The sequence below is a fragment of the Anopheles maculipalpis genome, chromosome 3RL (assembly GCF_943734695.1).
Source record: "Anopheles maculipalpis chromosome 3RL, idAnoMacuDA_375_x, whole genome shotgun sequence".
Lineage (NCBI taxonomy): Eukaryota > Metazoa > Arthropoda > Insecta > Diptera > Culicidae > Anopheles > Anopheles maculipalpis.
In genome coordinates this window covers 7931975-8220332 of record NC_064872.1, presented here as the reverse complement: position 1 = coordinate 8220332, position 288358 = coordinate 7931975, and the positions used below count along the sequence as shown (strand labels likewise).

The following is a 288358-nucleotide window of genomic DNA, read 5'->3' as shown; positions in this document are numbered from 1 at the left end:
CGTCACAAGATTACACGCCGAATTAATATCCTAAATGAATAATTGTCAAGCGTCCCGGGCTGGTGTGTGCGAGGATCCGAGTGCGGGAAAGTTGCGTTTTCTTAGGTGTGTGCGTGTGTGTATGAGTGTGGATAAACAATTAGATCCACTGGAGCAAGACGAGAGGGGAGAGGAAAACAGAAGGGCATCTAGACAAGTGGAAAGTGCTCATCCATTGCCGGTGGGTATCGCCGTCTTCAGCCCGGGAACCATCCGCCTTCTGGGTGACTTGTGCTTTTCGGGGTATCTTTTGTTTTCGCCCGGGGTTTTCGCTGTTTTGATGGCGTTGATGTCTTTCGTTTCAACGATGTGACGGTGCGAACTAGTTTACATCACACACTCGGCCGCTCTGGCGCACGGATTGCACGGGATGCTAGCGAAGGCTGAAAAAGGTTGATCTACTCAGCCTGATTAGTTTGGAACTCATGCGGGGAGCATACCCGAGTGAACTATCAACTCACCCTGACTGGTTCGAGAAAATCAAGCTGCTCATTGTTTTCACAGGCCCCGGTTGGAATGGTTTTCTTCCTTTTCTGACCGCTACCCGAAACCGATCAATGAGAACAACACACACACACACGATCTATTAATCTTCACACTGCGGCAGACGCAGCAGAGCAAGCGCGTCGATCAAAGATCGTCCAAGAGGAACAATCGAACAACCGAAACAAAAAGGAAAAGTGAGAGTAACAGACAGACGGGTGATGGATTTTCGTGTTCGACATCGAGTTCGAGCGGTCTGGGCTGCTGCAATATTTCGAACCAACAGGTACCACACGACAACACGACCTCCACGATACATCTGTGAGTGTGTATGTGTGTCCATGGGTCTGTATCAGCATAAATCCCGTTTCTGCTCATCATTACCCTTCGAAGCAAAACAAAGCCGACAGCAGAAAGAAAAGAAGAAGACGAAAAAAACATTCCCCAAAACCATCCCCTGAACGTACGCGCTCGGAGGTCGTGCTGTGTTTTGTAATGAATTTCATGCGCGTAATTATATAAAGATTATTAACTTGTTAGCGTTTCTTTAGCTTTCCTTTTTGGTGGGGTTTCTCCGGCTCTTCTCCGACGCTCGTTTCGCGATGTAGCATCAATTGTAATCAGTGCAGATTAGATCTGGGAAAACGAGCGAGCTCACACGTGCGTCCAGTGCAGTATGTTTGAACTCCTTCGGTTTTTCGTTTTTTTTTTAAAGGTTTCGAGGCAATTGCTCGATGGCTAATGGTGAACGCTTATTGGATAACAGGTGAATGATTTCGTTTTGCAGCGATTTATTGTTTTGTGCCTCGTTTGGTGTTGCGCATCGAGTGAGTTATTATTTTCTTTCCTTGCCCGTCTTGCAGACTTTTCCGAACACTTCCCCATCCCAGCGCAAGCTCGTTATCGAGTTGGCAAAAATATCAAAATTTTCTCACGAACCTTCATTTTCGGCCGATTGGGTTAGATGAGACCGGTGTACATAGGGGATGGCAGTCTGATAAGCGGAACTAATTAGCAGATCAATTGAAAGTAGTACCGGGACGGGCTGTGAGGTCCTGTCTGAGGCGGTTTGTAATGATTCGTTTGAAGATGAATTGATTTTGGGGGATTAATAAGTCTTCCACTATCTTTCTCTCTCGTTTTACGTGCTCTGATTGGTTGAAGGCTGCATGCGAGATGAGGTAAAGATGGGCTAGTAGATCGCCATGATGATTGATGGAACACGATACAGATAATGACGTACGAAACATGGTCGTGCTCAATTAACTCATCTTTTATTTTCTATTTTTAGAAATTAGTAAATAGTATGCAAGAGAAGAGACAGCTTCAACAATTGAATAGTAGTAAAAATTGTAGATTTCTAGATATTTTTCCATAAAAATATATGTATATATTTTATTTGAGGATTCAATCTTTTAATTTTTTTGATGCCGTAAAATTATTGAAAAAATCAAAAATATTAATAAAATATCAAAAGGATTTTTTCCAGCACTGCTTTCTTAACTCACTCATATAAAACCAGCTTTAATAAATGCCAATTGAAACGATTTCTCAAGAAGAGAAATTTCATTTCGATTTTAAATTTTAATTTCAAAATTGTTCAAATCAATCATTAAATTTAATTTAAAAAAACTATTTCGCATACTTTCTTATTTCTTCCAACCAACACAACATCTACCAAACTAAAGGTTCTCAACATAAGCTGCAGTAAAGAACTCTTAAGCGAAAAGCAAGCACAATGTGCACAGAATTCACGCTCCTACAAAAGACTTAAACATAAGCGACGAACCTGTCAGCAGCACAGTAATTCTAGGCGCACACTGGATGACAAAACGAATCATTAACTTCTGAATGCTAACACTTTAGCTACACACACATACACACACACACCAACAAACACCGTGATTCAACACCCTTTTCCTCCTCTCCTCCTCCTTCCTTGTACGGTAGTTTGCAATTTAATAGCACTCAATACATAACCGCGTATCGCTAATAAAACACCCCATTCGGCAGCACATCAAACCGACTGACGACGGTGAACGAATCTTCATTCGCCTGTTTACTGGCTACACACTGAATCCTTACCCACCTGTTCCCATCCCTGCTGCTAGTTGTTGGTGTGGTTGTCCCCAGTTGGGTTACCATTTTCCCATCTCTAATGAGATTCTCCCGCATCTTTCTCTCTCGTGGTGTAGTGAATTACTGTCTCCGTGGCATCGTTCATTCTTCCGCTGTATTGGCGTTTTCCTTTTACGCGCGCGTGTGATTTGTTCCCCCAACAGGCATGCAACAGTCATTACTTTGCCCAACTGCCCCAAGCGCTCTCCCCAAGCGCATCGCCAGTGGTTTGCTTTTCCGTGTTTGATTTGATGACACAGAAAGTCTGCCTGCCGTGACCGTGTGAGAATGGAGTGTACCTACCTGGTGCTACAAGATTAACTAACTACTAATCACAAAACACACACACACACATACACCGAGTAGCCTTACCGTAACGTTGCACGGGTTTGTATTACCTGGAGTGTCCTTTACCCAATCGACTGTGTCACGAGTCGTGTGAAACATTGCACTTGAACTTCATCATTCCCTTTGCGCAAGCCACTTGCCGATGCCTGCGGATGCTGGTGCTGCATGCGCACCGATCACAGTACGATGACTCGGCCGGTTAATGCTCATCTCTCCCGGTCCCACAACACATGTACCTATCAAGCGAAATGTTCTCTTCAATACATTTTATTACAATGCATCCGTTCGGTACTCAGTTGTATCGGGTCGAGGCAAAAGTGGAGACCAGGGGGGGGGGGGGCTAACAAACAGAACAAACTCAACACCACACCGCGCACAATCATCATTCAATTGCATTTATCAATCGACCCGAATGGATGGACGCAGTCGCATGTCGATTGCCTGCTTTTTGCCGTTTTTTTTTCCGGCGGGAAACGAAGGAAAAAGGAAAATATTTATTTCTATAATTCGCAATAATTTAACGCTTTTGTAGTAGCAGCAGCAGCAGCAGCAACAGCAACGGGGTTTTGTCTGCTTCTACCGATTGTTGTCTCCTGTTCCTGCCTACCGGAAAGGTACACACATTTAAAGGCGCATCATCGGGCTATCAACGTCCCGCGCAAGCTTCAAAGTGAACCATTGTGACATGCGCGATTGTCATTGGCAGAGCCGGTGGTTAAATGTAATCGCTACAATCACTATTGTGTGTTCATTTTCTCGACAGATTTGCCACTATCGGTTCACAAAGGGTAGTGCAAAAAAGAACAATGATTCATGATCATGTTAACACTCATAATCGAAATCCAAACATTGTTGATAGGTTGTAATGTGGCGTGTGCGAAGGATGATTCAATGGGTGACCATTCGATGAGGCTTTAATGAGCAACATTCCAGAGGGACCGCATTCCATCAAATAGGGTCTGTTTGTAACTAAACGCCATAATTCACGAGGTTGCTATGATGAATTCCATAGACAGACAATGTTTTGATGAATAAATCATTATTTCGAAATATACAGTTGTTTATTGCAGATAATTTGAGAAAATTTATGTTTATAAACTAGTGAATCAATTTTATTTTCTTTCAAAATATGCGCAAAAATATTTAAATTAAAATTCAACGAAAAACTCATGGTGCAAGGCACTAAAATTCACATGCAAATTATATAAATCAATGCATTTATTGCATCAATTTTAATAGCAATTTATTACTGCAGCTTTTAGTTAAATTGTGTAAAGGCTTTGACAACAGATGATTCACATCATAGAAATGATTGAGCGATTCAAGCAACACTTTATTTGGAAAGTAGATAATAAAGTCATGTGTGGTAGGGATTTTTATTATTAATTATTAATTTTTTTTATTATTTATTTTCATTTGTTGACTTTCCTTGGATTGTAAATAAATTTTCCATACTTTCATAAGACTATAAGTAACTTCAATCCATTGTAATAAATGTGCCTTTCGGTTAAGCATTAAGGCCTCAAAATAAACGAAAAAGCGAACTTTATTTGACACAAGCCCTTAAGCTCCATACCCGAAAGCAACAACTTGTTCCACTTCTCCAACGGTTGATTAGCCACGATCGATGTAAATACATTTCCCCTGGTTCCTGCTGCCTGCTTTTCATCCATTTCCCTCCCTTCCGCACGTTTAAAACCACACACCATCATCTTTCCATCCCACCCATCCAGCAGACGGTCGGAGCTAGTGACTTTGAATTGAGTTTCAAATTAAATTATTTGCACTTTGTTTCGTGTGTTTACGGCAGATGGTGTCGTTTTTTTGTTGCTCTTTTGTGCCAACCTGCACACAGCAAGTGCATATCCTGCATTAAGCTAAGCGGTTCGGTTCGGTTTAGTGAGCGCATTCAGAAAGGAAAAAAAAACACAAAACAACCGTTTCGAATCCGTGCCGAATCCAAATGCTCGCGCGAATCCGCTAACGATGGATGGAGAAGCCATAAAGCATGGCAAAAAGGAAGGATGACAACAATAAGTGGGAAAGGGAGGGGGGGAGAAGTGGTGGACGAAAAAAAACATCGAATGGAAGAATATTTAAAGATCAAGAGAAGAAGCGCGAAAGGGATAAGGTTAAAGTGCTGTGAAATGTGCTTTTTTCTGCTCCTTTACCGCCCGAGCATTATCTTCTTAAATCAGTCAGTCGTTTTAGCTTTTTGCGCCCAGCAATCGTGGAAGTGAGCAAATGTTTCGAGCTGACCAGAGACGCAAAGTAGGGAGGGTGGGGTGGCTCAAACTCCTCCCAAACCACCATCCCTTTAATGCTGCTATCGATGCGAAGATTCAGCAAAGTGCGGCAAGTGTAACAGCAAGGCAAAGGTAACCGATTCTAGCTGCAGCTTTGTGTTGCACTCTAGTTTTTTCGCCTTCGCCTTCGAGTTTATGCCATCGCGGTTGCGCCAAACAGCACGAAAGGGCTAGAGAGCCATTCACTTGCTACACGAACATTTGTCGGCCCGTCGGGTTTTACTTTGTCCACCTTCACCGTCTCCATTCGCTTGTATTTTAACCCCTTTTTTTAGGTTGATGCGCCCGACCCGATCAGCTGATTGTTGTGGGAAAATGTTTGCACTAATTGAGCGAAATTACCGCCCTTGGATTAATGTGGCCCGGGTCGTTCGGTGTTCGATGCGGTGTAATTTCTTTTGGGTGGAAGTGATGCACTTGCAATGACCCACATTCATTGTGCCCTTCGGTGCATGAACCGAAGCGCAGTTGGACGGATGGGCTGGCTGTGTTAGGTGAACCGTGAAGGATATATTGGAAATTAAATTGAGAGCTTAAGCGAACTGCGATGAACTTGACACGTAAGTGTTTTTAAAACTGGAATGAAGCTGTACTTAAACGAATTATTGCAAACTTTTTTATGGGATTAGCATCTGCTTAACACATTATTTGACGAATATTTGTAGGAAATTATTCATTTATAATACCATGTTACACTTACCAAGAGTAAGGAATTTTACATTAAAGAATTTATCACCATGATAATGTGAACAAGAACTATTTAATCTAGACTTCTTTTACCTATTAAAATAGTGAAAATGTTTTCTCTTTGCTTGGCTTAACGATCTCTAAGGTTATGCCGGCTAACGAAATGGCTTACTAGACTGCCGATACCACATTGTTGGTTAGTCAGGCCTCACTACGGGGGGACGGTCCGGATGGGATTTGAATCCCGGTCCTGCCGTTTGAAAACCGCCACCGCTGTCGCCTATACCATTGGGCCGCCCACGTAAAAATATTCTATAATTTCGAATACCTCTAGTATTATTAAATTGACTTAAAATTAAATTCATTTGGTTAAAACATTTTTTCTTAAATTCTCGTTTCTACATTTCGGGTTTCTTCTGTTTATTCTAATGTGTGTTTAATGAATACAGCGATCATTTTAATGTGATTTATGAACAGACTTCATTTTTTTCCACTAAGCAATTTGATCATTTAGAATTCATTTGAAATTTAATTATGCTTAGTCCAATTTCATCAATTTTGCTATAAATCACAGATATTCTGTATAAGCTTGCTGCACCAGTGGTAGCAAATCCACCCTCTGCTTAAAGCGCACGGAACAACGGATCGTCTGCCTTGGCAGAACTTTCACACCAACGGTACAGATACTTTCCCACCATTATTTGTCGAGCGTGTCCGGGGGAATGATTTCAATAAAGTTTACAGTTCAAACCCGCCCTCGAAGCGATCGGATCGATCGGTTTCCGTTATATTTGCCCGCGCTATTTGTAATCCTACAGCGTAGCAATCCTGACACACTCACAAGGAAAGCCTTCGCAGCAAGTTCGTGAGCCTCTGAAAGCGCTGAATAATCAATTAGGATCCCTGTGCCCGCGATAGGTGGAGAGCGAGGAGACCAAGGCCAGACATGGAAGGAAACCCAGAATGAAGCTGCAACACCGCCAAGAGATCCCGCGAGTAAGATGTTAGCTTTAATTACCAAACTAATCACTTCGTGATGGGCTTACCGTATCGGTCGATGGCGCCCTTCGCTCGGACGTTCGCGCGGAACCGTTTTAAAGTTTTAAGCCCGAACTCCTGTGGGCCAGCCTAGTCTGGGCTGCAACCTGCCGTCCAGTGTTCAATTACTGCGCGTGATCGAACTGAACGGTCCGTGTAGGCTTTTAGCCGGCATAAAGGCTGCTGCGGGATTAAAGAGTTCCTAATGTTTTGCCCGCGATAACAATAACTGGCTCGCAGTTCCCATTTGTTTCCAAAGAACTGCCAACAGCAACGCACGACTTTCGACGGGGAAGCAAGCTGCTCCAGAACGCAACCAATATTCATCCGGGATCCGTGTACGGTGGAGGGGATAACAAAGCAGTGCAGAAGAATAAACCGCCCGATCCATCCATCAGTCACTTTGGTCGGGTGCTCTACAAATTCGCCCTTTGGGTTCAATGCTTGTTTGCATTCAATCGCCTCCAACATTATACCCTGGCTAAGCATATACTTTACAATATTTATCTTCTCTCCCGATTCGCCCCATTTACTGCCCTATTCCTAGAATTCGCTTTCAGCTTCAATTTCAAGCAGATCGGGTTCTATCCGTGTTGCACGCTGAAAGTAATGGAAGCATGGGAGCCCTGTTAAAATTCAATTCTTAACCTTCATTTCTTGGGGTAGTCTCATCGAACAAGCGCAAAAATATGAATAACCATAAAATGTGGCGTTTTCATATTAAGCCTGCCGTTGGTCTAGGTCTATTTCTTGAAATTTCGTGAATGTAGAACATTATTCTTCCGAGACTCTGGTGATTAGGCAGACGGTGGTGTAGTTCACCTGAGCACCGTAAACAAATTTCACCGTTCGTTCTTTTTCTTCGCTCCTTTCTTCTTCGTATCCCTTCACTGCACATTAGCATACAGCTCTGTCCATCCCTCCACCACATTTGCTCTCCCTGACTAGTATTGGCTATTATTATGAGCATTTTTCTTGCTCAATAAACAACCAAAGAGGCTTTCGCTCGAGGCTCCTTGGCGTGTCCGTGGAACGCTAACGGTAGAGATCCAAATTGGTGAGAACTTCCACTTGCACGATCTTCGCGCTCGAGCAGTGAACACCTTGCCGTCTTCGATTCGTTGGTTCTTGCAACAACTAATGGCGTGTTTCTAGAGTGAACTATACATCGTTTGCATCCTGCAATAGAGTTGGTTTGTGGGAAGGTTTTGTAGTAGTGCACAGCTGTAAAGAATCAGTTGAATAGTGTATATGACTTGTGGAACGGGCATGATTTGATGATACTTTATTGGAAGCGAGTCTCAATTTTCCTTCTTTCCGTTTTTCAATTCATTTGCTATAGCTACCATTAGAGGCACTCAATGCATTTTATAAATAACTCCTAAAACACCTAAGCAACCGGAGCTTTCTTGTACTCATAGACTCCAACAGTCCACAGATACCAAAACCACAGCTTCAGCTTGGTGTGCGTATAAAGGTAATGAAAGAGAGGTCCCTGAGGTATCCGGGGTGCGGATAAAACCTAACCAGCTCTGCCCGAGGACTAGGCAAACTGCACACCACTGAACAAGGTCGAGGGCTACACAACACCCCTTTTTAGCGGTAAGGTGTCTGGCGGACCAATATCAGGGACTGCATGGTCTATCCGGAGCACCAAACCACACCTTCCATGCGTGCCGATTTCGATCGCTCAGGAGCATACCTAGGAGGAAGATCGATTTAAACCTGTCCACCCGGGGTCCAGGTGGGCTTTGCGGTACACGCGCCCATTTATCTTCAGTTTCCGGAATCCTCTAAAGTGCCGAAGTTAGCACTGGGGACCCTTTGTACGCAGCTGCTGGAATAGAGAAAGCTGTGCGCTGTGCGGTGGGATGGATTTTCTTTTCGAGAAAGTGTTCCATACACCACCGGTAATACGGTAATGGAGTGGATGGGAAAGGAGTTTGGTGAAGGTGAAGTTTAATTGAGTCCAGACATGTGAGAAGTGCTTACTGCGGGTGGTGGTGTCTTTTCTCATTTGTGTGTTTGTGGTACCTGTTTGCGCTACATGCTGCCCTGCCCTGAAGGAGGTTTGAGTGGTTTCTGATCAGCAGGGCTGGGTTTTGGGGTTGTTTTTTCATCTCAGGTGACACAAATGAGATTGCTACTTTGTACTTGTGGAAGGGGTAAATAATCGGAAAATCTACTAGGAATTTGTAAGAATTCCCGTCAAAAACTACGCCTAGGTAAATACACAATTGGAATATATTAGCTCACCCTTTAACTAGCTTTAAGATACTCCAGAACTCTTAACAAAAAACGATACCTCACAACAAAAGTCACCGCAATTTGTCTTACACAGTAACACTTTCTCCAAATCTATCCTGCCATTTAGTGAGCTTCGGGGCACCTAGGGCATCCTAGTTTCATAATTGAAATTGATCGCACCCAACACATCTTCGGCACGCATTGCCATCAGGCAACTCGGTTTCACACATTTAAAGTCACAATTTAATTACACACCTTCAAAGCCCCAAGGTGTGGAGAAGATATTAACGCCTTCAAATCTTCCCAAATTCCCAGGCTCGGCAAAGCTGCGCGAAAGCTCCGTGAAATAAATCCCCTTATTGCGGAAAATCCATGTTCTGCTCGCCCGCACCTATGCGCAAGATCTTGCGCTTGAACTGCGGCGAAAACGAAGTGGAAAAAAAACACGTCCACATTCAGGGCGACCACCGCCGGTCGGCGATCACTTTCGGTGAAAACAAATCACTCGTGTCAAATGGAACTGCGCCGTTAGAGAAATTAACTCCCCGGACAGGCGTAACCATGTTAAAAGATAAATATTTTCGTAATATCGATCCCGGTGTGGGAATGGGGTGTATATATGGTAGGCCAACGGTCGACTAAAAGGGTGCCGAATCTGTGGCTTCATGGCTTCGAAAACGTCCCAAACCCAAAGCTAGCCCTCCAATTGGGCCGTGATTGACGAGATTCGATGTGGTTCATTTTTCTCCGCAACACTTGGTGTTTTTTTTCTTCCTTCCATGGTGGAACCAACCCGTGGAAACATGTGAAGCGTTCAATCTACGACATGTCGAAAAATGTGTGTGTGTGAGTGCACCACACCGGTGGTGGTGACCTTCTGCTGATGATGATACAAAAGGCAGCCTGATCCCTGGGCCTGTACTCCGCAGCTGGATGATCTCATTTGGCCCGTTATTTCCAATTCAATCAAGACCGCACCGACGATCTGTACACACACGCCGCGCGCGAGCGCTACAGAAAGATCAATCAGTACTGTAGTTAGGTAATGGGGGACTTCAAACGTACTTCAAACTCTCGCTTTCACCATCTGCGCTGATACGGAGCGCACAATATCGAGCACATTCAAGCATCTCATCCCCATCGGATACTTGGCTCATTAGAAGCGGCCCTGGAACGTGCTGAGCCAAACACAAATCAGGTGTATAACAAATGTTAGGTGCGTCCTTTTATTAAGCACTCCAGTTGTAAGGTTGAGGTACAAAGACGACTTTCCGTTAGGGGTCATCATACGCCAGGGAGCTTCAAGAAGGAATCTTCAGTTCTAGAAGATAAATTGGGCGATTCACGTCAAACTGGTAGAAGTCTCATGCAAGAACTTCTACTTCAGCCGACCATCGATGCTGGAGGTCGATCAACAGGCACTTGTGTGAATAACGTTTTCGGATCTACAACGAAGTTTTACTCGTGAAAACACTCCTGATTTGATTGATTTCTAAACCACCAACGATGCCTAGAATCTAGATCTAGCGATAGAAAACATCCTGAAGGAATTCTCAAAACATCGCTGCTCCAACAGATGTTTTGTTGGTGGTGTGGAATTTGGAAAATTAAATAATTGAACCTATCTCCTCACACTAGTGGAGGTTTCAACCACTCCAAAAACCATGGCACGAGCCAACACTTCACACGACGCGTCCACCTGGCATATGCCATTCCACCTCGCGCACACAGTTCTCGAGTGTTCAAATTCTTGTCTGCTGTTTACCTTTCCAGATTGAAGTGCTCGTGGCATTCTTCTCCCTCTTTCATCTACTTTCAATTCAACTATCCAATCAGTTGAACGAGTTTTTCGGGTCAACTTCAGCCGTTGACTCTCGTGAACTGGACTGGGGACTGGTCTGTAGAAGCGGTTGATCGAACTCCATACTCCATCGATCGTAATCTAATCTCGTTTTAGCACTAGGGAGACGATGTTTTGGCGGAACAACGGGGTGACTCGGGTTCGACAAATGAACATAATTATCTGATCATCAACCGATAAGACACACCTGGAAAAAAACGGAACCGTACCGGAGCCAGCGCAGTTTACCAAACTGGGTTTTGGAGGATCGTCACCATCGATCAGGCGTTGGCATAACGGCGATCGATCGAACACCGCTCGCCAAAACTGGAGCTAGCTTTAAACGGTGTCATTGGGTAATTTGTTGATCTGTTTTTTTTTTTTATGTACCATAGCTTCAAGTTTCCCCCATTGCTTTTGCTGCCCCCTGAACCCAGCTTTTGTTGCAACCGAGCCGTCCTTTCTAAGGAGACGCGAAACGCATCGATCGTAGAGCGCGCTAGACGCGTCACTCGTTCGTGGCGCTCTAATGATGGGTCATTAATTTTGCTTAAAATGCTTTTTCTTCCTTCGTCTTCTCTTTCGATTGCGTATGCACCATTTTTTCGTGGCTCGTGAATGGGTTGCGCTTCATATATTAACAACAACCTCCACTGCAACCTGACGCGCGTGCCACACTATCAAAATCGCTTTTCAATCGGACCTGATTACGGACCACGCACGCTGTCCACGTTAGCACAGACATTGGGGTAAATTATGATAAATATTTTCCTATTAGCGACCTTCAGCTGACGCACGCTTAAATGGCTCAATTAACCCGTCCCGATGGGCTGCTACCCGTTGCCGTTTGTCGACAGGGCTTTCGGATGGGGACATTGGTGGCCAATCATAACGAAAATTTCCAAGCTTTTGATGTTGATGGCGATAAGTGTGGCGGTGATTAGTATGCTACCGAAAGGCTTGTAATGTGATGGTGAATCATGCGCATTCCTTTGCTGTTGTAATAGTACTGATTTGTTTAAATGTTTCAACTTTAACGAATAACATAGCAACAAAGAATGATAAGTGGCTTTACACATTTTTAACGTGCCTAAAGTCTACGAATATTGAGAAGAATCCGATTATAAATATCTACCTGAAATTAAGCTCAATTAACAAGTTCGGTTCGGTAGCCAAAGTGTTAAATTTAATAAACTATATTGCTAAAGGAAATGTCTTGTTACCTACCATTTTCAAAACAATCTCAAACCATGGCAAAAAGCAAACTCCAATCGAATGCATTCCAAAAAAAAACAAGCCACCCTTCTCTAACGATCTCTACCCATTGCCAATTTCGGCCAATAACTTGATGGACATTCACCGTGAGCATTTCACATCAATTCATTCAATTTGTGCATCGCAAAACACCATTCTCCTTTTCCATTCTACTTTACAAACAATGCATAATGATTTTTTGTTCGTCTTCTAAAATTTCGATCAACAAAATCTGTGCCTTGAACCGAGCAATGGAAGAAGCAAAAAACGCTCTGGTTTTTTTCGTTACGAACATGATCTTATTAAAGCCTAATTGAATGGTGTGTAAATAATTGTATCACCTACACGATTAATGTATCGCTTTCGAGCTCTCGTTTGCGCTTAATTATGTTCGGATCCTCACACACAACCACCACAAAAAAAGATAAGAAAAACTCCTAAATAATATTATTAGAGTATATCGGTCAAGCAAGTACATTTTTTCTTCCTTACTGCTTCGTTCCAGCCCCAAAAGCTTGAAGTTCATCGCTTCGGGAATTTCTCGTGCCTGGTTTTGGAATTTCGACCAGCTCGTTTGCTCGTCCGTCTATGACCTACTTGCCGGTTTCGTTTAATATTCTTTTCAAATGCGCACAGGTTCATACGCGCCGTGTTCCGCCCATCCGGAATTCAATCGGGTCAGTCCAGCTCGTCCAGGACACGCGCGAATCAATCCCGTACGCCTGTCAGAGGGAAGCTTTAGAAAATTATCTTCACAATTGCCACAATGACGCATTTTTCCAGCACCAGAAGCAGAAGCAACCCGAAACTGTCCGCACCCAATGGGAGCTGCGATAGAGAAGCTGCGCAGGCATTGTGATCCTGACCCGTAGGTACGTAGCTTGGGCGACGTGTTACGAACTACCGGACTTTGGGATAGGCGGTGAGCACGAGCGCGCGGTTTTTCGGTTTTCCTCCTGTCAATTATTACACGTTATTAAAACCATCATTATTTATGTGTTCCCTTTCACTCCAGGGCCCTTCTTGTGATTCACCTAGGACGGTGGGTTAAGCAGCGGCAATAGAATTGGCTTTCCGATGATGATGGTTTGGTGTGGATTGGACAGTGGGTCTAGCTCTGGACATTGGGTGAACATACGTCTAGCTGAAGCCCACTGTATAAAGTTTGTACTTAGTGACTTTGCGACAAGTTTACTTAAGAGTCCAGATATCTATCTGAATAATTAAAATAGCTACAGAGTAGATTTAATTATGAAGTCGTCACAAAAATTATATAATTACTAGTTTTCTTAGCCCCAAGTTCAAATTGTTTTATTTTTATATTGGTTAAACTTCCTTTTAATAAGACTTAAGTCAAGACTGACTTGACTCATCTTGAGTATACCGAAGTAGGTAAAAAGTTCGGCAACAGATACTATATTGCTATCAGTCAACTATGTCCACCTCTGATCCTATCATGCGATAGCCACCGGGCAGTTTGTGAGGCGTCTTTGATTGGAATTGCGAGCCTGGTACGAAGTGATATGTTGAGTTTCACCACGAAAGTGTGCACATTGTGATGTGCGTGTGTGTGTGTGTGTGTGCTTGAAAGATTTATGTTCGTATCCACTGGCGGCGATCTGTCGGCAGCCCTCTTTCACTCGATCCAATATCTTCCGATACCGATGAATCCGGCGGAATATTGTTGTGACACCTGAAGAAGACGACAGCGGTGTAGAGTGATCGTTTCTCTACAAGACAAGCAAGCACCCACTTCAAAACACCATGCGGTGCACCAGGGGGTTAGGATGTCATCGATCACCGACTTCCGAGGACAGGATCATTTGTAGGATTAAACGGCCTTTTTTTGTTGTTGTTTTTTTTTTTGCTGTGCATAGAGGGTGAACGATGGCTGACCACCGGAAGGGAGCATTCACTAGGTGGCGTTGAAAATTTTGCTCGACAGCTCGTAACGCACGCCCACGACAGAACCTACTGCTGCTGTCGATACGCAGCCTCTTACCAAAGCCGATTAAAAGTCCGTCGCTGTTGCAGCGTACGTTCGACCCTTTAGAGAAAACCCTCAACAACTAGTTCCAGATCTAGGTGAAGACAGACAAGACACTGCCTGACGGAAGTGCATGCACATTTATTGATCTCCAGGGCGTCGCCATCGTGGCGCCTTCTAATCCACCCGCCTTCCACCGCCGCTACCACCACGATGATGGACGCGATCGGACGTTTCGGCTAACATGGCTAGCCCCCCCAAAAACACGGAAATACAATGGCACAGCCATCGTGCGTAGGCGGTTGCATACGGTTGCTATTTTATTTGTCTTCTTTTTTGTGCCGTTGCGCTCTGATGCCATTCACGCCCAGTGTGTATAAATTAGACCGAGCATTGAATGATCGTACGAAAAATTTGCAACGATTGTGACCCTTGGGTGTTGCTGGTGGCTGCAACGGGGCGCAATCAACGAAACGGATTTGCTTTTTTTTTGCATGGTCTTATCTGGTGTCAAGCATCGAAACACTTAAGGCTGTGCAGCCGTAGCCTTTAGGTGGCAATTTGTCGTGTAGTGTGCAACCTCCTTTCGGTAAGCGACTTTTAAACGCAGGTAAAATGTTTGATAAATGGCTGCGTTGTCTGTTTTTAGTTTGGTTTTTTGCTTATGGTTTTCTCATTATTTGGCATATTTTATGTTGCCCTAATATTTAGTTTTTATGTCGTTGTCACTGTTAATTACGAAGCAGCTCTTTTAGATATTTCCGCTGGGTAAAGTTCAAAATGCATTTAAAGAATGGTTAATTGTAGAAAATAGTTCGAAACGCCATTTAATTCAAGCCATTCATTTCCTATATTTGAGTCCTAACATTGAAATATCAGTCGTTGGCACATTCGAATAACTTTTTGTGCAAGATTTGACAAACCTAGCAGATATGTCACATAAATTTGTTTTCAAATTACCTTCACAATAACAAACTGTGAGTGTTTTCGCACGATAAAGATCCTCGCTTTGAACAGGCGTTCTTCTTCTTCTTCTTGACCTGCTCAGAATTGAGCACGTCGTGTAGACATGGCCAGATTGCCAATCAGTTTCCAGGAAACTCGTTCTAGGGCTGCAGTCCTCCATCCACGGATGCATCCGATCTCCGACACGTTAGACTCCACTTGATCCAGCCAATGAGCTCGCTGTGCTCCTCTACGCCTCGTGCCGAACGGGTCGCTGACGAGCATCTTCTTCCGGCCTTCCGGCTTTGACTATCGTCAGGATATCAGCACCGTCAAACACCTCAGCTAGCTCGTGGTTCATTCTCCTTCGCCACACGCCCTGCTCGCACACACCGCCAAAGATAGTCCTTTGCACCCGCCGTTCGAAAATAGCGAGTGCATTGGCGTCCTCCGTCAACATAGTCCAAAACTCGTACCCGTAGAGGACTACCGGACGTATCAAGGTGCGGTAAATGGTGCATTTCGTGTGTTGTTGGAGTCTTCTGGAGCTCAGGAGTTTATGGAGTTCGTAGTAGGCACGATTCCCCTGAACAGTGCGCCTTCGGATTTCGTTGCTTACGTTGTTGTCCGAAGTTCGTACCAAGGTAGCAGAACTCCTCCACCACCTTGAGATCGTCGCCGTCAATTGATACTCTGCTCCCGAGTAGGGCTCTCTCTTGCACAGGACTCTTTGGACAGGACTCTTTGGACAGGACTCACAGGACCTTTGAATGGTTGAACACCTCACAACAAAACAATCGAACTCACTCGGGAAATGCGTTCTTTCACGGTTCGAAGGAGGAAATGTCCCCTAACCAGAATAAAAGATATTGGAAAAAATTAAATTCTCTGTGAGAAATGGCCATAATTTCTAAAAATTATATCTTTTATCAGTCAAAATGTACCAAAACATTCATCTTTTTTTTTATTTTGTAGTCTTTAAAACCCTGGTTTCTAAAAGATAAAGAGAAAAGTTCAAATGTTGATCGATTGCTACACAACAAGCACCAAAAATAAAGGTGCGCCTGTAGGAAGTGCTAGCAAGCTACATTGCATCAACGCACCGAAACAATAATTCAATTTTCCAACACTCCCAATGTTTCGATCCAAAGGCTTTGCCATCTCGATGGCTGCCTCTCAAGGAATGCTTTTTCTATCAAGGTTTGCTTTTTTTCCGACAAGCCAAACATAAACGTACCCTTCAATGTTTCCTAATGCGTTATGCAAATTCGAACAATACTTTGTAAAAATAAATAACCACCCAAGACCCCGCTCAATCCGTTACGAAGTGTGGCAAACTGGCGTTGTAGAGCCAGCGACCCCCAAACGCCCAAGTGCTCCAAATTTTTTAATGCAACCCACGATAGCGGCACTTGAACAGCGGGAGAAATTTACTCCACCCAGTTCGAGTCCTTTCACTGGTGCTGCCCTCGTAATAGCCGGCCAAACACTGATACGCCGGAAATGAGACCAAAATTTTATGCTTCTCCATGATTCATGACAAGCGCTCGTCTAAATAAGCCACTTGAGCCGGTCTGCCGGTCCGAATCCCGCTAGCACCGGTGAATGGCACGGCAATCGCAACACACCTTGTCGAACGTCGTTGGCATCTTCAGTGCAATCCGACCGTTTAAGGCGCATTACTTTATCAAACGCTCGAGTGCTATTTATCGGATTAGTCCCGTGGACGGGCGGACCAACACTCTGCTGGCCGCTTGTCATCGTCAATCTCACCTGTGTATGGGGACGGCAATCGTGTGTCGCGCCACCAATGCTTGCGCTAGGCTTAAGATAGCATGTGGCACGTGCTCACTGGTGGGTGTGCTGGAAGACCTGGTTTGAAGAGGTATGATCACTGTGAAAAACACTTGCTCCATGACCCGCTGAACTTTACGTGAAGCCTCCACATTTCAGACGCACCCCACTGGATCAATGTGACGCGCTCAAGCAAGCTGCCATAAGAACGAAGAAGCGAACAAGACGAGAAAACCCTCATCGGAATGGGTGAGAATTCCGGGATCGCAATAATAAGCGTGAAACGTTTCGTTTCGTAAACACATCAGCCGCTGCTGACCGATCGACCGACCATTCTGCACCTACGCAAAACCTCAGCTTCGGGTTGGATGGATGCGCGAAACAACGCCACATTCAAAACGGCGTTAAAACTTCATCCACAAAAGAAGATGAGCGTGTCCACCGCGGTATACGTCGTTCAAGGTGGCAAGAAAATTCTTCCATTCGTATTTAAATCCTCCGTTACCGCCGGCGGGGGCTTTATCGAAAATACCTAATAAACTGTTTGGGGCCGGTGTTGGTGCTGAGTGATCCGGCGAGGTTACCGCTGCTTTCAGTTTGCACCCCGTCGAAAAGAAGTCACCCTCGAGTCGAGTAATACATGAGTCGTAACATTAGAGAGGGTTTAAAATGGGAAACCTGACACCTTTTTTTCTTCTTTCTGGAGACTTACAGCCGGTGCACGATATTGGTTCAATAAGACTTCGGAATATCTTCGGCAACGGACAACAGCCTGGAATGTTGTCGATCGGAAACAATCAGCGAACGAGTGTCGGCGATCCCTCCACCCACCGGATCTATGGACATCTATGACTAATCAATTGAAATTGTACGAACAGTGGGCCGGCCACTACCAGCTAGACAGGTCACAGGTCACTGCTGATGATGGAACGCTTCCCGTGTTGAATTCCTGAGACAGCCAAGACAGCCAAGCCATCCAAGTCGGTGCGTCGGCGGAGACCTTACCGATATTCCGAGGTTTATATTTCTTCGCTTTCCTTTCATCTTCCTCTGCATTGATGATGGACTCAACGATGGACAACCATCGCCAGGTCTTTGTGACCAGTGTGTGTGTGTTTGTGTGTGCCACCGTGACCAGCAGGAATCTGTTCGGTGGCTTTCACCACCAATGTGGCCCACGGCTCAATTCATCGATCAATGTAACTTCTATCTCCTCGCTCCAGTGCGTTTTGCGGATTCCATCTATGTACCCTTTTTCCCCGTGACCCCGGGAGTATGCCTTTAATCTACCGATCAACACCCGACGACCCGCCGGGTACTTTGTGATTAACAGTATTATTATTGCGCGTTTGTCCCGGTTGCCTCCCGCGATACGGGGCCCACGACACAATGGTTTCGCTGGTAACTTGACCAAAAACCCCTGGCGTGACGTCTCGTTCGTACCGTTTGCACCGGTGCACCACCATTCCAACAGGTAGATATACACGCCCTCCCGAGACACGGGCCACGTTTGCTAGAGGGGGAGGGGGGGAAGAAGAAAGCTCAGAAAACTTTCGTTCTAGGCTGGACGGAAAGCCCGTCAGGAGCTCCTTTCTTTTGAGTCCAGCTGTGGAGGTGGAGATCGCTGGTGAAAACGTGTACGAGATGATCATCAAGCCATCAAACATTCGGCCAAAAAACCAACATTTCGGACAGGGCTCGTTACTGACGGTTATGGGATGGGACCTAGCAATTGCTGGGTTAACACTTGATGTGTCTTTGTACACTCGTCTGAGAGAGCTTTTTTCCTCTTTTCTTTCTGGGCGAGGTTCGGAGTAACAAGATGCCTCGACTAGGATTTGTGGAGCGGACACGGACACGAACCTTTCTTCAGTACACCATTACTTCCAGAGTCTTTCTCTTCGCTTCTCGTACTGCCCAGCAAAGATTGCAATAATTTTCCAATCCGAATCATGTACACCTTAATTATGTAGCTTTTTGATATAATTTAAATGAAATGATAATACCAGCTAGGCCATTCCCGACACCCAGTACACCTTGCATCTTGTTGAAGCTAACGGTACACGGATCACGGTGCGAAGAAAAGGAAGAGCTCACGAGCGGTGGGCGACTGCGTGGTAGCACGCACACCGATCACCGATCATTAACTGACCCTGTCCGACGACCAGATATCGGTCTAATAGTTTAAATTGAACGGTTTCAAAGACTTCACTGCCCGCTTTCCGAAGATCTGCAACCCGCCTCTCCCCCCGAATCCGCGATGATCGGTACCAGTGAACATAATTGTTGGCGACCTGGCTCTCGGTGGTATGATGTTTACTGTAAGGTTGTGGTTTACCACCTTCACAAGTGGCCCACAAATATCGCTCAGGCGTGTGGCTAAGAGAGCTACGGATTCCTAACATCTTATTTGATTTGTTATAACGCGAAATGAGTATCATTTTGCGCCGCCTCAGTGACAGCTGATGCGTCAATTTGGAAGCCTCCGCAAATGGGGTCAGCTTTCGAAAGTTCCGTTCCAAGGCTGCAGTCTTGGAGCACTTGGAAGATGAAGATGTACCAGTACGCGAAGAAGGCGCTTAACTGTGGCGAGAGTTCAAGGATTCGAGAACCTTTTGCGCTATTATTCTTCCTGGCGTTCGAGATATCGAAGCCATCGCTATCCTCCAGGACGACGCGAATTGGATTCGAACGAGCGAGACCCACCCTAATGCACGTCCGCTTCTAATAAAGATCAACTGGCAGCTAAACGCTAATACCCCTAACTGCATAAATGGTTGGAGCAACTTTACAGTTCTCCGCCATCTCGCTCCTCCACATGCATACGCTGGCTCTCTCGCTCAACAGTAGATCATTGCGCCCATAAAACCACCGACTTCTGTATTTATGACCCACCCGATGGATGGAAAACCTGCTCATGGCACCGTCTCTGTGCCAATCAGTCTCATCCTGTCTCCGAAATATCATTTGAATATGTATGGCGTATGGAGTGTAAAATTCGCTATAAATTTTATCACTTCTTCTAGATCGCCCTCGAGATCATGGGTTTCAAAGCTGAGTATTTCGTGCAAATTTATGCTAATTCCTTTTATCTCCTCAGTAGGCCAAAAAAAAATTGGAAATAAAGATCACATACAGCTCCACCCGAAAGCGATTTTAGATCAGTGATGAGATTTTTTCGTTTTCTTTTTTCTTCTTGCTCAGAGCGATGATCGATACAGATCATCTTTGGTGGACCACACCACACATCGATACATACATACAGAAGATCTTTTGAAGAGGAGTCATTCAGCCGAAAGATTAATGGCAAACGACCCCAAAACGGGTTCGGATCACATACGAAACGATCGAATGACGGATGATCGTATGGATCGAATTACGGTGTCGGTGTTCCAGACGATCCGTGACCGCACCGTATATGTTTCCTCTCCCGTAAAATTTTGAAGTTAACTTAAAGCGAACCGGTTCCCAGCAGCAGAACCTTGTGTAGGTGAAAACATCGCACTTCATTATCACGACAAAGCGAACTAATTTACGTGCACTAATCGTATTGATTAACGTTTATGGTGAGAGTTTTTAATTAGATCATAAATGCCCGTTGGACGATCCCAGGTGTTTTCAGGTGTTCAGACCATTCAAAGCTCCGGGAGGATCGTCACCCGATTGGAAGAGCTCGCCCTTGAACGACGAATCGGTAGCGCCCCCGGAGGCAACAGGATGAGGTTTATGCTTTTATATGCCCTTGCGAGAGCGCTTTTAATGACGCACCTACCCCCGAAAGCTGGTGCGTCCTAATCCGTGGTGGAATTTTTACGGTACCATTTACGATTTGACACATTTCGGGTGCCCTAGAGCGTACGTCTTCGTGTGGTTTAGCCGCATTGATTGTGGTCAGGATTGTGGCTGTGGTTCCTCCAAGTGTTGAAGATTTGCCGAAATGTGTAGCCACTCGGTGGCACGATCCAAACCAAGCGCACCCTATCCTCTTCGCTTTAGATAGGTCGGAGTTAGTCCTACTAATAATAATCATAAATTGATGATTACATGGTAGCACCACGTTCTCGCTGTGCACTGCTACGAACACTGCGCCTTCAAACTAACGGCGATACCTACGCGAGCGAGAGGTCAGGTCCCCGCGGTTTGTGTTTGTTTCTTCATCCTCCCGCAACAACCGGTCGCAGGGCAGCCGGACACAGACGAAACGGTAAATCTGCGAAAGGTGAACCACCCAAAACACGCGAACGCCACGGCCGCTCAAACAAATCGCTGACCCGTTTGATCGCCTGTTCGGTTCAAAACCCGAAACCTCTACGAGGGTTTGGTGAATTGCTGGTTGATAATGCTGACCAACACAAATCAAACACCTTCCTCTCTTGCTGCTTCGAGGACACGGATACGTAACATCACCTCCATCGCCTCCCAGTCTTTTCCGTGGGGGAGTAAGTTCGCCGGTAGTGTGCGGGTGGTTTTGCTACCAAGCGGCAGTAGCTCCAGTTTTGGGAAAGGAATTTTTTAATTTGATTTTTGTTTTCGGTACAACATTCAGGCAGGGCAGGTAATACAAGATCGATCTGGCGGGCGATCGTGCCGTACCCGATCCATAATCAGCTACATAATCGCATACTCATGCCGCCAGGGCTACGTATAACGGGGTCGAACTTCGGTGGCCTTAATTTTTGCATACTTTCTGGCTAGTGTCTTATGATCAATTGATATTGGTATTGGCAAATGGGTGTATCCTGCATCGCGGTAGAATGAGCGTCAATTTTCGATACATTTCAGGGCAGATTTTATCAGAATGAACCGAGCTATTACCAAAAAATGAGTATTTGGAGCTTTAAAGAGCTTCACAATGAACTGGGGAACAATACGGCCATAATGAACTGGGTTTTTTTACGTTTGGTTTTCTAAGGCTAGGTGAGAACTGCTTCCTACTAAATTAACGAAGCATCAAATAATGTCATTTTTGTGGTGGATTGTAGTTGTATTAAAGAAATTTGCTGAAAAATCAGGAAGGTCCAGTAGTTCTGATATTTTTGTATTTTCAACCTGTCAAAGAGCAACCCGGCAGAAGAGGCGACAGCTGCGTTGATCTTATGAATATCAATTCATGTTCAATAAGCGCCAAAACATCGGATGGAAAACACGTAAATAAAAGCTACGAACGTGTTGCTTGGGGCTTTAAATTTCTTTTCTTACTTGGGTGGGCAAGTGATAATTTCTCTCTTATTACTCCCTCTTGCAGACAAAACATCCTTCCTATAGAAACAAAACACCCCACAAAAAGCCTCTAAATTATGATCGGCCACTAAGGTAAAGACTAAATAATGATGATTATCCTTCCGTGTGGGCTTATCAAGTGTGCACGATTTTATGCCCGTGCTCGGTCACTCGCTGAATCATTTTAATATTTTCTCGCTCGATCGACAAGAGAGAAGAACGAAAAAAAAAAAAACAACCAGAAACCAGCCTTAAGCTGCAACGCACATAAATCTTCCGTCCGGTGACACTTCACGTTTTTTGGCAGCCTCAAAACAGCTCAAATGGCGACAGGTTGCGTGCATATTGCGCTTACACCGTTCCGATTGATGGAAGCTGAGCGAAAGAAATTATGATAAATTGTTCCGTTTATCGTGCGTGCGTTCTTTTGCGGTAAATGGAACTTACAAATGATGGCCTAGAAGGAGTGTCCGCGGTAGAATGAAAATTAAATCACTTGGGAATGAGTATGACATCACAATTGAGCGGAAATGGCTTTATAAAAGAAGAAAGAAGGGTATAGGGAAGATACCATGCGAAGAGGTTCGATTGTCCATCAAGAGATAAAGCAAGCCTTGTATAATAATTTAAAAGAAGAAAGAATCCCGTGGCATGAAAGCTGGTGAAGCATGTATTTCGTTCATTTTGCGGTTTTCTTGTCTTTCTGTGACGGGTGAAAGAATTTAGGCATTTTTAAAATGAAAATAAAACTCTTTCCGGACCGCACCCGGCGATTGTCGTGTTTCGCTGAACCCGGCGGTGGGGCTGGAACTTGGCATTGCGTGAGGTCACCGAGCGCGAACGGTTCCGTGAATCTCGACGCGCTTCATAAACGACCCGGGATCGAAATAAACGGGGTAAAACGGAGGGAACGGAAATTTCGGAAAACATTCACATTGCTTTTCCATCAAACAATCAGCCGGAATGCGAATTCGAAGGGAAGAGAACTGGGGAGCGAGACGGAGAGAGTCAGCAACGTTTATTTCTTGATCGTTTGAAAATTATCTCATTATTTGAGTTATGAACGATAATTTGTACCGATGTAATTGCACCCACAAAACGATGCCTCGCCGTGGAGGGCGATTGTGTGAGCGAAGGGTTGTACAATTCCGTGTCCGTTTTGTAGCTTTGGAGTGGTGCGTTTCTTCCCTTTCCTTTTCGTCCGATCATTTCACCGCGGTTCTGCGTCATTGCTGCGAACAGGTTGATTTCCGCCTCAGATCCCACCTTCCGTGAGTACATCGCAGCGTGGGGTCAATTGTGTTAGGTAATGAGAGTTTTGGATCGTTACAAGCTTACAAAAATGGAAAGAGCCAAAGATGGGCGATGGGCAATGATGGGCGGTAGGTTATGGAAGGTTGAACAGGTGAAGATCACGCCGAATCTAAACACACTAAATCTGTGCAAAAATTGAAATCTTGTACATTACATCATACAAAAATATTATTTCAAATAAAAAGAACACAAACTAACTGTAGCGGAGAAAAAGCTAGACGACAAGTAATTTCACCTTTGGAGTAAAACGTTCTCTCAAGAACTACTGCTTCCAAATCTCGAAATCACTAGAGCAGTTTTTTTTCCAACCAGCAGCTGATCCTCTTATCTGGGCAGTTCCTTCACTGCCTATTAATTAAATCTGTTTCTGAAGAAGAAAAAGCATCCCCAAACCTTGGCTCCTCATTTGCCAGTTTTGCCAGAAGCCTTTAAATCATTTCTATAACGAACCTAACACGACAATCAGTGTTACATAATGCGGCCGATTAAATTTATTGATCCAAGCAACCGTTGTAGAGGCCGCCTATCTTACTCTGAACCTCACGAGATCACCAACCTCCCTGGTAGGATCAAGTCTGCTGTGAAGCTGCAAAATCAACAGCGAAAGGTTATCTCACCTCCCGCAGGATAGTCCAATTTTCCCCTTGGTCCCATGCCTCGGCGTGGCTTCTCGACGCACGAAACCCTCCAGGCGGTCCGCACCTTTCGCGCTTGTTCGAGTCCACCGTGCAGTACGAAGAGAAGTGGACCCATGTTTAGCTGGATGCCAATTGGATTGGACATTCAATCGATCTGTTTTCGGGGTGGATTAGTGAGATTGATAGGTAGGTACTAAGATACGGTGTGCTGTGAGCTCTTTCTTTTTTTTCTTTTTGGTGAAATATTGGAACCAAGTCCACAGCAAAATTTTGGAGCGTTTTCCAAGTAGATTTCCCTTGCGAACATCGAACGCACTTGTGTGGAGCGATCTAATCGAAAGTAGATCAAGTGATCACAAATCTATTCCGACGTCGATTTCGGGGGTCGAACGCTAGCCCACAGGCGCTGACCGGGCGCACACTAATTAAATTGTTTCGTCTACACCACAGGGGAGGAGGATCAAAATTCGTCCACCACAGGTTAACCAAGTACCCCTCTCACGTGCTCGAATCGAAACTGAGTGGCCTGAATTTTCGAATCGCAACAAACACACCCGTGGTCGATGGTTGCTGGAGAACACTTACTGTGCAAACTGATTGCTTGGGTTAATCATATTTCTGGTCGAATTAGTCGACGTAGTCGGTAGTTGCCCTTTCCCAGCCAGACCAATACAACAGACCTGTCGTCGAAGATCACTCGACGGAATGGAATTGGCCCCAATCCTGCCGTCCGTATGCAACATGCCGTCCGGAGGTCAGACGGTTTTCCTGGTGAACCTGGCGCTTGATTTATATTTACGCTCCGGATGCTTGGCTCAATGATGGGGTCGGTCGGTCGTAGATTTGTGCACTGATTTCGGTGCTCCAGCATGTGCGGTAATAACTTGTTCCTGCTAATGAAGGAGCCAAACGCTGCTGTGGCGTTTGGCGAGCCGCAATCGAATCGAACACCCCCGAATCATCTAGCAACAGGTACCCACACACTCGCGACAGTGCGACGGGGTGATGGCTCCCCACAATGTCCCGCGAGCGACTTCTAGCTGCGGGTGGTGATCAGTCAGACGTCGTCATGCCCAACCCGGTAGGGCAGAGCAATTTAGATTTTCACCTGACCAAATTTATTGCCTCATCGTTGTGTTCGGCCATCGGCAAAATGCTCTCCCTAGGTAAGCACCTAGTTCACTTTAATGAGCTATCCAACAGCTGAACCATTGGAAGCACTGTTTCTTATGAAACAGTGAAATGTGTCTGGGTGTGGTGGGTGTGCGTGAATGTGTGTGCCAAGTTTTTGGCAGCAATCTTTTCGGATCTAACCCACCGGCAAAAAAAAAAAAACTGCTGGAAGTGTTCATTATTGGGGCTGGGTAATGGTGAGCAAAGTGGTTTGGTCGGTACACAAACAAAACGCACACCGGGGATAACAAGTGCCCCGGTGTTGAGCCGTGCCCTTTTTCGTCTGAACGATCGTGTTTAATTTGCACACACAAGAAGTTTAAGAGCGAGGAAGAGTGAGAAAGAGAAGGAAGAGAGAGAGAGAGAGAGCGGGGTGGAGGTAATTACATTCTCCTCGGTTCATTATCAATGGCAATCGGTTTGAAGAGGGTTGATTGATACTTCTCCTTATGATCACGTTAGGAAGCCACGACTGGAAACATTCAACCCTTTAGAGCTATCACTCTGACTGAAAATAATAAATATCCAACCCTGACTAAGAGATGAAGCCTCCAAATCATCTAAGATCTCTTTTTAATAAAAAGAGAAAAATAAAAGACTTCAATGCCCGGCTTTATAGCTAAGAGACGAACCCTTTTGCATTACACAACGGTTACAATTTACCGAGCGCAGCTTCACTATCAGATGTTTTGATACATATCAGCGCAATGAAAATAATTTCTCCCATTTCCGCTTAATCCTCTCCACCGTCTGGCAAATTTCATCCCGTCGTGGAATAACGTTCACACTCAAAACCCGCCGACAGAAGTCACGATTTGCTTGTTCGTTTTCCTTCCTTCCTCTACACGATTATTGATCCTAGGTTCTGGCCTACAACTCACAATCCGTTTGGTCAGTTTGTTTTGAGGAACAGTGAAAAGCGTCATGTTGGTGATTTATTTTCCCATCTCCCCGTCTTCGAGACGAATCTTTGGCACATAATTTCTGTAAAGTCTTCCACGCCAAAGGCACTACAAAAGTGCAATAAACCACTTCAACATCAAATTGCATCGTGGGATGATGCACCACCATCAGTGAATGGATGTCATATGCTGGTACGCGTGGATCCACTGACCACCAGCGTTGACGATTGTTGATGCACTTAATCTGTGCCAGAAGGTGCACGATAATGTTGGTGCGGTTGTATTCGATTTATTACGTGACACTGCTGCTTGTTCGCCGCGTACAATTTGATCACATTGTGTCGCTTGTCTTTCCTCGGCAAAACCCTCGATCTAGGTGTTACTTTGACAAAACCGGGCGAACTTTATTTCCCACGGATCCGATCGACGGGCGTAAGCGAGGTTAAAGGTTAAAGTAAGGTGTTAACAGTTTGCCGTGTACTTTCCTAAAAGATGGCTGTATCTTGTATTCTACCTGTTAAATGACAAACGATGTTACCCATTCATATCGAGCAGACGCGCTCAAGGACACGCACAGCCAAACAAATCACTCACTCGCCTGACAGTACTAGCACAACACTACTAACAAGCGCAACGAATTGTAACATCTCTCCGGTTAGATATCATTCGTCCACCCTCGAGGCAACAAATCGACCAAGCCAGACAGACAACTCGACAAAAGCTTCTCCATTTCGACACCAGTGACAGGCGACAATTGTGTGCCGCGGTGATAGGATTAATTTTGGGAACTTGTTGCTTGACAACCCTCATGGTGGAATGGTTCGCTTATATCGCGTGCAAACAATCGCATCGTCTCACAAGACACACACACACGTCACGGGTTCGAAAGATCGTTTGCCTCCAAATATTGATACATCGACAGAACCGACCGATCACCCGATGGTCGTCGTCAATTGGAAGCATTGTTGGGAGCACGTGCGCGTGAAATCGGCCCCAATCCTAGTGGTTGAAAGCGATAGTAAAGTGTTACCTTTTGTGCGACACACTAGGTTGAATGTTTGGACGGGTGGATTAGTGAGGGTTTTTTTTTCAAGAGGGATAAATATTTACCGAGCGGTAATCAAATAATGACCCATTCAATAGGCAATAAGACTTGAAAATCCGCATCATATTAGACAGATTGAAGGTGGAGGTGGGAAAAAGTATCAAAGAGAAAATGATGAAATATTGAAAATCCTTGAGAAAGGAGTAGTAGTTGTTAGAGCTGTTTCAATCAAGAAATTAACTAATAATAACTGTTGAATAATGTTTGTGTTGCTGTCTATTTTGTAAAAAAAGGATCAGTTTTTGTTCATTAATAAGAGTTCATTTTATAGTAACTAAGTGATACCAAACATAAATGAAACGAGAATCGTATGTTTCATATATTTCATATTATTCGCTTAGTAATCATCATTTCCTTCTGCACCTTAAGATACATCTTAAGCATCTACCTTTCAAACACACCTGTGTGATGCCTTCGCTATCCCAACGCAACCACGATAAAATCCTCCTGCTGCTGCAGCTACAACGCACCTTAACACGGCAAAACGCCAACGGGACGTCCAACAATCACTTGCCACACGACTAAAAGCTCCACCGGACGCATTCACGCCTTCGAACACGCATGATCCCGTCATGATCGTGCCCGTCGAAAGTCAAGAAACAGAGAGATAGAAAGAGAGCGAGCAAGAGAGACAGCCAACACGGTTTGGCACCCTATTTGCATAACGCTTCAATTATGCTGCTGCTTTACATAAATTAAGCTCTTCGGTTTTTGTTTCAGCCGACCGCATCATGCCGCCAAAGCGTTTCGGGAGAAGGAAGGACGCTCGGTACAAGCACCAGTTTGAGGTGCCTCTGCCTGATCTTCTAACGATCACTTTCGTCCATTCGGTGGATTCCCGGCTAGTGGCCTCAAGTATTCAATAGTAATTACATTAAATTTCTAGTCGCTCGCTCAGGTGAACTTTGCCGTGGCATTTGATCCGTTTGACCAGCCGTGCCAACCGTTTCGGGGTGTCGAGGTGTACGTGCACCGATCGCCCATCATGCTGCACCCAAACATACGGTACCGCTTTTCGGATGGCTTACGCAAGCACAAGGTAAGCTAAACAACTTGGTCCGGATGACTATTCGACCGAACCGATCGTGAGTGATCTCTTCAGGCGTCCGGAATATCCTGCAATCGAAATTAACTCCAAAACACAACTTTGTATCGCACCAAACGGTTCGATGTTGGAATTGTAGGGTAGAGACACACACCAATCTTCACCCACCAAACATACCACAGGACAGGGCAAGATACACACATTTCTAAGTTCTATGTTGCATGAAATGGGAATACGATCGACAACTCCCTCAAGAAGGTCAGCATACATCCCCGACACCAATGGCCAATACAGTACATCATTAGAAGCCTAAGGTCCCGTTCCAAATTCCAACGCCGTTTAGTATATCTCGGCCACCGGCACACAATCCGCAGCTCCTTGTGTCTTTGATTTCGATCATTACGTATCTATTAGCGCTCACTAGATCATCATCATGCGTGCACGTCACTACGTTTCCTTCTGGTACGTACTTCGCACCAGAATCGTATCCGAGCGCTCCAAACACCGTCCACCAGACGGCCCCACTCGATGTAAACGGATCTGTTCGCTCTTGCAATGTGTCCACACCGAGTCGAAACTCGTCTACGATTCTGCTCCGCTTTGATCGTCCAATCGCGATAAGTTTGATTGATTTAGAGTGGCCATAATTAGTCGCCCATTCAGTCGGCTCAACCTTTCCTGAACCGTACGGACCGCGGTGGTTTTTTAAAAAGGTGCACTTTCTTCAACGAACCAACGAACCGACCCACCCGCAACTCGATAGACGTGAATTATTGTTTCGAAAACTGGAGATCCAAGGCACGGATAGTGTGCCGACGGAATGGGACCACTTGCACGATGCTGGCAAACGATTGTGATCTAATATTAGCACCCGGGGTATTAGCCATTTGTCGCCACCGGGTCGCCGCTTTCTAGCAGGTGCGAGATACGACCGTGCGTCCACTAATGAGTTTGCCGGCTATGTAGGGCATGATCAATTGGGATTTGTTTGATGATGAGGTGGGCGGTTTGGCTGCGTTGGGTGGGTCAGGTATTCGGCCGGAGCGAAGGTGGAGAAAGTGGGAATAAACTTCGCTAATCTATGCTTTATTGTTGGCTTAAGGTATCGATTTCCTTTCACAGTGTTAATGTTTATTGATGGATTCGGTAAAGGTCGACGATGGTCGTGTGGTGTGTGATCTGTGTGAATTGTGTTAAATGGATGTATATTGTGGAATGGCTTGATGAACTGATCTAAGCAAACAAATATATTTTAATTTCAAATCGTTAAGCAAATTTCAGTAAGCTGTTTAGAAGAAGTTTTTAGAATTTTTAGAATTGGAGTTATTTTAAGTATCTTTTCGTACTGGCTAATAGAAACTGCTTATTATTGTATATTAGATAAAATAGCCATAGTAGTAAAGGAATAAATATTTGCTCAAATTTCCTTTTATGGCCAATTTAATACTATTTCTCAAACCATTTTTCAGCTTGCACATATATTGTAGCCTAATACTAAGACTTCTTATTAAAGTAATCAATTTAATCACCATCAAAACAAGCTTCGCAAATAAAAGAAATAATCTCACCTAGTTGACCCAAAACAAAGTAAATATTTGCTAACAGAACATGAACCATCGCTCGCAAAAATAAAACCACCACAAACAAACCATTTCTCATAGGTTTCATCCCCGATCTGTACTTGCTCTCGTCCGCTCTCCAACTGCTGTGGGTGGCATCTCGCGTCGAAAGTGTCATCGGCTAACAGCGTGCTCGAAGAACCAAAAAAAACTGCATTTTCACCTCTACCCTTCTAGACACGGAAGAAACCCACAGCAAGCCCACCTTCACTCGAGAAAGTACGGCACGAGCACATTTCATCCACACGAAATTATACTCACCGAAAAAAAAGTGGTCCTCACCAAACAACTGGCTGAAGCGCTTGATTGATTGCAATTTATTCGTACCTCACGAAGTGAGAACTGCCGCATACAAAGACACCTTGTATTAGTCCGGAGGGTAGCAGAGCGATATCGGGAAACGGAAGATACTCGAGAAGGACAGGAGGAATCAACCCATAGGACACACAAACACTCCGGCGAAGACATCACGCGACGAAAAAGGGGGTTCTTCATTTGCATGAATATTGTCCCGGAGGATGGTTTATTTGCGAAATGAAGCTGCGAAACCAACCCACCGTTTATACCGGTGTTGCTTGGGTGGGTGAGACCGTTCGTTGCAACTGACGATTCGGTATTGTTGTGCGCTTTTATCGAACAATCATCATCAGTCAACCGGTCGGCTATGTGGCCGGCGGGGAAGTGGAATAACAATAAATACAAAAGAAAACAAAACCAGACCCACAAACACACCCGCCGCTAAGCGGAAGCTTTGCTGCAAACCATTGAACCCATCCATTGCAGCAGAAAAACGATATGCTACCGGCGGATTCGGTTAGGAAAAATGCCGAAATAGAAAGCTTTCGTCAGCAATCCCTCAAACAAAGTGTTGGTGGAGATCCTCGAATGGGTGTCGTACGGTTAAGAAGCAAAACAATGCAACCAATGAAATCAAGGGGAGACCTCCCGGTAGGACAGTAGTCTGGTGCATGGCGCATCAGAGTTTGAGAATGAAAAGTATTTAGAATCTTTGTTTGGGATTAAAAATTTGACAAATATTTTCGGAGCCAAACCAGAAAACGCACAAAAAACACACAACCAATAAAAAGTTGAGTACAAAATATACAATCAAACTTAAAACGTATATTAAGAAAACGAAAAATACAATTCATATAAAAGATCAAATGTCGAAAAACAAAACGAAAAGAAAGTAAATAAAGTACAAAATAAGATATACACTGGCGGTAAAAAACAAGTATAAACGGAACTGTATGGCAACGGCTATAAGACAAAGAAGCAACAAATTTCAAGAAGAATTTTTTTTTATTAAAATAACAAAACAAGACAAAAAATAAATATAAAATAAATATAAAATAGGCAGTGAAACAAAGGAAAAACTAAGAGAAGGAAGTAGAAAATAATTAAACAAAAATGTGTAAAAAGATAAAAGTAAAACCAAATAAAAATGCAAATAAAAAAACAGATATAAAATAGATAAATAACACAAAATAGACAAACCATAAGTGATCCTTTTAAACGAAATAATTCAATAGGTTTCCCCTGTTACAGGTAACTATTCCATAAATATTTTTCTCTACTGAATTTTGCTCAACCAAAATCCACTTATCAACCTCACCTCCTTCGCCCATCTATACTTCTTCTCTCCCATCGATCGCAGGCGCGAGCAACAAAAAAAAACGGCAGCAAGCTGTTTCGCTCACCCACCCCAAAAATCAGCATCCATCCATCCCACCCACCGATGCGCGTGGTTTGCGGGAAAGTGTTCCCCAGTCGGTAATCTTCACACCGTTGGACACCACACTTTGCCACTCTGATGGTGCTGATCCGTTTTCGTGACTGTAGGCTCCCCGATACTATACGTTAGTTACCTTTCTTCCGGTGCCTTGGTGCTGGTGCTCGTGGCAGCAAACCGAGCATATGAAGGCTTGCGCTTTTTCCCCCATTTTCAACAAAACCAACACAAAACAACCCACAAATAATGGCAGATGAGGAATGGAAGAAGAAAACAGTCAAGCTGGAATATAAATGAGGGGGTAATTTTTCGGGCCATGCATCCGGGAGCCGCCATGCTTGCACGTAAACGGTAGCAGCATCCATAGCCAGTACGTGGGCGGTATCGAACTGTCACCGGCAAACCGGGATCATCTGGCTTGGAGTGTGTTGCGGTGTTTCAGGTGGGCTTTTCGGAATTGACTTTGTCTTCGGTCGCTTATAAACAGTTCAATTGAAAAAGGAGCTGCTTTGGCTCCGCTCTCTGTCGACATGCCACTACTACCTTCATTCATTTTAATGATGATTTTATTCTGCACCAGTATAGAAATCCTTCTTATCGCAATGGTGCGATCATTTGTTTCGTTTAATGTACACATTTTGCTAAGAAGCCCTAAACGGTAGTGCTCCTGTTTCTGCTTCATCAAAATGGCGACCCCATAAAGCCTAAACCTGAACCGAAAATCACCTTTCAAAAGAAAGGAAATGTAAACCCTCTATTGACACACGTGGTTGGTACTTTCTTCACCCTAGAAGGCATTGTACAGCAGGCTCCAGGACACCTAGCACGTCCGTGAAAATGCTCATGCAATCATGCTGCAAACAGACCCCCAAACAGACGACGCGATTATCGCGAGCACGCTGGTGAACTCTAAAGTTTAATTATTTCCACTCACGAACGCCACTCCAAATAAGCTCATTATTTTTATTTGTTTGCTGATTATTGTTATTATAATTTTATTACAATTACCACCCCTTGCCCTGCCCCCATTCTCAGCGCAACGAATTAGGAAAGCTTTCGCTTAGCACTTTTGTCCCCAAAAATCGACCTGGATGGTAAATCGATTTTCCGATAGCAGCACTTGATTTGTACACGTTGTCATTTAATTCCTTTCTTCCCTTTCCAAAACGTGTCCCTCGTTTGAATGTGTTTGAATGTCTGTGGGATTCATTTCTTCTATATAATTGACATCGCGATACGAAATTTCCAATTCTCTCCCAATCGGAATAAAATCAAGCTAAATCTTCAACGGCAGCTTCCACCGTCATCTTAACGCACAAACAAATCACAATTGCTTACCCAAACCGATAGCGTACTTGAGTTCTCAAATGCTCAAGCAATGCAAACCGACCGAAAAATCCGTCTGTGAAACCGTCTCGCAAAACCGTCAATTATTTGGGAGGAACGGTTGAATCGGGCCGAGACTTTTATGGGCACGATCATGCACCGGGCAACGCGTGAAAGTTTCAACTTGGGCTGCCTCACCGCATCGAACCAGTACCGATCAAAACAAAGTGCAACCGTCGGTGGCGGTGGGCGCCCTATTGCTTTTAACCTTTGAGCCCGTGTGCGCTGTCGTGGCGTGATGCTGCTTTATTGTGATGTTATGTAAAAAAAAAAACACACGCGGCTGAAAATTGCATTTTAAACGATACAGGATCACCGGAACCTGATCTTGAGCTCACAATAGAGAGGTGAATAATGGTTTAATATTTTGAAGAGAAAATTTTTAAGTGGTTTGATATATTTTTAAATGCGAATTTTATTTCCACAACCAAAACCAGACTTCTTCATTTGAATATTTAATTAGATGAAGCTATAACTTTGTCGGATTATTTGCTACATCACATTCTTGAACACTTGTTCATCTCGATAGTCAATCGTGTGTAGCAACGACAGTAGACGAAAAGCATCGATTAGGCCCGTGTGCAATGAGGTTCGTCGCTTTGCATCACAACAGCCGGGCATTGATGTCTTTTGTTATCTTTACTGCCTTTGCGCTACTAATGTGCCGCCATACCGAGCGGACAGGTTTCCGTGGCCGGTGTTTATTGGATTTGTGATGTATGCGTAGTTAAATCCTCACCCGGTGAACACACATACAGGCGTTAAACCGGAGCGTCCCAATTTTAACGACCAATAAATCATAATTCAATTAATATTTTTATGGATTATTAAGCTACGACCGAGAAAGGTGAGCAGACCGTACGGGAAAAGAAAATTAACAACTAGTCCAGCACCCAATTCTCGAGAAGGGGCTCTGCTCAGCCTTAGCACGATGATTGCTGTCAACCGTTTCGCGACCAGCCCATCGCTGGGTGGGCCCTGATGATTGAGTGTGTCCACGCGTTCCTTACGGAAAGCGGGGGAAACCAAATTCTAGTCCCCAAAACGAGCTCGTTAAATCCGATCATGCTAATCGTTGAATTTATAAAACCGTTCGCGTGGTTCCGACGCTTGTAGGCATGAAGACTTTTTTTTCTATCTTTTCAAGGTGGCAGAACTCACCGACAAGTCATTAATTTGGACCATCACCCTCGGGCAACGCTCAATCCCTCAATTTGGACACCATCTTCGATCGGCTAGACGGGAACAACGGTAACAAGAAAACATAATTTAAAAAAAAGAAGAAAATGAAACAATTCGTTGCATACCACATCGTGCCGTGCGAAGCGTAGTCAGACCACGAGATGGGATAATCATAAAAGTAAAACCATTCGGAATCGATCGCGACAAGCTAGGTCGTATGGTATTTTTTTTTTCGGTGTCTCTTCTCCGCGTTTTCTAAGCCCCCCCAAATAACACAAAAAAAACCCGGTGGAATGCAATGCAGCGAAAGAGAAGCAATCTCGGAAGATGAGAAGCAATGTCGGGCGGCCCGAAAAAAAATATGACAGACAGTCGACGACATCGAAGAATCCGAACGATGCACTTTATCCGTACCGATCTCACTTTCCATAAATTTCCTACTCAAATGCTTCGCTCGTAGTATCGCTTCATGTGCGTGTCTGTGTGTGTTTGCGTCTCTGGAAGATAAAGAAAACAAAAGCAGCAGCAAAAGAAACATCATCTACAACAGCCAACAACAATCAACCAATCTATATGGTATAAAGCTATGATGATTTAGAAAACATGACACAAAGGGCAAACCGGGACTGGAGGTTGTCCGTAGATGGACACAAAACGGTGCTGGGTTGGTGTGTTTTTGGGGTGGCTGTCAAATGGAACACGACACCCATTGCATGCGCCCAGATAAGAGGGAACAGCTCATTTTGGGGTAGAGATTATAATTACTTCTATCATCCGTGTTCTGTCGCCTGTGACGTTGGGAAGTTATGTTATCGGATCCGTGTTATTTTACGTGTTTGCCATTTTCTATCTATAGCATGATTTGCTAAAAACCATCACAATCTGCCATAAATTTATATGGATACTATGCACAATGGATATTTATTTGAAAAAAAAAGGGAAAAACATCAAAATTTAAATAAAAACAGTAAGATTTCTTTTTGTTATGCAGAGCTCTGAATTGAAAAGCATATTTCTTGTAGATTTCATGATATTTTTAAGTATTTTACATTCCTAAACTTAGTATCAGCATCATCATCTTCTTTTCTACTTCTTCATCTTCTTGACTTAACGACCTCGAAGGTTACGCCTACCATCGAATGAGTTTTTAAGCTTTGACTTAGATAAGAGACGTAGAGGGCTATTGAATAATATTCCATTTTTAATAAAAAGGTTTTGGCAACTGTCAGGTCCAAAAAATAATTACAAAATGTCCAAAACATGGTGTTCAAGTACATTAGTACATAATAAAATTATGTAACGTACTGGTCCAACGGATGAGCAGACAAAAATTTTTAACCTACACACGGTGTAAGAAGTAATTTGCTCTTCGTTATGATAAGTTAAAAATACAGACGAAAATTATTATTAAATTAGTATTTTTACAAAAGTTTGTAAGGCAATAACGGCACCAGTCTGCACACGGGGGAACCGGATCTCAAATCCCATCCGGACCGTCCTCCCACAGTGAGGACTGACTATCCAACTACGTAGTAGCAATGAGTCTAGTAAGTCATTCGATGGCTAGCGTGACCTAGTAGATCGTAAAGCCAAGAAAGACGAGAAAGCAGAGAAGCTTTATTCCAACCATTTTTTACTCCCGTAGCCCACTTTGCTGCGTCACAATTATTAAAACAGCAAACAACTAAAACAAAGGCACCAAAAGATCACAACTTGCCCCAGGCGACATCATCCAAGGTGAGTGGGTGGGTGAGCCACACTACTAATCGATGCCCCGATACAACCTCACGCCCAAACCTAATCGGTGTGTGGTTTTGTTTTGCTATGCGCCTAAGATAACACACCTGCTAACGATAGTAAAGCGATAGGATGTGGTTCTTTACGCTGTATGCGAAAAAAAAGCTAATCTCCTTCTCCTTGCTCTCCTTGCCCGGGTGATCCTTAAGCAAATAGAGCAAAAGCTAAGCACACAAAGCGTAAAAGTGAAACAAGCGAAGCGAGGTGAAAAAAAGCCCCCCGAAACTCACTCATTTCTTTTCACCCCAGTTCAAAGCCACACATTCGCGACTGGAAGAGACATAAATCGTGAGCATCGTAAATTAAAATAAATTATCAGAATCGCAGCACGGGAGCTGTTTTCGAAGGGTTTTGTGTTGTCGTTTTTTTTTCTCCTTCGAGTTTACCAGTCCCTATCTCTCAATCTCTCACTCTTTCTCTCTGTATGGATTTATTGAAATAATATGTAAAACAAGTTGAATTTTCGATAGATAGATAGCGCACGCCATTCCCGGGCCATTACTTTCGAATCGGTCTCGGCCAGGCCTGGCTGGCTAAACCGTAGCAAACAACACTGATCACGAAGCTGCGAAGAGATACAAAGGTGAAGAAAATAGACAACTTCGTACGAAGGAAAATAAAAAAAAGCTCCTCCAGTCGAACGCATAGAAGCGAGAGACTTAATTAATTTAAATTTGACCATGAAGCACGGCCGTCAAGATGACGTCCACTGGCCGGGACGCGCATACAGCGCCTGCTTTTTGTTTTGGTTTTCGTTCCTTCACTCACTGAAACCCTTCCCAAAGCGTGGCAAACACAGAGGCACAAGTGTCAAAAGCCCAAATCTATTATCACTGATATCCGATACGGCTGACCACCCCACCCCAAAGGACTGGCGAAGCCCCAGACGGGCCCGAAAAAAAATCACTCGAAGTAAATGTATGCAGCAACGATCACCCGGCAGCTGCCAGTGATAAAAACTACATGATAATAACCTGCTACCAGGAACGAAGTGGACGATGGACAGGCTTCTGAATTTTCTGAAACCTCCGGATCCGTCCATTCTTATCGTGATCCTGTGGTGCGGATTGATTTGCTTTGCGGATAGCACCAAAAACTCCCCGCCCGCCCAGTGTCAGGTTTTTCACCCGGCGTGACACGAGCGCCCCGATTAGCCTGTCCGGCTATTCATTTGGTGTTTAATGATTCGAAAATTGGTGAAAATTATTGTTTTCTGTGGAATTTGATGGCTTATTAATATTCATTCACACGGTTTTAGCCACCGAACCGGAGGAATGGAGCCCTTTTACATTGTGAGCAGTTCGATCTCTTATCGCGCGTCGAACGATGTTGTTCAATCACACCGGGTAGTAGACGATCGTCACCTGATGCCTCCCCGAAGCATGGGGAATATGCAAAAGAAACAAAACAAGTAAACAAACACCGGAGTGAAGTTTTGAATTTCTTTTCTCGTTCCTATCGGAGAGGTAGTTCGAATTTATGGTTTAACTAATTTCCAAATCAAACACACGCATACGCAGACAAAATTCCACGTTGAACAAGTAATTTACTTTTACCCGAATTGTTCGGTGATTAAGGGCACCTGTGACTGGTGCCTGATTGGTGAGTGATTGAACAACTTTTTATCGATTATTGTGTTGTTTTTGAAGTAAATCTACAGCTCATGCCATAATTGTAATTTCGTTAACCACTTTTAAAATATTAAACAGTCATCTATTACTTACTACTTTCATTTTTGTCGTTTGTTCCACGTCATAATTTTCATAAAATTTGTTTTAAAATTCATGACTGCCACCAAACACAAAAAGCTTTTTACTTTCGCTACCAACTTTGTAACTAAATTTAAATGAAATCTATAAACTATTACACATTGTATGACATAAAAGTGTAGATATGCTATGTTTTTTCAAATTTTTGTTCGTAATTAATGTTTTGTCTGGCCGATTGTTTCAAAGCACCAAATTTGTACTTCAATCTTTAATTTCTTTTACTCAAAATTATTCCTCTCTCCGTCACCTCATTTGCAGATTTTTCACACTAATGAAGAACCTGCTACCGGGCATGGCTGATTGCGGGAACAGAGGAACTGCATTAAAACAGAGAAGAAACCACCGTACCGTAGCCTAAGTAACAGCTTCACTTGCCCTTCCGTCCGCCTGATTATCAGGTCCTTCAGCATAGTACTTTCCTTACTGCTTGCCCTTGTCAACACGTTCGTGTGCACTATTAGAAATCGTTCCACCGGTACACGATACACAGCGGTAAAAGCAAAATTAAGCTCGTAATCAGACAGCTTCCAGAAGATCATGTAACATCGTTGCCCTCTCTTACACCTCACCTCTCTGTCCATTCCCTCTTCCTTCTGGCATCGAAACGAAACGGAATCAAGTTCATTAAGATCGGCGCGGCCAGTGCATGCCAGCTCAGGTGCATTTTGGATTGTGCACTGCACTGTCTCGGCCATGTCTCGAGCACCCTTCGCTTCCTGTACGGGATTCGGGGAACGAGTATGCGAATATCTCGTTGCCAAATCAACTCACGAACCTGTGTGATCGGAATAAGGAAAGGACTGAGATTGGAAGAAGCCTTAAAATAAGAGCACTTGCTTTTGCTTTTCAACCACAAGCTAGCACGAGGAGCTGGAGAAGCCGTGATCGGGTAATGTCTTATTTATTTAATTAAAACGAGCGAACGCGATCCCAATGGTGGGTTCGTCGTCTGGTTCAACCAGTACTATCAAATGAGTCTCTGGAACTCTCCCGCAACTCCCATGACCGAAATCAATTTATTTCAATCAAAAACATGTCGCGTTCGGTGTCGTTTTTTCGATAAAACTCGCACAACCGAACAAGGCCACCGTATGTCCACCCTTTGCAGGTTGTAGTGGCCTTCCATGGTTCGGTTAAGCCTTTTTTCGTGGAGGTGGTGCAAAATATCGGTTGGCTGCTTTCGTTCAGAACACTACGTACAGTCCCACCATTATTAATTCATCCACTTCGTCATTTTAATTAGGCGAACAACTTGTCCAGCTGATAAGGCGAATGCATCACTCCCTCACTAATCCGGATGTGAAGAGCTACAAACCGTTGCACTACACAGAATGACGGATCGTTACCGGTTCGTCTTGTTTCAGGTTGTTTGCATTCGGCCGAGCAAGTGTACCTCGCAGACAAGCTGCCCTATGAATGATTTGCACCGTTTTCTTCGGTCACCGTTTCGAGCCATTTCAAACTCCAACGCGTGTGTGGTCCTTCGTGGTGTCTTGCCGGTAAAGAATACTCCTGTTGTCGAAGTAGAAGCATCAGGTTTTTGCCATTCTTCCAGCTGCAGGATTGCGTCGTTCCTCACTACAGACTTGAAACGACCGAGACGATCCCGGGCTGAGATGATGAGGACTTTTGGATTTCGTGTTTTTTTGATTTCCATTTCTTATCGCGATTGAAAAGTCTACCAAAATTTACATATTGGTTTGATGTGTGAGTGACATGGGGCAGTGAGGGTGCGGTGCTGATGGCTGCTACCGTACGGAGTGGGTCTGTGGGTTTTGGATGGTTTCCAAACAGCAAAACCGCGATCACGAACAATCCCACATTCTTCAATCTTAAATTGATATCAGGAGTTGCATGTCTTGTATCACAAATAAATGATTCATAACGACTTCAATATCTGTCCTTTACTGATAATACGTATTTTATCATTTCACTGAACTTATAACGCGTCATGAAAATTACTCAATAGCCACATTCCTTACACCAACATTATTAAACCTCACGACCCCATGGATCGTTGACAAGTAAAACCTTTTAAACGCTACTGATAAGTTCTTGCTGAGCTATGCCAAAAACAAAAAACCTTTTATATTGGTATCTTATGGATGGATCTTCCCCTTTTCGTTGCTACTTGGTAATGTTACCGAAACTCTCGAAAAGCATAAAACCCATTACTTCGTCTGTTTCTTTCGCCAATACGGAAGGATATAAAACCATGCCACCACAATTCGTCACGAATCACGTCTCTTCCTGCAAATCCAACCCAACCCCAAGTTCGACCGATGGCTTCCGATTTTCGCTTACCATCATTATCAAGAGAAATTCGATTTTCTCTTCTCACCCTGTTCGGCTGAGCTAGTGGGGCGTACGGCAAGATTTTTAATCGGTTTTAGCACCTTCTGCATGTTTCATAAAGTCTTCACACACTTGTGATCTCGTAAAACCCTTCGTTTCTTGCGACCGCTTGCGCTTGCTGTTGCTTCAACAAAAAATGGAGCCATTCAGCGGCGGGTGAAGAAAATTTCACGCCTTTGAAAATTAATTTCTTAATTTAATTTATCTTTCAACTTCACCCCACCGGGCACAAAATCTACATCTTCCTCTTCATTTCGACGGGTCGCCTAATGCTTTAAATGGCTACTTTTGCACCCGCGCTAGATTTTTTTTCTTCTGTACATAATGCAAAAAACACCCAACAGTCAAAAGATTTCAATCAATTTAGCACGCTGGCTGACCGAACCGCGCCGCACAAAGTCCGCTACAAGCCACTGCTGAGCCGAAGAATATTGCCACCGAATTAACCGCCGTGGTAAGGTTTTTAGGTGGCCACCGTAGTAAAAATAAGCCGCTTAAGTCGCACGTCAAGTGTCTTGCGGGTGAGCCACAAATGCAAACAGTGCAGTGGCCAGAGGAAACGGATGGGAATCGGGATAGGGGTGCTGAAGTGCTATCGCTAACAGCTTCCGAAATCGTTCGGTTTGGCACTTGACCGTTTGACGCGTTTGCTACGCGAGACCTCGAACGGCGGTTTATGATACGAACGACCTCGACGAGCAAAAAGCGACGAACTCCCTCCGGCTAGAATGAAATAGATATAACACGGCTTTTTTTTGCTGCTCCACTCTTTCTCCCGTTTTTCTTGCGAATTAGGTGAAAAAATGGACAAGTTGTACAAGGAAATGGCATCAAAAATTCATCGAATGAAATTGGAAAATAAAACCGTTTCAACATCCTTCGCGCGTGACCGCTTGCTGTTACCTTTTCGTTGTATCAACAACACCAAAATATGCACGATATGCGTCCAATAAAGAAGGGGATTTGAATGTTTTGACTGGCTTCATCCAGCTACACTTATCCGGTCTGTGTCCCTTCTCATACACAAACGCCGAATCGATCTATTTTGGACCACTCCGTTGCTTCATCCTCTCGGCATGGCTGGCTAAATGATTTCATCTTGGGAAGAGATTTTCTTACACCCAGTCAGCATGACATACAAAACGGTAACAAATTATGCAAGTCAAACCGAAGCAAAATAGCACATTTTACGACATGGTGCCACACCGGTGCCAGACACGGTGGCAGTACAACAGGTGCCGGAAATGTGGGACGATTTTTTTTTTTCCTCTGTTAATCATTTATTCGCTCGCACTCCCAAAAGAAGAATTAAAAAAAGAGCTTTAAAGACTGGGCGTGGAGCATGGCAAAGAATGTGAGATTGAAATAAAAATAAACCCCAACAAACTAGACACGGCGCACACGGATTTAGACCACCGTACGTCGATTTGCCATTTAAGTCACATTCGAAACTGAAGCCTTTTTTGGGTGCTTTTCGTGCCTACCCATTGGTTATGGGTTGTTCGAAGCATACACACTTAAAAACCTAACGTTGTTGCAGGTGATACTGTGTGATACGCTTTTCGTCACTTGATGTCGATACATGGCAGTACAGTAAGGTACGGTGCTATTGTAGGAAATAAATTCAATTTACACTGTATCGTGATAACCTTGCTCTTTAGCAGTACTGAAAGGAATTGGCTCACACGCTTTAAGGAAATGAAATGTGCTCTTTACAGTACGTTTTGTGTGGTATTTGTGTTTCTTTATAATATAGAGAACAGTACGTTGCGTATAATTTATTGTTTTACTTATATCGCTGCATGAGATCATTTGTTAACACCTAAAGAACTTATTTACAGAAGAAAAATATTTAAATTTCTAACAACTGAAAGTTGAAGGCAATTTATCTAAACCTAACAAATGACTCATTTCCTTGACTTTCTATTTGCTGTTAAAAGTTCATGTTAGATTCATTTCTATTTTAGTTTATTTGTTTAACAGAGTTTCTCAGTTAAACATCTCTGATGTTTTGTGATCCGTTACGCCGAATCGCCCATTAAACTAAGGATTAAATCTCGTCGCGGAAATCAGAAATTTCAGGCCGAGAATTTTCGATGTTATTCTCTCAATGATGGAAAAGAAGTGGCCTAGTATATTAAAAGTGTTTAAATTACTATAGTTTTTAAATCCGTAGTCATAGCGTTAGGAAAAAGGAAAAACCGAGCCTCGTTGGAGTAATGAAAAATCTGTGGAACTAAAAAATGGCATCAAATTAAGACTCGCTAAATTAAAAAATAAAAGTATTGGAAATTTTGTCCTCCCGGGAGTCATACGAAATTCGACTGCCATATGATTTTTTTGACATTTTTATTATGATAACTTTATAAAATATCTTTGAAGAAATTCAAACCAAAAAGCTTCTGTGTTTAATCCACATGAAAAGTCTCTAAAATACTAGCTATTAAAATTTTAATTGAAAAAATCACCTTTCCAATGCACTCGACAATATAACCAACCGTACACTTCTTATGGCACTACTACAAGCAATAAAAAAACAACATTCCCATCACATCTAACAACTTAATCATCGGTTAAAATTATTCATAAATACACTTCAAATCTCACCTGCCAGCAAATAGCACGAAAAAAAAAACACCGTCAAACATCCTTGAAAGAAAGAGAGAACCAAACAGTTTGGAATTTGGAATATGAATGGAAAATCACACTAAGTTTGGCATTTCGATGAAACCATCCTGCCAACGCGGGTACCATTTTTGCGATTCATCTGTTTCGATTTGTACGATTTAATGCCACCAACAAGCGGAGGTCCGCGGAAGGAGCGGAAGGAGAGCCGTTCAGCTCATCATCCTCCGCGGCCAGTTTGTACTGTCATACAGTGACATTTTATGATTATGGATTTGAGGCGTCATCTTCCTCCCCCGGGTAATCTGATGCATATTCCCGGCACAAACAAAATTTCGTTTTCTGCTTGTCTGATGGACCGGATAGCCTAAAATTGAACAAAAACATCCACCACGGCTCGCAGGAGTGTTGCTGGGGACGAACGGCAGCTGGAGCTCCAAAAAGGTGAACGGTAGCCATTCAAAAAGCCGTCCAAACACAGCACACACATGACAAAAATCGTACAAATCAACCATAGTTACGGTTATTGGAGCTGCTGCTAGTCCTACGTGGGCGATGACTCTACACGGTGCTCCAAGAAAGGAGCGGCACACACAGGTTGACACAATCGCTTTTGGGCACGACCATCGCCGTTCGATCGAGTCCGGCGTCGCGCGTACAGGTGACTGAGCGCTGTCACACTGTTCCACACTGTGCGAGAGATCGAGACGGCAGCAGCACACACAACAACCGGCCTTTAACGGGAATGGGAGGTGTCTAACAATCATCATAATTTGTCCCATACCGCGCTTTCATCTACAGCTTCCGCTGCTACTGTGTTCACTCGAGAGGTCTCTTCGACTGTTGCGTCTACGGGTCCGGCGGGTGATCCTCGGTCGATTGCCGATCAAATTGAGATTATCGCACGCGTTCCATCAGCCCTCAAACGAGAGTGCGTTGTTTGCGGTTTGACCTCAAACATTTAGACAGAACTTCAAAAAAACTATCCAAATAAGTCTCCCAGTGCAAGGTTAGGTCCTCACCTTTCAACCGGGCAAACTGTTGCTGTTGTGCTACAAACACAATAACCTCCACACCAGTGTTAGCCGGACTGACTTCTTCCCTTCTTCGTACTTCGCGAGTTCGCTCTAGAGTTCTTCTTCACCTTCTCCACCAGCTACAAATTTCCACCGTCATCTGAAAAACGGAGAATCTTCAATTCGGACATAAATCATCCTGAGCCGTTAAGGCTTTCTCCAGTTCAAAATTTGCATGTAAATCAATATCTCTACCCGTCTTTCGCTCAGTTCGTGATGATTGAGCTGGAAGCTCTGAGCTTTGAGAAACTGCGCATCTTTTTCCCCAAACGGTGAGAAAGTTGGCGCTTTTGGATGCACCTTCTCGAGCAACACCTTTTCTGCTGTGGAATATTGGAACCCCGGTTTTATTTAGTTCCTGCAACTTCACCTCCAGTTGATGCACCCGAACAGCGTTACCGTTATTTAAGGTTCTGATCGATATAACCTCTTGCTTACCGCGGCTGGTACAACCCTCAGCCCATCCAAGCATTGTGGGAACGCACGTGGGTGTTCGACGAAACGATCCAGTAGCTCAGTAGCTTGTCAGTGATTTGTTTGAACGATTCGCGTCCACCAGCCATCGAGCGTTATTGGCTATTGCTTTACCCTCGCCCTCCCACCGACTTAAACGAGCCACACGAGTTTGGTGTATTCAATTTGCAAATTTTCACCTCAAATGTGCATCACAGCTTTGCCCACACCACCGGCAGTAGTATATGGCGCATGATATGCGTTTATTTTAAATTGCTTTTCAGCGCGCAACGTAATGAATTGGTACGTCGATTATGGATCCATTTTGATTATGACAGGCTGTTAAGATGGCCGCTTCAGGGTAGGTACGGTAGCGTACAAATTCACTTAATCTATCAGACGGATAGTTGAACGGCGTTCGTTGGATGTGGTGTGGGAAATGTATGCTAATTGAATAGTGGAACTGCTTCTAATCATTGGCTCATGATTTAATAACTCACCGTTATGGGGTGGGAGAGGCTAATAGGAAAATTGATCTATTTTTATGTCCATCCTGGGACAGCAGCATTATTTTTCCTTTTTAATGTATGCTGTCTTCTTGCGAAATGTTATGTCACGGTTGTTATTAAATGTTTTAATATAGTCTATAAGAGTATTGGTAGCTTAATACAAGAATTTTGGTTTATTTTAGCAATTAAAAATATCTTTGAAATGTTGCTATTTCACGAAAAGACTTCAAGGCACTTATAGCATTATAACTAATTAAATACAATCAAATTATATCGGTTTATTAAACTCTGAGAAACTTCTATCACTTCTTTCCATCTATATCGTTCAATTATACAGTCTCCATTTCGAGGAATTGGCCAATCAACGTTGTTTTGATTTTTACTCTCCTATAGCACACAATTTCCAACACCATTCCGACATTCGTTCGCCTTCCTTCCTTAACGATGTGCTACTTCTGCAACATGTTCCACCATTTAATTGAGAATAGATAAGCACAACACGGAGAATCTTCCACTCAAGCGGGTACGGTTGCTATATGCACGATGTAATAGACCACACAGCTACCATCCGCCCACCATCATGCAGATAGGTCAACGTCATCGTGGTGACACCTTTGGTCATCCTAGGGCTCCTTCCTGTTCGGAGCTCGCACACGTCGTTCCATCGATTCCAAGAAACTCCATGTGAACTATCCTAAACGATTCGGCTGAAACCACACTGCTCAGCTGGTGCATTTGGTGGTCCACCTTTTGCCGAGGAAGAAAAGCACATTGATTGAGTTGACCTTGAACTATTTCGATGTTTTTCTTCCCTCCCGCAACCATTAGGCGACGGCACCGGACATGTCTCCAGAATCGTTCCAGAAAACCCAACCCCGCCCAGTAGCTGCATATGTGGTTGCACCACTGGTACCTCCAACGCATACACACACCGAGCTCAATGTGTGACCTCTCGTTGGCAGCAAACTTTGACTGCCACCCATCTAGCAGAAGGCGCATTGATCTCGCTCCCAGGTTCCGACCCGTCGCGACCAAGATTATACCGATCGATAAACCGACCGAGTACTACTCCGGTGGCTCGGTAAAGGTGTTCGTTTGTCAGAAGGCGGTTTCGGGGCTCGTCTATTTTTGCCTAGAATCGTTGCGACACCCAGCACCCACGGGGGAAAAAAGGGGTCTACCCCACAATTTACACCGATGGCCTGCAAAAGAGGTTGAAAGCCTAACCGTTTGCACCCCGAACTCTGTGCAGAACGACGCGGGCGGCCTGCAACTGACTGGCTCACACACCCGCTCCCTACGAGTGGAGGTGAAAAATGTTTACCGATCAATCGGCCGATCGGACGATCGATCAGTCCGATAACCGGATCGAGAGTCGCCAGTGTGTGCCGTGTCAAGTTCCCGATCGTGCCAACCAACTGATTCGAACTCGATTGCAATCTTTGACAATACTTTGATTTAATGGATTGCTAAACAGTACGGGTGTCTCTGGGTGGGTGGGAATCTCTGGAGGTGGACGACATCCAGCGTGAGATGAATGAAACGATTTACGTGTGATCTTGACGATTTGTTTGGTTGTACATCGATGATCTCTGCGTTGGACGATGATTGGGATGAAAAGTGGTAGACCCACTATTAGAGTATTACTGGGCTGTTCAGACCTCTGCAGATTGCATATTTGCCCAAAATGGTGTGTAGGTCAACAAGTGATCCTTTAAATTTCAACACGCTACTTCCCATGCTCAACACACAAGCTCAAGTTCAAGTGGAGAAATTCTTGCTGCTACTGTACCGATGTCAAAAGCAATCAACTCAGCTGCAAATCAAGTCTGTGGGAATAACCACTCACCACTCATCGCCAAATAGCCCTAATCGGACATCAAAACTAATGTACACCTTGATCCATCTCTAACGTGTCCATTGTCGACGTGACTAAGCCGTATCGGCCCATCATATTCGCGAATCCTGCTCCAACTGCTAATTTCCATTTCCCTGTGATCGTTGGCGATCACTTTCATCGCTACGGCCACTCATCATTGACAAAACAGCACACTCTAGTTCTGCTTTTCTCACCCAAGTGCCCACTAGAACGAACGTTTGCTGAAGAGATGTACCCAACCTACCTACCGGACTTCAGCCATACAACAGTTCAACAGTCACGCGCATACAGTCCCGGCTACCGGCCTAAGTGTTGATCGCAATCATCGTTAAACCACGCGTATGTTTACCCGTGCCGATGTCCTACTAGGGTCGTTCACATTCGCGACTGTCATCGTCATCGTCATAAGCCACCGCCCTGAAAAACGTCCCTGCACGGTCTGCGGTCTGTCCATCAACCGAGCAAACTGTCCAACCTGCCCTTATACACCCGGTACGGTACGGAATGCTAACCTGCCATTGCTCGGTTTCGCCTCATTTCCATCCCGAGCCCGATCCTGGACGACCGTTGCCAATTATTTTAAATTATTGCAAGCATTCAAAAACGAAAGCATCCCGGTTTGTCCCCGGTAGAGATTGCGGCGAAAGATCCGTCCCGTACGATTGGGGGTTGGGGCCTCGTGATCGGCTCATTCGTGTATGCGGGAACCGGGAACTCACGTGTACCGGAGCGAACAAGAGATGATCAGTTTTATTGTCATTATTATGGCGTATTATGTGGATGATGACATGAGGACTACTACACATGGATACGGTAAAACTGTCCACGGTTGATGCCCCATCAGGCGAGCCACAAGACGTCAAGCAAAACCAACGAGCGGAACCAGAGTGGATTTGCGTACGACGCTAGTCGTCAGGATGCCGCGCCTCACAAAAATTTTCGGGATGCTTTTCTGGAACCATACGTTACCGGGGTAGTTTATTATCGTACCGATGCTTTACCATCGATGAAATGGCCATCGTTGGCCCAGTGTGGGTGGGATTGCGTGGTTGATAAAAGCTTCATTGTTTACATTTTCTCGATCACTTTTCGCATCCTCGGCTTGGGAAAGCGTTTGGTAGGAGATGGCAACGATACAACCCAGTAGCAAACCCCAGTTCGCTGCCTTGTGACCAGTGACGAGCGTCTGAAATCTCTTTGCTCACGCTGGTTTTTGAACACAACAAAGTTTATGCAAATTTTGTCATTCGGTACCCAAATAAGTCCACCTTCCACGAGACCACGGATAGGCAAGGAAAGGCAAGAATTATTGTTCCTTGTCCCGGTGGACTTTGCGGACCAGCTCCAAATGGAAAACGAGGGCGGAACGATGAAAGACACTTGTCAGCTGATCGAACGAACAAAAGCAACGTACAGCAACAACTGTACACCATTTTCATGTGTGTTTGTTGCTGTGTTGTGGATCATGTTCTGCTCAAGATTGGCCGTGAGATATTCCAACGGGGGTTTCCGTCATTGAGGAACTTTGATGAAGATAATAAGGATTCTTGCTGACCTGAGGACAGTCCCAGTCAAGTGTGGATTGTGCAAACGGAGAACAATGTTTAGCTTATATGGGTGGGGAAAGCGTAAACAGAATCTCAAGAATTGGAGTCTTTATAAAGGGAAGGGAAAGAGAATTGCCAGTTATCAACAAAACAAAACCAAAACAAAAGCTTAAAGGGGCTGTCAACTGGTATAGAGCGGCGCCGATACACGGCAGGACTTGCGGTTGAGATCCCGTCCGGACCGTCCCCTCGTACTAAGGACTGGCTAATCAAGGACCAGGTACTAATAATTCACGTAAGACATTCCATTGGGCAGCGTGACCTAGTAGGTCGTTGAAATCGTCAATAAGTGCCAAACTGCTTAAGTTGCCTTTACAATTGGAATAAATCCTTAGACTAAATAAAATAATCTCATAAAGAAATTTAAGAAAAACCTTGTTATCAGTTAACGCTTAAGTTTAAAACACATCCACAGCAATACCAGAGCAAAACGCATTCAAAATAGTCCATTGTGCATAGTTTAAATTAAGCATAGTTTTGGATGCACTTCTCTATTATAGTCCCAGAAGATCACATGAACTTCATAAAACAATCGAGACATACTTGATCTTGTGCACCCTGTGGGAATAAAACTCTGGTCGAGATCTAGCTCCATCTCTAGCCATCTATTCACCAAGCAGCGACTCCTCTACTTTGTCGCAGCGCGATCTCTATCGTGTATTCTTGAGGAAAGCCCAGCAAAAGACAAAAGTCATTCATCTACCTAGGTGTCGTACATCATCATCATCATCATCATCATGCAGCAAAAATCGCACCAGATAGAGAGAGAGTCTTTCGCGTGGGTTTGCTCTGTGCTTTTGAAAAGGGTGCTGCAACAACAAAATGGGCTGTACACAATTTCACTTAACTCATCAAAGCAACAGAAAGCAGCAACTCTTCCAATGGGTGTGCATGTCATATATTCATATTCTTGCCCGGAAGAGACCCAACCTTCTTTCCGGTGATGCACATTAGCCGTTTTTGGTAAGATCTTCGGTCCGGAGCTTGTGTGCGGTGCAGCGCAATTTCAAATGACGCCTGTTTTATGATTTCCTTCAATTGTCTTTCGATCGAGAGCCTATCCTTCGCCGGTGGTGGCGCATCGCTCGTATGCCTCGAAAGCTAATTACGACCAATCCCTGTATCTTTCACTACAGAACAGCGATTTCTTTTTCTTTGTTACCATATTTCTCGCTTGCTTGCACCGTTGCTTCCGGTTCTAGACGAACGGCGGCGGTATAATTATTGACGTCTTCCAAAGGCACCCTTCTGAGACTGATAAATGTATGGCTTATTTCCCGTTTTTTTTTTTAATTTCGCATCAATAACGCACAATAATAAAACAATCCCCTCTAGGTGCACCAAGCAGGTTCCTTGGTGCGATACACACGCGTGCATGAATCATGACCTGTCAGACTCATCCCAACGCCCGGCTTTTTTAATGCATTAAACAGCCCTCCCATCTATACTCGCATTTGAATATTGCGTACGCCAAGCCCAGATTTCGTGCCCCACGTTGCGTCCTCTCGATGTCTATTCACTTTTCCACATCAACAGTTTTTAAGTCACCCGCGAGCGAACAGGTTCACTGAGAAGCGTCGTCTTTACCCCGCATGACTGCATCAGCATGAAGTGCTCACGGGGAAGGATCGATCAGATCTTAATCGGAACTCCAATATATGTGTGGTTTGCTACAAACAACAGGTCAGGGCAGGCGGCCCTCCCGATACTGTAGCGGGACCTGGAGCGTGACGATGCCTGGCTGTTGTTACTTTTGCCATTTTATGATGAGATCTGTCTCCAAGACGGTCTCCCGAAAAAAAGAAAACAATTCCACATCCTACTGCTCTGTCGCGAGAACAATGGGATCTTATTTTTATGCATCAACGAACAGGTTGATGATCAACGCGTGAACAACGGTGCAGGAGTTCCGTCCGTTCGCCCTGCCTGGGAAACCGACCGTTGTTTGCGCGTGAAATATGATCCGAAGCAAAGGTAGCACACTTACCTGACGGATATATTCATACACACGCATACTAGGAGTGGTGTTCTTCGTTGAGGTTAAGGTAGCTCAACAAGAAAAGGAGAAGCACTCAAACAAAAATTTAACGCCGGTCATCTTTTCTAGCCGAATAAGTTATGTTTCGGAAGGGAGTTTTGATGTTGTTTCGTAATTAGGAGCGGGCAAGAATCGTGAGCATGAGGTTAGTCAACCCATTAGAGGCGTTTGTTTGACTCTGGTTTTGTGTGCAGACTGTGAAGATAAGAGTTAATAATGATTAAAAGGGTTTAATTGTTTAAAGGTTTTGTTTTAAAAGCTAAAATAATAACAATTTCACACATTTGTCGCTCAATGATAAGTACATATGTTGGTTTATTCATTATAACTTCATGAAAAATTTAAAAATAATTTTAAAGTTTTCACACGTTTATTTTAAATTTCGAAGTTCCAAAAAATACTCAAGCTCCCGAATAATGTTTTTGTTCTCTTGATGTATCAATACAATCAATAAATAACATCACTAATAAAACTTCATTAGCATAAGCCCAATTCCTTTCTCCGTGTTCTCGGTACAGATCATCAAAATTACCTTTAATCCGCAACAACCTAAAAAACCAACCAAAACCCCTGCCTACACACCCCCACATCTTCGCAGAACTCAGACCCGGTTTTTTGCTACATTCCAAGAACAAAAAACCCAAAATTGGGACCATCATTTCCAATCAACAATGTAGTGCCTTTCCACCCAAAAGGGCCTCTCCAAATTACTGGCGGCGCGTAGGTCATCTTTGACCCTACCAAGCAAATCAAACACCACCACCATAGCACCGATCGAAAGATGATTATGACTTAATTAATTGTGGCTTTACGCCTGCCCAGGGCAAACCGAAAACCGGAACCACGCGATTTTGCACCCCCGAAGCGTTTCAATTTTACATTTAGCTATCAAAAAATCTGCCAGTACGGAAAAGGGGCAAGCGACTTGAGCCGGTGGAAGCCAGCAGAAGGGAAAACTATCAAAAACAAGCCAGTCATAATTAAAACACATTCAAATTAGATTCAAATTAAGATATCCAATACCAGCTACGGTCGCGAGCGTTGCCGCTTCCCGAATTCCGCTTTTCGGGCTGTAGTAAACAAAAACACACGGGCAACAACAGGCGAATCTACACGCTCGTTACTACCGTTGCGAGACGATCGGAACGCACAGTTTTATGGCCAACACACATACCAGCTAGGAGCCGGCGATGTTAAGCGGCTGCACACCGCATGGTGGTTTGGACGATCGGGTCGGGAAGCGCACGGAGCGAGGACGCAATATCGATTACACTAAAGATTCATTAATCAAGTCTTATTGCTCCGTTCGTCCCATCCGTCTTACGTGAAGGTGGAGTTCGCAACCATCCGCTGCTCTCGGGCCACACCAAGCCTCGGATTATCTCGCAACGGGCTAATGATGAACCCTTCCGTCCCGGGAGTTTTGGTATCCTTGCCCCGCTTTACTTGCTATATCTTCATCCTCTGCAGAAGAGGAGGGAAAAAAACACGATCGCAAAAATAATCAAAAACAACATCGTGGCGTCAAGTGGAATTTGGTGAGCGAGAGGAATAGCACGCTGGAAGGTCCATGGTTGGAGTCTGTTGGCCACCGAACGCCACAACCTGTGCGAGTGGCGAAGGTGCAGAATAAAACCAGCTAAAAATTAACGCTTTTCATCAGATAAACTTCATAAACTGGAAACAAACACAGTCGAACACACCGTTTCGCCATTATGACGTCGGTTTTGATCGGCTGAAGAGGGCGGTTTTTGGGGGCGGCGGCACACAGGTTTTAACGTCTTTGCTTTGTGCTTCATAGCAGGTAGATACTGAAAAAATGGTTCAATATTAGTAGATTAAAAATAATATATTTTCACTTATTATTGATGAGTAAAACCAACACAGCATCATAGTCACGCCACCAATACTATAACGCCATGACGTGTGGATATTTTGTTTAAAACGGTTTAACAATATTCTTGTCAAAATAAGTAAGGAACCCATGAAAGACAAAACCTTAGTAATAGTTGAAAATATTTTCGTTTATAAATTAAATATTTTCAATCAATCAACACAAAACGGACAGAAAATTACACACTTTCTTGGTCCACTTTTCCCCCGGTCCTCCAAACCTTTCCCTTCTACAGGCTGTTTCCCATATAAGTCAAACACTTGTTCCCGATTAATGTCCATACTACCAGTCCAAGACCTGCAGACGGCGCGCTAATCGTGATCGTCGGGGTCCACGAAACCACTCCCAGATCCTCCAAAAGGGTACCGGTTGGCGTTGGCGTTTTGGAGGCCGGAGCATACAATCGAGGTTCGTAGAACGATTAAACTTGTTAATAATTATCACTCGTTTAACGATCGCCCACGGTGATATTAATTTCATAATGAATTTTTAATGAGACGCACAACTTCGTTTTACCTGGTGCCTAGATCCCGGATTCCTGCTTCCAGCACACACACACAATCACGAGCCCAGTGGCGTAAGGCGTGAGCGTGTATGCAAAGAGGCATGGAAAAAATGGAAGCCCCCGGGATAACTAGATCGACCGATTCGGGCACCGAACGCTCAGCAAGTGCACGGTCACTCGGATTTCACGGGTTCACTAATCCTTCGGGTGTCGGTGCTCAAGGTGTAGAAATGTGAGAAGCGACACCCTAGCGACGCGCTTTTAGGGTATCGAATCCCAAACCATTTCCCGCCACCACCCAACGATGGAAGCGATATAAACCCTGTTAATAGCTGTCAATTTGTAAAGTCACACAAAATCGCGTCTACTGACCGGGCTGGGACGACACAAGATCTTTGGACGCGTGTGCTACAAGCTGTTGGTGCCTCTTCACCTGCCTGCCCAAAGCTCGATTTGTTGCTGTAGCTTTCCTTATTTGCTTTGCCGTGTTGTTTTTGTTGTTCCTCCATACTCCAAACTTGAAATCACTTCCTCCCACGGTGGATAACCTGGGATGCGTAATTATGAAAACGTTCCTTTTACACCCACTGATTCTGGGTTATGTCCGGAATTGGAACGGGAGATTCATTAGCTTGCAATCGGTCATTTGGAATTGTTTTTGGCAATCAAGACCGCTGCGATGTTTCGCCAGATTGGAGCTAGTGTCGATGACCTAGAAAACACCAAGAAAGGTCGAAGAGCACCTGTTATTTGAAAGGATTTTTTTTCTTTTTTGTAATTCGTTCCGTAACTTGATACGTCCTAAAGGAAATGCGCCTATCCAATTGCAATCATATCAGAGGATAGTTTTTGAAGAAGCCTCTTGATTGTTGCTAAATGGAAGAAAGGGTAAAGAAACCACAACTTACACAGTTTGTCATGCTCCAGTGAGGCCACTCCCTAATAAAGAGCATGTGTTTAAGTCTCACCACTCTTTGAGCAATCATCGAAGCGTGACGCTCACACAGAAGTTGAAAGTGCACCAACCACAGAAGAAAAATCACAAATGAGCCAAAAATGTTGTTCCAAAATTCTTCACAAAGATTTTCTAACTATTTTCATTTTGAAATTAAATAAAAAAGATATAATATTACTAAATTGTTCACCAACATATTGGAATTGCTATTAAGTAATTGTTGTCTAGTAATACCTTCTTCGGAGGACCCCAATAGGGGTGTAAATTACCCTCTTTTCCCTTTCATCCCTTATTTCAAGGATTTATTTCATCATGAATTTTCCGTGAAACATTTCATGGTCCGAAAAAATACCTTTTCATGAAACGTTTCACTCAACTTCTCCGCTCTGCACAGTAGGGCATCTCATGGAAATAACATTTACACTAAAATGTTTTTCTAATTTGTAAGAATTTTTGTAAGGTTGGTGAAACAACCTGCTTCTGGCATTGGCGAAGTTAAGGGTGACCCCGAGCTGAAGAGATTCCGAACTGAGTAAGGTGTAGTGGAAGGTTTTATGCTACGCGAGAACAGCCCAACACTTAACATTTCTAAGGTCTTGTAACATTTTTAGCCCTCCAACTTTCACTTCGTTCAGGGCCTTCGAGCGGCATATTTAACTGGCTTCTTCCCTTCCGTACACAAGTAGAAGTTGTGAAACAGCATAAAATCCTTCTTTAGTCATCAAAGTACTACTTATCACTCACACATCACTCACAAAGTTCACTTATAATTGGTTTCGCGATTTTGTTGGGTATAATAATTAAATGTTTTTAAAGTAATCGTTAGTTTGGAGTCTGGCAATATATACAGTCATGTGTGTGATTATCGAAGTCAATCGCAATTGAATTGAAGAGTGATTTTTTGTTTGAACCGTGGATACTCTGAAGGACATACAACGAAGAACCTTTTGAGATTAACCACCAATCTTCGGAGTAAGACCATTATATCATTGATGTTTGAAATTTTTATGCTGAAGAGAACTCCATTCGCGTAATTTATAATAAATTGAAGACCTCTCTTTAAGATTGAGAAATAAAAACACACATTTTAAGCATTTTACTAGCACCTAGCAAAAATTGAGTTTCAATTTAAAATCAAACTCTCAGAACGCATCTGTAAGCACGTGGTTGAATGCACATCTGTTACAAACGTTACCATGTCAAAAACGTTTGCTATGCATGCAATCACAAGAATTCCTAGTTTATTTTTCATGCCAAATGCAATTTTATTTTAAATTTTTCCATACGCGAAACTAATCTTTCCAAGACAGAAAAAAGTCCTTGCCTTTCACCAACGCTTTTCGTCAACTTTTCATTTGCTTATCCACGAATCGTACACAACCACCCAACAAATGCTTCAATTAACCGAACATTTTGTTATTCTGATGCTGATTTTTCCCTGCAAAGCTTGAAAGCACGCCACACAACAACAAAAAACAAACGTTCTTTGCACGGAATGGTTTCAAAACATGCCACCACCACAAAACGTTCGGCGCGATAATAATGTGGTGCAGTGTTTGAAAAGTTAAGTCGTGGAATGCAACAGCCAAAGCGTCCACCAATGAGGTCCATTTACAGTCGAACGAAATCATACTGTTCCACGTAACGAAACACAAGAATAAAATGGGGGGCGGAAAAAAACCTATCAAACTTCTTAATGCTGATCAACTCTACTACCGTTGGCTCTATTATTCCCTTCTTCACGATAAGAAGCATGGCTCCTTTTGAAGCTGCCGATTTGCAAACGCGCGCTCACTTGAATTTCGTTCGAGCGATAAAGAAAGATTTCCCGCCATTGTTGTTGCTGCTGTTGGTAGTGGTGGTAATGGAGCACAGTTTACATCACACTGAAGGATAAATCTACATATAAAACAAAAACATAAACTCCAAAAAATGCAAAACCACCATAAACGGATGGTTGCACAAGCATAAACAAAGTGCAAGCAAAAGAAAACCGCAACTGCACTCCGATAAGACCTAGCTAGCTTGGCAAAAAAAAATGGTTCTGCAAAATTGTTGATGTAAAACAACAAAAAAACACGTCTTGTTTCACTCTTTTGATTCATTTCTTTTGTTTCGTGATGATTTACATTTTTACGGGGGTTTTTTTTTTTAACCTCGCAATACTCTACCAACGTCAGACTGTGGAATTTCGAAGGATTCCTGGAAAAACCTTAAACGAGGAATTTTCTATTCCTTCTCCACATCCGTTTGCACCTATTGCTAAACCACAACCCACGGCTTCGCTGCTCGAAATAGCTTCATTAATCCTTTCGTCCATTAGCTCTCGCTTTATTTTCACGATATTGCTATTTTTGCTCACCTCTCGTTTCCAATTCCCTAGCCATTCCCCGTTCCTCGCTTTTTATAATCGTGGAAATTCGTTGCTTTTTCGCAAGGACTTTACCATCAACCCGTCGTTGTAAGCTTGCTCGTGAACGATCAAAGTTCCACCGCCTGGAGGGTGTACAGTGTCGAAGCAATTGATGGATTGCAGGACTGCCAGATATTGTTCTCTGTTTGGGTTTTGGAACAGCACAAAAAAGACTTGACAGAATTCTACAACATTTCTCCCACTCACTGTCAACTATTTTGCCGAAATTCAACTCACACTAAAGCTCCAGTTTGCCGAGGGTGGGTAGCGCGAAAAGGGGATTGATAGTTTTTGGGTGAGTTAATAATTCACCAGTACACCGTTTCACTTGATCGCGTGTTCATATGAAGTTCCCGAACACTCAATAGACTCCTTTCGCGCCCACCATTGTCCTCACAGGGCGAGGATAATAATAAACCACAACCGCAACCCTTCATGTGGATAAACACGTACGCCTCTGTCCGTCGAGTGTCCGGTGAATTGTTCCTGTGCCCTATATCCTCTAACCACCACAAGCAATCCTTCCCGTCCAACTCATCGCAGACAGAGAGCAGGCAACACTGCGAAGAACAAACTTGCCTAGCCGCGGTACCGACTGAAACCAGAAACCCAATTGGCCAATTATTTGCGGTCGTAGGCTTAATGATACACGGGGCGCGTTTGCGTATCGTCCGGCCGACCCGATGTTTTGCGGTAGCTTTGGACGATGGTTTTTCCGGGGAGAGTTTGCATTAGCCAAGAAGAGGCAGAGGTTAATTACAGACATAATCTGTACCGTTTGTTGTCCGCTGTTGTACTTTCGGTTGTCTCTGACCTCACACCGTGGTGACCGTTATTTGCGTTTATTAAGGATTCGGTTTCGGGGCTGCCCCGATTAATGGATTTGTGTGCGTTGGCGAGTGGACTTTAATGTGCTTTAATTAAAAGCGGTTAATCGGGAAGTTTGAGTATAATTAAAAAACAAACGTTTCATTCAATTAGCAACATCTTGCAGCCATTTAAAAGATGGATCAATTGAATAAAAGGGTTTGTGAGAAAATTCCACTAGTTCATTTGCATTTCATTATCTTCTGAAGTTAAGATAAGCATCCACTATTCAACAACAACGTCAGCGAAATTGATTTTTGAAGTTAAAATTAACATTCCAATAAGGTCCTTAAATTCTGCGTAATCAATCGAAACAAATAATTCGAGTCGCATTATAAAATATACCTTAAATTACAAATTCTTCAGCTTCACTAGGTCAAGAAAGACGCCCTCCAAATGCATCATAACAAGCAAATCATGCAAAATACCATCGAACCACGTGCCACCTACTTCAAGCTTCATCATCAAACAAACGGCCCACCCGAATAAGAAATCGACAACCAGAGGAACGATAGCAAATAGCCAATTATTAAAATTGGTCCTCAAACACATGCTCCCCCCGAATGCTCCACATCCCTATCAACAAGTTACAATGCCCCCAGGGCAGCTCTAACTTGGACGTACACAGACCCATCGTTCCATCCCATTTAGCCTGACTAATAACGATGTCAGATTTGATCTTCGTACTGCAACTGGATATATCATCAACTGCGCACCCAGTACGACCTTTCCCCGAGGTTTTGCAGCAAATGATGAGACCACCTTATCCCGAAGGATATCCGGTGCATATCCGATAAATTTCTCCACCGAGCCCATCATCTTCTTCGACGGGGGGGGGGGGGGATGGGCTTTATGCCATAAAATACGAAGGCCAGACCAGTGGTTGCATCAGCAAAATACTCCTTTTGCCGCCTTCTGGGAGCTGCAGCATCAACGTCAAACGAACGAGAACCCAAAGCCTTGGGAAGGAAAGCATATGGGTGCGCGTCAACTTCTTCGTAGCGAATCATCCAAACATTCCTGCACTGTCTGTTCGTTGCTGCTTTCAATCCTTGGCACACGCTGGTCGATTTCTTCGATCGCAAGAATATATACCTTTCAATGCACTCTTGCACATCTACGCCAACCAACTCCTGGGATTTCTAGCTTCTTTTTTTGTGTGTGATGATTTTATGTCAAGCGTCCCGTGGCATGGCATGTTGTCAGCGACGTTGTACCGGAGTTTGTAAGCTTCCGAAAGGACCCACACCCAGGATAAGAAGCTGGCGGAATAACGCGATTTTTTCCTTCTCTCTTTTTTTGTTATTATATTTGATGGTTTTATATCTTCACGGTATTCGTTCACCGTTGTGCCCTTCTTGGAACTGCCAACTGCATGCATACCGTAAAGCACTAGCCACTCGTCTGAATGCCCACCCACAGACATGTAGTTGTTAGTGGATGTGATACGCGGATCCAGAAGGAAAAATAGAGAGAAAATAGGTAGAAAGGTAGAACAAGACAACGTACACGATGCTAATAATAACGCGGAACCTACTCACCAGGATATTGGATTTAATGGAGAAAACTATACACGGGAAGGAACGGTCTGATAGCTATACAGCGCTGCCAGGATTACGTGGCAGTATACTCACGCATCACCTACTTTGTTTGCTTCGTAGATGGCTACATGAGTAAGTAGCCTCGATGAAAAATATCTGTATCATGTTGTTCAATATACCTTTTTTCTTCTTCTTACTGATCAAGCAATTGCTCCAGGATTTAAGCTGTCCAAGGATAATGTTTTTCTTTCCCAGGAGGATTTAAAGATTACTAGATAAAAACGTTCCACCAACTTGAAGTTCATCAAAGAGTTAAAGTATACCACCGAAGGCTTGAAAGGTTCCGAAAACCATCCTCCAAACATTCAAAGGCTTTGAAAAATGTGTCTTTACAAATGACAAACGAAGGACCAAAAGAAAATGAAGAACTGCAACTACACACCAGAAAACGGAATTTTCCACCCTGCTATGCTCTGGTTTCTCTGGTTTCGAACACTAACTGTGGGTGTAATATCCGGTTTCATACCACGCTATACCTCCTGGCTATTGTTGAAGTTTTCTCAGAAAATCCTACCTCAGGGAAAGAGACCAATCTCCCAAGACGAACGGCGTTATGCAAAAAAAAAAGAAAGATCTCCGGGAACAAAATATCAACCATCGCTTTTCATACATTTTATTGAAAATACCGGCACCGGCTCTCGTTCTACCCTTTCTGGCGATTGAAATCGTCCCCAACGGCGACACCCACCACCGATAAAGGAATCCTTCATTCTAGGAGCTCTGGCCCGACAAGAGAGAAAGAGAGAGAGAGAGGGGGAGGGATTCCAACCGGCGAGATTCGGAAAAGCGAGTTCGGAGGAAGTCGTAACCATGGAACCATTGAACAGTATGTTGGAGTTCCTTTCGGTAACGGAGAAGAGTGGGAGGCGGATTTTTGAAGACCTACCCACGGACACGGACACAAAAGGATTGCATCGTTCCGAGCCGTGGGTGGAAACGGATTCCAGAATCAAGCAAAGCGCGCCAGAAACCAACTCCCAGGGCCCAGGTTTTGGCGGAAGCGGAAATGATGGTCTGGCGCTTGGTTTTCGGAGGGGCAGGCAAAACCGAATGGACCGAACAAAAGGAATTTAATACGAAGGACCGCCACTCACCGAAACGACCGAAACGAAATGCTGCGAACCATCAGAAATCCTCCATCCAGCTAGGACATGACAGATACAATAATATGGAATAATCGCAAGAACGCACCAAACCGATATAGCAGCAGTCGTCTATGCATGTCTTCTAGCGTGCTTGGTAAGTTCTTCCCGGTGAAAAAGAGCTGTGGCAAGGTAAGGCAAGCGCATCCTTACTTGACGTCCTCTCGGGACGACTCCAAGTAGCGCGTATCCAGTGACAATGGGGACGCAACTGCTGGCAATAGTCACTAGAAAAGGAGGAACCCCCAGCTGGAATGTGTACTTCGCAGTAATAAAAGCAATAATACACTACTAGAATGCCACTTCTGAGGTTCGTCGGAAGAAAGATGACCCATCTGTGCTGCCCAGAACTAGCAGATCTGCCAACTCCGTATTACATTTTTGAAGATGCGCAAAGGTCCGTTTTTGAATTTCATATCAATTTCACATTCTAATTCATTTGTTAGGATTCATCGCTTGGAGCTTTCCAACAGTGCAACAGAGTAACATCGTTAGGGTTTCTCCATTTTTTTATTTATTGTGTGTGTGTGTGTTTGTGTGCGGTAATTGAATTGTCACTCTAAACGAGTCTGATTTATAATTAATTTTACTAAGCTCAGAAACAGCTCCCTCTGCCAGCGAACGCGTCAAACAATTCTGAGAAAAGTGGGAGTCCTTTGCCAAGGTTTAAACCCATTCTGTTTGATGTGTTACCATGCCGTCCTTTCTACCTGTTTCTCTCTCTCGTCGACATTTCCCCATTGAGCGCTCCAATACAATGCATCCCTAACAATGAAACATCCTGCTTCTCCATCTCACGTCATCGCCTTTGACACTCCCACCGTACTCTGCAATCGGTGTTAATTTCCCATGGAGAAATTGAAAAATGTCACCGAGATTTAACGAAGGCAGGGTGAAAAAGCGAGGTCCGGGTGGAAGCCACTGGTAACAATGCCAGTATTGAAATGTAGATTGAAGCCGGCCGGGTGTGCGAGTCGGCTGGCACAATGCAGCTGGTTTTCCACCTTGACATCACTATCCCACGTGTCACCTTGCGCACTAGTTAATGTAGTCCTTCTTCTCGTAATTGACAAGCGGATGCTCATTATCTGCGGAACATTCATCAAGCACATCCTGTGTGATGCTGTGTGTGCTGGGAAAAAAACAGGACCATACACGTATCTGTGCACACTATCACGGAACGCGTTACAAGCTTACGGATCAAACGAAAAAAGCTCCCCCCCCCCCCCTACATCCAAACCCTTTAGTGCTAGCGGGGGATGGGTGGTTGAACTGAAATTACTCGGAAAAGCCGACCAGGTACAAAAGATAACTAAATTAACAGCCCGTTTAATCATCCGAGCACACGGAGCTTAACCGTGTCGCTGACCTACTTCCGGCGTACGGTGACGAAAGACCACACCGTAAAACCGAACCAAACGCTAGAGATACAGTTGCGCTGGGGGTAAGTTGGGACAACATCATATTTGTGAAGACTGTATGAAAGTAACTGTGAAGAAATTCGATATAAAATGCTTGTTCGACTATTTCAAGTCATCTTACAGGACTTAAAGCCAACTGATAAGCAGAACTACGCCTTAGCATAAAAAAAATAATTATTTGACTTCGTCCTTGAAAAATTCGTACCATAACAATTGAATGTTAGTTTAAAATACTGTACAGTATAAAAATTAAAATATTTTGTTCTTGTAAAATAAACAATAAATTTTATTTACTCATTATTTTGAATTCATCACAAACGACTGACTATTTTCTAATATTTTGTTGAAACAACTTTAAAAGAATTATTTAGTGTCCAGTATCGTATTTCCAAAAAGAAACCAAAATTAGTGGAACAATTTTGCTAAAATATCTAAACCCCCTTTTTAAAGAATAACGCTAGATACTCACCAAAAAAAAGTATTTAATTAAAGTCATTTAGATTATTGAAAACATTATAATGAAGAACTTTTAAGCCGTCCCACATTAAATGTGAGCAACTGTACCGTAAGCGACGAACCGTAATATAGCATCGGGATGTGCGAAAAACCACCCCTTTTTTCCTGTGTATTCTGTAATGTGGTATATTTTATGGTGCGCTTTTCCTTTACGCCCGCCCTACTTTGTTGCGTCCCTCCATCTTGTTTTGTTAAGCAAAGCGACTATAATTACGTCGTCACTAAGAATTATCTGGTGCTGAGCGCTTTCCGAGCGAAATAAGCACAAGCGTGATTGAGTACCAATGAAAAGCAGCGGATATTGAAAGATATCATGCTGTGAGTATTTTTACTAAAGTCCATTTCCAAATTAAATGAGAATGATAACACTTTGGACCGAGGACTGCAGAAGTAGAGGAATCCCATTCATGGTGAAGTAAACAATCCCGCACTAGCAGTTTTTAAAATGGGGCTCATAAAGAAAAACCGTAGATAATTTTCTCCCTAGAAAATAAAACCCCTTGAAGAATTTCGTCATTATTATCGGCTCATCTTTCGGTGGGAAAAATCACTCACCAAATTTGTTCGAAAAGAAGCAAATATTTCATATTATCTGTATCTTAAACCTGCCCTTATCGCGAACTAGCTGACAGACAAATAAAATGAATATTTTGCATGTTTATCCAGTTGTCTAACTGCCATATTAAATTCATTTAATTTTAACGGCTCATGCAACCGGATACACTGTGACTGCTAAGGTTACCATGATTGGATTTTATCCCGAAATAAAATAACAGCAAACAACCTTCGTTTAGTTCCACAAATTCTTCCCCGTGGTGTTGCCCTAGCAGCACACTCGACCTCCTGCTTACAGGTACTTTCGTCCTTACGATCTGATAACCGTTCCCGCTTTCCACCGAAAAGATGAAAGCCATTTTTCAATTACTGATTAAAACTAAACCCAAAACCTAATCTCTTCCCTTTCGAACAACGGGCCTGACTGTACGCTTCAACTCTGCTCTGCCACACGAAAAACAGTCGATAGCATTTCATTCGCTGCCAATCGAATCCGATCCTTGGCTCGATGCTTCCGCCTTCCTGTGCTGCATGGAAGTACTCGGGAAAAACTCATTCAATTAACTTCAAGTGTGTACTTTTTGCTTTCTGCGCTTTCCTGGTTCTGTCTCGACGAACGGAGAAGAAGGAATGGTTCTTGTGTCTTCGCTGTGTGTGTGTGTATTTGATTAGTTTGACTGTAAAGACTGTACCGAACGTCGAATGCAACGGAGCGTATCGAAGTTTGTTGGAAAGCAATCGCACAACCGCTCGTTGATTACAGGTGTTTCGATATCGAAAAACAACGCTTAACGATTAGCTGATTTTAATGTCTTCAGACTGGAACCTTAGAAAAATTTCTAACACAAATACATGAACTGAACTGAACAAGAAAGCTCCTGAAAACAATATGAGTTCTGGAACGTAACAGAAAACTGGTATTCACATTTTGCTCAACTCTATTTCTCTTTTTGAAATCCAAAATTCGTCCTCAATGATCGACTCCTAAACAGTTAACCTTATGATTCATCTCCTTCAGATATCAAACTGAAAATTCGCTGTTCAAGCCTACTATAATGTGTGCATCAGTGCTATAAAAACCATCATCAAATCACATACAAACCTCTTGTGAAGTAAGGAAATGTAGTGGAAAAACGTAAAGCACCCATCAAACACTTTAATGCCATGGCTGCAAGCCTTTGCTAAACCTTTCTTTCTTCGCAACGCTTTTTAATGAACACTCTTAACGCTCAGCTCACAACCACCGTCAATGGCCATTTGCTTATGTGCGGAGAAAGCAAGCAGCTGCCATGAAACCCACTATTGATGGAGATAAAAGGGAGTAGAATTCATTCACTGCCATCTCGTCGGTGCCATATGGAATGTGTCTTTGTGTGTACACACGTAAACGGCTGCCATTCAAGACCCAACTACGATTTGCCATTACGCGATTCATCACGACGATGCACTCACTACATGGGGACGTTCTCCAACGTTTCTCGCTTTACCATCTTATTGGTTCGCAGTTTCATCTCACGCGGCAGCACTGGGCAAACACTTTCACCAAAGACGAAGAGTGTAAAGGTGCAAGGGCGGAATGTGCCAGATTTGTCACTTGCCTTCAGTTCTGGCCCATTTTTCCGAATTCAGAGTCGTGTGGTTTATTGCACAAAAAAGATGGAGTAACATGCCCACCAGCAACTTCAACACTTTACACTGCCAAATAATGCTTCTTTTTGGCATTTGGGCTTCCCTTTTTTCTTGCAACTGCTGATGGTGATGATGTTGTCAACACTTTTACATCCGTAGCAGCAGCAGGAGTAGGAACAGTTTCGGGCTTTCCTCGAGGCTCTCGAACCTTGTTTGAAAGATGTACACAGAGGAAAAAAGACGAATCGCAGAATCACATCTGTACAACCGGAATAAGAGCCCAGTGGATACAAAAAAAAAACGCCAGCGAACCCTTGTTCGTAACTTTTGCAAACGCAGAGGCAGAGTGACAGATTGGGTGCAGCACTAGACTACGGAGGAAACAATCGGCTACGAGTAGGAAAATGCTTTCGAAAGGTTTTCCCCTGGAATGGGAAGGGCAAAATCTCTCCCAGCTACTTCCAACCTGCTGCACATCGTGTGAAGCTTTTCCCGGTTTCCGGTCACTGGGATACACTGGGCGGGCTGGCGAACTGTTTCCTGGCGAAACGAAACGAAATGGCACACTCCATGAGATGATTTTCCGGTAGGACAAGTTTTGTTTGCTGCACCGTTACACTTTTCTTAAGTTGCTTACGGTGTGACGGAGCTGGTTCCATGTATTTTCTGTGTGTGTTCGCTCACAAACTATCTACAATCGTGGCTGCTTTTGGGAAGTTTTGCTACCAGTTTTCAGTTTTTGTGGAGGATAAATATGGGAGAAAATAAAAGTATAACTATGTCCATTTTACACTGCTCGTCTGGTAAAGTTCACGTTAGTCTGCGTTGGCCGAAGAAGCTATCTTGCACTGATGTACTTCCCCTTTTGGAACTATTTTTCAATTATGTCTTAATGCTATACTGTGTTCGACAATCGGCACAGGCCAACCAATGTCATGAACTGGAGCGAAGATTTAGGGAAAAGTTTCACGTGAATAAATCACTTGTTACAGATTCTCTATAATTAAATTTCATAATTGATTCATCTCATAATAGAACAATTCGTAATAGCTCAGAGTATAAATATACAAGCATCAATGGTGAATATCAGCCTTCCCTTTAGCCACCAACATTGCTCTGGAAGGTGTCCTTGGCTTGACGGATGACATCGTTTTCGTCATCGAACCCTGCCTAAGAATCCGAGCATTAGAAGACGGCGACGATTTTGAAGTTGTAGAGATACTACCTTGGCACGATCATGACTTTGGTTACCCATCTAAGCAACGAAATTCCCAGGAGCATCACAGAATTGTGCCTGTTATGGACTCCTCTAAAGAGCAGTAATGCAGATGAATGGATTGTGGTAGAATATTCTGACAGAAAATGGAAATTACTCATACTGTTGGTTGGAACGCGTGTTGAGAATGCCGGACTAATACTCCATTAGGGCTCACCACCACCTCACATTTGGTATGACTTGATCTTTTCGATGCGCCTTCTGTATCTCAGCAGTTAATATAAGAATCCTATTTCCCTAAATCTAAAATCTCAATAAATGCAACCTCCAAATCGAGCGTCGATACAATGTATTAAAATGTACTTATCTGCGAACGAAAGCTCCTCTTTATCGTCCTGCATAGTAATGTACTGCAAGCCCTTTATTCTTGTCTTCTAAAGTCATCCTCATCGTTCCATCATCATCTTGAAACACCGGAATTACCTCTCGGCCATACTAACACAAGTTCTAGCACCGTGACACACTTAGTAGCACCTAAAAACATTCCACACTAGCACAACTACTACTAAACTCCTTCGCAGTTTTCATCCGTATCCTTACGCTAACGCTTCACCTTCCGTCGATAAGGTTACGGTGACATCTGGCACCACTTCCTGGAAGGTTGAATACTACCACCACCACCACCACCTTACACACCGGTCCGCAGCAAGTAAGTGCAAATGTTATTTTACAATTATTTCTCAAGTGGCCACACGCTGCGAAAAGGCACCCGTGATGGTTTCGCGTGTAACGGGTGTACTAACATGCAGTGTCTGCCGGCAGTGTTCTCGAGATAATGGGATAATAAAAACCGGGACCTACAGAACACCGGGTTCTGGGTTGAATAACAGAAAAGGCAAAAAAAAACAAATAAAGGAAAACAAAAACGGCTTCACTGCGTTTTTCTTTCTCGTTCTCCTCTGCGTACGAATTCTTGAACTTCTCGTCCATGAGTTGAGATACACTCGAACGAAATAATGTCATCAGAAGTTCCGTTCGTCGAAAGCTCGCCACGGTTCGGGTACGGGTACTTAACTCTCGCCGGTCTGACGTTGAGTAGGATCCTTGCTTTTTTTATAATACCCTTCCTGGCTCGACGGCACAAGTTGCCAGCATACTAAGCACCACACTACAACCACCAGAGAGATTGCTTGTTCACCTCATACCATCGTTTTTCGTACGCCCGCTCGTCGATGACAATTTAACATTATTTACCAACTGCTTTGGACAATTTAGCCACAACTCGTTCCCAGCGGTCGAAACGAACTGCAGACCTTGCGTGCTGCGTTGTTTCGGGACGTCCGAAACAAAAAGCTTGTTTGGATCAACGTCACGTTTCCATCATTATTATCATCGACGAGAGCAGTCGGCAAAAGCTGCCGGGGACATTAACAAAAAAAAACCCTCCTGTGCATGATAAAGAAGTCTCAGAAGTTGGTCACAGACGGGTTCGGTTAGGGCGTTCTATATTTGCTGGCTTGCCATCAAGCATCCTCGACGACATCCGGACAACCGAGATGAGATCCGTTTTTAATCAAGCACTTAGCAGAGACATTATTAGCGCCGAATTCCGGAGCTACCCCCGGGGAGGGCACGGTAAGTGTTAATCTGACATTTCACAAAACGAAGAAAGCTTTAACGCAATGTGGACAACGGACAGACAAGAATCATTCTTGGTTTCGGAGTGATTTGGAGTCTCCACTTTTCCGTGGACCAAGATCCATGGCCAGACGTCTAGAAGCAGAAGAGACGATGAAATAGTCTCCCAGGCATTCAGATGAGTTCCGGTACTTGTAGAATGTAATCAAAAACTCGTTAACTTCAAGCGCGTCCAGCGTGACAATAAAGAGCGCGGCGATGAAGAATAGGACACTGTTTCACCGCTACGTTTGGCCAGCTCTCGCTACGCTGGAAGATGATGCTGATGTAAATGTTGTTTTGTAACGAAGCCTGTTCTCCTTTCGTTCATGGCCACCGCAAAGGGAAGTGATGTAAAGATATCACGGAAATGAAACTGGACGCAGATTGTATGGATGATAATGTGATAAAGTGTACGCTAAGAACGCAAATTGAATGTGACCCCAACGGTTCACAAACCTTCTGTGACAAAGCCATTTAAATCATTTAGACGAGCAACATAATCGGGGAACTTAGAAATCTAGTTGTAACGATATTGACTTGAAGTCGGTTCGGATTGTATTTTCAGTACGCAGCTCTCAGAACGAATCTTTTACTACGCTTAACTTTGTAAGTCATTTATTTCCGTCATTACGCCAGTGTACGAACACATACATATAGTTTATCCACTTAGTGTATATCGAAGGGTACGCGTACGCTGTATAATTCTAGGGCACATGTTCCAGTACTCAACGTCCATCCCGAATGGGACGTTCAATTCTTAAATCAATGCTCAATCTAAACAAGGATTCTTACTGCTCCTGTTGCTTACACGCCTCCGCTCGACTCTCCGACTATCTGCCTGAGCTTGTCAAAAATGGCAGCACACCCTAGTGCTGGTCTTCCTTCGCGAGGACAAGGGTGGTAACATTCGGTTCTCTATATCACAATATCAAAAACAGGGCTACTACTGCCAGAAGAAGGATCACTCTTTACCGTGCCTGCGTATCAAGTACCGTACTGGTCTTGACGCTTCAGTACATTTTGATTGTTATTCTGTTGCCGGCGTTTTGGGGCACCTTCCTCCCCGATTCTACCGCCAGCTACAGCGTGTACACATGTTTGGGAACTTCCGCACCGAAAACTTTCCTGCTCACACCACCTCAATCTCACAGGCACTATTTACACGCAGCTATTTGACACGCTATTTACAAACTCATCAGGAAGCTGACTTCTACAGCCGCATCTAACTGCCTCCCGGTTGGTGTCACCACCACGTAACCACGCGCGTGGTTATCCTCTACCATCCTATCCTCATCCCTTCCCCGGGAAGGCAAAAACGAACTAAATTTTATCAAAATGTTCCACAGAAACACCTACCAACGGTGCCGTACGGCGAGCTTTACTACGAACAGATGTCTAGGTCGGAGAACAGCTTGGCGAACTCGTTCAGCGCACTGAAGGTATCGTAGTCGTCCGTGTGTTTGCACTTCATCGGGATGTTTTGCGGTCGTGGCAGTGACAGCGGAACCGGAAGCATCTCCGGCATCACCGAATGGTGCGTTATCAGTGCGCGCAGTGAGGAAAATTCCTTCGTGAAGCCCTGAAATTGGAGATGGAAAGTTGTTGGTGACGGGATATTGAGTTCTATGACGCTACATAGAAAACATGCTGGGTGTTACAGTGTATGCTTAGGCGTTTAAGGATTGCCGTGTGCTGTATGATATGCGTGGTATTTGGATATAATCTAGCCGAGACTGGGATTCAACCTGCTTCCGGAAAACTCTTGGAGAAGTTTTACAGCAAAAAGATTGAAAAATAAAGATAAAAGAAATCACTCCATACACCAAATATTATTAAATTATTGAAGCAATAAAATAAACTGCAAATCGATATTACAATGAACATAAATCGTTGTTGACAAATTATTTAAATTCATAACCAAATCGCCAGAAGCATAATTCGCTTACAATATTTAGCAACATCATTAGCTATGACCATTTTGCTCACTCCCACATACATTATTCATCCAACAGTGTCTCATTGCATTAAAGAGTGCCAACTGATTTCGCAATGTCTAACAAAAAAGCCTCCATATTAATTTGCACTCCATAAGCCAGCGTGGGAATAAAGTTTTCGCAAATGCAATCCCGTTTAGCATGACTCGGGAAAACAGCGTCCCGCTTTCCCAAAGCCAGACTGTACACAGGCGTTAAATGCATGATTTATGGAACGGGGCCGAAGGCACACATATTCATTGAAAATTTATGGCGATTTATGCACCAATCCTCCAGCCACAATACAATGCAGCAACAACTAAAAAATCGTTCGCACAAAAAAAACCTAAAATGGATGATAAACATGTTTTTCAGATCAATGCCCTTTAGATGCGGTTTCATACCGCTAGGACATGTCCCGAATGGTCGTGTCGCGCCACGTTCAATAGCACTATGATTAGCATGTAAATAAGCTGAAAATGTCACCCATCCATCCGTATGCTGGCAGCTACATTATTGGCTACAAATTGAATATAATGTTTCTATCCTTTCGAAGGATGGTATCGCTTAGCACGGTGAAGTGATCACGCTACATTACTGCAAGTGTTTATTTTTCCATAAAATACTCACACACACACGCTTGGCCATAATCAGCTAATTTCGACTTTGGAAAAGTGTTTTCTTCCGGTTCGTTTAACCTTGCTGCCATGATTAGTGTAGCTGGCGGTGCTTCACAGAAATTGCATTAACTTGAGTGACTAACTTCGCATCAGCAATATTAAAACCGAAATTACTCACATGGCGCGCTGTAATGGGTGTCCTTTTTGAGTGTTGGTGCATATTTAAAAGCGCGGTGCTGACCAATTAAGGGCCACTTTCAAACTTTTCGCAATCATTTAGAGACGCTAGACCTCTACCAGTGGCTTGTAATTTAAATTCCAATTTATCCTCTCTCTCTCTCTCTCTCTCTCTCTCTCTCTCTCTCTCTCTCTCTCTCTCTCTCTCTCTCTCTCTCTCTCTCTCCATTTGTGCATGCGAGTACCAACGCGACATTTTCCAACCCCAACCAAAATTAAGCTTCCGGACCGGAAAATCCTGCCCCAAAAACGGAAACAGGTGCCCACGATCATAATGATACAAAATTGCCACATACGTACACCGGACTCGAACGAATGAACATCCCTACCTCCCCCCACACCCAAGTCCCACCAGCAATAAATTACCTTAATTTTATATCCACGCTCGGTTTTCATAATTAAATAGTGCACCACCTTCGGACCTGGCCCTGGTGGAACGCGCAACGATAGCGCGAAACATCCGTGCTTCGTGGTGCTTCTCCGCACCAGGAACGCACCCGGACTCTGCTGGGTCAGTACCTCGAGCGATAGTTCGCGCGGTAACCCGGCCTGGAACCAGGACGCCCGTTTAAGCTCCTCACTGTCCTCGCCAAGACTAACGCTGTTCAGACTGTCGGCGTGTTTCGGTGGCGTTAGCGTGGGGAACCGTTTCGGGCTCGAGCTGGCACTGTTTGTCTGTCGGATCAGGTTCCGCTTAAACTCGTACTCTATACCATCGGCGACGGTTGTTGTTGGTGCGGCGGGCGTGGACGCGTTCGTCGTACCGCCGGCCAGTAAACGTGTCGAACCGGCGAACGATTGCTTGCACGAGTCGCCAAACTTGCTCGACACGATCTGGTCGAGCGTGTAGATGTCCTCGGACAGGATGTCGTTAAGCTTCTTCTGCGGCGAGGTGGGCGATGATTTATGGCACATGAGCGGCAAACTTTCCTCGGTGCTGCGCAGAAACCCGAGAGCGAACCGTTTGATCTGCGGAAGAAAGAGATGTAACAAGGTTAGTGGTGTTAGAACGTTGAACATGGTTGCGTTTCCCAAATGCTGCGACGGGAGCGCGATATCGCGATTTTGGGATGGTTTATCACGCATTCGTACGGTGCGATTTCATCTCATCCCCTTTACGCACTTTGGCGTAGTGCGTCCTATATCGCCTCAGGATACGGTATGGTTGAATGTTTGCTTTCTGTCTATCAGTACCGGCTCGGTCACATGTGTGTTTTGAGTCTGGTTTGAGAAACAATATCAATTACAATCATTTGTCTCCCGGTGAAACACGCTTTCCCGTGGCTTGATGCCATCTATGACCGTCCAACCCACCGACGATTAGAGACGTTGATCGGGAGCGGGATTAACGATAGGTCCTGCTTATGAGGATTGTGAACTGGGATTTGAAATTGTGAAACATGTCCATTCCGTAAGAGAGACACAGTACTTTGTTCAGCAATCGTGGCCCAAGCACGTACCGTGGGGACATAATTGAAAAATATGGAGGGTGTTTTAAAATTAATCATGCTACTATTTTGGATTATTCATGGAGCAGGTGTTGCCCCTGACCTTAAAGGACATAATACCTAACATAATTATCAAAATAAATTTGGGGTACTAACAGCATTTCATGAGGGAAACATTTACTTGAAGCATCCTTGCAGTGGAACAATTTGTCTTGCATATTGCATACATTTAGGGTTTTTAGTTTTAAGAGTAAATCAAGTGATTAATTAAACCGCATTTCGAAGAATTCAACTAATTAAGCGCCTTTAGTGAACGAAAATCAGACAATTACAGGTCCAGTAATTTGTAATTTGTTTTTTCAGTAGTTCTCTAATCAAACGATCAAATAATCCGAATTCAGCATCGTAACACGAATCGGTGACGCCAATATCCTCTCTTATGTCGAAACTAAAAAAAAGGAATTCATAGTGTGAACATGGCAATATTGATGTCTTCAAAATCTGACGACACAATCCTTAAGCAATAAATAATATTGAAATCATGATCTACAATTGTAACGACATCAAAAAGTCACATGCTACATCCCATTGCGTGAACCTTCCGTCATATGCCATGCTTATGCGAATTCGGAACTCTCTTCTTCGAACTAAATCCCAGTCCCGAATCTGACAGGACCAATCCGGCCAGGAATGAATTTATCTTTCGCTCAGTTAGTACCACAAGAAACGCACGATCTTATGCTACGATAATCCTAACACACACAGACAGACCCACAGACAGTGCCATTTCATCTCCAACCAAAGTCCATCTGTTTCCGCACGGCGCAAGAGTGAGAGTATATCCACCCAATAAAATCACTTACCAGTGCCGGTTTCTCCATGAACTTGATGCAATTATTCATCTCGCCCGTCGGCGACCCGCTGCTATCCTCGTCGGACGAAGTGAGCAGCAGCGGATCCGCGGTGTAATTTACATTTTCATCGCATTTGTTATACGCCGAGCTCAGCCGATGGTGGGACGGTGGAGTTTGCCTTGCTGGCAGTATGTCCGAACCATCCAGCAGGTCGTAGCTGCACTTGCGAGTATGCTTACGATCCATCCGCTCCGCGTTGGCTGTGGTGGTTGTGTCGTTAAAATATTCCACTTCCTGCATGTCCGGACAAGAAGTACGTTCGTTGGGCGCCGATCGTGTGTCCCTCCGTAAGGGCACTATTGTTTCCCAGCTTTGTCGAGGATGGCTTTTTTTGTTGTGTTTCAGTCCAGAGTTTTCGCTTTCAATTTCACAATTCCGGTCAGGCTCGGGTTCAGGAGTTTCACTTGTTTTGTCGCTCAAATAAAAGCGGATCCGTACCGAAAGGCACACTGGGGTGCAATATCCAATCCTAACCGACCGCGAAGCAAGTGCCTCTGAGCTTACCCCACACACACACACATACACTCAGTTTTACCGAACCACCTATTGACTAGTTTCCGTAGTTCCAAATCCGCCTGTCGTGATTTTATTTCTTCTCTTACCGCACCGCTTTATTCCTGTGCACCAGGAGATCCATTTTTACTATACCTTTCTATAGCAATACATTTTATTCAGAGCTCGTCTCCAACAATTTCTCCCACAGCTGGGTCACCTCTACCATGGGCCTTTTGTTCAAGAATTGCCAGGCCCGGGTCGGCAGGGTTTGCGATCTTGTTTAAATTTATTTTTCACTCTCCACGTGCAAACGTGAACTGCACAGGGAAAGTGGATCAACTGTTTTGCTGTGATTATTTGTGTTTGCGTTTCTTTGTGTCTTTCAGAGCATTCGCCCGGCACTCGAGCATGTACTACTCATCGGCTGACCGGTGCTCGGAAAATCTGTTTCACGTGAAAACCTCACCACCGCATTGTGATCCTATTTTTATCCTTTCTTTTTTTTGCGTTTTTCACTATCCGCTTCTCGCTGAATCCTCTGCAGGACACACTCGTTTTTATCTCCTATTAATTTATTGCTCTCTATCATGCGAACCGACAGCGGACGGAAAAAAAGAAAAAAAAACTCCCGAGAGCTCGTAACCGCAACAACTACACAACCTGTGCGCCGTATTCTTTCGGCCGGTCGGATAATTTATTCGTTCCTCGGTTGTTCTTGGTGGCTTTTTTTAAAAGATTTATATATTTTTTGCACCCTCTCACACTTCGATCGCACCTCTAAGCACATATATTCCGGGGAGGGTTTTTCCTGCTTTTTTACCCACAAAAACTTTATACCGCAGGGTCACAAATATTGCAGACTCGACTCTACAAATCTGGTATAAACCAATGCACTCGATTCACTCGATGCAAAAATTCTATACTTGTTTGTTTTATCTTCTGTTTTGTGTTTTGCACTTCACTTTTTGTTATCAAACGCTCGCTTTTGATTTTTTCTTTAACTACGCTTGCACATGACTTATGCGATACTATTAGCTGGGATTACAATTTATTCCGATATCAGTCGCAGATACAGGAATTTTCACTCACACACGCACACATCTCGTTCATCAGTTTGGAGTGATTTCGGCAGGGCTGGTAAGTGTAGTCTGAAAAGGCATAAAAGAGATATGAAAAATCGTTAGCGCAGTTTTATGGAAGATCATCCATTTCTATCAATTACGGGTGAGAAGAAATATAAATCAACGGTTCATTATTTCGCTGGAGGACAATAAGTACAAGTTTTATTTATGATGAATGAAGGTTTTCCAAGTGCTGAAAAGTTGCATTATTAATAAGCTGTTTTCGGGAAGGTACCCTCAAAACCTTTAATGATCATTTCTACTATTCATTCGCTAGCCCAACACGATGGAGATATGAAAACGAATATTACTGAATGCATAACTTTAGGCGTCTTTTTAAGCAACAAAAATATGATCAGTTCATCAACTTTAGAACGCATTGAATATGATTAAATGTACGATTTAAGCGTTCACATAGCATTTTAATATTATATTTGAAGTGTTTTATGACGTATTACAGATTTCGAAGAGCTATTACGAACTCATATTATATTATTACCATTGAATGTCGCAACCTCTTTCCCTTCTCCAAATCGTAGAACCAATAAAATGTAACCTTTATTTGAAAACGAAAAACTCCGGCACACTTAAATCGGTTCGGCAATTAACACTGATTAGAAAACTCCACCGTTCGTTGCGAACTATTGCGTGGTTTTCTGAAACTGAGAAGGAAGCTAATCTCGGGCACAAAAAAAGAAAAACCATTTAACAGTTCCTCTCTCTCTCTCTCTCTCTCTCTCTCTCTCTAAAATCGTTCCCTTTTTCTTTCCTTATATCGCTCGAAGGAAGAGAAAAAACAGGTTGTATTTTTCTCTCACTCCCCGCTACACCATGTTGTAATAATTAAAAAGGAGCAAATGAGCAAACAGTTTTCATAAATTGATCCTATTTACGGTACCGTTTGTATGCACACTGCACAACTGCACACCGGGTTTGGCCTTTTCCTTTTTTGTGCCTTATACTGCACACAGATAGGTATGGAGTAGGGCATACCGGCCACCATGATAATAAGCACCAGAAAAATGGTACTCGAGGAAAGAAAAATCCAACGCTAATTTGTTCTCACACTGCTGCTACCTTTCAGATGCATTTAACGTGGGATAAAGGGAGAAAAAATATGATCCCATGCTTCTTGCATCTTTTTCCACCCTGGGCACAAGGTTCGTCGCTTAATAACCTAACCAAAGGATTCCGAGTGTCAGTTAGCGTTAGTTTTTTGTGGGTTGGCACTATGGCACTAAACGTGCAATCCCCTGTATTCCATTTTACCTTCTTCAAGCATTTTAGCACACACAAACCACCAATCGAGCAACCTGCTCTAGCCTTTAACCTAGCTTTCGACAGACTTAAGCTACAAAATAGGAGGATGAGTGTGACTCCTATCTCGAACGTTGCATGTGCAGCACCAATTTGTGTTCCATGTCTAGATGCACTTCGAAGACTGGCACGAAAAATACCGGATAAGAAACACCTCGACGTTACCTCTACCGTATCCATAACGGCGCGAGTTTGCTATAATGGAATGGATTAAATCTCATTTCTCGCTCCTATTCCACCGGGAGTGGATCAGTCCGCCACGGGTGAATTTTGCTGCTTTCATTGGTTTCGTTTGCCTTTCTTTAATTTACCCAGACCAGCTTAAGTATCTCATCAGACTCGTCTGCTTCACTCACAAAGTCGACATCCAGGACGCTGTTTCTTACAAGAAGCAAAAAGCAAAAAACCAAACCAACGAACACGAACTACCTTTTCTTTGCTTCGACCCCATCCTACACTGTCTCGTATCGCGGCTCTCGGCACAACAAGGACTTCTTCTAAAGCACACCAATCACAACTGAAAATTCCAAACCACACTTCCGCTGGCCCACTGCCAGCCTTTTCTCTTTCACGATTCATTTGTAAGGATTCTCCAATGCCGTGTGCAACTATTTCCTGCAGTTTGATTCCGTTTCGTTTTCCTTTCTTTTTTACTTCTCTCGAACCAGAATCTTCCTTCAAGCTTCTTGCGACGTCCTACAACAACGAAAAAAAAAACGAACCAGGATGCAAAGAAAATGATCGTAAAGATGAAAAACAACTTCTACAAAGTCTCTGTCGAACGAGTGACGGTGTTTGTAAGAAGCGCACACGATGTGGCTAAAGAAGAGGAAATAAAATAAAAAGCACGGAAAAATCCACCAGCTCCTCGTTTGGAGGAGTGGTTTTTCTTTGAAACACACTTCGTTGAAGGGAAAAGAAGAATCCGAATCGGAGAAAAAGTGCAAGCGGCCCTACCGGTTCCGGTAGTGGCACTAGCTCCCACACTCCATAACGCTCCGTATGCGAAAGAGATTCTTCAATAGCAGAGATTAAACTCTCCACTGTTTGCTGTCGCTGGTAGGATGTGAAATTAATCAAGCGAAATTGACGGAAAACAGCAAGAGGTAAAATGAAAAACTAAAACTTCACTTGCTTGCTTGCATTCGCATTCTTTACCGGAAAAAGTACCATGAATTACTGAGCGAGAGAGAAAAATTCCACCCGATTATGTCAATCTTTCGTTTCCATCATGCTAGGGAAAATAAAAAAAAAATTAAACATAGCAAAAATAGGAACATTCCTGTACCGGTGACGGTACTTGGGGAAACTCCTTCAAACACTCGAAAAAAAAAACTCGGATGCGAATGCCCCGGTGTCAGAGTTAATTACAAGATTTGCAGGACTTCAAACATACCATCCCTATATCATGCCAGAATCAGGGCGGGATAATATGATGGAGAGAGGAAAGATCGGTGAAGATCGCGTTGCTACCTCGTGCGGCATTCTATTTCTTGCGTCTAGCAGTAAAAACATTCATCCGCCTGTTTTCTTGGGTGAAAATGCTTTGAAGCATCCTTCTGTACGTGCACTGTGGTCAACGTGGAATGGAAGGAGGAAGCAGAAACAGCAGGGCGAGTTTTCAAGCAGATCAATTTAATTATGAAATGAAAAGGCGAAGGAAAAAGCTCGATGGAGGCTCCCAGTACTTTGTGACCGGAGATGATGAGCATGATCTCCTTGAGCATGCCATCCATTGAGAAAAGGTGCCGCTTTTCCAAGCGTGAAAAGCTACCACTTCTTGAATGGATTCTTGAAGATTGAGGATTTTTCTAGGCTAGAGATGAGGAAACATTGGGTGTTGGCGTGTTGGGTGAGTAAGTCACACTATGAGAAATCGTTCTGAAAAGTGCAGCTTATACCCGTTAGATGGACCAGACCTTGCTGTTTGGTGGAGAGAAGATGCTTTTCGGTAATCAACGGGTCAAAATTTGCATCCGATTGATAAGGATACTTTTGACCTTTTCTCTTCAAAAGGTCTCATCAAATGTTGATTATTCTTTAAGACTTAACGGTCACCTAATGCAATGATTAATTAATGTTGTTAATTAATGTTACTTTTCCAAACTTTTAATATAAAACTCTATAATTTAATAAAATTTCATTTCCATTGAAATAATCTTGAAAGCGTAGGTGCCTTAGTTATTAATCCTGTTTTCTTTGTATTTATCAAATTTTGAATCCGATAGCTCCTAAAGTTATGAAAATTTTTAGTTTAAAAAATTCCTTTAAACAATTATGTGAGTCTTTTTGTTTGATTAATTTTATGGAAAAAATAAAGTTCTAAAGCACTATTCAGCAACATTTTATTTACTATGCCTGCCTGCACGAGGAAATTTAACAAGCAAAGCGCTTCAGGTCATGCAATTAATTTGACAAATTTCAAAGAACAAAAACCACATTTTCTTTTCCATAACTAGAATTAAAGTGATCGTCCTATTTTAAAGTTTCATTCAAAAATGTTTTGAAATTTACGTACATAAGGATATGAGCTTTTGAATACAAATAAATTTAATTTCGAAATGAATTATTCTTTTTTGATCTTAGAACAAATTTCCTTCACATCTAGCCACCGCCTTTGGATATCTCGTTCACCGCTAGGACTGCGAGTTAAATCATTTATACCGCTTTAAAACCCATATCAACCCCATCGAAATAGCCCTAGCCTAATCTAGGGGTTTTCCAAGGCCATAACTTTTGCACACGTCTAGTAAAATCCATTTTCCCGAATCCCCTCTTGGCCTGGCTTTAAATGCTACCATCACCAAAGCTGATGAGTACGATTTCCCGTGCAATTTGTTTTCATTACCTACCCATTTTCGTTCGCTGTATCGTGCACTCGTTTCCCAGTGACAGTTACAGTACAGTTAAAGCAGCCACACAACCGAATGGCCCAATCGTAAACATTACCCAGACACAATAAATCGAATACCGGTTATCACACATTTAGCAAAAACGATAACATTAATGGCTGGGCAATGGCCTTACGGCCACAAGACCAGTGAGTTTTTCCCCCCTAGTTTTTTCATTCCATGCTAGGTGAAACGATTTATCCTTCCCATCCTCACTCGCTAAATGGTTTGGAAAAGCCGGAAAAGCTGTGAAGTTAAAGTGAAACAGAAAAGGAGCAGATAAAACAGCCGGAAGTGAACAAACCACACCACATACACGTGTCTCGGATCGGATAAAGGAGGAGCAGGACAATTGCGCGATAAGATCTTCGTGTCTTTCTTTCTCTGTGTGTGTGTGTGTATGTGTGGGTGTGGTTGAGAGTCATCGGATGGAGTAGAGCTGAGCCTTGGCTGAGATCATCATTTCATGGTCGCTTGTTGGAAGCGCTTGGAAGTGCATGAAGCTGAGCCGCTTTTTCTGCTGTAAAAAAGAACAACCACAATCACTTCCAGACGCTAAACTGGCATGAAGTTGTTTTTTTTCTTCGCCATTTTGTTCCCATTTTTTGCTGGATAGAGTGTCTCGTGTTCTTCAGTGAGATGACCAGCTGTATGGGCACGATTTTCCACCAGTTGTAAGAAACCAACAAGAAAATTCCAAGCAAGAAAGGAAAACGCCAGCGCTCACTACTTTCTTTTGGAATTTCTTGAAAGGAAAGCCGACTGACCAGTGACCGTTGAAAGAACAAGAACGGGCAAAAGGTAGTAAAACAAAGCTAAACCATAGCTCACACACGTCGTCGACCTCCCAGTCAACAGTCACCCCTCTTGGGAGATCAGGACAATGAAGACATGCGAGAACCCCTTGTGTAAAGTCAACCCCTAAGCACGATAACGAGTAGACAAAACCTCTAAAAGAAATCTTGCCTCTCCTTACTCTTTCTCTTTCTCTTTCCCTCTCTTCCTACTTTGTCGTTGGCAGTTAAAAGTCATGCCAGTACTGGCCATTTTTCGGACCACGATGAAAGAATTTACGATGACGACGATGAACCCGGGGAACGGGAACCCATGACCGAAGCACATGCTCACATAGGATGTCGGATAAAAATAGCCCAACTTGTATGGTGGTGGGGGGGGGGAAGGATCGGGGATTCGTTACCCATTTTTCTTGCACCGTACACTACAACGTTGGAATTTCCCTGCTGCGCACAAAAACCGGAGGAAAAAAAACTTCCGTTAGCACTTCATCTCCCCGTCTAGAAGCCTCCGCACAGGGCCATTTGTTATCAGGACAGGGCGGACAAAATTGAAAATATATGGCCCATTAGGACAAGTGTTCCTCGTGTGTGAGTGTCCCGCAGTCTATTCCACTCCTGCAGCGAGTGTGCCGTTTTTGGATGTATCCTTGCTGGATCAAATTCTTAACACAGTCCGAGGATTTAGCACACATAACCGTAGAACCGATGGAGTACTCACCCAAAACCACAACCAACCTTCTGCCTAGTGATGACGTCGTTTTTCTGTGCTTGTTCCACCATTCCAGGAAGACCGTTATGGTGAAGGAATTTTCACACTAGCTTCTTCTTTCATCTAAAACGTCCTCGGGATTGGTTCACCAAAAAGAAGTCATCCCGAAATCTGTTTCTCCCACCAACAGAGATAATTGAGTCATTTAATTACTCTGAACACAGAACCAACCACCCCTGCTGCTGATTCGACCTGTCTCCGAGCATTTTTGGTTGTGAATATTGACTAACACACGACGGACCAAGTCAGGCAACAGCAAATACTTCACTCTGTCCGATAAAAGTGCGGACCTCGTCGTCCGTTGTACGGTCAACGAAAACCTGCCAGAACCAGACCTAAACGACCCATTACAGCTGGGTTGATTTTGCGAAAAACCCACTCTCACCACTATCAATTTGCTAAATGGATGGCGCTCGTGCTTGTGTGCTCTCACACCCTCACCCACACAAACATCCCGTTGAGCATCAAAGCAAGAAAATGAAGCAGAAGTTAGAGCAGATTTTCCTCCTGATTGAGCAGTTCTCCATTCGACAAAACGATTGAAAGTTCCCTTGCTCGCGAGATTCGTGTCTGCCAACAACGGTACCGAAAAGTGGCCAACTAAATATACTAAACATCATGCACGATTAGAAGCAGAGTGTGTTGTAAAAAAAATCCTCACAAAAGTAAAATTTCCCATCCAACGGTTCACGTGGTTTGTAACGCGTGTTTGTTGCATTTGGTGCTTATAGTAAACAAAAATATCAAAGTTCCTTTTCTTTCACACACCGGTGAATAAAAATAACCCTAAAATGGCTTCCCGGAAATGACGGAACTCGAGAAAACAATCAACATTTCGGTTCCGCTTCCGCTTTACGTAACCGATAAGTGACATTTCACTCGGATGGAAAGAGTACAAATGGTTTCAAATGAATTTTGTATTCGATTTGAAGCGCTGAGTGATAAAATAAACCACTTCGAACCCTCCGAACCTTTGGAATTCGATTTAGCATAGCTTATTGCAAGCTGTAAGCTTGTTCAATGTAACAGAAAATATGATTATGAATGGGTACAGTTGCTAACAGCTAAATTGGAACGCAAAACATACAGTGTAAAGTGGACAACAGCACTTAAACTAAACATTTGATTAAAAACAATCCGAAACCTTCTTCAAAAGTTGACTTGGGCTTGAATATTTACAAGTGACATGGCCTATGGCCAAATATTTCCAAAAAATTTAACACGATTTTACATGTTCCACTTGTGATTGTAACCACTGTATTTGTATGCTTTTAGCCTCTTTTTTACATTTCGAAATAAATTCGAGTACCTTCCAGCGCCACAGCAAAAGTTGCGCTAGCGTACGGCGAGGTTTTTCATATTAAATTTGATTTTAAAATGCACCGATCAGATCAAACGTGACGTAGCTGCTGTTCGCCAATGTACAAAATCACTACCGACAAAAGAAGGACGAGTACACTTCACGCTACAATTATGCTTTGATCGTGTTGAATGCGGGTAAGAGTTGCAGTTTTTAAAACACTTTACAATGACCATAGAAAAATATCTCTTTTTCACGCAACATGACATTTAAATAGTTGTTTACCAACTTACTTTTAAAAATGCTAACAATGTGTAACAATGAACAATACGGAAGAGCTGATAAACATAAATATGTTAAAGAAAAAAAATGCTAATGTTTTCACAATACAATACAATATCTGTATTGCATTGTAAAACAATATACGTCGTTAAATTATTCATATTTTTTATAAAAAAATATAAATATTTTCAATGCTTACTGTTGGCAAAGACCAATAAAAACATAGTTGAAAGTAAAAATATTAAGCAATACAAAGTATTATATTACTCAACAAATGGCCAAGAATCTGTGGTAAAGCCCTTCATACCACCCAACAATTTCCCACCCAGCTCAGCATAAATGATTGATAATGCATCGGTCAAACTTACCAGTTCAACCAATCAATATTAGAGCACTCTCTCCGTTACGTTGGATGTATTTTTGTTAGACAGAAAACTTCCCAGGGCTATTACGAGTCATCTTCCACGACATCCGGGATATCCGGCCACTCGAGCAGTCCTTTGCAATATCCTGCTCAAAGTTATTTTGTTATGCTTGTTCCATGCTGCAAGCTGGCAACGATTAGCCTGGTAAGCGAACGAAGCATTTGCTAGTCAGAGCATTTCATCAACCTCAACATGACAGGAAGCCATCACCGGGAGCGACAATTTGGTGTACGGCTAAAAGCAAAACAAAGTACCCTTTCTGGCTAGTCAGCATACTTTATGAAGACAATGAAACTGCAAACAAAGTCGGGATATTGTTGCAGTTGTAAATATCCTTATATCTCCGTTTCGAGGAACAAAAATAGCTTAAGTCGCTGAATATTACGTTTGTGTTGCGAGATACGTTTGGCAGACAGCTTGCTTGTCAACCTCCTCTCGAGTGTCTATCGAAGATTTTTGAACCACTTTCTTCAACTCCAAAAGCTGTATAATGTTTTTAGGAAAGAGTTCCTAGGAGAAATTCCGAAAAAAAACTTCGACTACTCCCATATCTAAGTATCGATTGACTGCTTCGTATGCTGTCACCCTTCTGCTGTCTTTCAGACGACAAAGAACACCAAACAGTGATTGAATCAAGAAAAGGACCAACCGGATTCGAGTACAGTAGAATAAACCAACCAACATAAAGCACCAGAAAAATGGTCCTTTTACTCCGGCACGAAAAGGGAGTACAAGAGCGATGCATTGAAAGAAACTTCTTGTAACGGCTCCTTTAGCTGCTAAGAAGTTGGGTAACTGGTAAAGCGAAAAACAAACCCAAGTCCAAACCACAACCTCCAGCTTCTCATAAACCACAATTCGATAGCTGATAGACGTTTGACATTAATTCATTTATCACCGGGCTAAACCCTTCGATTTCTTAGGCGCTTCTTCGTCACTGTCCTTGCGACTGTTTGTCTGGACTACGACAGCTGGTCCGATCACTGTTGGCAACGTTTAACATTAACCATTCTTGGCATCGTGTTGCATAGATTGATTTCCGATTCTCCGAGACCTGGTTCAAAGTCTGCACCCTGTCCCCATTACGTCCACCCCACTCCGAATCCTTGTAGTGTTGGCATTTGGGTTCCATTTTGTTTGCAATAAAATTGATTAAATTGAAATCAAATGCAGCACAGTCTGGCAAGGGGGAGCTGAGGTTGCACGTTTTATGAATCACCTCCATCCCACCAGCCCCCAAAACCCTAGACGCGAGCAGGCGTTTATGGTTTGGCCAAACAAATCGTCCCAAAAACAAACAGGATGTCGATAACCAAAGAGATTGGGGTTATGCGAAATGGATAGCCCGTGATGAATAATGCTCGGAATTTTTTACAACGCATCAATATCCTTTTTCTTTTTCTTTTTTTCCCCCAATTTTTTCTCGCATCAGCAAGGCCACAAAATTACATTGGAGTCAGTGGTTCTCAATCACAGGTTAGCGAAATAAAAATGTTGTAGTAATTGAAAAATTGCTAGATATTGTGTATAACTCTTCACCTTAGTTTATTAGTCATTGGAATTGGAACTGGGGCGGTCGGATGGTATAGGCGACAGCGTCAATGATTTTATATGGCAGGACCGAGGCTCAAAACACATCTGTACCGTCCCCCCGCAGTGCAGATTGACCAACTACATGGTATCGACAGTCTCGTAGGCCATTCGATGGGAGGTGTGACCTAGGAGTTCGTTAAACCAAGAACAAGAAGGAGACTTCTCTTCGAACCAGTTCTATTCTACTCGATTGCCATCTAAAAGAGACAATGCTTTTATTAAATGAAAGAATCAATAATAAAAATGGTTTGGAATATGATTCGTCGCGCAAATAAAGTAAAAGAAAAAATCCAATTGAGCACCACTGCCTAGAAATATTCTATCTTATACAATAAGGCTTTGAATAGAGAGAGCCTACCCACATTGCTAGTAATACTCGTAGTTTGTGACGAAATTCAACCACTAGTTTTTATTTCGTCTTTAAGATAAGATCCAGCTTTTATATAAAGTGTTAATGCATGGTTCCCACTTATAACAATCACTGCACAATAATTCAATAATAAAAGTTAAATTGAAACAATTTGTCAACTTTCAATTATTCCTCCAACAAAGTGATGTTTAACATGATTGCACTAACCAATTTGCTACTCAGCTTAAGCGAAAAGGTTAGGTGTCGTCGCTAAACAACTTGACAATGCACCAGCTAAAGTCAAGGATATTATAAACTTTCGCCTTGCTCAAATAACGACCATTCTCTCGTACGCTCTCTTCCAGCTCCAACGTCACCATTGCCTGAAAAAGCGTTCCAGCATCCTCTTTCAATTACAGGTATACCTATTTACACCCACTTTTGTGACTTCCTGTTTTGTTGCTACCGGTGGGGGAAAAAAACCACAACAAGGAATTTCCATTGCTTGCTAATCTTTTGCTTTTGGTTGGTTTTTTGCAAAAAGACTAACCTCAAAGTTCAACTGCAGCGCTGGTGAACATGCACCAGCAACAACAGCAGCTCAAGCAATTTCCATTGCAGTGTAATCGAAACGTTCATGTTCGTAACTTATTTGCGGTTTATTTCATAGTTCCCGGGCGGTATTAGGGACGCTTTTTTTTCTGGCGTTGTTTCGTTTCAACATCATCTGCTGGAAAGCAAGCCGACAAGCACCATCCGATCTGGAGCTTCAAACACCTGCTCTTTAACCGCCAAAATTGCTACCAACTAAACCGCAATCCTTTAGCTTCTAGGGAATGGTCCTGAAACCGCACGAGAAGTCATGCTTTTTTCTCCTTTCGAATGGATTTTCTATGTTCCACATTCTCTGCAGTTGCGACATTACAGTTTCCGTTTTTTGTTTTTCGCTTCACTCGTGTATTTTACAATTGTTTATGGGGCACTGTGTAAAACTGTGTGCTACGCTGTGAAGAATGGAAAACTTCACCCATCACCTAAGCCGCATCAGCGGATCCGCAACCGTATCGTGAGTACTTATTTTAATATTTTCCCACCAAACTTTAGAGGAGCGCCCATTTTGGGAACAGCCTTTCTGAGCCTTCTCCGCTTCAGGCAATGCACAAATTTGGGTACGAAAAAAAACACACACACAAAAAGGTAAAGTACAACAGAACAGAATTGCTTTCGGTGCGGTATATGTGCGCAGTAGTTACGTTTCAGTGGAGAACTATGCCGATATTACACAAAACCCTGAGGCTATCTTTCATAAAACTAGACGCGATAGTCCTTAATTTTGGGAATGGAGTGAAAAAGCCATCCCACACACCTTCACACAGACACACAAACCCCCGAAACGCAACTCCAAAGCATGAAATCTGTATCGAAAGCCATCAGAGCCTACTATTTCAGCAGCCAAGAGAGTGTGAATATGGGTATCTCGCTACGAAACGTACGCTCTAGGCCACATTGCTTTTCGTCTTATTTTTACCGCCACTCATCCAAACAACAGCAACATGTCTTATTGTTTTTCCCGCATGCTTTCCATTTAGCCGACGGAATGGTTTTCTGCGGCACTCCACACGGAATGTAAACGAAAGTTTCGCGTGATATGTAAGCACGTGATTTGACACCGAATGTTTTGTAGTGGCCTGTAGACCTACCTAAATGAACTAAAGCTATCGACGCAAGAACCAGAACAACCAATGGGAATGAAATTTATTAGATTTTTTTTAAAGATAAGGAAATACATAAATTAGCAAGGATAAAAAAAGACTTCTTAAGCATTTCTAACTTGTATTCTAATCAGAAAGAAAATATACGGTTTTGTATGTCACTTTTTAGAAGAAAAATGGTTAGGAACACACACAAAATAGGAATTCATAGTCCAAAATATTGTTTTATTCTCCGGATTGCACATATTTAAGCACATTTATTGATTTTTTGTCTTTTATTGCAACAGAAAATTTTCTGCTATTGAAAACTGTGTGAAAGTTTAACCACTGTTTCACTACAAATCACAAATTTTTCTACTCACAAAACAACAAATCCTCTTTCACTATAAAGCACATAAAACTATTTTCAAATACAACTTGTATTGCACTTCTTTTGCCCACAATTTGTCTTATAGTGCTGCACAACGCAGCAGTGAGAACGTTTAAAATGAAAAACGATACTTTTACAACCTCTGCACCGCAACCACAATCCTCCACCAATCTCGTTGCAGATGCGGAAAAGAGCGATGCAAATTCAAACCCCTTTGTTTCCCGTATGCAAGAGGGCCAGAGAAAATGCTTTCTGTTGTTTTTGCCTTCTCTTCACCTTGTGCATATTTTGTAGCACTCTATTCACCGGACCGAGAAACTCAATCCAATCGTAGGACAACGCTTTTCGCATCGCTGCCGGCATCGGGCTTCGTCGCCGGACACCGTTTTATTTCCAAATGTGGCCCCCGAAGCCCGGTCGGGCATGTTTCCGCGGGAAAACGCGATATTCATTACCGAGCTTTCGGCGATGGGAGGTGGAAAGCCAAACATAAGCAAAAGGTGAAAGCACAATGCACAACCATTCGCACACAGAACAGAAACAAATGTGAAACTTTAAACACACAATAGTTCAACACCGGTGTTACCTTCGGTGGAAGCACACGAACTCTACGAGCGAAAAAATCGCACACACACAATACTGTTGCTGAAGTGTCTGTGTACGGTGGATGGTGGTCCTCGGTGTACAGCTCCATCGTGCTGTACGATGGAAAACAGTAGAAAGTAATAATCGCACCGCCAGCCGCGAGTATTCATTTTCATCCGATTTTCCCTGTTGCATTTGAGAAGCTTTTGTCTTGCAAAAATCTCATTTTTCCATCACGGAATTTTAGTACATGCGTTACTTAATCCACCCGCACGCTATTGTTTTTCGTTTTATGCTTTTGCTCTTTTGTTTACCATTGTATTTCTTCAATTGTGGTTATGTTATCGATCTACTCGTTCTGTTTAAAGGCTCAGCATTGTTTCACACAATTCTTTGACCTTTTCGTATGTGTTCACATTTGAATAGGAATTGTGGTTTACCACATCGCTCCTTTGACATTTTATGAGCAATCGAAAAAATATATTGAGCTTCTTTTTCTCCGTATACTGCAGTTTTCGCTGCCACACCACAAACATTGCACCGCTTTTGATGGTGGAATATGGGAAAAGTTTCGCTTTGGGGTAGTAGATGAGGGAAAACTTTTGCCGCACCAATCTACCATCATCGCACCACATGCAACTTGTTGGTTTGAGAAAGAAAATTGGATGTTGCTCGCCTATGTAGAAACCACACACACACACACACTCAGACCCTTACGCTCGCGCACACTCGTCCAGATGGAACGTCAAAGTTGGAGAGTTTTGCAAATCAAATGTATTATTGAGGAGAAAGATATCACTTCCAAAACCTCCAGTCACTTTGAATCACCCGGAAAAACGACAATCGATACCGACACACACACACACACCCACAACGGACGTGCCGTGACGGAATGCTAGTAAAGAATCTTTCTCCGAAGAAAAACTACAAGAAAATGCTGTCGTTAAAAAAAAGAACACCAAAGCACTGTCAAACTTTGTCTTCTGAAGAACCGAAACCGTATCGAAACGCTTTTCGGACGTAAATGAACTTACGGGACAAAATTTTCCCGTCCTGCCGAATCGAATTGGGGAGGAAAATCACAAACATTCAGACAAACTTATTCAAACGAAGTAATTCGGTGGGGCCGGGAGCAAATGAGCCGTACCTGCGAGCTGATAGTTACGTGAATTGAAACTGCAGCACGACTGTTGTGCAGTACGGGTGCAGGGGACACAGCACGGGTACGGTTTTGTGTAACGGATCTATTTGCATTACAATTAGCAATGGGAAAGAAAACGGGGAGGAAATTACATTTTCAAGCAGAACAAGTTATCCCCAAACACTTTGGCCTGACGACTGATTGTGGTAGTACAAACGAGATTTGTTTTAAGGTTGAGTTGAAACACATGATTTTTAAACAATATTAATTATGATTGGTGTAAAATTATCACATTTTTTACGTAAAACTGTGGTTAAGGTTCACGGTGGAAGGGAGTAAACGAATTGCATAAACGAATTGCATACATTTTGGCGCAAACAGATACGTTTTGCAGGATTTAATGATGAACCAATAACAGTTGGCCCCATTTCTGGATTTTGTGCGTATAACAGCTCATTTTGAGGGAAAACCAACATCTATTGTCCCTCCCCCAGATTGAGATTCAGACTCAGACAGGCGCTTTTAATTTAAAAATCACGGTACGCACCCTAAAAATAAGTATTTAAATTCGTATTCAGATTCAATTTTGAAGATGAAAGGTAAAATTTAAGAGTTGAGCTGAAAGCAGGTGCGGCTAATGCTGTCCAAATATTTACAAAACAATCATTATGGATATTTTACGCCTTTATTCTCACGCGGATAAAATTGTAAACTATTGGCAAAAGGAAAACAATGTCACAATTCTCTTGCTTCGTTATTCGTGACCACAAATATCGGCTTACTTCCAGTTCTTCTATTTCCGCTTCTTTAACCGTTATTGAACCCATTCTGAACCTGCAACCTTGCATGATAACTAAAATTTGTAAAAATTTAAACTTTTGTTTTATAAAAATATCCGCACTCAATTACCACGACCGTCGCATTCATGCTGGTCACGTACACGATTGATGCACTTTCGTCTAACATCATTATACTTACCACGCGTTACATCCACATGCTTGTGCTCGTATGCAGAATGGCTTTATTTTCATTCACAGTGGTAAAGCAACGTGCTGGAAATCGAAATCTGAGAATTTGCTGCATTCTAAGCTCGGATAGTAACAGTGAACGTAGCACGTAATTATAAAATGTTCTGCTACTCACACATGTACACCAAAAAATGTTACCCAACGTAAAACTTCACCAAATAGGAGAGATTTCACGTCGTGAAAATTTTTTTCAACAACACCCAACCACACCACGAAAAAGCTTGTCCCGGAAAAAAAGGGAAAAAGTCGACAGCTGCGCATCACGGACGGTACCGCTGTACCATAATCAATGAGAGGATTAAATTTCACCAAACTTTTTTAAGTAATTAGAAAGCCATCCGTTGCATACATTCTTCCTGTTGCCGGGGAGGGTGGTGGTACCCTGCAAAGCCCTTTTACGAACCGGTCGTGACAAGCGCGAAAGTCAAGGATGTCCTTAGCAGTGTTTCAGCGAGGTTGACAGTGACGCACCGTAACCGATACACTGGGTTCCAAATTTTGGCTTTCATTTACCAACCAAGTCAACTCATCACCAGTGTCATCATCATTATCATGATCATCCAGAGCGACCATATTATCACCTCCTGGCGGAAATTTCAACCCCCTCCCCGGGCCCACCTCTGTACGAGGAACGTTCTCATTCCCATCGAAACCCTGGAAACAGTTTGGAAGTTTTCGCTCACCACCCCCGGGCTCAAAAACCGAGGATTATTAAACGCTGTTGTAGGTTGTTTTTGTGAGGTTGCGTATCTTGCTTTCAGCACCCTTCAGCACCCGGTAACTCATAGCCTCCAAAAACACTAAACAGATTTAAGCTATGTTTTCGAAATGCTTATTGTGTGTGTGACGAAGCTGTAACGAAAATTCAACCACCGGAAAATCCACATCTTTGACGCTAAAACACTTACTGAGCGGCTTTTACTTAAAGAAAATCGGCAGTTTTCAGAATAACGTCCGCCTGTGTGGCTGGGCTCTTCTATTGCTGTTTAATCACTCTTAACACTCAATCGAGGCGTAAGTATTCACGAGCCACTGAATGGAAACGTAAATCGGTGAACGCCAGGATCAAGTAGATTGTGTGTAGTATCGCGTTTTATCGCCTCGGTGGTGATGAAGCGTAAAATCCGGGATATAACCTAGCACTTCAAACAGGTACTTCCGTGAGTGGGAATGTGAGACAGGGAGGGAGGCGGGGGACTGTGAATTTCTTTTTTTTTAACGATCACAACAAAGCGGCAAAACTTTCCACGAGACAGTTCCACACGATGGCTTTCCACCAGGCTTTCCTGTTTGAAATATCATAAATTCTGTAAGGACACTTAACTGCATGAACTTAAATTATCCTTGAGAGAAGTTTCATTCATATTGAAGGTAAATTTAGTAATAGAAAAACATTTTTCAAATCTTTTTGATGCAAAAGACAAAGTGTTTGACATGAGTATAGCCTGCTTTCAGGCAACAAGAATGACAAATATTGAGATGCAGCAATTACAATTGAACGTGTCACCTCTTTTAGATTTTTTTCTATAGAAAATTAAATGGACAAAAGCTTCAAATTACAGTAGTTTTATTTATTGAACATTTCCAAAATGAAACAAACCCGTTACAAAGGCTATACAAATTATAGTAAGTCCAAATAAGAGCCGTTCCAAGAATTAGGTCTTCTTCCGTTACACATCTTTTGTAAAAGGGATACGCACAAAAAACTGCGCCTTTTGTCCATAAACAAGGACACCAACGGAGACAATTATCTCTGTCCTACTAACATCTACCATCTAACATCTTCCCTTGTCCGCCTTTCCACCCTAACACACACTCCCTCTTCTACGATCCCACCGCTGAATTGGGAGATTTCAATTTTCGTAATCCTAACATAATTAATATCAATTTCATTACTACTCGCTGAAAAGGTAGCACGGGTAACGACAAAAGCACATAAAGCGAGACAGGAATAGCAAAAAAAAACTGGTCAAAACATCTCCCATCCCAAAACACCCAACCAAATCATTATCTGTCCGGTGCGGCGCATCACTTTGGAATGGAAAAAAGGGTCTCCCATCGGAGTACGAAAATTATACGTACGAAAGAAATTATCCCAGATACCAAGCCAAGGAAACGGATCCATTTGTTTCCCTTTGCCCGGGAAGAGGTTGGGCACCAATTTCCGGCAAGGATTTTTCCATTTTCCGGTTTCGAAAAAGGTGGTCCCACCGAGACTGCATCACCTGACGGAGTGAAACTGGGGACGCGCCTTTTGGGTGGATGTCCATTTTTTTCTCTCTCTTTCGACCCTCCCATTGCTGCTAATTCCCTGCATAATGTGTTTGGACGTTCTTTTTTCGTCCTACGCCTGTATTTTCGGGGAGAATCCTCTTAGGTCCTGCGGTTGAACAAATTTCGTACAAACGAAGGAAGGGCGTGAAGGAATCGGTCGAAAAAAAGCGAAGAAAAGAGCATCCTCATCATCGAGCCGCCATCGGTAGCGAATGTTATTAACGTTCATCATCATCATAATAACAATCAGCACCATTGGGCGCGAGTTTTTTTTTTCTCTCTCTCTCTCTCTCTCTCTCTCTCTCTCTCTCTCTCTTTCTCTCCCCTTTTCACCTGCCCATAACCCATGACAGACTACGTACTGATTACGGTCGATTTTTTGCCCACCAAACCTCACAAGAAAGGCGTGGACAGGGGCTGTGTGCGCGTGAAAAATGAATTATGATTATGCATAAAATAAATTTCCATCCGTTGTGCGACTCCCCGCGCCGGTTTGCATACCTTCAGGCGCCAACGTGAAGCGTCCGGTTACAGTTACAGTGATGTGGCAGAAAAATGGGGCCCGGCTTTGAAATATCATCGAAAAATTATCGTTTACTATTATTACAAACGGAACCCCGGTAATGTGCGGTCTCATTCGGCTAATGATAATTGCCGGTTTAGCACAATTAAATTTGAACAACAACAAAGGAAACTTCCTCACGTTAAACAGTTCCACTTGCTTGATTTCCCGTGCTGCTATCATCGGACGAGATTAAAGTTACCGTAATAAAATCAAAAACTTTGTATCTCGCAACGCACGAAAGTGTGGAACCGAACGCTTCTCCGAAAAGAAAGAATCCAAATTAAAAGGCATCCACAAATCGCATCCAGTCAGCCAGCCAGTTTGCTGAAACGTATTATCATCCTTCAACAATGGACATCCGTTTTTCCTTTTTTTTTTAGCAAGCAAGTAAAAAGCGTAGCAGATTACGTTCATGCGATGTAATTAATTGCCACCATTCTACCACAGCTACCTCGTCGAACACGCACAAACAGCTAGACCATCATCGTCTAGTGAGATCTTTTTTCGCTTCTCTTTTTGTGTCATTGTAATATTTATGAAAATTCCGTACGCCATTTTTCATGCGCGCTAAACGAAAACAAAAAAGCATTCGATGTGCATTTAAACTCTTCTACCCATAAATACACACACACACAGTCTCCAGCTTTTGAGTTCCATTTGATAAGCTTTCATGCCATACACATTGTAAGATAGAGAAATTATTCATTACCATTAGCGTGCGATTTTGTCCAGCGCTCTTGTAGGGACTTGCTGTGGCCCCGAACCCACTATCTTAACGATGGAACAAATGAATCGGAGTAAAACCTGTAAAACCCCTTCTTCAACGCACCGTCGTTCACCCGCTCCACGTTTCAGGGTCAAAATTAAGCGACGATATTTATCGTTCGGACGTGATTTTATGGGTAGTCATGTTTCATGCTCACCATGTAAAAACCGGGAGTTTCCGCTGCTACCACTTTCTCCGATGGTACCGCGACCCGAAAGGGCTTCCAGTGTAATTAGATGCATCCTCAGGTTTCTAGGGAGCAATTATGATGAATTAATGGGCCCTGACATCGGTCTCGGTAATTGTATGCGAAAATGGTGAAAGATGAGACAGAACGCCAGTTTCCCGATAGTAAATAATATTGGTTAGGACACATGGCTTCGCCAAGCGCTTGGACCACTTCAGTCGAGTGGTCCTCACCGAGAGCCCGAGGACCAGTGTCCTTGCGTAAGTAGTAGCAAGGCAACAAAGGCACCATAAATAATAGCCTTTCAATTCGCTACCCCTAGGTTTGTGAGGTTTGCTGTGTGTTTGAGAGGTTTTTTTTGCTACCGTACTTGTCTACACTTTAAAGTAAAATAAATAACGAGCATCTAGTGCAACTCACCCTCATAACCAGCGAGAGACATTAAAATGGCCTTAATTGCAACCCATCTATCGGTAGCGGTTGTCCTGTTTAAGTCGTTCATTAATTATCGCTTCATTACAACGCACACTCATCATTGGTTTCATTCACTTTTGTATTCAAAAACCACTGTCATCTGCCATTTGTCTTCAGAAACATAAGTTGCTTCCTAACCACAGCTCGGCACAACAAGCCATCGAACGTACGTAGTGTACTAAGTATACTTAAGATTAATCAACTTAAATCAAAAACGTTCTGTCATATTCACAGCAACTCCTTCGAAACTATCAACTCACACAATGAGGTGGATCAATGTATCGAAAGGATTAACGCTACAACCTAACCAACACAGTCAAGTACTTCACTCCACATGTCCACACCTAAAAGATTTCTCCGAAGTACGGAAGCGTAGAATCAATATGTCCCTCACGACATCAAACATTCAACCACTGTGCTGTTTGCCTGCTCCTGCTCTACCCAATGGTACTTAAATCATTTCTCAAACAATCCTCGACGATTCTCCTCCAACCAACCTCACCAATTTCTAGGACGACTTGAACCTCACCCACCTTAGCACCAAAACACGGCTAAGAAGCTTTTGTGTGAAGCAATTATTAATTACAGTCTCCTGCACAGTAAAGTGTGATACCGAGCACAAGCTCCAGACGAAGAAAACTCATTGTGTGCGTCGATAATAAATGAGCTGCCAGTCAGTACCGGTAAGGACTTTACGAACCACAACAAGGGGCCGCTTCCCGGGAACAAGACTACTCTTCACTCTTCTTCACTACCAAACTTCCACGACGCAACTCGTTAGTCGTTGATCGAAAGTTAAGAGTCTCTGGTGCCCCGTGTTTCACGCTCACGGACGGACACTTCTGCCCTACCGGAGAAAGCTGTCAGAAAGATACTGAGGATTACAAAAACTGAATACTGCCTTCTGCTCACTTTACAAAAAGGATTAAATGGTCTCGCCAGTGGAACTGGATTGCATGGATTGCTGCCACAACTGCACGAGGACTCTTCTTCAATACATCTCAATTAAATCTCATACGTGATGAAGGCAATTTCTTGGATCCCTTTGTGCTCACTCTTCAGCCTTCGATAAAAGATCCTTTGACACACACACACACATACACTCTCTGACTTCACAACGACTACCCATTGGAGTTGGCTCTAATTTCGTCGCGTCTCTTTGAGTAGGAGTTGGCAAATTGCATGTCTTTCCCATTGTATTCGGCCGGCTCAGCATCGTTCGGCGTTGCCTGATTAAAGAACAAATGGAGGGAACCGAAAATTTAATTCCCATTTCCTTGCCATTCTAATTGAATCAAAAGCCTGCACTGTGGTAGACGGGCCTTTGCTGGGACAAACCCAACTCTATCATGGTTGGTGCACAACCTGCTTCTCATGGATAGCCGCACGGAACCGTGTGCAGATAATGTGTGTCAATGAGTAGAATGTAAATAAAGCGGGATGATAATTATAATTATCTACGCTTACTTGCCGGTAAGTGGATTAAAAGAGGTAAACGCTTTGCACACTTCTGCAAGAGAGGCATACACACACACACGCAAAGCCGTTTCACAGGGCTGTGATTGCGTCGTCGGATAGTCCCATGCTCTGGATGATGATGATGATGATGAGGATGCGCTTCGTAATCAACTACAGCTTGCAGAATGTGCATCATGTGCAACCGAGAGGATCAAGTGCTTATTTGGCTTTCATCATGCCGATCCGTTACCGTCATGCAGGCGCTTATCACCTATGTTTGTCAGAGGCTCCACCGTTAATAACGACCACAAAAGGGATAAACGAAGCGTTCACATGGCCCATCGTCGAATGGAGGAGTTGGGTACAGCCAGGTGGAGTGTGTATTGTTTATCGTAAACAAAAGACCACCATTGTTGAGATGTTTGCCGAACTTATCTTTAACCGGTACGCATTTGATGGCAACTTTACATCGTTTCTCTCCAGCTTTCCAAGAACCAGTGTAGTCTAATAGCATCCCTCTAACCCAGTAATGGTTAATATTTTGCGTTCATTCCTATTCATCATTGTCAAACTCATTTTAGGTAATAGATTTGAAAATAAAGCGGCAAACGAAAGCTTTATTCCGTTTGACAAACATTTCTTCCACACACACGTGTGTACTCATTCGGATGGAGTGTTGATAAACTTCGCTTTCGATGAGACCTGCTGCCGGGTGCTAGCGGGAAGCAATTTCGTAACATTTCAGCAAAAGAACAACTTTACGAGCTTCCTTTTTCTCCAAAGGTTTTCTTTTTTCTTCCAGATACCTCTTACTTTGATCTTCTCATTTTTAAATCGAGCTACCATCAAAGTCACCAAAATACCGCTCCGGCAACCATACACGTGGGGATGCGTTTCTGAGTGGAAAAGTTCAAAATGGCACACCGAAGGCTTTGGCTAAGAAAAATGGCCTAAAAGTGCAATCCAAGGTAGGGCAGAAGTGGGAAAACAGCTCAACAACAGTCGTTCAAAGTTTGATGCGGAAGCCAGAGCAAGTAAGCTGTTCTCGTTATGCCGTTTCTTGATGCGCAAATTTAACTTTTCCATTGCGTGGTAAAATTGGTTTGCCTTACTTTTTCTTTGAATCGAATTTTTTATCGACGGAAATATCACGTTTGCTTGCAATGTTTATAAAAGTAAGTGCTTCAAATTAGGCAATAGGCAATAGGAACAATCCATTGTAACTTGACAAAAAATGAGACAATTATGGTCACCAAAATCAATACGGTAAAATCTTATTCCAACAATAGCTTCAAGATTTTATTTATTATGTTTGGTTTAATTCATTTTACACATCGTTTTTACTGTAAATTTATATAACACGTTGTGAACGGCAAGGCGTCTCCATCATTCGATTGCAAAAAAAAAACGATTTTTGTTAAAGTAATTGATGTTATGAAAAAGAAATATTTGGGCAGAATTTTATTCCAGCGAAAAAACTTTTAATAAGCTTCAAATATTACAACAATATTACAAACTTTTAATAAGCTTCAAATATTACAACAAATAAACAAATATTTTACACGTTTCGAACGGCAAGGCGTCTCCATCAGGCGTTGTTGAACATTTGGATATATTTTTTAAATATACATCTCGAGCAAAAGATTTAATGAAACAAAAATTAAAAATTTCACGTTTAACTTTTGTGACTAGCAATTTAAGCACTAAATACTGTTCAGCAAAAATGCATCATATGAAGAAGTAATAATATGAAACAAATATCATGTGCAATAAAACCTAAATAAACCGAAAGAGTGGAATAACCAACTAGATAAGAAAACATTTTCAATCTTATCAAATTTATCAAAACGTACCTATTTAAACGTGCCTTAACGTTTTATTTAAAAGAAAAATTCAACAAACGTCCGTGAACGGCTGGGCGTCTCCACCGCTTATTGCGGAATCAGTGAGATAATTTTAGCCGTAGCTCATTTCATTCTTAAACATTTTGGCTATGTAAACATTGTAGAACAAAAACAATGAATACATTTTTGAAGAATCCAACAAGATTTTCAAGCATGCCAATTAAAATATCTCGTTCTCCACCCAAGTGCCTTACCGAACCTACTATTCTTTCACGCAAAAAAAACGCCGATACAACGCAAATAAATCATCCAACGATGCGATACGCACCGGAAAGGAAACAAAATATGATTTCATCACCCTGCCTACCTCACCAAAGGCTAACCTACGCCCCGAAACCAAACGATGGCAATATCCGATCGTGCCAAACCGAGCACAGTGTTCAGCTCACCGTCCATGGCATAACAAACGTGCTACCATTGACGAAAGTATGCGATTTGTATTTTCTCCTCCTTTTTTCTGCGTTTTCATTCTAGAATTATTCATTCCTGGCAACCCCATTCTTGTGTGGCACAAGCAGCTCAAACACATCCCTTCCGGCGTAAAGCTAGTTGACAGAGACAAGGGCAGAATCGTGCATAATCTATTACCTTTTTCTCTGCGTATTCTACTCCCAAACGGTTCCTTCCTGTAGAAGGAGGAAAATTCTTAACAAGAAAGCAACAACAAACCTCACCAAAAAAAAGAGAGAAAAATACAATTGTCTCCATCGTCACCAATCCCCATTCCATCGAATTTAGCATGACTTTTTATTTCTAACGCTGGTTGCTGTCGTCCTTGCTATGCCGAGGGATCCCGCCATGGATTCGCGGGCGCGTTCAAGCGCAAGAAATGTGTATTGATGAAAAGCGGGAAAGCGATTTATCGGAAAAGTTGTACACCACTACACCCATTTCTTCTTTGCTCCTTTCCCTCCATTCTGCTTGGTACAATGTCCCGTGCATGGTGGTGGTTTGTGACGATTTATTTTTATTACACTAGAAAGAAATTCCAAATACATGGTGCCGTTGGCACGATAGGGGGCGGTACGTTGGTGTGCCGCGGACTAACGGCAAGACAAAGAACGTCATTTTGTCTTTCACTATGGTTTTAGTTATTTTTCCTTCCTTCCTTGTATGCAAACCACCTCACAATGGAGAGCGTCAAAATGATTCACGGTTGTGGTGTGGTGAAGCAAAATGATATTCATAAAGATTTTTTTTGTTTTAATTCTCTTTTTGTTGGTAAACGTATGCAACACAAGCTAGAAAATAGTGTGAAGTGTTCTGGTAAGCAATCAATCTATTCTGATTCTTTTGTAAATTAATTACATTTCATTTATAAGAGCAGTGTGATTATTATTGTCAAGAAAATGCCTTTAAAATTCAAATCATAATGTTAAATTCGTATTGCACACAAAGTAAAACATTTTCAAGAATTTTAAGTATTATACTACTAGCCAAATCGTCCAAATATCGAAAAACTCCCATAAAACCCTCCTTAATATCCATATCGATGTAAAACACTTCAAATATTGAGCTGCTTTTTCGCTACCCTCAGCTTTCCTGTGTCTCGTTTTCACCAGCATGGTTTTATTTTTCTTCCATCACCATGCCTTTGTCCATTAAATCAAATGTACAACGAATTGCTATGCTGTAGCGCTGACAATTTTGCGACGCACCCGAACGTGCCCGTCTTCCACGTTTCTTCATCCCTTCATGTCTGCTGGGTGAAAGTATGAAAGTTATAAACAGCTATTGATTGCAGTGGCACGATAGCATTACATCGTAGCACGAATCAAACCGCGCGAAAACTTTAAGAAAAAGAACAGAAAATTTCCATTTTTTCGGGCCTCTTACTCTCTCTTCGCCTGAAGCAAACATTGCGAAACCGAGCCTATTTCCATCGCGTGCAGCAATAACGGAAAAATTCAAGTACGTCACGTTACACTGCGCCGAAAGTGTGCTCTTTGCCTTCTTGTTGATTCATTCCTAATCGTGTCTAGCTACTGCTGTAAAGAAACGGCTGCCAGATCGAAATAAAACTTTAACAAATCCTCTATATACATGGCGAGGGCGCATGTAAGTCTGCCGCAGCCTCGGTAGATTTATTTTCCCCGAGCTGTGTCTTTATCTGTGTTTCGTTTCACTCTCGATAGCCTCTCTTTTTATTGACGCAGATAATTTGATAAAGATTGGAAGCGGGAAAAAATTGCCGACCGAAGCACAAGACGATTGGAAGTGGGGTGATTTTTTTTTTTTGACCCTCCAAACGCCTTACGATAGGCAGCATAAATCGCGCGGCCATAAGTAAAAGAAACAAAGGTTTGAGCTAAATCCTAGCCCATCTTCATCCCGTGGCTCTCCACGCAACGGGGCCCGAAACAAATCTATTTGAAACATTGTTTGCATCGATAATTTATGGTGTCACGCTACTGGATAAGTACGTGCGGGTGCCTTTTAAGGACGCACCCTATGGGAACTGCAAATTTGTTTTTAATTCACAACCACACGTGTCAAGTGTCATCGCGAGCTTGCCCTGTTGAGATGATAACGGGATGAAAACAACAACACTAGGGGACAAATGATAACTCCTTTCTATTATTCTTGTCCTTTTCACATCACATGACCCTTTTTTCCGAAATGTTCTCCCTACAATGTTTCCCCAAATGTTTCCTTCTACGTCTAGCTATACTGACTCCCGTCCCATACGGTAGTGGGGTAATTGAATTTTTAAACCCAATCCACTTACTTATCTACTTTTTGGCAAGTGATTACGAGCTCAAACTCCACTTGCACGTCTTTCCGTGGCTGACGGGGAAAATTTATTACAAATATTGTACGACCGATGAATAATCGGCTTTTAGCAGCTGGTAGCAGGGAGTCGTTTGTTCGAACACGAGTTTACAGTGTGTTTCAAAATAAGTTCAGTTTATTGCCTGTTTTACCCAGCTACTAGTAGAATTGTTAAAATCTGTTTTAGTACTAGTACTGACATGCATACGTTATTTCAACCAACCAATTTATTTTTTTATAATAAAGCGTTACTAAGCGTTACAAAATGCAAGCTTAATGTAATTAGTTTTTCAACTTTTTCCCATAAATCGTTGAAAAAATATCTTTTGTGTGCTTAAAAATGAAGCGTTTCTATATGTTAATTTAATCAAAAACTATTTTAAATCACTTTTTAAAAGCTTTTTTACCGCCTCAAAATAATCAATCTTTGCAACACACACTGTACATCACACTGTATCTCTAAAACTGCAACAGATACTCCAATCCACGGCCGAACTTAATCCCTCCACACGACGCAAATGCACGCGTCTGCGATAAATTAGCTACCATGTTAGCGTACACAAATTAATTAATTTATTTGCATACTCTGCTCCACTCTTCTACAGAGATTAAGGACTCTCCGCTCCGTCCAACCTCAGCGTGACGGGTAAGTAAGGCAGCAAAGTTTTTAGCTATCGCCGGTCCACCGCTTGGTGGACCGAAAGCAGCTCTAGCTTGTGGTGGAAAATTCGTGGAAAATGCAACCTCCTTCGTAAGGAGAAAGGTACCGCGGAGTGTGCCTTAGTGTCAGTGTTTCTTCGCGTACCCAGCACCAAGCCTGGCATTTAAAATGGAACAACCCGTAAAACCCAAAGAGACCGAGAAAGGATACTGTGTAATCAGTGTGGTTGTAAAAGTTTTTGCGTGCCTCATCTCACTAACCGGTTTGCCGGCATTATTCACTAAACTGTCTTACCTTGCACCATCGCTGAGCGTTCGTTGCTGTTGCCTGATTTTTAGAGCACTCCAGAATTTTGGGCAATTTTTGTTTTTTGTATGTCCTTTCTCTGGTTCTTCCTAACCACAAACCGCCCCTTTTCCAATAGCGGTTGACTGGCTCGCTGGGTTTGCTACATGTGCACGAGGAACGCTGTAAAATGGGATGAACATGAAACTCATAAGTCAAAGTTTATTTTCCACGCGATTTTATCTTCGGTGCTTTTGCGCTGTTGCATCCCCTGCTGCAAGCGTGTTGTGCGAGTCTTTTGCACTTCTTCACGGCTAGAGCCACACACACTAGTGGCAGGCAGCCAGAAATGTTACGAAATCTGATCGTTCAAGTGGATATCCTCAGTATCCAGACGCTCGCTTAGTATTTTTTCTTCCCTCCTCGAAGTCTATTCCTGGACTTCCTGGATTACCACGACTCCGTTTTTTCATGTGTGTATGTCCCCAAGCACCGAAGTAAGAGAGAAAAAATCAGCGCACCGCGTACATACACTTTGCTTGTGTGAAAATTCTATCCGGAAACTGGCTACACATTTTCCATCGTCCGTTCACAACGTCACCACCGTCTGCTGTCCATCTGTGTGTTACCTTTCACACTTCACTAGCTCACCGAGAAAGTGGATTGGTTGTGACTTTTTTATGATGTCATTTCAGAAATAAACCCGGAACTGTCCGAACAGCGAACCGTGTCGTTTGCGCGTGCGACATTTGATGTTGAAGAGTGTGCCACGAGCGTGAAGCATTCGGAAGAACCAGCCACAAACAAGAAGCACCACCCATGGAACATGGAAGCTAATGGATTAAAGATTATGATCGCGGACCGTTTCGGGATCCCGTAAGGTGACTTTGCACGGTGAGAGGTTTTGCCAGGGGTTTGTGTTAAAATTTGGTGCCCAATCACCCTAGAAACGAGAGACTTAAAATTTAATGGCCGTAGAGGGTTTGTTTTGAAAGCTTTTGCCGCTTTCTGCGTTTTAAATGGACTAACACTTTCAGTGGGACGGCAATCCATGGAGAGCAACATTTTCTAGCAAATGAAAGTTATGAAAGAGACGGTCGCTTCAAGAAAGCTAGGTAGGTTTTTCAGATTACTTTCCAAGCATTACTCCTTTATAGTATTTTTTACCGTAAAAATTCAAAGTCTGTACAAATTTCAAGCAACAGTGTTCTGTAGACCTTATTATTTACAGATACCATAGATGGCGCTGTACCACGAATGAAGCAATTTGAATAAGTTAAACAAAACACAGCTTCATTTGTATGTAATAGAAAAAATCACGAACATTGTATCCATTGACAATGCTAACAAGTTTTACTAATAGAACCAAATTTAATACTCATCAAACTTCGAGTTGATGTTCTTCCCATTAAATTGTTATTCATTTTCATTAAACTCAATTTCCCAATACCACCATGTTCATTGCTCTCGAAAGCTCGTTTGCGTAACAATGCAAGCCCTGCATAAATCTTGTTTTTTTTTTCGTTTTAATTATAACGTGGATATTATTTTTGCTTTCATCTTCCACCAGCCCAACTTCATAGGGTCTCCCATTTATTACAAATAAACGGCCTCTCTTTATCACACTCCTGTACCAACATACTGCTCAGATGAGCCAAAACACACACATACACACACACACTGCCAGTTTGTAGCTTCCATACAAAGTGATTTCCTTTTTCGCCTTTAATCATTCAGTTTTGCGCCCCATTTGCATCCAGAGGGGATGCGAAAATACTTGCTGCTACTGCTGCACAAACAATGCAAATGCATCATTTACCGGCCGGTACCATTTAAGCTGCCGCGCACGAAACAATTCCATCACCGCGTAATCGATGTACGACAGTGAAGCCCGCGGCTTAATTAAACCCCGCTTTCTGTGCAACACAATGCGTTGCGGTGGATGTATTAATAATTCAACAGGAGCCAGATTTGAAGTGGCAGGCCTGTTAACGATGAGAGGGCATTTTAGAGAGTGGGAAACTGTTCGAGTGCTACAGTGCTACAATGTACTGGGGGCTTGCTTTTTCTTGTGTTACATTTTCCAATTTACAAGTTCATATAAATGCATTTATTAAATCACTTTTTTCCGGCACGCTTTGTACTTCCACAATTTCCCTAGTATGCTGCACAAGTGTATGATGAGTTGTTGGGGACATCATCAGCATCTACCAGTGCTTTCTTTCCACGTCCGTATATCAGATGGTCTGTGTTGACTATTTTCCCTCTACTCTGAGCTTCTACTTCCGATGATTGTGTCCTACTCGCCTGCCGGTTCGGGTACGAGTTTATTCATCACTTTATCGTCCTCATTGCTGGCAGCATCATGCCGGCAAGCTGTCGCCAGAGTCAATATTGGACTTTTCATTAACTGGAAAGCATCAATTTGGGTCATAAAAGCCAGATTTCAGTCAGTCTTTCCGTACCTTGCTCCCTTGCACGGTCCATTTCGGTCAGTGCATTCGGTTCACCTGAGGGTAAAATTCATCCAAATTGTCTCCTAAAACGTGGCTTAACGACAGCAAAAATGGTGTCCCTTATCTCATCCTCGGCAAACCATCAAGATCATCATCAACTTGGCTCGTTAGCATCGTCGTCATGATGATCTTCATCGTAATTATTATCGTTACGATCTGAAAGTAATCTGGGAAGTTTACCAGCAAAGCGAACATATTTAGCATTTTGCAAACAACTTCTTCATGCACCGCTTTGCTGCCGAGATGAGCACCGGTTCACTGATCGTCCAGAAATCATACACCATAAAAGCCTTGGACACGAAACTGCAACAGTACACGGTACACTTTGAAGAAGAGTTTTTGTTTCTCATGAAGCGTGCACAAATATTTGCCACATCGGCTTAACCGTAAACCTCCTCGTGACTCGAGCCCAACAAACCCTCCCACTAGGTTCCTGAAACTGGCGGTGAAACTTTTGCGCCCTTTTTCCGGTAACCTATAACTTTGACTTCCGCGTCGGGGGTTTTTGTGTATTTCCGCCTCTCCTTCTTTCAATCTCTCTCTCTCACACACTCTTTCGGCGTAACTCGTAGCAACTCGTAGATCCTACGCTGCAACAAGATGCAATAGTCGCCCATATCTCATAAGGACGCATAACTTTTGCGCCAACGCGCGACCTCCAGCTACGCTCTCACCTGAACCGGAGGCTTCGTGCACCAGCAGACATAAGTCTGCAAACCCCTTTCGACGACGAAAACTTTTCATCTTAAATCATTGCCCCCTCGTTACACAGTGTTACACAGTGCATTGAAAGAGGAGTTGAAGCAGTTATGCAACGCACCTCAACGCACTCTCTCTCTCTCTCTCTCTCGTTCTGAGGCAACAAGAGTGCGCCAGGATTTCTGAGGAACTTTTCCTTTCTTCCATGGTTCCGGTGGCTCAACAACGCCAACATCGTGGTATAAATATTAAAAATCATTACCCCACGTTGACCGGGTGCTGAGTGCTCTCACTTGCTGGGTTGCATTATTATTTACGATTGCCTTGCCAAGCTATGACTTCTTCGCCTGGTGCTTAGTATGCTTCTCACTCTCTTTTTTGTTACTCATCCCCTGTCGTCAAGCCTGGCTGAAGAACGTCATGCTACACTCCGAGTGTCTTCAGTAGCAGGTGATGGCAGTTCTCTTCCTTTCACTGAACCCGGAGGTCAACCGATGTTGGACTTTCCTGGGCACGAGATCCATTTTGCCCTCGGATACGCTCACACTACACACCGTGCTTGTATCGATGGCAACATCCACCAAACGCTGCACCGAATGCACTCGGTGGGCACTCGGATGTAGAGAGCTGTAGACATGGGAAACTTTTTCCATTTATGACTTTACTACTCCCAAACTCCCGCTCCCGCGGTGTTGACGGGACCGAGATAAAGGACACCGGACCCGAATGCTGTTGTTGGAGTACTTCGTGCCTCCCGTATAGTTTCAGGTTCATTGAGCTTGTTGCCGTCGACGTTGGCTTCAACCGCAGGAAAGTAATATCTCTTTACGCACAGTCAAGCAGCAGTAGCAGAAGTCGTACTCAACAACTCATCGTTAACGGGGTGGGTAGTTGGCGTGGCAATAGTGAACTATGGGAACCTGGCGCCGGTTCGGGCGAGAATTGATGATGGAAAGTTCAAAAATTGTATCATGAATCACGTCTGCACCTTTGGGTGTAAGGAATAGTAGCCCCTGACGGAGGACCAATAAGAAGATGCCATAAATTGTTTCAAGAACTTTCACACTGAATTGAAGAATGTATTGAAACAAAAGCATAGGAGACTTGTATATTTTTCCTATTTATCTATAATAATACGCACAGTTTCTAAAGGTCCAATTTCTAATACATCAATTGCTAAACGCCTTATTGAAAGTTTTGCTGATAGCAAAACTTTAGGCGGTTTGGTTGTTTGTATTTCTTCCAAAGAGTTGTTACCATGAATATCAACAATAAAGTCTCATTTTCTTCAGAACAGAAAACATATATTCAACAGAACAACAGAACAATATATTTCTTTTCTGTTATCTGTTCTCAATAAATCCGTATCATCACATCAAATTACGTAATGGACAGAAAGAAGCTGTACTATCTGCATCAAACGAACCACACTCATTAACACGATTAACACGATTGCCTTTGGAGACACTGCATCAACTACGACAGGATGTCCATTATACCTTTTTCTCGTTGTCAACAGTAACCACAACCGGATGGTGAACGGACGTACTTCCATACCCATTGACAACTTATCCCCCCTAAAACATATTAAATTACACGTAGAGAATCAAGCATACATTGTACTCACTTTCCCTTGACTTGCTTAACCATCAGGCACTCGAATAATGTAGCAAGTGATCACCAGAAATCACATCAAAGAAATAAAGCCTCTACCAGACATTATCACTTCAATTTCATTTGGGGACAGCTTGCTCAAAGTAGGAGTGAAAAAAAAATTAATTCAGTACCAAATGGGAGAAGAGTGTTCCGTATCCCATCTAGTCGCAGTATCCAACCAGCGTAGCACAACGTGACGTGGAGTAAGACAAGTGCTTTGGGATGACCGTTCAGATTTTGGAATAGTAATTTGGTTAGGTATTAATTAAATCACTCCCAACTAAAACTTTGTCCACCACAAATGTCATCCGAAACCTTCGGAGGGATAGGAACGAGCGAGTTACAAAACCAAGGGTCAATGGATAAAACCGCTAAGGGATTCCCTACAATCAACATCGCAAACCATCATGAAGGATCACGAAGAGAGAAAGAGATCGAGAGAGAGAGAGCACATGAAATCATGACAATTGAATCATCCACATCACGAGATTACAACCGGTCGGTTAGGTTGGTTTAGATGACCGGCGAAATTTGCCAGCTCGCCATTGAAACTACCCGCCAGTGTGATCCGGCAATTCCATCCCACCCGTTCCAACTTCCACCGATATCGCGTCAAAAGTGGCTCATGATTTATTCCCATTTCCACATGGCGTGAAAAAGGACGCCTCGTGCCCTAACCCTCCAATGTGCCGTCCCCTTCATCAGCAAGTCAAACGAAAACCATCAGTCAAAGCGCTAATGTAAATAGGCTTCCACGTAAAAGCGCAACGCCTAACACATAGATTAGTGGAATTGAACCTCCATAGAGAACTGGAGCTAGAGCTCGACCTCGCGCATTACCCTCTTCAGCATCACAACAGCTACGGACGCCTTCGTCAACGTCTCTGTGGTACACATTACGACACTTCCTCCTTCTTCCACAGCTTCCCTCAGTTGTCTCGCATTCGAAATGTATGATCCGCTGTGCCGTATATATTTACGAAACAATTAGTGCTGTCAGTATCAATTTATCTCGAACATGAAAACTTAATTCCGTTAAGCAGGATCCCCGTTCGTACCTTCCGTTGTGCAACATGGCGCCACCATTCCATTCCGTTTCCTTATACTGAAGATTATGGCCTTGGATATGGGTAAAAAGCGTATACACATACTGAGCTACGTGTACGTGTGTAATACAGGGAATGACTTTGCAAAACTCGAAGGCAAGCATGTGGATTTTCTCACATCCCTACGAAGACCAAAAGAAACGGAAAAAGCCCCGTAGACCGGTTGCCGGCAGGATAAGACTTTCTTCTTGCTGTGCATAAAAGCGAGAGCTAAAGCTGGAAAGTCTACATCGTTGTAGCATTCCTCCAAAATCGCACACGCACACACACACATACGTGCTGCTCCAGTTTTCCGGTCAATGGTCTCCTGTCACTCAACCGTCCATCTTTGTTACGGAAGCAAATCGAAGCGAATATACCGTCTTTGAAACGCTGGAGGCAGGATGAGACCAACACGCGCCCGGGATCCATTATTTAAACCGTCCCGCACGACGTCAAGAAGTCGGCGAAAGGCAAACATCGGAAAATCATCCCAAACACTCATCGCGTTCACCCTGCCGCGTTCAATGCGATCCAATGGGGAATGTTTTTATTTCCCGGAAGTTGATGATTTCCTTTTAACATACGTAGTGTGTTTTGTGGATTTCGATGCCTCAAATTGTATGCCTTTTCGATGCAAAGGAAAACAACTGCCAGCAAGCGAAAGGGTCTGGTTTTCCTCTAATTCTATGCGTGAGCGTGTTTTTATTTGGTATTATTAGGTAGGACGTAACAATACTCAAAGCGTCAGGATTTCGGTACATGCCTTAGCTTTTTCGCATATAGGTGGAAATTAATTTGAAGATACCTACTGCAATAATGAGCCTGCAAATAACTCTTGAAATCTTAAATTACACCAAGACAATTGATACAAAACCCGAGATCCTTTGGACAATGTGGCCAGTTTGATGACAGATTCACTGCTAATTATTTATTAAACAAGATCTCCTGAACGACAAAGCAACTTTGACTCGTCCTTTTCGTAGATGGGAATTACTCGACGGGATTCTTCAGCTGACGAGGTTTCTTGGCAGACGAGTTGACTTGAACGGTAAGGCCTCTTAAACAACGAGACATCTTGTACTACGATATTCCTTTCCTTTTTAGTCTGTGGCTACAAGAGTTTCTTAACTTAGACCACAAAGCCTACGAAGTCTCGTGGAAGGCTAGATAGGATTCTAGGCTTCTTTTGCTAGATGAGGCATGGACAAGAAAACCTCTCACAAAACCTCTTAGTAGACGAGTTTCTTTTGAATATGAGGTCTCCTGGTAGATGAAATTAAACGTTGGTCTCTGGAAACAACGAGGTCTCTCAGTGAGTTGTTTGGATAAAAAGTCCGCTAGCTGGCGCCTATACACTTCGCCAATTGTGACTCAAGTCCCCATTATCGTTATGCCCAATCGTGTTATAGATATTATTAATTTGTGATCCTTCACTTTCATTCTTTTGAACCTTTTATCACTCATAAAAAAGCAATAAATTGGACTTTTAGTCCATAAATTTAAATAATAGTTGATAAATTCTTGATGCTTCTTAAAGCACTCTATCGCGTCCATTGAAAATCATCCCATTTGCAGAAATCTCTAGAGAAATTTATCTATACAGAAGCAAACACCGAACGCATCCATCCATTTTCATGTTTATCATACGAACCAAACCTGCCAGCAACAAGTTTTTTCTACCATCGTAAATAAGCTGAAATTACGACTGGTGCCACTGCTATCCCTACGTCCCTGATATCTCTAACTGCAATTCCAGCATCACTTTGCTGCGTGCCATAATGCAGAAGCTGTTTATGGTTGGCACAAAACGCACGGCATACTGAACTGAACAACGAACTGGTGCCATTTGATAGCCCACCGTACCACATCATCATCGTCATCATCGTCATCATCATCCTCTTCATCAACATTGGCTATATCCTTACCCTAAAGTATAACTACCAGACCTCTCCAGCGAAGACGGAGATATTGGAAACGCATCTCCTCCGAACCTGAAGATGAAGACAGGCTTTTAACAAGCGAAAAAAGAGAATCAGGGAAGAGAAGAAAAAAAAGCACCACACTCGCAACCAGGAAGATAAACTTTGCCATCCAAATCTGCGTACCTCGGTTGGTGGAATGCCATCATCGCGTGTATTTCTAGCGCTTAATGGCACATGAAAAATGAATATCCAATCTTTCACTAGCAGCAGCAATGAGCTTGCCTCGCAGCAGGATGCCATAGTCGTACGCACTGGAAGGAAGTAGAAAATGGGCCGATAGCTCGGTACGGTTGTTTGTGCTCCAGTTCGTTCGAATTACCATTTCCCTCACGGCACGGTTTTGGGATGGATGGGTGCGGCGGCAACAAAAATAGCCGTAAACCGATATCTGCTGGTGAACAGTTTTACACCATCACCGATAGATAAGGCACCGGGAGCAGACTTTAGCCACCGCGTACCGAGATTATATCGATGAGTTAATTCTTTTCCAGCTTGCCTGACTGGCCTGGTGGCAGGATCTTCATTTTGTAAGCCAGTCAATTTAGCTTCACATTCCATGGGAAATATTCCGAGCAGTCGTGAGCAATTATTTCCGAACTTTGATTTATAAAAATAATATTTAGACAAAGTTGAAGCCACGACGACCCCCGGAAGCAGACACCATTAGTGGAACTTAAGCCCACGCACACACACACACACACACAGTCAATTGGTGAAGCGAACATTTTGACGTCCTTTTCAATTAGGATTTAAGCGATGGCAAACAACGGCAACATCATAAAAATGGTATGATTGATTGACATTCATTCCTGGTTGGTGGGTGGTGGGTACTTTCCAAGAAAAGTGCCTCCAGAAATTCGTGTCCTCGAAAAGCGAAGAAAGTCCATCATCACCAAACCACACCGTAATAATCTAACACAATCTGTAACACAGGGCGGGAAAAAGGGGTTGCGCCATGCGAAAAATCCACTTTCCACTTCATTTACTCTTCCCGAAAATTTCCAGCAAGTAAGGTTATGTTCCGGTTCCTGTCACTCCTGGAACTTACCCTTCAAAATCGACCCTCGCAGAATGGAGCTGAGGCGAAAGCGAGATAAAAGAAGTATGTGGGGAGAATCAAACAAAAAAAGAAGCTGGAACTTCTCTCCCGGTTTCCAGTCTCGGCGAAAATTTATCATTTACAGACAACAAAGAATGACAGCGTGTCAGCGTGGCACTGACAAACATTGTGCTGCTGCTGCTGCTGCTGTGTCTGTATGCTGCACTATAGCAGCAATATAGCAGCACCCGGAACCGGAAGGCAAACACGGTGGCGAAAGTGTATCCTGTCGCGCAGCAGTGATAATGGGTGGAAGTAGAATTTTTCCCCAAAAAACATTAAAGAGACGTCTGCCTAACGCCGTCTGGACGAGATCGGAGGAACTTTATTATAGCTGTGGATGGGATGAAAAACAAAAAAATGCTCCTTCCATCCCTCACGCTACTCCATACACTCTTTTAAGTAAGGCTTTTTTTGTCGTCTGTTTGTTTCAATGTCCTTTTTTTCGCTTTTCCACCGGAACAGACACAAGCTCATTCACACGTCAGGATATTATTGGACGAACTTTATCGTTGCTCATTTGGATGGGCATTAAATGGCGGCTTGCTTTATTTTTTTGTAGCATCATTTAGCGTAGTCTTTTTTTTTCACTAACTTGCTTCAATCGACCGTGTTAGTCTGCTCTTGTGTGAAAGGAGAGCAAATAAGAAGATAAACAAAAACTGACGAAACACACAGCGTAAGTGAGCAAATGGTGTGGGATGATGAGCCAGATGGAACGCCCGTATGATGTGGTCGCCTTGTGGAAATGACATATTTTCCGTATCCATGCGCCCTCGTTGCTGTTTACCGAAACGGGGCCTCATTGGATGGGGTGTATTAATGGCAATGTAACGCCTTTTGTGTTGTTATTAGGCAGATAATAACATTTTGGAATGCTGAATTAGTAGAACTGTACCAAGAATTCTTCCAGTCTTACGAAAATTCCTATTTCGGGGAAAAAGAAATTCGTTAAACGTCTTCTTAGGGCAAAGATAAACGATAAGAGCATTATATTAAACTCGCAGGAGATACAGAATTTTGAAAAACCCTCGGAATACGAGGAGAAATAATGCTTCTAATGAGTGGCCACTTTTACAATGTCTGTTGATTAATTTTCATAATAAGAAAAGCACTTCAGTTACAAAATATTCCTCTGAAAGTTTCGATGGATGCAGTTTCTTCGCCAAGATTGATAATCTCTTCTTGCATATCCATATTTTGTTGAAAAATAGTTTTCATGCACGTGTACTACCTACACGAAATAAGCTCGCATTCCAGCACGTTCTCATGTACTTCAAAATAGATGCACAAAACTGCAACATGCAAGGCAAAAAACTTGCCCACAAAATTATTCCTCTACACGATACCACCATCATCATCATCGCCATATCTGCCGCCATCAGGATACTGAACGATGAACGAGAAAGTTACTCCAAAATCTCACGCTAAACAGCCTTCCGCGTATCATTGACGCTTGTGGCAATTTATTAATACTGGAAGCATCTCACTAAAATCCGACCTCACACAAGAGGATAAGTTCAATCCCTAATAATCTTTTTCCTCGTTTTTTCGCCTACACACACGCTTGAATGGTCATGCTCTGCTCATCTTGCCCAATGAGGCCAACTAGTTCGCTCCAAATCAATGCTACTTCTAGGTTTTAGAGAGTGGGCCTGTTTTTTCGACCTGCACCTCACTTCATCCATGCTCCAAATAGCAATGGGTGATTGCCAGCCCATCATTTCCCAGTGACTTCACTGAACCGTACCGTACCCGAAGGTTCGGTTCGCCGTGACGGAGAAATTAACTGAACTGTGTAGCGAAACTTCATCCACCTCTTTAACTGTTCCTCCGTGTGCAGAACCCCTTCAGAACCCCTCTAATGCATAGAAAAGGATATCCGAGAAGTTTCACAGCCTATCCGCCAACTTCGGAACTCGCCGTGTGGATCGCCTTATCGATGACTCCCGACGGTTACGATACGATGGCGATGATATTTGCAATATCCGTTTTTTGTCGATCGTTAGCAAAGGTTTCCACTTGCTTCTATCTCCAGGCACAACTCGTCTGCAATCTGGCTGGTAAAAAAAGGAGCTTGAACTCTCGAACGCAGAGGAAGTGGGGAAGCGTTCCCACAGTACATGGCCCACAAAGAACGATGCTATAATCGATGGTAGCAGTACACATACCACAACCACAGACGCGACGAACACCCGTTCCCATCTGTTTGTACAAGGAATTACGGGGATTGTAGTCTGAGATCTTGCTACACAGCTCTTTTTAGAGGCTTATGGAACACGGTGACTAAAAACACCACCGACAAGCACGCCGATAAAGGACAACTCTAGCTCTCGGTCTTCTTGGTGGTTTTGTAACGGCAAACCAAAACCCGGGAGCGGGAACCCTCACAACTCGAGACAAAATTTAGCGTTCTTCGCCTGACTACACATGGACGAACACGACACACGGTTTGCGTCTGTTACAGGTGCAAAGAGAGCAACGTTCCCAAGCATTCTTGTCCTTCCACAGAGCTCCCAATGTCTTTCAAGCTGACGAAACGGAAACACAGTGGTAGAAGATTATCATTCCGAGATCGAAACGTAATATCTTATCAAAATAAACCCGTAAGCCGTTTTTATGAACTTCGATCCGTCGTCTTTCGACGTCCCCGAAGTGTAGCGTAAGCCGTCGCACGGCAAACCATACAAGGTGCACCGATAGGCCCGAAGGATTGTAGAATTATAATATGCGAATGCTCAGCAGCCACTCATCTCACCTCACTACTTGCTCGTATGCTCGTATGACGGATTAGACTCCCATGTCCCAAGGTAGGGAGATTTTCCCCGGAGATGTTTCAATGAAAGCGAACCACCACTACTGCCTGGCAGACACAACCGCAAATGTCAGATAAACTTTTGGTTTTGTTGTGTACCTTAGCCCTCACGCCGGTTGGATGGAGTTTTGATAAAGGCCCCAAAGGGAGTGCATACAATTTTCCCTTCCCGGGGGGACTATTTTGGCAGTGTGTTTGGAAATGAAAAGGGGACATTTATTAAAATTTTAATTCATCATCTTTATCCACACTGCGTTCGGGTTTTCTCCCCACCTGTCAACTGATTATCAAAAGAGAATTTCCATTCAATTCAAGAAATGCATAATGATAACGTTCCGCCGGCTCCACTCAGCGCACGACCACGATCCAATCATCAAAAACCATTGAGGAGATTCATTTTTGGGTGAGCAGGAGGTCGCTTCCTCCGGAAAGCCTTCATCAGAAATGCATTTTGAGGCACACATTTGGATATTTTCCCACTAGAAAGTACTTCTCCCCGGCAGATGGTTTCGGATCATCTGACGCTCCAAAAGCAGTGTATGAGTTTTTTGGAGACACGGTAGAAGCCCCTGTGTGCTCTTTGTGGTATATTTCGGCGGTGCACATATGTATATGTTCAGTCATTACGAATATTTATTCATATGGGCGATACGGAAGTGAAGATACGGCCCCCAGGAAGCAAGAATGATGGGCAAAGCTCGTAATCTGACACCGAACACACCGAAACGCCAACCATGTGCAATGGGGGAGGGAGGAAGGAACCAAAGATTGCACATTGCACTTCCGAAAAATGAATGCATGAATGAATGAGTGGTTGGCGTTTGGAATGAATGCAGCAAGCAACTCGTTGATACAAAAGCCAAATTTCGGAAGCTAAGACCCCGAATGTGCTTGCTGTGTCTGCTGCTTGTCGCTACACCACCACTAGCTCGAACTACTCGAAACCTCCGGCGCCCACAGATGGCGTTCGTTGGGTTTTGAATAGAAACATGCATTCGGTGTACCTTTTTCGGTAGCGGTTGGAGTAATATGTAAAATAGTTTTACCTTTTCCTCCGGTTACCCTCTCCCAGCCCCTACTTTACTGCAGGAACACAGACACACAGTATTGTGAATGCATTTGCCGCCTCTAGACCGACCATTATTGCAGCAGCACCAGGACACTGCACTGACATTTGGCTATTTCCTTTTCGTGCACCGGAAGAAAAAAATCATAAATCTCCCACACCTACTGCACACTGCACAATGCTGGAAACAAAAAGCGATGGGATGCACCGGATGGGCTAAGCCGAGTCCCGCCGAGTGAGGGGACTACACGTTTAGGACGATTTTGCATGTCTACCAGCATTAGACGACGTCCTGTCCCGTACTGCCAGTCATCCTTAAGTAATAAATGACGTTGATACGTTGCAATCTTAACACCAGTGTGAGCAAGGATCATTCTTGCGGTAGGAGAACTCGGCACCAGGAGTGTCGGAGGGCATGGAGCCATTGCATTTGCATTGCCTAGGGTAGGGTGTAATTTTCTCCATCTTGTTGCTCCCGGAACCGAACACTCGAGTGATATTTCATATGCATAAATCTAATGAGTGAATAGGTAGAAACGGTTTCTAACCCAACTCTTCCGGCATGACATCCGACCGCTAGCGTTGGCGTGCTGTGTACACACCGACATTACCACCTGGTGCCTGTCAGACCGATGTGTAAAACCAGTACTTATTTCTTAAATGTATACTAAATCGTTGCACTACAAGACGAAAACAAGAACCTGTTCGAACGATCAAGCTTAGAGCGATCCTGGCTGTTAACTCAAACCGGCTAAAAGCAGGAACTGTTTCGCTTCTGTCTTCTCACATCGTCAACTACACACACGGCTGTTGTAGAGAACATGGTGCAAGCCATCTGCACAAAAATCGCTTCCGGCACACTCACTAGTAGGTCTCAAGTTTATCGGATAGTTATCAAAAACAAGATGTAACAAGATGTTGCAAGATGTAATCCCACGGACTCCCAATCGGGCTCCCAATAATGCTACCGCTCTACGAAAACCCTTGACTGCGACACGTGTGTATGTAAGGGGCCACCATTGTGAGATTATTTATGGCTCCGAGGGATTATATTGTTACGTTTTTGGAACGTGTAGAAGCAACAGCAACAGCACGGCCCCACCGAAACACTACATAAATGTACTTGGATTACTGGAATGTCTGTGAGTGGCCCTGTAGGCGCTCTGTGGTTTGGACACACTCGAGCATACCACACTGAACAGGAGCAATAATCGGGTGCAGAATTGTTACAGTGCATCTATTGAAGGTGGTGGTTAGTGTCGTTATTATTCGATTGGACATGGACGTTGGAGATTTTATGGCGTTTAGACGACGTGCGATGTCTGTAACAGGAAGTCCTTGTCTGTTTGTTTACATACATGGATTAATTACACTAGATGACTCAACTTTAAATACTTTCGAATCACTACCTGTACAAGCACTACATTATTCGTGGAAAGAAATCCTATCAGATTCCATCTGCGGAAATATTTCGCCTCATGCCTTCTGGCCTCTAATATAAATTTTTCTCCATTGTCTATGGTTTCAAACATGACAAAGTGAACCCCAACTGCATTGTTTGTGTCCTTGTTTTTTTCCTCGAGTCCAATATTTGTTTGCAGCATGAACATCCGCACAGCGTCCTCTTACCCTCGTAGTATCGGGAACAATCTAATATCGTGCCCAATACAATGCACAAGCTTCCGATTCTTTGCAATCGATACCAAACCAAATGTGACAAACGAATGAATAAACTGCGAAAGACCTCCCATTGATACCGAGTGGTGGACAATTTCCCTTCCAAACACCCAATCGTTCCACTGGTCAATAAGCAATAACCAGAGCAACAACTCCGGAAAACCCGCACAGAATCGAAATGAATGGATTAATCCAGCATCGCGACAGGGGTATTGTGAAGTTGCTCTACGGTCAGGACTCCACGGCAGCGGAGACAGGCAGCCAATATAAGCTCGCGAGTGTTGGCGGCATTTACAGCATGATTTACGACCATTCACTTCCACACACTCCAAAAAGTAAGGCAATTAAAATAAGAGATGGCTACAGCAGGTCCCGATCGCTCTAATCCTCGTCACAAAATTTGACCCGGTCCAATTTTTGGTAACAAACGGCTTGTGTGGTTATGAATTTCTGAAAATTCTCGCCCCCCCAACCTGACTGTCCACTTATTGTCCCGCTAAATCTGTAAGAATACGCGTCGGTATCACCAATCTTCGTTAGATTCTCGGAAAGAGAAAATCCCTTCAACAGATACATCGTACATTTGGACATCGAAATTTATGACGGATGATGAAAATGGACAAGAGCACCATTCCAGATCGACTCTTCCGGTGGACAGCTCAGTCGTCAATCCTTTCTGAGCGACACTCTACACGACATGCGACTTAATCATAGTACCGTTTTCTGGAAATAGTATCCCAAAAAACACTGGACCGGACGATCCACCACGCACACAGGGCAAGTGTACCGTCGGCCAACGCTAACACTCCATCATTGCAGGACAGCAACGGCAACAATGTCATACCCGACGTTCGACGATAAGCGACAAAACTTTCGGTCCGGGGAACTGTCCTGTTGGACAGCCGGACAGTACGACTACGGCCTCTCGTACCGTAATCCTAAGTGTGACATGTTCGGCGCAGTTTCCAGCCAAAAGAAAGATGAGTTTGAGTAAACAAAACCCGCACGCCAAACCCCAATACCTCGGAACAGTCAGGAGAACTGGGTAAGCGTTTGCAATGGCAGATTCAACAGCATACAACATACACGAGAGAAAAAAAAGAAACACCTATTCGAGTAAACTGACGAGCTCCAGTGAATCTCCAAAAATCCCTCCCCTGCATTCGGAAATCGGAAGTTTCGTTCGACGTTCGATTTTGATTTATAACCCGTGACGTGCGCGAGACCCCGCACACGTCCGTTTGGAGCAATGTTTGGCGAAGAAAATTAAATTGAACAGTATATATGCATTTTACCAGTTTTGACAGACAAACAGACAGTGTAGAGGATCTTCCGTATCTTCCCAGGGCAGAGCTTATTTGAGCGATGGCCTTGTGGATGTTGTATGTGTTTGGAGTTTAGGTAGACATCCGGTACATTCTGACCGTCGGAAGTAGGGGCAGTGCATCATCTACCTTCACTTTTATGATGGATTTCAGTTTTCAGTGATAAGCTTCAAGATTATAGGAGGATTCTGAGCTTTGCTGAAGTTTCCAGAGCTTGTCCAGCATGTCCAACATCTCGCCCATCGTCTGTGACATCTGATATGGAATTTAAATTGAAGTTATTTTTCAGAACTCAACATCACTAGGACAATTATTCCATCAAGGGACTAATGACACCACTCGTCGTCCCACTCGCATGCCTACCACCCCAAAAGAAAGTAAAAATTCAAAGCCAATTCACGTGTTTCTCCCACGTACCACATCCTGTCAAACATGCCAATTTTCTCGTTTCCAAGTGATCCATCAAGGACACCCTTGGAATATTGTCGTCCGCGCTCGTCCTTAATTTGTGTCATTTCGCTTTGACGTTTCATTCCGTATTACTTCACACACACACACACACACAAACCCGTAAGCAGTCCGTAAGTTCAAGCCGCACACTCAGAAAACGAATCACTTCCCCGTGGGTATTTTGCACCGGTGAAGTAATTGGACATTCTCGCCCACACCGCTTCATAGAACGAGTGCGATCAAGGCACTCGGTATCAATAAGAGCAGAAAGCCACTTTACAGGAACCAACCAACGTTGCATACCCCGGGTGTTTGTCGAGGTTGCACACTGCAGTTATGCCGAATCCTAGCCCTGCTGTGTCCCTGCTGGTGTGGAACATGGTCGATGCGAAATTGATTACGCTCAGGGTAAATATTTCCCAAGTCGCTCTATTCTCGCATGCGGTTCAGTGATGTCCGGCCGGACGCTTGGGTGGTAGGAAGGGTTTGTATTGTGTTGTACACTGACCGACCAGGACTCTGCACTGTGGCTTCCTTATCGGAAGAATCTAACCTAACCGGTTCGCAAACGCATTCGTTGCACCACAAGTTCAATGCAATTATCTTGAAATGCTTACCTTTTGTTCGTTACTAAGACAAGTAGCCTTGCGGGTAGAATTTTTTCACCGGCGATGAATCAATGTTGCCTTTTTATCGAAAGCTTCCTTCGAAGATGAGGTTTGAGTAATCAAAAACTCCAGATTTCCAACACATTCACGTTTACAAACAAATCGCATCAATTGTTGGCTGAAATGTCTAGCAATGCTTCAAAAATTCTAATGTCCACAAACACACTACCAACACTGCACGAATGGTCGACTATCGCGAAAATTGCACCCGAGCTACGAAAGAAATTCCTCCACTAGTAACATCCACTGCTCACGATTGTCACAGGACGACTAAACGATACAAACTGTGAACAGATGAACCATTATCATCAGTCGGACTACCGGAGGATGTTCTCTCCTCAGTTCTACTGAGAGAAACACTACTTGAGGGGAAAATCCATCGCAAGGATCTACAGCTGGAAGCGAGATGGAGCTTGCTAAACTCTTCAAAAGAAGGAGCAGGACACAACTTCCGGTGAAACAGGTGGCTGTTCAAAATGCTCACAGTTGCTCGAGGATTTCTCTCAAACGGATTTTCTCACGCGTACTAATCCCTTCAACTCCCACCGACAACTGAGGAGTACCACCACGGGCCAGGGCTTTGTTGATGTAAAACCATATGTTCCGACGAGTCTTCCGAGAATGGAACTCCCACTGGGAGAGACACACTAGGATGAAGTTGAATTTCCCGATGAACAACCGGCTACCACGCGGCTTTTTCGTGCGTTTGCGCAAAGCGGTGGGCTAACGAATGGGAGAAGGCTAATTTGTTTACTCCTCAGTACGAGTTCTTACACACGAGTGACACCGCACTCGCTCACCACATGGCTGGCACTTTTCATTCACAAGAAAACCCCTTACTCCGAGATTCGCGGGAACTTTAAGCCGTTTTCGTGAGCTCCTAGAATGCATTATTAATCTATGAGCTGCTTGTGAATGTTTCATTGACCCATATGGACCGGTAAAAATAACCATTTACAATCACCGCATTTTTTATTTTTTTGCACCCAAATACTCGGTCACATCGAGGCCCACAGGCCGGAAAAGTCAGCCAATTTCAATTCATCCGATATGCGACGCCGTGTCCACCAGAGTAATTTAGGCACAGGAATTTGTATGTGTGTTTGTTGCTGTTTTTTGCCATCTCGCACACAAACCTGTCACCCACCCCGGAAATGATGTTCCCGATTCAATTTCCTGTACCACCTTCCACCTGCCTTCTCCCAATCCCCCCTCATCCCTTCCGTGGGCGGGAAAACTACGGCTGACAGTTTTCATTTCGGCACACGGTCGCACATTTCAAACGGAAGCTGTCAACCGCGCACAAGATAAAAAGGAAGTCCGTGTTGCTGCGCTATGCTTCCTGAGCACATTCGATGTCCGGATCAAAAACAGTCCCACATTGTACGGTCGGCAGGCCGGATACCGCACCGTTGCGTCCTTTGCGTAACGTCCCGTGCACCATTATGCTAATTGAAATTGGGTGAACGTTTATCGGGGGGTGATTTGAGGGTGGTTTTCGCAGGGGGTATTCCTCGAACCGATGAGCTGCACCCAAATGGGAACGGTTTTAGCCTCATTAGTGGTCCATTAGCACATGATCTCCTCTGCCAACCTGGGATGGGTTCGGCGATTAGGCGATTTCCAGATGCATGCTGTAAATGCGTTTGGATTAATACAAGATAAGCAGGTGAGACGTTTTCAGCGAACGCGTGGAGTTCTACTGTGGGTGGGAATGAAACATTCGTAAAATGACATTCAAACATACAAGTCGAAATTTATAAATAGCACCTAGATTTATGCAATTTGAGCGACGGACCGTTGATGTTTGAAAAGGGCATCATCATTCATTTAAAGTCATCTTTTTTTTTGCCCCAGTAAAGGCTCCTATGATTTTAATGAAACAAAACGAACCAAGGTCCATGCTCTAGCGTACAAAAAAAAAAACATCCACCCTCCACTAATTGTGCTTCATAATTTTTAATTGAAAATCAATGATGCACGAACTGATGAAAACAAACAAAAACAAAATGTCCCTAATCGGGATGAAACTCCCAGCATGATGAGCAAATTGAAAGGCACAAATTAACGAAACTCAACGACTAAGTACAGCGTATCAACGACAACGGATCGTTAGCTCCGTCAACCCCCCCTCGGCTTTCTGGCTGGACGTACGGACGGACACAAATTCTTACCCGTATTAGAGCGTCAAGCGAACGACTCTTACTGCTTCCTGAAGAGCAATATTTGTACTGAATGCCTCCACCAGTTCAGTGTGGGGTGAGTTTTTCCAATTCATTTTCTTCCTACAACCTTTCTTCATTTCCATTTAAAAGAAATTCAAATCATGCTGATGTTCGGAAGTTTTATTTTCATATAGATAACGGAAAAAAACAACAGCATTACACTAAACAATGAACTGCTTTCCAGATGGTCAATGTTGCGCTCGGTTAGTTGTTGTCTATTTTTCTTTCCTGGCTGCTTTTTTTCTCTGCCATTTCTTCTGAAACCAACCCGGTCTAGACCTTTCGATTTTAATCGTGGCTTTTGTATCCGCAATCATGATTACTGCAAAACTTACCATGGCTCACCGAACCACCGAACCCGCTCATGCACTCGAACCGGAAGCAGATTGGAAATATCTTCCGTTACGGTCCCGTGGGGCCGATAATGTGCGCAGAATATGCAATCGAAGAAGGAAATCCGAATAATTAGAGGACGCCCAACGTGAATTAATTTTGCTTTTATCGACACACCGGACGCAGGCTGAAGCAAAGGTAGGAAAAGAAGAAAGGTTGGATCAATTCCTTCGCTAGGGAGCGAGATAAGTTCGTTTCCTAGACGAAGCCGGAAGTGTTTTCCGACAACTAAGTTTAGATGACGATCACAACACGGGGAAAAAAGGGATGGAAAAGGTACGCAGGAATTCTATAAATCTGGGTCAATGGACTGTGAAAGCCTCATCCGTCTCGAATCTGCTTTTGCTTTGAAACCTTAGAAGGATAATGATGGGAAAGATTGTTTCTGTGTGATAATCGCATAACTTCCTGTGATTAAACGTTTATCTTAGAGGGGGTTTTAAACGCAAAAGGACCACTGTGAGAGATAGTGAAGGTAACATTAAACATTGGTTATCATTCTTTGGGTGTTTTTGAAGCTGATTTTGAACAAATTTCTTAGTAAAAGTGTTTTGGCAGTGAGCTGCTCTGGAAGGCTTGATGTTAGCGTCTAAAGGTATGCAATTTGTTTCTGCACCCAGTGCATCCTTTCGATGTCAACATCTCAGGGGAAGACTTGAATTTCTTAGGACGAAAAGTACATCTGGAAGATAATGCACCTTGAAACATAAGATCCCCTGAACGACGAACCACGAGAGTTTCCCTTAGACGGAGAGCCCCGTTGAAGAAGAGGTCTCTTCAATTATAATATCTCTTGATAGACGAGATCCCTATGGACGTTGAAGTTCCTTGGAAGACAAGTACCCTCACGATTGATTCCTTTAGATGGAGCTGAGACCTCTTCAGTTCTTCTTCTTCTTGACTTAACGAGCTTCTAGGACACGTCGATTATCTAATGGTTTAGTAGACTCTCTGATACCACGTAGTTTTGTAGTCAGTACTCACTACGGGGGAACAATAAGGATGAGATTTGAACCTCGGTCTTACCGTGTGAAGACCAGCGCCGTTGTTGTCTCACCAGCCCGCCGCCTCCTGGTCGAGTTTTCTCGGAAATTTACGTCTGTTGAAAGACGAGTTGTTTAAACGAGGATATATTTGAATAAGGAGTTATGCCAGAAAATCATGGTCATCTTAAGAACTACAAATCTATTAAAAATCTTAAAAATCTCTATTAAATAAAACAAAAAAGAACAATTTTTTTAAAATAGCAATACAAAATAAAAACCCAATTCTCAATTTAAAACGAGCGTAAAACTGCACAAGCAGTGAAATGACCAATTAATTTTAATGACCAATTGGGTACGAATGTAAAACACTGCCTACCATTCCTCTGGCGAGAGAAATGCGCATAAAAAAAATACCAAAACAGGTCTCACGTAATCCAAAATAAGGAATACAACCGATTCCTGTCGCTTGTCTCTTGAAAACTAATAGGACAAAACGCCTTTTCGACTTCCCCGAAAAAAAAAAATTGTAATTAAAGTACCGATCCCATCCTAATCGCTTGCTAAAAATGGTGAAGCTGCTGCGTGCTTAAAGTGCAAAGAAAATCGATACCGACCTAATTCTATTAACGACGCGTGGGGATTCCGCTTATCTCGCACGAATGTATCGTGTGAATGGTATTGGTATGATGGCAAGTTCAAACACTGCTCAGGGATCGAGGCAAATAAAAAAAAGGGTTTCCGAACCAGAACAGACCGAAAAACAAAATCAATCGTCATGTTTTACGACGATGCTACTACGGTGCAGGATATCAATTAAAACACATCAACCCAACGGGTAAGCTATTCATCCGGAAAGCGTACTCAATTGATCGTGAACCAGCGCGCCCATAGACGACCCTGTTCTGGACCTGAACTGCAGGAGTGTTGAGAGGCAGAAGCATGGCAACAAAAAATAACTACATGCTACATAAATAAATACACAGCAAGCACACATTCCAACCCAACCCAGCTAGTTAGGGATTGGGCTTTGGTATTCAAAAGGTTTGATTTTCGTCCAGTTCTGTTATGCCTCCCGTGTGTCTTCATTGTGGATGCGGGTTTTTTTTTTTTTTGTTATAACCCAAAATCCATTCTGTGAAACTCTAAAGCTTTTATAACCAATTGCTAGCCAAATCACACCAGTCCAGACCAGGGCGCTGCACAAAAAAAGGAATCCGCGATGATCCTGTAGAGTGGACCCTACGGGAGCCATTTTGCGGGGCTAGAAGTGGATATAGGGATGCGGAATTTATTTTCCAATTAAAACGCACCTTTTTACACATAATGGAGGGGTATGGGCAGGACTGTCGGTGTGTAGAGCTGGCCAGTCATACCAATTTTCCAATTCAGATGAATTCCTGATAGAGAAGCTGATCGGGAAATGCGTAAGCTTCAGCAATTACCTAGAATTGTAGCAATTCATCGCCAAGACTAAAAGAGCTCGTTTGCTGTAAATAAAATTTCCATAGTCTGTTGGGAAAATAATTATATTCAATAAATATTACACAAAGATATTTATCTGTTCTTCTCCAAATTTAATGCCTTGTTCTCTCATTTCTTTTTACAAAAAAATTCTACAACTTCATATCAATACATCGTCCATATTCTTGTATCACAATATTTTTTTCTTCTACATTCCCTATACCTAAAACATGATCAGAAAGCATCTAGCTCTTTGTCAATAAGTAATCCTAAAAGGCCCTGCATTATCCTAATTTCCCTGATCTAATTATCACCTAAAGATTCACCGCCGTCGGTGCCAAATAGTACATGCCCACATCGTTCATTGGTGTTGCGGTCGGTGATGGTACCTGGCTGTAGTACGGTGGATGCGATATCACCGTTTGTCCTACCGTAACAGAACGTCCGTAGCTCTGTACCGGTTGTGCCATGCTCGGGTACTGCATCGGCGGATGTTGATCGATGCTAGCGTACTTCGGTGGATAGTAATCTGGTGCTACGACTGGCGTAATGGTGGCAGGTTGCGGTGCGACCGTTGTCGGATTGTGCCGCACGTGATGATGCACAAAGTTTTTGCTCGGCGAACGTCCCTTCGTTGGTGAAGGCTTTTTACTACGATCGGGAAACTTGCGGGACAGCTTTTGGCAGAACAGGAGCCACAGTGGCGTCGAGGTTGGTGTAGTCGGTGAGGGTGGCGTTGGTTCCCTTGGTGGAATTGTGCCGACTGGATGATAGCCGAGAGTGTAGCCATGTGCTGGATGAAGGTAAGCGTCATGGTACACCGGAACAGGAGCGTATCCAATCGGTGTGACGTAGTGTTGCTGCGGAAGTGGCTGATGATGATGCGGAGGGTTCACATGATGATCGTTGCTGTAGTAGCTGCTCTGTTGGTAGTAGTAAGCAGATTGAGGATGCATTGGTTGCTGCTGCTGTACGTAATCACCAGCTACTTGGAGCTGGTTAACATGTGGATGAAATTGCTGCTGGACGTACGGAGTTCCTGGATTTCCCGCAGAACAACCATTACACTTGCGTCCATGTCGACAGGCGGATTGTTGTTGCTGCTGCTGCTGATGGTGATACAACCGGTAAACATCTTGCTGATGCTGCTGAAGATACTGCTGATACGGTGTTGGCCGTTCCATGGTAGCCTGATTCATCAGCTGATACTCATGCCCATATCCCACAATCGGATAATAAAACTGGCGCATCCAAACTGCTGGCGGTGGTGGGTTTTTCTCCAACATTTTTTGCTTGATCGCTTCCGGTTTGGTGTACGTGTAGGCCGGAAACCAGAACGGTGTACTGTTCCCGGATACCGCCTCCGGAATCTTCGGGATGTACTGAGGTCTCACGGTCGGATTCTCCAGATCACGCTTCCACCGTGAATAGTACGGACCATCGTCAGGTGTGTCGCCCACATACAGACAGCATCGTTCCCGATGATCGTGATCACAGTGAAAGCAGTAGGCCGGACTTGGAGTTGAACAACGTGCCATCGGGATATTATTATTATCGCTCAGCATTCGGCTCTCCATGCGTAGATTTTCTTCCACACGACGAATGTCACTGATGCAAGCGTCTGCCGAAGTCACCATCGCATCTCCACCGTCTACGAACGAATTGTTGAGCCGCGAATCAATCAGGTGGCGATGGCGAGGACGAGACTGGCGCTGATGTGTCGTTAGTGCCACGGATGCTTCCATACTCTGCCAATTGTTGCTGTGAGCCGTATTAAACTCAACGAACCCACTGCCCAGTGGTGCTGTACTCATAGCCATGCCGCTTGAAAACACTTCCGTGTACTGAGGTTGGAAGAGAGTGCCATTGGTCATGGTTTGGCCGACGGAAGTTGGTAGAAGATCACTTTGCTTTGCACCGTTGGACTGTTTGTTACAGGAATTCACTTCAAACTGATGCCGCTGTGAGCTAACTGGCACGAAACTTGGCTTTATATTGCACGTCGCTAAGGCTGCTTCAACACTGCTTCCTAGGCCCATCTAGTCAGCGAAAAGGACACAGAGCGCAGCAACGGGAACGGTTTAGATGTTGCTCGAAGCACGATCACAGGACGAATGTTGCTCTTGACCAGCTAGACATTGCCTATTAAAACAAACTCCGTATGGTCTATCTCGGGCTGATCTATATGCTACCTGTTGCTACCCGTAAACAGTGCAAAAATCTGCACCATGTTAGCATCAAGTATAGGTAGTCCTAGGTAAAAATTCTCCAGGCACCGAGGTAGATTTTGGAATAAAGGAGTTATCTAACTTCTACTGACAAAGGTAATGGAAAATCGATTCTCTTCTTGTAAAGGCGTGTCCATGTTTTGTTCTTTCTGCCAAAAAATTACCATCACTACGGGTAAAACGCGATCATCAGCATCAGGCAATTTTTGAGGTGATCAACAAATCTCCAAATATTTGCTATATTGGCTTTTCTTGTGCCTATTGTGTGCCTTGTTTCCAAAATTTCGTTAACATACAGTGTGCGTGCGTGTCATAAAACGCGTAATGACCGTGCTCACTCCGTTCCGAGCACCCTAACAACAAAAAGAGGCGTTCCATGAGTTATTAGGAAGCATACTCTTCTGCGATCCTAGAAGATCCGGGCTGATGGTACATGCTAATTGTGGGTTATTTCGATACTTTTTGGTATGTGCCATTTATTACTTTCAGTTTCATTCCTCATACGCTTATCATTCCGTTCAGGGATTTTGTTAATAAATGGTAGGCCACTAAACGTCTCGTGCGTTGAACGAAATCAGTTTGAAGAATGAATTATGGTTGTACGTTGTTACGTGAATGCCATCGTAAAACCAGCACCACAAACCACTTTCGATACGGGCCGGGGGAGATCTATTACCGTTGGGAACCATCTGTAAAAAAAAGAAACGAATGAAAAATGGAACATATAATAATGCTTTACAGATCTTTTGTATTTTGCTACAGAATAAGCATCTATAATTAGGATCTGGAAAGATGCATGTTTAGATTATAAGACATTGTTGGTTTGAGGCTCTCCTATGTATCTGAAGATACGCCGAATACGCGGGGATAATGAATTTGCCGAAGAAACTATAGGACTTATGCATGATAAGTAAGTGACAGTATATGATTGAAACTTACACATTTTCTGTTCCTCCCGTTCCGCAATTGCCATGTTCGTTCCAGCCCCAACAAGCCACTTGTCCATCTTTCGTGACTACGGCTCCGTGTTGTGATCCCAAGCTTAAGTCCTTCACCACCATATCGTCCGTTTCTAGTCGAAGCTTTTGCGGGAGAGAAGAAAACTGACCCGGTAGTCCAAGCTGTCCGTAATTGTTTCTTCCCCAAAGGTATACCGCACCATTCACCGTAAGACATCCGGAGTGTGTCCATCCCGACTCGAGCTTAATCACATCTTCCGGTATGGTATAATCTTCTAAGCACTGGCCATGTTTACCATCTCCGAGGCAGTTAATTTTCCGATCACCAATCACCAATACCAGATGATTGTCACCGCTAACCACATCCCGAACCGATGCACGGTCCGAAATGCATCGAATCGTCAAGTTCGTTGCCGGTTCCGCCGGGTAATCGTTTGCAAGGAATTTACATTTTCCCAACACCCATACTTTTCCACTTTCCATCAATACAACCATATACTGTAGTCCGAAAGCGACTTTCAAAACTCGTCCTTCATCTGGCAGCGTGAGCCGTGTTGGTGTGGGAATATTCTTTATTCCTGGGACCGCTATCTGCTGCCAAACGTTAGATCCCCATACAAACAGCTCACCGAATGCATTGATTCCGGCCGATACATCCCATCCGGCGTATAGCTGTTGGAACCCATATTCACCGACCAGTTCAAAATGGAGACAATCATTCAGATGGCCCATTCCAAGCTGACCACGGTTATTCCATCCGCAAGCATACAACTTTCCATCGGTCGTTCCTATCAGTGTATGTCCTCCACCAGCAGACGCAACGAGGATTTCCTCTCCACGGAACGGCACTCCCTCGCCGCCGGTCAATGGTTGTGGCTTGTCGCATTGTTCCGACGCATAGCCTAAACCCAGCTGAGCATGACTATTGGCACCCTGGAGTAGGAAACAGTACACGGCACAATTAAATCACCATTTAAAGTCCTTTCGCTCCCGGTAAAACCTACCCAGGCGAACATATGTGTGTTTGTTGTTTGTTGTTATTCACTGCGTTTCGTTCTGCTGTCACAAGTGTCAAATTCAAATTAGTCAAAATGGGCGTTGCAAGATGTTTAAAAAAAAGTGTAGTGCGAAAATGTACCCTAATTAAATCCTTTTTTAGTAAGAAAACTCCTCCATTTTACCTGTAATTAAACTTAGATCATTAGGTTAACTCCTTTGTTACCCGAATTAATACCTGTGTGATTTTTTTTACAAAATAGTTTTCGTTTACATGTGCGCCACATAAGCCCATTTTGTGTATCCCTGGCAAAAACTATTTGTTTATTTACATTCAGTGGATTCAGGATAGAGAAGTAAACAGACTGCCGAATGGCTGGATTTCTGTTCGCATAGATCTATTTTTACACCAGCTTTGTGCATTTTATTGAAAGATAGTGATATATTCTGTTTTCGTTTTAAAATTTAAAAATGCCCTGTATGTTTGAGGCCTGTAAAACGAACCAGCAAACAATGAAGAAGAATAACCAGGAAAACATTCGTTTCATTTCCTTCCCAACCACGGATTTCGCAAGCGAACAGATGAGAGCGTTGGCCAAAAAGCGGCTCTACTGGTGGTGTCGCATATGTGGAGTAGATTTCACTACAACGCTCATCAATCAGTTGCACATTTGTTCGCGTCACTTCTATAAAGGTAAGGTGCTTGATAATTAAAAGTTCACAGGGGAAATAATAGAGTAATGTTTTTTTTCCAACTACCGACACAGGAAACAGTGCACCACTGTGGGATGTGCATAATCCGGACTGGGTTCCAAGTTTATACATCCCCCAAAGCGCTCGCGATCGAGTGGATGTATCAACGGAAGAGAGCTGCGAAGAATTCATTCGAAACGAACAGCTTACGGAGGAATCCATCGCTAATCCACTGCTCGATCGTAGGCCAGATAGTTCAGCCCTTCGTGCGCTACTTATTGACGAGATCATTGCATATCCGATCGGACGAACTTACTTTCTGTTGGACGATGAGAGCAAACGTTCAGCTCCGTACAACGTGAAGCAACTGTCGAAAGAGCTAAAGCGATATCTGTCGAAATCAACCCCAATCGGAAGAATGGTACTGGAACCACACGCCCAAGACTGTCCTCCAAGAATGTTTTCGTCCAACGGAACGGTTACGGAGTTAGATTTATCGAAACCACCACGATGGGAGACGGAAAAGATTATCATGCGACTACAGAACAGTATGCTAGAGCTGATAAACGTATTGGATGGGGATGACACTGTAACACAAAGTTGAGCCTATTTTTGCCTTTTTGATTTGCAGAATTGAAATCGATTTATTAATTTGCTGTAAAATTTATTTAAAAAAAATTAAAACATAAAAGAGAAATGCGAAAAAGCTTGTGTGTGTGAGTATTATGTGGCGGTTTTTTTTCTGGTTTTGTGCTTGCGAATAAGGAGAACGAGACCACACACACGGGGAAACATTATACTACGCCTATTTGAATGTTACGTTGCGTATAACGTAATGTACGAAGCTTTTCCCTATCGGAACTCGTTCCAACGGCCCCCTTTCCGGGAGATCTACAACATCCTAGATCCTAGCCAGCTTACATCACAATCACTAATCGGAAAATTTTGAGCTTGCTCTCTCGCTTACGGATAAAAAGGATTCCGGTACGACGCACTAATACCAAGATGGTTCCGTTCATGGGCGATCAATTCTACCCGAAAGCGAAAACGTTTCGAGCAACAAGAACATACATACTTTTGTCCCGTTTGCTGCCATGCAGTTTGAAACGCTTCATCGACATCCGCTTCCTCTACCTTGACTTCTGCCTTTATGTCCTGCTGTACCATCGTCGGTGATGACTGTTGCTGTTCATCCTCGTCATCGATAGGCTCCTCCTTAATTATCACATCTCTCTCCTGCTTTACTATCTTTACCATCTCCTCCCGTTGGCACTCACGTTGATTGACTATTCGTGTACCTTCGCTCCTTTCCACCTGTCTCGTCGATTGTTCCCTTACCTGCAATATCTCCTTCTCGCCACTAACCGATCGCCTAGGGATGATTTGATACTCGAGCATTATGCCAGTCCCGGTTGCAAGTCGTCCATCACCCGAACAATCGATCGTACCGCTACTATGCTCAAGGATATCACTCACATCCAACGCCTCATAAAAACTATCGTCCAGTGTCATGGTACTCTCCTCAATGCGGGGCGATCGGATAATGTTAATGCTCGGCTCAATGTTTGCAATGTCGAGAAATTTTTCATGCTCCAGCTGATGCAGCTTCAAACATTCCGCCGAATAGAACTGCTTCGAACAGTGCTCACACTTTCCGACCGGTTCCTTCTTCACCTTATACTTCATCGTGTACGTTTTCTCGCACTTGGTACGATCGAATGTGATGTCGAAAATGTCCTCCCCTTCCTCAACCGTACAGTCAAGCTGCACGATATGCTCCCCATCGCCAACATCCTCCTCCTCCTCACCGAAATCACCCACAAACCAAGCATTCTGCTTGAGATTCATTTCCGCCTCGGGTTCCGGCTCCTGGCGCAGATCGATATCACACTTCCCCTGCTCGGTGTGTGATTTTTCGTGCAACTCGAGAAAATCCGGATTAGCAAAGCAACTGCCACAGTCGAAGCACCTGTACAGGAGACTCTTCCGCAGCCGCAGCTTCACATTGTACGTGCGCACCTTCGTACGATCGATTCCATCCGTTTTTTCGGTGCTTTTCTGTAGCGATGCAATCTTCGCGAGCACTTCCGCTAATTTCTAGCAACAAAGTGTTAATGCAGGAAAAAAAAAAGAAATTTAAACGCTCAGCTCTCCAGCACGCATATAGACGACTTCAGCTTTTTCTTACCTCCTCGCCTGTCTTGAGCGTACGCTTGGAACGGTTCCGATACTGTCGGATCGGATTGACCAGTGGTTCGAAACTTTCCAGCGATTCCAGCTTAAAGTCCGTGCACGGTTCCTTCGCCATCGTTTCCGTGTGGTTCGCCCGGGTTCTTGGGAGATTTGGGCAGCGTGCAGGTTGTTTAACGCAACCGAGCGCTGTGTTGTAATTTCGTGTGCGTCTGCTCTTTCTGATCTTTTTTTCTTTTATTGTGTTACCTCACGTCACGCCAACGAGGAACGGTCAGGACCAGAGGGCGAAGGATTCGCAGCGTAGCGAGAGGAAGCAACACCACATCCAAGCCAAATGTAAACAACACTCGTTGTCACAAAAGTGCAATTTAAATGGCATCGCTGGTGGCTGTTTATGGTAACTGGTTCGATACTGCGATTCATTCCTTCTACTACAAACTTGTACAAGTAGAAGAGTTTAAATAGTTGTTTAGTTATTAAAGTTATTTTGTATTGCAAAAATCTTCCTTTATATCATATCCGCCAATAGAAAAATAAATTGAAATTCATCTTATTTCACTGTCATCCACGCTACTGTGTATCTTGCATTGTCAGCAAAGAGCGCTTTTCAAACAAATGGAAGCAATTCGATTTTAATTTAAAATTTGGGAAAACCTACAAGATACAACAAACATTTAAGTATGGAAAACACAATTTCTTCTTAAATAAATACCTATTCCAAGCGGAAAATCTGGTTCTTAGCAAAAGCAATGAACTGTTTTCATATCCATCGAGACGTCAAACACTCTGGCCTGCGCTCGTTGTGGACGATCCGCTGCCCAGTGACATTTCATCAAAACAGCAAATAATTTCGAACGTGGAAAGTTGGTCGGTCCCTTGTACGTGCTCCTTCTTGATGCGATCAAAACAAATTACCGGCAAAAATGTGCAGAATTTTACCGAGAAAAGTGCACCGCCAGCAGCATTTGTGACCGCTTAATGAACAGCGACCAGTAAGCTAAAACCCGCCAGCAACCAGCACAGCACAGTGTGTGTATCGAGCGAAAGATGAAGCTGGTCCGAAAGAACGTCGACAAAACGGGCGATGGGTTTGTATTACTTCCCTCTGCACATCCAGTACAGTTTGTTTTACTACAACAAAGTTCTTGATTTACCCTATTGCAGGAGTGTTACGCTCGTTCCCGAAGAACCGGAGGATATGTGGCACGCATACAATCTTATCGCGGAAGGTGATCAAGTCCGTAGCAGCACTATCCGGAAGGTAACGAGTTGAACCGTACATTCGTTGTAACCGTAATTATATCCTTTGTCCTTTTCTGTTCCACATCTAGGTACAAAATGAATCCTCCACCGGGTCTTCGAGTAGTAGCCGTGTGCGGACGACACTCACGATAAGCGTCGAAACGATATACTTCGATACGCAGGCTCAAGTGCTGCGCCTGAAAGGCCGCAACATAGAGGAAAATCAGTTCGTAAAGGTTTGTACCAATGCGCGGAAAATTGTACAGCTGCTCATTCAACCTTCTCCATACCATTTTTTCTACAGATGGGGGCCTATCATACGATCGATCTCGAGCTAAACCGTGCGTTTACGCTCATGAAACCCGAATGGGACACGATCGCGCTGGAACGCATCGAAATGGCTTGTGATGTAACGCAGAATGCGGATGTGGCCGCGGTAATTATGCAGGATGGGCTGGCACACGTGTGTCTGATCACCTCCAGCATGACGCTGGTACGGAGCAAAATCGATGTAGCGATACCTCGCAAACGCAAGGGGAACGTACAGCAGCACGAGAAGGGATTGAACAAGTTCTACGATGCCGTCATGCAGGGTATACTGCGGCATGTTAATTTCGAGGTGGTAAAATGTATTTTGATCGCATCGCCTGGTTTTGTGAAGGATCAGTTCTACGAGTATATGTTCCAGCAGGCGGTAAAGACTGACAACAAGGTAATCGATTTGAGGAACAAATAAGGGACATTTGAACATTTTTTAAAACATTTTATTCGTCCATTTTTGCAGGTGCTGATAGAGAATAAAAGTAAATTTATGCTGGTTCATTCGTCCTCCGGATTCAAGCACTCTCTAAAAGGTAAAGCAAACAAACATTGTATTAAACCATCATTGAGCATAATTTGTTTCCCACCCCGCAGAGGTGCTTCAAGATCCAGCCGTGATCGCAAAAATGTCTGACACAAAGGCGGCCGGCGAGGTGAAAGCGCTGGAATGTTTCTACACCACGCTGCAGCTCGAACCCGCGAAGGCTTTCTACGGCAAAAAGCACGTCTGCAAGGCGGCCGACGCACAAGCCATCGAGATGTTGCTGATTTCGGACAATCTTTTCAGGTCAGTAGGCAACAGATTTTTGCTTATTTTTTAAACTATTTGTATTTTTATACACTTTTTTCCTCTATGGAGATGCTTCGGATCTCCTCCGAAAATGGGAACATGTAATACCAGTCTCTAGTCTTAAAACATATTTGTAGGATGGGGTTTTGGATATGATTCATTAAGTTTCATGCGCCCTAAATCTGCAACGGTGGCAGTACGAACTGATCCATACGTTGATCGTATCCGAAGATGTTGCGATCGTAACTTCGCTGATTGGTCAACCGATTGTCCAGCAGCTTGTGTTGATTGGAATATCTGGGAAAGGGGAGAAAGAGAGACGATTAAAGTGATTAATTTATTGATCATAAATATTGTTGCTGAAGAACACACACTACGTACTCGGAGGACGTTTAAATCCCTCACAAAGTTACTTATCAATTTCAAAATGGTTTCAAGGTATCGATTTGTCCTTCCGAAAGGACACAATTGAGTGGGAATATAAAAAGAAGATTTTACCGTGACCTTTTTCGTTCCGTGCCATGCTTCCCGAAGAACGGCGGATACATATAAGGCACACTTCTCAGTCGAGCACCCCAATTGTTATTCAATATCAATTGTCGCATCCGTCGGTCGTATCATGGACAAACGCGCGTATTCACGAGCAGTATAACGTGTCCATAAAAGGTTACATTGTGTGTCGCGCACCGTCTCCCGAAATTAAAGTACCAACAAAAAGCGAAAACGCGAATTTCGTTTCTTTTAATGTATCGTATCCGCAAAAGGGAACCCACCCACCATTAACCAATCGCGCAATTGATTGAACGTCTTATGCGCTTAATTTGATTACCGACCCAACCAGGCGGCGTGTGTAGGAGACGTACGGGGCGAGTATCGATTGTTTTCGGTCACGCTAGGATTGCTGGGTGGAGAGCATTTTTTTAAATTTAATTTTGATTGGGAACACCACACACCCTGCAATTACTAAAGTAGTAACGCGAACGATTCGCTTTGCCCTGAAGCCTGTGGCCACAGTAGGCACAGAAATAAGCATACGGCTGAATTCATGGTAAATAAATTGATCAATTTACCACAGACCACCGAGCTCTTGTGGAGAAGAGATCCCCCATCCCTCAAGTGCTCCATGCTAATTGAGCCCCCTGAAGTACAGTGGATGGGGAAAATCTCAAGTATCCGGCAAAGCTTAAGCACGTTTGCATCGATAAGTCACTCAAGTAGCCACTTATATTAGCTCAATTACCGAGCACTGGGTCGTTCTTATCGGTAAATCCCACCCCAAAATACCCGGGTGCTAATGCAATCGTAATTGACCGAAGCGCGCTTTTGAATATTATGCTTGGTATCAGTGCAAAAAAAGAGTGATAAGGAATGAATCGAAAAAGGAAGACAACATGTCCTCTACTTATCACTTCTGCTGCTGGAGTTGGTCAACATTCCATCATAAAATGTGGGACCCCGTTTTGTGGGGCAAGACTAAATTTGACGGATGACGATAGAAATGCCACATATAATATACAATTGAATTTATACAATTTTCATCGATTCCTACGTCCGAGAATTTTTTTTACTAAATTAGAGACGTTTGCGATGCAGTGAAGCTTCTGTTCTGAGCAATTAATTGGACTTGCGAAGAAACCTTGTTGTCGAAGAGACATCGTCATCCCAGAGGTCTTGGTCGCGCAAGAGACCTCCTCATTCAAGAGACATCGCTGTCCCATAGACCTTGTCGTCCCAGCGACCTCTTCGTCATCGTCCATCGACACACGAAAAATATTAGGGTGGATCAGTAGGACACAGGTCCATCACATTAGTCATTTTCTGCACTAAATATATCAGTAAATATTTCCGCTATTCCTCTCGTTACATCATTACACCCCGATAAGACACTTCTGCAACCAGCTGCTGGGTGGTTACGTTATCGGAATGCATGTTTTTTTGCAGAATTGCTACGCTTTACGGCCTCCTCCCACTTGACAAACCACCCACTTTCTAGTGTTTTGATAATGCGGGACATGCCACTTTCTAGTCCGGCGTGTAATGAATGTCCGCGGTATCATTAACAATCCAATCGCAAGTTTGAGTTTTACTCAGAGCAACAACTTTTTGGAATGCATAGGAAGTCGTGAGCGCATGACTCTCTCAGAGGCGAAAATAATTTCAAACCCAAAACGAAATAGGCGAATTCTTCCCTATCGTTTCAAACAAACCAATGCCCTGGGTGTCGCTTTCAAACCTGTGCCAAAAACGCTTTCAATGAAGCGTCCACCAATCCGCTTCCAAATCATTATGCAAAAAGGCCTGAATGTCTAGTGTGCGATTAAAACACACTGCGCCTCTGCTGACCCAGCAGCACCACCACCACCAACTGTTGTTGGTTGGTTGGTGTGACCCATTTGCATACTTGCCAATAGAGTTTTCTGTTTTTGCTTTTGTTTTCAGTACAATCCGGCCCCCAAAGCAAGGCACACGATTTAAACTAGTTCATCCCCACCCAGGGTTTAGGGTTTATTTTGCTTGAATAAATGTAAATGTTGATCCACGTTGGTTAGAAGTGTGTGAAGTTGAAGTTTGTTCTACTTCTGCATTCCTCCAAACGCTTCCATCATCTGTCCACAACGATCAATCAAATTCACACTGTTTCGTGTGCGTCCCATATGTTCAAAGTCTTATCTAAATGAACAGACCAGGGAGAAGGGAAGACTGTTGGGCGTTACAACGCTCTCGCACCCACACCCACCTGCATTGTTGGTGTAAAACGAGCGAACCCTCGGCGGAGACTTCTGGAGGTCCCAAACCGGATCGTCGCGCGCTAGCGGTTGGTTGATGGCGCTGCATACTGCTACGGGCACTAAGCAACCGTGAAGGAGGTGATGTTAACGATCTGCTTCGATCTATCTGCAGCCCACTGTGTGCCGCCATACCGGTCGAGCAGTACCACCCGCCGGCTGTACCAAACGAGTTCCGACCGGTATCACGAGTTGATCCCGAAATCCGATGTGGGGGTGATTTACTGCAACGGCCTCCAGTACTACTGTTGCTGCTGCTGCTGTACCTTGGTATCGTTGTTATATCATGTTCCGTTTTATTGCTTGCTCTCCTGCTGTTACTGGTGACGATAGATCCGTGACGATCATCGTTATTGCCGGTGGGAAATGTGGCTCCAACTCCACCATTTCGTACCGAAAGATTGTATAAGCATTTGTTCTGCTTACTATTGCTAGCGCCATTATTAGATTTGCTTAGATTGAAACGATCTGCGGCCGTTCGATGCATCGTGGTGAAATGGGACGTTAACAAGGGTAGCCCAGTAGCTCCGATGTAGTAGTCCGGCTTACGTTCCGTTGCTGAGGGCATACTTTCAAGAAACCAAAGAGAGTGAGAAACTCCCAGGGCCAGATAAGCAAAAGAATGGAATTCTTGCGGAACTTCAAATGCTTTTCCCAGCTTCTAGCGCACTGACTCCAAGGTCAACGACTCCACTGCTCTCCGCGGGCGGGCGGGGTGCATCGGTGATCTTTTTCCGTTTCGGTGGTTTATTGTTGCTGTGTCTTGAACGGCTTGAAGCGAATCTAGTGAAGTCTTGAGTGGAGAATGTGCGTTGCGCACTGAGGAAAAGGTGGGCCACTGTAACGAGGAACGGGAATAGAAGAAAAGGTAATTCAGCATTATTAAGCTAAACCAGGCTTTCGGTGAGTTATTGGGGCAAAGTGGTGCGTCGATTAAGTGCAGTCAAGGAACTCAGATCTCGTAGTCGTAAAATTATTGGAATAAGCGCGATTTTGTAGGGTTCCCTCTTGTAGAGAACGAACTTTGTTGACACGCAATCTTCGAAAAGATCGTACCACAAAGATATCGAGAAACCAGAGGGGAAGTTATTGATGCAAAACGGACCCCTTCTAGGCGCGTTGTGACACGCTATCTTTATCCATCTCTAATTACAGCGCTACGATCTTTGCGTTCGTCTAGTTACACAGCACCCATGCAATCGTCTATGTCTAGCAGTTTCGTGCTGATGTTCGTGTCGTATGGATGTTTTTTTATGCAATGTGTAACCTCCTGTTCTATGCAAAGGTAGCAAGATAAGGGCATTACCAAGTCCAGGCCATTGTTAAACTATACTCTTGTTCCGGGAAGTTCGAAAGGTGATAAGTATACGTTTACGTGTCTAAAGTCGAGATCATCGTCATCACCCGCGGGCACTGCATTTCATAGCGGCGTGATCATTAACATTACGGTTGACTCAGAGAGCAGACCTTTTACTTCTGATCTCAACCACGGGGATTTGAATCACGTTCACAAAACGACATAACGACGTGGAATTCCATCACCCAGACCTTGACAGAGAGTGGGAGAATCTACCGCGGTTGTCACTAAAAGGACGCGATAAGAATTTTAATCTATCATCTGTGTACACACATCACCATTCAGGCACCAGCAGGCAGGAACACAAAAACTCTCGCAAAGGTGTCTACCACGGTATGTAGGCAGAGGACAGCACAGGACGTTTTGTGTGGCGAAAACCGGATCGTCGACGAATATGAGTGACTTTTTAATGGATCCATGGAATGTGTGGGGTTTTTGTTTTGTATCGCGAGCATACTGGGGTCCACAACGCATGTCCAAGATTGGGTAGGATTTGCGTACTCCCACTACAATTCTTGGTCGATTCTAGACCACGCGCGCGCACGCCAAACAAACTGTGAGGGTCTGAAGAATTTATTCTACCACACCGGTTGTAGGGGGAGATCACATTTCGTTCCAAGAGATCAGAGAGTCCAACAGAACACCATCTCGCATAGGTGATCTACGTGTAGACAAGGCCATGATGCCATGATTTGTTTCTATGGGAACGATCATTTGTAGCACCGCTAGTAAGTCGCTGCTAGCTAATTGCAGTTCCAGTGATCTGCGGCCTACTTCAACTAGTTACAAGTTGAATGACTACATCAGACACATGGCAAGTCCTCATTCTAGAAGTCATTGGATCTTTGTAGATTTTCAATGTTCTTTGCATCACTTTTTTCTTCTCCAGCGTGAAGCAAAACCTTTAACCGCCTATGTGTGGTCACCATTGCTTAAAAGAGCCCTGATTTCCGCACTTTTTCCCACCAGAGAAAGCGAGCGTGACAGATCGATTTTGTATAGCTAATGGTTGTTGCTGCTGCTGCTGCTGTGGTGCAGTTTACATCAATTAACCCGACACGCTGGGACGACGAAATCTCTCCCCGTGGTGCAATTGAAAACCATGTGCGCGCATCATTAGCCGTTGGAGCGGCAGCAGACACATAAGAAAACATTGGAAAGAAGCGACACACGCGACTTTCTCCTCCCGGAGCGCGCACATTTCGCCACACATATTATTCACTGGGGTTGGTTTGGTCGTCGTCTTTCAAACAAACATACTCAACGCACGTGCCACATAGACGATGGCGTAGAGCAACAAAGCTGACGACGGAAATACAAACTTCACATCACATTTCCTACAGCTGCACTGCACTCTGTGTTCACACGAATTTAAAAATCGGCAAAACGTGACTTTCTACGCGAGACCCGAAATTTTAGACATCTTTTTTCTGTTTACCTTTTTGCTTACGTCTACGAGGGCGACTTTTACTTTTCTTTAGTTGTCACACAGTGTAGCATTTTTGTCTTATTTTCACTTTTTCTCTAGGCGCGTCTTATGATTTCACTCTTCTTCTTGTCGACACTTGAAGTTACTTCACGTTACTACATTCACAGCTACGATTCCATGTATTGCAACCAAACAAAATGAAATACCGGAATCCCCAATTCTGGAAAATAGAAGCATTGCGGATCTCCCGTAGCAATTTGAACCGGTTGCTGCGATCACGCGTCCCTTACTATTATTGATGCGCGGCGTAGAAGTACGCGCGAACGCGAACGGTTTAAGCGCGGGTATGGTAGGGATGGGCAAGCATGGCTTTGGAATGCAAATAGCGATATTTTATGTAGTAAATCTTATGAAAATTTCCATTCACGAATCTTTTTCAGAGCCTTATAAGAGCTGTGACAGAAGTCCTAAAAACTTCAGATCGAGAAGATCTGAGCGCCATCTTTTACCACTTCAATCATTTATTCAATCTCATTTTGGGCCTCCTCCAAGACTTCACTTTCCAGACATACGTCCTCTCAACGGTGACTAAGAGAGTTTCGTCAATTAAAGATAGGTTCTCTAGGGTCGATGTCTCAGTGGTTCGTTTGAGTACATCACATATAGCTACTGTTTGCTGGTGATAACAACATCATTTTGGTTTTCCCAATAGAACAGCATTGGTGAAAGACAATGGCGCCGGTCTTTACATGGCTGGTCCGGGCTTTAAATCCGACCTGGATCGTTCCCCCATAGTGAGGACAGACTATCCATTTACGCGGTATCAACAAGGCTAGTAAGTCATTTGATGGCTGACATGGCCTAGGAGGTCATCAAGTCAAGAAAGAGAAGACTATTAGAGCAGATTATAAAATATAAATCTTTATTATTTGACTGTTTGTGTGAATTTTGTTTACAAAGAGAACTTGCACAACTTTTATATTAAAAATGGAGGCTTTAAAAATATTATAAAAGCAATAATGCAGGAAAAAATCGTTTTTTTAATTAAGTTTGTTAAAGGTTTTAATAAAATAGGTGTTTCAATTCCATTTTGCCCATCTCTAACGCCCAGCAAATAGGATAGGAGAGAAATGTGAGCGAACCGGTTCGCTCACGGAATTTTCTTGCTTACTTTTTCTCTCTCCCTTTACCGCTCTCTATCTCTCGCTGTTAGTCTGCTGAGACCGGTTTCCGACTGTCCGGTGGCGGTAAACCGGTTCAACAATGAATTCCCGTTGATCCACATAGAAACCATTTGGTTCTGATCTTTAATGTTTTGCGATGCTGGTGGGGATCTTATTTATGCTTAGTATAATAGCTAAATTGGTCAACAGCTTAAGAATTATCTTTAAGGCTCTTTTAGACGGGAGAAGGCTTCTGCATAACCAAATTTGAAGGTAGTCGAGATGTTCCGAAGAACTAATGCTCCCTAGACAGTGAGGCCTTGTTGAGAAATTCCTGGCGGCCATTTAATGGAGCCTCTCAGGAAAGAAGACCCTCTAGAATAGCCTTTCGAAGAGACAATAATTCTAATTTGTCCAATTTCTGATCTCTTATCCCAAAAGAAGTTTTCCAACATTGCATTTTTGCACTCCCCTTATCCTACGGTACATGATAATCGCCCAAGCAAACATACCTCCCGATCAATTACTATTCCATTTTTAACGGTCCCATCCAGCGTAAAACCGGTCTGCAGACTATCGTTGCTACTAGCAAACGGTATATATGTTGCAACAAGAGCATTACTGTCGATCCACTGGACCTAAGGGTGTAAGTGGCGTAACAGATATTTCTTCTTTTGGCACACAGATTCGCTTCAAAAGATTGGGCAACCCCCATCAGGGCACGGGCGACCCGGGGCGACCCGGGCGGGCTAATAATTGCTTCAATCAACAAAGCTGCCGCGAACGCGACAAAATGGTGTCCAAATTATTTCTTGCCATATTTTGCAGGTGCTGTTCCACTTGCCTGTTGTTGTCACCTAGAAGAGGTGTGATGCTGAGTTGGTAGAGGAACCTGTGCAGATTATAATGACCCTGATGTATTCCATTTGGTTCTTCGAGCAACGCACAATGTCCAAAGAGAATGCCAGAATGCATCCGGAGGAATGCATGCTCTTCTTTATAACACGCACACTTTCACTTTTAAATCGTTTGCTGTAAACAAAATAGATGTTTCGCCCTCGGTAAGATTTACGCGAACCGTACTGTTCCACCCTCTGACTGAAGCATACGATCGAACGTTGTTTATCCGCTGCTAGAGAAGATCCCGGTCTGCTACACATGGTGCAGGTAGTCCTCTAGTTTCATCAGCCAGCGTTTAACGTTTGGAGGGACGGTTTTTGTTGGGCATGTGCTGTCAGGAAAATTGGAAAATGGGGTTGAAAACCTAAAACTGATGGGTCTTATAAATAGATCCTCGGGTGTCTTTACTCTAGCTCGGCCACAAAACACACCGCTCATAAATCGTCAGCGTTGCGATGGTCACGTTTTCCGTGTTTACTAGATTGCCGTGAATGAGAGAGAGCCGCGAGAACGGGGTGTTTCGTCTAAAATCTGGTTATTAGATCAAGAAAAGATTCTATTTGTAGCGAAAGGCCACATCTGTGTCAAGAATACACCTGTTATTTTGAAATAAATTGGGGAAAAAATTGGAAGTATTGGAGGTAGTTCCACACAAACATGTTGGAAGATTCACAAACATTCAGATATTTGAGGAAGCTACCCTTTTGTGTAAAGTGATTCATCGGCGGAAAGGTTATTTCGTTGTAGCAAAAAAAAAAGTGGCGTCGCGTTCCCTATTTTTAGCGCATTTTGCTTTTCCGTGATTTGTAAACGTCTAAATGGCGTCTAAGACATGGTGGCGGCTTCTGTGCCAAAGTTCACACACGATTTCGTCACAATGCCAATGCAATGTTGTAAACAGAGCTCTAATGGCTTTCTTTGCCTCCTTCCGAATTTGTCTTCCTTCTCCACACAGATGCCAGGACGTTGCCACACGCAAAGAATATGTGCAGCTGGTGGAATCGGTCCGTGACTCGGGTGGTGAGGTTAAGATATTCTCCAGCATGCACGTCTCCGGTGAACGTAAGTCTTCGTACTCTATATGCCATCCAGATTTTCCTGAACAAAAATCTAACTTTATTGTCTGTCCGGTTTTAGAACTCGCTCAGCTCACCGGAGTGGCAGCCATCCTACGCTTCCCAATGCCAGAACTCGAGGACAGCGATGATGAGGGTAGCGATGGGTCGGATTCGGATTGAACGATGTGCTCCTCGTGTTTGTGGCGTATTCGCGTGTAGAGAGACTTAAGGAGGACTTGGCGAGATCATATTATTGGCATCAATAAGCTTAGAGCGGTTTGTGTTTATTTTTTAATGTTTGTTTATGCGCCTGTAATGTTTTGTATTATTTTATCAACACATTACAACAACAAAAATCAATCAATCAAAACGGCCGAGAAAGCTTCAAAGGGACGCAAGCAATACTAGCTAGGTACAGTGTCCATTTAGACAAGCTAATATACTTTGTTTTACAATATTCAACTTTTTTTTCGTGTGTGACAATATACTCATTGTGTTTTTTCTTTCCATTTACTCCTTTTTTTGTCAACATTATGAAAAAACGAAAAAAAAAACTCAACTCAACAACTCTCCATACTCTCCACGGTTATATGATATTAGGCGCGCACACATGTAAAGCTCAGAAAAAAAGGTAGGAAAATGTTAGGTAAATAAAATTATACCAGACCTCAGGATAATATAGCTACGGGCGCGGAGACGGTCTATTGTAAATAAAGTAACACACCCTTAACCGAACTACATCGAAACACTTCTAAAGTCATCAAGAATAAATACGCTCTGTTACATGTCCTTGGTCGACAGGGGAGAATCCGAACTTCTCTAATATCCACAGTTCAAATAATGTACAGAATCACAAAACTCTCTCCTAAGAGAATGATTTTATAACGATCCCTTGATGTTGTAAAGTAATTGTGGTGAATGCGGAACGAATACATTCATCCAAACTATACAAACTACATAGTAGCAAAAACAATGCTTCTGGGATTCTGAAGAAATTTGAGAAATTTTATCTGCTTTCTATATCATCCAAGAAAAAGAGGGAACTCTGAGAAGTTATCGGTCGGTTGAGGAACAAAAACAATGCGTCCCAATTGCCAGCCAGAGAGAGTAAACCAGAGAAAGACTTCCTACCGAAACGTCTGAAAGAAGTTTGCTCGCAAGTCGTCATTTCTACGTTTATCTTCCAAACCAAATCCAAACTCAATATTCCCCAGATGGATTGTCTTGTTATGCGAATGACACAGTACGGGTGTCTAATCTAATCCATATTGTATTTTTAAAGTTTCCCCGTAGACCGCAGCGGAGATATTGCAGGTCCACAAATTTTTATGTGAAACAATGGAACCCCCAGAAAGACTAGAAGTGAATGAAAATTCAAAATAATGAATAACATTTTCATAACATAACTTTATTTTCGGTTTTTTTTTGTTCTTTTTCATTACAAATTTTAGTAACAACAGTGTTGTGCTGAGTATAATAATTATTAACGATCTATTGATTAACAATTTTCGCTTTCGCTCCAAGTGCGTTTAACGCAGCATTTCCTATCTTTTCGGTCCGAATTCTCCATTTTCATGCCAAAAGTTTAGTCTGAGCCCAGGACAGAATTAAAGTCTGATCTTGTAATTGATGAAACCTCAAGTAGAGCTTCTCTGGTGACACTGAATTCAATTGTATCTGTAAGACGATCCTGTATAAGGCACTTGATGAGCATTTGAGGCTAATTGATGCAGATTCTTGAGTCCTGGCAGTTGTTCTTAGTTGCCTTGTGGGACAGCTACTGGATGGAAGATTTTTGGAAGGCACTTTTTTTTCGTATCATTCAGTTCTTGACAACTCTTGTTGCAATGCACCCTCTCTTTCTTTCTCTTCTGTGCCGATTTATACAATTAATATAAGTTATGTGTTACTGCAACCTATTTTTTCAAGGGGTGCACTTTTTTTAGCACGATTTTGCCCCTAATGATGATTCCTAATCACGTAAGTTTGTAAGTTCGACTAGTACAGTACATAAGTGTATGGGAGTATGTGTAGACAAAAGATAAATGAAATAATGCGATAAACAACAAGTTTATTGTATTGTAAGTTAATTGTTCTATGAAATCATGGGATGGGTGCGCTATTGAAAATTAAATTCGTTCGAGTCTGTTTAGCGCGTTTCAACAACAAAAAAGAAGAGTAAAAAAATGAAGAAAACTAGTGAATAAAAATTACTTAGCGCAACATTTGAACAACAGAAAAACAAAACCAAATCAACTGAATAATGTTTAAAGTGCAATTCTCCCCTTTGCTCTCTCGTACGCACTGGTTTTCGATGCTTCTTAATAATGTGTTAACCTTTAAGCAATTATATGTTTCGTTTCATCGTTACCGTCCTTTTTATATGCATCAGCTTCGCTGTCCTCTTTCTGGTTGAAGCATTACACACTTCAAGCAGGAAGCGAAACGATCAGGAACTCCGGTAACGGTCGTTTTTTTGCACACATATTCGAAGCAAGCCCATCGTGTATCACACACGATCTATCATCATCATCATCATCATCATCAGTCTTCAACAATCGGTGCTGCAGACAATGCTTCACAATTCTCCAAAAATTCTAGATCGCTGTGCGCCCGGAAAAATGCCTGTTTCGGTTTTGCTCGCCGTTGCGCTTCTCCTCCTCCTGCATTGCTTCCGCTAGCATTGCTGGGCGACACCGCAACGAGGCTGTTGATCGTATCGTCACCACTGGCTGCCGCGCCATCATCCCTTAGCAGATCTTCCACGTTAACACCGGCCGGTGTGAATAGTCGTATAATGAGCGGATCACAATCATTACGGACTATTTCGAACGTAAAAACAGCCTTCCCGGAGTCGGCCAATTCTGTTAGACGACTACGCAGCAGACTCCAGCGTACAGCGCCAAGCGCAACTTCGTCCGTTGGCAGATAATGCTCGAGGCAGCATTTCTTAGCCAGCCGGGACATCTCCTCAATGCTGGGAGGCATTTTCCGTAGATCGGTTGCAGCCGCCCGATATCCATAGTCCACCAGCAGCACAAGATGGTACGTGGCCTGTCCACCGTGCACCTCCGACAGGACAAGTGCCCGGCAAAACTTCCCATTGTGCACGAGCTGTGCCAAGCAGAACAATCCATTCCGAATGTCAGCCTTCGCGATGGGTTCGCAGTGCTTCGCTTTAGCGGCCAGCAGTTCCTCCATGTTGCGCAGCGCATCGAAGCTATTGTTAAACTGGATGAAAAATTCGGCCGCCGAGTTCACGTGGCTAATGTGCACCTTATCGTCCTCCAGCTGGTAGCTATCGTCGAGCCGATTATCATCACCAAGGAAAAAGCTCGAACTCATCACATCCGTCGACGATACGGGGCCTTTCTCGCACAATGCTACCAATTGCTCGACAATGTTCCGACCGTCCAGGAACAGTTCAACCGTTGCGTAAGATGGTCCAGGGCTGTGCAACTGTACCGTAAAAACCGTCTCACCCATTGCCGTCAGCTCGACAAACTTCGCCTGAGCCTCAGCCGACCAACTCTTCACATTTTCCGGCAACCGCAATGCACATTTCGTGCAAAGCCGCGTCAGCTCGGCAATGCTCGGTTCTAGTTGCTTCAGCTTCTGGACCGTCGCACCATTGCCATAGTCCAAAAACGACACCTCATATTCGCCCTCATTCGATATTCCGACTACCTGCACCCGATACCACAGTCCATCGTCCGCAAACTCCGCCAAACAGATCATGCCCACCTTCGGCTCCTCCACATCCGGAAACTTGCTCACATCCGCCAAATAGTTTGCCATCATATCGAGCGGATTTACATCACGCTCCAGCTGCAGATAGAACTCATCGATCGATTCCGTGTGGCTCGTAAAGCAACGCTGACCGGACGGTACGTACAGCAACCGGGTGGCCAACTTTTTCTCCACCAACATCTCCGCAATGTCCTTCTCGCTGCTACGCACACTGATGTAGTGTACACCTTGCGCTTCGGCCAGAAACTGTACCTCGACCTCATCCAGTGCGCGCAGTATCGTTGTTGCTAACTCCTTCCAGGCGGTCATTTTCTTGCGTCCTTGCTGCTTGGTACTGCTGCCACTACCTCCGTCGGTGCTAACCAACCGCTCCGGTGCCATCGGTTCGATCAGCATGGCGCACTGTTTGGCGTATATTTTCCACCGCATCAGATCGTCGTTAGTGTCGCGCAGTGTGCTCTTCTTGTTGCTGGTAACAATATCCGTGTGGCCGAAGTCCACGAACTGGATGATCAGATCGTCGTGACTATCGATGATGAGCGCCCGGTACCAGAGATCGTCGGCAGAATATTGGGCGATACAGTACCGGTCGGCGGAAAAGTCACGCAACGGCGGCAGGGAAGAGGCAATGATCTGAAGCGTTTCCTGCAGTTGGTTCAGATCTTTCTGATCACTTTCGAGCTGTTACGAGACGGAAAGAAGTGAATAGGGGAGAGGAAAAAAAATTAGATTCATTTGGGAGTCATCGGGTCAAATAAGAGAAGGGTCCGCATGTCTGACACGATTTGCATACAAATTTGCATCATTTTGGCAACAATGTTTACTTTGATTAAACAATTTGTGCAGATTTGTTGCCGCTTTCTATCATCAAATCGCATTCTTCAGTTTGCGCTGGTAAAACTTCATCTGAACAAATATAACCAGGTTCCAACATTGAGTCTCGAATCGCGATTAATTTTACATATTTCCAGAGAACACTTAACCCCTAGTAATATCCACCACTCACCTGAATAAACAGTTGGCTCGGATTGTCCACGTGACAGATCTTTGCCTTTATCTTCTGATGCTTCGCCTCGTGATCTTCGATCGACGGACGTACTGGTCCGCCCGGAGTTGGCGTCGAAGATTGCCGCTGGTTCAGGATAGTTTCATAATCCAAATCCGCCACCAGTTGACGATCCTTCAGCACACTCACGATGCTATAATCGTTCGAGGTAATGTCCACGATCCAGATCCCATTGCGAAACTCGACCACTTTTAGCGACAGTTCGTACGAACCGGTTAGCTCACTAATTTCCGTCTTAATACGCTCCTCGTCCACATCCGCAATGGCCGCCATCGGCAAGTGTACACGATGCGCAAACGCACTGTACTCAAGAAATTGGGGTTCGAGGACCCTCAGTTCGCTGTGCTTGACCTGCTCGCGATAACCATAATCCACCAGCAGCACTTCAATCTTTTCAATGTCCTGCAGCGAAACAATCTTTGCCCTGTACCAACTGCCATCGTCTTGCGATTTGGCCGCACACATTTCATTCATAGCGAGATTTGCCACCGGCACCAGCTCCTGCTGCTTTTCGTAGAACTCGAACAGATCGTCTGCTAGCTTAGTGATTTCTGCGCTCCAGCGAGCATTCTGCACGTACAGACAGTTCGTACTTTCTACGTGTGTAACGTACACGTTGAAGGTACTCAACAATACGGGCATTTCGGTGATCGTTGGCTCCGGTTGGCCTGTTAGCGTCGGTAGCAATAGGGAGAGTATCAACCTGCAGAAATTATAGCAAATTATTGGAAAGAGTACATTTTTTCATTTTTCAAAGACACTCACTTTTCATCATTCGATACATCAACCACTTGTGCCAGGCAGTGCCTATGGAGCCACTGCTCCCGAATCTTCGTCACCGTGTCCGCCGTAGCAACGGATGCATCAGAACCATCCTGCCGGCAGGTGAAGATCGCCTGATGTCCGAGCAATTTCACGCGGAATTCGTTCAAACTTTTTAACTCCACTAGCTGCAGCTTTAACGTTTGTCCCTTAAGGCGTGTGAGATCGATGTCTTTAAAATACATAACAAGAATCATTCATTAGAAAGATTTATATTGCTCACTCACTCTTACTCAGTAGCCACAGCAACACTGCAACAAATCCACTCCTTACCCACATAAACCTGTGCGATGAGAGCATCTGCCAGCAGCTGCTCCTTCAGATCGCGTCCGAGCGAATCCACCTTGCAGTGGTATTTGTGGCCTTCGGTACGCTCCAAAAAGACGGCCTCAAACTGTCGCTCGTTGCTAAGATACGAATCGATGCGACCCTGCAGTTCCTTCACCTCACAACGCATCCGAACGTCCGGCAGACCACAGGCGATCGCCATCGGTGCGTGCCGGGTAAAGCGACGCTCCACCATCCACAGATCGTTGGCCGCGAGCGCTAGCTTGTTACCGCTGTCCACCAGCTCGACCTTATACTTCTGCACAGAATCGTTGTACTTTAGCACCCGACCGCGGTAGAACGTGTTGTGTTTGGGATGGCGCACAACAACGATCGATCCGGTGGACGGTGGTTTTGCGGTCCTGCCGTCGGACTGTTGCTGTTGGAGCTGTTGCTGGTGTAGCTGCTGGTTGCCTTTGTTGCGATAGTACTTCTGCAGCTGCTTCATCATGTCGTGGTATTTGTCCTCTTCCGATCGCAACCGAACGTAGAACTGTTCCGGCGAGTACCACCAGGAGAGCACGGCTGGCTGTTTGGTGTTGAGCGTTACTACCTGCTCCGGGAAGGAACTACGGTACGGCATAAATTCATCCGAAGATTGTACGTAGCTGGGGAGGGAAGAGTGAAATCAAAAGGAAAATTACTACGTCAGTTACGGTTATGATTATGTTCAGGCCACCCCTAGATTCAACACTAGGCTGAAGCAAGCTGATGTGGATAGGGTCTTCGCAAACGCGCTTGTGGAAAACCATCACCGACGCGATGTCCCTCAATGACTTTGAGTACCGATTAAAACCTGTCGGAGATCGGATACAGAGCCATGTGTGAATGGCTGCAGCCATAGACCGAGTCTCCTGAAAAACGGATTGGCATCCTGGCCATTTCTGCTCAACCCTGAACAGGCCAAGAGGAAGGCGAAGAGTGTATCGGTGCAGGTGCACCTTGGACAAAGTTCTTACCTTTCCGTACTAGACGTAGGAGTGTTGCTGACTGGATGATCCCGTCCAATCTCCATCTTGTTTCGTTCGTTTCGTTTTGCTTCGTTACCGTCCAACCCGCTATTGCCTGGAGGGCTGTACGGTTCCGTACATCGATCATCATGTTCGTAGTAGTACGGCATTTGGGCTCTGGAATGAGTTTGGATGAATGAGTTTTTTTTTTAAATAAAAAAAATTAACGGAATGAAAGTATCGGAAAGGATCGGAACGGAGCGATAAAAAACAGGAACCGGAACTATTTTGTTGGGTTCGAATCCGAACGTTCAACACTACAACATACTACAGACGGGAGAATATTTCACTTACCGATCCTTGTTGAACCTTGGAATGTCATTACGGCCTCCTGCCGTTGGGCCACCAGCACCACTTCGCTTAGCGTCTTGCTTACTGTTGCTGGCAGACGAGTCCCGGCTACTGTTGTTGCTATCACGACCATATCCACCAGCACCACCGGAACGATTATTCCGCGCAGGAGGTGTTTGACCCCCATTACCACCCGTCTGTAGATCGTATCCGGTACTTTGATTACCCGGCAACGGTGGACCACAGCTCCATTCATCGTTCGTCAGATCGATACAGTCTCCATGGCCGGATGAGACGCCACTGGACGAAAGCTGGTCAGCAGCACCATTCGCTGATATATTTCCACCCGAAAGACGTTGTTTGTTGGTTTGCTTCGGCTGACTATTGCTTTGCGGCAGCTTTATGGGTGCATTTAGCTTCATTAGCTTCTTCGCAACGTTCAGTACGGGCGATTGCGATTCATCCAGCAAATTTACGATCGTTTTACCATCGCGTACATCACAAACGATCAGCTTGAACGGATTACGATCTCCATCCGCACCTTCTGCAAGCATTTCAAGCTGGGACGTAGAGAGTTCACCGCTGGTAGACGCTTCGAATCCTTCCAAACAACATTCGAACGCTTCCGGACGCTGCAGGACAAAGGCCGGCGCTAGACGTTTGAGCTGCGTCCTTTGTGCCGTTATGATATTACCGTAATCGATCAGTCGCACCTTAATTTTAGGTTCCGTTTCAACGACTTCCGCCCGATAGAAATCGTTCGGATCGAGCGAAACCGCGTACACATCGCCTACGTTCACCACACCCGGCACAACACTCGCGCTACCCTGACAGTGCACGATCAGCTCGTCCATCATTTCATCAAACACGGCTACATTGTCCACTCGGCTGACGAAAAACTTGGCACACGATTCGATATACCGTATCACCACCCGATAGCTGGCTCCACGCTGTAGGATGCCCGGTGGTGGATACTTATAAATCTGTTCCCGGCACTGTTTTTGTAGCCGTGCGAATAAATTCTCCCCATTTTCATACAGTTCACAGTACGATACAAACGCAGCTCCTTCCGGCGGTGTCACCTTCAGCATCAGCGCCTTTCCAGCCACCATCCTGGAGAAGATGCCGGCCACATCCGCATTCACATCCTCCAGCCGGCGTACGTTCGACAATGCGAACCGGGTGGAAAAGATTTCATAGCGCAAAAATTCAGCCGGAATTTCATACAAACTGGTCGGATGTACACCCGTTTCCGTATGGCCATAATCGACGTACGAAACGGTACAGTTTCCATCCGGTCCGAGGGCCGTTATCAGTGCCCGATAGACGGTATGATTCGGTGTGTACCGGGCCAGGCAAGCCATTCCAAGCTGCAAGTTTCGATTGATCGATCGTAACGGTACGCGGGTCAATGCACCCATCATTTGTTTCAGTGTCGGTTCCGCTGAGCGCAACTGCACCATGAACTGTTTCGGTCCATTCTGCACGTACGATACGGTCACTTCGTACAGCGAACCGACCGTAAGTGTGCTGGCGTTAAATGTTAAACTCCCGGGCGAAAAGGTACCACCATTCGATCGACCCATACCATCCGGACCACCGGTCGGTGTACGTAGCACATCATGTTTGCGTGATTGACTGCTGGATCGTTGGTGCTGAGACTGTACCGGCAGCTGATTCCTGTGCTGATGATTCCCGTTCGGCAAAGGGCCTGCTTGACCGGCACGCGACTGATGCGACACGTCCACCAGATGAGGCGGATAGCCAAAGTCGCCGAGCGCATTCCGACCGGGGTTCGGTACGGTACGTAACGAACGTGCCGGTTGCAGATTTTTTGCCGCCTGGTAACGATTAATATTCATCCTCTGTGCACCGTGCAATGTCCGTCGGTCTACTATGCAATGGTGATTCTCTGCAAATGGAAATAGGAAAAAGAAAAATACAGTCAGAAATGGACGAACGTGACACGCGCCGCCGTAACAGCACCTCAAAACGGAACTTACAAAAAAAAACGGCCAACTGCAAAAAATTCAAAACCAAACGGGGTTGAGGAGGTGTTGTTATTTGCGCAGTTTCCGTTTACTGACGATGCATTTTCCACGGGCCTTCTTCTGCTTTGGAAGGAGAGATCTTGTCCCTCTTCCACACGGAAGATTTTTCCTTCGCTTGATTGGCTGGCTAACATGAAATCGAGAAAAGCAAACATAGCTGCCGCGTAACTAGAGTGCAACAAATACCGCACACTCAAACAAACAGGCCGAATGATGCGAACGAATGAAGAGAAACCTGCGTAAACGTTTTGGGATCTTGTTTTCTTCACTTTGCTTTCCTTCCTTGATCAAACGCATCCAAACTCTCTTCTGTTGCTCGTTTTGAACTGCTTTTTTCTCTACTAATATGTCTTGCACTCTAGTTTACTACGGGGAGCAGAAGCAGGTGGGGAAGGAATGCGCCACGTGCGGTAACAAAAGAAGAAATTAACCGAAGAAAGATGTAGGCGTGTGTACCTGTTACCGCTGTTTCGTACGTCGATTTTTCTTCGAATGATCAGCTGGATGCAACAAGACGATCAGCGGCGATTACGGAGAGGGAATGGCTACTTTTTTTACTTTTTTTGTAGTTATCACACTGGATTCCGCTAACCCGAGAGAAGTAGAAGCTTACGATCACCAAACACAAAACGTGGCGCGTTATTGTTCACATTCCAACGGGGCGTACGGAGCCATTGTACTTTTTTCGGGCCCGCTTCGGGGTACACCGTTGGAAGATGATTTTTCACCCCTCTTCTACAAGTACGCCGTACAAGTTCACCGTACGGATTTGTTGACTTTTTGTTTAACTAATTACTGCGGTGCTTTTTTTCTAGGTGTATTTACTTACCGTGGGATGAGCAGAAAACCGTTTCCGTAACTTGATCGTTTTAATTCCGGCGGCTGCAACTCTCTCGCTTGTACCTCTTTTTCCGTAGCAGCTGTCGAAAATGCGCCTACCCCGATGGAATGCAACAAATGAATGGTGTAGGAAAATGAAGTAAGCAAATCACTGCCAACCACCTCCACGAGAGGAGAAACAACGGACAGAGATGGCACGAAGGTGGTTGGAACTGTTTGCAAAAACAGGACCCTCAAAAATAAGAACCATTTGGTGGGCTATCGGAACGATTCAAACAATATTGTCAGTCATAAGACCAGAAAATACATGAAAATGACTTAATTTCCTTCTTAAATACTCGCACAGGTGGTTAAAAGAACGATAAAATGCAAAAAAACGTTCAACACATTTCTATCCAAAGTCAAGAACTCAACCTACAGGTGTACGCCCTCTCAGCTGTCAACCAAAGCGGCAAACGGCTAGAAAATTTGACGGCAGCGGCATCGGACAAAAAACCAAACAACCGTAAACATAACCTCCCGCTCGTTTTTGTACCGAGGAGAAAAGAAGCGACCAGTCGGCCTTGGTAGAGAAATTAATAATTTTACAACACCCTTATTTGCACACCGAGTGAAAATAACTGTCCATAAAATTTTGTTTGCCAACGATGGCGTCGTTTAATTTAACTTCAATTACCAGTGCCCTCTCCGATCTCGATCAGCACGGTGTGAAATGGGTTGGAAAAGCATCGAAGTGGGGAACGGAAGCAGAAGGTAAAAAGTGCAACACCTGCCGGTTGGCGGTAAAACGCAATTGCACCGGAGGATCGATTTTATTCACACTCCCAAAATGCAGCCTTACTCTTCTGCTGTTCGTGATATTCATGGTTTTTTTGTGTGTTCTTCTTGCAGCCAAAGAGCTAATAGACGCCATAAATGCTTGCAAGGATATGCGTTTTCTGAACCTGGAAGGAAACACGTTGGGTGTGGAGGCAGCGAAAGGGATTGGCCGAGCGCTGGAAAAGCATCCCGAACTGAAGCAAGCCCTTTGGAAGGATTTGTTCACCGGGCGCATGAAGGAAGAGATCCCGATTGCACTGAAAGCGCTCGGACAGGGAATGATCACGGCCGGTGCCCAGCTTACCGTGCTCGATTGTTCCGACAATGCGCTCGGTCCGAATGGAATGGTTGGGCTGGTGGATCTGCTCAAGAGTCCAACATGCTATACACTTGAGGTACGTAATGGGCGGCTGGGGACAGTCGACACTGAGTAACAGTGTTAATTGTACATTCGCTCTATCTTTCTCCTTCTCTTCAATGTAGCAACTGAAGCTAAACAATTGTGGTCTGGGCATCCAAGGTGGAACGATGCTCGCGGAAGCATTATTGGAAGGGCACAGCGCAAGCAAGCGTGTAGGTAAACCACTCGCCCTGAAAGTGTTCATCGCTGGCAGGAATCGATTAGAAAATGCGGGCGCCAAAGCCTTGTCGGAAACGTTCGCCACGATCGGTACGCTCGAGCAGATTGAAATGCCACAGAACGGAATCTATCACGTGGGCATAACAGCGCTCTCGCAAGCCTTCAAACAGAACACCAAGCTGCGCATTCTTAACCTGAACGACAACACGATCGGACCGAAGGGTGCGGCGGCCCTATCGATCGCACTACAGGAGCTGCTCGAGCTGAGAGAACTTAATTTTGGTGATTGTTTGTTAAAAACCAAAGGAGCGACTTTGATCGGTGAAGCCCTCCACGAAGCACATAAAGAGCTGGAGGTAATGGACTTTGGATATAATGAAATCGGTCCGGATGGTGGCTTTGCGTTGGTAAATGCTACCGCAAACAAGAACAAGCTCCGATCTCTCGTATTAAACAGTAATCAATTCGGTGAAGAATGCTGCATTCAGCTGACGGAACTGATGCACGATTACGAGCGGGACGGTGTGTTGGAGCTGGACGAGGATATGGGCGATGGGGACGAAGAGGAAGAGGAGGACGATGATGATGATGAGGAAGGTGAGGAGGAGGAAGATGAGGAGGATGTGGGAGAGGACGGCAGCGATGAGGAGGAGGACGACGAAACTGTTGACCATGAGGACGAGGAAGAGGATACGGACGAGCGAGAGGAGGATGATGCGGAAGAAGCACTTCTAGCCCGGCTGAAGGAACGCAGCATGAAGACAAATGGAACCGGTAACGATACCGTACCCCTCGACACATCCACCGTATCAATCGATCTGGACGCCACACTCCCGAATACGGTCGATTCCTTCATCCGGCAACACTATCCTTCGGAAACGATGTTCCAATCGCTACCGGACAAGGACAAGGTGGCCGCTTTTCGCGACTATTTGAATGCATTATCGAAGGACGATTATCTGGTGCATACGGCGTTCACCATCGTCAAGTGTTCGGAGCTCTGCGAAAGCCAACCGGCGGCGCTCGATGTAGCGCTGGCCCTGTACAAGGATGCGTTCGAGTTTGCGAAGGCGAACAAACGGTTGAAGAGCTTGCGCGATTTTATTCTCATTCAGCTCGGTTTGCTCAAGCCGGAAGATCGTAGCTTCCGGTTGAACTATAACGTGCAGCTCTGCCAGCGTGCGTTACGTGCTGCAATAGAGCAAAATCTTATCCCGAAAGAGGAAACCGAAATTTTCGAAACGTTTCTCAATCGTGTAGGATAGATAGGGCGCTAATCGGTTCCTGTTCGTGTACATGATATTTTCCCTTTTTTAAACATTTTATTATTTAAAATTTGAATTCCAAGAAGAAGTATGGTAGAACGGGGGTTATAATCGCGCCTCAGATCAATGCAAAGAATAAATGACGTTTCTTTACTGGTAATAGGGCGTTTTAGTTGAAATTAATTGTAGCATTCCGAAACGTTCCAGCAAGCGTGTGACACAAATCTTGGTTCATGGTCTTCCTCCTTTGGTGCATCAGTTTCGATCGTTTGCATCGCTACTGCTGTGTATCGGCGGCGAAATTCAATCGTGGTGCGGTAGATGATCGTGCTGGATCCATCCACTGTGTCATACGAAGGATATGACGTGGAAACGATAGATACGGGAACCATCCGTGGAATGTAGTACACCATCGATGAGATGACATCCTCCGGACAGTACAACCGTCCAAATGAAAGAAATTGCTCCATCGATACCGGTATCGCTTGTTCGCTTCGTCTGTCCGGGAGCAGAAGAAAGTATGGTTAATGACCCTTCTTCAGCGAAATGTGTCTTAGAGTTCGTTGAGGACTTACAGCAATACTGGAAGCTCTTCGAACGGATGGACAGCCAGCTGTGGCGACTGTTCATCCACATCCATATCACCTTCTTCGCCGGCCTCCGGCGGTCCGATAGGTTTATAAATGCAGGCCAACAGCTTTCGACGCTTTCGGGACGGATTGATGATCGATTCGGGCAGCTCATTGTTGTTCGGATCGGCCAAAGAGTTCGAGATGCTTGATGTAAAGGACGAAGAGCGTCTACGGCGTATCCGGTGGTTGCTCAGCGGTGTCGAACGGTGCAAATAATTCATGCGCAGCATAAAGGGATGGAGCGATGCCATTGTAACGAAATTAACTTTTTACTGAACAGTCGTGCACTTTACTAAATACGCTTAGTAGTGCTGTCAAAAAAGTAAACCGGCTGCTAAAGATGGCGGACAATCCAACAAGCGGCTGTCAATGTCGTCATTATTACAGCTTAATTCGTATATATTTGTTAATGGACATGCTCATGGTTTTTAATTCTAAGTAATTTACTTATTTTGCCAGCCGTTGGGTGGATTTTTCAGTCAATAAAAATTTCTGCCCAGCCAATGATTTCCGAGTATTCGCAGTACAAAGGTCCCTAATAAGCGTACAATCTCCTGCCGCGAATACGCTTATGCAGACTTGCGCCAATAAACAGTCCAAAGAGTGAATGAATCCTGAAGAACTACCAAGTAGGTTTTATTTGAGGAGATTCGCCAGTAATTCAGAAAGGACCAGCCCTAGTACGGCTGATGTATACCATGACCCAGGTTCATGATTTGGCAACAATTGGCATAGAACGGAAGAGGAGCTCTCGAGCGATCATCCCACAGAGATCTCCTAACAATTCTGCGTTGAATTTTCTCAGCTCATCAGGAAGGATCGTTAAGCCAAGAAGAGTAGTGACTTAGTATATATATATATATATATATATATATATATATATATATATATATATATATATATATATATATATATATATATATATATATATATATATATATATATATATATATATATATATATATATATATATATATATATATATATATATACTCAAACGATGTAGCTTTTATTACTCTTTTTTAAGTCAAACTCTTAAGAAGTACTATTAACACACATTTACATTTACGCTTGATCAACCGATGGATGAGGTTTCCTCCGTTGATCGTTCGGACGGTGCACGACGGCGTTGGAAAATTTTCATCAACACATTATTACCACCGATCGGTGTGATGCGTCGTATGGTGCGTTCCTGTTGCCGTACACCGATCTGTGGACTAATTTTACTACCACTGCTACTTGGTTGTCCAGAGTGGCTGACAGTTTGACTCGTCGCAACTCCATTGGAACTCGTAGCAGCAGATCCGGTTGTAGCTCCTTCATCGGACCCATTGGACGAAGAAGCTGCAAGTTCCAGCAAGTTAAGTCGCAAAAAATTGGTCTGTTCACTACGAATATTATGCAGCCGCTCCAGCTGCTGATCGATCTCCATTCGTTCCGATTGTAGTGTCATAAACATGGCGTCAATATGCATCTTACGTTTGTACAGCTGCATCGTTTGCGTTTCGATCGATTGCATATGCTCTGTGATTGCACATAAAGATTGTAAGTTGATCGTATTGTTGCTGGTCGGTACGGGAGTTGAAGTCTCGTTGGAAATGTCATACGCCGTCTGTTCCAGCGGGATGTTTAATGCGTTCCTATCCGGTGATGTTGTCTGGATGAAGGCACCGACACATCTTTCATCCGAATCACCTCCCAAGACGTATTCCTCGGTCGGTTCATCGGCGGCCGGTTGTGGTGAATCGATCCTTTCAATTCCTTCCTTGCTATCCGCCGGCGCCTCTGTCATGAGATTCCAGTCAGGTAGATTGCTTTCGGCTCCAGCTGCAGCTGGAATCGTAGCATTTTGTACATGTTGGTCTCTAGGCTCTGATGTTGAGGACTCAATAGGAGACAATTCTTGTGGTAGTTCTTGCTCAACACTGGCGGTGTCGCCGATCGTTGCTGAGCTACTCGTTTCCATTGCACCTGACATCGTGCAAACGTTGGCAATTATAATGTGCGATTTTGGAGAAGTTTGTGGATTTCCGTTCTTTGTCTCTTTATCATCTACTTTTTCGTACAGCTTATCTTGACAAGTATTTCTTAAGCGATCTTCGGATCTTGTATCTTCTGGTGCTATCCCTATCGGTGCTGGAGGAGTCTTCCCCTGACTCGGTTGGAACACATTCACAACACAGTACGAATGTTCCGTGCGATCCGGCTTATTTTTTTTCTTCCACCTTTTACCCTTCTTTGCTGTAGCCGGGTATGGCGTGTTGGTCTTAACGAATTTTTTAATAGGATTCTCTTCCTGCCCAGTGTTTGCCATATTGTTATCGTTGATGGTCAAATTTGCATCAACCGTAGCGGAAGAGAAATTCTTCTTCCTGGACAATTTTCTCTTCCTTGAAGATTTTCCTTTTCTAGCAGGAAATTGCCCATCGGATAACCTATCAGGCATAGTGTCTGGTACGTGTGTTGCCTTTGATTGATCGGTTCCAAAGTTGGATGTGGCGGTTTGTTCTTTGGCAACGGTTCCAAACGGGTGTATTTGTTTTCCATCCTTTTTGTTGGTAATGTAGTCCAACAGTGCTTCTTTAGTTATAGTACTTTGTCCTATTACTTTCACCGTGCTAATATCTACCGCTCTGTAATTTTGTTTCGGACCAGGGACATTTTTCCTACCGTTAACTGTACATGATGGCGCTGGATGGTGGGAATTGTCATTTGTTGAAGCATCAGGTGTGGGCGAATCATTCAGCAGCATTCGTTCGGAAACAGTGGTGGCTGGATCTAATTCTTGATCAGTTAGTTGACTATCAGCACTTTGCGTACTATGAATCCCATCTAACCGTCTATTTAATTCTTCCACCGTACTGACTCTCAAAAATGAAGCATTCCTAGGAGCGGCGTTTGCCTCTAACGATGTTTGTTTTGTATCTTCGACTGCATCCCGTTTCCCATTCGTATCGGTATCCTTACTCGCAGTACCTGTGACAGGGGAACTGGGAACACTAGGAACTGGGGATAGCGTTACATTATCCGTACAAGGAATTGTTCCTTTGCGTAAAATAAAAGTATTGGGTTGAACAGGAAATGCTACCGTACTCTTTTTGACTTGACTCGCTGCATTGGCAGGTTTGCGAATAATAATTTTCTTCTTGCGTCCTATTGAGGTCGCTGGTTTAGGATCATTGCCATTCTTCATGGATGTCGTGGTTGATGGAAAACTGGAAACATCACCTATACTGCGATTAGCATTGTACGTATCCTCAGAGCTGGCCATTACCGCTTGCCCAACATTCGTAATCGATTCGACTGGTTCTTCATTATTCGATTGGGAGACTCTAAACCTGTCCGACACCTGTTCCTGGATTGGTTTGTTTGGCTCCGGATGCTGTTCTATATCAAAAAAACTTAAATCCAACGCCTGTTCAATCTGCTCCAACAAAGCCGATGGTATTTTTTCGGCATCAATCGCTTCATCCGACTCAACGGTACCGTCACCAGTTACACACGAAGTTCCCAGCTCATTCAGTCCAAAACTTTTCAGTTGCTTCCGTACCTCCGCCCGTAATTTGTTCTGAGCGTGCCGGTTCAGTGCCGTCTCGTACTTACCGGCCGGATTATCTATCATATGCTTCAGATCGTACTTGTTCATGGTGGACAATTGGTTAATTAGCTTTTTTGTCACCTGTTCGGCACTTTTCTGTAACAGTTTTGAATCGGCCACACTAACCGATGCTACGCTACTGGCGGTTTTACTATCGTTCCCTTCCTTTACTGGGTCCTGCTGGATGGTTGTGTCCGTCACTTCGCTAGCTGCTGGTACCGTGTGTGTAGAGCCAGTTTCAGCCGTTTCGCAGGGTTCGTTCAGTGCTGTAGTTTTGTTGGAAGAAGCGGCCGCAAGCATACGCTTCGCTTCGTCAGCAATCAAACGATCGATAAACGACATCGGTCTATCGGGCTGCGTTGGATCATTCTGTAGCAAAAAACGGAAAAGAAATTTTAATCTTTATTTTAATGTATTTTGTTGTATTATAAAGCAGATCGTTTTGACCTGCTCGTCGTAATTGCATTAAATTTTCGTGCATTGCATGAATTTTTTTTAAATGGAAAAAGGAGACTATTTGCTGATAAAACATTATTAGCTTTCTTATCCGGCAAAATGCAAACAGCCATAAAAACATGTTACATTAGTAAGGGTGTATTTTTGGTCATTGAAAAGGAAGGTTAAGCGCAACGCTGTTTGCAACTTACCTGACTGTAGACTGTATTAATGTGGTTGAAGATTAAGCTAAAATTGGTTGCCGATTGTGCGGATGCTTGAGGGTCGTACGCTCCACCAGCTGTTTCCAGCGGCCGTTGCTCTATCAGCCATGATGGACGTTTTGCTGTAGGTCTACAAAAAGGAAAATAATATTTTGCAGCTTTTTTCTTTGATAATCAAACACCCTAAAGAATGGAAAAAAGAAACTAACGGAGGTGATTTCCCGCTGTTCCATCGCGTTTTGCTGGTAAAACTCTTTTCTCCTCGGTCCGCCGGTGGGACGACGTCGGTTCTTTCGGCTTCATGTTGGTTGGTATTGTCATCCGTACTTTCCGCCTTCCGTTCGTATCGGTACCGGTATGGATCGTAAGGATAGCGCTTAGCGTGCGAACTATCTTTCCAGCTCCGGTTATCGTAATATCGTCGATCTTTATGATAATGGTATTGTTTGGAATCGTTTCGATTTCGATATCTATCGGGTGAATCTCTGCTGCTATAGGATGCGTTCCGGTGGGGCTTCCAGGGATCAGCTTTATCGTATCTATTATCTTGCGAGCTCATATTGCAACACGAACGGTTCACTTCACCGGAATGTAAATACTGTTCATTGGCGCTGAAAGAGGGAAGAAACCGTTTTTTGAGTAGCACAATGCTTTTAATGCACCAGCAAAAGTAAGTTAAATAGTTTTACCTTTTTAAACCAGTTTGTTCTGATGTGTTAGCTGCGTGGATCAAGAACCTTCGAACACCCGCCAAGGTTCTGTTCCAATATTGTATCCTGCTAGCTCCTTATTTGTGGGTCAGTTTTCATGGGCATCAATAGCACAAACACAACTTGTTCAACGTTTCATTTATTTAATTGCTTTCTATTAAAAGTATTACCAGAATAACTCTTTACCAATTTACGTTCTGCGCGGTGTGAAGTTATTATGATGTTTGGCGAATGTCAAATGGAGCAATGTTTACAGTCGTAGTTAGCTTTGTTGGGGTGCATGTTGATTCTGCAGCAGGGCGCTTTGTAGCGACATCGCGGTTGAACCGGACATAAAACCAAAACTTATGGACTTATTCTATGGCAAGTGTTTAAGTAATAAAATAATAGAAACATTATATCAAATTCACCATATAAACAGGGGGTCCTGTCGTTTGACAACTGCTTGTTGTTTACCCATCATGCCAGGTGACAGCCAGGCCCAACCAAAGCTCTCTCTCCCGCATCAAGTTGGTGAAGAATAATTTTTGCCGGTGTTGTTTCGTGAAAAAAGCTATTTTTTTGCCTACTAAATCATACGTATGATTTAGTAATTGCCACAATTGTGTTTAACGTGTTGTACTGGTGCAAAAGCTTTTGGAATGCGGATGACAGGCACTATGAAACCAAGCCCGAAAAAATCCTCCTCCTCGAAGGTGAAGCAACGCACCAAATCCTCCAGCAGCAATAGCAACAACAACAACAACAACAACAGTAGCATCCTTGGTACGAATCAGCAACATTTGTCCGGTACATTAGCTGGATCGGCACCCTCCTCCAACTCATCCAACAATCAAACGCAACAGCAACTATCACATCCACCGCAGAAGCAAGCAATACCACAGAGCGATTCGTCCGGGAACGATGCATCGAACATGGGTTCTTCCAAGGAAAAGGTACCTGTCTGCACCGTTGGTAATGTGCTCCGCTAAGCAGCTCTCCTATTAAACACGTTTCATTCACTTGTTTATCCAGTCTTCCTACAAATCGTACGCTGGGCTTAGTTCACGATCCGTGCGTACCGCTTGGGAGCAACACGACAAGCAGGAAACGGAGGTAGCGCCCGATGTGTACACCAAGCTGGCGGAGGATGCCACCTACAAACTGTGGGAGTTTGCAAACGTAAGCAACATGGAAAACCGTCACCCGTGAAAGCATCGCTCATTACACTCATAACTGCCTTATCTTTTAGAGCATAAAAACGTATAGCCGCCATTCCAGCGGACGGGTTACGTTCGATCTGGTCAACGAAGTGCTGAAAGATTCGGACGTACCGCCTATTGTGGGTGCAAACAGTCAACCGTGGGATAAAATAGAATACGATGGAGCATACTTCTTCAATTCGGTCAGTACCATATCCAAATATAATCAATTGCCGCAATTTCACATGGAGTTGCTTGTGGACCAAACAGGTCATTTCAACATGGAGAGCCGTGAAGTAATTCGTTTTCAAGAATTTTTGTCGGTTTGGACAACTCTGATGAGATAGCTAGCGGGTTTTGAATGCCTTAAAGACCGCCTACAGGTTCGCAGAACTGACGGAACTGTTTGTTTCGTTACGGATGAAACGAAGCCAAAGTAAGCCAATAATGACAGATCAAGACTTCTCAAAGTTCTCTGAAGGGATAGAAAGATCCTGGACAAAATGGGTATTGTGGTACAATATCTTCAATGGAAACCGTCCTGAGGTCTTCCCTGGAATTGACCCTGAAGACCTAAATCGGAGGAAATTTTCCAATTATTTGGCGGCTATGACGAAAGCCTGACATACAGCGCTAAACTCTGCTAGACCTCTTAGACTCTCAACTCTGTTAGACTAGACTAGACTAGACGCTAAACTCTGTTAGAGACTCGCCAAAAAAAAAGTCAGTCTATATTTTCAATTCAACGTAAGACTTCGGTCAGTTGGTATGAAACTTAATTAACAAAACGAAATTGTCGCTTTTAGGATGAAGTGCTGGACTTGCGGGAAGAGTACATCAAACACATCTCATTGGAGCAACACAATGTGCCCGTTCTTACTACCACCTGGATGGCCGAATCAGACATTGCGGAAGATTTGATAGCGATGCATAACAACATATGCGACTGTAAGTACTGTATGGATTAGTGTTGTGCGTACTGTGTAAAAGTGAATGAGTGATTTAAATCTGTCTAATGAATGATTTAAATAAACTCCTCACAAAGCGGTTTTACAACTCTTGGGATTCGAATCCCAAAGTGTGTTTAAACTAGACGAACGTTACATTATTTACAGCCATTTTTATTGGCGATGAAGCATGTTTCAACGCCGCAATTGACATACTGCAGTACAACCAGCACACGCCTTCTTTGATGAAACTGTTGCTAACGAAGGCTATCGAAATGCTCGGTTTCGAATATACGGAGGAAACGTTGCGCCGTGCGTTAGAGTACTTGGAAGCTCTCGCTCAGAACTGTCACGTTGCCCATTCGGATCTAACGCTGGAGTTGAGCCTACTTAGTCAACTGTTTGTAAATTTGCTGCTCGGGCCGGCTGGATTTGTTCATGCCAAACTACTGCAACCCAACGATCTAGTCCAACGTTCGGTTCCAACGCTTGCTGGAACCGTTCCACAGCAACAGTCAGACTCGGATCAGCAGCAGCAGCAGCAACAACAACAGCAACAGGTGTTGGATAATATTTCCCCCCTGTTCAACAGTTCGATGGCACTGTTGGAAAACAATTTACCACCAGCGGAAGATTCCAACAACTCCAACTCGAACGCTACCGAAGAATTGCTGCGTAGCATCGAAAACATTAAGGACGGTGCAGATGGGATCGACCTCAACATTAAGGACGAATATGAAGCTCTCTTCTCGATGGTGCAAGGGTTGGGCAAGCAGGAAGGTGTGGACGATGGCACCATGGTAGGGACGGAATCGCTTGCCGAAACCGTGGTCGATGGGTTTCAGGTGAAAACCGAATTCGATCCGGAAGCGTACGATGCAAATGCTTCAAACTTTATCGTCCAACAAGCGGCCGGCACGGTTGCTGGCGGTCACACGGAACATCCTACCGCAGCACTACACGATCCAGGCATGTTGACGAGCGAAATGCTCAATTCGCTTGCGGCCAGTGCTGTAGCTGCGGCTGCCGTGACGGGCACGGCAGTGAACAGTGATGGCCATATGACCATGTTTGATCTGAAACCGGATGCAAGCAAGAGCAAGCTGCTGGAATCCAGCACAACGGCCACCCTGCTCGATGCAGATCCGGAAGAAAATGTAAGCTTACCGATGTCGGAAAGTAGCGATGGTGGTGGTGAAGTGAACAATCCAAACTCGACCACGCTCGAAAGTGAAAACATCACGACGCTGATCTGCGAGGATTATCTGGTCGATAGCGTTTGCCGGGTGATTGGATTGTGCGCTAGCAAATGGGGCTTTGTCGAGCAGGAATGTACTTTTCTGCTGGTGGAACGTTTGCAGCGCTACTTTCAGGAACGGAAAACGGTCGCGCTCGATTACAACTGGTTGGCACGCATTTTTCGTGGCCTGTGGGCGATAGGGGAGTTTGCGCTGAGGGAGCTGGTGCCGTACTTCTACCACATCGACAGCCAATCGGTTCCAGAGTATTTGGTTCCACATTTTAGTGTAAGCATTGTGTTGGGTGGTAAAGCGTATAAATTGAACGAATTATTAATGTGTAGCTTTTTTCGTATTTTTGCAGGCTGCTGGAATTTTCTTAAACGGACGATCCGATATCTTTTTCTACGAATATTTGTACGACGTTTGTGGCGACAGTTTAGCGCCTTTTACATTCTCTTACGATCGTAAGTAGATTTATTATTTTGTATCATTTTTAGGTGGTATTGTATTCTAATCTTTTACTAATCTTACAGAATACATCGAAAAGCTCTACTTGAAGTATCACAAACAAAGGGTAAAAACTATAGCTGCAAAAAATTGCTACAAAGTGGTCGCTAAAGTTGTTCCTACACGACTACCGCCATCCTACACACCGCGACCGTCTACCACCTCAAAACTCACACTTCAGGTCGCATTTGAGGATTACAGCGAAAAACGGTTGCCCAGTGTCGGTGCGACAAATCAACCGCCAAAACCACGCATTGGCTTTAGATTTCCTGGCTGCCGGTCGATACCATTAAAAACGTGTTCGGTAAGAACTGCAACGGCAAACAGTATGTTCCCAATCATGGAAGTGGCCAACGTTGGATTGAAACAAAACACTGCACTTTTCAAATCGTTTAATTCTAAAACGGTCGTTGCAAGAAGACGATTGCTAATGCCAGTTACAAACGAACCACCTAAACGACGTGTATTTGGCTTTGGATCGTGTATGTTATAAAATGTTAAGCGCAAAACCGTTGTAAAAGTATAAGTAAACAGTTTTGGCTTCAGTCAATTGGGCTAAGGAATCGTATTTATTACCGTTTGGTGCATTCGAACTGGTTCCCCCGTGCATTTTGTCGACCACGCGATCGTGCGTCGTTGTGCTTCGGGGACGAGTACAGCTGTCAATCAGCACAATCAAAACAAATGCAACCGAGCTGTCAAACACGGTTCGGCATGTCAGCCACGTTTATTCCACAGCACTGCAGTTCGGCGTTGCGGTACTTTCTTTACAATCGGTTGAAAATTTCATCATCCGCTCCGTAGCGCGGTAATTGTAGAAGAAAAGTGTTGTTCGATATACCTTTCACATCCGTACAGCGTAAAAATGGTGCTCGATTTGGACCTGTTCCGTAGCGACAAGGGTAATGATCCGGAGAAGATCAAAGAGAACCAAACGAAGCGCTTCAAGGATGTGGCACTGGTCGAGACGGTTATCGAGCAGGATAAGGAATGGCGCCGGTGCCGCTTCAACACGGACAATTACAACAAACTGAAGAATCTCTGCAGTAAAGAAATTGGCGAAAAGATGAAAAAGAAGGAACCGCAGGGAGATGAGAGCGAGCCGGTTCCGAAGGAGTTGGAAGATCAGCTGCGTGAGATGCAGTTGAACTCGCTGAAGGATCTGACCGTTAATCAGATCAAGAAGGTGCGTACGTTGATCGATCAGGCGGTGTTGGAGAATGAGCAGCAAATGAAGGAGTTGGAGGCGAAAAGGAATGCTGCCCTGCGGGAGGTTGGTAACCATCTGCACGATAGCGTACCGGTAAGCAACGACGAGGACGAGAACCGTGTTGAGCGGACGTTCGGTAATTGTGAAACGCGTCTAAAGTACTCGCACGTCGATCTGATCGTGATGATCGACGGTATGAACGGGGACAAGGGTGCGGTTGTGTCCGGTGGGCGCGGATACTTTCTTACCGGTCCGGCCGTTTTCCTCGAGCAAGCACTGATTCAGCACGCGCTGCACAGTCTGTACGCGAAAGGATACACACCACTGTACACGCCGTTCTTTATGCGTAAGGAAGTAATGCAGGAGGTGGCCCAGCTGTCTCAGTTTGATGAGGAACTGTACAAGGTGGTTGGCAAGGGTAGCGAACGGGGCGAAGATGGTGGTGTGGCAGATGAGAAGTATCTGATCGCTACCTCGGAGCAACCGATTGCTGCGTACCATCGAGACGAATGGATTCCGGAAGCTTCGTTGCCGATTAAGTACGCTGGACTGTCGACGTGCTTCCGGCAGGAGGTTGGGTCGCACGGTCGCGACACGAGAGGCATCTTTCGGGTGCATCAGTTCGAGAAGGTGGAACAGTTTGTGTTGACCTCACCGCACGACAACAAATCGTGGGAAATGATGGACGAAATGATTGGCAATGCGGAGGCATTCTGCCAGTCGCTGGGTATACCGTACCGGGTGGTGAACATCGTGTCGGGTGCGTTGAATCATGCCGCAGCTAAAAAGCTCGATCTCGAGGCATGGTTCGCTGGATCGGGCGCATTCAGGGAGCTGGTGTCGTGTAGCAACTGTTTGGACTATCAGGCACGCCGGCTGCTGGTACGTTACGGACAGACGAAGAAGATGAATGCGGCCGTCGATTATGTGCACATGCTGAACGCGACCATGTGTGCGACGACGCGCGTCATTTGCGCTATCCTCGAAACGCATCAAACGGAAACGGGTGTAAAGGTAGGTTTTTTTATAAAACGCTTTTTTTTGGCGCACATCATACTAACCCTAACCGAGTATGCCCGGGATAAGGCAAAGAATAAGGAGGAAATACCTTATCAGTATGATTATAAAAAAATTTCAACACAAGCGATGTTGATAATACGGCACTGGACCGTCATTATTAATTATAAATAAATAAAATAAATCATACTAACCCCCCCTTTTTTACATTTCTTTTAAAAAGGTACCGGAAGTGCTGCAGAAATACATGCCCGAAAAGTATCGTGAAGAAATCCCGTTCGTTAAACCGGCTCCGATTGACGTGGAACAGGCGGCTGCCGAAGCGAAAAAGGGTGGAAAGAAGGGCGGTGAGAAGAAGTCCGGAACGGCAGCATAATCACCCCGGGCCGGTATGCGATACACTACTACTAATCTAGCAACAATTAAGAAAGCACATAGGATGAATCCGTCGCCGTCGTTGTCTAATTTATTTCAAAATTACTCAGTTCCACCTCCCCGTGTCTATGAAAACGCGCTGGATGCATTTAAGGAAGTGCATTTGCTTGCACCACCGCCAAGCTGCTCTATTGGTTAATAAAGTGTTGTTTCCTCTAATTCGCATTATTCACAGCTGCTGCTGAAGAGGAATCATTAAGCAAACACACCCGTCCATTGATTTCGCATTAGAAAACGCAGTTAAATTAATTGAGAATTTTATTGTGCACGATTCTTCTTATCCTACCTTATATCATTTGTAACATTTCATGTTCATTAATCACACCCTATTTTAGACAATTGTTTTCCGATTTTTTTCGTCTGTGGAGATAGGGTCTTCTACTGTTAAGTTTCCTACTGTTATTGTTAAGTTTAAACCGACAACAAGAGCTAGAAAAAACCGCGTAACCTTTGCCTCACCCGCTGAAGTTTCTACTAAGGTTGTTTGAGAATGTATAATAATATAGCCCCTAGTGAGAGATGCCAATGCTCACTTTCGTATTGCAACACCATCACATGTTGGAGAGCCGAGGGGTAAGTTAGTATTAATTATATTACTAAATATTCAAAAAGTGTTCGCGTGTGCAGGACTTAAACAATATCGGTTCATAGTTCATTATCAAATGTGAGACCAACTGCGACCTAACAACTACAAACTGCCTGGGCTACGGAAAGGGAACAACATGGCATGCTTCGTGAAAGGTAGGAATTTTCATACTAAAACAACAACTTAAAGAAAACTAATACAAACGCCTTTTTATCACACACTCACACATGTATGAGTGTGTAGGCTAGTAGGATAAAGTAAGTTTTGCACTGGCACACTTACTCTAAATCAGCTGACCATTCCAAACTACTGACCAAGGCAAAAAGCTTTCCAATTCCACAGACAATTCCGTCGTTTTACGTGATCACCGCGACGCCACTCGTCGAAGGAAAGGCCGAAGGAAATGAAAGTAATCTGCAAAGAGAAAATGTACAGCGTAAGTGATGAATTAAAAAAAGAACTTACAGTGATGTCCAAAAATTTTATTTATTTACAATTGAATATGACGGCCCAGTGCCATATTGTCAAGGTCCAAAAATTTACACAACATATTTTTGGAACAACACCGGAACCGAGCGGGTCTTGTGGGTTGCCATGATCCGCCATGTTTATGACCATGAAACACTAGCCCAACAGGAACTAGTTTTTCTGTTCATGTTGAACAGATGAAAACATTCGCAACAAAAATTTAGTCCGCATGAAATGTAAACAGACAACGAATATCATACGATTATTGAGTATTTTTTAATCGGTGAGTCATCAGACGACAGATAGAGGAAATCCCCCGTTCTACCAAATCTGTAATTTATCGTCCCAAACTCATTCCATAACAAATAACCAAGCGTTTGTTGTTTAATCAAACAACGTCAAACACTTTTTTTTGTACTGATTATCAACACCCCCCCCCCCCCCCCACCCCCCAACAATTCGTGGACATTAGATGACTGACGCGTTGGGGGGAATGTAAATAGCAGAAATTATAATCAACTAATTTAGTGTTAGAGTTTAATAATAATTGGGGTAAGAATTGGGCCAGATAACACACAAAATAATTTAAAATGTCTCTTTAGAGTCTTGATAGGAACCCTGTAAATTATCTTTAGAAGGTAAAGGAATGATTCCCCAACCAAAAATTGTTTTTAATGTCCATTTTGTTTTTTTTTTTTCAACACTAGACCTACAAGACTAAATGCAACATAAATGTATACAAAGTCAGACTTAGGCTTTTGGGACACACTGTACATGCATTATTTAGCATACAAACCTGTTTCAGCATGGCGATGGTTACGAATGCAGCCATCATCAGAGCATACAACGATCCCGTGAAACACAATGCAATACTGAAAATTTGGAAAATACACCCTTTGTTTCAATAATCCTTTAAAGAATCCGCAATCTCTTCGGTCTGGTCACTTACTCATACTGGAAAAAGATGTCATTACAATCGTCGGGCATCATCACAATCACACCGTAAAGCGTAAAGATTGGTGTCGGTCGGCAAACGGCCGTCATAGCCAGGTTGGAAAACACCAACAGTGCCAGCAGCGTAAAAAAGCATCCCGCCAGATACAGTCGATGGTTCGATTTGCCAATGCAACAGTTTAACCAAACATTATGATGATCCTGCCGCACTACACACACCGAACAAACTTTACAATGGTAGGTGCGCGGTGGGACGTACTTCCGGCACAGCTGACACGCCAACCTAACCCCCTCTATATCGGTAAGCCCTTCGTCCGAATCGTCTCGATCGGAAAACATTACGACCTGTGTATCTTTGGGCAGTTTGCAAATATCATTCGGTCCATCCATATCCAGCATACCGGCGGCCGTGTCGGCCTGTGCCGCCCGTTGCTTTGCTTTAAATAGACACAGGAAAGCAAGGGTCATCAGTAGGACGAAGCTGATGTTTTCTTGGGGAAGGATTTCCAGCAGCGGTACGGTTAGCTCGAACAGTGCGACCAGATACACGCAGCTACCGAAGAACCATATGATGAAGAATTTTGTCCTAAAAAGAGAGAAAGTAGATAAATTAAAATTCAATTGTTTTTTGTTTGTTTTGGGTGCGAATTTGGCACACAGCTTATTTACTTTGGATGATACTGGCCACAAAAGCGCTTCATGTACAGCAATACCAGCGGTAGCAGAATAAATATGGGCACACAGAAATAATAGCTATATGCCGTCGCCATCAGCGTTGCTACCAGTATCACCAGGGTAACGACACTGTCGAACGTTACTTGCTTTGCGCCACCGCGCCACGGTATACGTAGCCGGTCCTGGAACGTCAGCAGCATGTTTCGGGCTGTTTTGTCGGTCAGTTTGCTGTAAGATTTAGGGAAAAAGGGCGAAAGCTACCATTTTAGTGAAATAGAATTTTGGTTCAAAAACAATCACACACAGAGAGAGATAAGGAAAAAGCGTTCAAATTGAAGATGGGGAAGTATAATTCGGCTACACACGTACAGCAGATAGAGAGAAAGGGGCTTGGAAGATGATAGTGTAATTTGCATCACAATATTTACCCTTTTTTTCTACAGTTTTAGTGGAATATGTGAACCGTGTCTGCCAGAGTTTGTACCGCCTTTGCTCACCTAGTCGGCCTAGATATCGGGAGCTAATGCTTTGCTTAGTGTGCAGCCGGCTATCGGGGACTGGGACTGCAGCCGATAATGCACCAATCGAAGAGTTGCATGAACCTTCCTCACACTCATTCACACACACAGGCACACAAGCGCCGGAAAAGTTGTTGTACTGCACTATCTCTCTCGTCTTTCGCTCGAAAATCAATTCTTTTTTTGTGTCGACTCTCAGTACTAACTCGATCGATCCGTTTTTGGAGGTGATTTTAAGATTGATTTTTTTTACACGCGAGTACGTGTCTTGAAAACCTCCGTTATTGCTGCTTTTCACTATTTCACGCGGAACATCGTGCAACTACGAGGAAAAAGGGTTAAAAATACGAATGTGCAATTTCAATCCGCCCAGAGCAAAGGGAATGACGGGGAAATGGTGTCGTGCGACGACTATTGCACTATATTATGCGCACCATAGCTCGGTTGGAGTACAGGCAGGAAGCACACTTACCTGGCCGCCGTGTTGGAATCGGCTACGGATGCACTTTTGGTGCAGCAACAACAACTGCAGCACACTAGCAGAAGATGGTTACGCTCATTATTACGATCGAAAAACTCGCAACAGCACAGTGGATCGATATCGGTGCGGGGATCGTAATCGTAAAAATCGGCCTCACTGTAGTATGATCTCATGCTCCCTCAGGGTAAGAAGGAAAATGTTTGACTTTTTAGTATGCATTATTTTTCCACTACTCGGACGCTCTCCCGCTCACTCTATCGCTCTCTGCTCGTGCTTTCTCATTTGTGCTAAAAAAACACAAACAAAAGCTTGCCGGTCGTTGGGGAAGATGTTTATAGCGCAAGGTACAGCGATCTGTACGACGGCACAGTAGGAATTCGATGCGAAATTTGACCTGCAGTATAGATTCAGGTATGATTATAATTATTATTACGATACCGACATCGTTCAGCTGCATTTATCGATTTTAATATTACTAATTGGAGGTGTACAAGAATTGGTTAGACATTCAATTTTGATCGACTTTGGTGTTGATTTGAGACTCCAGAAAGATTGATGGATTGGTTCTAAATGTATCAACTCATATCTGCAGATAATCTCTATGTAAATGTTTATTTTCAGGCAACCCTTTTGTTATTCAGCCCATTACTGTTCATTTAACAGTTTTGTATTTTTTTTAACACAAAAATAAATGTCACTTCACTGACCGTCAGTCTGTAAAAACCACTGTGAGACTATCAATTGGCACCGATTGATGCAACCCTGCAACTTAAACTGTCAAGAGTGGAAAATCGGGAAACGGGACGCTTATTTCGCGCAAGAAGGTGAGAAAATAAAACACACAACCTGCTGTGCAAAGGTCGCGTACTGCTTTTTCGGGTTTCGGTGCAGAAGCCCCCGGGGGCCAGGGACATCCTCACACACGCCAGCAACACAACATGTCGGTACCACCGTTAACCGGTGGCCAGCCATTTGCTCCTTCGCTAGTGTCACACTTTAACATTCCCCCGCCGGGTTTTGGTGCACCCAGTGGGGGTGGTGCAGGCGGTCCAGTTGCCCCGGTTGCTGCCGCGGTAGCCCTAGCGGCTGCTGCTGCCGCTGCGGCCAATGGATCGATCGTTGATCCGGCTGCCGGTGTCACCCCGGGAGCCGGCGGCCCGCTGACCGAATGGTCGGAACACAAAACACCCGAAGGCCGCACGTACTACTACAACAGTATCACCAAGCAGAGCTTGTGGGAGAAACCGGACGAGCTGAAAACACCGGCCGAAAAGCAGCTAAGCCAGTGCCCCTGGAAGGAGTACCGTTCGGATACGGGCAAGCTGTACTACCACAACACGCTCACAAAGGAATCGCAATGGGTGGCGCCACCCGAGTATCTGGAGCTGAAGGAAAAGGTGGCCGCCGAACAGGCAGCTGCCGAGGCGGCCAAAGCTGCCGCACTGAAAACATCCGCCATGGCAAGCAGCATGCTGATGCAGTCCGTTGTCCTGCCCGTCGTGTCACCGGCCCTTGCCGGTACACCGGCGCCCACCACATCCAGCACGGTACCGGCAGCCGCTGTAAGTGATGTGCCGCTCGGACAAGGTACGCTCGCCGGTGTAACACCTGGTTCGGCGGAAAATTCTTCCTCCGCCCTGGATCAAGCGATGGCAGCCACACTGGCTGCCATAGAAGTCCCGGACGATCCGATCGATAAACGAGACGATGAATCGCAGCCGGGCCACACCGACGATGAACCGGCCATGGAGTTTAAAGACAAAAAGGAAGCGATCGAAGCGTTCAAAGAATTTCTCAAGGAGAAAAACATTCCCTCGAGCTCGTCCTGGGAGCAGTGCGTGAAGATCATCCAGAAGGATCCGAAGTTTAACGTGTTTAAGAAGCTTAGCGAAAAGAAGCAAGCGTTCAACGCGTACAAAACCCAGAAGCTAAAGGACGAGCGCGAGGAGCAACGGCTAAAGGCGAAAAAATCGAAGGAAGAGCTGGAAAAGTTCCTCATGTCGTCAGACAAGATGAACAGTTCGCTCAAATTTTATCGCTGCGACGAATTGTTTGCCAATCTGGACGTGTGGAAGTCCGTGCCGGAACAGGACCGGCGGGACATCTACGAAGATTGCATTTTTAATCTGGCAAAGCGGGAAAAGGAAGAAGCGAGGGTGATGAAGAAGCGTAATATGCGCGTCCTTGGTGAACTGCTCGAAGCGATGACCTCCGTCAGCTACCAAACGACCTGGTCCGAGGCGCAGGTAATGCTGCTAGACAATGCTTCCTTCAAGAACGACGTAAATCTGCTCGGTATGGACAAGGAGGATGCACTGATCGTGTTCGAGGAGCACATCCGCGGCCTGGAACGTGAAGAGGACGAAGAGAAGGAACGGGAAAAGAAACGTCTTAAGCGTCAGCAGCGCAAAAATCGTGATCAATTCCTTGCCCTGCTCGATACACTGCACGAAGAGGGCAAACTCACATCGATGTCTCTCTGGGTCGAGCTGTATCCGCTCATATCGGCCGATCTGCGCTTTTCCGCGATGCTCGGACAGCCCGGCTCGACACCGCTCGATTTATTTAAATTTTACGTAGAAAATCTGAAAGCCCGTTTCCACGACGAGAAGAAGATCATTAAAGAGATCCTGAAGGAGAAAGAATTTATCGTCGTACGGACGACCACCTTCGAGGACTTTGCCACGGTGGTGTGCGAAGACAAACGATCGGCCACGCTTGATGCAGGGAACGTAAAGCTTACCTACAACTCACTGCTCGAGAAAGCGGTAGCGGCGGAAAAGGAACGACTGAAGGAGGAAACGCGTCGCATCCGGAAGATGGAGAACGAGCTGAAGGGTGTGTGGATCGAGGCGGGACTAACGATGGTGGATAGTTGGGAGACGGCCCAGAAGCTCGTGATCGATCGCGAGGTGTACGAGCTGTACGAGAAGGAGGATAAGGTCGAACGGTTGTGGGAGGACTTTGTGAAGGAAACGGAGGACTCATGCAGCCATCACCATTCGCGGTCGAAAAAGTCGAAAAAGAGCCGAAAGCACAAGAAGAAATCTCGATCTTCATCGAAATCGGTAAGTTTTGATGAAAGGAATGTATTCTGATGTGAGTTCTCAATATTCCGCTTCCTTTTGATTGATTGATTTGATTGAAGTACCTAAATATCCGTTCCTGAGTGTGGAATTTAACGATTTTTCATGCAATGATGCTGTGTCCTAAATAACCCAGATGACATTTGATATCCTTAAGAGTTGAGTTTGAAGCAAACGTAACCTGAAGATCCTAGTTACCGTTAGGCAAAATGCCCAGTAGTTTTTGAGCAGTTGGAAGAAGCGCTCAGAAAGGTAAATTCTTGAAATGCTTTTCTGACGGAGAACAAGTTGTTGAAAGTACCAATTCGTACAGTCTTTAGATGACTATAGCGCGGCGGGTCTTTTTCCAATACTTATGGGCCCAAGACCAAGGATCAACGGATCCTCGAAAAAACTGTTCCTTCTGCAATAGAAAACAAATTCAAAAATCTATAATTGCTTTCTTTTCCAGCTATCAGAAGCATCAGAGGTGGAGTACGAAAAGCCATCGTCCAAGAAGAAGCGACGATCACGCTCCCGAACACCCCTGACGGCAAGTGATCTATCGGAAAGTGAGCACGAACTGCACGAAGAACCGTTACACCATCATAACGATCATCACGGCACCGAACGGTTGGACCGGAAGCGGAAAAAGAAGAAAAAGCATCACCGCAAACCATCCCGCTCACCCTCGTACGAAGAAGTGATAGTGATGGAGAAAAATGGCGGTGGTGGTGGTGCGTCGCGGTCCCGATCACCCTCACCGGAGATTGAGAAGAAAAAGGTACGTTTCGAATCAACCATGAGCATGAGCTGTTTCAATAATTCTTCATTTCTCTTTGAAAAAAATGCAGAAAAAGAAGGACAAAAAGAAAAAGGACAAACGCCGTACGTCTCGATCGATTAGCCGGGCTAGTAGCGGCGGTGGCCGTATCCGCAGTCCACTGGACGATGGTCGTCGAAGTAGTCGATCGCCCAAAATGGCGGACGATGCGGCATTGAGCGAATCGGAGCTAGAATCGCAACGAGCAGCACTGTTGGCGCAACTTAACGAACAGATGGATGAGTAGCGGGTGAAAGCAGCGCCAGCAGCAGTGTCTTTCTTGGGTCACTTGTCTCTTGATACACGAAGCAGTTAAGTGGTCAGGAAAAGGGTGTATATTTTACGCGAAAAAGTCTATAAAAAAAACATCAGGTCCTACACAAACACGTGGTCGTTTTTGCTTTTTTTTTGGCGGAAGAAAAATCGTCTAGAAAAAACCTATGGGAAGTTAGTTCTTAAGGTTTAAAGATAAATGCTATAAATGGTATAAATCAGACTTAGTAAGTTGCACGGAGAGTCCTTTAGAGATCCTCCTCGATCGGTTTGTAGTCGGGCAGCAGTTCCCAAATCTTCATGCGCCAACGCTGACGGCGCATTTCCGTTTCCTTCTCGATGCGCAGGATAATGTGCAGTCGTTGCCACCGTTCGAAGACTTTCCATTTGAGTTGCCTGGGGGAAGAGAACGAAGATTACAAAGGTAAGAAGCTAGTTGTATTTAAGATGTAAATAATCTTACGCTACAGATACTTAAATATCCAAAGAGTTAATGAAAGATTCGAATGATGACATTATGATGACTGAACAGCAGTGGCGTATTTAGTTTTAAGTTTGGGACAGGACTTCGCATGGAGGGCGCCATGGTTTTGTCCATATTTGGGTAATTTCTAATTCCTTGGACTACCAGACGCATTTGTAGAAGAGATCTCATGCTAAGTCACTTCTTTTCTAAAAAGTCCTTAGTACGAAACTGCTGATCAGTCTGATTCAATTTCCAACAAATGTTATCATTCCTATCGCCAGTGAGGACCACTTCTATCACAAAATATCTTAATTACCATTCGTAGTGTGAAGCAGCATGGGACATTTTGCCCTGCAGTATCATCAGCGATTGCTTAGTCTTTCCGATCCAGATGGATATGACTTTCTCAGTCATCCGCACCTCGTACCAATCGAGGGCGACCTGCAGCTTACAACGCTGCTCGTGCATGTACTGAAATAGACAAACAACGGGGAAGTATTAGACCTCAAAAACTCTACAAAAGCTTAGTCTAAACTTACAATTTTCCAGTGCCGTACAGCCAATCGGTAAAGCTTGCACTCGTGCAACTCGTCCGCCATCGCTTTCTTACACTCCCAGAGTGCATTCGTGTGTCCCCACCATTTGCGGAAGTATTTCCGTTTGTAGTACCGTCTCCGGTAGGCAATTGAACGCCGCTCGTTCTCGTGCCGTATGCCCAACAACAGCTTAAATGCATGCATTCCAAACCGTTTCAATTTTAGTAACCGGAACTCCTTCGCTATCTGATTGTTGGCTATCCACGCCTGACGTTCCTGTTCGCGTATGATCTTTTGCAACTTTTCAAGTTTGCGCTTTTCACGCATCTCCCTATAGCGACGCTTCCGGGCATCTTCATCTTCCTGGCGCTTCGCTTCTTCCGCTGCCTGCTTAGCATCCTCCCGCTCTTTCTCCAGCTTCATCCGACGTTCCTTCGCTTCCTGGTGCCGTTGGCTACGCTCTAGTGCGCGCTGCTGCATCTTGGCAAGGAACTTCGGGATCATCAGCCCTTGTGCTTGTAGCTTACGCATTTCATCCTCTTCCGATGTGTCCGTCTTGATGTTGCCCACAATCTGGATACACTTAGCCTTCGCACGGAGACGGACGTGACCGGTGCGGGCAGCCTTTAACAGTTCACTTTGAATTTCCGCCTTGGATATCTTGGACGCTTCGGAGAACTTGGATAGCTTCAGCTCCGTAATGATACGTTCCTGTCGTTCAAGCTTTAGCTTCTGCAGCTCGATAATGTCCTGCTGCACTTTAAGCCGATGCTCGTATTCCTTCTTCACCGATGCAGGTTGTCCGGCTTCTGTGGCTGGTTTACCGGCACGCAACGATCCCTTCTTTCTACTGTGCCGAATGTTACTGATGAAATCATTGATACGCTTAAGCTTCTGCTCCCGTGTGCTGGTAACACCAGCTCCTTTAGAAATTTTCTCCAAAATCGTGTACTGCAACCATTTGAAGAAGTACTGCTTCAAGAGTGCACGATCGTGATTCTGCAGGTAGCCCTCCTTTAGGGCGTTGCTGATCACTTTGCGTGATTCTTCCGTCAGCTCTACCCGATCATCCTTGCTGTCCGGATCGGGCTTATAGTTCGTAACGCACAGCTCACTATAATCCTTCAGATCACATTTGCGCACCATGATCGGATCCATCTTGGATAGCTTCTCCGCAGATGGAGCAATCTCGAGGAGTTCCGATTCTTCGTCATCATAATTGTAGACAAGCTTCTGGCGAGAAAAGCCCGAACTGGTGTCCTCCTCCTTTGAACCACTTTGGGACGTATCGAGACGGGATATGGTAAGACATTCGCTACTGTCCGTTGGCAGTGAGTCACGCTTACCATCGCGCTCCTCATTTACTCTCGAGTGGTCCGCCGTGCTGTCGGTCGATTGGAACTCTGTCTCGTCGAACTCATCCACGTCGGAGTCGAGCGATTCGAGAAATAGATCGTTATCATCAAAATCGTACTCCGAACCAAGGGAAAAGGACGACTCATCATCCGCCGGAAAAGTGATGACTTCAGTGTTTCCGAAACGCACAATCTTACTATCTTCATCCTGTTCGGTAGGGTCCTCTTCCGCTTCGTGATGGTTTCCGTTCAGATGATGTTCTACAACATGCCCAACCGCTGCTGTATTTATATGAGGAATAATATCCTCTTTTCTAATCTCTTGTTCCTCACGATCAACAATTTCCTCGATCGTAGCAGTCTCTTTCAGTAGCTCCAACGGCTCATCCTTGATCCCCTCAAACAACTGCTCGGTACTTTCGATCGCACTCTGGTAAAAGTGTGTCGTGTATCGTTCGCACTCTTCCAAACTTTCATAAATCATCCCATTATCAATCTTGGGAATGTTGATGTAAAGTATACTACGCTTCTGGGAGCTAACTTGCGTCTTCTTACCCTGGCCAGCTCCACCCATCTGTTCGAGCTGTTTGCGAAACTTGTTTAACTCATTCTCGCACAGCGTCATCTCGATGGAACGGTTGTGATTCTCCAGGTTCTCCTGCTGATACGCTTTAACCGGATCGATGGAAGTTTTCGGGCGGGATTCACCATTGCCAACATTATCCTCCTTGCGGCGTATCATCTCGTGCCGGATGTCCATCACAAGTACCGGATCCAGCATCGGTTTCGTCCCACTGCCAGCACTCTCACCAGACATCAGTAGCCGCAACTGATTCTCGTCTACAAAATCCATATTGATGAACTTCTTCACCGTCTTCGATGTCACGGTCAGATTGTTCAGATGCTTGCGACGGATGCGATCCCAGCGCGATTCCTTTGCCCGGGCCTTCCGCAGCAGCTTGTCCAGTATCACATCCGGATTATTATCCTGATCGTTCTCGTTGGCAGACATGGTAGAAAATATTTTAAAAGCTAAATTGTGTTTACGAATGAAAAAACTTGGATGAAATCAGTCTTCTTTTCTGGTCGATACTGCTACTGTGCCACTTCAATGTTGTCGATAAACAACAGTCTGGCGGTTGCTAGGGACAACGAACTTGAAAGCATTTCTACGGCGCCGACGAACCGTTACGAAGCGTTACGAAGCGATACGCAATCAATGCAGGTGGGCAAACAAACCGTTTTTTTAAGGAAATTATTTAATTTTAATTTATTTCTTGCTGTTAACAGCTCATCAAAAATCATCGCTATTTTCTCCATACACACTGGGACAGTAATTTTTCGCAATCAACTGATATCCCGTCGGTTTGTTCTCGATGCGCATCTTCCTGCTCGTACGATGTAGCATGTGGACGACCATCGCTTTCGAAATTCTACGCTTTGCCTCGTCCAGCTGATCAGAATCAAACATGATGTTTACATTGGTTGCGTCAAAAGGATGGAAGAAACGCTCCGTGTACACCTCCAGCAATCCTCCACAACCGCCCGTAACGACCTCGTCCAGTGTGAGTTTTTCGCAGGATTGCACTATCTGGTAAGTGAGCAGGAAGGATCCATTCCGGACGTTGTTTTGTTTGTCAAAGTATTTGAAGTTGCTAGCATTTAAAGGAGAACGTAAGATCTTCCGGAACAATTAATCTATTTGCATCTCACTTACTTGAGACATCTCTCGGCAAACGTCTGTCCAAAGCCGTGCCGTTCCAGCCCTATCACCGACGATCCGACGAGCCGTGATGTTTCAGCACCGAAAAAGTTTGGATTGTAAAACTCTAGCTTCTTCATCGTAACGACATCCAGATCGAGATAGATTCCACCGTACTTGTACAGCAACACTAGGCGTAATATTTCCGACAAATATTCGGCACCGTTTGGATGTTGATGCAATTTGTCTGATTTGATTACCGCTTCTACTGGTGTACCTTGGGCAAAGTGCTCCAAATCTAACCACCGGAAGTGAACGTTCGGTAGTCGAACGAGCGTTAAAATGTCAGGAAAGCGTATCTGATTCGGGTTGGTAAATTCATTCCACGAGGCAAACAGAACGATCACTTTCTTGCGCGGATTGGCACGTGCTGCTGATTCGATTGCACAGGCCTGCCGTGGTTCAATGGTAACGATCCGTTTGAACGGTGCAGACGATTCGATAAAATATACACTACTATACCGGTGCAGTTCGGTGGAGGTGTCGTACGACTGTAGAAAGCCTGGATCTTCATTGACAATGTCTGCCGGGATGTACGGTTCCTTCGGCTTCCGGTAGCGAATGAGACGAATGCAAAGAAGTAACAGAAAGGCACAAATGGCGTACCGGAGATAGCGATACCAGTTGGGAGATATCATGTTTTTATAGAGCTTAACTTCAAATCTGCACAGTGTAGACTGACTGTTCGCGTTACACTAACCCCGCAACGATACACAACTTGGAACACGTTGAATAGCCTAGTTTGGGGGATTTGTTTAAACAGCTTTTACCAGGTGTGATTTATCTCCAACTTCAACAACACATCTTGTAACAGCTATACGAATAACCATTCAAAAGAAAGATGGATAGGAAACAACAGTACGAGCCAGGAATGCATAATCGAGTCCAAGTGATGTACAACAAGCTGTTTGCTTGTTAAGTTCTGTCCCCTCAAAATATGGCCCAATTATGGTGGGAATGATATGCAAGTTGCTCGATTTTAGTGGTTTGTTTCAGTTGCTTTTACTACCTTGGCAGAGCACGAATCAAGGCTGCTAGTGATAGTGATTAAGAGCGACTTTGAAGTTAGTGATGTGTGTGGCTTACTTTGAGAGATCTATCTAGTGGCGCTATCAAGGGGATCTCGTCCCTTATATAAGGGATGTTCATAGAAACAATATCCAAGAAATTTTTAGCTAAGTGGACCTCGTCAGTTCTGAACAGAGTTCTCATAATAAAAATACGTACATACTTGCTGGATGGTACAAGTACATCAGTAGGAATAAAAATAATCAAGACCACGTGTTACAAACTATCGATCGATAACAATTATTTTATTTCTTCTTCTGTATTCTTCTGGATTAGTTCACTTGTACAGACTGTTGTTTTAATTATTGCATTCATTTTGATCAATATTTCGTTAGGGTCATTAATAAAAAAAAAACCGACCGTGATGATGATGGTGCTTGAGTTTCCGGAAGTGAGGGAGTATTTTAATTACAAAAACCGAGAAATAGCGGTTATACAGGGGGAATGTTAATGCGCTACAGAACTCGTATAACGATCGTGTTTATATTAATGCTCATGCCAAAAAATATTAATCTTATGTTTTATGATGAATTCAACAATAATGTGGGGAGCAATATCTCTACTACTAATACTGAAAAAAGCATCCATTCGACGGCTATTCGCTGGCGTGTTTTTGTGTTTAACGAAAAATATTTCAGGCTTGTTGTGATGAAACAAACAATAAATAAGTAATTATGATGTTAAATAATTTGAGATTGCTTGGAGACAACATCACAGCACCTGATTATCGCTTTCCACAGTTGCTTTTCACATTTACCACATGCGATCGAACAATATGTGTAGCTGCTGCTTGATATGTTTTAACAAAATAATTTAAATGTTCAATGCTCTGAGCTAAACAAAAAATTGGAGATTCGCTTTTGTTCGAGGGACGTTATAAAAGTATTAGGCACCGGCAATTAAATGCAATTTCAGCACAAAATGCACGTTAAATGAGTAGCAGCATAACCAATATCTTTAAGCTTTGGGGGTACAATTTACAACAATAAAGCACGCGACATAATGTGATGTTAGAAAATGGTTCCGCAAGATCGATACACCTTTGGACAGTGGCGCTCAGCTAGTACACCGTACGCGACCCTCGATCCAACCTGCACCGGGTAATTCTTGCTAAACTTGTTCCACACGTGCACCACGATCGATTGGTTGAGTGTCAGGAGCGCCTGTTCGAGGTACTGTTCGTCGAAGAATTGCTTATAGTCTTCATAGCCGATTGCGTAGAATGATTGGATCGGGTACACGGTAAAGTGCCGGCACCGTTCCCGTGTCATATGAACCGTCGACCGGGTGTGGCAGTACTTTTGCAGCACGCGCGTTATTACCCCCGGACCATTGTTGCCCCAATCCCGACCGTTAAAGTTGGCAAGCAAATCTCTGAAAGGAGATGTTTATTGATGAATGCGAGCCGTTCAATGGTCAGTTTGGGATGTAAAATGCCTACCTTACGCACATATCCGCCAGCTCGTGACCATGTCCTTTCGGTTCGAAGTTTATCACACCGGCCGCAACCCACCGCACCGACTCAGCACCAGCATAGTTTGGCTCGAGCTTCTCAAACGACTGCTGCACAATCACATCCAGATCAAGGTACGTACCGCCGTACTTGTACAGTGTCAGGTACCGCATTACATCCGACAGATGCGAATTCATGTACAGCGACCGATATATTTCCCCACTAACCATCCACTCTTCTAGCGGCGTTTCGTTTGCGTACGTCGTCAAGTTCACGTACCTCAGGTGTACGTTTCGGTACTCGAGCAACGTGTCCAGTATCGGTTGTGCCGTCCGATTCCGAAACCCAACCGGTGCAGCAAACAGTACGTAAACGTTCCATCCCGGATTGGCACGGGCCGCCGATTCGATTGCACATGCCTGCCGTGCATTTAGCCTCACGTCTCCGTCCTTCGAGCAGGACGTTTCGTGGAAGAAAATGTTTCGCCCATCGTCGGTGGGTTGTGGTAGCGACTGTTGCACATCGCGGAGCTGTGTATCGTCATCGTAATCGGCACTGTGCACGATCTGGAAGCAGTTCTGGGTCGGTGTGCCCGGTATCCAGCTGTACAGGATGTAGACGGCACTGGCAAAACACAGCAAGCCTAGGACGATACGGCGTCGGTAGCGTTTCGGTTGCAACCAGAAAGACATCGGGCGTGGTTTCGCGGTGGATTTGGCTGCAAAGCTTTGCGACCTAAAACCGGTAATGTGGAGTTACGGTAAATGCAAATTAGTTACATCTCTTTGCTGTAGAGAGTAAATATTGAGATTGGGGTAAATAACATAAACATTGCCCTGCTGATTTCGTTTCGTATCCGTTTATCGCAGCCCCTTCGCTACTTGGTATCGGGTTTATCGGATATCCAACCCAAATGAAGTCATTCATAGCGAATCAATAGAGATAATTTTTGGCCATGACTAGCAAAGAAAATGTATTTGAAACATCTGAGATTTGTTTGTTGAGAGTGCGGTACGATAATAATGAAAAAATAATTCAAAATTTATCGTCTAAATCACATTGTTCAATCGTTAAACTTAAATTTGTAGAAATAAACTATGTACTGTAAACCGTCGCCAGCGACGTCGAATTGCTGAGAAGCTTTTATTTGAGCAAAGATAAAGCTTTTAACGAAAAAGTTTAAAATTTCAATGTGATTTTGGCGCAATTTTGTAAAATAAATTTATCTAATTTTGTTATATAAAATTCTTTCTACTGTTCGTAGTTATTGAGTTTTTATTTCGCAGAACGATCTTCTTGTTTCGTGGTTCTACAACCTAAAGAAATCCTGGTTAATATTCTAGAGCTTTTTTGAATTGATTTAATCGATTGACTGGAAAGTCAGTCCTGCATGTGGGAGCAACGGCCAGCAAGCGATTCGACACGAAATCCTCAAATAAAAATAGACTTTTGTTCAAAAATGATTAATCATTACACAAACGTGATAAGATGTGAATGTTTCATTACATTATTCATTCACTATAATAACTGTTTCGGTAAACTGCTAATAACGATCATCTGTACATCCCCGCGATCTTCAATGGCTGAGATTTCCTGCCGGTGCGTATGTGTGATGCAAAGAATTGCATACAAAGAGTTAGTCACGGAGCACGACGAACGGAAATACGATGACCGAGTCGTGTATGTGCTCCGTACGGCGAGCTCCACTATCAGCTGTGACCATAAAAATGCTAACATCTAAACAAACTGAAAAGCTGCTTTGTTGCCTTACTGCATTTACTACATTGCAACAGCACGGGAAGGTGGGGATTTCTATTCCATTTCCTATTTTCGAAGGGTTTAGGTCAGCAGTTAAAAAATAAAAATCGTTCTACAATTAACACTTCCTGATGCGTTGTCGATATCTTGATCTTCCGAACATGATGGGCTTATTGTCCTTGTTGTTAATATGTTGTGAAGTACAAAAACACAAAACCGTACGAGAAGAAGCCATGTGCCAGGCTTCTTCACCAAGAGTTTGTTCACAGCTTGCATAGGCCTCGTAAATCACGCTCAACAAGCTGCACCGTCTAGGAGCATCTTCGCCGGACACTCCCTTCCCCAATGTTATGTGTGGTACACAACATACCGAGCCATTAAAATGTGTGTACTTACAAGCGTTAAGTTACGACGACGATCAGCCATCAAAAGGACGGGTAACGAATGGATGACAGAATCTATGAGGTCAGTTATAAGCGCCATCTGTTTGTCCAGCCTGACATTATCTGATATCGAAGATTTTGAAAATTAAAACAAACATCTACAGTGCGGTACCGATTTAGTCTCGGGAGGGTATCGAAATTATTGACATCTTCGATTTGAGGAAATCTCTTGTCTAGAATAAATTTTCGTTTTTACTCTTATTTGATGGTAATATAATAAATAATAGTTTAAATACTGACATCAAACGAGCACATTACTATGCTCAGAACTGTGGAGGATCGAATGTAATTTATGGCACGCGAAATCGCGCCAATCGTACGCACCGAGAAACATTGGTTATGCGTCGATCGTCTCTATAGGCTGGGTGCTGTCTGCATAGCCAAAACTATGCGGCAAAAGCAACACAATCACTCTTGCAAGCCTGCTTGAAGCCTTTCTCCTGGTCTCCTTACCGAAAGTTTCTGCCTTTCATGGTACGGAACCGAAAAACTGCATCAAACCAGTACGTGATAAGTGACAACAGGAGTCGTCAGTAGCCGAAAGTAGTAGTCCTTCCCGTTGTTGAAGCACTGGTTGCCGAGTGTTTTTCTGCTGCCGCCGGAGATCGCAAACATCTGATTCAACCGAACCCAGGGCCACCGAAGAGCACCGATGACACACACGGAAAATGCTTCAAATGAGAGCGAGAGAGCGAGAATTTTGCGAGAGTCAACAGCATCCAACGTTCCCGTATTGCACTGGGGCTGTCATGCCGGGAAAGTGGGTCCGCTCCGGAAACATACCGATGTACACAGCGCCACCCACTGGGAGGGGTGGCTGTAACTCGTCTGTAACCGTTCCACCCATCCTTCGGGACAGGCCGGTGCGCCGTCGTCGAACGGAATGGAGTAAAAGTACAGAAATCTTTGGTTAATTTAGTCAGTTGGTTCGTGCTAGTGCTAGCGTTCACATCGAAACATCGGAACAGGTTGTTCGGTTCGTTGTGTCTCGTGTGCTCGTGTGTGGTTTGGCGAACGATTGATCAGTTAGAATTCGAACGCCGTCTTGAACGTTTGTGGTGTTGAAGTGGTGGCAGAAGAAGCTTAAAAATTGTACTAAAAATTTAGCAAAAAGCAAAAGATTTTTTAAATTGCTCTTTAAAGCTCCTTTTTGTTGGATTTTGTGGATTTTTTTATGAAAATAAACTATTAAAATTCTAATCTTTTATAAACATTGAATAAAGTTCTTCTTTTTCATTCCATTGCTGCAAAGCGTACTACAAACCCATACCAAAAAGCGAATAATTTTGCATTCTTTAATGAGTTTCACTATTCCATCGGGCTGCAACGGGGTTTTTTTTTTCTCCATGCACTAAAGTACGTTGCAGCTCGATTTTTTCTCCCCCTAAGCATCGTACAAAAAATTGGCCGTTAGAAAATGAAACCACGAACATGCGGTCAGTTTCGGCGCTGGACCAGGAGGGCAAAAGCAAATAGCGAAAAATAGTAAAATGTGTAGGAAAAATAGAGGGAAAACGGCTTAAAGCACGTGCGATACATCTGACGGTGCTTTGGCAGTAGTTTTTCGGATTTGTTTATTTAAAAATATATTTTTTTACAAAAAGTAAAATCGACAAAGAATGTATGTGTTTAGTAAATTTTAAAATTTAAAAAAAACCACGAGTAAATACTAAATACTTGCAGCAAAGAGTACAAAAAAGTAAATTAAATTGTTTAAGCTTTTGACAGATCAATCAAGTAACGAACTAACGAAAAGTCGAAGTTTAAAAGTGTTCTTGTGCGGAGTGTTTGTGTGTTGTTTGGTGGATTTGTTCTTGCACTCAGCGTGCTGCTCCAAAAATTATAAAAGTGATTCGTGTTGTGTGCGGATGTTCTTTGCGAAAGTAATTAATATTTCGAAAACCAACAACGAAAACCCCTTCCGGAAATAGTGCATAAATACTGGGCAAACGCTGAGAACCAATCGCGTGTGTGTCAGTTGCAATCGTCGCAGCGAGAAAGAAGCCCTTCCGAGTGGTTGGGTTGGGTGCATTGAGTGAAGAAGCTGTGGTCTGTAACAGGCCCTTGCAAGTGAAACCACGGAGCTGAGTACTCTACCGGCGGCAGCATTTCGTTTCCAACCATCTTTCAGCAAAACAGTGCAACACTTACTGGCTCGAAACAGACGCACAGGTTGGTAAGCGATTGTATTTGGTGTGTTTTCTTTTCAAATTTTCGTTATTGGTTTTATACTATAGCTCCAAAGTAATTCGCTGTCTCTTTGCGGATGTGTGTGCTGCGATTGATCGGTCTTGACCCCACACACCCGACAAGCGCTTTTGGATATTGTTGGAACGGGGCAATAAAATTATGATCAAAGCAATACGGATCGGTCAAGACTTTGTTTTTGGTTATTTATTACCCTTCGGAAAGCTTGCACGAGGCGCGACATTAATTAATCGATACGCGTGTGTTGTTTACTCAATTCGTAAAGGAAGAGATCATCGTCAGCTTCTTTGTGCTGCTTGAAATGTAAAATCGTTCTTTTATTCATGGTGTGTCATAAGGTGTGTAATTATGGTCAATTTGATTAAGTTATTCATCCATACTTTGGGCATGTTTACTTTTTGTTTTGCAGAGTTTTTCAGCGGTTCATGACGCACTTGTCGATGCTTTCCGATTGGTTAATCCTTACAGATGTGTGTTTGGAATTTTATTCATTTATATTACCACACATGGAGTGTTTGACGCAGGTGAAAACACATTAAATTTAATTAGAATCATTTTTATCCTTTTTTGGTGCTATTTGAAGCCATACTGAAGGCATGGCATAAGCATCAAAACCACATTTTTGTCTTTTTCTGATAGAACAGACAGACTAATATGGAGTTAACTAAGCCCTCCAAATATTTAAGGTATAAAAATAATAATTCTAAAATGGTGAAAATCAATTAACAATCTTTAATTAACAAGAGTAATGAAATTCAATATTAGTTAAATTAACAAGAAAATAGTAAAAGTAATACCAATTTATGAGTCACAAAATGAAGAAAATACTCCAAAATGAGATGAAAAGCTGGAAATTATTTTGTTATCAAATAATAAAGCTTTTATTGCCGTCATATTTCATAGGAAATAAAATAAAGTTCTACAGTTTTAAGACAAAAGTGAAAAAAAATTGGATACATTTTAAATGTCAATATACGAAACAGATCTAAACTATCTAACCCTTACCTATATAAAGTTAGACAGTTTCAATCTGTCCAAAACTAAATTGGAACTAAATTTTTCATAATGGTCGTGGGTTGAAATAGAGTAAAGAAATTCAAACTGCAATGTATAATGCTGATTTTAGCATATATTTTGCTTATTGATTTATATTTGTTAAAACAATTGATTAATTATATTTTTAGTTCTATAAATATTAATAAAAGCGTACAAAAGATGAAAAATCAAGAAGTCACTTATCAAAACTAAATAATTAATTTTGAAAAATCAATTACAGTTTTATCTTTTAATCGGCAAACGCGAAACAAAACCGAAACGAAAAAACTGATCTTTATTTAAGCAAAAAAAAATAAAAAATGAAGAAGTTGCTCACCTTTTTTTTGTGAAGCCTTAACTATAATATCTACCAAAAAACCAATTTATTGCTTGCTTCTGCAATAAACAACACGTTCGATGTGTGTTGTAAACTTGATATTTCTTCGTTTTGTGCACTTGAACACATTCGGCATTGGTTGAATGTTAATAAAAGCAATTAATTCGAAGCCATTCTAGCGTTTGATTGCGCTTGCAGTTTGAAAATAAAATTCATTTGCCACCTTGTGTATTCGCTTCCATTTACTTTAACTCGAAATTGGAATATTATAATAAAAGAATTGTTTTAATATTCTCTTTATTTTCAATCACCGACATTGCATCCTGTTTGATCTTGTATCTGAGCGCTTTTTTTTTTTGCTTCTCATAAATTATTCATTCTCTCTGAACAAACAAAACAATAAATAATTATTTATTGCACAGCTCATTTTCTAATAATTCGGCAAGTTATGGTGTTTTTTTTTTTTTTTGGTGCCCAAAAACCACCAAAACATGTTCTTTTTGCATTCACACGTTGCTGCCCACCAGCTTTTGTGGGGCCTACACATTTACCGTGCAATTGGGTTTTCCCACGCAGAAAAGGTTTTCATTTTCCTTCCTCGGATCAGCTTGAGATGGCTAGCGCTGTCTGTGTGGGGCTTGTGGTTATTTACGGGGCGAAGGAAAATCATTCGGCTGGAAAAACAAACCATTCGCCAGGATGATATCGCTGTCGTCAACTGCTGTTTGGGGTCGACTGGCCTCTTGGCTTGAGAAGCTGAGAAGTTTCACGAAAACGTACCACAGGACGGAAAATCTTTATGCTTATTATGCTGCTCCCAGTGCGTGAATATTGATGTTACCGAGGCCGAGGATTATGGACGGTGGCTCTTAATTTCATTCTCAAATATTTTTCCTTTATGGCGTTTGAAGCTTCCATCAGAGAATAGAATCAATATATATATCTGGCCCTATTCTTGAAACCTTATTTAAATGATTTTGTTTACCCTTGCACGGTAAAATCCCAAACTCTCATTTCTGCTTTAACCAATACGCATTTTAACGATTTTCCAACGAAGAGTTTCCTCTCTACGCGAAAAATTGAAATTCAATTTGATTAAACTTGTATTTGTCTTGCACCAATCGAGCAGCTTGCTCCGTCACATCCTGGGGCACAAATTTATTTTAAAGCAAGTCGACATTGAACGGCATTACCCATCCTTGCCGGAACTGCTTATTTGAACCGTCGTCCTGTGTTACATTGCGATCTTTCAAGATTTGTGCTTACTTTTCCCGCACTTGACTGATTCGGAAAGCTGCGAATCGAAGTTGTCGTTCGCTGCCGAATTCATCGCTAGAATCGGCCATCGGGGGAGTTGCCATTTCAACCCCACAAAAAAGGAACGATTATTTCATGACTGAACTTTTCCGTCACATTTTTCACGATTGAATTAAATCATGGAGGAGCCCCAACAAAAAAAGCATTGGATGAACGAAGAGAGAAAGAGAACTACGCTTCAAAATATCGATGAAAAGCGAACATTTATCGAAAATTATGAGGGTACAATCCCTTTTTTGATATAAGGAAAATCAAGAAAAAAAAAGGACGAGAAAAATATTATAGTGATGAATTTACAAATAACTTCCTTCCCGTCCCTAGTCTGGCATGGCATAGTCAAAAGCATAAAAATGTTCTCACAGAAGATCCAACCAGCCTAGCAGTAAAAACTTTCCAGGCAGGTGCGCCAGGAAAAATGGGTAAATATTGGTGGGAAAATGTAAGCCTAGTGTTTACGTTTAGACTACGGCCGTTGTTGCCTACCTAGTCGATGTTGATCTTTTGCTGGTTTCGTCCAAAAGGGGAGCAAAAGTAGCGATTGAATTTTGTGCTTTTTTGCGAGGAACTGGAGAAAAAAATTGCAGCAAGTTTTCTGTGTGTTCAGTGTAGCTATAATCGAACTCTGGTCTAAATTGGGAAGATAAACAGTAAAATCCACCATGGTGAACGTTTTCGTTGGGTAAATCTTTATTTAAGATTGGAGCACTGGGAGCTTCAGGAAACGATAAACAAAGCCAATAAGCGTGACACAATTTTGTTGGGAAGTTTTAAAAATAAATCGATTACAATACGATCACTATTTACCATTATGTACTTAAAATAAACTCTAACTCTTTTCTATAAGATACAAACTCGTTTGCTATAAGCGCTAAGCTACAAAATTCCCAACTAATAAAGTGTGTATCGACCTTCTCAAATTCTCTTTCATGCTATCTTAAAAGAAACGAGTCAAAAATCTTCCATCTGCTCTTTTAAAACTGCATTAAAATCAAATCTTATTAAGTTAATTAATCAAAATTGCGGTAAATGCTATAATATTTTTTATAGCATCAACCACAACACCCAAATATCAGCACAAACCTTAATTAATAAAGTTACTAAAAGCTTTTCATTCAAAAAAAAAAAAAGGCACACGCTCATGCATACTTTTCAATCAAAGCTGAAAATCATTTCCCCTACACTTTTCCTCTAAACACGCAGCCCGAAAAAAGAGGCTGCTTTTTTCCTTGAGGTTTCTTTACAAGCGTTGGCGCGACAAACAAGCGTACTGGAAAGCTTGGGCCAAAGTTACGCACTAAGTAAATGCAAATTTACAGCACCGCTGATGCGTTACTTACCTACGCAATGGTGGGGAGAGTGTCCTGGAAGGTGCAAACGAGTTCGCAAGCCAAAAAACGCAAAACGGTACTCAACTGTCGAAGGTTAATCAAACATCAACAGACTGTGGTAAGAAGTAAAAAAGGGGGTTTATTAGTCGGGCAAAAGATGCGATTGGTGACCATACTGATGGAACTGGTGGAAGATGTAAAGGAGTCACCGGTTTGCTGGAAATTCTTGAACCGTTTTTCAAACCCACTCTCGGGTATCCTTTTGCTGCCCTGATGCCTTCTTTGGGAAGATTCGTTCGCTGTGAAGTGGGGCTCATTAAATTTATTGCAAATAATGATGCTGAATCACTTCACGCAGCCCAGCATCTTCGGGACTGGGGTGTTCTGGCATCCGGAAACAATTTGCCAATGTCCGTTGTCGGTAAATATACACCCAGCTTTGAAAGGACGTACCAGGCAAACCCTAAAACCTTTTTTTCTTATAGGTAGAGAGAAAAGATTCAACCTAATTCAGTTACTTTAGGCTGGATGCTGGATGGCTTCTTCGGTGTAGGCTGTGCTCACTTTATCCTGTGGCATTTTTTTGGGATTCCTCGTTTGGGGAATGTGAACGAGATGCTCAAGAAATTCCATCAAATTGCCACACGAAGAAGCTCGATTGCTTATATAGGTAGGTACGATGCTGTTTCGTTTAGGTGGCTGACCACTGCGTGACGCTACACACGAGCTGTGGACAATGGCCAATGGTTTAAGTGTAAAGTTTTCTCATTTCCATAAGCCATAATATAAATCCTCATTTGTGAAGCTTTGCAACTGTGCGTGTTGCGTTTGGGATGAGAAATGATTATTAGTTAAAGTTTATTTTTGGTTTCCGGGATTGAGAAATCTGTTGTTTTGAAAAATATTTGGAAATCCTAGCAATATCGTCTTTTTCCCCTAATTCCATGATGAAGATCGTGCATTAAATGTTGTACTAAGTACAACTAAGTGATATAGTTTTGTTGCGAAACTTTTAAATCTCTAAAGCCGAGTGTAAAGAATGGGCATGTATTCCTTCCTTTTCAGGCCTTTTCTTTCAATATTTGATCATTATACGGAATTTTATAGCATGCAAACCCAATCCGGGCAATGGCAAAGAAAACCCCCAACCGATACGCAACCGACTATTCCGAAAAAGGACTAATCGCAGTTGTTTACAAGCTGCCCATTTTTCTTTTGTGCCTTTACCGTTCGTTGGGATCCGAAATTCTTCATTTTGGACAAGAGAAGAAAATCTTCGATGTTCAAAACCCCTTCGGGGGCATGGGACAAATAATTGGATTTATCATCGGATTTGTAACGATTGATCATTTCTTTTGCTTGTTGTCGAGCAAACAAACATCCATTGATGGAATGTGACATGTGATGTGATTTTTGCATGTCTGAATAGGTCGATTCCTACATCTTCGTGGGAAAAAAGAGGGCTTAAAGAAAAAGGGATAAAGAAAGAAAAGGGTAAAGAGATATGTTTTTGAATTTTTTTGACTGGAATGTGATGCAGGAATCGCCTTTCACTGGAGATGTATCATTAGAAGTCTTTGCAATATTCACATTATGATAAGAATAACCGTTCAGGTGTTTTTTGTACAACAGCTGTACAAGTTGTAGTTTAAATCCTCTTACAACTCTTAACATCATCTTAAAGCTCCATCTTTTCCTCGTCTATTTCACAATCTTAAATCTTTGCTGTCATAAGCTGTGCTGGAATCACCAGGAAGAACCAACCCTTGTAACACATGGCGCAGAACGATTATGATGACCATCATATCATCAAATCAAAATAAATCATCCTAAGCTATCGCAAAACGACACCAGCAGTACTTGTACCCTTAGGTTCACCCTTGGAGGTTGGTAAACGCGTGGTTGTTTCTGGAAATGTCTACCGAATGGGGCTTTTTTGAAGGATGTAAATCATCATGCTATAATCATTTGAAACATTCCTCTCAATCACGTCGACATATGCTGTGACAAGATGGGGTCTTTTTTATCCCGCTTTTTCTTACCTCAAACCCATTATTTTCCTTCCCCAAAAATGTACGATGGAATAGGTTTAGTTGGCACCCTATTGCGGACACGGTGGGTGCTCTTTAGCGCTAAAGAGAGTGTGAGGATGCGGCTCGTAACTTTGCGGTACTCATAAAGATATCAAGTTGCAAAGTGTTACCAGTGCAGAATCGTTTCCCGAGAGCACTTAATCATAATATGCCTCATTTTGTCGGTAATTGGGTGTAAATTAATGTCCTTTGTTTTGCTGTAACGGTTGGGATGAGTTGTGGTGTGGACAAAAAAAAGGTGAGATGATTGAAATGGTTTTGGTGACATTAAGAGGTTCAAGGATGAATGATAAAATTGGCATGAAATGTTATTTTAATTGAAATCGAGTAAAGTAGTTTTAGCAAGTGGCTCTTGTACACCTAGCAGTTTGCAATTTATTTCTAGAATAAAACTAGAATAGAATAATAATTTTAGCTAACTGCATACTTTTAGGCGCTTGAAGGAAAATTCGTTTTCTAAACGATTTTACTTGCATTTTTCTTTTTTTTCCTACTAGAATAAAGCAGCTAAAATAATTGATTTTCCACAGAAACAACACATTTATTACGATTTCAGCTTGATAATCTAGTCACTGATAACACCCAACTAAACTTGATTAATGATACTCACTCCAAGCGCCGCATATCACCATATCACCTCACTATCATGTGCATATGGATATAAAATAAAACCTGGATACCACAAAACACTTACCCTGCAGCAAAACAAACACTTTTACCCAAAACTCTTAGCTTTGTGTCGTCTATGTGGCAGCAGGCAACCCCGCAACAATAATAATTAATTAATTCTGTATTAATTTTCAGCGCCCGCGAACCATTGCGCCATGTGTGGCAGCTGTTTGCATTATATCCTCACCGACAAAGAATTACCAGTCTTGCACGGTGAATGTTTGGATAAAATTCTCATTTCCACACAGGCGACACATTATCGTGCGTCACATTAGCGGTCCGATTGTGTGTTGGGAAAGTCACATGTTTAAGGCATCGGCAGGCGGGCTCTTTCGGGAGCGCGTACTGTAAAGCGCTGCTTTCACTTTCACACAATGATGGCCTCGCTTGCTTGCGCTACGGATTAAATTCCGATTAACCCATTAACCTACGCAGAAGCAGTGCCGTTTCAAAGCAGCTGATGTGCGCGAGATTAGAAATAAATTAATTATTGCATCCTGGCAAGGGTTGACATGGGGCGCCTATTAGGGTTGATAATGTAGATCGGGAAAATGTTCAAAATTATGCTTAATTCGTGAAAAGGTTTCCGCGTAAGAAAATTCACTTAAAATTCATTTGTTTGTACTGTGGATTGCATACTTTTAGTTCGGCTTCTGAAAAATACGCCTAAAAGTATACTATTTTCACACGGTATTATTTTCTATGATAAAAGAAGTAAACAACCTCAGGGGCTTGCCCTTCGGGACATCGACCATAGCCACCTGCCTGTCATATTCGCTAGTTAGAGCTTGTTACTTCAATATAATCACCTTTACACACCTTTCAATCCCGCTGTTTGACACGCTGAAACGTATCCGTTACGGCAAGGTTACTAAAGCATCGATGCTCCTTTTTGACACCGTGCTAGCAAGCGTGTACCGACCGTGTGGCCGACGTTTAGCCGGTCTGATCTTCGATACCGAGTCAGACGTAAATCCCATCGAGAACAAGGTTTTAATCTGCCACGCTCGGTGTACTGTGGCGAGTGCCGTAATCCGGCACGAGAGATTACGAGATATAGAAATGTATTATGCACTTACCTGGACAGGCGACTCTCGACCCAAAACGAGCGGGCTCTCACCGTGCCACCCGTAGTTCGTTGTGAAAATTCGTTTCATGTGGGATGTTCGAGGTTTTCGGGTTCCAGCCATCGTGGAAAGTGGCGCACAGTAGCTACATTGAAGGAACACAGGATAACAAGCGAAACATGCGGCAAACGTGGTCCAACGTCAATTTCTCGTAAACGACAGATGTGGGGTTATTTTTGCTTTACTAGTATATCCAACATCTGCATCACCAAACCGGCCTATACCGGGGAAATTCGGTACTGCAGTAGGGGTTGTCTTTTAGTACCACCGCAGAGGTGCTCTCCTCAGAAAGCATGATAATACTTCTCTTGGGATTGAGATCAAGGGGAACACTGTGTTGCTATCTGACCGCAAAGACAACCCCAAAAGGCGCAAAGGCATGTTCGGCCGGGATCGGTCGCTCAAATCGAATACATTTTCCCAGCTGTGGGAGTATTTTCCCATTCTATTTTTCGGCTTGCCAGGCAGGCACAACGATAGTTTCCCACAGCATCAAAACAGCCAACGTCGCAAAGCTGACAGAAAGCTTAAACCCGGTCGTTAACAGTCCATTGGGCTTGTGCTCGTGTAGGTGTGGGGATTTTGTCGGATTGGTCCGGAACAAACCGTGCAGTTGGTCTGATGGTTCGCAACGGTGTGTGCCTTAGTATTTTTCGTATTTTTGTGCTGGCACGGAGGAAGTACGTTTTCGGAGGACGCATCTCCCGAAGGGTTGGCGATGGTAAATACAGACTAATCGTGACTAATTCGAAGCTTTCCGTTTTATGCACGAGGTTTTAGCGGGTGACAGAACGAAGCTTACCGGGTTGTTGGGGACTACACTGCCTCACCATTAAGTAGTTGTTGTGGATATTTTATTTTTGAGCTCAGGAAAGGTAAACGACCTGAGTGTGAGTGGGGTAGATTTGGTGCTTTAATGCGGACAGCTTACAGGTGTTTAACATGTTTAATTGATTCATTAATTTGCATTATATAACATCGTGAATATTTAAACATGTTCTGAAGGGTGTAAAACAAGTTAAGTCTAAAGGTCATCATCAGTAAGATGGCGTTCACTGGGAGAAGTTTTGGCATTTCAAGAGAAGAGGTCGGACACAAGCTACAAAATCCTTTTTTAAACTTCATTGGCTTCGAATAACTTCTCTCAAGGTCAACAAGTAAATGCCACTTGTTGTTGTATAACACAGCAAATAACATTTGACGAATCGGGCTTCCTTTCTACCAAGATTTGTGTCCTTGCGTTCTATGGGCATACATCAAACCAGGACATTTGATTAGGAATTCATGAAACGCACAAACTGTTGCGACCCGTCGATCAAACGTCGACGACTAGAGTTTTGTTTCCCAGCCAATCACAACATTCGACCATTGACCTTGGGAGCCAGCTTAAGCTCCAGACCTAAGAATTCCCTCGAACAAAAATTCCCGGTGCCGATGAATATGGTGAAGGCGTATCTTAAGGCAAAAGTTTGTTGTGCCACAGCAAAAGAAAACACGCGAAATCGTTGCTCGTTAAAGTGTACTTTTTGGCGTGGAACTTCTTTTGACTTCAGGTGTGTTGGAAGGATGAGAGGGAAAAAAGAGGATCGTTTGATCACGCGAATCTATTTCAGTCTCTTTTTTTAGGATTGGGTATCGGAAATGGTAGAGTTGTTGGTGAGGTTTTCCCCTCCCTGCATTGTAGAAGTATGACAAGAAATATTCATGGGCAAAAGCGTGGGGCGAAATTGGGGGACACGCAGGAGCAAAAGTTAAATGTACCAAATCCTCACCCTGGTGGGAAGCTCTTAAGGTGAGTTTTTAATGGGTGCAGTTGAGTTATTTTGTTCAGGTTTTGCACGGAAAGCACTTATTTTAATAAATCAAACTTCCGTGCGTCATCCATTTGACTAGTGCGTTCAAGAACAGTCACAGGAGTACTACAGCCCTTCAGGTCTGACGTAAGGTATCGATGTTAGGAGGAGCATTTGTTTCGCCCATTACGAAGGAAAGTTGTTGTTTAGTTGTGTGGTACAGTGCCATTATTAGCCTCGGTGTGCATACAAAGAGCTTGTCAAAGAAACATTCAATTCATGTTCTGCAGCTGCAGTTACCGGTCCAGGAACCAGCCAGTAATGGTTGTTGCCGAGTACTGCCGACAATTGCATAACTTCAATGATTAAAATAACTCAATTCAACTTTGTTTTCCAAGAGCATTGAAACTTTCGGCGGAGGAAGAAACATTCGTTGCAGGCCTACTTATTGCTGTTTGCCTACATACCGTCCTCAAGGTATGGCATGTAAAGTGATACCATTTGCAACAAGTTTGTGCATAGTTCTGCGTAACTAAAATTGACCATTGGAAAGAAATCGTAACTTGAAAGCAGGCCTGAAGCAAGGAAGGACCAGAATATGCCGAAGTCTTCTCTTGCAGACGACAGAAGATCCACAGAAGACACGAGCGATATGTCGAACTTTCCATCACCAAACTATTTGAGGTTTGTGTGAGACATGTTCCATATCCAAAAACCCACCAAGATGTCGATGGATTGACAGCGACTGTGCAGCAAGTGCCGGAAGTACTCGTAATGAACGCAGATGGAATAACTTTTGCTCTCATGCTGAAGACTACCGCACATGGAATTGTAAGGCGGTGTGAAGGGAACACAAAAAGCATGGCATCCGAGAATCCATCTTCTCGGTGGGAGAAGTTTTACACAACACACAAGTAACAGCTAGATCTCACCACGGCAAAGGGAGATACTCGTATAGAGGAGAGAAAGAAAAAAAAAAACACATAAACCTCATAACCAGTTGCGTCAAACTCGAGGAAGTAAATTTATTTTGGCCAAAATTTCATTAATGTGCTAATTCTCGACCCATGTTGATCGTGGCTGGTTGCTCACTACAACAGCGATTGAGGTACGGTACCCAGGAGCCGGGGAAGCAAAATTAGTTTCTGCCTTAAATTGGTACATACTTTATGGGTGATGACGAATGCTGGGTGCGGTAGACGAACGGAAAAGGATAAAGTTGTATCCTTTGCATTGACACCGAAAGATGGGGTGACATATGGTGCCTGAGGTATTTTTTCTTCTATGTACTGAGCGACTGAATGTAAGCGTCTGGATAGTTGTGTTTGGGTATTTATTAGAGGACGAGCAAGTTTTCGATTGCAAAAGTGTCTTTTTTGATAAATTTTGTGGCGATGAGTTTTTGTGGTACTTTTAAAGGGCGCAGCGATGAGACTTTAGGGTATCCATCTGCACTATCGAGTGTGATGAACAGTATAATCTGTGGTTTATTATCTGGTTATTTGTTTTTAACGAGTAGCCTCGTATTATATTTTGTTGAGTTTGGTGGTGTTGTATTGCCTTTAAGTAGTTTAAAATAAGGAAAATCACATGCTAGGAGTAGAAGCAGGAGCTGTTTGACGTACTTGACAGCTTTCAATTTCAAATAAACTCATTGATGAGCATTAACGCCACCTATTGGAAAACAGCCTTAACCAAAATACAGACTAAAGCTGAAATAATTAATAAAAAATACCACTACGAATTCTTAAACTTTACATTGTGCTCCGGAGACACAAGATAAATTTCTGCATTAGATTCTCGTCAATCAGAAGCCTTGCGTATACTAAGAAAGACTTGCCTTACTCGTCTTTTAGCAAAAAAAAAAAAATAAGATGAAGAGCGCCATCTCTTGGAAAACAACCCATACATGATTCAACTATCAAGCATGGTGGAGTGATCCTCTTGTTCTAGCACATATCACCATTTCATTGTTAATACAAACCATTAACTTCTCATTACACTGCAAAACAAATCGTTACATTTCCCAAGCACTAAAGCTCTACAAATTAAATTGCTAAAACTTTCATTTTCTTTCCCACTATGTTGCACGTTAGACGTCCAGACAAAATAAACCAATGCACGAAACACATGAATTACCAAGTAAATGTATTTAAAAAAGAAAAACGTACCCTATCTCTCTCCACACGGGAAACCGTTGTTTTTCCCTTTTTTCGTAACTACACCTTCCTGTGGACGCTCTCGGTTTTCAGGTGTTAAAATCACAGCACTAATAAATTTCACCTCATGCTCCGAGTGTGGAAAATAGCACTTGTGGAATGTGTCTCTGTTTTAGTGCGTTTTTAAGCATGTTGTCAGTTCTTTGCTGCTGCTACTGCAGATACTACCTTTCCAAACCGTAGTACTAAAGGAACAATCCGATGATGGAGCGGTGTGTTCCGTTTTCTTTCCAGTTACTGTACTGGTTCTGTGTCGATGCACTAGTTCTTCGGTTACTCAACTCACTCTGCTTGCCGAGCTTTTACGATCTTCCAACCCATACTCCACTACTCGCCATTCGACGAATTGCAACACTTTGGCTGGGAAAGATGTGAGTAGGAAATGGGTTTCGCGAATAAAGTGCAAACTTTAGTATGTCATACCGTTGCACCTTCTTGCTTGTTTTTTTTCCCCTAGCGAAAAACGCAACGGTTGCGGTCGAGAAATGGCAATGGTCGAGAAATTATATCACTTTTCGCCACTGGCAGATTTTGTTGATAGTATTAGGTAGCAGTCCGGGAGTACCTTGGTTTTTTTTTTTTGGAGCAGTGTTTGCTGTACAAACGTGTAATGGACTTTACTTCTGTGGCTAAAAACAAATCGAGTAAAACGCATTAATTTGCGGATGGGTTGTTTTACTGCAAAGATACAAAATAAACACAAAAAAGGAGGGTTTCATTTGTGGTTTATTTTTGGATGATTTGTTACGGTTTATTTTCTGTGTCGATTTTTAAGTTTGAAGCAATTTTAGTAAGCTTTCCATGTTTATAGCAAACTATGCTAAATTGGCTTAAGTGGTAAAAATTATAAGTGGGTTTTAAACAATAGTTGTAATCTTTTCAGAGGATTCACTAGAATATTGTTTTAAAAAATCAAGTTAATCATCGAACGAAAATAGAACCGGATCCCAGTATTTCCCTGCCAGTAATTAATAAATTGTCACATTTCTTTTCCGGCCAGGCTAGACGAAAAAGATTTTATGATTGATTTCCTTTTGCACGCGCCAAGAGCGCAAATGAGCAAAAGTTTTTTGAGGATTGTAGAAGGATAATGCTTCCTGCTAATATCGGTATGCAGAAACCTTCATCAACGATAACGAGCTGCAGCTGGTCGCTGGAGAAACAGTAAAAGGACACTTTTCATTCTATTATTATCATTTCCCGTTCAGACTGTTTATTTGGGATTCTTTTTAAAATAAACGAGCCTTCCGAAGGAAACGATTTGTTAAGTTAAGTTGTTTGTTTAGTCATCCCAAAAAAAAAAAAAATTCCCCCTCAGGAGCGCTAATTAACTTTTTAATTACATCAAAACTCAGTTCTCAGCTTTAAAGAGTAGTTTTAAGAGAAGGGAATAAAATGAAGCATTCAGCGCTCTCATTATGAAATTGGCTGTATATTATAGCACAGTGTCGTATAGTGGTAGCTTTTTAAGTGTAAACAAATTGAGCTCCCCTTCATCCATTCCGGTCACCAGCCAGCCTGTTGAATTGTTGATCGGGCTAATGGATTCGGATTTTTAACACTCTACCGGGCACCATCCTGGAATTAATCAATATTAGCACCGACAGGATGATACTCAATTTTATCGCCTAATTCATAGCCGCGCCTAAGCTTAAAGCACGCTGAATGATGCTGGCTAGGGTTTGGGAAATTTGGTTCACTTCCGCCCCAGTCGAACCACCCGTCCCCAAGAGGGGAGAATCACTCCGGCGGTGCTAATGTACCGTGAAAACCCCGTACTCCACGCACACACGTACACACAAAAGCCTCCAAGCTTTCCTCAGTGCCGCAAAGTTTGCTCAAATCATGAATATTTACCATCCCGAGAGGGGTCTCGGTCGTCGGGGTCGAAAGACCTAAGGATTTCCCCCGAACTGGGAGGTAACATTTTCTGCCCGAAGGTTTGGATTTTAAACGCTCTTACCCGCTACATGTTGATGACACTGATTGGAGTAGGTAATCACCGGGTAAATAGCGTATTCGGAGTGAGAGGATGCTGCCATTACTAAGACACCCTCTGTCGTACGAATCTTCTAGTACGTACGTAGTGGTTAAGAAGTACTAATCACACAAAATGCATCGTCAGTGTGCGGTTGCATCGTTACCGACTAAATGATCTATACTATGCCTCGCAGTTACTACCGTACGAGACGTTCCGTCCAAAATGTGACTTGCTTAACGTGGCTGACGTTGAGGTAGGTCGAGGTGAGCTTTATGTGGCACTGTTCGGAAGAACTGTCGCAGCATCCGGTTTTCGGTACGGTTGTAACAAATTGCCATTAATTGAAATTAATTTGATCGAAAAGCGTTTCCGACCAGGCGTACATGATTGAGATGGATGGGATAGGCGGTTCGGATGCGCTTCTAGCTTGTTGGAATTGGGGTTTCTAGCGCCAGAGCACATTGAGAAAGAATCGTTCCTCGTAACGTTGAATGAAGTATCATTTTATCACCTAAAACTTCCAGGAAGTCTTTCGAGATTCAAGGTGCATTTGTAATTTCCAACTGCAACAGGATCACTTCCAAATTCTGTACTGATGCATGAAAAGCTCACCCCACAAATTTACGGCGGTTTAATAGTCATTAGTTTAGCTCAAGCTCTCTTTCAATTCACCCCCAAAAATCCTGACTCCCCAACAAAACACATTTAGGAGACTGGATTACTTCGAACGCAGACAACCTCACGAGCCAATTCACGTAAAGGTTCCCAAGGTAAGCTAATTCCGATAACCTACCCCACCCGTTTCGCATTCCGATCCGAAACCGTAAAGTGCGTTACAAACAACCGTAAAACTAATTTGCATTCATCTGAATAATCATGATCAGATTTTGAGATGATACCGATGCCTCGTAGCTCAAAACATTCTGCTGCCCGCCCGCGTTGCTGTGAGCTTCATCTCACATGGTCGGCAGCGTTTGGCCCGCGCTTCTTCTTGTCTTTGTGGCTTCGCTGTTTAGTTGGAGGAGCTTGATGGCTGGATCAAACCGCGGTTGATTTGAATAATGAATGAGTGGCAGGTATTTAGGTTCACTCGGTCTCTGTCTCTGCTTGTGCGGGATGCCTTATCGCGGGCATGAGAGTATTTCTGGCACGGTTGTTTTTGGTAGTTTCCGAAGATAGGTGGGTTTTCTGGTGAGCTGCTACTGCAAATCACGAAAAGTTTTGAAGAAATGAGCTGAGATATTAATCATTCACTCGTTTGGGATGTTTTTGTGTGAGATTTTAATTTTAATCATAATTTCCTATGTCTTCTAACAACGTAAAAATATGATCGCTTATTATAATGCTGATATTATTGCATATAAAATGCGAATTGCATACTTTTAGGCTAATTCTTCCTCAGAAACATTGCGAAATTTTTAAAACATTGACTGTGAACACACAAAACCATCAAACCAAACTTATTTAACAATCCAATTTATGTTTACTTTATGATGTCAACCCGCAGACAAAATTTTCAACTAGCTAGTCACGTACCCAAACAGCAACCTGATCGGATGCTTGCTACTATCGATACTATTATTATTACATTTATCGCCACCGGTTTCCGGTTGCTAGCTGTGACTAGCTACCACGAAACCACGGTGTTGCTGTTGCTTCGTACGTTGCATAATTTCTATGCCTTATGATCTAACAGCGGCACCAGCACCCCCGATATCCGTGGGCCCGAATCGGATGGCTTAATTTGCAACAAATAATTAGTCGATACACGTTGATTTTATCGCGGCGGTGGGCTGACGCCTGTGTGACTTTTTGTCGTCAAAAGGCACTGAATGCGGCAGGATTCGTCGATTCAATTAAGGCCAAATGAGGTTTTGTGAAATTGATTTCACTGCTCCTAATCATCCACTATCGTAACGATCAATCTTCAGGCTGATTGAGCCGGCGGCTGGCCGAAGTGCTCTGCAATTAATTGCACTAAGGATTTAGCAAACAAAGCCTCCTTGCCGTTGGGAGGAGAGCTAGCTTGCAGGAAGATGTAAGTGCTTGCGCTGTATAATCTATTGACTCGGTAAATTATCGGTTTGCGATGTTTCCGAAAGCGAGATGCTAAAACGCTTACTCAGGAAAATATGCAGGAGATCTTGCGTAACATTGTGAAATGTGTCACAAGTGTTTAAAAAAAGGTTTCCCGCCAAAGGAACACTGCTTCCGTTTTCTGTTGACTGTCAATAGGTCGAGGTGGTGTGCTCGCCCTCCCAGAAGGACTCGCTTATTTGTTTCTCCGATTTCGAACTCGTATCGTTCCGGTTGAAGCGTACGGTATTAATATCCCCATCCGGCGTAAGCCACTTCCGACAAGATGCTTACGGTAGTTGAAGTTATCATTCCTCGCGGGAACGAACGCAGCGCGCCTGGTTGTATGCAATTCAATGTTTACATTGAACCACCGCCGCAGCACCGTTTATCCGGCGTCGAGTGCCATCGATGCTTCGGTATTGGTTTTTCCGCCTCCGTCACGAAATGATTGAATGGAAAGATCGTTTGTCTTGTGTCATGCAGCGATTTGGTGGATGAATAGCCGCAAAATAAATACTCGCGAAAAATAAACTCTCACCCCCCCCCCCCCCCCCCCAACTCAAGCCGGATGTGAGGATGGCACGCATTGCGACAGTCCCGCGGAGACAAGAATAAAAATATCTCGACGGTAGTGTTTGGGAGAAACGTGGCTTATTGGGGCCTAGTTTGTGGAAAAGGGAAGCGAAATAAAAGTACTGAATTTTATTACAGCAATATTGACAGGAACCCAAAGAAGCCACCATACACACTCACCTTTTAGTGGAAGACAACGGTTGACAGATCGAGGCGGAAATCGGTGATTTGACAAGGATTTGACGTGGAATTGATTTTGCGATGGTTTATTTTGTGGATGTGAAGCGTGTGCTAGAAATTGAAAGGGTTGGGTTTGTTTTTCGATTCCTGGGATTTCGAGCTTTAAACAGAAACGTGTGTCTGAGAAGTTTTGGTGTGCGTCATCGGTATAGAGCGTAAGAACAACATCTGGTAGAAACGTATAGCAATTCCCGTAAGGTATTGAAAAGTTTGTGCAAAGCAACGCACAACCATCGTTACTACAGGTGACAGGTTCATAAATATTTTTAAAGATCTGTCATCGGTAGCATTGTTAGGGACTGGTAGGCAGTCTGATTGAGCTGGGTGTATTAGATTATTACTTTTTTCTCGGAAACTATGACAACTTACACCTGTTTTATTTGTTCATGAGAAGATATAGAACACAGAAATTGATAGGTTGGGATTCTGTTGACTTATTTCTAGTAGAATATATTTAAAATGCTTGAAACTAGCTTATGTAAATGAAATTATAGAGCCAATTTCAAAGAAAATGAGAATTGCATACTTTACAGGCGCAATTTATTAATCAGCCAGAAAGTATGCAATTCGCATATCAAAGCGTCTAAAGTCACTCATAGAAAATGACACAATGATAACTTCTGTCTGAGATGAAACTAATTTAATCTCATTTTTGTACAGCTATGAAACAAAAGAAAACCCATTAATGTGTGATATTAATTCAGCGTAGATGACTAAAACTAATCACCGAACATGACACTTCATATCCATACATTGAAGGCTCGGGATGAAATAACATTCTTCCCAGATGATGTAGAAACACCGCTTTTTATCATTTGACGATGAATGGCTAGTACTTGAGTAATCATTCATTCTGTGAATATGTAAGAATTGCTCCACCCTCCGTTCAGAAGGGGGTACCTCCAGCAGAAAGATTCACTTACATAAATGCTCCAATCGAATGAATATCAAAACTGTACGTAATGCGTATGTCGTCCCATCATCGACCATCGACTGCAAGAGGATTGTTATGACTCGTTCACATTCGTTCGTCCACTTTGCTACGATGCGTCGCTCTTCGAACGCTAATTGAATCACATTTATCACACAGACACATATGATGCCCATCGTACAAGGCCCACCGAGTCCCTTTCATCACCTCGAAAAAAGGGGCTCCCTGAAGTCAATTAATTGCAACCATATCGGCCTCATCATCGTTCTTTTACACAATTTCCTTCCTTTTCCTCAACGTGCTCCCCAGAAAAAAAGGACGATTAATTGACGGGCATGGCAGACGTAGGCGTCAAATAGGTTCCACTTTTGTGGCCTATCTAGCATTCTATCGCGTGAGAAGAAGGATGGCGTTTTTTTCTTCCCCTTTCTGGTGAAAGGAAAATCATTGCTAAACGGGCCCTTGGCATGTGTTTCGGTTGGGGATGATAAAAAGGATGGTTCATTTTATCGATGAGGTGTCATCGTACGACCGTTGCACGAGGAACACGCCTACGGTAAACGAGATGCCGATGAAGGAAATTAGCCGCATCGTGGCATATCATCATCTATCATCACACCATCGCATCGCCCATGGGGGAAAGTGATCGTGGAAATTGGATGAAAAATCACTCCAGTTGTGCTTACAACATGCAATCTCAGCAGCTCCGATGTACATCGCAGAATTTGGACAGGGTTTTGGTAGCAAGTGAAACGAGGATGACTTCGATGTATTTACTGACATTCAAAGTCACCGGACACAGCTAGACATTGACGGAGCCTAAGAACTGTAACAGTTGCTGCTTCAACGTGCATCCTTACCGGACGAGACCATTTCGGTTGGTTCTTCCGTATGCTAGACAAACACTGAACGACTCTCGACGCAATTTGCCAACTTCCTGTCTGCGTACGGTTGTCGGGCGGCTCGAGTACCATCAAAAAAGTTCCACCATCAATTGATGGCGAAACGTTTCTCGAGGGTACTATAAATCGATAGGGCAACTTTATGTGTGGGAGCTACGCTTTTTTTTTGGTTGAGTTTGGTAGTTGTTGCTGTTAGTTCATCATGTCCTTCCTTTACAACCGCCTCAAGCGAGAGGGATCTTTCATAATATGATTATTCTTATCCTACGGCGTTCGATAGACTTTGATTGTTTGGGAAGATCATTGCGGAAGCAACGCAAGCCAGGCAAGACACACATGGAGTGTTGCAAAGTCTGCCAATTCTAGCTTTTTCTTTGTCGCTCCATCTGTTTCAGCTCATTTTATTCTTACTTCCCATACTTCCACAGGGATAGAAATTGCAAGCCACGCGTATGTCGTCGTCGTGCTCCAAATTGTTTCCGGAAGCAAAGCAAATGCTCCCGCTCCCGACCCCCGTTTCGTGCGACGGTTTGTCGTTCGACGGAAGCGTACCCTCGGAAGGAAAACTTATTTGGCTGCAATCATGTAAACATGGTGATAAAAAATACCGATTCCTTCCACAATCTCTCTCCTGTCACGCTCGGAATCGGAGAGTTAGGAGATGATCCCTCAAAGTTAGTGTTGGCGCGGGTTTTATTCTTCGTCTTCTTCGTCCACTGTTGTTTTGGTACTGTCGGTGTGGTACTTCGCCCTATGTGCCTGGGGAATATGGGGTGCAACTTTGTTCCCCGTTCATTGTGGACTTTGGTGTACGGAACTGGCCGGAAGTTTATTCTGTCAGCTACTTTCCGATTAACCTTTCCCTCTTCTATTCAAGCGCATCGTACGACTAGCCAGACTAGAAGAGGTTTTCATCTTTGGAGGGGCCTAAGCGAGATGGAAACAAAAGCATGGGAAAGTTATTCCTGTGCTAGTGGGCGAACGTATTCAACGAGCTGAGGATGGATGAAAAAGATTGTTGTACGGGAAAATTTGTTTATTAAATATTACTCTTCTCGCACACCGTTGTTGAGTACCGCTTTGACCTTTTTTTTTTTTAGTTGTTCCCAAAAAACTTCCATAATGTATGGGCGAGCGAGCTCCATCTCGTTAGAGATACCTTTTAAAAAAGGATGCTGTTTATATTACGATTACCTTTAATACTGTAACCCTATTATTGACAAACTCGTAAGAGGTTCCCTTATTTTGCGCCTTCTGTTCTGTGTTGGTGCCAGACGTAAACACTTTCAAAATTTATTTTTACACTTTTTCTCCAAAGAAAATTAAATCAGACTAAGCTAAAGGGTCCCAAACATACGGAAAACTTTGCATCATTTTTTCACACCCGTTTTGTTTTCATCGTAGGAATGTAGGAGCTGTTTTTTCGCTGCTTTCTATTTGTTTCAGTTCTTTCCCGTCCGCAGGACATGGTAATTAGGGGAGCACAAAACTTTGTAAATGCATCGGAACCAACACTGACACGGAGGTACGTGCTGCTGGGTTGGAATATTTTGAACTGCCTGATTTAACGAAGGTCCTGCCTGAAGGAAGTTTCACGAATTCGTACTGACCGTTGGAAAGCACCGGAACGCAAGCCTTTCTTTTGCTAGAGGAATCCAGCGTGTTTAAAGTATTTAGCTAACCCGGTGCTAAACCTGTACTGCGGTTGTAAAGGAAAGTGTTGGGGAACTTAAGAATTCTTGGAGCTTTTCTTCTTGGAGTGAGAAGCTTTAAGGAATGTTTTGCCGAGCAATGCTTGTTTTAGTTATTTGGGTTGCATGGGGTAAAAGGGTAAGGCGTTGCTAATCTCTAATGAACTTACAAGAGGTAAATAGTTTTAATCAACCATCGCACATCGTTGCTCATAAATGCACATTAAGATGAGTGAGCAACAGGAGATGATGGCCGTTTGTGGTTTGGAATGAAGGTATTCGTACAGTAATGTTGGGCTAGTTCAAAGCATGCCAGTATTTCTACCAAGATGTTTGTATAGTGAGCAAAAGAAGTGAGGTAAATTGATTTTCGAGAGCTTGTTGAAAATTGGATGTTAGTTAATTAAGAGCATGTCTAGAATCTTGAATCGATGTGATGTTTGTTTTCCAAAAAGCACTCTTCAAACCAATGCTTTTCTTAACCGGTATATGAATAAGAGCATTTTACGATTTTTCGTAACATACTCGAAACTCAAGTTTTGCGCCTCATGGTATGCAAAGTGCGAAATTCAAGATGTTTTTATTATGTTTCTATTTATCAGAATAAGAGCATCTGGACTATTTCCAGAGTTTATTTGGGTTCTTTTCTTAGCCTTTCTGTTTTAGGCAACCTTAAACTACAATTGTTTGAGATTTTGGCCTATTAGTTCTGACCCTATACGAAGCGAACCTAGTTTTAAACACAAAAAATAATCATAAACGAAATAATTTTAAATTTATTGGTTCTCACCAGCCCATTGCATACCTTCAGCCGTCTACATTTGTCACGCAGTTGAAAACGTGTTTTTTTTATGTATTTATAAGATGCAAAGCACATAATGCTACAATATTTATGCTTAACGGATCTGTTTAGCAGCCAGTTTGAAGTGATAAATGCTATTTTCGGATGGAAAATATTTAAAAGCTTTCCTCCAAGCTAAAAGCATTTCCACCGTTTTTTAAAGACATTTTTAACAGTCTTCCACATGACAAAAGCCTAAAGCTATGTATTTTTGTTCGTTCCATTTTGTGTGTGTGTGAAGGTACATATGACTTGAACCATTAACATCGAGTATTATTGTACGAAAAGAGGCTCGGTTTATGGTTCACATTTCGTTTTTATACAGTTGAGACCGCAAAGCTTTTCCCTCACCGATCCGAAAGAATAACACATTTCCCGATGACTTCCTGCGAGCTACAAAACCATCGCGAAAAATGGAACTTTAAACACCTTTACAAATACCGAAACAATGCCATTGCCACCGATACCCACCGGGTGTGGTTTCCTTTCGGGCGCTGGTAAATACGATTGGAGTAACCTTTATGCTTGTTTTTTTTCCTTTAGTTTCCTCCCTTTTCGCTATCCCTCGGAACTCTTGGCTTGCGTCATCGAAATCGTGTTACAGCTAGGGTTTGTCTGGAAAATGGATGAAAACGGGTGAAAAATCTCACATGTTGACAAACATCGTTTTCCAATCGCTTCACAATTTCCGGTACCCTTGGCGGCTTGGCGGTGGTCTGGTTGTGCTGGTTGTGTGATATGTGGTCGAAGGCTGTTTGCTGGCCAGCCATCAGTTCGGTTGGAAAGCACCCGAGCGTCGTTCTTTCTGTCTCTCACCCATTACACGACCGATAAGACTATTGCACCCAGCAGCGGGTTGCAATCGACATGCATCGTGATGCATGATTTAGTACAGGGGGGGGGGGGGGGGAGGGGGGGGGGCTATTGTTATTTAGCAACATAATGGAACTTTGAAATGGTTTTGAGGCAGTGTGAAGCACCCTTTTTTGTTTAAATTTTTCGTGACATTTAATGCTTCGTCCTTAGGGCGGCGGATTCTTCTTTGAAGCTTTTACGTTTTTGACAAAACCGATATCAAATAGGATTTTGTATGGCTTGCTTTAGGTTACATATGGCATGTTATCACTGTGGTTAACTTTGAGCAGGGGTGGTGCAGAATGTAAATTCGATACAAGGATCTGGTTCGATGTGGTTTCATTTGGGAACACATTGAACACATTCGATTCCTGGACTTATTTGCAGTGGACGAAGGGAACACTTTTTCGCACAGAGTGGATAAAAGCTTTTGTGGTGAATTTTGATGAAGTTCGCTGGATTATTTAGCTCGATTCATTAGCATTTTGCTGATTTTTAAATTTGTTGACTTTTTCTTTGTGTTTTGAAATCGGACACATAGAGGACTACCTTTAGTACCGCGAATTGTGTATACTTTTTTCACTAGCCGAAGCTTAACCATCTAGGCTTAACCACAAATTTTAGAATGATTTCATAAAATAAAATATTGCTCCACCGAACCGCGAGCCTCTTGTTTAATGTATTTTAGAGTAGCAGTGAAATAATTTGGCGGAAAATAGTTTCCCTTTAGCAGCTTCAAAAATCATTAGATTTCTCGCGCAATGATTCTCTCCGATTAATTTGTACGCCTACGCATTGATGGGTTTCTGATTGTTATCAATAAAATTGTTCAGCCATCGCTGTAACACTGAACGATAAAATTGATAGAGTGATAGACGTTCCATATCCTGCCGGTCATCTAGACCAACGGCTACGAAAAAGCTGGTTAATGAAAGTCAGAACACCGCGCTAGGAGGCCTCACTTTGCGACGGCTTTCGGCCCGTTACGGTTCAGTTCAAATCAAATCGGTTTAAGTGAAATTTATTGGCCTCGTAAAAAGGAACCAAAACCACCACGGTCTTCGGCACACTTTTATGGGTTTGTTTTTATTTTCCAATAAAATTTCACCCCGAGCTTGGGCTGGGTTTGCGGAAAACTCCCGCTTTTTTTTTTCGTTCGTTTGCCGTGTGCTTTCAGTGTCAGGACCTTCAAATTTGCGTTCCTTTCCTAAATACTCAGCTGCCCGAAAAATCAACGAACCTTGATAAGGATTAGATCGATTTTCGTACCGTGCGAAAGATAAATTGATTCAATCGGGGTAGAAGGGAACAGAGCCGGGAAAAGGCGAAATGGGCAAAAATCAAACAGGGGATAAAGTTAGAAATGCAAATGCAAAGGTTTGGGGTGAGTCGGTGAAAGTTTGCTTTACATTACTCTTGCCACATTTGTATCTTTGGATTGATCTTTTTTTTTTTTTTTGGAGGTCAGATCTTTTCTAGGGTTGATTAAAGCCTCACTGCATGGGATGCATTAATTAAGAGTGTCGTGATATTGTACTGTCTAGCAGTTTATTTATTCTATTTTTTATCACCAGGACGATTTATTTATTTGTCTCTTTCTAACTGATCAAGCTCATTTGTTTCTGTACTTTTTTAAAAAAAGGTCAATACTGAAAGAATTTTTAAAAAGATAGACCTTTTTTGCTGTACGATTTGCCAGATAGAGGGCTTCGTTCCTGTTTAGTACCGAGCTCGAGATTTTCTTGGATTAACCATTGGCCAAATTTTCAATATTTAATAGTGGAAATAATTAGAGCTTTAAATCTAAAAGATTTAAAGTCAGTCTTTTAACCTTCTTCATGTTATTCTATTTAAATGGAAAAATTTAAATGCAGCACAGCCGTTGCATGCTAATTTAATGTAGCTAACAAACATTCTTTTAAATCAGTTGTACGCCTTTCACCAAAGCCATCGATCGAAGAAGAGAAACATTTTTTACAAGAATCAAAATATTAAATTTTCCTTGCTTCTTTTTTTCCCGTGCAACACATCACACAACCTACATAATCCCATCAGTGAGTTTTACCCCAAAAAGATGGGGAAAAGCAAAGCGAGAGGCTGTAAAGAGTCGAGTCAAAAAACATATGTTCCAAAAGGTTTGCATACTGCTTGCTAACGTAAGCGATAAAGGCACAAAAAAGTGTATACTGGAATCCTTTAAACACTCACCAGTTGAACGTACGCCTTCAGGGGGTCCCCAAAGTTATGGGCGAACAAAAAAAAAAAGGATTCATACACACAGATTGGCATGCCGGTTGGAAAAAGTGAATGAAAACAACAGAAAAAAAAGCGACCGAGAATGAATATCCGTGGTGGAAGGATGAAAAATTAGGTTAAACTCTATGTTAAGGACACATCGACAGATGACTAACGTCGGGCACGGGCGCAACGTTCGACTCGCTGTCGTTAGTAACTTTTCCATGAAAGAATGGTCACGTCCGTGGATTTTTTTATTCGTACACTTCCCGACGACGAAACTGCTGCTGTCTTTTGCCAATGTTGTGAGTATGATTGGGAAGCTCGGCAAACTGTTGCCGATGCTTGTTTTTTGCTGAAGAGTTAGAGAACCATCGAAGAACAAAGTGAAAAAAGCTTGAATAAAATGAACACACGAAAGTTAACTCAACTGATGGGGAGGGAAATGTCATAACAGTAGAAAATTGGATAAATGGCTGAAAATTGAACTTTACAGCGAGGTAAGGTTGGGCTTTCGATACGAGAGAAGAAGAGTTGCGAAAAAAAAGCAACTAACCTTGTAACACAAATATTCCGCATATCGAACAGGATATAATTTTTACGTGTTGCAACATCGAATGACCACCGGCTCCAACGATATGATAAATGAACTTTTCTCTGGTGGAACGTTTTTCAATGACATTCCAAACCACAACCCAAAAGGCCCACTCGGAATAACACCGAGCAAATGGTCAACGGGACGCTAATGGTGTTCCATCACCACAACACCGTAACACTGTTGTGTGATGAAATATGCAATGGCGTTCTATTGTTGCCAGCTCCCTTCGCCTCCCTCTTTGGGAGTCGCATAAGTGGGTGGAAAAACCTAGTGGAACATTGATTGCGGCAGGGAGGTCATGAGCGTCACGCCGTTGAATTACAAATCGATCGCAGGTGTTGAAGTTCGACCGCTTTCGAACCTCATCGTGTTGACACGACGAAGCTCTACCCCCAGCGTGCATTGATTGAACTCCTCCGTTCCAGTTCATGTAGAACTACAGAATCATGAGTGTGTGTGGGCATGTAGTTTGCGGTTAGCCACGAATCATCACCTACTACTGCTCGTTCGCTCACACACTTTCGTCCTAGAACGTGGGAAATCAACAAGTGACGGCCACGAAGTCATCGTCCAACTATCCAACTTGGCGCAGCAAATCTCAAGCCAGCAGGACCAAAAAAAAAAGGTGTCCCAAAGCTCGTCCGATCCGATTCCACACAGAGGAATGTGTATCCCCAGAGGAGTCTAGGTCCGATCCGACGTCCTTGTGGGGGAGGGTAGGGAAGGCGTACAAGTTGAATGTTTCCTGTGGTCGTTTGTATTGAATCGTCGGTTTTCTGAACATCCGGAAGGACGAAAGTTAGGCGTTGATGGAAATTCTTGGACTGGTGGTTGTGGTCTGTCTGTCTGGTTCACAAACCGACGGGTGGTGGAACCTCCCGTCCGCAAATGGATGTGCGAATGGATGTCAAACTGTCAACTGCAACAATATTGGGCCTTTATTGGTTACCCGAAAATGGTGACGGGCGACGGAATCTAGTGTTCGGTTGGATTGTGAACATGGAAGTTTGTTAGAGCTAGAGCCCAAGTCCGTTCCGATGACGTGTACCGATAACGAGCATGGGAAGAACGAGCGTATGTAAATTCTGGGATAGGCAAGAATCGAGCCGGAACTTCTATTAAAGATGTCCGTTTTGTGGCTACTCGATTCTTCAGTAAACTTAAAGTCTCGGGAAGATCTATTTCTATTATCTTCAGGGACAAGTCTTTAGCAGTGTAATTGATTTTAAGCCATCTTTAAGCTCAACCGTACTACCCATTAGGCTGTTATGGGTGAAACGATAAAACCAAACCATCCAAGAGTATGTCCCAGCTCATTCGGAAACCGTTCAAGCTTAAACACGAAGCAGGAAAGTGATGTGCCTAAAGACACCTGGTACCTGCAACCTGCTTTCATCTGCTTTCTTCTTCCAACACTACATAAAAAGCTTCTCACCGTGACCGTGAACAAATCTGGAACTAACAAGTAAAACTTTGTTTCGAGTTGTCTTTTTTTTTCTTTATCTGGCTGTGCGCCAGCTCCATTTATCGGCCAGCCAATATCCTAACGATGTAAAGGCACGTGAACATTGTTCGTGTGCGGGCAGACACACTTACAGTCAAGGACACATTCATGCAATTTTCGGTTTCTTGTGGTAAGCGAAGCGTTCCGGACTTTTCAACTAGCCAGGAAGGGAATGAAGACTGTCCGGAAGCATAATATTTTCCCTGACAGACTGGACTGCATTTCGGTACGGTTGTGGAATGCAGCTCTGGGAATTTCTTTCTTTTTGAGCTTTTGAAGAAAGTGATACGGGAGGAAAGAAATTTTCTCACCGGGAAAGCTTTTAAATTTTATGGTTATGGAATTGGTTGCCGTTTAATGTTTTGTGTAACAATTTTTGGACAAGAAATGTAACAGTAAGTTGTACAAGAAAATAAATTCGAATTCGCCAATGGAGGTTCGTTTTAAAGCGTTATTTTCGAAAGCAATAAAGTCACAACAAAGAGATACCAAAAATACATGCATATAACGAGATGGACCGTATCGACAGCTTAGCCAAGAATTTGTCCCTTTCGTCTTGTCGCAGAAGCAGAAGAAACGTTCAAAAGACGGGATCTACTGTGCAGATGAATTGATAAACGTCCATACAGCCACAGGAAGCTAGTCAAAATCGCCGCAAAACCTCGGTTATCATACCGGGTCGACTTTCCTGGGAATCATATCCTTGACAAGATGCGCCGTTACCGTAAAATTGTTCACCATTTTCGTGGTTCACTTTTATGAATATTACCTAATAAAGTAACAATGGCAATGGTTGGCCATCGTGAAGCGCTATTGAAAGGGAGGAATTATTTCGGTCAGCTTCTGCGGTGGTTATCGAAACGAAGTGTTTCTTGGATAGAGGGCAAAATCTCGTATCTGGTGGATGTAGCTTGTCGAGTTTATGGGTAAAATTTTATGTACTTACTTACTGCATTGCATACTGCAAAGTATAAATTTCAAAGGATAAGTACAAGTTTGCAACTGCAGTGTGAAACTGTTAGAGGAGTTAGACATAAAAATTGTAACTGTTTTTCTTCTTCTTTTGTTCATGTATTGTCGTGTGGTGTAGATAAGCGAGCAGCAGCATCCTTTCCAGTTTTTTTAAAATCTTTTTTAACCATTGCCCCAGTCCCGAATAAATGCTATTACCTTTTCAACTTTTATTCTCTATAGTAAAGAAGAAAAAGCTCCTGACGTAAAATCGTTGCACAAACATCGAAGAAGGGATTCGAACCCAGACCGGGGCTGATGTTGAGTCATGAACGTACCGAATGTATCGTTTGCCGCATGGGTTTTAAAACAATTCTAAATGCATTCACTGATTTCTACTTGTCTGGTCTGATCATCCATTTCTCCTCTGTGTCTGTGTAGCAGAAGAGTAAGATTTGTGAGCGGATGCGGCTTGCTTTCATGTGCAAAGGTGCAGCTAATGGCGAAAATATTTTATGTTAATTATTTTGTCTTATCGCGTCTCGTCTCGCACTGGTGTTGCAGCGGCACTTTAGTTAAAACACTTTAGTCATTTAACAAACCCTCGCTAATCGTAACAATATGTTCGATACAAGCAAGAAAAAATAATATTTCTCTCTCGCTCGCTATCTCCTCCGTGCGGGGGTTTATTTTTGGCTCAATATCCGGTTCATTTCAAACAGCCCAAAAACCAACCGCGTTTGTTTAATCTTCGGTAATGAAAATTCATTCCACAGCCCACCACTCCTCGCTATCACTGGCAGCCATCCGCAACCGATTATGTTTGTACGATTATTTTTTGCACCACTTTAATTTCGGGTAGTTCCGTGTGCCGTGCTGCCACAAGTGCCCTTTGTTTGCCGGGAAGGTGGTCGTTTAGAGTGGTTCTGCACGCGACACAGATGACACGGCTGAAAGACAACCAAAGACCGCCGGCAGTAAGATATCGGTCCCCTGTTTTGCATCGGTTACCGTCAAACGTGTCCCACACACACACACACACACACACACACACACACACACACACACACACACACACACACACAAAACGAAGCCCGAAGCTTTAGCGATCGTCATCGTACCCATTAAACGCTTGATAACAACTCAAATATTTCCCCATCATTAACGGGATTCCAATCTGGCTGACGCTCCCTGGAGCAACGCGTACCGTTTTGTTGACGGAACTTTTGGGGAAGATATCGCGGCGTGAATTAGACGCCGCTGATGCAAACCTCCCGGACAAAACACGCAGCTTGCGACGTCGGTTGGATCTGCGTTTGGTGGGATGACTGAAAGCTGGGGGCTGGTAGATGGTTTGTAGACTTTCGGTCTCCCATGAAGATATGTTATCCTAGCCCGGGGGGCGAATGTTTACACTGTCCATGCAACTAGAAGACACATGCTTGCATTGATTGTGTTGACAAGCGGAACACGGGCAAGAGGTAGCCTGTCCTGCTTTTGTTCGTGTTTACTGATGACAAGAGCAGAGTGTGTGTGTGTACTAGAGATAAAAATGTCACCAGTAACACTTGACAGCTTAGAGGATACTAATAAAAGTGACCACGCGCGTAAAGCTCGTTTAGAAGATCTTGATGGGTGTTAATAAAAATCGAACATTGCGAATAATATGTTTACAATGTTTACGATCAAGTGCTGTAGCGGAAACACTTAATGACATTCCGATAGCCATCTTGATGATGATAGTATCGCTATAATTACATCCCTTAGTCCATCACACCGCGAGGTGATAAAACAAAACTGGAACTTTATTTTAATTTGATAACGAACTTGTAAGCTTGCAGAGACGTCACACAAAGCTACACTCCAGGCAATTAGCTTTGCCGGAAAGAATATTTATTCACGAGGTAGCTTGTACCTTCCCTCTTCTAACGGTCTTCATTAATTGAATAACACACCTGATGATGGGAATTTTCCTGGAAAAAAGTAAATCAATCTCCCACCTCTCAATAAGCGCCACCGGTGCCAGCACGCTTCGTGGCAAATGGTGAGGCGTTAATTGAGGATGAAATTTTTATCGAGCATTTATAATCTGTTTCAAGTGCGCATTGATTGGTGGCTGATGAGTGGATTCTAGGAAGCAGAATTGGGGAAGAGGTACAGAGCTGATTTGCTAGGGTAATTTTCCGGAAAAATGATGTCTCCAAAGAAACGGGGGTGTCTCTTACTAGAGATTTATCTTGATTCCTGTAATACCGATTGTAAGCTTTATAGAGGTGAAGTGTTTCACAGAAAGGGACACCTTCCAATGCAGTCAACTGCAGACACTTCTTTTCATGTTATAATGAAGGGTGTCTTGCGTTGAAGTACACCGGCGACAACACAAAAGAGTTCTGAACGAACTGATGCGGTGCGAACGCAGGTGTAGGACGATATGTTTGGTACTCGTCGAAAGTCACCGGCGTGCGACATGAACAGCGTCGATGTTGCTAACTTCATTCGATCTTGCAACAAAAGAAATTTTACGGAATGCGGCCCCAGCGCTACTGGTTATGACACTGAGGCTACAGAGAAGATTGATTCCGTTCTTTATATTTGGAGAGGAGATGCTGCAGGATTATAAAAGTAGGAAATTTAATCTCTCTAAACGGTGCCTCTGGGCTAAAGTAGCGATATTTCTGGCTATTACTTAGGTTATTAAAACTTAAAATCTGACATGATAAAATTGCCAATACGCAATACACTATTATTAAGCAATTATTGTAGTTAGAATCATATTGACAGGACTTGACATTTATCGTTCTGAATTATGTGAAAAGATTTTGCTTCCTATTTAGATCAACAGAGAAAGGGCAACATACTCTAATTCTATTTGAGCCTCATGCTATCCTCATAACAAACAGTCTGTTCATTTGAAATTTTTGTCATTAAAAATACGACGATTGTTTTATTAAAATGAACATTATTGCTTCAAAGTGGAACCTTATTCTGTGTTTCTGTACCTTGTGCTCAAGCATCCAAACAAATAATACAAAAAAATGTCATTTTGACAAACATTTTATATAATTTAATCACTCGTATCCTTACCAGCCGAAAGCTCAAGTGATGAATTGTATTAAAAGTAAACTTTATCCAGCACGACAGATGCTCCGAATAAAAATGCCAAGCTCGCCCCTTCCAAACACTGGGATGTGTTTGGAAGGGAACTGGGAACAATTCCGTAACATCACAGCTCAACACAGATTACGCTTTTATGCACGGTATCAACAGTTTACCTTTGACCTCAGGCTTCGGCAACACATCACCATGGTTTGCCGCATGGCCGAACAACAGGTTTGAGTTTTATTGACATTATCCGCACGCTTTTATGCACTTATCAAACATCAAAGAAAAACAATTATGCTTTCTGTGGTGCACAAACATGTAAAGTCAAATAGCGACACGATGATGGATGCCGATGGTGTTTTACGATAATGCTCCGGTCAGCCAGCGTACCGGTTGCACTGGGAGGAAGGGCAAAGTTTGTTTAATTGACCTTTGTATGATTTACATGCGCCGATGTGGATAAAGTACTGACAGTTGTATATTGTTAAGAGTTATTGCCCTCCTCTTCAAAAACACAGAACGTAATGAAATTTGCTAGAGAAAATCCAATACCGTGCGTGCGTTTTGTTGAAGGATTAATTTTGAATTCAATTGACAATAAGCAATTTTCTCCCAGATCGATACTTTGCAACCACTTCATCAGCTGGTCAGTCACGAATGGGAATTGGAATTGAAATTCCAACCAGTAAGTTAGAATGCATAATGCATAATGCTACATAGTAGTCGCACCGCGACCGCGCACCCTATCATTGACCTCAATCTGTTCGGCAGTACAGTAATTATAACTGCACGTCACGCACTGACTAATCCGATGTATTTCTCATTATTTCAGGTACCGTGCCACGGTACGGCTGCATTACATTTGCTGCACTGCCCGCCAACGAATTCCGCGTCCTCCGTGATTCCTTCCGGCAAACGCTTGAAGGACCGCGCTGCCTGTAGGTCGGCGACAAAACCGGACATGAGTGCTAATCGACAACCGTCAGCATCGATCCAGCAGTAGTGGAGTGTCCTCATTCGTGTCCCTAGTTTCTGTGTGTTTGGTAAAGTTAGGACGTTGCCTTCACAACCGCAAGCAGCATCCCGAAGAAAACGCAAACATCTTGCTTCTGCTCTCGCCTGTGAACCTGCTACTGCTCGAGTGGAAAATGATGTCCCAACATCTGAACTCGATGCTGGAGCACCTTAAGATGGGTTCGCTGATGAGCAAGGGTGGTAAGCAGCAGCAACAGGTCGCGCCGGCATCATCTTCCGCCAACGGCAGTGTTGCCAGCGCTAGCGGTGCACCCAACGGCAGCTGCACTAACAATAATCTGCACTGTAATCATCACGGCGGGACGGCAAGTACTGGGCACAACAACAATAACAACACGAACAACATCAACGCCAACCACAACAACAACTGTCACAATGGTGGGCCGCTTGTTGGTGGGAAGCTGGCGGACACGACAGTGGTGGTGGAACGGCGTGAAGTTGCCGAGGGGCGTGAAAGTAGCAAAGCGAACCATATCGGCGAGGAACGCCGTGGGTATGATGTGTCACGGAAGCGGTGCAGCATATCGGTGCATGGGGGCGGAACGGAGGGTGGAGGAAACATGAGGACCAACTATCGGGAGCTGTCACCGGCTTCGCTGCGGATCCATCGGAAATCGTCGCACGATATTCGTAATACGCTGCTCGGGCCGGATGGTGAGGTGCTGCATCTGCATGACCCTTCGGGGAAGGGTGGCGACGGGATGGGCAAGATGCCGGCCGTCGTCAAACCGATCAAGCTGAAAAGCATTGTCACCAAGGCGGAATCGTACGACACAATGCATGGCAAGGCGAGCGATGTAAGTATGCCGTGGTTGGTGTTTATTAGTATTTGTTGTTGTGAGCATGTCAAACGATTTCGAAACGATATGAATCAAACTGTCAAACGAGTTTTGACAGATGAGATTAGGGATGTGTTTACGGGGTGGGGTTTTAGTACATTCTTTAGTATATTTTATTTACAATTGAACTTTTATTTTTTGGTACAAATACTATATTATCTATATCTTGAAATTGATGGCATGGATATGAATACTTGTCAATTTCTTTATGTGAGCGACTGTACGACATATTGTGCACTAAGTAGCTCGATCATCAATGCACGCCTCGGGCGATTTAACGTTAACCCAGCACATCGTCAAAGGATTACTGCTTTCCTTTGATTTCACACGACCGCCGCCGCATTACCACCCGCTGAGCATATTTTTTCATTTACCGATTTGCATTACGCTCGCACCAATGCCTGGAACAGTGCCATTCGGAACTTTGCTTTTGCCCCTTCTTTTGCTTCCGTGCTTCCGACAGCTTGCAAACAGGTCACAATGTCAACGTCTGTACGTCTTCCGGGATTTTAGTTCTTTGCACATCCTGCAACATCATCCCAGTTGGTATCGGTGTGTGCATGCAACAATTGCGGTATTGTTGATGAAAATTTATTATTTGCTCGATGAGTTCTACGGTGTGGCAGGTCGACGATGGCGTCATTGGAGTATAGTCCCGTTGATGGTTTTCACTATCGCTGATCTGGCAGCTGTTTTGCCGTGCAATTCTGATGACATTCTTATCCCTTCCGATGCCCTTTACACTACCGCGGGGGATCAGCTCCCGTGCACGTAATCCTTTCGTCGGGGAAAATTCTTCTCCAGCAAGGAAATCTCCAAAGCAAGCCACTCTGAATGTCTCGCTACGATCGATCCGACGGAGCGTTTACGATGGCAGCATACCACTGCTTATCTTTAACTAGCGAGAATCTAGCCACCAAGCACGAAGTCTATGGGGAAAGCGCTAGCGTCAGTGTGTAGCGAAAAAGTCCTTAGCCATCCTTCCGGTAATGTAGCGATAATCGTTTCCGACACAAATATGCCACATTGCCCACGTTAGAAAGAGAGACCAAGGAAGGCAGGATGTTGAAGAAGTGTTGATGAAACTAGCATCAGTGTGCAATCCGTTTCTGTTGTGGTATTCGCACGATGAAAGAGTTTTAAAGTCCACAAGGAATTTCTGTGCTGTACACCGAATCGCTGGAAGCCTTTTTAAATCAACAACACGTGAGCTGTCATCCCAGATGGACGAGTTAAATTTAAATATTTCGGGTTTTGAGTACATCCAACAGGTGGTCTTGAGGTCTTGAACAACGCTGAATTCCTTGGCATAAATTTTTCCTTTCCTTCATGACTTTAAATCCTGATTAGCGAGGATGCTGGTTAAAAACTATTCTTGGAAGAATCGTCAACCTTCTTGTACCTCCCGCCGGAAAACTCATCTAGCCGTTTTTGATGTTCTTCGTTTAAGTTCCACTTCCCTAATGAGGAAAAGTACGCTGCCTGCAATGCTCCAATGAATATGGAATTGAAATAACAAAAAAAAAAAAGCGAATACGATGACACAAGCTTTGGGTGCGCAAGATAACATGAGTTGCATTTTAACTTTCGCCGACATTGGCGAGGAAAAGTTTGCTCCTTTTGCGACAGATTCGGTACACCATCTTTCTTGTGAGTGTGAAGAAAATTCTGGGCTAAGCATTTTATTTTCTCTTTCGGAAGCCACATCCGTCCCGAGAGTCACAAGTTTTCGACGAAGAAGCATTCCGACTGATGGCGATGGTGGCAATGTTCCGTTATTCCTCTTTGCGGTGTTTTTTCGGGTTGCTTTTTTAATTACTTTTTATGATCGTGTGGCTCAGTCATTACAAGATGGAGCGTGGGGAAACTCAACGGGCCCTGAATGCACTCAGCGGGATACGTTTGTTTGTCTTCATTTTGACACCTTTTTTGTGATGCTCCAAATGAGCGATTGGAATTGGAGATAAAAAGAGACAAATGAGGGGGCAAGCAAAACTGTCTACGCTAATAAATTGCTAGTAACAATATGGCCACTTTGAGTGGTCTAAGAGCGTGGTAAAATGAAAAAGAAATTCTGAGATTTTTATAACGCTTACTAAAACGGGAAAATCTGTACATTGTCCTTAATTTTTAGTGCAATAATTTTGTACGAACACTACGTTTGTCACACATCTTCTTCAAAATGAATTTCAAACTATACAAAATGACTTTTTTAAAGTGATCCATCAATAAAACGCGTTACAATGTCCTGGCAGAACCCTAATTGTTTTATCATTTCACGGTTGTCGCAACATTATTTCACATTTTGCCGGCACATTACCTACCCACATTGTGGTAAGATGTAAGGGAGTAAATAATAACACCGACAGGCAGACATTTATGCACTCTCATCGTATCTGCCATCTTGCGCCTCAACGCAGGTGAACATGTCTATAAAAATGATGCTTCCTTGGCACAGACCGTCAATTTATATCGTCCGTCCGTGGTTCGTTTAAAGCTGGCAATGGTTTACTGCCTCGACAGCAGGCCTTCAGCACCTGCCGTTGAGGGGCCGTTCCAAAAAGGACCGCAAATGAATGGTAAGTGACTAGTACTTGTCGCCATTCAAAAGTGCGCACCGCCATCGTTAGCGTGTGTGCGGGAGAGAGAGAGAGAGTGTGGGAAAGAAGTCGACTGACGGCCGCACCTGATGTTAAGGATCGTCGTTCAAAAGAGGCAGCACACCTTAGCACACCTTTTGTGACATACGTCGTCGGGAGAGCGTAGTTGAGGACTCAGAAAAAAGGGCAACTGACACTGCTCGTTTTACTTACTTTGCGATGTGGTAAACCGTGTCCACTTTATCAAACGGTGTTCGGCTAGGCTCTTGGTTGATGGCTTCAACCCCGTACACGTAACCGGTTTCTGTGTCATAAACGGGCGTAATCAGTTCCTTTTTTCACAACAGCACATGGAAGGTTACGATGTGAAAAACTGCGGAAAAAAATACAGTTCCTTAGATTGGGTACTTGTCTGGCAACATTTATACGCTCACTTCTGCTCAGTGGAGGTAATGTGATATGAATGCTAATTTTATGTTGAAAGATAAAATGTATCAAAACTGTGATGCATGTTTGTTTTGGAGTTTGGGAAATGTTCTGAGGTGAGCAGTGGTGCTTATCTTGCAAAGGGAGACATAAAAGTTTGACCAGAAATAGGTTTTCAGAAGCATCCTGAATGCAATCGGAAGGTTATTAATAAGACTCCTCATTTGCTTCTTATAATGGCTTCCCGAAAGCTCTTCGCTTGACTAATGGCTCTCCTTCCTAGCCGCATTAAAGGATAGTCCTTCAGAAGCATCAAAATATTCTACACAAATTCTAGGAAGGTATGACGCTGCAAGCTACGAGCGAATCGGATTTAATTAAAGCAGATATCGGCCAAAAGAGTCCTTCCAAACCCCCTACTGCTACTATCCAGAGCATAATACTATTGATTTAAGGATGTTGTCAATTTGTCCTTGCTCCTTCAAATCTAAACCTCCCAAACAAGGGTCCTCCTTTCTGGGAGGGGATATTTTATGCCGTTCGAAAAGTAGTAATATGCTCGTCTAAATATGTCATCGAGGCATCCTTTTGAAGTTTGAAATATTGTACTACAATAAAGAATCTCTTGAAGCTAGAACCCAACCAGGATAGGACACCAAAAATGGGAAGTTTTTGAAACTCCACTTCATCAATCCAAACGACTAAGCGCTAGTTCATGTTCACCAGCATATATAGGAGGGTTGCTGCGTTCCTTTATAGTATCGCCCAACTTTTTGCCTGTCCTGTCCAAAGCTTCTGCTCCCTTAATGCGCCAGGCGGGAAGAAAACGAGCCCGATCGTTATAGTTTCGTAAGTGATTTTATTACACTCTCTCTACCGGCACCGGAACACATCGTGTAGGATGAAGTTCCACAGTTCCTTTTACCCCGATAATAAATCGGTCAATCGATCGAGTAAAGCCTCACCGCACTCACTCCTTACACACATCAGCATCGATTTATGGGAGTAACTTTATTACCAATTATGGTTCTCCTTCCCGATGGTCCTGAATGCCCTTCATTCATAACCGAGTCTTGAGATGTGTCTTGGAATGCCACAGACCAACCGTATTGAGTGAGTTGAAATGTTCTTTTTTTTTTTTTGTTGTGAAGCGATTCCTTAATACCTCCACAAGCATGCAAAATCTCTTCCAATTGGCTTCTATCGTTGATGCAATAGGTTGTCTACTACAATCCTAGTTTGCCAATCAATCAGTTGAATGCTTATCAATTACTTTGGTGCCTTAAAGAGGCGGAGAGGAGGACGGAGCAGCTGGAAATAATATTCCAACCGACTATATTGGTTCCCGAGTGAAGGAACAGATCCGCCCAAGAACCATCTTAAGTAGGATTTGTTCGAGCCCACAAGAACAATTACAGTCTTTATCCTGTCCGGTGCACCCATTGCTTTAAAATTAAATTAAATGTAGTACAATGAAGATGAGAAGGACCGGTTGACCTGCTATTTGAGAACCATTTCTGTAGGAGAACAATGCAACGAGAAATTCTTCCCCGAAGATGCCTTTATTTACAATTCCTCTCCAGAGTCTTTATTGTGTCTGAAATCATCTCAGGTGCTTGCAGGCTCGGTCCCAGTCATGGTATTAAATGGTTCGCCTACACTTCCTTCACACTGTAAGCTGTGTGGATGACTGCTGGGACAGTCTATAAAACTGAGAGATCCTCGCACTTATTATTGCAATCCGGTCACGGAAGCAAGGTTTCCGTTTCCAGCGTCTTTATCTGGATGGTGTCAGAGGTGCCAGCAGTAGCATCTTCACCCTCGGGGGACATCTTAATCTGCTCCCCTATTTTCTCGGTGTGTGTTTTTTCTTCTCGGGTGAGACTGAAAGCCGTCTCTGTTTACTTTTTCCCTGACCGTCGGAATGTCTATGCTTGCCCGTTTGAACTTTGCTTCATTGAAGGATTATCCTTGAGGAGCAGGAGTTGAACATCCTTCGGAACACCGGCATCTGAAGGGAGCCGAAGATCTGCACGGAAAGATTGGACGTCCGTTAGGCAACCTATTTGGGCAAAAGTTGCGTTAACGGATGACGGATGACGGTAGCACTTCTGGTTCTATTAGTTTGTTTACGTGTCAAATCAGGTCGAGCACGTTAGATTAGATCATTTTTCACACCATGTTTTTTTTTCTTCTTGCATTTCGATTGTGTTCCCAACAGCTTTTGTGTTGAACAAGCGCGAAGTAGGAGGTCAATGAAAGTATGCTCAGAAGTCGTACACTGGGGCGATAGAGGAACTGGAATGATAGAATCAGCGAAATGGGTTCATTTTTTTCCGCTCGCACACAATGCGAAACAAGATGGTACATACTGGCACTGGGTGTTAGTAAAAAAGAAATTTGCTTTTATCTGCTCAGCGATGCCATTTTACTTGCGCTATCGATAATCTACCACCTAGCGCCTGAAAGTAGATTACACACGGAACCCGCACGACACTAGTGCTGGAGGCGAACAAAGAAAACAAGAGGCAACAGTTTGTGAGTGGAAAAGAAAAATTATTATTATTGTCACTTCGCTTACACAATCGTCTGTTGGGTGCTCTTTTCCTTTTTACTAAACTTACAGCAACGGGAAACGCTGCAACCCTTCAACACTATGGGAAAAAGAATCAGCTTCTACCACCTCATCTTTGTGCCGTGGCGAAAGCGAGTAATACTTTTGCTTGTTTTACATTTCGCTGTGTCAAAGTACGAGCAAAATCTTGGATACTCTTCCAAGCAGACGACGAATAAGTTCTGACGTTGATCTGTTTAAGAGCAGCCGCCGCTAGCGTTGTGCCGGTGTCAGGGTTTTTTGATCTTCCTCCCATTTAGTGGGAAGGCAATTTTTCTTTCCCTCTAAGAGATTATCGAGATTTCATGCAATACGGAACCAAGCGGAAAGGGAGTTAAAAATATCCTCGAGGCAATAAGTACGCGACGATAGATGAAATACCTTTAAGAGATGGCGGTCGTGTTTGAATGCTTGTCACTGACTCGGTTGCTGCTGACTGACGGATAATAAATTGGATCAAATCAGTACGCTTGATGGTGTACAATTTGTCCGCAGTTTATTGTACGGTAATTTTATAATACGGTAGGAAGGAGGAAAGAAAGTAGGTAGCGGAAAAGAACTGGATTTTTCTGGAAAAAAAGGCGACAATAAACGTTGGCGATCTTTTGTTCAGTTTAAATTGGTACAAATTACTGTTTTATTTGATGTAGCCTCTGAGGAGAAGTTATCAATCAATTTTGGATAAATTTAGTTTGTTTTAGGTGATTTTATTTTATATATTTTAAATTGATTTGTTATTTTTTCAACAAAAAATAACAAATTGAACTACTTAGAGCGTAAAACGTGGATCAAAAAGTAAATCCTTGCCTATTTTTAGGCGTAGTTAAATAAATTACAAAAGAAGGAAGGAAAAAATTGTATTTAAATTGTAAATGCTTCAAGTAAATAAAAAAGCTCTCTCCAACAAGCTTCTTTAGCCAATATTCTGAATGTTAGGATTTTTTCCAATCCATGTTTTACTAGCGACTTCCTTCACTTAGTAAATCTTAACATTTTTGTCAAGCAACAATTTATTTTCCCTGTCAGACTCGGGATTAAGCGCCTACCAGTATCATTTTATCGTTTTCACATTATTTTACCATCACTTCTCGAAAGCTTCTATGTTGTTGTGGTTCTAGACAACCTTTCGCGACAACGCTTTACACTTTCTTTTTTGAAAAATCGGAAACAATCCTTCTACCGGTAGATGCATTGTCCTTACGCTTTCTTATCTTATTGCATGTTCCCACAGCTCGGGCTTTTCTTTCGTTCGCTTTCCTTCTGTTTTGTCAGCTTCAAAGCCAAAAGGAGCAACGGAAAAGCAAAAGGAGAAAACGTAGTGGTTGAAACACAAACACACTTCACCCTGACAGCTTCCTTTATTCAATCGACTGTGGCTGTGCAAGGCGCCTCTTTCAAAAGCTCCCGGCAGATTTAAGCCATCCATACGCTTAGTGGTTGTGAACGTGAGCGTAAAAGGATGTTTTTTTCAGGCTTCCTTTTCCTAGCCAAGAGGTACGTTGGATGGAGGAAAGCCAACCGGAACACGAGCTCGTACAAAGTGGATGAAAAGTGACTGGAATTTAATGAGATTGTACTTAGGCAATTACCATACGCACTTACGACGTCTTACGGCACGATCTTCCCAGATCGTGAAACCTCTGGTAGATGGTTAAGGAGATTTGTAATCATTTTGTGTAGTTCTCGCTGTTCGCTCCCACACACATACACAGAGGGATTTGTTTGATTCGGTGGAAAAGCGTGTAGAGCCGAAATAAGGCTTTTCTCGTTTTTTTTTTTCAACCACTACGCACACGGTGTAATTCAATTATTTCTCGCCCTACCGACACATTGCTTACTCAATTTGGAACGCTTATGTTAATCGTGGCATTTACATGTCCCAACCACCCGATGGAATGTCGAATAAGCGAATGAAAGCGTGCCCAAACACACATACACACCACGGGTACATGGCATTGTATTGGCGTATTTGAATGAAAATCTTTGATGCTGAACGCTGTCAGAGAAGTCAAAAGCGGAGTTCAAAAGCGTGGTTGCGATTTTAAAGGAGAAAAGCTCACACATGTTTCTTTTACACCTGATTGTTGTATTGTTCATCTGTTTTCAAGCCTCACTGATTGGGAGGCTTTCAAGTGCGAAGGGCGAAAAACAAGAGACGTGAAACGGTGTTCTAAGTTTTTCTTTCGATTTTCCACACAAGTGACATGCTTAGAAAGCAGGTCTTAAAACGAGATTGTGTTTAGGAATTAAATTAAATAAGTTTCGTTAAGTAAGTATCTCCTAGCAAACGTTCCGATTCAGTATGACTTGCACACAAAAACTTCTGTAGCGTTCTGCAGTGGAAAGTCGTACTAAACAAACGTTTCCAATTCTAAAGAACTCCTTAGAATGATAAGGCAAGTCCTGCTGAGAAGCTTCTGAATGTAAGCACACACACACACACATACACAAGATCCTTTTGTCCCCGTGATTGTCAAGTGATTTTCAAGTGTGTTCAAGTTGCCCCGCAAATGTATACAATCGCATGTCTCGATTGGGGTTGGATTTTATTTTCTTCCCGTTTAGGTCAGAAATTCAACCCGCAACTTCCATATGCTATCAAATCCAAATGGTAGTCGTACCGAAAAACTTTGCCAAGCAAGTTTTGGATGATACTGCTCTGTTTCGGACTGCCCTAAGCATGACTTGTGTCTTAAGTAGTGGACTCTTGTCCGCTTTAAGTTTCACCAAGGTACTAACTATTACCTTTGGGGGTGATGAAACAACAGTGATTGGGGGAATGTGTTATAGAGAGAAGAGTATTTGCGTTGCAATATGAGTTGATCAAATATTCATCATACGCTGGTCTCATTATTTCATTCCCTTGAGGAGTACTATCAGGGTGAAGGTCTGTGAAGGAGGACAGGTACAGTTGTTCTATAAAGGTTTAATTCGTTGAATTTAATATTGAAAAGTACACATACTTGGTGTGATTGTTTGCTGCTGGCAGAAGCATTACTTTTATGTGGAACAATCTTATCTGAGAAGGAAGGTATTACAGGTGAAAATTAAAGATAAAAATCAGGTTCAGGAAGTGTGTCTGGCAGCTAGCGGATAGCCCTAACAAGCTTTCGATGCTCGTTCTTCCCTTGCTTATTGTTTGCTTAAGTGCTCTATTTCCTTGATGCTGAAATTTTCTCAATCCCAGCAGCTTGGTTGTGCGGTTTGCGAATTTGCATGTGACCCGCAATCTTTTTATGCGCGTTTAAAGCACCTCTCCCTAACGTATAAAAAGCGAGTGGAAGAGACTAAGAAAGCTTGTTCGACATTAATGCTACCAGCGAAAAATTAGATTGCTTCAAACAAGATAAAAACCACAAACGACACAACAAGCAAAAAAGCAAAAGAACAAGGAAGTGAAATTTTACAATCGATTTCGCTGAAGCAAAAATTAACCCTCTGAAGCATGAAGACATTTGCGTGGCAGTGGTTTGGAAGCAAAATTCCTTCGGGAGATGTTCCAGGAAGCTTCTCCAATTTCTTCCCCAAGTTAAGTTGCGATTTTGGTGGCCAACGGTGAAGTGTTCTTGGTAAATCATTTTCATGGGCTGTTATTAGCTTGCATTAAAATTGCCAATGGCATAGTGGACTTTTAAAGGGATGAAAATTAGTAAAAAATTTTAGAAAGAAATAAAAAAGTCTAATTTGAAACTGAACAAAGTGGGATTACTTGCTCTTAATATTCCACAAAGTTTTTTGAGAAAATATAAGTGAAAACAGACTTAGGAATAAACTTGAAAATATAAACAGAATAGAGTTTTGCTCATAGTCAACCTGGAAAGACAAGTACATGAAAAAATTCCTCCTCCCCAAATACACCCTTCAAGTAATGGATATTTCATTTCATCCATGTTTTTTTCCCCCAAGGACACTTACCACTAGAAGAGGCAGGAAGAGCCCTGTCTATTATTTTATCTTCATTCGTAAATCGAACGTCTAGAAGCACCGGAAGGACACAGCCTAGCACAGTGTACTAGGCATCCCCCGGTAAGATAGTAAATTTAAAGCAAAAGCCATGAAAAATGATTTGTTGAATGGGAAAAGACAGTACGCCGTGCTGCCAAGCGATCGTCTCTCGGGAGGAATGGTTTTAATTCTGTTAAAGATGGTTTAATGTCATTGGAATTCATGGCCCGATTGTGGTGAAAGTTGAGGTGAGCGTATGATGGCAGTAATTGTTACAGCGAAGCGAAAGAACCAAACGTTCCTTTGTTCGTTGGAATTCGGTTTTCTTTCCTGGATCGATTCCATTGCCGCAATTAGTATTCTGTTGCGTTGATTTTCAGAAGGATTAGGGTGAGTTGTGAGTTTGCGGTCATAGCTTGCGACAAGTCTGTGTTAAATTATTCGCGGTCCTTTGGGTATCGAATGTATCGGAATGAATATTCAACGAATTGATGCGAAAAAATGTGTTGGAGGTTGAGAATCGTGCATTAACGTGTATTAGAAGTTATTCGTTTTGGAATTAGGACGTTAGGCTGAATTTATTGCTTTGTTTTGTTAGCGTGGGGGAAGGTCCTCCCGAAATATTTCCTTGAGAATAGGTCTTAAGAACACATTGAAGTTTTCTTTTGTAACTGAATAAGAATGAAATTAAATTAATTTTCAAGTTGATTTTTGGAAGCAAATATTAACCTTTACCTGAATTTGCTTCCCTTTTTGACCCCATTTTCTTTCACGGTGACTCTTTAAGGCTGATTTATTTCCGTGCACCTTACTGATAGAAAATCATCGTCTCCTACCTACCGAACAGAAACGTTCTTTCAAATGCTAATCAAGTTTACACTTCTGCTAGAAATATTATTCATATCACTCGAGTCAACAACGCTTTTCGCACCGTGAGCTTCAGCAACTTCAGCCAGCAGAGAGTATTTTATTCATGAACAGATTCGGACAGTGAAGCGCAAAGCAACAGGTCGACGACGACGTTTGTCATCGAGGCTGGGTTGGGTTGGTTTAGCTCGGGAACCTTAAAATGCAACCAATAAAACAGAGCGACAGAATCGTTCTGCTGACACGGAAGAGACTCCTCAAAGAACGATGAATCGCTATCGTTTGTGCCTGGGAGAAGGTTGATGTTGTTTAATTCCAGTTGAATCCTTTTATTCAACTTTTGCTTCATAATGGAATAATGTTGAAAGAAAACAAACAGAAAAAAGGATCTTTGTTTAGTGTTCTTTAGTAAAAGTTGGGTAGTTTTTCTTCCTGTTTTATTTTCATATCTTTAGTGAATGTTTATAGATACGATTACAAGATATAGCTTCGAAATATTGTAATAAATAAAACTAAACTTTCCAGACAGTCCCAACATTTGCTTCACGATTTATTCATGTCATGCTGGACGAAGCCAAAAAGTTTTCCAAATAAAAAGAAGTTTCTGGGCCTTTTCTGGCACAGACAGGGCTCAGTTGTCGGAGAAATGTGAAACATTCTTATACGATGACTTGAACTTTTGAGGGATAAACTAAAACTTAAATTGCTGGACATGAAAGCTTTTTTTTATAACTATGACCAACTGATTATTACCATTTTTCGCTTACCACTCCAACTAGCAAATTAACTCGATTTACTATTCAGGTTCAAGCTAAATAATCACTTCCTTCCAAGCATAGCACAAGAACTAGCCAAGTCTTCGGGCACCCGCCCAATCATCTCGATGACACACAGCTCCATTTTTCCTCCATTGACACCAATAAGAAGTGGTGAAAGTTTATTTCCCTTTAGAATGCATCCCGGAGCGATGCAATCGTAAACTATCTGTTAATGCACTTTCGAGCAAGTTTTTACATCTCTTCTCGCTTTTCCTTGTGCGTAACAGCGGAACCGTAGTAGAGGGTGTGTGAAAAAGCACCCGCACAAAAGCCAAATCATAAACTGGATGAAATGAATCGAAGAAAGTGAACTTACTGAGAGGCACTAGGGGAGCGTGAGATGTCAATCGTACCGCACTGCAAGTGGTGTAATAGCTGAATAAGGGAGAAAAAAGTAATTTACACTTCAATTTAAAGTTATCCAAGCTGGTGTGTCACACGATCTTTTCCCGTTTGAGGTTTCGTGCTCGTACTACACCTAGTGGTACCAAACGGTACTTAAAAGTGTCTTCTTGCGCTGGGACTGGTGCAACTTCTCCAGTTACTAAATTGCTTGAGAATAACTGCTTGGGGAATATGTTGGTAAAACCGAATAGAGAAAGCGGAAGAAGCTTTTCTTTTGCGGTAATGAAATAATTCAGATAATGTACCGGAAAAGTGATTAACAAAAGGTCACAATAAATGAGTGCAGTATGTAAATTTAGCTGCACAAGTGTGACCTTTTGAAAAATGTAATTAGTATTTTTTATTTACAAAAAAGACAGCCAGATTGATCTAGCCTTAGAGAGTGGCATAAAGGTGTATAAAGGGCAAAGAAAAAACCGAAAGAAAACTTTGAAATCTTCAACACGCTTACAAAGAACCCATAATAAAATCTGGTCAACCTCCTCTTACACGGTACTTAAACGTAAATTTATGATCAATTCGATCCTCTCTCTCTCTCTCTCTCTCACTCTCGCTCCTGTTAACCTCCTTAAACCTCTGACGCCCCCAAAAGCAGAAACAAGTGGGCCAACCCGATGGCCATGGGGCAAACACCGCAATTTTATCGTCTACGACATTAAACATAATGTTTATCTTCCCTTTGACCAGTGTCCCTCTTTTTTCTTCTTGGCGCACTGTGAACGAGAGGGCAAACAGAGCGCTGACCTACGCACAGTCCTTAGGGAAGAAGCGATGCTACACACACACATACACACTCCAGTGTCCCGGGGAAGGGAGCTAGCAAAAGCGATAAAAAATATGCACCCGCAAATGGAAAGTTTACGAGCGCAAATGAGCTTGCCCATTTGCTCATCATTAATAAATTATCGTACGCCTGCCGGTTGGATTTTTGTTGTTGTGTGATGTAGTGAGCTACTGTGTATACTTCTTCGAAGCAGAACATCACAAAGCCATGCAGAAAGCTCTGTAAAGGCACACGTTAAAGTCGTGCGCCAGTCCGCTTTTGTGGTAGATGATTTTTGGGTGAATCTTTTCGAGCGAGATTTTATTGACCTCGGGGTGAGATGGTGAACACCAATTCAACGGCACACCTCTAGGCGAATGGTAAAACTTAGAAAAGAGCAGGCTGGAATGCTTTCGTTGTAGCCTTTAGTTTTTTGATTTGAGACATTAATTTCCCACCGGGAAAAGTAATACCCATTTCATTGCTCTCGAGCTTCAGATTTCTCTTTTCCTTCATCTTGCGTGCTTCTGTTACAAGTGGAAGCGTGAAGCAATGGTTTACGGATAATAAATATTTTATTTCCAATCATTTCTCAATTATACCGGCTTGACATTGATTTGATGTTCGGTGACAGAAGGAAAGATCGCTCTGTTGTCGTTTCTCTTTAAGGGAGGGTTTGATCGTGAAATTAAATGAAATGATTTTACTTACAGCTTCCTCGGATGAAAAGCTTGAACATAAAGTTTGTGTGTGTGTTTTGTTTTGATTTAAAAAAAGCTGTGAGCGTTAGTATTTCAAATTTCTCACGCATCAGTGTAGGCGGTCCAGTGGGCGGCCCGGTGGTGCAGGTGACAGTGGCGCCTGTCTTCAAACGGCAGGACTGGGGTTCAAATCCCATCCGGACCGTCACCCGGTAATACGGACTGACTAACCAACTACGTGGTATCGGCAGTCTAGTAAGCCATTTCGATAGCCGGCATGACCTTAGAGGTCGTTAAGCCAAGAAGAGGAAGAAGAATGTGTGTGCTCGTTTATTTAATTATTAGTTGTAATACTATTGGCGAATTCAATGCTTTAAATTTAGCATTGTATCGCTCTTTATCAAAAATTAAACGCCTACAGTTATGCAATAAAAGTTGCCATTTACTTTTTGCAGCTGTTTTCCAGGCGATCGTTTTGTCTTTTCTCAATGTGTTTTATAACATCATCGATATTCTCACATTTTACACGCCCAAGGCAATAGACCCACATACTCCAAACCAACGATAAACACCCGTGAATGCCCGGCAAAGAGCTAATCTTTAGCATAATAAAGTCACAGTCATGTTGACGCATTTTCCCCGTAATCGCTACAAAGCGAAACCGCCACAAACCACCGGCATGCAAATATTCATCCAAAACGCCGGTTCCCGACTATTTGTATATTCAAAACAATTTTCGCACAAAATGTTGTGTGGCCACGTGCGTGGGTACCGTATGCCGATGTGCCGGTTCGTACGTGGATTTTCTCCGGCACGACTTCTGTGCGGTTCACTGCGAAGCTCTGCACAATGTTTATGCTAATGCCTGGCCGGTTCGTCACTGAAGAACCTAGAATGTGTGTAAACGGTAGACACATCCTTGTAGCAATATTCCCCTTGCGAGCATAGTTAATGCGTGTGTGTGGAGGTTTTAAAATTTTTGCCCATTTTCTCAAACGACCTGACTAGACGCCTCACGCTTTAGAGGACACTCGAATGCATGGTAATAATGTGTGGCAAAGGATAGGTTGTATGCGAGCGAATGTAAACAGACCGAAATAAAAACGGATCGCAAGCATGATGACGTCGGCTCGAAAATCCAGCTAGCACCTGCTCTCCTGTGCAGCAGCCGCAGTGATCCTTTGGGGAGATAATATTCTAAGGACTGTGGCACATTTGAGAGAACGTTTTGCATATCATTTTAGAACCTTCCCGCAGCCGCCTTCTTGGCATTGGATACAGATAATTCCAGCACCTGCTGGACGACACCGGAACATAGCCCAGGTTGGTAGGATGGAAATAACAATAAATGAAATGAAAATTGTCATTGTTATTGTGGGTCGTACACTGGGAAGAGAGATTTTTATTTTTTTTTGTTTCGTGCTTCTTTCGTCCGCCGCAACATCGATGGAGACGCCTGGTTGACCTGCAGAAGTAATATCCGGTGACCATCTGCACACGCCACGCGTGGCAAACCGGGGCAAAGGAAACGAAAATTGAAATTATGCTCGAGAGTATTTGCAAGGTTTACTTTCGTGCCCGTCCGGTGTTGAAGGAATTTCGGTTTTATTATTCTATGTCTGTAAAGGGAGAGAGTGAGAATGCGCGCGAAAAAAAGGAAAGCAATTTCTTTACGATATTTGTGAGCCAGATTGAGATTCCCAGGAAAATGTTTTCCCATTCACATGTTCCAATTGGTAAATGAAGAAGTCTGGCCTTGATCGTTTGCGTTATGTTTGTGTTACTGGTAGCGAGGGGAAAATTAAAAATGTTGTTTGAAGCGCGAATTGAATGGAGGCGGAAATGAATTTTCGTCGGTTCAATATAGCCGAGTAAGTTGGGTAAGAAGCAACCAATTATTGTACAGCAATTCGATTTTACTTTAGAAACAGGTTAGGTTTGGTTTGCGTCGGTGAGTATGAAATTCACATTATTTGTGTCTTGTAAATTTGTTAGCTTAAGGATTCAAAAACAGCGTTTTTTCCATCCTAACATTTTAATCTTTCTCGGTGCAAGAGTTTCGCTGAGTTAGCAAAAAACGGTTGATTAACATGCAGCAAAACAAAATCCCTCAATGCCCATATAAGCAAAGAAAAGTGGCAGAAATCCTTGCCAGAGTAGTGTTTGCTAAACACTTACAGTAACAGTAAAAGAAAGCTTTAAATACGGCTTCATTTCGTCTGCACTCTGCACAAGCCACAGTTGCTCTCAATGCGGGCTCTGAAGATACGGTATTCTGTTTCAAGTCCAGTTCAGCTAGCCGAGGAACGATAATTCATGTACACAAAAACCTCCCTCACCATCCGGTCGTTGGTGGTGTTGCAATCTTAGCAAGAAAAAGCAATCCGACGAACGAGCGAGATTATGTCAGTGGAAGCACCGGAAGCGATTTGACATGTCGCTGAATTTAATATTTCTCATAATTCAACCCGCATGCAGCCAGCCTGCACGCCTGCAAAAAGCTCGCTCGCGCTGTAAATTACAGCACAACAACAAAAGACGAGAGCGGCTCAATTTTTCATCTTGAAGCTCTAGAGAACGGGAAACCACCATCATTCCCAGGACTATTGCCAACCACCCAAGCACTACTGGGTTTACCATATGTGATAGCGAACCGCAAATCCCTCGAGTTGTGTTGGTTTTCGTGCTCGTTTTTAATATCTGATTCCCGGTTTGTTTATGCTCTTTTCTTTCTGCAGGTAATGTCATGCTCGCGGGAAGTGTGCATGGGAAGCGTTATGACGCCGCACGTCATCGGTACGGAAACGCGCAAACCGGAAATAGTGCAGCAGCACGCGAAAGACTTTCTCGATCAGTACTATTCATCGATCAGGCGGTAAGTAAGCGATTTTCCTGATTCGATTGAATGCCGTCGGCTAGCGGTGGGTGGAAATCGATGAAACATTTGGCGCCTAAAGATAGGCTAGACGCATTACAATGAATCGTGAAGCCGTAGAAGGAAACGTGCTTATTGTTTTTCTTCTGTTTTGCCATTTGGAACATCAGCATCAATCATTCGCATTTCGTACGGTGCAGCAGTAGCATAATTCAATTGTATTCCACTCTTGTCAGAAAAATATTTGCTTCCCAATCTGTTTTTCCCCTGCTAGGTGAGCACAGGATTCAGGTAGTCTAGTGTTCTGGACCCGCATGCCGAACGGTGCTGTGTTAGGCTGTTTTCCCCCTTTTTTTTGGGGAACTCTTCCATTTACCTTCTCGTTTATCTTTTCCTTCCATACATTCCATTTCATTCAATACAACGTTTCCTCAACTGGTGCCCAGACGATACACGCTTACTTTAAGTGATACTTTCAGGGTCTCCCGTGCTGCGTGCTGTGAGTAGAAGTGAGCCTCGCACGTGAATGATATGATAAACACCATTGCCTTTCAACACACACACACACATTCGCAAACAGTGGGAAGGAAACGGTCGATTTATGAAAAAAGAGAACCACACACCGTGTACGTGAGCGTTTCTCTCATTGATTCCTTGCGGGATTGTTGTGGAGTCGAGTCGCATAGACCCACAGCCTCGAAGTGGATTGCTTTCACCAATCGGCAGCATCCGTACTGTGGCAAAGCAACCACCCCAGGGAAGCTAGCTACAAGGTAGGAAGAAAATGGTTGTTTAACATGTGAGAAAAGCAAGGAAAAAACGGCATCAGCCTTTAGTGCTTTTTTTCCTTCCTACTGACTGTAGTCGTTCTATCCTGTTCTATTTTCAGAAAGGATAAAGTGTTGAAGGGGTTTTGTATTTTTATTTATTTCATTCCTTGTTGGGGGTGAGGGAAATGGTTCTACTGTTTGATGAAAACAAGAAAGGGTTTGGTTGGCAGATGGTTTTGGAGTTAATCCTGAGATTATGAAGGCATGTTTGTAGGATATGGTGACATTTTATGTATGGCACTGTCCTTTCAGCTTTAAAAATTTTGTCAGAAATAAATAAAATTTTACATTGAAACAAAAAAAAACCGCCTCAAAGTATGCAATCTGCATGATAAATTATTCAAAATACTTTTCTTTCAAAGAATAGTATACTCATTGTGCCATCAAAATGATTGTTATCTTATTTTTTATACATTATAATACAACCACCAATACAGCTTGTCTTAATCATATTTCATTTTTACTTATTGTCGCGTCATTTGTACACCCATTGCTAGATCCATAGTTAAACTTTGTCTTCAACTTCAGCCTTAAACTTTCGAACCATAATGTAAACGTATCCCAAACACTTCTAAAGTACAAGCAAACTTTACACACACCAGCACACAATCCTCTCAAGTGCAGGTTCTGTTCGTTGCGGTCGTCGCTTAGACTCACCGAAATACCGCCCAAAAGCACCATCTGTGAGTGCGTTCAGAAGCAGTAACGGGGTTTAACCACCTGCTCATTAGCGTGTCCAATGCAGCATGCTCTAGCCGCCAGCGAGCTACAGCTCGTGTTTTGCAGCACCAAGTTCAGTCACTCATCAAGAACGGCGGTGTTCGACCAGGTTCGGAATATGTGTCACCGAAACCAACCACCAACCGAATGCATCACCGTAATGATGCGCCGTTCTTCCGTAAACTTTCGCAACGTACACTCGCTTGCAGGGTTCAGGAACACGAACAACACTTTACGCACATGGTTGCCGAGCAGGCAGCCAGAAGGACAGAACTTTCTCGTGCGTGCATCTTATAACTGTCTGAAAACGTCATTTTCACGTCGAACCGCGGGAAATGAAATGTCCTTGGTAAAGCCACACATCGAGGCAGGGGAAATAATTAGAGTCGCGTTCGCTTTGGATATGGTGCAGTTTGAAATTGAACGGAAGAGTTTGTTGCAAGGAGCTTTCCTTCGTCGGTGTACCGTTGAGTGATGGTATTTGTGTAAAGGGATAAGCTCGCACTAATCGTACTCACATTTGGATGAAGCGTCTCGTTGATCAGATGAACGATTGCCGGTTATGGTAGGAATTATCACACATTATGTTTGCAATACCTAGTGGCAGTTAGTGCGCTAAGCTATGTTTGAGCTTTGTGTAAATTGAACGCGTAAATCTAATCAACGATGAGTTTAATTAACGTGTGCGTTTGTCACGTTTTCGATTGGGCAAACGTTTGTTAGCTGGAATGGAATGTATTTGTTTGATTTCGATGCCTTATTATTACGTCAGTTTTTACTGTCCTCGGATCCTTATATTTGTGTTTCATTTTTAAAATTCTGTTTGTTTGTGTATATATTAAATGATGTTTTATTTTTTCATGTTTTTTTTTTATAAATTCGATCGTATCGCTTCACCATCCTTTCTTATGAAGCTGTTTTTTGGCTTTTATCGGTGCCTTAACTGATTTTAATTAATTTTTTTCATGTCGTTTTTAGCCTTTCTTAATTATTTATTTCGATCTTTCACAAATTCAGCGCTTTTTTGTGTTGTTTTATTATTCAATAAAATTTGCTCTTGTTTTCGATGTTTTTTCTTCACTTATAAATACATTTTTTATTCACATTTTGAAAATTACGGTCTTCAGTATTATTTGCGTAACCATTACAAACATTGCTTTACCTTGCAGGTATAGAGCATTTCTTCTGTGCTAACAAATTCATTTTCCTTAACCATTATTTGCCTACAACCTGCTAGACCATTTTTTATGTTCATCTTAAGCTGCACTTAACCTTCCACTATTCCACTCCCTCTCTCGCACTATTCCAACAAAAAGCCCTAGACTACCAAGTCTCACGAGTATTTGACGAAAAAGAATTGGACAACAAAAAAAAAACCTGCATAAAGATAGCATCACAGCTGAAGTGCACATCAAACAATGTGCAATTTGCATGGTAATTGCAAGGAAACGTACGACTTCCAAAAGGATGTGCTCCTTGTGACTGCACTTTGTGACGAAATCTTTCCCAAAGAGAGGAGTCGTCTTCGCCGTTGTCGAATTCGTACCTGAATGAGAAACGAATCGATTTCTTTTTCCAGTTTTAAAACACATTGCCGAGAGGTTTTCGACATTGAAATTGGAATAGAATATTCGAATGAATATTTTCTAGGAAAGAATAAAACACTCTCAGCCGCAAACCGTTCAAATGTTCAAACGGTCGAAGTGAACGTTTTCCCGGAGCTGCACGCGTTGAAATAGTTTATTTGACATGTGTTATATAAGAGCAAGCATTTCCGCTTGAACCGTGCCAAGGTGCCGGGCACGTCTAATGCACTGCTTTTCGTGGAGTTTCTGATCGCTTTTGTGGTTCTGTCGTTAATCTAATGCAATGTTTGAATGGTTGATTGTATAAAGGCCTTGTCAAACGATCAATTTGGTTGAGTGGAGTATTTTGTTGGCACGATAAGGTGCGACAAACGAGAAGCTGATATTTAGGGAGAAAGGTATGGTTTCCAAATTTATAAAATAATAATAAAAATTACGATGCGAGTAAAAATAGGGTTTAAACACAGTACTCACCTCGAGATTCTCCCTCGTAAATGAAAGATCCAAAGACCAATACAACTCCACCAACACCTCCACCAAAGACCAATACAAACAAAGGATCGATTTCTGGATCGAATAATGAAACAAATTGATTATCGAACACTACCCTCAAACCGTCTCGAACGTGTTCTATTGTTTCACTCAAACCCTTAACGTCGATAAAGAGCCACCAGCCCGAGTAGATAAAGTCACTCGAAGTGCGATAGCTAGATGTATCCGATTGGATGATGTCTTCATTCTTACCACATTCAATATTCGAGCCACGTCGAATGTTACTCGGAATGTTCGTTGTACGGTGTTTGGTGTTGGTGTAGCTGTTAGTGGGCAACCAGAAAAGAATCTTTGAGGATTCTTTAGCAGGATAGTGGGGGCACTGTTTGGTAGAGAATTAATTTTCATTGGTGATTGGTTTGCGGAGCGTTCGATGCCATTTGAATCGAACGATAGATAAGCATTCTTGTTGAGAGAAAACTGGAGGATGTTTATAATATTATTTTTGTTGGAAAAACAAAACAACTTAGAAAGGGAAAGCATTGAGAATCGAAAGTGAAAGTAGAAAACACCAATCAAATACTAACATAACAGTAACCTTGCCCACTTTACCTCTTACCAATCAGATCGTTTCACCGTAAGGGTTTGACTTGGTTACCTTTAATTTCAATCATTTGCAGTACTTTTGCCAAACCGAATTGCCACGAACGGTTCCAAGGGCAGTAAATAAATCACACCTGTCGGCGGGGAACCAGTACGTTCGATTACAGCACAACGGAACCCTTTTCACCTGATTGTTCCGTGATTTTGTTCGTTTCGATTCCATTGTTTTGTGAGGTTCGGTTCGGCTATGGAAGGGTTCCTTTGTTGTAGTGTGCCAAAAAGGGGAGAAAGGCATTCCTCAACCATCATGGAGCCCCCCCCTCCCACACGGGGTGCGCGAGTTTATTTGCTCTCGATCGGTCCGGTCGGGAACGATTGGGACAAATGTTTGCTTTTGACACACGGCATCACGACACTCGCTCCGGGACAGATTGGCAGTATGTTTGTTAATAAACGATTTCGAGTTTCGATTTCAACGGTGGCTGGACTGTTGGGAGGCTTTGGTTTTTCATTAACCAGAAGAAGACGTCGTTTTGACATAATAAATGGAATAGAGAAGGAATTTTCATACAAATGTTGGAGAGAATTCCAATTAGCTTTTATTGTGAAAAATACTGAAAAAATACATTTGAAAATAAATAAATTGCATTCTTTCGCTGTGCGTTATCATCAAGAGTGAACGATTTTCGATTGGTACTGATTGGCTTCGTTTGCTCCTGTTCGGCCAATCGGGGGTTTCCGTCGTCTCTCCTCTCCTCTCCGAAGAGCCACCTGACGTTTGGTTTGTATCTTATAAATAAATTTCCCTCCGGTGAACCGCACCTGACGTAAAAAGGCAAACCCCGGGTAAAGGATTTACGACTCTGGCCGGTGTAGCTTTGTAGCTTTCGCGATTTTATTCTGTCGTTTTTGGGTGCCCTTCCACAGCTTGCAAGCTGTCACCGGTGGGATTTTAGAAGTAATCCACCATCCAAAAGGTATAAACATATTTTCCGTTGCGTTCTACTTTGTGGTGTGGAATCTTATTTTTCTGTTCCCTTTTTTTCCCCTGGACGGAACGACGACCAAAAGGCTATCGAAGTGTGCCCGCCAATGTGTAACTGTCGGTATGTTGGACAAATTTTATCGAGAAACGATGCAATTTTCACCGTATAGAAAGGTATTTGTGATCCTCTCTCGCCTTTTTTTAGTGGCCACATTTGAACGGATAAAAATGTGTGTACGGAAGCAAGCGTAAAATAAATATTTGTCTCGGATCGTTTATTTTCGTGTGCACAAACGTTTGCTCAACAAAACCCATCCCTCTACAATGCTTGTTTCATAATTCTTTTGTGATATCATTGAAGTGGAGGTGGTCTCTGTATAACCCTTTTAATTTTGTTGAATGCCTTACCATTTGTCAGGGTATTGTCAAAATATTTGCTGCTCAATGGCAGATCTATTTTCACACTTTTTCCCCACAAAGAAAAGGAATGTTTCGTGAGCAATGCCAAAGAGGTTTACCTTTTGCTTTCACACCAGTTACAATCCTATTATGTTGCTGTTTTCCTGTAGGTGCTTTTCCCCACCTGTTGCCTAAGCTCTCGTTTAGTATGGAAACGATTTCAGGAAGAAAAACCTTACACCACTTTGCTTTAAAGCTGGCACAGCAATACAACGGCTTGATTTCAACATAAATCAACAGTATCAAACGTGGTATGGCAAAAAAAAGAAAAAATGCGATTCCTCTCATGGGTGTTATTTCCCTTCCGGTGGTGAATATTCATATGGATTTTCAGCAGCTTAACAACAGACAATTGCACCAATGTTTGTCAGTTTATGCTTAACGGCTTTGATAGGGCTGATGGATTTTAGCTCAAAGCTTGTACTGAATGCCGTCGAAAAAGATTTACTGGAAACAGTTGCCGAATGAGGATTGTATTGGATTTTAGCTGCAAATTGGTTGGGTGAAGCCAGCATTACTTATGCATGCTTTTAAGAGCAAGAGGAAGTAGCAGGTTTCTTTTGATATGATAAAGATCCAATTACTATATGATAGGAATTTAATTATTTTTAATTATGGCCTTTTTTAAACTTTTTTACCGATACTTATATACTGCAGCTAAAAAATTTAATACTAGAATTGCATACTGTCAGGCGTCAATCTTCGACACTTATAAGATTGAATGAGCCGATTATGATAAAAGTTAAGAATGAATAGTTACCAAATATTTTGAGCCTTTTTTTAGCTCCTATTAGATAAAAATCAGAAAAAAGGTTTGCAGTAAAATAATAAAACCCTAAACTTCCTCTAGTTGTTATGTTCTCAAGAATAGGACGAATGAAAGCGATGCGAATTTTCGGCACAAAACTTTTCCAACACCATTAACCAGAATGGGCAATCAATTCACAGGAAATACTGTGCCGCTTGTGCAGTGTGCTTGAAACATCATCCAAATCATGCCGTTAAACAGGCATAATTCTGCGAGGCGGAAAAGCGTGGCAAAACACCGACCATTGGGAGGATGGGCCGGGCAAACATTACTAGCAAAACATTACTATTCTATTTTCCACCGACCTCACTGGAACACTCTAATTCAATTTGCTAACCATCGGTGCGCGTGCTGAGTATCATAATTTCGTGAAGTAGTAGCCCTTCGGAAAAAGTGTTCGGTTGATTATGAATATTGCTACCATTTTGCTAATTAGCGTCCGGTGCAGGGGTCAGGGACGTCCGTTACGCTGCCGGGCACAAGTTTGGCGTCAAATCAGCGTAAAATTGTGTTAAAAAAAGGTCGGGGGAAAATTAAATTTGCTTTCGGCTGATGATGACGCTTGCCAGGCTGAGATTGGGTAGTGGGAAAGGTAGTGTTTTTATTTGTGGACGAAAAAAAGTTAGATAAACACAAATTGTATACATTACAGGAAAGAAAAATAGCATGCTGGCTGCATGGTTGATTTTAGCATTCATTTATCTGTTTTGTTTGAAATAGTGGTTAGGCGGAAATAAAAACTTTTCAATCAATAACAGCATCTCAAGCAGGGAAAGCTCATTGCGAATGAATTGAGCACAATTATGGTAAAGCTTTTTCTAGTACGCAACGCAAACTCGTTACAACTTGTAAATGAGCTTTTTATTTTCTGTCGTTTTTCTGGGTACTGATCCTTCTCATCTGTGTTGGGCCTGCAAAAGAAAAATGCGTGTAAAATACATTTTTGGATGTAAATTTTTACTCGGAATTCAGGCTGCTGAATTCCATTCCAAAGCATTAAATTTATATGTCAAATAATTTCGGTTAAATATTCTTTTCCGTTTTATTTCCTCAAGCTAAATTGAAATCGATGCTAAAAGAATGAGAACGAGTGAAGAAATCTTATAAATATTTAAATTTTCCAATTGTCTCTCCAATTGGAGTTTTTATTCCAGATATGCATTAGCTCGTCAAAGTTTTAACTAATGCAAATCTTGCTTTCTCCCAGGCACTTACTCACACGCATCCATTTAAACCACTAATCGAAAACTGATTTCAGCTTACAAATAGCCAATCGTCAACACCGTCCAAAACCCACGAAACCACAGCCGAGAGCGTGTAAATTTGTTGGTAAATGGTTTTGGTCGCAATGGGTTCCCGTTTGGTTAGAATCACATTTGTCAGTAACAATTAAGCCGATTCGGTTTGGCACAAGGACAATGGTGGATGGGTGGATGTTCCTGTTTTTCCAGCCACCGGTTGATTGTGAATCAATTGCCCCCGGGTGGCTTCCGTTTTTTCGCAGTGAAGTGGACGCTCCCTATCCCACTTGTTCATACGCTACCGAAATCGGTGCTGGTGTTGTGTTTGCAGTTTTAGTACAACATCCAACTTCCATCTCACTCTCCCTATGGACTGGTGGATGTGTATTTACTGGACGGAAATAAATTCCACCGCTTACAATGGAACGGTCGTTGGATTAAAATGTTATCATACCGGTACGGGCCCGCTGTCTAGTGGGTGAAACAACAACATAAATGCATTTTGATGCACACCGTTTGTGCGGTACACCAATTGGTCCGATAGTTCGGCACCAAATTGCCCTGCAGCTCAACCGTGAAGCGGGTACTTTGTGGCGTTTTAAAAGGCGTTAATAACTTGGGTGGATTTTCTTTTTTTTTTTTGCTGTTGACTCGAACGCAAATAAACGATATCGTTGCGTGTGAACCATTTAGCACGGGTTGAGAGTTTGTGCAACCATGCCTGTGATACGTTTTGTAATATCATTTCCGCATGGATTTTTCCTCACATTCTTTTCTTTCTTTGTTTATTTTGAACACAAAAATCATGACACGCAAAATTTATCTTTTACTAAAGACCGGAAAATTAGTTGCATCAGTCAGCATTTTGGAAAAAGCTAAAGCACAAAGGATGAAAAACAAAACCGAGAGCCAGGTGAAAGTTGTTTTCGTAGTGCAGGATGTGATGCACGCTCTAATTAGTGGGTTAATGATGGTACTGATCCCACAGCAAAAAAAAAAACACCTCTTGATGATGATGAAGCATCCCTTGTTTGGTGTGTTTTTCAACTTTTATAAACCTCTTTCACAAAACAAATGTGCAACAAATCCACCATGTTGCTGCATGTAGTTTGGGAGGTTTACGCTCTCTCCCTATCTCTCTGCCTCTTTTTAGCCAATGTGAGCGAAAGGAAATAAATAAACTTCACTGCGCGTTGGAAAGCTGGAGGCAGATTGTGAAATATCCGGAAAAAAAGCATAAAGAACCATTTGTTAGTCCGCGCTGAGGCTAGTTTGCAATGGATAAGGTAGTGCAAGTATAAGGCAAAAACCCTGTCTTACACTGCAATAAACTAAAATATCCGACGGCTATAGGGGTTCGTGCTGGTTGCAATAATGTTGTAAAGCGAAACGGATATCTCAAGCACTGGTGTGTGTAATTATCTGCCACGAAAACATCCCGAAAGAAAGCTCCAAAACCGTTGCACTTTTACGTATCATACTGTAAGCAGGGTTGCGGTAAAATGATTGATAAGGAATTAAAAGGACTGTATTAATTTGTGCTTCAAGCTACTGAACAAGAAAATGATAACAAAAATATTAAGGTTTGTTAAAAACTCCTTTTACAGCTTCAAAAAATCATTTTATACCAAAAAAATCTAATTTTTAAATCTGGCGCCAATGAGTATGCAATTTGCATCACACCATTCGCGTGCTTTCGAGGCTAACTGAAACGTTTCTGAATTGAAATGCAAATAATAATAACACGGATTGTTTACTAACAGACAGGACTTCTGTATCATAAAACACACACCGTCTATTTAATGCAACTGTCTGCGCATTACCGAACGGAATAGCATCGTTTGAATTAGATCACAACACACCATTAGTTTGAGTACGGTGTGTACACGTACCCGTCCCCTTCTACTAAAGCCGTTACAACAATCATTAACAAATCATCATCATTAGTAGCGATTGTTACGGTGGTCGTGTCGCTGTCGCAACAAAGCAGTTTAATATTCCAGATCCATTACCCGCGTGTGCGTGCGTGAACCCTACGACAAACCTAACCTTTGTGGGTCTGTTTTCGATTTCCCAAGCAACGAAACTGTACCAGCTCGTCTCAATTACATCCGGCACGAAGATGCTGGCTATTTCGTACGTTCTTCCGCCCTTTGACCATCACTTTCTTCTCCTTCGTACCAGCATCTGTGTGTTTTAGAGCGTGTAAACGTGACACATAGCATCCTACAGACAGTAGGCAAAACATTCTCACGAATGCAAGAAAAGCCGAACCCTTCTCGATCCCAGCAGTGAATGCCCGGGAGTACGAGATTTAATCAGAGCTGGGAAAATTGCACACGCAAGCAGGAAGCGGCGTGATGGCGACAACATTGAAAACGCCTGAAAGTAGGCTTCCCGGTGTGCACGAGCGACGACTAAAGCTTGGCTCCAACCAGCTCATCTCTTGCGTTCTTAGCGTAAATGTACCGAGCAATCCATTTTCTGCTGGCAAATGGCAATGGAGACAAATAAAAGCGAATGATCACCATGTCCAGCTGGACAGTCTGTGCTAGGATTCCACCAGCGGGCTTTAAGGGAACAGCAGGGAATCTCACTCACTACGATGAGCTCCAGGATTTATCACGATACTGTCATCGGGGCGCTTCGTGATGGCTTTGATGATGGTGATGCTGAGCATTACGATTGTTGATGGGAATGACCTGTGATGGTAAAACCCCGGAACGTATGCACATTGTTGATGTGTTTCCTTTCTTTTTTTCATCCACACCCTTTGGTTGAAGGTATCGGTGTGAATATGTCGACCATCGTCTTTTGGTAGTCGTACAGGTGGATCGTACCGAAACAACCCTTCCCAGGAAGAGGTTCCACTTCTGAAACACACCCTGCAAGAACCCTTTAAGAAGCTTGTGATTCTGACGGTTAATTCCTTCGTGTCTTCTCAAGTCTTAAAGAACGTACCACTCTGTTCTATTTCATAAAAGGAAAACCATCTGCTCGTGTGTTTGTTTAGTAACACTGTATGATAAGCATGATTAGGTAAAGCATACTCATGTTCCAACTTTGTCCCAAGAAAGGTCTCGAATGTGAGAGCCTCCAATAGCAGCTGTATCATATGTTGCAGACACTCAACAAGTGTGCTTTCAGAAAATCGGTATCGTCAGCATCAGAAGTGTTCGTAGAAATTGTTTATTGATAGTTTTCCCTTCCAATGGAGCACAGTCTAATGGGCCAGAGATAGAGTAGAGAGAGCTATCGTCAAAGAGGGCAAACGAGTGCTTCAAATGTTTGTCGTCCTCTTCGTCTTTCTTTTGTGAAATGGTACAAAAGAAAAGAAAACTTTGACTGTTTGCTATTTTGTACGATAATGACGTTTACAAACTGGTTAGCTGTAGACATTCTTTGGCTTTCTGTTTGCTACGATGATCGTTGTGGGAAGCTCGTTTGATGGGAAAAGTACAATCCCTCAATCAAAATGCAATTGAATTGAAAGATGAACGTTAAAATCGTATCCTTTTGATCTTTTATATCTGAGAAATAAAATTGGAGATCAATAGATATATATTAAAACAAGATTAAAAGTATATCAAAAGAGATCAAATTTTTCCATGGTTGAACTAACAAAGCGTAAAAAATTGAAATATACAGGACGTCCTTCTTTGATTCATTACGAAAAAGACATACATAAAACCGTACGATACTTTGAATCGTAATGAATTCGTTAAGCAAAAGCACGTATTCTTATTCAGTTCAAATTTTATGCCACAAACGCTTAACACCGTCACTCAATAGAGTTCACATTCAATTTGTCAAAATCTTACTCCAACCACATTTCCACCACGTGAGCAACCAATGGCGAATCAGCGAAATGAAAGAAATGACCCAAATTCGCGTGCTAAAAAACTTGCCAAAAGCGTAGGAAAAACTTTGAACAAATTATCTTCCACATTCAAACCGTTAGCTTTCGCCGTCTTTGCCTGCGCAAGAAAATAACCTCGAACGCTGGTCTGTTTACTAGAAGGCGAAGACGAAATTATGCCAGATTTCTTTTCTTTGGAGGGGAAGGCAAAGAAGAAAAAAAAAGCAATGTACCGAGCGACTGGTTGTGGTTTTTGTGTGCACGTTAAAGCCAAGAACCATTTAATCCGGTTCCTAACAGTAGCGTAAGGCGCATAGGATAGTGAAAAACGAAGAAGCTAAATGGAACAGATTTATCCAATCTGTTTCGCAGATAGCGACCAAAGTCAGCTGCTGCGGAGCACTAAATTGTTCAAGATAACCAGCAAAATTACGAGGCACTTGCTTCCTGTAGCAAGTTTTTTTTTGTTTTTGTTGCTTCTTCTTAGTTCGATTTACATTGTCTTATCGTTTGTTCATTTCATTTTATTTACTGGTAAAATTCGTTTCCCAACAGAGCTGTACACAGGGCAAAGGTTGCTAGCCCGATCTTGGTTTAACTTTTTTTTTTCAGGGTTCTTTCACATCCACGTCCCGGACGTGCTGTCGATTTGTCTCGTGCTAACTGCAAGTCGTGCTGTCCAATCATTCTTTGCAGATTAAAATCACCCGCACACGATAGCCGCTGGCAGCAGGTGCAGAAGGAGGTGGAAGCAACAGGTTCCTACCATCTGACGGAAACCGAGCTGATCTACGGCGCCAAGCTGGCCTGGCGCAATTCGTCACGTTGCATCGGCCGTATACAGTGGTCCAAGCTTCAGGTAAGTTTCACCGGCGAGACGAGTCGATAAAATTAACGTTTAAATGCAGCGAAAACTTGTCGTGCGGGAGATAAACAGTACAGAAAAAAGGCAATCGTTTGTTAGCTTTTTTTGGGCTAGAAGACAAGCACAACAGAGTGGCCAACTAAACGGCAAAGCATAAAACAGAATGCTTGAAACCGAATCCAAGCGTACACACGGGAAACGCTTGGCTGGGGGTGATAGTTAAAGTGATTAATTATTTAAATTGAGAGTCATAGTCCTTATGTAATTAGCGTACTCCCATACACACCCAACCATACTCAACTGCTGGAAGAGAATGGAGCCGGGTTCTTCTTCGAAGAACCATGTTCCTATCCTACACCAGAAACCTCATTGAAAAGCTACAAAATGAAGCAGAAACAAGATAGAAGGAAATGAGCTCGAAAAAAGGAAGAGAACGGAGAGAGAAAAAAAAAAGGATCGGAACACCAAGCAAACAGCACGCGCCGGCAACGATGAAAGCATGTGCTAGCAACCTCATCCAACCGTGCAGTGAAGAAGGCCAACAACAAGGGTGTAAATTAAATGATGAAGGAGGAAAAATTAAATTATTTTCATTATCGCCTGCCTCTGAGCACAGTGGGACTATGGAGTGTGTAGAGCACACGTCTTTTCATAGAAGGCAATAAGCAGTGAAAGCGAGAGAGAGAGAAGCTGAAGCGTAATTGGGTTCTTGAGGTGACGGACCGGGCTAGTAGTGTGGAATGGTGAAAAATGCAAAGCAATCTAAACGTTTTGCTGTGGGAAGGATAGCCTTCGACCGGGGTTGCGGGTTGTACGGGCGATTGTGGTTGTTTCTCTGGGGTGTTGTGGGTCTTGCACGCTTTACCATTTCCGGCTTTGGCTTGTGAAACCCAGCTTGGCTAGAAGTGGCTACATTTGCGTACGTACAATTAATCATACTGCTGTGAGTGCAGAGCAGGAGAAAGAATTCATGCAGCTTCGTTAATCTTAAATGATCTTTATAGTGAATGAAACTTACATTGATGTTTATTAGTGATTTGAGATTTTGAAGAATTCTTTAGAAGCATTGAACAAACATTGCTTAACGTTGACTTCAATCAGAATCAGGCATTTTGAGCTGTGAAGTATGCAGGTTGTAGGCGCCAGGTTCTTTGAAATTTAATAAACTACTGGGCGTCTCCATTTGATTTCGATGCAAGTATTCTTAACTCTACCATTAGTTTGCATCAAGGCGCTAAGTTATTTTATATAAAAAATTAGATAAATGTGTTTCTGATTTTATTCTGAGTTTTTAATTTAGTCATCTGAGAGTTTTTTCATCAAAATCTCCTTCTCTGCCCCTTTATTCTTCTTTCACATTGAAATATGTACATCTCTTACCATTATTAGCATTTAGATGCTTATTTACAGGTGCAGCAAAATGCTAAGCTGAAATAATAACCAACGATTGATGCTGGTCAGTGTGGTCGGATACCATCTCTTAACGCTCATCTTTCTCGGTAAACCGTATCATAAAGAATGCTTAATCAAAAATCCTATAGTGCTGAACAGACGTACACTGTACGTGTCGGTTTCATAATTATTATTTTCCCAAAGCTACTCGAAGCTCTACTTCTCACCATACCTCAACAGTCCCGACAGACGACGAGTGGTCAAAGTTATGGAACTTAATTTTGTCCTTTACTGCAATTTCATGCATCCCTTCGTCTTTTATAAACCTTCTGTTTTTGTGCCTCTCAAAGAAACCGAGCTACACTCACACTGAAAATGACATGCCAAGGCGGGTGTGGTCAGGTATTTTTCTGTGTCTCATTTCAAGTCTCCACACACCTTCTCTTTCTTTCTTCGAACATGCAGAAAAGAAGAAAGAAATAAATGGAAATGGGGAGAAAAAGAAATAAATGGAACACCTTCGTTTGAAGATGGGTAGGAGTAAGCTTTTTCCTACCACCGAAATGGCTCACTTTACGAACGTCGGTATCTACCGTCTCCGAAGAAGGAGAAAAGCCGGGTGTAATTTACATTCTCATAAGATAAACAGCTGGAAAATCGTAGCTGGAAGCGACATAACCACGAACTCACGTAAAGGTACTGTGGGTAGAGGGTGAAGTTTGGCGAAACCAGCTGACCACCTGTAAATGTGAGAGAACGTGTTTGGTATTGGCCAATCACCAGTCCACAAGACATAACAGTTGGAAGGTTTCTACGGCTGGGAGGGGGAAAAAGGCTGCTCGTATTTCTTGATCCTATGTTTTGCCTGCGGTGTCGAAGCTAGGCTAGGATATCCTTTTGCGAAGTAAATCCTACGGAAAAGGGACGGAATCTGTACCAACGGTAAAGGATTATCCTAGCAAATATGCGCCCGTCATCTCGTCAACCACTGCTGGTTGGGTTCGGGAGGGGTTTAAAGTTTTCTGGCATAGAAAAATTAGGGAAAGAATACGCTTAAAGTTAGCGATTGAGCTTCTTAGTAAAATTTAAAGTCAAATATTTGTGAATAGTTGAATAATATGCATCAATTTTTAAAGTATAAAAAATTAAGCACCCTAAGAAACAAGCAGCAGAACAAGAGTTTTGGTCTGTTAAGACTATGTTTTGTTGGGTTATTTAATCTATGTGCTTTAGTCATTAAAAATAATCCCTTTGAATTGATTACAAGCTTTAAAGCCGGTAAAATGTAGAAAAGATGGCTTAATTGCCGCAGTAAAATATGCTCTAGAATCTACAACGATAATCTTTTAATCGGTTGTATGCTAACAGCCACAAAGCGTGCTTCAAACTACCACGTACTAGCACAACGGACCTGCAACCTTTAACATTTTGTTGATTTTTAACGCTTCTCCAGCTTCTCGCTGCTGTTAATGCGCTACTGATTGGCTCATTTTGCATCACAGTTACCAGAAGATAGCATTCCGCCCCTCATTTACAAACCGGATGTTGCTTATCAATCGATGCTACAACACCGCAATGCACTTTCGATATGCAATGAACGTGTTTCCGTTTTCCTTACCACCGCATCTCGTACCCTAATGTAACCGGATGCCACTACATTACGATGCATCCGAATCCAGGCACAAACCCCGGGTATCGGTTGGCACGCGAATGCAATCGACTGCATAATCCGATGATCCGATCACACTGATGATAAGGGAACACCGATCACAGGTTCTCGATAATACACCGGTGTGTCGGAGAGCACACGTTGAAAGTGTGTACTTGCTTCCTTCGGTTTTTTCGTATCCTCACTAGTTCCCGACCACATTGCAGCTGTGACTCATGCTATTCACTATTTTCCCTTTTTCTACCCAACACGTACAGGTTTTCGATTGCCGATACGTAACGACCACCAGCGGTATGTTTGAAGCGATCTGCAATCACATCAAATATGCCACCAATAAAGGAAACCTCAGGTATGTTCACTGTACGCCTTTATCGTTTGTATATACCGACGTTAATCTTGTGTCAGGGGAAGCTTGTGAATAAAACGTGTGGTTGTGTGTGTGTGTTTTTGGTTTTATTGCTCACGTCCTCACTTTAGCAGGATAGTATCAGTAGTACTAGCTTCACTGTGTACTGTGAAGCTCAGAATTCTTCCCTCAGGAGGACGAGTACACTTCTATTGACACCTCGCGTACTTGAGTGCGTTTTTTTTTTTGTAATTTTAATATAAAATGGTAAACTCGTTTACGACCTAACCGGGTGAGTAAGTGTGATATTGGTAATTTTGTCAGTCAAAGGTAGCATACTTTGCTAGCTTTACGATGGTGGTCATATTAAAAAATGAAATTCTAGGGAATAGAGTATTTATTTACGGGTTTGAGTATTTATACGGATTCACATATTTGAATGGATAAAAAACATTGACAAGTTCATAGAAAAATACTAGTCTGAAGCTATGAACATTGTTTTTAGTTAGTTTGAGCAAAAAATCAAATGTGGTAAAATATAGACAAAATATTACTGTGATAGAACGTCTATATGTATGCAAATTCAATAGTTAGTGACCGAGTGTGTTTTGTGCTAATCGTGAAAAACAATTTGTTCATAAAAACAATTCATTGTGCTGTTCAAGCTAATAAAATGTTCATGCTAATCGCTGGGAAATTATGTTACAAAAATTACGTTAAACAAATCTTATAAAGAACTCCCGGGAATATAAAAATTTGTAATGGTGTAGCAATTATATTTTTGTATCATTTATATTGATTTTTCTATTTATAAAAATCAGCTGTTAAAAGTATTTAATTCCAACTCAAAACAATGAACCAAAATTCGGCTCACATTGATAAAAGCAGACCAGACAAACCAATCTGATAGAAATAAATCCAACCATTGACAATTTGCTCCTCACACGCATACACACCTTTACCCGAATTCAATAGACAGGAACAGAAAAGAATGATTTTCACAAGATAATCGAACGGATTCAATTTTTTCGCAAATACCCACGTAAGCCTGCCCGCTTTCAAGAGGCCACAATAAAGTCGTCTGATCCGTTTCATCGCTCCTTCTCACGCCCACCCCTCCCGATATCTTCACAGATCGGCCATCACCATTTTTCCACAGCGAACGGACGGCAAGCACGACTACCGCATCTGGAACAATCAGATTATCTCGTACGCCGGCTATAAGAATGCAGACGGTAAAATTATCGGTGATCCGGCCAATGTCGAGTTTACTGATGTATGAAATCGAACCCATAGCGCTCACCCTGCTGCACGTGACGGTGGCTCACTCTTTCTCATCTCTTTCTTGGCCTCTTTTTGGTTTTGTTTCTTGCTCTCTTCCCTGTACTTTCTTCCGTTTGATCTCAGTTTTGCCTTAAGCTCGGCTGGAAGAGCAAGCGGACCGAGTGGGACATCCTACCGCTGGTCGTGTCAGCAAACGGTCACGATCCGGACTACTTTGACTACCCGCCCGAGCTGATCCTGGAGGTGCCGCTTAGTCATCCACAGTTTAAGTGGTTTGCCGAGCTCAACCTGCGATGGTACGCGGTGCCGATGGTATCATCGATGCTGTTCGATTGTGGTGGCATCCAGTTTACGGCGACGGCATTCAGCGGTTGGTACATGTCGACGGAGATCGGTTGTCGCAATCTGTGCGATGCTAATCGTCGAAACCTCCTGGAGGTAGGCAATCCGCGTAACACGCACACTTTTAGCGCTTTGCACAAAACACACGATAAACTTCTTTTTGTTTTACGCCTCTCAGCCAATCGCTATCAAGATGGGACTGGACACACGAAATCCAACCTCCCTGTGGAAGGATAAAGCGCTGGTGGAGATTAATATTGCCGTGCTGCACTCGTTCCAGAGCCGCAATATTACCATCGTCGATCATCACACGGCCAGCGAAAGCTTCATGAAACACTTTGAGAACGAAACCAAGCTGAGGTACTTGGTTCAATCGTGATGATGGAAGTCCTCTCATACCCATTCGTATGCTTTCTCGTCCATAGGAATGGTTGTCCGGCCGATTGGATATGGATAGTGCCGCCAATGTCAGCCTCGGTAACGCCGGTGTTTCATCAGGAAATGGCCGTCTACTATCTGCGACCATCGTTCGAGTATCAGGTGAGTAGAATCGGTGGCGGTGAATTGAACATTGACCATAAATTGTATCGGTTTTATTACAAGTCATAAATTAACGCTTGGTTTCCATACACGACCGATTGAGATATAAGAGGGTTTAGTCTTTTGTTGAGTAGAAAGTTGAGTACACAAAAATTGTTTTTCTGAAACAATCTTTTTTGCGGGTTCTAAAAGGTTTAAAGTTTTTTTTCCTTACTTAAAGTTTCTTCAAGTCCCCAGGGCATTCAGGGATTTGATTATTTAAACACGTTCCTAACATTTTTCCCATTCCCATTTTTCCCATCCCATTGGGAGATGACATAGAAATAATAGGTAACGAATCAATGCGAGAAAACTTTTTCTACAATCGCTAGTAACATGATCCCTGGGTTGTAACCATTTTAATTCTATTTCTGGATACAGATCGATAGCAAGAAAAAAAACAGCAAAGTGGGACTCAAATTCCTTTTTCAAGCAGAACATGATTTCATGCTTATCTATATTTTGGTTAAGTTAAATTTTGCCCCAAAGGGATTTTTATTATCTACAACGGACACTTTTCTAAGCCTGACCATTTTGAAATGATGACTAAAAAATTCGCTGTTTTCAAAACTTTAAATTGCACAGGAATCGGCTATGAAAACGCACATCTGGAAGAAGGGACGAGATTCGGCGAAGAACAAGAAACCTCGCCGAAAGTTCAACTTCAAGCAAATAGCTAGGTAAGGATCACATTTTTCTATCTCTACAAATATTAAATACAGACCCAACATAATGTCTCTCTTATCGAATGAAGATAATTTTCAATTCATTATGATCTAATATCCATTTGCTTCGCTTCGTCTCAAATGGTTTGTAACGAACCATTTCCTAACACGTATTAAAGATAATTGAAAAGAAGAAAGGATACGAAACAAAACAGGATATGAATCATCAAACCACGCAAAATGATCATTTTTCCGTCCAGCAGATATAATCCTATATAATCCAGGCAGCCACTAGCAAATGGATACAATAAAAATGGAGTCATCAATTGAGCGCCACGATGAACGATACATGAACACGCTTTACTTGAAGGTTTTCGGTGGTTTTTTTTCCTCTACAATGAGTTTTCTTCAAGGAATAGTGAAAATACCCAAGAGAAGAAAAAGGGCCCACGAAACAATCAACCTTTTGTTGGAAAATGTTTTTCCTTTTTGGTATTTTCGTTTCGATTTTCTCTTTCGAGTTGCTTTTTTTTAAAGTAAAACAGTGAAGTTTTTGTGTTGCACACAAAAAGGAAAGGTCTTTAACAAGATGTTATTGGAATTGTGGGTCACTTTTTGAGTGGTTTCACTAAACGGTAGCTAATTACTGTTGGAATTGACACATGTTTTATCACTGTGCGTGAAGAGTTTTTCTTTTTTAAATTCAACTTCAATTTTTGGAGTAACGAGGGACTTTTCCAAATTATGAAGGTTCTACTGATCTTTATTTATTTATTTATAATTAATTATGACGGTCCAGTGCCGTATTGTTCACACCGCTTGTGTTGAACAAATCCGATATTCATATTTAAAAGGCATTTCCTCCTTATTCCTTGCCTTATCCTGGGCATACTCGGTTTTACTGATCTTTATTTAAAATAAATTTGTTGAAAGTAAGCTAAAGAATGTCCTGATGAACATTCTCTCCGTAAGCTGTGAAATATTAATTTTTGTGATAGCCACGAATTACAGCTCATTCATTGAAGTGAGATCGGAACTTATTCTACTAAACGAATGATTAATAAAACTAAAATTGCTTCCCCATTATTGAATCTTCTGCTTCGTATTGCAACCTATCCGCCTCGATAGTGATCGTTGAGCCGAGGAAACAAAATCACCACCCGCAATTAGATCCGATTGAATGGAAACACCCAACGAACTAAAGGAAGTAGTTCAACTGCGTAGACAGAGTTAATTTGCTCCCAGCAGTTCATTTCTTGCTCGAAACGCACCCGAACCCGCACACACAGTTCAACATCAAACGAACCGTGGATTGTGTCGCCGAAAAATGGTCTGCCAACCCATTGACCACGCGATTCACAGTACGCAAAATCGACAGGAAGACATTCTGCTTTGCAAAAGCAAGCTTGAAATCAAAGTGCAACGAGACGGGAAAATCGGAAAAAGTCATAAATTTAATAGTCCAATCATCGTACCACAGAATCAGAATCGATCGCTGGTTTGGCTTCATTTTTTGTGCCCGTTTCCATCTGGCACGGTACATCAATCTCGTTCGGGGAAGCTGCCATCGACAGACTCGGCAGTTTTGGCAGTAAGGAAAATTATTCTTTCCTGGCGCATCAGCCACATCATCGTGCCGGTTTTGGTTTAATTCAACTTGTTTTCGTTCCCGGGCTTCACACCCAGCCACACGCACAGTCAATGGACGGGTAGAAAGAAGGCATGAAATTCAAATTTTGGGGAAATCATATTCCAGAGAGAAGCGAAGGGTTCCACCACATATGGATCGCATGTGTGAACATCAAAGTTCATGCATTTTTCATCGATATTTGATTATTGCGGTACGAATGCGCTGTTGAGCTTGTGATGTTAAGTGAAATCAACAGTTTGTTGATAGCGTTTTATGGAGATTGCGTTTCTTTTGCTTAAATATTAATTTATTACTTTATTCCAAGTGTTGCAAAAAAGCTCAATGACTAGTATTAACAACCTACATCGTGTTGAATAATTCCCAATCAATCCTTGCAACTAGTTTCTAACTTTTCCTTTCTAGTGCGCCTTTCCATCGGATCCAAACGGCACCGACCAACTATTCCAAATTTGCCAATAAATATTTGCAAACTCTTCCCGCTAATGGAAATGCGTTGAGTGTAACTGCACTTTTGGCCCCATCCAAACAGTCCTCTTTTACATCGACTCCCAGCTTGGTTCAATAAATTTTCAATCTAAAACGTTCATGAGCAACGGTTTTGTCAGCTGCAGCTTTTCGCTGCTGCTCCTACTGCTCTCGGTGTACGCCGCACAACAACATAAAATACCAAAACACACCGAGCGAGCAGAAAACTAGCGTGAAAGGTGAGCAGGCATTAGCTAACGATTGGTTTTAGGTTCGCCAGCTGTAATAGCAAGCTGCGAATCTGTATCGGACCATCCTGTTGCGGCAGCAGGTGAACGCTTTCTAGTTTCCTTTTCTAGCTGAGCTGATCGTGAAAGTTTTTTTGTGATATTTGAGTGAAATTTTCGGGCGTGAGGCTACGGTGGATGGTGTTTTGCTCGCCAACGGAAAGCAATAGGTTTTACAGGAACAATCGTTTGATTTTGGCACATTATTTTTCTCGCGCTGTTGAGTTTTCTCTGAAATAGGGGTTTGAAAAATTGGATGGAAAGGAACGTTTTGATTGAACTTGATTTGGCGCATTGTTGGGAGCTATCGTTGAGGTTTCGTAAACGAATATAGAACATTATTATACAAGTGAAATTTTAGCTCTAGTGCTTTGAAAATATAGTACATTGTGTGAAAAAAGACAAGTAAAAAAAAGAAATAAAATAAAATAAATCAAACAATTGAATAAACGATGCAAGTGTTGAAAATTGAGCAAAGTATTGAATAATTCAATAATTATATAATTCAACTCATTCTTAAGTAAGAGAAAAAAGGACGACAAAAATCTACAAGACTAATAGTATAACTTGTCAAACACCAATCTATAAAATTAGACACACGAAACTACATAAAAATAATAGAAATAATTTTAAAAATGCCCTATGAGTTTTGTCATGGATTTTTTTTTTGTAAACTATAATGCATTCAAAAATGTAACATTAATCAAACCTCATGAATTTTGAAATTTTTACTAGTTAATTGATTTTAAGAATAATTTTTCGATACGTGTGGTTCACGGCTGCATACAATGCGATTAAAAAGATTTACCTACAAGGACGTGTTTTCCCACTGCCAACGTATTAACGGAAGCAACGACGTGCACAAACTCCCGGCTCATTTTCCGGCTACGATCACTTAATACTTGCACCTAATGGACAGTTTAATAACCGCCATAAAAATAACATCCACGGTACATCACTACCAAACGCCATTTTAAAGCTTCATCTCCGTCCAATGCCGCCCAATACAGCACCACCACATACAACCACCTGTTTTACGCTGCGTTCCACGTTCCGTGTTATCATTAGTTGACGTTGAACCCGCGGAAAAAAAACAAGTGTAAAAGCAAACTAATCTACCCTGGTCATGAATGAATGGAAATCACTCTACATTAGAACGCGAACCTTCCAAACTTGTGAACTCGACAAACGCAGACATGAGTAACGAAAAAAACCAAGTGGAAATCAAAGGACATTTTGTAAAGCGAAAAAAAAAACAACACCATGTTGAACAGGAAGTACTTCATGCTCCTATGGCCATGTTACTGCCATCATCATCAAATTGCTAACATAACAGCCAATTTGCACCATTCACCGTTCGTTTCGCATTCTGCAGCGAACGAGATCTCGGGCCAAACTTGCTGACCTTCTTTCCTTCTCCCATTGGGAGGTTTGGCAGGCGACAGTTTGAAGTCTGACATTGAAATAGAACCAGGGACGGACGACAGCCGGTTCTCGCAGTGCGTCGGTTCCCGGCTGGGGACGTCGTTTCCTTTATAGAAGAGAGCGGGAAAATCGTTCACTTTTCTGGACACGATTGAATGGAGTTGGCAATTTTTTGGGGAGATACATTTATTTTTTTCTTCCTCTTTCCGCCGTTTTTCTTATCCCACTTCATCTTCAAAGTTCTTTTCGACTTTTTTTCTTCTTGTTTTTGTTTGCGCTCCATCCAGTTGAGACGGAATGGCTTTTATACGCTCGTAAGGAAAAACGGTCAAAAGTGAAACCAATAAAAATGTCATAATAATCAAATTCAATGACCATTTCGGGTGACGGCGGGGACAAACATTGCTTGATGGAAAATAGTGGGAAAAGAAGGTTAACAAAATGGCGCGCGCTTGTGAAGTAGGGAATGTGAGCTAGGACAAATTGGTAACGTTAACGTGCATCGTTTAACGAAAATTATTCTTTGAATAGCCAAACTACATTGAAGAGGATTTTTCTCAGGGATTCAAATGTTTAAAACCCGTCTTAAAATTGAAGCATCAGATGCAGTCTATTTGACATTAATCCACACTTAGGAAAATTTTAAAACGGTTTTTACGACCCTCTCTAATATCATCCAAATCGCGTTTAGTGTTCTAAAAAGTGTCCTCTATCTTCGCAGGATATCTGTCTCCAAATAATCTGCGAATCAAATGCTCTCAACGAAAGTCTAAACGTTTGAAGCATAAATAAATGCTGTCTAACTCCGACGTTCTAGCACATATCTTCAACACAATCCCATCCTTGTGCCGTTATGCATGGCATTTCTGTTGGTAAAAATCGTCTGTTTTCTTTTCTAAATCTCTAAAGAAAAACAACTGAAGCAGTGGAAAAAGAATTACGTTCAACACACTTTCTCTGGTGCAGATTCGTTTTACACACTTTGATGATGGATGGCTGTGGAGCAAAACAAAACAAAAAACGAAGGCAAACTTTTCCAACAATCGCATATGGCATCTGCTGCACTAAACTGCACATCCGTGTTCGTGGAAAGAAATAGGGAAAAAAGTATGGTGACAAGACCATCCGAGACGTGCCTGCAGAACAGTCGACGTGTCCGTGCTGGAGATGTACTGCCTTTAACTGCATTGGTTTTACTTTACCCGTTCTTCGTACTAGCTTCCTATGCGCTGTCGTTCTAGCTTTTTTTGCCCCTTAACTTCTGATTTTCCACGAACCAGAACCTCTCTACCAGAGAACGATCACAGAGTGTAAACCTTCTCGTTTTTCCATTTCTTTCCAGAGCTGTCAAATTTACATCGAAACTGTTCGGACGCGCTCTGTCCCGTCGAATCAAGGCGACGGTACTGTACGCGACGGAAACTGGCCGGTCGGAACAGTACGCTCGTCAGCTGGTGGAACTGCTTGGCCACGCGTTCAACGCACAGGTAAGTCCGTTTGATTGCCGTACGTCTATCCACTTGCTGGGCATGGACACTGTGAGCCAATTTCGGGCTACGGATGATTGGAAAGAAAGCTGGACACGTTGATCCGGTTCGAAAATAGTGCCATGAACTGGTCTGGTGTACGTGCCGGAATGGATAATCTTATCCCGAAGGTTATCTCGTTGGGGATTGAGACGGAATCATGTTTACTAATCGGTTGCATTGGGGATATCGCCGGATGTAGATTGGTAGATTGATTGGTAGACTGATTGAAGGAGATGAGAAAGGAGCATGATGGAAATTTTGTCCAAAGCATTTTTGAACCTTTTCCATGTGAAAGTTGGTTTTTAAAGTAACGTGCGCTTAGATACTGTAGACGTGTGCAACAATTGTCAAGTTTCTTATCAGTTTAACTCACCTATAAGATCGTCTATTTTGCTCTCCATTATATCATATCCATTTGTCTCAAAATTTTATTAAAGATGCTTTAAACTCTTACTAAGGCTGGACCTATATGCTTTTTAAGAATATATGTATGTATATATATATTTTCCAATTCCGATATGTACATATATATGATCTATAGAAGACTACTCACTCGTCCTGAAAGAGAGAAAACATATTATAAAAAGAGAAAAAAGAACACGCGAAAAGTTTAGAATAACTTGAAACATAGTAAAAAAGCATAGAAAAAAGTCAAAAATTGGTAATACAAGAAAAGATTAGAAAAATAGAAAATTAAGTACCTGAATATAGTAATACGTTAAACCTACTTATTTCTCAGGAAAAAAAACCTTATTACAGTAACAAATAAGAAGAAGCAGAAAAGAAGGAGAAGTAAATGAAGAAAATTTGATAGAAGTAGAGAAGAGGAATAAGAAGAACAAGAAGATAAAAAACGAAGATAAATTTGTTGCACAATGATGGAGAAGAACTCTAACTCTCTATACATAGGAAAAATGTAAAAAGATACGAATTGTAGAAATTTTAGCAAAACTCATAACTCGTTTATCGATTCTCCTAAAACATGATTATTCGTAGTACAATTCAAACACACGCACAACCTTACACCCATTGTGTCGCATCATGCCATCAATAACAATAACGACGATGACGACAACACGAACCGCGCAACAACAGGTAACCGAGAAGGAAATAATTGAATTATCTCAACGAGGATTCCATTTTTTAAAAAGAGTTCCCTCGCAAGCAGCAACACGCAAACGGGCTAGGAACGGGTTTTCGTTTATCCATCCCATCTGCTGTCGTGCACTGTTTTCTCGCGTTGGATGCATAAGCGTAAAACGTTGAAGAAGCATTCTTGATGCTAGCCAAGCTATGCCAAGTATGCTTACAATAACATCTTCTTGAGACTCCCTCCAGAGCAATGTTCAAGCAAACGGTTTTCTTTTTTCGCACATTCCCAGAAGCGATCTGGAGTACAGGGACTTCACCTTTGGCAGTGAGAACGCTTCACTTCAGAACGCACTGATGATAGTGTTTTTTTTTCAACTGAGTCATACTTTTCCTCCTCAAAAAAGCTCTCAAAGATGTACACCAACATGAACGCACGGAAGGTGTTCTTACCATCCGAAGCGTACCGAGCACTACGTTTTTGGGACAATTTAAACAGTTTCAATCGCTCGCTGCTCGTAGTAAAGGTAGCGAAACGTGTTGCATGTTTTCCTTGTACGCTCCATGCTCTCCTTTCAAGGATCCTGCAGGAGGACGGTCCTGTAAATGTGGCAAACACTAAACAGCAACACACGCAGCAAAAGGAGTGAATGTGTTTGAGGACGAACGGGTTTCGGTTTATGTTGACGTTAAAGCTTGTTTACGTTCTTCGGATGATGGGAACACGGTAAAGAATTAGCCAACTCATCGCATTTCGCCGAAAACCTCTCCGCCTCCCTAAGGTTTCTTTGGCCCCAGATCTCCAGCAGAACGGAAGGAGTTGAAAATTTTATATTCCCATGCTGCGAGAACGTCACTATCATCCCGGCACTATTTTCCACTATTTCCATTATCAGCTATGCTTTTCGTATCCTTTCCCTCGTCGTCCCCTTTCTAAAACACTCCGTTACTCCTTGGGGCACCAAACACGTTGCGTGATTCTGGAGCAAAAGGGATGCACTTAGCTTCAGCTCAGCTGCTAGGCACATTGCTTCCCAAAATTCAATTTATGTATGTTCTGTGTGCTGATATCAAGATTTTCACTTTAAATGTTTGTAGTTGCCATTCCCGGTAAGTTCGTTTTTGAAACGTAAAACAACAATCAGCTAGCAGGAAGTATCGGGCAACAGGCAACGTGTCTTTAAAACGCATTATTTTTGGCTTACAGCAGCACGTTTCGGATGAGCTTTTTGATGTGAGAGAGAAATGGGGTTTTTGGATAAATATTTTGCTTCTTTAATGAACAGCACACATTTGGCTATCTGCTAGACATAACCGCAGACAGTACTCTGATGGGATTAGGTTGGGTAGGTTGATGGGTTTTTGAATGTTCTTTTGAGTGTTCTGTTTTTGTTTACTACTTTTCAGACCATTGGGAATCAGTTGTTTGTTTTTGCGGATGAATGATTTTACGGTGTAGCTGTTTTCTACATCATGTTTGTATTAAAATGCTCCGTTTAGAATACTTTTTATTCATTTCATGTTTGCCAAATAATAATTCTACGATTTTCCTTGTGTTTTCGTTTGAAAGTTAACTAAACATAGCTTAAACATAGCTTAAGATATGCTAAGGCGACATGCAATTCTTTTCTTACAAAAATAGTTTGGACTATAATTTCTTTAAAGTTTATTTTTTGGACAAAACTCTGACTACAAATCCTAAAGCTCTGCGATAACAAGTTTGCTTTTTCAAAATAATAATAATTTTTATTTATTTATAATTAATAATGACGGTCCAGTGCCGTATTGTCAACACCGCTTGTGTTGAAAAAAAAAAAAATACAATCATATTGATAAGGCATTTCCTCCCTATTATTTGCCTTATCCCGGGCATACTCGGTTGTGGATGGTTGTGGTGATGGTGTTGATGATGCTGATGATGATGATGATGATGATGATGATGATGATGATGATGTATTCGTGGATGATGGTCCGGTTCTATTGCGGTGGCTATTGTAATGATGGTGGTTGGTTGCATCCGAATTCCGGCTATTGTGGTGTTGTGGCTGATCTATTGTTGATCATTTTGTTATGGTCTGGACTGTAACGAACAAATAAACATCGTTAAGACAGCACGAACATTTATTTGTCTGCGTACAGTGCTCTCCAGTGCATTCCAGCAATGACATTCCAAGCTCAATCTAGTCAACGTCCAATCAAAGGATGATCGACAAGCTCTATCCCGCAGCAGCGAAAGCGACTTCACTACTCTCGAGACTGAGCCCGCCAAACACCCCGAACCCGACGCCAACGCTGTCAAACTCAATGTGCCAACTGGACTCCACTCCAACTCCACTGGACTGGAGTGGAGAACACTGCACTTTCAACAACGCCTGCCTCCCTTTTACGGCAGTGTTGGAATCACCCTCGAGTGCTGTTGCCCAGACATCGGATCACCCGTGGCACTACAAAAAATACATTTAAAACATAGACAACACAACATTTAACAAAAAAGGAATTGGGGAATACGAATAAGGATTGGAAGGATACTTGGGATGTGGAATCATAGGACAAGACCGTTGTCTCTGGCGAATCGGTAAATGATCCTCATGTAGAGGAGGTCCCTGGTAGCCAACACTTCTCTGATTTCTGTACCCGGTCGTCTGCCGACATTCTCGACTGCGCTCAACAAGGAGGGTCTTGCGGTTTCAAATTCCACGCAGGACCACAGAAGGTGATCCACATCGTGGAATCCGTCACCGCAGCCACACACTTTTGTCTGAGCCAGAGTTATACGCTGTAGATGAGCATTCAACGCAAAATGATTCGACATCAGTCGAGACATCATTCGTATGAATGCCCGGTCTACAGAGAGCCCATCGAACCAAGGCCGCAGGGACACTTGCGGAGAGATCGAGAAAAGAAAACGCCCGAGTTCATCCGCCTCCCACATGCTCTGCCAGCGAGACAGGAAAAGTTGCTGTGGGAAACGAAGGAACTCCTGGGCCGAGATCGGTCGGTCGTAAAAAGCGCCTTCTTGGACGCCTGTTTTGGCCAGTGAGTCTGCCTTTTCATTGCCGGGGATTCCACAATGAGAAGGGACCCAAATAAGCGAGATCTTATACGCCTTATCGAACATTGAGCCAAGCAGTTCAATGATTTTGATGGTGAGGAAATCCTGACTCTTAACAGCCTTCGGAGATCTCAGAGCTTCAATAGCACTAAGGCTATCAGTGAAGATGAAGTACTGGTCCGAAGGTCTCGCTGCTATCATGGATAGTGCGTACAAGATTGCGGCTAGCTCTGCGGTGTAAACACTACATGGCTGCCTCAATTTGAAAAATGCCTCGGTGAACTCGCTAAAAACACCGAAGCCAGTGCCCTCCTCAGAGGATGATCCATCAGTGTAGTACTGGCTTATTTGGTCTAAATGACCATACTTATTCATGAAAATACCCGGAACTACCCTCGGGCGAAGATCATTAGGTATGGTCTTAATTTCCTCGCGCATCGAGGAATCTGTTTTTAAAATGGAACTGTAGTTCTCAGGAAGGGCAGCACGATTTAATGCCTGTGGAGCGCTAGGATGCACTTGTAGGGCAACAAAATCTTCATAAATCTTGAGGATTTTGCTCTTAGAACCTGTCTCTATAAGCGCTTCAAAATTTTCTATTATCAAGGGATTTGATACTGAACAACGGACTAGAAGGCGAAGCGACAGCATTTCAAAACGTAGTTTGAGCGGCATCACTCCGGTCATCACTTCTAGGGACATGTTGTGTGTAGATTTCATGCTCCCTAGTGCGAGTCTAAGACAGCGGTACTGTAGCCTTTCGAGCTTGAGTATCATAATAATAATTTTATTATTTAGAAAAATCATTTATGAGATACTTCTTTAATTTTTCCGTTTTACTCTTGCGCATACAACACAACAAAAAACTAATCAAACAGGTTTGCTTTCCTTCCAATTTCCTTTCGCAATCTGCGCTAAACCAAAAATTCATCAACAACGTAATGATGATAAGCCAACGACAAAAGGGTTTGGTTGCAAATGGATTGCTCCAATAATAGCACATCCAGCAAACCAAAACAATCATCAGTTTTTCCTTCCGTGGTCGACGGAAAAACCCGAAATGAAGCAATCTTAGTCAAACGCTTAACCACCCACCAACCACCGTTTTCGGCGGGGGGGCCGAATTTCAATCGAGCAGAACATTTTCCGCTTCACGTAATACCTAACTACAGCGTCACAAATCGTCGACGAAAATTGGGCCCCCCCCCCCCCCCCCCCCCCGAAAACCCGTGGAAATAGAGAATATTTATTGTTCGGGCGTAATTTATGTTGCCAAACCCACTCACAAAACCCCAAAACCGATGGGCTAACATGTTCATTTCCTTGTATTCATTTGGTCTTCTTCTGCTCTTTGCTGTGGTTCTTTCATTTTCTCACCCACGTGTGTTTTGCTTTTCCCCATTTACAGATCTACTGCATGTCGGATTACGACATCTCATCAATCGAACACGAAGCGTTACTGCTGGTGGTTGCCTCCACGTTCGGCAATGGGGATCCACCGGAAAATGGCGAGGTAAGTTACGTACTACAATCCCGTCCTCGTGACTAACGGCGTGGCTAACGTGTGGTGTTCTTATATCGTCGACAAACTAACGACTAATAGCTGGGTACGGTGGTCGGGTACATTAAGGAGCGAGCTTTCGATCGAGGGTGTTTAATTAACCACACTTTCGATGTATAAAGTAACCTCAAATTAGCAGAAACGGTCGTGTTCTGTCGCTCGTTCTTCTTAATGCTGGTTTTGTAAGAGCATGTGCCAACATTACCATTTTCCAAGCAGAAATGGTCTTGACTTTGTGGTACGCATCCCGGCGGAATCGACAACCGTAGGCGAGTAACTGGGGGGCAATTCAATGAAGTTTAACTTTTGAGCTGAGGAATTGGGATCGGTTGGAAGGTAGGAATGTTGGTAAGCAAAAGGCAACAACGAACCCTCAATGATCCTTAGAATGAAGCTAAGAAGGAAGCATTTTGGCTGCATTCCTCTTTGTGGCCAAATATTCTTCGTACCAGTTGGGCAAGAATGAATTATTTGTAACCACAGCCCAATTAAAGGATTTTTGGTGAAAAGGATCGTTCTAATCGTATTGTTCGTGCTTGTAGCTTATGGTTTTTTTTGGAGTTTTCTAGCAAATTTTACTGAGAGTTTAGTGGCTAAACAGTGCTAACTGTCACTATATGAACACCCACGTTTTGAGAGTAGTATAAAATCTTAACGAAATGCATGACAATAATTATGAAATATGCTATCGCACATTTGAATAAAATCATCTACTATTGCAACAGGATATTTTTTTCCAAAAATTTGGTGAAAATTCTTTGGGGAAAAGAAAAATCTACATTGAAAAATCCACCATAAATATAAGTAGTATTTTTAGTCGTCACTCCCGGTTGAGTATTTTTTGTGAAAATTTTTGGTATATGACCTTTTAATATGCAAGAAACATATTTTATGCTAGAAGATCATAAAGAAGAACGTGTAAAAAAACGTAGAATTCGTAAAGATTTGTAGAGTGTTACAAAGGAAATTAATATGAATAGGAAATTAAATTGTTCTTTTTTTTTATAAAAAAAACTATAGGAATACGCTTAGTTCGGTTGTGCACTGAGTTTTCACTAAATAAATTCAGTAATATAAATGAGCTCTTCCAGTCATCGAAATATGAATTATTGCTGCATAAGTTGATCATCCAATGAAACACTAACCCCAAACAACCTACTCACTATCATCAAACAAAGCAAGAAAGATAGCTCAAGATACACTATCATTAAAATATGCTGTCAAAACTGACTGGCAGAAACACAAATCAACGAGAACCGCCGGCACCTTGTTGAGCGTGAGATTGTACAAATTATATTTTCATTAACGCTCGTTTCGTTTCACTTTTCTTGCACACACACACACTGACACAAAACCCTCCTTTAAACCACTTCCCACGCTGTTGTGCTGAATGCATAATGAATTGAGCAATGCCCCCAAAAATCCAAACAATCACACATCTTCAGCCAGAGTGGTTTAACATCATACACATAAGTTGGCTACCAACGGCGCTGGTGCGCCGTTTGTTGCGTACGACAAAGTAAAGCCACCGAACAACACGTCAAAAAGGATGTGTCATTTATTACCAAACAAAGAGTAAAGCTTCGGAGGCAAGATTCCTCACAATAACGCAAGCATCCGGACAGGACCGTACGCTTGTTTTCGCGACTTGAAAGAACGAAAAGTAAAAACAACTTCATCACCACCGGTGTGAGCGTGCCATCATCATTTCAAGCGTTAGGGGCAGAGTTTATTCATCTTTATTTATGAAATGTCATCGTTGTGTTTGAGGTGCTTGCTTGGTATTATGATATCCATTAGGAGGCATCTTCATATTGGCACGTCTTAGTTGGCATCTCCACTCGTGTCCTGAGAGTAGACGGAATGAAGAAATCAAGCACTAAAGCGTTTGAAACACGTGTCTTCATTAAACAAATTAACGACTAACCATTTAAACACACACACTAACAGCCTGATTCTGTGTGACTAACAAGCTTCTGCAGGGCGAGAAAGCTTAATGGATGGGTTCGTGATGTAAAATGAGAATTTTTTTTATTATTCACCTTTTTTATTTCCACATTTCACTTTTCAGCTTTTTAAGAAACTGTTGGAGATGAGAAAGAAGAAAATGGTCAGTAAATGAAGAAGCGCAATCAAGCGTGGAATAAGATCTGATTAGTTCTCGATATTGGAAGAATTAATTTGGAAATTTATTGAATTACTTAAATTGTACTCGAAAAACTATAATAAAACATTTGATATTCCCTTTTGTCAGCTTTTCGCCCAAGATCTGTACGCGATGAAGCTACACGAGAGTGGTCACCATCAGGCCCACAGCGAACTAACGATTGCCGCATCCTCCAAATCCTTCATAAAGGCCAACTCTCGCAGCGACCTCGGCAAATTCGGTCCCATGGGTGGTCGTAAAATTGACCGACTCGATTCCCTGCGCGGCTCAACCACGGACACCCTGTCCGAGGAAACGTTTGGCCCCCTATCAAACGTACGGTTTGCGGTGTTTGCTCTCGGTTCGTCCGCTTATCCGAATTTTTGCGCCTTCGGTAAGTACATCGACAACATACTTGGTGAGCTGGGCGGCGAGCGGCTGATGAAAATGGCAACGGGTGATGAGATTTGTGGCCAGGAGCAAGCGTTTCGAAAGTGGGCACCGGAGGTGTTTAAGGTAGTATTGTTTAGTGCGTACGAATTTCACTTGTTGGATTACATTCCGCTTCTTCCGTCTTTTCAGATTGCCTGCGAAACGTTCTGTCTCGATCCGGAGGAAACACTGTCGGATGCGGCCTTTGCACTGCAGAGCGAACTGTCGGAAAATACGGTCCGGTATGCACCGGTTGCTGAGTATGAGTCGCTCGATCGGGCCCTGTCCAAGTTCCACAACAAGAAATCTATGGAATGTTCGGTGAAGCGGAATCCAATCAATCTGCACTGCGAGATGAACGGTACGGAGCGGTCAACGATTTTGGTGGAAATTATGGCCGAAGGGGTAAGTGAGAGAGGGCGGAGGGAGGAGGAGGGATGGATGGGATTTAAAAGAGGGTTTGTTTTGCTTGGGAAAACTCACCTAGGTGAATTCGAATGATACTGGAAGCTTTCAGGAGAGTGAGTTACCCGAGTGAGTTGAGTTTCCACGTGTTCATTATTCAAATAATTCACTTGTTGCGTTTTCATTATTATTAGACAAAAACTGTGAGACAATTTTGTTTCATTTTAAGTAAATGTAAATATTTCAGTACAGTTTTGTACATTGTTTGTAATCAAATGAGATTCAATTTAAAATAGAAAATTAAAACCCTAAATGCTTACCAAAAACCGTTAAAATCACCCTATAAGTCACTCACTATCAAAGAGTGCCATGAAAGCTCTCTCAAAGTTTCTTCTCCAGAGAGCTTTACACACAACGCAAAAGGAACAATTGTAGGGTTCGCTTTTCTCCCGAAATTCTAACTCAAACTAACGGAAGTTTCTGTTTTCCTAATGACCTTCAACAGATCGACTACGAACCAGGGGATCATGTGGGTATTTTCCCTGCAAATCGAAAAGAAATTGTGGATGGAATTATTGAACGTTTGACCGGTGTAAATGATCCTGATGAAGTACTGCAACTGCAAGTTTTGAAGGAAAAACAAACACAAAATGGTAAGAGTTGTTGGACGAGGCGTCAGAAGTGAGCATAGAACTAGAGTAACAAAGTGCCCATATCTTCTGGTAGGCGTCTACAAATCTTGGGAACCTCATGAGCGACTCCCTGTCTGCACGCTCCGTACGCTGTTGACACGATTCTTGGACATTACTACACCACCGACCAGACAACTGCTCACCTACCTTGCTTCATGCTGTGGTGATAAGGCCGATGAGGAAAGGCTTCTAATGCTCGCTAATGTGAGTTGTTCAAAATCGTTCCGGAGGTCTTCTTGTATAAAGTTAACTCTTCTTCATTGTCCGCAAATAAAGGAGTCCTCAGTCTACGAAGATTGGCGCTACTGGAAGCTACCCCATCTGCTCGAGGTGCTGGAAGAGTTTCCTTCCTGCCGACCACCGGCAGCCGTCTTTGTCGCACAGTTGAATGCCCTGCAACCACGCTTCTACTCGATCTCTTCCTCACCGAGGAAGTACTCGAACGAAATCCATCTCACGGTGGCCATCGTAACGTACCGGGCGGAGGATGGCGAAGGTGCCGAACATTATGGCGTTTGTTCGAACTATTTGGCTAATTTGCAGTCGGACGATAAGATCTATCTGTTTGTGCGTAGTGCACCATCGTTCCACATGTCGAAGGATCCGACCAAACCGGTCATTCTGATTGGACCGGGGACGGGTATTGCACCGTTCCGTTCATTCTGGCAAGAATGGGATCACATTAAGACGGAAATGGTTGACTGTAAGGTATGTTGGAGTGCATACAAAGAAGAGTTGCAAGGTTGATAACAAGAATGCTTTCTATCTCAGATTCCCAAGGTATGGCTCTTCTTTGGCTGTCGTACAAAGAACGTGGACCTATACCGAGACGAAAAGGAAGAGATGGTTCAGAACGGAGTTCTCGATCGAGTATTTTTGGCTCTTTCGCGAGAGGAAAACATTCCAAAGGTTGGTTTCGTTAGATAGTCTGATCATTGCCTTTAACTTTATCACACATTTCTATCCTTCCCTAACAGACCTACGTGCAGGATCTCGCCCTCAAGGAAGCGGAATCCATCTCGGAGCTCATTCTCCAGGAAAAGGCACACATCTACGTCTGTGGCGATGTCACCATGGCCGAGCACGTGTACCAGACGCTGCGCAAGATATTGGCCACGCGTGAAAAGCGCACAGAAACCGAGATGGAGAAGTACATGCTAACGTTGCGGGTAAGTAGCGCGATCGTGATCAGTCTCATCGGTGCTGCTGTCGTGATGATGATCCAGTGCGGAGCGGATCTTCCGTGTGTTTAAAGTGACAGATGAGCTGTGAGGAATGTTGATGCAAAAGCGTTGTGGTGCATTGTGCCAGCCAGACTCGTGGCATGAGGATTTGCAGGTTTTTTTTAATTTGTTTTGTATGTCCGTTGCGTACATGAGCGATGCCACGTGTCCTTGTCAGACGGATGGGAGTTTTAATAGCAATGTTTACAATCGTGCACCATCGGATGTCCGAGACTAGACGCCAGTTAATTGCATTCGTGTGATTAGATGCTAGCGATAGGAGGATGTTTTTATTTTAATGATCGGATTGAGCTTTGATGGGTAATTCTAACTCGATTCGCCATCGAAAATTGAGGAATAGATAATTTATTTGTTTGTAGAATTTTCCAAAAACAAAATACTTTAACAATTTCAAAACAATTAGTCTCTTAAAGTAAACACCGGCAATAAATCTTCCTCCACAGCCAGTCCATTTAGCTAAATGAGTCATAAAATTTTATTAGCAAACAACACACCCGTTCGCACAAACCATTCAATCTCCCATTTGCAAGTTCGTTGTAATAATTGAACCATTTTGTCGCCGCACCGTCATTGAGCAGGGTTTGAACTCGGACGTAAACTTCGCGCTTCCAATCATCCCCTTGCATTCAAATGAGCACACGGTTGAGGTTGATGTCTTTTCCATTCCATCTTTCTTTTGGCACGTACTATTAATAGTGGTAGGAACTGTAAGATATCCGCCCAGTGATAGAGACCCACTCAGTTGCACCTTTGGTTGCACTTTGATCAGGGGTTTGATCGTGGCGCTAGGTCGATTGATCGGGTGGTGATCGATACTGGCAGCATTACGATCACGTACTTCTGTCCGAGTGAAGGTTTCCCACTATCTCTAAGGTCGGGATCGGGCTGATTGAATGCCTGCGTTTGTTTACGGAAGAGCACGGAGTCTAAGGCGAACTGAAGAACAATCGATCGTTGCAGGTGATGCATTGGTCCTTCGGTTAGGTTGTTGACTTATAGAAATGTTATTGTAATATGTAACATTTCAAATAAACGAACGAAAGGCTAATTTAGAAAGTTGTTTGTGCGATGCACTCTCCAGTACCTGTCGTATTTTATCAAATGTTTTATCTAGGTCAATCTCAAGACGTCAATACTTCTCCGGGAGTAAGCACTATGTCGATATAAAAAAAAAACCACTAATGGGAGACAAAGTAGTGATACAGTTTTGAAGGCAAATCTCAGAAATATTTTGAAATTATCCTGCAAAGTCAGGCATGGCTAAGAAACTGCCACCATCGGGAACTACTTTCTAGCTTTTGAGAATTTCTCCCTCCTGGCTTCCTGGTAGCTTAACGCGTACTGAGAGCGAATAGCTCTCGTGCTGGCTCGGATAGGTTGTATAGTCAAAATGGCTTCAAAATGAGGAAAGAACTACAGAGTGAAGACAGAACTTAAAAGTTATGAAAGGGCTGCCTAGTGTAGGCTGTACTTCAAATGTAAGGCACGACTATTTTCTGAGCACCTACCATGCTTTTTGAGGGTAGTGCTACCTATTGAGGACTGAACCGGCTCAGAATCCTCAGTTTATTAAGTAGAGTCTGCATTGTAGCCCTCGAGCTCACTACCACTATTAGATAGTCATTGGATTTGTAGGATTTTTTAGTAAAAATTATTCTCATGAGTTCTGTAAAAGTTGTTTAGCGAATCCTAATACATCCTTTCCATCTTTTTTCCAGGACGAAAATCGTTATCACGAAGATATTTTTGGCATCACACTGCGAACGGCCGAGATCCACAACAAGTCACGTGCAACTGCCCGCATTCGTATGGCTTCTCAGCCGTAAGCTTCATTCGTTTCGCAGCACAGTTTATCCTACCAAGGGGACAAGTTTTGCTCCTCGAGATAAGACGCACAAACATACATACTGCAAAACGAAACAAGAAATAAGTGTTAGAATATAAGTGAAAAACGTTTCCATTTTACAACAAATGACACGTGAATGCGAATTGCGAATGATGGTGGTTTGCGTTGCTTTAATCGAGACAAATTAATGGAAATGTTTGTTCCAATCTTAAAACACCACTAAATCGCAACGAATCTATAGCGAAAGGAATGAAGAAAAAGATTGTTCGTGTATGTTTGTTAGGACGTACGGTGTTTTTTCTCTTTCCCAAGAACACTTCTTTTGCCAAATACTTCTAGCTAAAAGCGCAGCCTAACAGTTAAACTTAAGCGGTGTATGAAATCCTTCAAAACTAACTCTGCTTACACTATGCACCCGTTTCACCAGTGAATCTACTATTGCACACCACTTTTCAATAAGCTTATTCAGCACCCTCTTCTCTTGATGTGCTACTTGGCAGTGTTGGCAAAATATTTAAGAAAAGAGACAATTTTAATACATCGAACGTAACATGAAAAAAGAACAAGCAATTCACACAAGAAATTGTACATTTTTTGGATGCTGCACCATTTCAACTATCCACCAACAGATGCCCATTATACTTGAGTTGTCTAAACTGTCCAAAGAAGATGAAAGGAAAAGCTAACCCCACAAAGCATAAAACCCACCACTCTTAACAGCAGCACCGGTTAGAAGATTTTTAAATGGCAAGTTAACAAAGTGTTTCAAAGTGTTAAATTTTATCGATAATTCTATTTCAACCCCTAAAAGAGTATAATATTCACCAGCACCCAACACTGGGACACTCCTTTCCTACTTATATGGTGGTAAAAGGTGATTGTGGTTAGGCATAAAATGTGGTGATACAGCATGTAACTTAACACAGATGATGGGTAATGCTAGGATAGGAAATCCATTTTGAAAAATTGAAATAATTTGCAAAATATAAAACTAGAACAGAACACACTAAAAAAAACAGCAAACTAATATATAGATAGTTATGTTTCTAAACAAACAAACAAATAAACAAACATACACACGCATAAAACGTCTAATGCACAAAACTAGTTAAATGCAAAAAAAGGGTAAACAACAATATGGAAGTGGATGAGAAGAAGTCCTTTGGAATGAAACTGAAGCATGTGATCAAGATGGTAGAGAAGAAAAGAGAGGGAGAAAGAGAGAATAAACTGTTAAGAGAAAATATTGTATTTAAAACAGTGAAGCGACGTTCAAAAAACGATGTGGGTAAAATATTTTTTTGAAATAGTTCATCCAGTTCAAGACAATGAAAACCAGTGCTTCTTGAGTATCTTTTGAGAAGTAAACTCGAAGCGAATATTTTTAATTTTGCCCTAATATCAGTAAACATTATAATTTAAATTCGAAGCATTATTCATCTGAGAATTTGATTGATTAAGAACTTTATTCTACTAATAGTCCAGTCTGGAGATTTATACGAATTTAAGTTTAACGTTTTTAGGCGTATAATTATAACAATTTTTGCAATACTTCAGCACAAAAACAAAGCAGTTAAATCAAACCAAAAGCCACCAATTTGTGGCGTCAGAATCATACAACGGCACCTAGTTACAACTCCTTTGTCTATCATTCTCAAACTACTCTCAATGGATGTGTGCGTGTGTGTGATATTGTAAATCTACTATCTGATCATTTTATCAAACAAAAAGACCCACATCAAGAAACTCAAACAAATCCAAACCACATGAGACATGAGATTGCAAATAAACCAAATCAAACAAAGCTAGCTATATACAGATAAATATATATACTATATACATATAGAGTATACACATATATACATTTCGATTATATTCTTATACACACACCGAAGAAAAACACAGACGGATCTGCAGATGCATCTTCGTGTCAATCTTTACTGCATTCGATGCACATGCACAAAACTCACACACATACACACGTGGTAAAAAGTGGCTATTGAAACGGGCAAAGCGTGTAAAAGAGATGGGCCATACCAAATTGCAATCAGAATATTATCACCACCGGTCCTTTCTTTCTTTAGCACTCGAATTAAACTCGAAAAATGCAATACAAATCATTCTATTAAAATAAGCGACCCGCAACATGCTTGGGAAAGCAAAAATTGTTTCTTTGAAAAAAATATACTTATAAAACCAACAAGAACAACACACGCAACAAAAACCACAAGAAACCATCATTCAGAAAGTCATACTTGCAAAAAGGCTTAATTCATCACAAAATGTGTCCATCCTATTGCACTTGCATGAGAGAAAAAATCACAATGGAAAGAAATTATGTACCGGTAAGTTTGGTTTTGTTACATTACACCGAGCGGAAAAAGTATGACTTGCACCGTTGTGTTCCGGATAGCATAAAACATTAGATCCCATTGGGTTGAATGGCGGCAAAGAAATTGACCACTAGCACGAATGTTACAAGCTTCCTTCCATTTGCCTTTCTTTTTCGTACGGAAGCATAGTAGTGGCGTACTAAACCGGAGCCAAGAAGCTCATTTGTCTTCCACAGGGTCGCAAGTATGTTTCTTCTTTAGTGTATCGATTTGTAGCAGCTCAGGAGGTCATGCCCGAAGCAACCTTGACTGTGAGACAGGTTCCCTTTTGGGCTTTGGCCCCTGCATAAAGGAAGGAAACAATTTTTGTTTCCTGGCAGATTGTTTTAGTCCTGCGAAAAATATTTGGCCACTTTTTGGGCAAAATGTTTTTATTTTCCCCCGATCGAGGGAAAATCGATACACAAGCCGGCAAAGTTGGAGGGATTTCAACATATCGTAAGAGCTTTCAGCACTTTTGACAGTATCGCCATAGCAACACAAAGTACACGTGTAGCCATCAGTCATCCTATTCATTCATAACTTCACACAACGTGGCAGCCGTGCGCGCGCGCTTATTTGCGCAACAATGTGTGGCGCAATATTATGCAATTGCTTCGAACAGGCCTCCCGTTCTGGGAAAACCAACATGCGAAAAGAACGTCGTTTTAGCTGTGAAAACATTCAAACAGATGAGCTGGAATTAGTTGATTCTAGTGGAAAGTCGAGGAGGTATTAGTTTAATTAACTTTAAAGCTTTATTAGCATTCAAAATAAGGCCTTAAGCTATCGCAATATGCAATTAGCACGACGTAACGTCATTAGCCCGAGAAAGATTCAAAAAAGCACATTGAAGTCTCTTTCATTTCAAACGTTGCAGTGTTTTGGTTCTACTTAAAAATGTGTCACTAGGGAAGTCTCTGTAAACGAGGGAAATTTAAATCCCATCGAAACAGGTTAACCGTAGCAAGTGGCACGTCCAAACGATCCAATTCTTGTTGCCAGCGGCAGCAACGACATGCCTAAACGCGCTAAAGATCTAGAACCACCGTACATCTGTTGCAGCTGTTTCTCCACATATCGGAGCTCGAATGACGGGCCGGGTCAATTTTTGTCGTACGTCATCGACCCGACCAGCTCAATCACTTCCTGTTGGACGAAATTGGACGCCAAGACGCGACGTTTCCACTCGTTCCCATCGCTCGAGAACGCGTCGCACACACAAAAACCGTCACGTCAACGTCTCGCATCGGTGTACTGCCAGATCGATGTAATTCTATGAATGGTGCCCATGCACCGTGTGCCGATTATGCAAAGTCAAATGCACCCTGCAATAGGAGCCGAATGGTCAACCCTTACGCTACTTATGCATGCGTGCGAATGGGCATTGATTGGATGTTTCTTTCTACCGGCCATATCTGCTGCAAATGCTGCTAATTTTACACTTATTTTCTTTTCTTTTTCGGGTGTTAAATTTTTGGACGCCACCGACGTCATTCACTCGCACCCGGTTCTGCTGACCCAGCTGGGACAGTTCGTACTGGAAGCTTCTCAGACAAAGTTTTGCCAGCGAAGCCAATTTTTCCTTCAATATCGATAAACTGGAAAAACATCGTGTTTTTTTTAACAATTTCATTCTTGAATTGATAGTTATTCGATTTACTTTTGTGTGACTATTTTCGTTTGTTTCTGTTTCAGTAGACACTTTGGCAGCAACCAATCGATGATGACGGTCGATGATGAGGTGATGTTACCGTACGATCGGTTGAAAGCAGCAAAAAGTGTGCAAAATATGTCAATTATTTACTATTAGTTGCGCTTGCCTTTTGGATGTTTAAGCGATTTGGTCAGCGTGACCCTAAATGCTAAAAATAAGTCGCATTGCTTTGCTGAAACAAATAACTTTATCTAGCATATTCTGTACAGGTGAGCAGATAATGGTTCGATTGCAAAATTTTACCTAAATAAGGTCAGAATAAGCATGCGCTAAATCGGAAGTTTCTAAACTTCAAGAACCTGTTCTACAGTACTTCAAATTTCCTCTATTTCTTTCTTCCGATCGTGGAATTGAATTGTCGGAATACAAAACTTTCTCAAGAAAACAATTCATTACCAAAATCCTTGCCTCCAAATTGCCGAGGCGCCAATCACGTGCTCAATATCCGGTTGAAAGCCATCATCAATCGTCTGACATCTGCCACCCAGATGCGCTACCAAAGTGTCCACACCCCCAAAGTGACCTCCGGCTGGATTCAATGTCACTTTTGTTGGCTACATGAAAAATTGATCCCTGATTGACGAGAGAGGGGAAACAGCGATACAAAGAGGCAAGGATCAGTTCCAAACCGACCCAAATCTTGTGTTTCTCCACCAGGTTCGTCTGACGTCTGATTTGACAGTTCGGCGACGGTCACAGCATGGGTCGGACAACAGGAAGTGAAACCTGGTTTCGTTGGCGCCTGGCGCCGGTTGTTCGAAAGAATCCGGAACACGCCGGCTGGTTCACGTTATTCCGCTAAAAATATCCTCCCGGTTTGGTAGAAATGAGTGAAAGAGCGAACGAGAGGGAGGTGTTTGGAATGTCCACTTGGGGACGGCTCCCAAGCTGAACCGCTCCCAGCCTGGAAACGAAACAAGTCCGTTATAATTCTTCACTTTACAACCGTCCAACCGGCGGTCGGTCTGAGGTTACCGGTTCGTCTGATGTGATTCCTGAACAGGTTTGACTTTTTTCTATCTCTCTCTCTCTCTATGAATCTCACAATCTCTTCTTCCACGGTGTGCATTCTTCAGACACATTCCCATTCGGGTGTCCTCAGACAATTAATCAACGATCGTGAGCGTATCTCGTGAGGTGTCTCCCGGCGAGGCGCCATAGTCAGACCCGATCGTTGATCGAATTCCCAACCAGTACCGGGCGGTAAGGATGATTCTGCAGCTTCTGCCCATTGGCCTGGAGGCCATTATTGATCGACGTGTTTTGACACATTGGACGCCGGGTCGGGACGCGCCCGACGGTCGTTGGCACGATCTTTTCGGGATGATTAATGGAAATGATCGATTCCGTCCGTCATCGTGGTTGTTCCTGAGCTTCGCTTCTTGATGGCCACGTGGCTCTGTCAACATCCCTAGAGAGCGAGAGAGCCCTCGAGTATATTTCAGACACAAAGTTTTTTATATTTGTTTGAAGGATTGTTGCTCAGTGCACGCTTCTTGGTAGAATTTTACCAAACTAAATACTTTTTAAAATCGTTGTCAATTTCTTTTTAATGATTACAAGGATATCTGATCACCAAAAAATCCATAATTCAGCAAAATACTCTCCATGCAACGCCTGGAAGTCGTCACAAGATTAATCAAATGGCCCCATCGCTACTGCACGGCAACCCTGTCGAAAGTGTAGATCCCTGCGGGACAGTAGCACGCACATAAACAACCGTGACCGACAAACTGAATGTGGACGAGCTGTGGCGCCCCCGACTGCCTTTGGTCATGGCCATTTCAACCATCCCAACCACCGCATCCGGACGGGAACTGCATTCTTTCTTTCACTATTTGCGCTGCTTAATTTCCTGCTCATCTCTGCAATGACGGACAGAATTAGAACTTTTCTGGCTAGTCATTTTAACTGTAAAGCTGCGATCGACCGCTTAAGACGCCATTTAAATAGTATCAATCAAACGATTGATAATATCGATCATCAGCAAAATCAAGCGTTCTGCAATCAGTTGCAACGGGTGCGTATTTTGCACACAGAGGCTCCACGCTAAACAGACCCGCGTCCAGAAGGAATTCCTTTGGCTTGCTTCGGGGTGTCCACATGGGAAGGCATTCCTTTCTCTGCGGAGCCAGTTGTCTCTAGAGCAGTACCACCTTTTCTTCCTGGTATTGAAACGCCTCGTGAATAATCATCTAAATCAGCTAATGAAGAAAAAACGAAGTTTAGCACAAAACCTAAATAAACGACCATCGATATAACGCCGGCGGGACGCTCTGCTGCTTGCTGTTAATGAGCACACTGGCGCCTGTCGTTATTCATTTGTCGACCGAGGCCCACCAGACCCCGACGACGACGGTTTGCAGGCTGCTTCAGCACCAACGCGGATGCTGCGGATGAACCGTACACTCTCATCTCTTCTCGTGCACATTTTTATAATTGCCTTTAAAGTGTGCCATTTCTTCAGCACGTGGCTTGTCCGACCGTGTTGGGCCGTGGTTTTAGGGGGGCAAGAATCATTTCACCAGGTGTAATAAAATAGAAATTTCGGGCCATTTCAATTGGTTGGTCACTCTCGAAATTGGTGCGTCAGTATTTAAGCTATTTCCGGTAACGATTCTAGACAAGGATCTTTCGTTTCGTTTAAGTGTTGCTTTTCTGAAGTGAATAATTACTCCTTTGACAGTGATTATACTGTTTACAATTCGATAATTGTTCATAAGGTGTAAACAAATGTTCCACGCGCCGGTAATTGTGCCTTGATTTCTCGATTCACGAACTTGTAATTAACAGGCACACTTTACTAATACGTGAAATAAAATAATATTATAACTGAAGACTTTGAAAGCTGTTTGCTGAATATGAAATGTTTGCTGAAATTTTCGTAATATTTTTTCCCTGGCCTAAACTCTCGTTTTAAACTTCTTGCGCATTTACTTAACTTTGTTATAAATTTTATATATTTTTAAAATATTTTAATCCGTTCCTTTAGTTCCCTTCTTCACTCTGGCTTAAAGACCTACTTGATCACGCCGGCCATCGAATTATTTACCAGACTTGATGATACCACGTAGTTGAATAGTCAGCCCTCACTACGGGGAAGGGGGTCCGAAGAAAGGTCCTTTAATAATAATTTATTTAAACTTATTTTAACTAAAACTTTCTAGATGATAGCGGCAATGACATGCACATGACACAACGGGAATTGAACCCCTGTGATGAGGACAGGCTATCCAACTACGTGGTACCAATAAGTCTAGTAACTCATTAGATGGCTTAAGCTCGTTGACTTGGCACGTTAAGCCAAGAAGAAGATTTCGTTCGCCGAGATTCGATCACTGCAACCACACAATAGTAACTCAGTCTCAACATTCAACACAAATCGTTACCAATAATTTAAATTTTTATTAAATAAAATCGTCAAAATCTCCAATTCCTTAAAACTTCTTGTTTGATTCACGTTCCAAAGAACACATAATGATGCGAAGCAGGTTCGACACCTTTGACCAATGCGCAACGTGAATGGAAATGGACACGTTGCTGTACCAACGTTTGCTTCTAGTATCGATTCCCTTACTTAGCCCTTTCGTTAGTTTTATTCTTTCTAAATGAACAGATTATAAATATTTATTTAACTACCAGAAAATAGTCCAAAATCATGTCAATGGAGTGAGCCAAGCACAAGCATTTAACCCCGGTATCCCCTAGCTTTACTGTTTGACATAAGTATATTTATACTCGTATATTTATAAACTTTTCACTGCTGACTTTAAAAAGTTGTGTAATAATGCTTCGGGCAACACTTGAATAATACTAAAGCAATTTTAGAATGGTTGTATTATCGGAATAAAATTCAAAAAAAAAACTTTCCAGTGGAATATTATATAAAAATAAATTTTCGGTAATATTTATCATCGAATATCTACAAGAAAAAAAATTATATTTGAAAAATAAATATTCCTTGCATAGCCCTATAGCAACGGCACACACTGTACCGCACAACATAAAAATGCCGCAACCTTCCAACGGTGAACACAGTCGTGAAATGCAAGCCGTAGTCGAACGCAGTCGTCGTGCTTCTTCGCGCGCGTGAACGGAATTGATTGTTCGGGTTGGTCTGCCTTTCGATATTCTCGCATTATTTCCCTCCGGCACCAGCCACAGTACGAACGTGTTGAGCGGATCAACGTTACGAAAAAACAAACGGAAGTGTACCGAAAAAGCGGCAGCAAAATAAAACGGACCAGCAGCAAGAGCAAGTTGGTGGTGATTTTATTAATTAAAAAAAAATATATTTACCGGGAAACTGTGTCTTAGAAGGCTGTGGAAATTTATTCTTCGCGTTCCGATTTGTCACACCCGTTGCCTGTGTGCACGAGAAATACGGATTACTACTGTTCGTTAACCGAGCCGTGTGTGTGTTTTGGGTCCGCGTAACGAGAAAAGCGAATTCCGATCGGTTAACGGTGTGGTACCAAACGTGCAATCATCGCGCGAATTTTTTAAAAGTGTTTCGGTTTTTTTGATTTGGCGTGTGATTGTGCGTGTGTGGCTTGTGTGTGTGTGCGGTTGTGCGTGATAGTGCATGTGAGAGGAAAACAAAACCCGCTAACCAGGTGGGAGCATCGCAGCATAGAAAAGTGCAAGCTTTCCCCACACTCGCACACTGCAAAACCGGCAAAGGCGAAGAGGCAATAGAAAACGAGAGAGAGAAAGAGAGGGAGAAGGCATTATACATCCTCTTCTGGAACAACGAGCACTAGAGGGTGTGTTTTAACCGTTTTTTTTCTTTGATCCGTTTTTTTTTCAATTGTTGAAAGGGAAATTAGTGAAAACGCGGTGTAAACGTGAAATGAGTGTGTAGTACGCGGTGGGTGTACGTGAAATAGAGAGAGAAAAAACGAGCGCCAAGTGTGAAGAAGAAAGGGCTCGGATTTGAAAATTATTTGAATTAAAACCGTTGATGAAGGTGCGAAATCGCAGCAACAGCAGCACATCCGCAAACGAAGCAGCCTGTGAGAAGAAAAATCTAAACGAACTCTTGACATTTCGAGGACACAGTGAGGACACAGGCATTGCATTATCCAAGTTTCCTCATTTCAGTTTGCTGAAATAGTTTTCCCTTTTCGCTTGTTGTGGTGGCAACTTTTTCAAGTACGTGGAAAAGCATTCCTTATTTATTTTGTCCAGTGCTAAAGTATTCAAAGGTGAGTGTGTCTCTTTAGTTTTTGCTCATTTTTTATTTTAACTTCACATCGGAAAATTCTACCGTTGTACGAAGTTTGAGAGGAGAAAAAAGTGAAAGAAAACACAACAGTACGTGAAGTAACACAATGGCACGGCTGTTTGTGAGGCAAAGAAAAACTAGCGCAAAACTATGCTTGATTTTAAATATTTTATCGACAAAACAAACTTCCAGCCTTTTTGTGTAGTTGTGTAGAGTAGAGCATCAGCCCTATCACACGGTATTTGGGCGCAGGGGTTGCTATGCGAAAGGAAGTTTTTCCTTCACTGGAAAAAAGGGGGATAAAGGCAAGAAAGAGGCCCTGAATTGGGAAAGCAAAAAAAAAAGGGGGCAAATATATTAACCAACTAATAGCCGAGCTAGGTAAGGTGGAACTATATTGGAACAATAGTTGACGGGTTCGATTCAAACGTTGTGCTGCAAACGGTTAACTTGGCTGTGTGACTGTGAGAGATGCATTCTTGGCACCTGTGAACAGGTGTGCTTGCCTCGAAAAGCCACCCTGCAAAGCCTAAGGAAAATGAAATTAGATTGCAAGAAGTCTCTCTAATCGCAGCTGAAGCTCGTTCCTTGTTCTGATAGTAGAAATGAGGACGATTCTCTTTTGGAACGACGAATCATTCGATTGACGGGGGTACTCTGTGGCGTAGCGTGGTGATGGTAGTCTTGCTCTGGTGCATTTTAAGCAACTGGAGACATTCCAACCGTTTGCTTCATCGCATGCTCTATTTTCAATTAATGCTGAGGCCCCCGACCGAGTTTTTCGTGTTCTTCTTTATCGTGTCATGGACATTGGGATAGACAAGTGGGTTTTGGAATTGAATTATAAATGACTCAATTCCCGATGCCTGCCTTGCACTCGGTCAAATCGATAAGTGTGATTGTAATATTTAGTTCCAAACTATGTTTTATGTTATGATTTTTTTTTCTTAAATTTTTATTTTTTGTGTAATGTTTTGATGTCTTTGTGTGAGTTTTAAACGTTTTGCACTTGGACAAAATATTTAAACAAATTTGAAAAAATGAGTTATTTCAGGCATCGGCATTTTAACACTTAGTTGATCATAAAAAAAATAATTGACTTCAATATAGTATTTGGTTAAAAGCTCTTCTTCTTCTTCTTGGCTTAACGACTTCTAAGGTCACGCCGGCCATCGAAAATGGCTTTCTAGACTTCCGATACCACGTAGTTGGTTAGTCAGTCCTCACACTACAGGAGGACGATCCGGATGGGATTAGAATCCCGGTCCTGCCGTTTGAAGACCGGCGTCGCTGTCGCCTACACTGGCCCCGGTTTGAATTTACGAGTTGCTATTGTGATATCAAGCGAAAAACTGGTCAAAATCAAACTGCACTTGTGCCTTGTCATGTGCTTCTTTTCCTTGAAGGGGTCCTTATTTTGTAAAATCATCCAGTTATTTCTTATTTTTCAACAGGTTTTAACCCTAAGCTATTTAATTTTACCTTACTTTTAGAACTCAAACCAACCAACCTCATTATTTGTGTTCATCAATTTGTGATAATTTTGATCATCATTTTTAAATGAAGGTTAATCATTGAATATCATTTCCTTATTTTTTGCATGATGTCATTAGATTTCAATGGTCTTATTTTATTGTCAACCACTGTAAAAAAAATATGTATCAATATTTGACATCCTTCTATACATAAGAAGCATTTCTGAGGTGATTCATTTATTTAGTTAAAATTCTTTTTATCACACGCTAAACATAGATTGTTTGTCAACTTGATTGTATCTCTTAACGATTAAACTCGATGATATACAATTGCGCTCACATAAAAGCTTCAAGATGATTTAATACTTTTCCCAGCCCTAAGATAATTCTTGGAGCCGAGCTTGGAATGCTTTGGAAGCATTGTTTTAACCTCTTTCACAATACGCCGCTCACTATGCCCAAAATGAACAACAAAAAGCATACCAACACACTCTCCAGCAACCGGCAAATGCACCCGGTGCCGGCAAATGGTCGATCCGTCTGGAAGCAGTAACTTCGCAGCACGCGCTGTATTGAGCAAAGTTTTTCCTTTACATAACTACATTAAATCGACTAGCAAAATCATCATCACCACCACGTTAAGCTACCGCGAAAACCCCAAAAGCGAGACATTCCACCCCAGGAGGGTTCAACAATTCTACCACACCTCCATCCACTGAAGCACCCGGCCCGGTTTGCGAATTTATCATTTATTGAATCATTAACGGTTAAGGTTTTTTTTGCTGGTTGTGTGTGTGTGTGTGTGTGTGTGTGTGTTGGATTGTGCTATATGTTTTTCCTTTTGCTGTGCTGTGGGCACCGGTAACTTTTCCATCGTTTCATTATTTTCTGCTGCACCGTCCATTGTGCTTTTTCTGCGCTTCATTTTTCGCTGTGTTTGTGCTATATGTCGCCCAAGCTTTGGTGTTGGTGGTGGTCTGCTGAACCGAAAAGCGCCAACATTTTTCTTCTTCACCATTTTCGTTTATCCCTCCACCAACGGTCGAGGGAAAATTTACGTTCAACCGGGTAACGTAACGCGATGTGTGTGGGGTGCTGGGTGGCAATACTATTTCGTATATTGAGCTGATGTTGTGTTTTCTTTTTGCTCCTCATGTCTTCATCCTTTTGTGCATCGCTCGATTCGATTTCATATCACACTGCTTTGGGAGACGTCATCTGTCTCGAGAGCATCGTTCCGTCCAGATAATCCAGTGTGATTTTTTTGCTTCTTCGGTTGTCTCCTATTTTTTTTACCACGATTCGAATTGAAAATCAATGAGTTCGATTTTCCATTTGGAGTTTTGTTTCAATAGACTTGTTTCATACTTTTGTTTTATGAGATCTTGCACGATACAGAACGTGATCATAAAGAATTCAATATTAAAAATTTCAGACAGATGAAAAAAAAACCCTGCAATCAGATTGATACTCAATCTGGTAAGTAATTTGATGGTAAACATTATTAAAAGCATGGATAATGTATCAAAAACTTTTTTTTGTTAATTACTATCAGGAACTGCACTAATACGCCAATGGAAATGAGCTACTTGTCAATATTATCACATCTCATCGGTTAAGTTTGACAGCTCAAATTATTAAATAGTCTACCAACTTTGTACCTTCTGCATCTTTGTACAAAATCTGAACGTAGAAATTAATATTCGTTGAATGCAGAATGAAATTGCATCACATTTTCCACCATCAAATAAGTAGTTGAAATATAAGACCCTCCTTCAGCGAGCATTCCATGAACGGTTCTGCCATCGTACCTGCTACCGTGTACGCCCCAAGGAATGCAAGTCCTCTACTCCTCCAGTCCTCTTCACTTGCTGCACATGTGTCAAGTTCAAGTTCAGTATCCTTTTATTGCATCATCTCCCAGGCAGGCAGACTGGTCAGTACCACTTATTACGGCAATCAGTCGTCCACCCGACGGAACTCGATGCTCGTGCCACTCCATGCTTTTTATGCACTTTTTTCTTCCTCTTTTTGCTGCGTGCATACCTTTCGTCGCGATTTATGTAAGCGATCGAGATCAAGCGTTTGGATCCCCGGGCGTCCTAGCATCTGCGCAATAACACCGTCCACCATAATTCTCGTCCATTCCCGTTTTCTACATTGAGCTGATTTTCCCTCCGCTTCCTTCCTGGCTACATCACTAGTCCATGCACTGGTGACGTGCACTGCTGCAGAAGAACGCCCCCTTTTGGACGATCCCGAACCCAGATCGATTGCATGTTTACAACGAAGCCTACGGAGCTGTTGCCCACGTACGACTGTGGCTGTGTGACCACGGGCTGTCGTTCGACAACCAATCGATCGTACTGGACTCCCCGGACTCTGGCTCTCGGTCCAGAAAGTTCATTGATTCCTGTACTATGTGATAATTGCCAGGTTGAAAGCGGAGGAAAACCTCCAACATCCCCGGAGGAACGTACGGCGTGATCGTTTTCGCCAGCTTCTTTTGCTCTCTTTCTCTTGGCGCTGCGCCATGCTGCAATCTTCTGTAGGGCCATCTAGCCAGGGGTAGCATAAGCAGTTACAGCATCGCGAGTTCTTTATGTGCGGACAACCGTTCTCTAGCACGACCCTGACTCGGATTCTAACTACAGCTGGTTGGTGATGCTTTTTTTCCCTCCCCTCCGTGATCCTCTTGCTGGAGAGATGATAATGATGTTAATGTCGAACCGAAGGTGTTCGCTACATTTTATGCCTTTCCCCTTACTACTATTATTCTCCACCAACTGGGTCCCAGTGGTCAGTTGCATCACATTACATCACATACCTCTGTGTTCAGGTATTCCCGAAGGCAAGGACCGGGCGTGAAAAAAAGTCTCACCAGGACCGGGCATCTAGAGCTCCAGATGACGATGACTGAACCATCAGTAGCACCCGGGCCGTTTCTGTCTAGTCACAAGCGCTCGTCGGGGCCACCGCCGGAGAAATGCTCGCACAGACACGTACGAGATAGATATTCCCCGTTTCGCATTCCCGCTATTCCCGCTATTGCTATTTACTGCAACAGCAGTATGAAGAATGTAGATGATTCGGGAGACGAGTTACGAAGGGTCGTGGTTGTGGAATCTTGCAAGTCAACTCGGTCGTTGGCATCACGGTGCTATGGCGCTGTTGCGACTCCTGCTAGAATCTCCACTTTACTGGGCAATCTGAGCACAGAAAAATATTGGAAGGTATCCATCTCTAATTATCTCCTAACTTGCAAGGGCGCACACACCTCCCAATGCAATCACTCTTAGGCGGGAACGAAGAATAAATTAGCTTCTATTTTTAGCGTCCAGTTGAATCCTATCGAAAAGCTTTTCTGTGCTGTGGTAAGCAGTATCCTAGCATAAAGGAACATTGGAATAGCATAGAATGAAGGTGTTTATTTGCCAAGGTTCTCGCACCGAAGGCAGACGAAAAAAGAGTCCATCTTCTACACACATATATGCCAGCTGGAACTAAATCAGACTGACAGCTGGCTAGCGATGGACGAACCCCGGGCACAGCGCACAAAACCTTCCACAAATCACGCAACAACCGCTCAATGTCCTCCCGATCGCAAGCACTATCACCCGTATACGCTTTGCCGTGACGTTCGTGATTTATTCGTTCACTCGAGCGGCTTGATGGCACGAGAAATAGATGTCGCCCGCGGTCCGGGCACCTGCGTGCACATCCACTGCAACGCAATCGAAGCGTTGCAGTTGGCTTGATTTTCTTTCTGCCGCGTTTTCCCTGCTGCTTGGGCTTTGTTTTGTGGAGAGTTTTCTACACAAGTACAGTATGTGGCCCGTGGCATTTTGTTGGTGGGCAGGGTAAGATAAGAATGATGAATTATGTAGATCCGATCGTGCGATGTGCGAATTTCGCGGGCAGACTACTAACGACGGCCCAGTGCACAATTGTGACAGATATTGGGAATGTCCGTCCCGAGAAACCCCGTTTGCGGGGTGCGGTGACGAGGCCATTTGGCGTGACACTAGTGTGTGACTGCGCAAGGTCCAGATGCGAGAGCACGTCTAGTCTATGGCAATTCGGATGTAAATGTACGTCACTCCCAACAGCAACTTCTATCGTCAGGTCTCAACCAAAGACGATGGTGGTGTCTCTGGCAGTATGCGACGTATGTTCGTAGCTGATGTGATAGAGGCTAGAGTTAGAAAATGGGATCATTTGAACGTCGGATAATTGGAAGTACGGTGCACTTGAAATCAAATTTTAATTGCATCCAGTTCTGCGGGTACTCTGACGATTGTTTCGAGGTAATGGAATTTTGAAGGTGATCGTGATTCGTGCCCGATTCCTCGTGAGCGCCCTCACTAAGCGTTCCTTCTCGACAGACACTCCACGTGCACAAGACGATCAACAAATTGACGTTCATTAAACGGCAACTTGACTTCCTCTTTTGGAATGGTGCTATTTGTTCGTCCATACGAAAGACCGCTGCACCCTTCAAATGCTTCACGTCGAGCATCGATTGCTGCTCGAAATGTCTACTCATTTCGTCTAGCCTGTGTCCAGAAATCGTAAAAAAAAAAAAACAGGACTCTTCGTAAACACCCACACCAACGGTGAGAAGGTAACATCTTATTCGACCCTAAAAAATAACAAACACTAAAAAAAAATCACGTACGATTGAGAGGAACTGATTCATTGGTAAGGAATTCGAATTATTCCCTGTCGCCCGCAGCCGATCTTGTCGATCCAAATACCTTCGCAAAGTCATCCTCGGACCGTTGACCAAAACGGACAAAATCGGACGTGTATGCTTGTGTCAGACTCTTCCGCTTGTTTCTTTTTTCCACCTGCTGCCCCTGGAGCAGATGGTGAAGACGATGGTGTGTACGTGCGTATGTCCCAGCGTGACTCTCTCGGGCCTCTCTTGCCTTTACACGAGGGCGAATGTCAGAAGACGTGATCTAACAACACATAATTTGCCTTAACGATCACCGGAGAGCTCGAGATGGAGATGCATGGCTAACTGCGCCACCGTTGAGCATCGGTGTAGGTTCCGTTCGTCATCTTGAGCACAATCTTTACCCCTGCCCAGACGTCTCCCAACCAGCCTGTCTACGCGCATTTCGATCTTGATCTTGGCAATGAACTGAAGTGGCAATGGGCAGACAAATGCCCAGCGATTCTGCGCACATTCTGCGCGAGATTCTAATTCCAGTAGCGTTAGTCTCATTATCTGTCTTTATTCTTTGATACACAATCGTCCCGTGCACAACCTGTCGACTCATCGGTACGGGTCGTTTTGGAGAAGGATCGCTGCAGGTAGTTCGCTCGGATGCTTATGATTGTACCTTTTTTTTTGTGTCTCCTTTATTTTATCTTGCAAAGCTTGAAGATTTTATGGTCCACAAACTATAAGATACCATTTTATGGTCCACATTCCATTACACTTACTCTGTTGATGGGGGGGAGTCGTAAGTCACAAAAGAATTTTCAATGATAATATTCAAACCATAGTCAAGACATTATTTTGAATCAGCTAATAAATGTCTGCAACAATGCAAGCTAACAGTAAGATTGGGTCCCAAAAAATGGCACAAAAATCTGTGAGAAAAATGCGCCTCAGTTCAACAACATCGAGACGTCACTGGAAGCGAACGATGTCACATGCCTGTGCCCTGAATAAAACAACATGTGCGTGAACGGCACATTCTTTGACCACCGAAACTGGTTCTCCCGGTGTGAGATAGTTTACCCTCCCCTTACCCCACCCTCGTCACCGATTACGACTGCAATACACCTCCCAAGTTTCAGGTCCCAGATCAGGTCACCCGAAGAAAAACACGCTACCATCTTCTTCTCAATCGCCCCGACTATTTTGGAATGAACATCGATCGAACGCGATCGTGCAATGAATCTGTCCGATCGACGTTATCGTTCCGGTTCCGATTTGAAGGTTCATTTTCGATTCACCTTAACCGTACCTGTTAGCAGGCGCCAACCTACTGACGTCATCGTCATGCCGATGAATTCCTTCGATGCCAACGCATCGTATCGCTTACATCCAATGCCAATGACACCGCGGCCTACCTCTTTCGCTGTACCACCAGTTATCCAGTTTTCCTACTCTGCACTGCACACGGGAAGCAGATGGTAACGAATTCGCGATGATTTCCTCTCAAAATAACTTCCCCACCTCCACTGGTAGTAATCGCGCCCCTTTTTTTTCCTGCTTGTCAACGGAAGCAACCGCGGTCAGTCCAACCGAGTGTGTGTCACATTGCGTAATGCGGCCATATTTTGCGGGTTTTCTGTGACGGTGATGGCGCGTAGCGATGATGCATCGAAGGCAGCGTGAAAAGAAAATATAATCTGCATCGTCGAAATTTTCACTCCCCGTGTGGTGGTTGTTGTGTATGTGTTGAATTTTCACCGTTTTCTGTTGGAGTTTACCTGTGAGGTCGGAAAATGTTCAGGCTCTCCCCAATGAACTGATCAACCACCAACTTACCTGCCAGTTGATCGTAAACCGATTAATCCAACGTAGTCATCCGGAAAAGATGATGATTTAATTAGGGAACTTCGTTAGGTAATTCTGGCTGGTGTATGAGATTGAATCAAACAAGCCTTTTTTTCTTGAAGTGTTACTGTTACTAGGCATAAAATTGGAGAGTTTCAGCCGTACCCTCGCACCTAAGTAGACAAGAGAGAAGCAGTTTTACGTTCTTTGTTTATTATTGCTGCTGTACGGCTTTATGTCTTCATCAATATCGCTAATGGTGATGTGTTCGAACCCTAGAACGGGCAAAACAAAACAAACTTGCCAATGTTTTTTTTTTTTTATATGGCTCCCATCATTTATCTGCGGTAGCTAACGATTTCATGGAAACTAATTAGTCATTAATTGAAAAAAACCCACAGAAAAACAACTGACTAAACAAGAGTGCACGTTGTCGCTCTCGATGCCGGTGATGATGATGTTTGTGCACGTTGTTAAACTTGTCCTCTCAAGTAGTAGTGTTTTGTTGTATCGGTATCGGTACTTGTTCTTTATTTCACAGACAAATTCATTCCACGCTGTTGCTTCCAGCTTCAAGAGCAATTAATTCAACTCGCTGACAATTTGTGAAGTTCGTTAGATTTGCATGGTTATTGTTCAACGAAGATGAGGGTACTCTGCACATGCTCAACAAACTCGTGTCATTCATCCATATTTTATCAATTGTTGACTGCCGTGGGTTCATCGAAATGAGGTTCTATTTCTGGACTGAAGCCACTAGAGACTGTTGTCAGGTTTCGTAATTGAATTGTTTCAGAACGAAAGCAACACCTAACACCCTTATTGCTTAAGCGTAATGCCGCAACGTACTTGATTACTGACGTCATTTATTAATCACCAGATGGTCCGTGGGTTAGCTGAACCCTAAAAAAGTCATAAGTAAAAGCACTGTAAATGTCACGGTTTAGGTTATTGATCACACAATAGCATCCAGAAGTTGGAACGCATATTCTTCATCTATATCTGCGGCCTCACTAATCATCAAGCTAAAAGAGCTTGCCTCATTGTCCCTAAATAGAGATTACATGCCGTCTGTTTCGTTTAGACACAACTCATCCGTTTACCTAACCACGGCGCATAATCATCTCGTGCAAACGTGAAGCAGTTGGCCAAAACCAGCCGTACAAATAAACACGATCAAGAAGGTCCCCCACACATATGGATGAAAACTCGACCATGGTTCACGAACTGCACTCGCATGAATTATGCATCGGAGGCCATCGGACGAATTGTCGAACAGGGGGGGCGGGGGGGGGGGGGTGTTTTGAGGATGTTAGCGTGCTAATAGACAACTCCAGCTTGCTCCGTTTGAGCTTAGGGAGAATTGCAATTTGAGGTCTTTTTATAGTAAGAGAATTTGGCGCAGATATTGTGAGTCCCATAAGATTCATTTAAACCATAATTTCTCTCGCATGCAAAGTGGTCTAATCTTACGCGATAAAAATGGCGGGCACACATTACCGGTAGAAAGGAAAGCACACCGTAACACTCGCTTAAATATGAATGAATACACGAATGAATGGGCCGCGCTTCATATCGTAAAAAGCACATGTCTGTCTCAGTAGTTAGTGTGGCTATTTTCTACTTAAGAAATAACGATGCACAGCAGACTCTTCAATGTAGCGTGCCTAGGGTGACTCTGGGGCCAGAGACACAGCTCCCTGGAAGGAGTTCCTCGAGAGGAAGTGGAACCGTATTCATGCACGTGAGTACACCAGCCGAGTTTGTTGGGGGACACCAATCGATGAGTTCCACGCCACGCGTTACTCGACCATATGTCTTTCGATGTCTTCACTTGTTGGAGGTTTTGGTCTGATAACGACGATCAATATTGAAGATGGAAAATGAATTTTCTCTTTCGTGGGCTAGTTTTTTACTAACTTAAGCTACTCTTTTAGTGATCAATCGAGTATCAACATCATGCTGTCAAAAGCTCAGGTCTACTACTCACATACACTTCAGGAGTGTGAGAGTGCATGGTAGGAAATGCAGCCAATTAACAGTAAAGAAGAGTCACAAATGAAAGAAAAATAACATACACATCCATACACCTACACTTCTCCTCCAACGAAACCTGGTCAACTTCGAAGGCTATGGAGTACCGTGGATCGGGCCAGACCTGTTCGCTTCCAAGCGACTGTGTACGTGACGCCGACCAGCGGCCGCAATGCGTGTATAGTACTGTTGCGATCGACTACGGACGAAAAAGCTCGGGCCGGAACGATTGCCGGTCGCGATTTCACAGGGCATGCCTTAAGTAGTAGTAAGCAGCAGCAGTGCGCACATAGGGGTAGAGAGCTGCAGGGACATATTGACATAGGGGTGGTAGTACCACATATATCTTGTGTCTTGCGGGGTTTATAGCATTGACCTTGCTGGGTGTGCTGGTTGCCGGTGCCTGCTGCCTGCTGCCGATACTCTATTACCGGCAATAGTCGCGCGAACGGTGACGGATGTTGATGCCGCGCACATTATTGCTACT

At 43.1% G+C, this 288358-nt stretch overlaps 19 protein-coding genes across 20 annotated transcripts; 7 read left to right on the top strand and 12 right to left on the bottom strand.

Moving 5' to 3' along the window:
* Nucleotides 1-68282: 68282 nt before the first annotated feature.
* LOC126564910 (EGFR adapter protein-like) lies at nt 68283-72341 on the bottom strand. Its single transcript, XM_050222034.1, has 3 exons — nt 72046-72341; nt 70101-70703; nt 68283-68483 (listed from the first exon to the last, which is right to left on the bottom strand). Exons 1-3 carry the CDS (start codon nt 72334-72336, stop codon nt 68286-68288), a joined length of 1092 nt encoding a protein of 363 aa, XP_050077991.1. The 5' UTR covers nt 72337-72341; the 3' UTR covers nt 68283-68285.
* Nucleotides 72342-122030: 49689 nt separating this feature from the next.
* On the bottom strand, nt 122031-123773 carry LOC126564418 (uncharacterized). Its single transcript, XM_050221460.1, has one exon. It carries the CDS (start codon nt 123760-123762, stop codon nt 122038-122040), a length of 1725 nt encoding a protein of 574 aa, XP_050077417.1. The 5' UTR covers nt 123763-123773; the 3' UTR covers nt 122031-122037.
* A 758-nt stretch (nt 123774-124531) lies between these two features.
* On the bottom strand, nt 124532-125926 carry LOC126564976 (secretion-regulating guanine nucleotide exchange factor). The gene is made up of 3 exons (XM_050222110.1): nt 125915-125926; nt 124891-125843; nt 124532-124640 (listed from the first exon to the last, which is right to left on the bottom strand). The coding sequence occupies exons 1-3, from the start codon at nt 125924-125926 to the stop codon at nt 124559-124561; spliced, it is 1047 nt and encodes a 348-aa protein (XP_050078067.1). The 3' UTR covers nt 124532-124558.
* Nucleotides 125927-126370: 444 nt separating this feature from the next.
* Nucleotides 126371-127203, top strand: LOC126560366 (uncharacterized). Its single transcript, XM_050216327.1, has 2 exons — nt 126371-126600; nt 126674-127203. The coding sequence occupies exons 1-2, from the start codon at nt 126378-126380 to the stop codon at nt 127201-127203; spliced, it is 753 nt and encodes a 250-aa protein (XP_050072284.1). The 5' UTR covers nt 126371-126377.
* A 359-nt stretch (nt 127204-127562) lies between these two features.
* On the bottom strand, nt 127563-128907 carry LOC126564755 (uncharacterized). Its single transcript, XM_050221855.1, has 2 exons — nt 128788-128907; nt 127563-128696 (listed from the first exon to the last, which is right to left on the bottom strand). Exons 1-2 carry the CDS (start codon nt 128905-128907, stop codon nt 127563-127565), a joined length of 1254 nt encoding a protein of 417 aa, XP_050077812.1.
* A 932-nt stretch (nt 128908-129839) lies between these two features.
* On the top strand, nt 129840-140027 carry LOC126564836 (protein pelota). Its single transcript, XM_050221953.1, has 8 exons — nt 129840-129880; nt 129957-130053; nt 130124-130270; nt 130339-130746; nt 130819-130888; nt 130950-131142; nt 139736-139842; nt 139918-140027. Exons 1-8 carry the CDS (start codon nt 129840-129842, stop codon nt 140016-140018), a joined length of 1164 nt encoding a protein of 387 aa, XP_050077910.1. The 3' UTR covers nt 140019-140027.
* LOC126565307 (uncharacterized) lies at nt 131265-134499 on the bottom strand. The gene is made up of 2 exons (XM_050222474.1): nt 133883-134499; nt 131265-131442 (listed from the first exon to the last, which is right to left on the bottom strand). The coding sequence occupies exons 1-2, from the start codon at nt 134497-134499 to the stop codon at nt 131322-131324; spliced, it is 738 nt and encodes a 245-aa protein (XP_050078431.1). The 3' UTR covers nt 131265-131321.
* A 2355-nt stretch (nt 140028-142382) lies between the features above and the next one.
* On the bottom strand, nt 142383-219861 carry LOC126565775 (maternal protein tudor). Its single transcript, XM_050222982.1, has 7 exons — nt 219858-219861; nt 147108-148967; nt 146763-146930; nt 145750-146411; nt 145420-145648; nt 144595-145357; nt 142383-144269 (listed from the first exon to the last, which is right to left on the bottom strand). The coding sequence occupies exons 2-7, from the start codon at nt 148964-148966 to the stop codon at nt 142383-142385; spliced, it is 5568 nt and encodes a 1855-aa protein (XP_050078939.1). The 5' UTR covers nt 148967; nt 219858-219861.
* LOC126564383 (ran GTPase-activating protein) lies at nt 150635-152659 on the top strand. Its single transcript, XM_050221414.1, has 3 exons — nt 150635-150748; nt 150887-151209; nt 151298-152659. The coding sequence occupies exons 1-3, from the start codon at nt 150643-150645 to the stop codon at nt 152657-152659; spliced, it is 1791 nt and encodes a 596-aa protein (XP_050077371.1). The 5' UTR covers nt 150635-150642.
* Nucleotides 152839-153542, bottom strand: LOC126560365 (uncharacterized). The gene is made up of 2 exons (XM_050216326.1): nt 153235-153542; nt 152839-153157 (listed from the first exon to the last, which is right to left on the bottom strand). Exons 1-2 carry the CDS (start codon nt 153540-153542, stop codon nt 152839-152841), a joined length of 627 nt encoding a protein of 208 aa, XP_050072283.1.
* LOC126560364 (uncharacterized) lies at nt 154367-158107 on the bottom strand. The gene is made up of 3 exons (XM_050216325.1): nt 157758-158107; nt 157537-157678; nt 154367-157258 (listed from the first exon to the last, which is right to left on the bottom strand). The coding sequence occupies exons 1-3, from the start codon at nt 158105-158107 to the stop codon at nt 154367-154369; spliced, it is 3384 nt and encodes a 1127-aa protein (XP_050072282.1).
* On the top strand, nt 158861-162665 carry LOC126564071 (uncharacterized). The gene is made up of 7 exons (XM_050220986.1): nt 158861-159193; nt 159273-159419; nt 159490-159642; nt 160246-160387; nt 160555-161912; nt 161989-162091; nt 162161-162665. Exons 1-7 carry the CDS (start codon nt 158900-158902, stop codon nt 162625-162627), a joined length of 2664 nt encoding a protein of 887 aa, XP_050076943.1. The 5' UTR covers nt 158861-158899; the 3' UTR covers nt 162628-162665.
* On the top strand, nt 162992-164737 carry LOC126564548 (serine--tRNA ligase, cytoplasmic). The gene is made up of 2 exons (XM_050221626.1): nt 162992-164358; nt 164585-164737. The coding sequence occupies exons 1-2, from the start codon at nt 163000-163002 to the stop codon at nt 164735-164737; spliced, it is 1512 nt and encodes a 503-aa protein (XP_050077583.1). The 5' UTR covers nt 162992-162999.
* LOC126565880 (palmitoyltransferase ZDHHC23-B) lies at nt 165682-167707 on the bottom strand. Its single transcript, XM_050223090.1, has 4 exons — nt 167474-167707; nt 166800-167390; nt 166647-166722; nt 165682-165796 (listed from the first exon to the last, which is right to left on the bottom strand). Exons 1-4 carry the CDS (start codon nt 167677-167679, stop codon nt 165689-165691), a joined length of 981 nt encoding a protein of 326 aa, XP_050079047.1. The 5' UTR covers nt 167680-167707; the 3' UTR covers nt 165682-165688.
* Nucleotides 169241-172613, top strand: LOC126564073 (pre-mRNA-processing factor 40 homolog A). Its single transcript, XM_050220988.1, has 3 exons — nt 169241-171546; nt 172016-172327; nt 172398-172613. The coding sequence occupies exons 1-3, from the start codon at nt 169417-169419 to the stop codon at nt 172611-172613; spliced, it is 2658 nt and encodes an 885-aa protein (XP_050076945.1). The 5' UTR covers nt 169241-169416.
* On the bottom strand, nt 172888-176023 carry LOC126565803 (calponin homology domain-containing protein DDB_G0272472). Its single transcript, XM_050223013.1, has 3 exons — nt 173645-176023; nt 173422-173576; nt 172888-173035 (listed from the first exon to the last, which is right to left on the bottom strand). Exons 1-3 carry the CDS (start codon nt 176006-176008, stop codon nt 172888-172890), a joined length of 2667 nt encoding a protein of 888 aa, XP_050078970.1. The 5' UTR covers nt 176009-176023.
* On the bottom strand, nt 176291-177396 carry LOC126564955 (lactosylceramide 4-alpha-galactosyltransferase-like). The gene is made up of 2 exons (XM_050222086.1): nt 176714-177396; nt 176291-176651 (listed from the first exon to the last, which is right to left on the bottom strand). The coding sequence occupies exons 1-2, from the start codon at nt 177394-177396 to the stop codon at nt 176291-176293; spliced, it is 1044 nt and encodes a 347-aa protein (XP_050078043.1).
* On the bottom strand, nt 178828-180008 carry LOC126564935 (lactosylceramide 4-alpha-galactosyltransferase-like). The gene is made up of 2 exons (XM_050222062.1): nt 179268-180008; nt 178828-179200 (listed from the first exon to the last, which is right to left on the bottom strand). Exons 1-2 carry the CDS (start codon nt 179969-179971, stop codon nt 178837-178839), a joined length of 1068 nt encoding a protein of 355 aa, XP_050078019.1. The 5' UTR covers nt 179972-180008; the 3' UTR covers nt 178828-178836.
* Nucleotides 215229-268506, top strand: LOC126563852 (nitric oxide synthase). Of its 2 annotated transcripts, XM_050220628.1 has the most exons (20): nt 215229-215921; nt 231841-231977; nt 244257-244419; nt 247744-247835; nt 248967-249108; nt 249240-249554; nt 249637-249818; nt 249884-249998; nt 250623-250717; nt 255873-256017; nt 261609-261713; nt 263833-263871; nt 264016-264423; nt 264490-264744; nt 265250-265397; nt 265471-265640; nt 265713-266144; nt 266208-266345; nt 266414-266605; nt 268399-268506. In XM_050220628.1, the coding sequence occupies exons 1-20, from the start codon at nt 215238-215240 to the stop codon at nt 268504-268506; spliced, it is 4065 nt and encodes a 1354-aa protein (XP_050076585.1). In that variant the 5' UTR covers nt 215229-215237. The 2 variants fall into 2 exon arrangements, with proteins under 2 accessions (XP_050076585.1, XP_050076586.1); XM_050220629.1 differs by lacking the exon at nt 263833-263871.
* Nucleotides 268507-288358: the final 19852 nt, after the last annotated feature.

Bases quoted from the DNA above. Each gene is read 5' to 3' on its own strand.
- LOC126564910 (XM_050222034.1), bottom strand. From the start codon at position 72,336: ATGCAGGAAGTGGAATATTTTAACGACACAACCACCACAGCCAACGCG. The intron at 70,704-72,045 runs GTAAGTGATTTT...TTTCTTCCGCAG, and splicing joins TCATGGAGAAACCGGCACTG to ATCAAACGGTTCGCTCTCGG. The intron at 68,484-70,100 runs GTAATTTATTGC...CTCCAATTTCAG, and splicing joins AGCGTGGATATAAAATTAAG to GGCTTCACGAAGGAATTTTC.
- LOC126564418 (XM_050221460.1), bottom strand. From the start codon at position 123,762: ATGGGCCTAGGAAGCAGTGTTGAAGCAGCCTTAGCGACGTGCAATATA.
- LOC126564976 (XM_050222110.1), bottom strand. The intron at 124,641-124,890 runs GTAAGTTTCAAT...TTTTTTTTACAG, and splicing joins ACGGGAGGAACAGAAAATGT to ATGGTTCCCAACGGTAATAG.
- LOC126560366 (XM_050216327.1), top strand. From the start codon at position 126,378: ATGCCCTGTATGTTTGAGGCCTGTAAAACGAACCAGCAAACAATGAAG. The intron at 126,601-126,673 runs GTAAGGTGCTTG...CTACCGACACAG, and splicing joins TTCGCGTCACTTCTATAAAG to GAAACAGTGCACCACTGTGG.
- LOC126564755 (XM_050221855.1), bottom strand. From the start codon at position 128,907: ATGGCGAAGGAACCGTGCACGGACTTTAAGCTGGAATCGCTGGAAAGT. The intron at 128,697-128,787 runs GTAAGAAAAAGC...CTTTGTTGCTAG, and splicing joins CGCTCAAGACAGGCGAGGAG to AAATTAGCGGAAGTGCTCGC.
- LOC126564836 (XM_050221953.1), top strand. From the start codon at position 129,840: ATGAAGCTGGTCCGAAAGAACGTCGACAAAACGGGCGATGG. The intron at 129,881-129,956 runs GTTTGTATTACT...ACCCTATTGCAG, and splicing joins GTCGACAAAACGGGCGATGG to GAGTGTTACGCTCGTTCCCG. The intron at 130,054-130,123 runs GTAACGAGTTGA...TTCCACATCTAG, and splicing joins GTAGCAGCACTATCCGGAAG to GTACAAAATGAATCCTCCAC.
- LOC126565307 (XM_050222474.1), bottom strand. From the start codon at position 134,499: ATGCCCTCAGCAACGGAACGTAAGCCGGACTACTACATCGGAGCTACT. The intron at 131,443-133,882 runs GTGGGTGTGGGT...CCCCTTTCCCAG, and splicing joins GTTTTACACCAACAATGCAG to ATATTCCAATCAACACAAGC.
- LOC126565775 (XM_050222982.1), bottom strand. From the start codon at position 148,966: ATGAATATTAATCGTTACCAGGCGGCAAAAAATCTGCAACCGGCACGT. The intron at 146,931-147,107 runs GTAAGTGAAATA...AACTCATTCCAG, and splicing joins CCAAGGTTCAACAAGGATCG to AGCCCAAATGCCGTACTACT. The intron at 144,270-144,594 runs GTGAGTGGTGGA...GTCTCGTAACAG, and splicing joins CGAGCCAACTGTTTATTCAG to CTCGAAAGTGATCAGAAAGA.
- LOC126564383 (XM_050221414.1), top strand. From the start codon at position 150,643: ATGGCGTCGTTTAATTTAACTTCAATTACCAGTGCCCTCTCCGATCTC. The intron at 150,749-150,886 runs GTAAAAAGTGCA...TTCTTCTTGCAG, and splicing joins GTGGGGAACGGAAGCAGAAG to CCAAAGAGCTAATAGACGCC. The intron at 151,210-151,297 runs GTACGTAATGGG...TCTTCAATGTAG, and splicing joins CAACATGCTATACACTTGAG to CAACTGAAGCTAAACAATTG.
- LOC126560365 (XM_050216326.1), bottom strand. From the start codon at position 153,542: ATGGCATCGCTCCATCCCTTTATGCTGCGCATGAATTATTTGCACCGT. The intron at 153,158-153,234 runs GTAAGTCCTCAA...GCTCCCGGACAG, and splicing joins GAAGAGCTTCCAGTATTGCT to ACGAAGCGAACAAGCGATAC.
- LOC126560364 (XM_050216325.1), bottom strand. From the start codon at position 158,107: ATGAGCTCGCAAGATAATAGATACGATAAAGCTGATCCCTGGAAGCCC. The intron at 157,679-157,757 runs GTTAGTTTCTTT...TCCTTTTTGTAG, and splicing joins AACAGCGGGAAATCACCTCC to ACCTACAGCAAAACGTCCAT. The intron at 157,259-157,536 runs GTAAGTTGCAAA...TTTTTGCTACAG, and splicing joins TTAATACAGTCTACAGTCAG to AATGATCCAACGCAGCCCGA.
- LOC126564071 (XM_050220986.1), top strand. From the start codon at position 158,900: ATGCGGATGACAGGCACTATGAAACCAAGCCCGAAAAAATCCTCCTCC. The intron at 159,194-159,272 runs GTACCTGTCTGC...TTGTTTATCCAG, and splicing joins TGGGTTCTTCCAAGGAAAAG to TCTTCCTACAAATCGTACGC. The intron at 159,643-160,245 runs GTCAGTACCATA...TGTCGCTTTTAG, and splicing joins GAGCATACTTCTTCAATTCG to GATGAAGTGCTGGACTTGCG.
- LOC126564548 (XM_050221626.1), top strand. From the start codon at position 163,000: ATGGTGCTCGATTTGGACCTGTTCCGTAGCGACAAGGGTAATGATCCG. The intron at 164,359-164,584 runs GTAGGTTTTTTT...TCTTTTAAAAAG, and splicing joins AAACGGAAACGGGTGTAAAG to GTACCGGAAGTGCTGCAGAA.
- LOC126565880 (XM_050223090.1), bottom strand. From the start codon at position 167,679: ATGCTGCTGACGTTCCAGGACCGGCTACGTATACCGTGGCGCGGTGGC. The intron at 166,723-166,799 runs GTAAGTGACCAG...CCAAATTTTCAG, and splicing joins GACATCTTTTTCCAGTATGA to TATTGCATTGTGTTTCACGG. The intron at 165,797-166,646 runs GTTTGTATGCTA...TTCTCTTTGCAG, and splicing joins CCATCGCCATGCTGAAACAG to ATTACTTTCATTTCCTTCGG.
- LOC126564073 (XM_050220988.1), top strand. From the start codon at position 169,417: ATGTCGGTACCACCGTTAACCGGTGGCCAGCCATTTGCTCCTTCGCTA. The intron at 171,547-172,015 runs GTAAGTTTTGAT...TTTCTTTTCCAG, and splicing joins CTCGATCTTCATCGAAATCG to CTATCAGAAGCATCAGAGGT. The intron at 172,328-172,397 runs GTACGTTTCGAA...AAAAAAATGCAG, and splicing joins CGGAGATTGAGAAGAAAAAG to AAAAAGAAGGACAAAAAGAA.
- LOC126565803 (XM_050223013.1), bottom strand. From the start codon at position 176,008: ATGTCTGCCAACGAGAACGATCAGGATAATAATCCGGATGTGATACTG. The intron at 173,577-173,644 runs GTAAGTTTAGAC...TGTCTATTTCAG, and splicing joins CTGTACGGCACTGGAAAATT to TACATGCACGAGCAGCGTTG. The intron at 173,036-173,421 runs GTAATTAAGATA...CTCTTCCCCCAG, and splicing joins GCTGCTTCACACTACGAATG to GCAACTCAAATGGAAAGTCT.
- LOC126564955 (XM_050222086.1), bottom strand. From the start codon at position 177,396: ATGATATCTCCCAACTGGTATCGCTATCTCCGGTACGCCATTTGTGCC. The intron at 176,652-176,713 runs GTAAGTGAGATG...TTTAAATGCTAG, and splicing joins TTTGCCGAGAGATGTCTCAA to CAACTTCAAATACTTTGACA.
- LOC126564935 (XM_050222062.1), bottom strand. From the start codon at position 179,971: ATGTCTTTCTGGTTGCAACCGAAACGCTACCGACGCCGTATCGTCCTA. The intron at 179,201-179,267 runs GTAGGCATTTTA...ATCTCCTTTCAG, and splicing joins CTGGCGGATATGTGCGTAAG to AGATTTGCTTGCCAACTTTA.
- LOC126563852 (XM_050220628.1), top strand. From the start codon at position 215,238: ATGATGTCCCAACATCTGAACTCGATGCTGGAGCACCTTAAGATGGGT. The intron at 249,819-249,883 runs GTACTTGGTTCA...TCTCGTCCATAG, and splicing joins GAGAACGAAACCAAGCTGAG to GAATGGTTGTCCGGCCGATT. The intron at 264,745-265,249 runs GTAAGTGAGAGA...GACCTTCAACAG, and splicing joins TGGAAATTATGGCCGAAGGG to ATCGACTACGAACCAGGGGA.